The 283,817-nt window shown below is 45.3% G+C and overlaps 3 protein-coding genes across 10 annotated transcripts; 1 reads left to right on the forward strand and 2 right to left on the reverse strand.

Annotated features, from left to right (window-relative positions):
- Positions 1-10,410: 10,410 nt before the first annotated feature.
- On the reverse strand, positions 10,411-165,317 carry NFATC3 (nuclear factor of activated T cells 3). Of its 7 annotated transcripts, none has more exons than XM_044269856.1 (11): positions 165,087-165,317; positions 125,479-125,526; positions 117,931-119,038; positions 117,234-117,396; positions 102,890-103,089; positions 100,263-100,435; positions 95,118-95,258; positions 78,479-78,537; positions 77,427-77,553; positions 60,355-61,380; positions 10,411-13,789 (listed from the first exon to the last, which is right to left on the reverse strand). In XM_044269856.1, the coding sequence occupies exons 2-11, from the start codon at positions 125,483-125,485 to the stop codon at positions 13,704-13,706; spliced, it is 3,090 nt and encodes a 1,029-aa protein (XP_044125791.1). In that variant the 5' UTR covers positions 125,486-125,526; positions 165,087-165,317; the 3' UTR covers positions 10,411-13,703. The 7 variants fall into 7 exon arrangements, with proteins under 7 accessions (XP_044125791.1, XP_044125795.1, XP_044125793.1 ...); XM_044269860.1 differs by having other exon boundaries at positions 125,475-125,526; XM_044269858.1 differs by lacking the exon at positions 165,087-165,317 and adding an exon at positions 164,879-164,933.
- A 35,462-nt stretch (positions 165,318-200,779) lies between these two features.
- On the reverse strand, positions 200,780-261,345 carry DUS2 (dihydrouridine synthase 2). Of its 2 annotated transcripts, XM_044270236.1 has the most exons (17): positions 261,209-261,345; positions 255,016-255,137; positions 252,015-252,060; positions 249,800-249,891; positions 248,631-248,674; positions 235,534-235,594; positions 232,827-232,874; positions 231,508-231,573; positions 229,403-229,473; positions 227,844-227,930; positions 224,740-224,908; positions 223,568-223,689; positions 216,151-216,300; positions 211,842-211,929; positions 205,392-205,465; positions 204,919-205,076; positions 200,780-204,056 (listed from the first exon to the last, which is right to left on the reverse strand). In XM_044270236.1, the coding sequence occupies exons 2-17, from the start codon at positions 255,124-255,126 to the stop codon at positions 204,037-204,039; spliced, it is 1,407 nt and encodes a 468-aa protein (XP_044126171.1). In that variant the 5' UTR covers positions 255,127-255,137; positions 261,209-261,345; the 3' UTR covers positions 200,780-204,036. The 2 variants fall into 2 exon arrangements, with proteins under 2 accessions (XP_044126171.1, XP_044126170.1); XM_044270235.1 differs by lacking the exon at positions 200,780-204,056 and having other exon boundaries at positions 204,763-205,076.
- Positions 261,333-263,153, forward strand: DDX28 (DEAD-box helicase 28). Its single transcript, XM_044270234.1, has one exon. It carries the CDS (start codon positions 261,443-261,445, stop codon positions 263,018-263,020), a length of 1,578 nt encoding a protein of 525 aa, XP_044126169.1. The 5' UTR covers positions 261,333-261,442; the 3' UTR covers positions 263,021-263,153.
- Positions 263,154-283,817: the final 20,664 nt, after the last annotated feature.

Here is a 283,817-nt window from a genome sequence, read left to right on the forward strand (position 1 = left end):
AGATCCCCCCTCTAGGGAACGTGTCTGGAGGCTGAACGAGACTCTCCTCGCTGATGCCAATCATAAAGCCAAAATCGCAATAGCCATCTCTGAGTACTTTACAACTAATACTGTGGGACCATCAGCTCCTTCCCCATCCATTGTTTGGGAGGCGCATAAGGCCAAAATCAGGGGTGATCTGATATCTCTGGGAGCATTCACCAAAAAACAGCGCACTTTAGCGTTGTCTAATCTACTTGATCGCATCTCAAAGCTAGAGCTCTCCCATAAAAGAAGTCAGGCCCAAGCCGTCCTAAATGAACTTTCAGAAGCCCGCTCAAACCTAAAGAATCTATTAAACTTAACTTCTGCCAAGCTCCTCATGCGCTCCAAATTCCGAGCTTATGCGCACGGTAATAAGGGGAACAGATTAATGACAGCTCTAGCTAAAAAGCAACTAGACACCTCTCGTATATCCTCCATTAAAACCTCAGACGGTAAACAGCTTAAAGCCACGCCAGAGATAGCCAAAGCGTTCTGTGACTTCTATGCCAAGCTTTATAACCTCCCTTCCCCTAACCAGACGTCGGCTGCTGAAATTAAGGCAGCGACGGATAAATTCCTTGAGTCATTGCTACTTCCAGTTTTGCCCAGTGACAAAGCGTCAACTCTGACAGCCCCAATAACGGATACCGAACTACGTGCAGTTCTTGCATCGATCCCCTCGGGCAAAAGTCCAGGCCCTGATGGCTATTCCATTGTCTATTACAAGACATTTATAGATATTTTAGCACCGCACTTTAGAGACCTGTGTAACCACCTCTTGACCGGGGGAACCCTCCCTCCTCAGGCGCTAGAAGCACACATCACCATAATACCAAAACCAAACAAAGACCCCACGTCATGTGGAAACTACAGACCAATCTCCCTCCTGAACACAGACATCAAATGGTGGGCGAAGATACTACCGACCCGACTCCAATCGGTCCTTCAAGACATCATTAATAGGGAACAAGTAGGGTTTGTCCACGGTAGACAGGGTAACGAGAACACCAAGCGCTTGCTGCATCTGATTGACTGGGCCAGATCAAAGCATTGCCCTTTAGCACTTTTAAGTACTGATGCAGAGAAGGCCTTTGACAGGGTAAGCTGGCAATTCATGTCCGCCGCCATGTCAAGGTTTGGCTTCTCCCCCCAGTTAATCAGTGCAGTATTGACTCTCTATTCGGCCCCCTCGGCCAGGGTCCGGGTCAATGGCTCTCTTCCCCCCCCCCCCCCTTCTCCATCGCCAACGGAACCAGACAAGGGTGCCCCCTGTCTCCGGTGCTATTTATAATTGTAATGGAGACTCTATTATGCAAGATTCGTCAAAATCCTGAGATTTCTGGACTCAACGTGAATAAACACACCCATGTCGCAGCGGCCTTTGCGGACGATTTGCTTGTTCTAACATCCAATCCCACAACTTCCTTCCCAGAACTAGTGAGAATTTTTGAAGAATTTGTTTTTTTGTCCAATTTCAAGATAAATTACAGTAAATCACAAGCGCTTAACATAACGTGCCCCCGAAATATGGTCCTAGAACTCCAACGCACCATCCCATTCACATGGGCCCCGCACTCCATACAGTATCTAGGCGTTCATATCTCGGCCAATCCAAATGATCTATTCAGCTTAAACTACGCCCCGCTCCTGAAAGACATACGTCAGCACCTACAGACAGTGAAGCTCCCATTTGTCTCATGGATGGGCAGAAAAAACTACTTAAAGGCCTACATTGTCCCCAAATTCATTTATCTCATACAAACACTACCTATCTGGCTGCCAAATTCCTACTTCAATGAGATCTAAAGAATCTTCTCCTCCTTTATTTGGAAGAGTAAAAAAGCTAGAGTAGCCTACTCGACCCTAACAAGGGAAAGGAGGTTTGGGGGGTTTGGACTGCCAGATATTCGCCTTTATTACAAGGCAAACCAAGTGATTAGGGGTTTGGACATACTAGCTGGGGAGCCGGCGTCAATGTGCGCCCATCTGGAAGCCGCCACCTTTACTTACAGAGGAAAACTCGCCTTATGGGGGGTTCGCCCCTGCCTACATAATTCCACAAATGTATCGTATACAGACGTGGACAAAATTGTTGGTACCCTTTGGTCAATGAAAGAAAAAGTCACAATGGTCACAGAAATAACTTTAATCTGACAAAAGTAATAATAAATTAAAATTCTATAAATGTTAACCAATGAAAGTCAGACATTGTTTTTCAACCATGCTTCAACAGAATTATGTAAAAAAATAAACTCATGAAACAGGCATGGACAAAAATGATGGTACCCCTAGAAAACACAGAACATAATGTGACCAAAGGGACATGTTAATTCAAGGTGTGTCCACTAATTAGCATCACAGGTGTCTACAACCTTGTAATCAGCCATTGGGCCTATATATATGGCTCCAGGTAATCACTGTGTTGTTTGGTGATATGGTGTGTACCACACTCGACATGGACCAGAGGAAGCAAAGGAAAGAGCTGTCTCAAGAGATCAGAAAGAAAATTATAGACAAGCATGTTAAAGGTAAAGGCTATAAGACCATCTCCAAGCAACTAGATGTTCCTGTGAGTACAGTTGCACATATTATTCATAAGTTTAAGATCCATGGGACTGTAGCCAACCTCCCTGGACGTGGCCGCAGGAGGAAAATTGATGACAAATCTAAGAGACGGATAATCCGAATGGTAACAAAAGAGCCTAGAAAGACTTCTAAAGAGATTCAAGGTGAACTTCATGCTCAAGGAACATCAGTGTCAGATCGCACCATCCGTCGTTGTTTGAGCCAAAGTGGACTACATGGGAGACGACCAAGGAGGACACCATTGTTGAAAACGAATCATAAAAAAGCAAGACTGGAATATGCCAAACTACATGTTGACAAGCCACAAAGCTTCTGGGAGAATGTCCTGTGGACAGATGAGACAAAAATCGAAGTTTTTGCCAAGGCACATCAGCTGTATGTTCACAGACGAAAAAATGAAGCATATCAAGAAAAGAACACTGTCCCTACTGTGAAACATGGAGGAGGCTCTGTTATGTTCTGGGGCTGCTTTGCTGCGTCTGGCACAGGGTGTCTTGAATCTGTGCAGGGTACAATGAAATCTCAAGACTATCAAGGAATTCTAGAGAGAAATGTACTAGCCAGTGTCAGAAAGCTTGGTCTCAGTCGCAGGTCATGGGTCTTGCAACAGGACAATGACCCAAAACACACCGCTAAAAACACCCAAGAATGGCTAAGAGGAAAAAATTGGACTATTCTAAAGTGGCCTTCTATGAGCCCTGACCTCAATCCTATTGAGCATCTTTGGAAGGAGCTGAAACATGCAGTCTGGAAAAGGCACCCTTCAAACCGGACACAACTGGAGCAGTTTGCTCATGAGGAGTGGGCCAAAATACCTGCTGAGAGGTGCAGATGTCTCATTGACAGTTACAGGAAGCGTTTGATTGCAGTGATTGCCTCAAAAGGTTGCGCAACAAAATATTAAGTTAGGGGTACCATCATTTTTGTCCATGCCTGTTTCATGAGTTTATTTTTTTACATAATTCTGTTGAAGCATGGTTGAAAAACAATGTCTGACTTTCATTGGTTAACATTTATAGAATTTTAATTTATTATTACTTTTGTCAGATTAAAGTTATTTCTGTGACCATTGTGACTTTTTCTTTCATTGACCAAAGGGTACCAACAATTTTGTCCACGTCTGTATGTGGAAAGCGGTACTAGCGGAATGGTCTAAGCTGTTCACGGCCAAAGAGCTGAGATTTCCGTACACTCGTCTCCCTCTATCTTTATTGCAAGCTCACATCCACAGAGACATACTTGATGCTTCAGGCATCTGGTCACTTCTCCATAACCACCCACTTGATAGTATTAGAAACCAAAACGGGGAGCTCGATTGGTCGTCCATACTTAATGCACCTCTAGTGAATAAAGTGTCTTTCCTGCAGATACTGGGCTTCCGTAAGGACATTAAGAAACTCGAGATGCCCCCCCCCCCCCCATAATACTCCACCAACTTGGCTTGAAGAACATGTGGGGATACCCTTCCCTGCTTCAAAAGCTTTATCTAAAATGTACAAGCTCCTTCTCTCAGCCGCCTCGCCAACCATGTCGCATCTCGCTGCATGGGAAATGGAGCTTTCAACAAAATTTTCGGCTCCTGAAAAAGCAGCCATTTTAACTAACTCACATGGCTTCTCACGCTGTGTAATAGTGCAAGAAAACTCCTTCAAACTCACGACCAGATGGTATAAAACACCGGTATTTCTTCACAAATTAAACCCTTCCATACCTGATGTGTGTTGGAGGTGCGGCACTGAACCGGGATCACTGTCCCACATTTGGTGGAGCTGTCATAACATACGCCCCTTCTGGCTCCAAGTTGAAAATACTATTAACCAGGTATGCTCTCCACAACATCCATTGATATTGGATCCTAAATTAGTACTACTCTGGTGCCCAAATCAAACCTTTACCCCGTCAAAATCTAATTTACCCACAATGCTACTCACGGCGGCGAGACTACTTGTTCCGCTCAAATGGAAATCAGATAGACCCCCGTCACAAGTGGAATGGCTGGATAAGGTGGACCAGGTATACCGCCTAGAAGAGTTAGCGGCCTGGGAAATGGGAAACCGCCAAAAATTCCTAAAGGTCTGGCAACCCTGGAAGCTTTTTCGTGGCTTTGCTTGATCATCTGAGCTTTCCAACTCTTTCACAGCGACCCCCCCCCCCCCCCCCCTTCCCCCCTTGCATGTGCCCTATATGTTAGTCTACATGTTGTCTGCTGTCTGCCCTTATCTACATGTCATTGTGATTCCTAGGATCACCTTTTTGGCCATATCAGAAGCCTGTCAAATGTTTGGTTCCTAACATCCTTTTTGTCACATGATTTTATATAAGTCTTTATTTCACACAAATGTTGATATTCATGTGCTTACTGTTTAATGTGATTATCCAAATATTACCTGTACATGTGATGAAGCAATTTGTTTCTTCTTGTACTATTTTGCTGATGTTTAATAAAAAGAAAATTGACAAAGACCAAGCACCTAGCCATGCAGTCTGCCTTTACAAATATTTGTGAAAGAATACGTTCTAAAGAGCTCAGTGTATTCCAGCATGGTCCTGTAATGGGATGTCCACATTGCAAGAAGTCAGTTCATGAAATTCTTACTTTCTCTATATTCCACAATCAACTGTGAGTTGTAATATTGCAGAGTAAAAGCATTTAAGAAAGAAAAAGTGGCGGACCACAGGGTCACTGCATGCTAAGGCCACTAGACTGTGGAGCAGTGGAAATGTATTACGCAAAGTGATGAATCACCGATCTGTATCTGATAGTCTGCAGGAGAATATTACCTGTCCTACTGCATTGTGCCAACTGTAAAGCCCTTTATTTCCAGTGACGGGAAATGTTAATTCTTCAGCATACCACATTTTAGACAATTCTATGCTTCCAGCGCTTTTCTCTATTCAAGCATGACTGTGCCCCAGTTTACAAAGCAAGGTCCATAAAGGCATGTGCTTGATGTGAAAGAACTTCACTGGTCCACACAGAGCCCTGACATAAACCCCATCCAAGGCCCTTTCGTCCAACATCAATGTTTGACCTGATAAATGCTTTTCTGGATGACTGGGCAAAAAATCCCAAAGACACCCTTCAAAATCTTGTACAAAGCATTTCCAGAAGAGTGGAAGCCGTTTAAAGGGAACCTGTCACCGGGATCTTGTGTATAGAGCTGAGGACATGGGCTGCTAGAAGGCCACTAGCACATCTGCAATACCCAGTCCCCATAGCGCTGTGTGCTTTTATTATGTAAAAAAAAAAAAAAATTTGATACATATGCAAATTAACCTGAGATGAGTCCTGTCCCTGACTCCTCTCACGTACAGGACTCATCTCGGGTTAATTTGCATATGTATGTATCAAATCGGGGTTTTTACACAATAAAAGCACACAGAGCTATGGGGACTGGGTATTGCGGATGTGCTAGCGGCCATCTAGCAACCCATGTCCTCAGCTCTATACACAAAATCCCGGTGACAGGTTCCCTTTAAGGCTACATTCACACTAGCGTTATTACTGGATCCGGCACGGTTCAGCAAAAACACTTCCGTTACTGATAATACAACCTTCTGCATCTGTTAACAGATCCGTCATGAACTCCATTGAAAGTCAATGGATGGATCAGTTTTCTATTGTGTCAGAGAAAACGGATCCGTCCTCATTGACTTGCATTGGAGGTGCGCATCCCAGGACGGAAAGCAAACTACGAGATGGGAATGCAACTAAACGGAACACATTTTGGAGCACTCCCTTCTCTTCAGTTACGTTTTGTCCCCATTGATCATGAATAGGAACAAAACTGAATGTGTTTTTTTTTTTTTCCCGGTATTTTTCCCGGTATTTTTCCCGGTATTGAGCCCCTATGACGGAACCCAATACCGGAAAAGTAAAACACTAGTGTGAAAATAGCCTAAGGCTACTTTCACATTAACGTTTTTTGTGGATCCATTATGGATCTGCAAAAATGCTTCCGTTACAATAATCCAACCGTGTGCATCAGTCATGACAATGAATGGGGACAAAACTGAAGCGTTTTCTTCCGCTATTGAGATCCTATGACTGATCTCAATAGCGGGAATTGAAAACGCTAATATGAAAGTAGCCCAAGTCTACTTTCACACTGGCGTTCAGGCTTTCCGTTTGCGAGATCCGTTCAGGGCTCTCACAAGCGGTCCAAAACGGATCAGTTTGCATTCTAATGCATTCTGAATGGAAAAGGATCCGCTCAGAATGCAACAGTTTAAGTCTCCATTCCGCTTTGGAGACTGACACCAAAACACTTCTTGCAGCGTTTTGGTGTCCGTCTAACGAAACTGAGCCAAACGTATCTGTTCTGACACACAATGTAAGTCAATGGGGACGGATCCGTTTTCTATGACACAATCTGGCACAATAGAAAAACGGATCCGTCCTCCATTGACTTTTCAGTGGTGTTCAAGAAGGATCCTTCTTGGCTATGTTAAAGATAACACAAACGGATCCGTTCTGAACGGATGCAGACGGTTGTATTATCTGAACGGATCCATCCATGACTGATCTGCACAAAATGAGTGTGTGAAATTAGCCTAAACTACAAAGGGAGGCCAATACTTTTTTCTATATAGTGTTTTAATACATTTAAAAATAATTTCTTTGAATTGTCATGTTCTGACACCCAGAACTTTTTAATATTTGTCTTTTTTGTGGTTCGAGCTGTCATTTTCATAGCTACAATTATGGGGTATGTATGACTTTTTGATTACTTCATTACATTTTTTGGGGGAGGTGACAAGACCATAAGATGGCAGTATAACTTTTTTTTTTTACAATATTTAAATAGTTTTTACTTACATTTTCTGATTCAGCAATACAAATGATGTATTTTTTTAATGTTTGGAAAACCTTTACTTTTTTAACTTTATTTTTAGTGCCAAATAATTAGATCACATACTAAAAGTTTACTATTGCACTCTGTGGTAAAATCACTATGTTCCTAGTGAATGGGAGCCTAGCTGTAGTATGCTGGTGGTAGAATGTACACAGAGAATGGAGCCTTCTGGCCACTGTAGAACATTTTTGAAAGAGCTGATTGGCTCAGGTGTGAGACCCTATCCAATCGGATATTGATGACCTATCCAGATTACAGGTCATCAATATCTAAAGTCCCTTTACATGGAACGATATACAAGTAGGTTGTCAGGAAGGTAGTTTTCTGTCCCGACAACCGGTGCCTACCCTACCCTACATTGGTGCCTGGAAGAAGACCAGGGAGTGGTCATTGCAGGAAGAGCGTGCAGTCGGGAGCAGGAGAGGCACTTTTCTTTTTTTCCTGTCTGATGGAGGTTGGGGGTCTGATCTGGGGTTTGAAGTAGCTTAGGGGGGGGGGGGGGAATCTGATATGAGGTCTGGGGAGGAATATGAGCCTGTTGTCCTGGTACCGAACCAGAGTTTGGGAAATAGTATTTTACGGTACAAATTAATTTACGAAGTCTCGCGAGACTTCGTCTCATCAGAGCCAATACATTTTAATACTGTACGGAGCTCCTGCTCTGTACAGTACTAGACCTAAGTTTTATGCGAATCTCCGAAGTCGATTCGCTCATCCCTACTTGCAATATTACCATATGGATGATGCCTACAATTAAAGGGGTTGTCTGCTTATCCTATATTGATGACCTAACCTCAGGATGGAGGGTTGACTGCCAGTATCCCCGCTGATCAGCTGTATGAAGAGAACGCAGTAACAGTGATCATTTTTCGAAATATATTTAATTAACTAATTCCCACCCCTTAGAAGAAAATAAACATATATTTACCTGACTGTTGCGGCCACCGCTCTTCTCAGGAATCGCGGTGGCCGCTCTTGCACAGACTACTTCTTCTCATTACCCGGCCGGCCGGCCGCGCGCAGTCCTGAAAGCGCATGGCGAGGCCGCACATGCGATATGGTGATTTCTTCCTGGCCAGCATAGTATGCTTGCCAGGAAGAAGTCACCAGGGCGCACGCGCGGCCTCGGCGTGCGCGTCCAGTGCGCGGCCTGGCCGGGAGAAGACCTCAATCAAGATGGAGCCCGCCCCCTGCCGAAACCAGGAAGTGGACAGCGCGCTGGGAGCAGGTATGAAATAAAGGGGTATTCTCAACACACTAAGTGGATCGGAGGGCTGTCCCATTGAAGTGAATGAGAAGTAGGAGCTGTCATTACACTATTTGCCGCTGTGATGTTGAAGGCGAGCAGGTAAACAGTGATGAGAACACAGCGCTGGTATGAGCGCTGCGTTCTCTTCATACAGCTGATCGTGGGCGGTGCCAGCAGTTGGGCACCTGCCGATTTGATATTGATGACCTATCCTGAGGATAGGTCATCAATATCCGATAAGTGGACAACCCCTTTAAGCCACAGATCTTTATTTTGAAATCCATGTTAATCTTCCCGAATACTTATTTACAACCATTACCAATGCAGTGTGTTTCTGCAGATTCTGCCACTCTCAGCTCTGACTGTACGGTGTCAGACATACTCTAGCTTATAAGGGTTCTCTTAAAACGGATATGTCATTTGACTATGCAGCAGATTCCTTGCAGCTTTGGATGCATGTGACCCTATGCTAAATTAAGTTTAAAATATTGAAAAATAAAGTCTTAAAAGGTCTTCTAAACTTTTAAAGTGTACTTAACCTTTCAAAACTCTGTGTGTATGTGAGGGATAACACTTCTGGTCACTATCACTTCATGCTGAACATCTAGTTTGCAGAGATGGTGGATAGAGACTAGCTGCTATCTAATGCACACAGAAAGTAGAGGAGAAGCTGCTTTATAAGCTTGTCTTAGGCTGCTTTCACACTAGCGTTTTTTGCGGATCCGTCATGGCTCTGCAAAAACGCTTCCATTACAATAATACAACCGTATGCATCCGGTTGTATTAGATATTATGTCTTCTATAGCCATGATGGATCCGTCTTGACCACCACTGAAAGTCAATGGGGGACGGTTCCGTTTTATATTGTGCCAGAGAAAACAGATCCGTGCCTATTGACTTGCATTGTGTGCCAGGACAGATCGTTTGGCTCTGCTTCGTCAGGCAAGCAGTGTTTTGGTGTCCGCCTCCAGAGAGGAATGGTGACTGAACGGAGGCAAACTGATGCATTCTGAGTGGATCCTTTTCAATTCAGAATATATTAGAGCAAAACCGATCCGTTTTGGACCTCTTGTAGGAGCCCTGAACAGATCTCACAAACTGAAAGCCAGTGTGAAAGTAGCCTCTCTCAGAAGTATTCCCCAGGACATCACAGAGGGGTACTGACCTGCATGGTTCTGAATTTAACACGTGCTGAGATATAAATCTCCAATGTAGCTGTGCAGTCTCTTTACTATCTCTCTTTTTGAGTTCTGTCCTTGTCTCACACTCACTGCTGCTGCTCATCTCGCCTTGCCGCCCCCCCCCCCCCCCCCGATTTTTCCAAGTGAAAAGCAATTAGCAAGGAAGGGAAGCGATAAACAGCTGGTAACATAAGAACTACACATTTCTCACTGATAAAACATATTACAAAGTTTCTTGTGGTCGCTTGTACTACTGATGTATGTAAAGTTCTGTGAAAGTACATTGCATTGTATTTTGTAGCGTTTTAAACAGCAGTTCCAAGCCATCTTCCATATAACACCACATCAGGACAGCACCTTGCGTTACGTTTTAGACAAGTTGTTCATAATTGCGCTCGATCTCGATTGTGCAGAGTTTGTGAAAACCAAGCAATGTGGAAAAAAGACTAAATAAAATACAAATAAAATGTAAATGTGAACTGAACTCTGTTTTCTATGTTGACTTGCAATGGAGTTTTTGTTTAATTGCTTTTATTTGGATAATTTTACTTTGGTTCAAAATATTCACATTGTTACAGTATTAAAATGTGTAGCTCAATAAGTTTTTCTTGCCTCATAATTAGAAAACGCAGCAATTTAAACACACATACATTTACTACAATTTTCAAATTGTAAGAAAATACATTGTATTTGTTTTACTCAGCCATACCCCGTGTTTAATGTGCTCTCTACACATAACATTTACATGGACCAATTTTATTTATCCTGCTAGAGATTTCCTAAAGTAAGAACATTTTAAATTATTAAATACAAACAAACTGAGGGCAACCCTTGTTATACCAAATTCTTTAAGGGGCTATATTTAAAAAAAACAAAATGTTTGCACATAAGAAAACATCTACAAACAACGCAAGTTTAAAGGAGCAGACATGTTCCTAGTCCCTGGTACAAAACAGGACTGATTACCATAGGATTTGCAAACAATTGAAACTTGCATACAGAAATGAATATTCCTTTGCTGATGCTCAAGATGAAACAAAGGTCTACCTGATTTGCCAAGCTTCTAATCCTGAGAGACCACACACACTCACTATTAAAAAAAAAAAAAGCTCCTCCCCTCAAAGTCAGTTGCATACAAGTCCTAAATGCCCCAGTTTTTCAGAAAGGAACACATTTAAGAGAGTTAACATATTGAGGAGACGAGAAGTTCTTCCCCCACCGATTTTGACAGTAAACACACTAAAAGCAAGCTAGAAGACTGCTAAAAAAAGTGACGGAAACTCTTTATATCCTGCAAAATTAAACTGCCCTCACTCCAACAATCTCCGGTCTGGGTTTGCAGTGACGCGGAGCACCATATATTATAAATTAATCTGAACTCCTGTTGTACTACTAGGCCATCCCTGGTACATATATCAACAATTTATTAAGCTGGGCTACAAGGAGGTCTGTTTAGTATATGTGTGCACTGGTGTTAAAGTCCCTGCATCTCAGGTTGGGCAACCACCTCGTGACTAGCATCGGAAGTACCCTTAATTTACGGCAGTTTGTTTTGAAGGCACAGCGCTTTACACACAATATGGCCAATTACACAAGAAAAGATTGATAGCTGCAAACAAAATATAAATACAACAGTAAAAACTCATCAAACTCTTCGCTACCCATAAAGGGAACCTGCCAGGAGATTTGTGCTGTCTGCTCCACAGGCAGCACGAAATACCAACAGGCTCTCTAGTTACCAACAGCTAAAAACAAGTTTAAAAAAAGGCCAAGAATAGGAGAAATTTCAATCTTGGGGAGCTGCCCCCTTGACAGGTCCCTCCCTATACACATTTCTAACAAGGGAGCCTGTCGGTATTTCATGTGATTCCCATGACTAGTGATCTATAATTTAAAATTGTAAATAGCCGCCCTAGCAATTAACAGCTAGTTTCTGTTCATTTTCTAGAATATATAAAAAATAAATCGACAGCTAGAATGGCTCTGATTCTAGGCTTTTGTGCAGCTCTACAGGAATTCAGTAAATAGCTGTTCCATGCTATAGTTCAAATACCAATGTAAAATTTGTCACATTTTTACAGTCATCAATGCCAACTAAGCATTGAGCCGGGCCCTACATCAGCGTGTTCCCCTCTCCTTTCTCTCGCAGTGGTGATTCAGATAATATAATCCAATTGTGGGACCTAATGACAAGCACCTGGATACTATATCCATCAACACAAAATGTCAAGGTAAATAAAAACATGAATTTTCAAACATTTTCACATTCTGCAAATCCCAACTTCTACAGAAGCAGCACAAAAGTGGAACTTCCTCTGAACAGTTGAATAGCTTTTACAAATTTGTTCTCATGTGTGACGATGGAATGAAATCCTTTTACATGTATTTATATTTTATATTTGCAGCTTTTCATATTCAAATGTCAACATCACTATATTTTGCATAGAAATGAATGCCGTAGTTTACACTGACAATGTTAGAAAAGGATGTTCCCCTCCTTGTATACAAGACATAAAAGTCAAACTCTAGATGGGTTTAGAGTTCAGTCTTTTCCCCCTAGTGGCAACCTTTGCCCTGCAGAAAGGTTTGCGTTCTGTGCGCACACAGAAAAAAAAAAAAAAAAACACATGAAAAAATAAATAAATAAAAAATCAGCGTGAACTCGAGGCATTCATTTATATATTAATGCAATGACAGTGACAATTTAAAGACTATGGACACCTGTGACATAAAAAAAAATACTTACGGTATGTAGTATGTTACCTTGAGTAAAAATAAAAAAAAAAAAAAAAAAAATGCACTAAGTTTCAGGCTTCAAGCTTCATTCCTTGATCTGTTTTCATCCTCCCCGATGTTTGCAGCCTGCTCCTAGTTGAAAACTTTTCTCATTCGGATGTTTTCCTTCCAGTAATACATGCTGGATCTGTGTGTCCAGGATGCTAACGGTCTTCACTAGCTCTCATGTATTAGCATAGTTTAATACCTTTATGCATTTCTTACTTCTACAGGGATCTCTTCCCCTTGTGCTCTTAAGACACTGTGGCTGGGTGTGTGATCTCCCTCCCGCTGTAGTTTCTAGTGGCTGCTCAGATTTCTCTCTACTATTGAACATAGCCTATGTGATCCACTGTCCACTTCCTCAAAAACTGACTTGTGTGTGCTTTTATTCCTACCTACAGCCTGTGGGCTGTTCTACTCGAAAACATGGCTGCTCCTGCCCCGGTGATCTGCTGTGTATAACATTCTCCCCCTCCCTGCTGCTATTTCTAACATTGAAAGAAGGGAGGGGATCACAAAGAGCCCAAAAAAAAAAAAAAAAAAAAAAGGAGCCACTGTGCTCTGTCAAATTCAAAAAGGTGGCCAGCTGGGTGAAGGAGATGCAAAAACTCCACTGCGGCCAAATGGCAGGACATTTTTTAAGAAGACTACTTACAAATTTGCTTACTTTTGTATTTAAAAAAGCAAAGAAAGAAAAAAAAGTGCAAGGTGTCCATAGCCTTTAAACAAACTTTCAGTCTTAACCATTCACAATCCTTGATAGGGATGCAAATGTCACATTCCTAACAGCTGAGAAAAAAAACTTCAACGCAGCTTAAAATTCTTTAAGAAATTTAACAGCAACTGTGAAATACTTGCAAGCAGCTACTTGTGTCCATGATTTACATTATGGAGAATTTTCAAGAGTAAAAAGCCTCCAGAAGGAGACGTAAAGGCAACAAAGCTGGAAGCACAGAAATTCAGAGACATGTTAGGGTGAGATAGGGACAACCATAGACTTTTTCATTGTAGCTGTGTCATTCTTTATGATCAGGTATCTGACTCCAGAGGCTTATGGCATTCTCTTTGTATCCTAGCGGCTCCATGAGACATGTCACGTCCTATGATCTCATTAACTGTAATAAAAAATAAAATAAAGATGTACAATTAGCATTTATAGTATAAATTCCATCTCAAGTAAAAATCCTTTAATCCAGTAACAGGAGTTGGTTGGTGCCGATTTAGTGAATGGCCATGAAAAAGAAACTCTCAAATGTACTTTTACAGGTGGAAAAATTGTAGGAATTTTTTATTTATTTTTTTGCTTTTAATTATAGCAACTTCCTAACTGATCATCTCACCTCAGTCTTTTTTCAGGTCTTGTGAAATTCCACACTGGATAACAAGTGTGTGCTGCAAAAAAAGACTGCTGACCTGTATCCTAGAATATGGAATGGCGGATTAAAGGACTTTCACAGTACAATAAAAACTCCCTATAAACATCCAGTAATTAACAGGAAACCAAGTACAGTATATACAGTGAGACTAATTTAGCACTGGAAAAGGGAGGGAGACTCTGGGCGCTGTACTGGTATCCTGTAAAATGGGATTTACTGGTAAAACTATTCAAAATATACAATTAAAATAGTGATTAGTTTCAGCAGTGTAACTCTGTACTATTTTTATTGTATAGTTTGAATGCTTTTTACCAGTGCAGCACCCACAGTCTCCTGCTTTTTTATACTTACCTCTTCTGCAGTAACTAGCTCGCCACTGCTTCCTGATGGCATAATGATCCCAACAAGTGCTCTATACTGGAAGGCCATTACTCACATTTTTATGTTTACAGGCAACCTAATTCTGAAAAGCTATATGGCTGTTCTAACCAAAAAGCCGCTGACATAAAATAATTGTAAACAATTTTATAATTTATGAATGTATATTTAATGAAAATATTTAACTCTTGAGGACCTAACCAAATTTAGCCTTAAGCACCAGAATTGTGTTTTTTTTTTTGTGTCTCCCATTACAGAAGTTTCATACTATCGTTTTTTGCTGCTCAGATCCACCACTCACAGTCTGGATTATGCTTCGGGGACACAAGACTATTTCAAGAGAAGGGAGGCAGGGGGGCATGAAGACATCACTGTAACTGACGAGTAGACAAGATTCCTGTCACACAGCCTTCCGAGTTTAACCAACCTCCTTAGCGGATTTTACCAATATCGCTCAGCTTGGCTTCAGAATACTTGGCCACTGATGACAAGGCGAATGTCCAAATCAACATACAGCCTAATACCCTGACACTGCTCAAACTCAACTAATTCTAAATCCACCAGCCTCAAACATCTGGCCATTTATTTGAAAGTTACATATGACTCTCCAGTCTTATCTTATATATTAGGCAACCCCTCATTGATAAAAAATCTCCTCTTTAAATGCAATGGACTCCTAAAACAATAATGGTACAGATTACTAATTCTGTAGATGGTGTAAGCTTGGGCTAGTTTAACACTAGTGTTCAGGAGATCCGGTAGGCTGTTCCGGCATGCATTGACAGAAGCTACATGAATGTGGACTATTGTGCGGACTGGCAGCGATCTGGCTGTAACCTGCAAAATACCAGTGCGTGCAGGATAGGTCATCAATATCAGAACGGCGGTCCGAGCAGCTGTTTGAAGAGGAGGCGGCGTTCCAAGCAAGCACTACTTCCTCTTCATTACACCACACGTATACCATTACAAGTACTCGCTCCATTCAGTTCCAAGACGACGGGCAGTGTAATGAAGAAGAAGTGGAGCTCGCATAAAACAGCTGATCGGTGGGGGTACCAGGTGTTGGACTCCTGCTGATCTGAGATTGATGACCTATCCTGACGATACATCATCAATATATATGGCCTGCACAACCCCTTTAACCCAATTGAGATGGTTGAGGAGGAGTAGGAAAAGCAGCACATACGTGCCCAGCCCCTTTGGGAACTCTTTCCAGACTACTCAAAAAACATTCCAGGGACTACTTTGAAGAATCTAAAATAATAAAAACATTCTGTTTTTTGTTTACTGCTTAATTCCATATATGTTCCTTCATTGTTTTCATATAATTTTTTACTACACTGGTGCTGGATGTATTTTTATTTTTTTAAACTATATACACTTGGTACTTCACTCAGGGGTAACTGCATACAATCTATCCTGGGACATTAAGTGGGTCCTGGAGGAACTAAAGGAAAGAAAGGCTGTTTAAAGAGAACCTATCCCTACAAGTTGTAACGCAATCCGCAGGCAGCAGGTTAAAGCAGGAGGAGCTGAGCAGATTAAAAGATTTTTTATTTTTTTTGTGGGAAAAGATCCAGTTAAACTTGTAGTTTATTCATTTAAATCTCTGCTCTTTCTGACTTCATTTGTACACGAGGGCGTCTTATCAGTGAAGGAGCGCTATCTCTGTATAAATGGGAATGTTATCAATTACTGTTAATACAGTCCAATCAGATATCATCAGTGATCAATAGCATTCCCTGAGTAAATTGTATATTAGACTGCCAGATTTTCTGGCAGATCACTAGTGAGCGTTAGCGATCATCTTGCAGTTTTATACTGCCTCCAAATGCACAATGAGATCGGGCAATTGTGACTGTTAAGCATGCTTAACAATCACAATGGTGCCGGTGGCAGATCGTGCTGTGTAATAGCAATCCGATGCTGGCACATCGCTGCCCTGCATAGGGACGAGCGATGGCACAGCGATCACTCCTCCCCATGCCACGGAGGACATTGCTGCATGTAATAGCAGCAGTGTCCTCTGCTAGCTATATGATGATTGCAGGGAGGGAATACCGACAGATACCCCGATGCCGCAGACTACTATCTTTAGTGCATACACATAGATAGCTGCCAGTCACTGATAACACCTCCCCCATGTACAACTGAATTCAGAAAAAGCTGAGATGTAAATGAATAAATTACATGTTTTACTGATTCTTAGAGCTGTAGTTCCAATGAAGCCCTGCAGGTGGCAGGGCTCCATAAGAACATAGCAAATCTGTAATGAATTGCTTTAGCAATTCAAAGTATTTTAGAAGCAATCCAATGATTGCTTTTTATAGTCATCTAAAAAGCAAAAAAGTTACAAAATATAAAAAAAATATGAAAACTCTAATCACCCCTTTTCCTCATAATAAAAAAACAAAAACAAACAAACATCCCCCAACATGTCCCTAACTGCATGAACTATTAAAATAAAATATTTATCCCCTATTTACGCCATAACGGAGAACAAAAATCTAAATGGCTGATTTGCCATTTTTTCATCACTTCATCAAGCCCAAAAAATTAAATATAAAAGTGATCAAAAAAGGGGTCAGAATATGGGAAAAACAACAACATTTTTTAAAGTTTTTTCCCACAATATTAAAAAAAAAAAAAAATAAGATACTGTATTTTTCGCTTTATAACAAGCTTTTATTTTCCTCGTCTGAACCCTGGGGTGATTCTTATCAACAGGTGCGTCTTGTAAGGCAAAAAATTCAGACGTCCGTAGTTCAGGGTCTGCATCCGTTCTGGAATTTTGCAGGACAGGTGCGGGCCCATTCATTCCAACGGGGCCACAAAAGATGCGGAGAGCACACAGTGTGCTGTCGCATCTGCAGTTTTGTTCCGTGGCCTCGCAAAAAAGATAGAAATGCCTATTCTTGTCCGAGATTGCAGGCAATAATAGGACATGCTCTATCACAGGGCTGGCGATGTGCGGTCCACAAGATGCGGAACGCACATGGCCAGGAACCGCAATTTTCTATCTGCAAAACACTTGTGGACGTTTGAATGGACCCTTATCGTACTGACCAGGAGAATGAAAGCAACAGGTTAGGCTACTTTTATACCTGCGCTAGCAGGGTCCAGCAGGCTGTTCTGGCAGGGGAACAGCCTGCTGAATCTGTACTAACTCTAGCTCATGTGAGCCGCAAGAAGTCCGCTCCGGCAAACATGCCGAGAGGCGACCGGACAAAAACTGTAGCCTGCTGGACCCTGCTAGCCCAAGTGTGAACGTAGTCTTTGTTTAACTGCACAGGGAATGTAGTACAAAAACCATAAAACCGTGGCATAATTGCAGTTTTTTTTCCCCAATTCTATTCCACTCTATTGTATGCCACTAGAAAGTACAACTTCTCCCACAAAAAATAAGCCCTCATACGGTTATGTGAACGGCAAAATTTAAAAGTTATGTATCTGGGGAAGCAGAGAGTAAAAAACAGAATAGCCTCCAGGGCTGAAAAGGTTAAAGGGGTTTTCCTGTTACACACAAAAAAAAAAAAAAAAAATACCAGCATTCAACCGTACTGCATTATATAAATCAAATCATGAAGTTCTGAGTGCTTTTTGACTCCTCCAGCACAATTGCAATCTGTGACCTGCAACCTGTGTTTACATCTGGACACGAGGAATATCTGTAGCATCAGGTCTCTGCCTCTCCTTCCTCACCCAGCCAGAACATCACAGATGCAAGCAAGGCTGGCTGCCTCACTCATGTATTCACTTCTGTGAAGTGAATACTAATGTAGGCGTGTTGGATATGGGTTGGGGGAGGGACACTCTTCCAGCACATAGACGTCTACCTAAGGAAACTAGTTAACAGGGCTTCATCGGTATTTGAACCCCAGTCCTTCTGTATGACCGGCAAAAGATTTACCATTACACTACAGACTGAATTTGTTGTGCTTAAAGGGGTTCTCTGGGAATGATATAAAATGGCCACCTGTAACCTGTCCTAGCACTTGAGGAGGGCTCGTTACCACCACTTGCAGAGCTCCCTATGGGGGCGAGGCCTCACTACACTGCTATAGAACAATAATGTGATCCTGCCTATGATGCACCATCGTGGTTGAACAGCCTGACCGGAAAACTTACCAATATGTACAGGCACACCTCAATTAATTACAATATCATTGAAAAGTTAATTTGAGTAATTCAAAAAGTGAAACTCATACATTCTATAGATTCATTACATACACAGTGATCTCTCTCAAGCGTTTATATTTCTCTTAATGTTAATGATTATGGCTTAGAGCTAATGAAAACCCAAAAGTCAGTATCTCATGAAATTAGATAAGACCAATTAAAAAATTATTTTTAATTCAGAAATGTTGGCCTACTGAAAAGTCTGTACAGTATATGCGGTCAGTCCTTGGTCGGGGCTCCTTTTTCATGAATTACTGCATCAATGTGGCGTGGAAGCGATCAGCCTGTGGCACTGCTGAGGTGTCATGGAAGCCCAGGTTTCTTTGATAACAGCCTCCAGTTCGTCTACATTGTTGGGTCTGGTGTCTCGCATCTTCCTCTTGACGATATCCCATAGATTCCTGGGTTTAGGTCAGGTGAGTTTGCTGGCTAATCAAGCACAGTGATACTGTGGTTATTAAACCAGGTATTGGTAATTTTGGCAGTGTGGGCAGATGCCAAGTCCTGCTGGAAAATGAAATCAGCTTCTCCATAAAGCTTGTCAGCATAGGGAAGCATGAAGGGCTCTAAAGTTTACTGGTAGATGGCTGCGCTGACTTTGGATTTGATATAACACAGTGGACCAACACCAGCAGATGACATGGCTCCTCAAACCATTACTGACTGTGAAAACTTCACATTGGACCTCAAGCAACTTGGATTGTGTGTGTCTCCATTCTTTCTCCAAACTCTGGGAACATGATGTCCAAATGAAATGCAAAATTTACTATTATCTGGAAACCGGTGCCGAGTCCTCCAGAGAGAAAGCGTGAGAGATGCACATTTTGTAGCCGTTTTCTGTTGTGGCACCTCCTTGCAGCAACTCAAAATGTCCTTATAGGGTATTTTAAAATGAATTTTCAAATATTGGACAGCCCATTTAACTCAGAAAATTGTTATTTCTAAAGAAATCTACCATATCTGTACTTTACACTGGGGTTCTACCATGATGTCACTGTGCTTGATTGGCCAGCAAACTCTCCTGACAAACCCCACAGAGAAGGAATCTATGGAGTATTGTCAAGAGAAAGAGGAGACACACCAGACCCAATGATACAGACGAGATGAAGTCCGCTATCAAAGTAAACTGGGCTTCCATAACACCTCAGCAGAGACACAGGCTGATCGCCTCCATGCCACGCCACATTGATGGAGTAATTCATGCAAAAGGCCAAGTATTGAGTGCATATACAGTGGGATGCGAAAGTTTGGGCACCCTTGTTAATCGTCATGATTTTCCTGTATAAATCGTTGGTTGTTACGATAAAAAATGTCAGTAAAAAATATCATATAGGAGACACACACAGTGATATTTGAGAAGTGAAATTAAGTTTATTGGATTTACAGAAAGTGTGCTATAATTGTTTAAACAAAATTAGAATACCGGAATGCCAGATCCGTCGTTCCGGCATGCGCAGATCGGTAAAAATGTGAAAAAATGTACAAGACGGATCCGTCGGTCCGTATGACAAGCGGAGAGACGGATCCGTCCTTGCAATGCATTTGTGAGACGGATCCGCATCCGGATCTGTCTCACAAATGCTTTCAGTCAGCGGCGGATCCGGCGGCCAGTTCCGACGACGGAACTGCCCGCCGGATCACACTGCCGCAAGTGTGAAAGTAGCCTAAGCGGTGTATAGTGTCGGTGACGCCGAGTCCGGTTATGTGATTTTTATCTTCATACTCACCTGCATTCTGACACTGTGCTCCAATAAACAAGCATTACAATGCAGAGAGGATTCCTGAGCTCTCACACATTATGGAGAGAACTCAATGCATTAACCCCTTAAGGACCAGGCTCATTTTCACCTTAAGGACCAGGCCATTTTTTGCAAATCTGACCAGTGTCACTTTATGTGGTGATAACTTTAAAACGCTTTGACTTATCCAGGCCATTCTGAGATTGTTTTCTCTACACATATTGTACTTCATGACACTGGTAAAATGGGAGTAAAAAAAATGTCATTTTTATTTATAAAAAAAATACCAAATTTACCAAATATTTGGAAAAATTAGCAAATTTCCAAGTTTCAATTTCTCTACTTCTATAATACATAGTAATACCTACAAAAAAAAATTATTACTTTATATTCCCCATATGTCTACTTAATGTTTGGATCATTTTGGGAATGACATTTTTTGGGGACGTTACAAGGCTTAGAAGTTTGGAAGAAAATTTCGAGATTTTTCAGAAATAGTCAAAAACCCACTTTTCAAAAGGACCAGTTCAGGTCTGAAGTCACTTTGTGAGGCTTACATAATAGAAACCACCCAAAAATGACCCCATTATAGAAATTACACCCCTCAAGGTATTCAAAACTGATTTTACAAACGTTGTTAACTCTTTAGGTGTTCCACAAGAGTTAAATGCAAATGGAGAGAAAATTTCAGAATTTAGATTTTTTGGCAAATTTTCCATTTTAATCAATTTTTTCCAGTAACAAGCCATGGGTTAACAGCCAAACAAAACTCAATATTTATGGCCCTGATTCTGTAGTTTACAGAAACACCCCATATGTGGTCGTAAACTGTTGTACGGGCACACAGCAGGGCGCAGAAGGAAAGGAAAGCCATTTGGTTTTTGGAAGGCAGATTTTGCTGGATTGGTTTTTAGACACCATGTCCCATTTGAAGCCCCCTGATGCACCCCTACAGTATAAACTCCAAAAAAGTGACCCCACTTTGGAAACTACGGGATAAGGTGGCAGTTTTGTTGGTACTATTTTAGGGTACATATGATTTTTGGTTGCTCTATATTAGCCTTTTTGTGAGGCAAAGTAAAAAAAAAAATAGAAATTCTGAAATGTCATCTCCATTTGCCATTAACTCTTGTGGAACACTTACAGACGTGGACAAAATTGTTGGTACCCTTTGGTCAATGAAAGAAAAAGTCACAATGGTCACAGAAATAACTTTAATCTGACAAAAGTAATAATAAATTAAAATTCTATAAATGTTAACCAATGAAAGTCAGACATTGTTTTTCAACCATGCTTCAACAGAATTATGTAAAAAAATAAACTCATGAAACAGGCATGGACAAAAATGATGGTACCCCTAACTTAATATTTTGTTGCGCAACCTTTTGAGGCAATCACTGCAATCAAACGCTTCCTGTAACTGTCAATGAGACATCTGCACCTCTCAGCAGGTATTTTGGCCCACTCCTCATGAGCAAACTGCTCCAGTTGTGTCCGGTTTGAAGGGTGCCTTTTCCAGACTGCATGTTTCAGCTCCTTCCAAAGATGCTCAATAGGATTGAGGTCAGGGCTCATAGAAGGCCACTTTAGAATAGTCCAATTTTTTCCTCTTAGCCATTCTTGGGTGTTTTTAGCGGTGTGTTTTGGGTCATTGTCCTGTTGCAAGACCCATGACCTGCGACTGAGACCAAGCTTTCTGACACTGGCTAGTACATTTCTCTCTAGAATTCCTTGATAGTCTTGAGATTTCATTGTACCCTGCACAGATTCAAGACACCCTGTGCCAGACGCAGCAAAGCAGCCCCAGAACATAACAGAGCCTCCTCCATGTTTCACAGTAGGGACAGTGTTCTTTTCTTGATATGCTTCATTTTTTCGTCTGTGAACATACAGCTGATGTGCCTTGGCAAAAACTTCGATTTTTGTCTCATCTGTCCACAGGACATTCTCCCAGAAGCTTTGTGGCTTGTCAACATGTAGTTTGGCATATTCCAGTCTTGCTTTTTTATGATTCGTTTTCAACAATGGTGTCCTCCTTGGTCGTCTCCCATGTAGTCCACTTTGGCTCAAACAACGACGGATGGTGCGATCTGACACTGATGTTCCTTGAGCATGAAGTTCACCTTGAATCTCTTTAGAAGTCTTTCTAGGCTCTTTTGTTACCATTCGGATTATCCGTCTCTTAGATTTGTCATCAATTTTCCTCCTGCGGCCACGTCCAGGGAGGTTGGCTACAGTCCCATGGATCTTAAACTGATGAATAATATGTGCAACTGTACTCACAGGAACATCTAGTTGCTTGGAGATGGTCTTATAGCCTTTACCTTTAACATGCTTGTCTATAATTTTCTTTCTGATCTCTTGAGACAGCTCTTTCCTTTGCTTCCTCTGGTCCATGTCGAGTGTGGTACACACCATATCACCAAACAACACAGTGATTACCTGGAGCCATATATATAGGCCCAATGGCTGATTACAAGGTTGTAGACACCTGTGATGCTAATTAGTGGACACACCTTGAATTAACATGTCCCTTTGGTCACATTATGTTCTGTGTTTTCTAGGGGTACCATCATTTTTGTCCATGCCTGTTTCATGAGTTTATTTTTTTACATAATTCTGTTGAAGCATGGTTGAAAAACAATGTCTGACTTTCATTGGTTAACATTTATAGAATTTTAATTTATTATTACTTTTGTCAGATTAAAGTTATTTCTGTGACCATTGTGACTTTTTCTTTCATTGACCAAAGGGTACCAACAATTTTGTCCACGTCTGTATGCCTCATTCACACGTCAGTGTTTGGTCAGTGATTTCCTTCAGTGATTTTGAGCCAAAACCAGGTGCATCTCTAAACACAGAACAGGAGCAGATCTTTCCCTTATACCTTATGTCTGTGGAGGCTCCAATCCTGGTTTTGGCTCACAATCACTGATGGAAATCACTGACCAAAAACACTGACGTGTGAATGAGGCTTTAGGCCCCTTGCAGACGAGCATGTCCGGATGTGTCCCGATGCATTGCGGCAAACCCGCGCGAGTAGGTAAGCAATTACAGTCAGTTTTGACTGCGATTGCGTTCTGATGTTCAGTTTTTATTGCGCGGGTGCAATGTGTTTTGCACACGCGTGATAAAAAACTGACTGTGGTACCCAGACCCGAACTTTTTCACAGAAGTTCAGGTTTGGGTTAGTTGTAGTGTAGATTGTATTATTTCTCCTTATAACATGGTTATAAGGGAAAATAATAGCATTCTAAATACAGAATGCATAGTACAATAGGGCTGGAGGGGTAAAAAAATAAATATAATAACTCACCTTAATCCACTTGTTCGCGCAGCCGGCATCTCTTCTGTCTTCTTTTGTGAGGAATAGGACCTTTGATGACGTCACTACGCTCATTACATGGTCTGTCACATGATCCATCACTATGGATCCGCACTTGCAATTTCTATGGGGCCTGCATTACGTGAAAAACGCACAAAGAGGAGCATGCTGCGATTTTCACGCAACGCATAAGTGATGCGTGAAAATCACCGCTCATGTGCACAGCCCCATAGAAATGAATGGGTCCGGATTCAGTGTGGGTGCAATGCGTTCACCTCACGAATTGCACCAGCGCGGAAATCTCGCCCGTGTGAAAGGGGCCTTAAAGGGTTAACAAAGTTAGTAAAATTAGTTTTGAATACCTTGAGGGGTGTAGTTTCTTAAATGGGGTAACTTTTTGGAGTTTCTACTCTACAGGGAGTGCAGAATTATTAGGCAAGTTGTATTTTTGAGGATTAATTTTATTATTGAACAACCACCATGTTCCCAATGAACCCAAAAAACTCATTAATATCAAAGCTGAATATTTTTGGAAGTAGTTTTTAGTTTTAGCTATTTTAGGGGGATATCTGTGTGTGCAGGTGACTATTACTGTGCATAATTATTAGGCAACTTAACAAAAAACAAATATATACCCATTTCAATTATTTATTTTTACCAGTGAAACCAATATAACATCTCAACATTCACAAATATACATTTCTGACATTCAAAAACAAAACAAAAACAAATCAGTGACCAATATAGCCACCTTTCTTTGCAAGGACACTCAAAAGCCTGCCATCCATGGATTCTGTCAGTGTTTTGATCTGTTCACCATCAATATTGCGTGCAGCAGCGCCAGCAACCACAGGCCCCCAGACACTGTTCAGAGAGGTGTACTGTTTTCCCTCCTTGTAAATCTCACATTTGATGATGGACCACAGGTTCTCAATGGGGTTCAGATCAGGTGAACAAGGAGGCCATGTCATTAGTTTTTCTTCTTTTATACCCTTTCTTGCCAGCCACGCTGTGGAGTACATGCGTGTGATGGAGCATTGTCCTGCATGAAAAAGGAGATTTTTGTGAAACTCACCTGTAAAATCTTTTTCTCGTCTTTTCCATTGGGGGACACAGACCATGGGTATAGCTTAGAGGTATTAGTAGGAGGGACACTATGCAAATGAAAGAGCTCCTCCTCCTCGGGCTATACCCCCAGACTCCACCAGGAGGAACTCAGGCGTTGCACAAGCAGTAGGAGAAGGAGCAAGAAAAAATCATGGAAACCATCGGACCAAGCCATAAGGTCCAACCAGAAACAGAAAAACTGAACTAAAGACCCCTCCTGCAACAGGAATAATGGGTGGGAGCTGTGTCCCCCAATGGAAAAGACGAGAAAAAGATTTTACAGGTGAGTTTCACAAAAATCTCCTTTTCTCTTGCTTTTTTCCATTGGGGGACACAGACCATGGGACGTCCAAAAGCAGTCCATGGGGTGGGAAAAAATATCAGCACCGCCAGGAGGAACGCCCCAACGGTCAAACAGGAACCACAGCCTGCAAAACCCTGCGGCCAAAGCCGCATCAGCCAAAGCCAGTGAATGCAACTGACAAAAATTTGCAAAGGTATGCAAGGACGACCAGGTGGCCGCCGTACACAGCTGAGACGCAGAGGCACGACTGCGTCTTGCCCAGGAAGCCCCCTCCGCCCCAATGGAGTGAGCGGCAATTCTAGCCGGGGGAACTCCACCACAAGCGTGACAAGCCGCGGAAAAAGCCAAGCAGATCCAGAGCGCCAAGAACGGCGGACGGAAGCAGTAGCCGCGAGACACACCTTCAGGACCCGTACAACATCCAGGGAATGCAGAGTGCGTTCCTTGGGGTTAGCCGGAGAAGGACAAAAGGAAGGCAGGACAAGATCCTCATCAAGGCGGAAGGGAGAGACCACCCTGGGCAAAAAGAAGGGGACTGGACGGAGCACAACTTAATCCTGGAGGAAAACCATTAAGGCTCCTGACAGGAAAGAGCGGCCAGCTTCGACACCAGTCTGACCTAAAAGCTCGTGATGGGACGTGAACTCTCAGCCACTGCATAATAGCCCAGAACTTTAATCACTACGCTATGTAGCTGTATCAGAAGCTATGGTCACAAGGAAGTCCAGATGAGAACAGTCAGAGAGACCCTCCTCAAAGGCTCGAAGGGAGCCGACTGCAGAGCGCGCAGAACCAAATTGAGATCCCAAGGAGACAAAGGGGGAACATACGGGGAACCGAATGCGCCACCCCCGAAGAAAGGTCACCACCGGACCCTTAAGAGCAAGGGACCTCTGACGGCCCGCGCCGAAACCTGACCTTACAGGGAACTAAGCGACAGTCCCTGCACAAGCCCAGACTGAAGAAAAGACAGTACCATCAAGATGGAAAACCGAAGGGGAGGGAACCCCGAACCCTCAAAAAAGGATAGGAAGGCCATCCAGGTACGATAGTAAATCCGGGAGGAAGAAGACTTCCCCGGACTGATCATGGTCCTAACCACTGAATCCGAGAACCCCATCTTTATCAGGATGGCGGTTTCAACAGTCACGCCGGTAAACGAAGAGACCGCAAATTCCGGTGGAAGAACGGGCCCTGAGACAGTAAGTCCTGTCCGTCGGGAAGAGGCCATGGGGCGTCCGCCAGCAACCGAGCCACGTCCGAAAAACCACGCGCGGCGAGGCCACTCTGGGGTGATGAGAACGGTCGGAGTCCCTTCCGCCTCGAACTGGCGAAGACCCTTTGCCAGGAGAGGAAAACAGAGGAGGCTGAAGTCCTGCCACGGAGACACCTGCGCATCCATCCGTACGCCTCCGGACCTCGGGCGCGAGCCAGGACCACTGGGATCTTGTTGTTGAACCCGGACGCCATTAAGTCCACATCCGGACGGTCCCATCTGTGGCAGATTTCTTCGAACCCTTCTGGATGCAGAGACCACTCGCTTGGATCCACCGTGTTGTGGCTTAGAAAGTCCGCTGTCCAGTTGTCCATTCCTGGAATGCAAACTGCTGACAACACCGGAACGTGAGTCTCCGCCCACGTCAGAATTCACTTCACCTCCTGCATCACCATCCGGCTGCGGGTCCCGTCCTGATGGTCGATATAGGCCACGGCCGCGGCATTGCCCGTTTGAACCCGCACTGGGAGGCCCGCAAGGAGAGAGGTCCAATAGGAGAGAGAGAGCGGAAAAAATCGCCCTCAATTCCAGAAAGTTGATTGGAAGGAGAGACTCTGCCGCCGGCCAAATTCCTTGAACCGTGCGAGACTGGAAAACGCCCCCCCAACCCAGGATGCTGGCATCGGTGGCGGCGATCGCCCAGGAGAATGCGAGACGCTGTCCGTGGTCTGCGGTAGAGAGGGGGGCCTCTATCCGGATATCGTCCCGACAGGGCAGCAAAGGAATGCCCCTGGTACGAAGAAGCGCCATGAGCGGTCCAGGACCGTGGCAAGGACCCGCGGGGTGGTCGCCAACCCGAAGGAAGGGCGACAAACTGACAGTGTCGACCCATAATGGCGAAGCGCAGGAATCGATGGTGGGATTCCGCAATCGGGACATGTGATAGGCCTAGGAGCAGCAGGGCGGGCTGACTGGGCCCTCTAGTGCCGGGAAGGCTGGTGCAAAGGAAGGCCTCTTTGCGGGCGACCTGAGACCCCCGGCGGAGGAAGCAGGCGACGGCCTACCAGATGAGAAACGGCAAAAGGCATGCAGAGACGAACTCGTCCAGCTGATCCCCACAAGGCCTGGAAACCCCAAAGGGGAGATTAGCAAGGGAACGCTTGGTGGAGGCGTCAGCGTCCCACACCTTCAATCAGATCTCTTCGCGCTGAGTGACAGAGATGGCCAACCTGCGGGCAAAGAGGGAAACAATGTCCCTAGAAGCTTCGCAAAGAATGTTAGAAGCCTGAGACATCTGGAGAACCAACTCCAGTGTGTTAGTAGCCGCATCTCGTACCGCCAGTTCCTGGTGGTGGTGTTGTAACCACACCGAGAGAGCACTGGCTACCCCTGCTGAGTGAAAGGTAGGTCACAGGGACGCGCTGCCAGCGAAAAAAGGACCTGGAAGAGAGTCTATGCGTCTGTCTACAGCATCCTGGAAAGAGGAACTGACTAAGACAGGAAGGGCCACATAATTGGCTAATCCGGCCACCGGAGGATCCACCTTAGGGGGAGGAGACACCTCTCCTCGCCGTCAGCAGGGAAAGGAAAGTATATTCATGCGCTGGGTGGTCGAGAACCTTATTAAGACCACCCCAGGCCCTGGACATGACCGCGGAAAAATCCCTCATGGACCGGGAACATGGTAGTCTCCGACTGCCTGGACGGAAAAAGGGGGAACTCCTGACCAGTGGAAGGAGGAGAATCCCCTTGGAGAATAAAGGTGTCTCGGACAGTCACCACTAAGTCAGCCACCCTGGTGGAGAGCTTAGGCGAGGGGTCCCGCTCCATGACCTAATCAGAGCCGGAAATTCTCCTTCAGACTTGCGCTCCCTAAGGGAGGGGAGAGTCGCCCGAACGCGCCTCTAGACGAGGGGGGGGGGGGGGGGGGGGGAGAGCCAGAGCCATCCGAGGAGGGATGCTGCTGCTCACGCTCCCTGTTAGTATTCGGGCGTCTTCTGTGGAAAAACACTTAGAGAGGTGGTTGGCGTCACAGGATTTGAAAATGCCCTATAGTCCAAAAAGGACGTGGCTCGTCCGAGCCGGATAATTCTCCTTCGGAGTACTCTCCCTAGGGAGGGGGAAGAGCAGTCCGCAAGCGCCACCGGCGAGGTGAGGGGGGTGGAGAGACAGAGACATCCGAGGTGGGATGCTGCCGCTCACGCTGCCTCTTCGTAGTCAGTCACCCACTGTGGGGACCACTGAGAGAGATGGAGTCGTTAGCGCCACAGGATTAAAGGACATGGTTGCCTTGGTGACTAAGACCAATTTAGCGGCCGCGCTGGACATGGCAGATGCCCAAGCGGGGACCGCAGGCCCCCAGGGACGTGGAGGAGGGGTGGAGGAGGGGGGTAAGGCAGGGATGCAGGTAATACTTATCTGCTCCTGCAGAACTTCTCCCTCGACTCCAGGACCAGCAGGGATGCACCTCTTCAGGCGTCTGACTCCTTGTCCAGGAGTGCAGTGTTCTGGTGGAGGGTGGCAGCAGGAGACCCAGTAGCTGGTGGGATACCGGAGCTGCAGGTCGAGCCCGGATCCACTTGTCTTCTTTGGGGGGCAATGGAGGCAGCCAGGCAGCGTCCAAGGACGGCAGCGGGCATTCCACGGGGGACCAGGAAGGCGCCATGCCGACCTGTGTCCCCATCTAGAATAATATAAACAATTTTTGAAGGCTGAAAGGGGCTTTGAACTCAGAAAGCCTGGACATGGGGCAACAGCAGCAGTACCACTGAGCTACCAGCTTGCCTGGCACAAAACGGAGTAGAGTGATGAGGAGCTGCACGGCCATGAGCAAACAGAGTCTCCGGTGTAAGGAGAGTCAGAGCGGCATGCCGAGGCTCCGCCTCCCCTAACGCGTCATTATGGCGTGAAAAAAGCGCGCGAAAATAAGCGCGCGCACGAAAAATAAGCGCGCGCGCGAGAAAATTTGCGCGAGCGCGAAAATTTGCGCGAGCGCGAAAATATGCGCGAGCGCGAAAATATGCGCGAAAATAAGCGCACCACGTGGAGGAGCGGCCTGCCGGCGGGCGCTGAGGGAGCGCAGCAGCCAAGGCCCGACGAGAGAAGCGCTGAAGCCCACAGTTTAAGGGGAAGAGATGCCAGTACTCCAGTGCCAAAATGAAGAAAGTGCCCCATCAGGATCCTTCTTCAAGCTCACCCAGGCAGCCACAGACAAATAGACACAGAGGGAGGGGGAGGGATTGTGCAACACTTATCTGCTCAGCATGCTCCCTCGATGTCCAGACCAGCAGGGATGCGCCTCTTCAGACTTCTGACTCCAATCCAGGAGAACAGTGCTCTGGAGGAGGGTAGGCAGCAGGCGTCCCAGCAGCTGGTGGGATGCCGGAGCTAACAGGTCGAGCCCGGATCCACTTATCTTCTTGGGGGGAAATGGAGGCAGCCAGGCAACGTCCCAAAGACGGCGGCGGGCACTCCACGGGGGACCAGGAAGGCGCCATGCCGACCTGTGTCCCCATCTAGAATAAAAATAACAAAAAGGAGTAGAATCAGAGAGTGTCAACCTCCTTCACCAGACACTAAGCAAAGACTGAGTTCCTCCTGGTGGAGTCTGGGGGTATAGCCCGAGGAGGAGGAGCTCTTTCATTTGCATAGTGTCCCTCCTACTAATACCTCTAAGCTATACCCATGGTCTGTGTCCCCCAATGGAAAAAAGCACGAGAAATCATGTTTTTCTTGAAGGATGCAGACTTCTTCCTGTACCACTGCTTGAAAAAGGTGTCTTCCAGAAACTGGCAGTAGGACTGGGAGTTGAGCTTGACTCCATCCTCAACCCGAAAAGGCCCCACAAGCTCATCTTTGATGATACCAGCCCAAACCAGTACTCCACCTCCACCTTGCTGGCGTCTGAGTCGGACTGGAGCTCTCTGCCCTTTACCAATCCAGCCACGGGCCCATCCATCTGGCCCATCAAGACTCACTCTCATTTCATCAGTCCATAAAACCTTAGAAAAATCAGTCTTGAGATATTTCTTGGCCCAGTCTTGACGTTTCAGTTTGTGTGTCTTGTTCAGTGGTGGTCGTTTTTCAGACTTTCTTACCTTGGCCATGTCTCTGAGTATTGCACACCTTGTGCTTTTGGGCACTCCAGTGATGTTGCAGCTCTGAAATATGGCCAAACTGGTGGCAAGTGGCATCTTGGCAGCTGCACGCTTGACTTTTCTCAGTTCATGGGCAGTTATTTTGCGCCTTGGTTTTTCCACACGCTTCTTGCGACCCTGTTGACTATTTTGAATGAAAAGCTTGATTGTTCGATGATCACGCTTCAGAAGCTTTGCAATTTTAAGAGTGCTGCATCCCTCTGCAAGATATCTCACTATTTTTGACTTTTCTGAGCCTGTCAAGTCCTTCTTTTGACCCATTTTGCCAAAGGAAAGGAAGTTGCCTAATAATTATGCACACCTGATATAGGGTGTTGATGTCATTAGACCACACCCCTTCTCATTACAGAGATGCACATCACCTAATATGCTTAATTGGTAGTAGGCTTTCGAGCCTATACAGCTTGGAGTAAGACAACATGCATAAAGAGGATGATGTGGTCAAAATACTCATTTGCCTAATAATTCTGCACTCCCTGTAGAGGTGCATCAGGGGGTCTTCAAATGGGACATTGTGTCAAAAAACCAGTCCAGGAAAAACTGCCTTTCAAAAACCATATGGCATTCCTTTCCTTCTGCGCCCTGCCGTGTGCCAGTACAGCGGTTTACAACCACATATGGGGCATTTCTGTAAACTACAGAATCAGGGCAATAAATATTGAGTTTTGTTTGGCTGTTAACCCTTGCTTTGTTACGGGAATTTTTTTTATAAAAATGGAAAATTTGCCCAAAAAAAATGCTGTTTTGGCACAGTTTTTATTTTTTATTACTTAATTTAGGTTTTACACAATATCATTTAAAAAAAAATAAAAATAAAAAAATCATGTTTTAGTGTCTCCATAGTCTGAGAGCCATATATTTTTTTTTGGGGCGATTGTCTTATGTAGGGTATCATTTTTTACGGGACAAGGTGACGGTTAAATTGGCACCATTGTGGGGGGCATACGTCTTTTTAATCGCTTGGTGTTGCACTTTTAGTGACGTAAGGAGACAACACACATTTTTATTTATTTTTTAACAGTTTTTATTTTATTTTTTTGACAGTGTTCACCTGAGGGGTTATGTCATATGATATTTTTATAGAGCCGGTCGTTACGGACGTGGCGATATCTAATATGTATACTTTTTTTTTGTCTTGTTTTACACAATATTATTTTTGAAACAAAAATTAAATAAAATAAAATCATGGTTTAGTGTCTCCATAGTCTGAGAGTCATAGTTTTTTCAGTTTTTGGGCGATTGTCTTAGGTAGGGTATCATTTTTGTGGGATGAGAGGACTGTTAGATTGGTACTATTTTGGGGGGTCATACGACTTTTTGATCGCTTGCTATTATACTTTTTGTGATTTAAGGTGACACTGTTTTTTAATTTTTTTTTACGGTGTTCATCTCATGGTTTAGGTCATGTGGTATTTTTATAGAGCAGGTTCTTACGGACCCAGCGATACCTAATGTCTATTTTTTTATGTTTAACATAAAAAAGCATGAGTTTTTTTTTTGGGGGGGGGGGGGGAGCATTGTCTCATGTAGGGACTCAGGATAAGGTGATAGTTTGATTGGTACTATTTTGGCCTACATACGACTTTTTTGATCACTTTTATTACCTTTTTTTGGAAAGTAAGGTGGGCATAATTTCTATTTCATCTTAGTTTTTTTTTTTTTTTTTTTATGGCGTTCACCGTGCGGGGAAAGTTACATGACCGTTTTATAGATCAAGTCGTTATGGACGCGGTGATATCAAACATGTGTAGGGAATATTTTTTAAATTGTGATAAGTGTTTTTTTTTTATTTTTACTTTTTTTGGACCCAGACCCACTTGGTTCTTGAAGATCCAGTGGGTTTGATGTCTGTATAATACAGTACAGTACTCTATATAGTGTACTGTATTTTCACTTTACACTTAGTCTGATCAGCACAATGGACAGCCGGAAGCCTGTGAAGGAATCCGGTTGCCATGGTAACCATCAATCGCTGCCACAACAGAGCACCGGCTGATGGGGAGGGAATCTGTGATCCAGTTAAGAATCAGGGGCTGAAAAGGCACAGCAGCCCGCAATGGGAGAGGGAGGGAGCTCCCTCCCTGTTAACCTCTTCCATACAGCGGTCCCTACGGACCACGGCATGGAAGGGGTTAAACGACTGACATCTGTGTGATGATGTCAGCCGTTTCAAGCATAGTGTCAGCAATCGCCTCCCCCAGCACCGCCCGAACCCCTTCCCCCAGCCCACCACCACATCAAAAAGAGAGGGGGGGAAGGGTTTAAACACACACACACACACAAAAAAAGTTGAAGTTTCGATCAGACGCCCCCAGGGTGCCTGCTAATTGATTTCAGCAGGCACCCAGTTCTGATCACTGCCCACCGCGCGGCGGTGATTGGAACTACACAGGGTGTACAGGTATGCCCTGTGTCCTTAAGTACCAGGACATCAGGGCGTATCTGTATGCCCTGTGTCCTTAAGAGGTTAAAAGGGTCGTCTGCTGTTTACTATTGATGACCTATCCTCAGGAGAGGTCATCCATATCAGATTGGTGGGGGTCCGACTCCCGTCACCCCCGCTGATCAGCTGTTTGAAGAGAAAGCAGCCCTTGTACGAACAATGTTTCTGCTCCGTTTACCTGCTCACTGCAGCGTTTGCAGTGGCGTCCTGATTCACTTCTTTGGGACGGTTCCTTCCATTCACTTGAACAGACAAAGAATTCCCATAGAAGTGAATGGGGCGTCATACTTGTAATTACACTGCCCACCACTGTAATTACTGTGGCTAGCAGGTAAACCGAGCAGGGAGGCAGAGCTTGTAGGAGCATTGCTTTCTCTTCAAACTGTTGATCGGCGAGGGTGTCGGGAGTTGGACCCCAGCAGATATGATATTGATGACCTATCCTACAGCTATCAATAGAAAAAGTGGAAAACCCCTTTAACTGCTGGTTTGTGGGAACATTGTCGGAATACAAGTGAGTATGAAGATTAACATTACATGACCAGGCTCAGCATCACTTACACTATACACTGCTTACTCTAGTTTAGAAGGGTGTTTCGGAGAGGACAGATTCCCTTTAAAGGGAACCTGTCATCACCTTTATGCTGTCCATACTAATGGCAGAATAAAGTAGAAACAGGTGAGTTGATTTCAGCCGTCTCATTTATAAGTAAAAAGTAAGTGGTTGCCGAGAACCAACATCACAGACTGGGCCTGGAAGAGAGTCCCGGCCTCCTGAGAAGAGTCCTGGTTATTCATGAATTCCTGCTCTCCCGCCCACCTGCTGATGACTGACCGGCTTCTACCTAGTTTTCTCCCTTTCTCTCTAGGAGAGAACTGCCAATCATCAGCAGATGGGCCGGAGAGCAGGAGATTAAGAATAACCAGGACTCTTCTCAGGTAGATTTGACTCTTTTCAAAGCCTGGGCTGCAATGATTATGATGCAGGTTCTCAGCAACCACTTACTTTTAGCTCCTGAGTGACACCCCGCTGACATCAGCATAACTGTCACTAATTTATGCTGCCATCAGTGAGGTCAACATAACGTTGATGACAGTTTCCCTTTAAGCCATATATTTATATTTTGCCTGATGGTGCAATACTACTGGGCTTAAAAGAAGCCGTTGTGGATGGGAAGGTATAACAGAGTTGTATAGTTTGGAGTCCAAAATAAATGTAAAGAACGCTTAATTTTGAATTTGTCAGTCACCGCGGATACTGCTGCAACACAGAGGGTTTTCTTATTAAATATGCCATTTCCAAAAATTTATTCGAAAATTATTAACATCATTCTGATATTTAATGGAACCCTGTTGATATTAATAAATCAATAGATACAGAACTAATAAAAAAAGTTATTCTCTCAAAAGTCACACAGTTTAACCAGTTCAAAACCGAGCCATTTACTCCCTGCATTTCCCTTTTTTTTTTGTACAAGAGTCTTTGAAGGCAATAAGCCCCCCATCCACTCATGTAAATAATTTTCTACCCCATCATAAAAAACATTTTTGCTATGATGCTTTAGCTCTCCAAGCCTCCCATTTACCTTTATTATCTTTGAGATGCTTCTACATCTTGACTGGAGTCTATATGTGGTCAATTTCAGTTATCAGTACATGAAAGACTCACTGGTGTCACAGCAGACAATGCATATCAGGGCAAAAACCAAGCCATCAGAAGCAAAGAACTGCCTGTAGAGCTCAGAGACAGGATTGTGTGAGGGCACAGATCTGGGGAAGGGTACAAGTTTTTTTCTACTCAACTGAAAGTTCCCAAGTGGCCTCCATAATTCTTAAATGGAAGCAGTTTGGAACAAACAGCACTCTTCCTAGAGTTGGCCGCCCCACCAAAATAAATATTTGGGGATAAGGGCCAGAAAGAAGCCTCCCCTCAGTAAGAAACATACGAAAGCCCACCTGGAGTTTACAATGAACACCATAAGAACTCTCGGACAGTGATAAACAAGATTCTCTCGTCTGATGAAACCAAGACAAACTTTTTGTCCCCAATTCTAAGCGTCATGTGTGGAGAAACCAGGCACTGCTCATCACTTGCCCAATACAATCCCTACAGTAAAGCATGGTGGTGGCAGCATTATGCTGTGGGGGTGTTTTTCAGTGGCTGGGACAGAGAACATGGCCAGGGTTGAGGGAACGCTAAATGGAGCAAAGTACACAGATATTCTTAATGAAAACCTGGTCCAGAGTGCTGTGGACCTTAGAGTGTGCCGAAGGTTACCTTCCAACAAGGCAGTGACCTCAAGCACACAGCCAAGAAAACACAGGAGTGACAACTCTGTGAATGTCCTTGAGTGGCCCAGCCAGAACATTTATCGAACATATCTGGATAGATCTGAAAATGTCTGTCCACCCAGGGCTCCAGATGGCGACCATTATGCGACTTAGACTTTACAAATGGCGACAAGACTTTTTAGTCTTGTCACCATTTGCGACTATACCCGCCGCTGCAGCTCTGCCGTTGAATACAGCGGCGGGCAACAGGAGCTGATAGTTCTCTGCCCCACCGCCGATGTTCTTCTCAGCAGCGCAGTGGCGGAGTCTCCCTCCCCCATGTGCTGCTGCCACCGCCTCCGCCAATAAGAAGAGAGACAGGAGGAGGAGGGGAGGGGCTGTGGCCACTTCGCCACCAATGAAGACAACTGACCTGTTAATACAAATACAGGAGGCAGGTGCCGGAATCAAATAGCCGGCACCCGACCTCTGACAGGGAGCTGCGATCAGCGGCAGTTGAGTTAACCCTTCAGGTGTGGTACCTGAGGGGTTAACTGCCGCTGATCACAGCTCCCTGTCAGAGGTCGGGTGCCGACTATTTGATTCCGGCACCCGCCTCCTGTATTTGTATTAACAGGTCCGCAGTGCGCCCCCCCCCCCCCCAGTATAAGAAACGTTGGTGGCACAGTGCGCCCCCCCCCAGTATAAGAAACGTTGGTGGCACAGTGCGCCCCCCCAAGTATAAGAAACGTTGGTGGCACAGTGCGCCCCCCCCAGTATAAGAAACGTTGGTGGCACAGTGGGAAGTGCTAATGAGGGTTAAAAAAATAAAAATAAAATTAACTCACCTCCTCCAATTGATCGCGTAGCTGCCGGTCTCCTGTTCTTTCTTCAGGACCTGTGGTGACGTCACTGAGCTCATCACATGGACCATTACCATAGTGATGGATCATGTGATGAGCACAGTGATGTCACCACAGGTCCTTTGACAGGTCCTGAAGAAAGAACAGGAGACGATCAATTGGAGGAGGTGAGTTAATATATATATATATATATATATATATATATATATATATATATATTTTTTTTTTAACCCTCGTTGGCACTGCCCACTGCGCCACCAATATTTATTATATTGAGGGGGGGGGGGCACACTGCACCACCAATGTTTATTATACTGGGGTGTTGGGGGGGGCGCACTGTGCCACCAATGTTTATTATACTGGGGTGTTGGGGGGGGGGGGGCGCACTGCGCCACCAATGTTTATTATATTGGGTATATTGTGTATATAATGTTTATTATATTGACCTTCTACTATTATATTGACCTTCTACTATGCATTCTGTATTAAAGAATGCTATTATTTTCTTCTTTATTTTCTATATTGACCTTCTACTATTATATTGACCTTCTACTATGTATTCTGTATTAAAGAATGCTATTATTTTCTATTATATGCTATATGTTAATGCTATTATAACCATGTTATAAAAGGAAAATAGTACAGTGAATAGACTTTCATCCTAGCAACCATGCGTGAAAATAGCACCGCATCCACACTTGCTTGCCGATGCTTGCGATTTTCACGCAGCCCCATTAACGTCTATGGGGCCTGCGTTGCGTGAAAAAACGCACAACATACAGCATGCTGCGATTTTCACGTAACGCACAAGTGATGCGTGAAAATCACCGCTCATGTGCACAGCCCCATAGAAGTGAATGGGTCCGGATTTAGTGCGGGCGCATTCCGGTATTTTGAATGCCGGATCTGGCACTAATACATTCCTATGGGGAAAAATGCCGGATCCGGCATTCAGGCAAATCTTCTGGTTTTTTTTCGCCGGAGATAAAACTGTAGCATGCTCCGGTTTTATCTTTTGCCTGATCAGTCAAAATGACTGAACTGAAGACATCCTGATGTATCCTGAACGGATTGCTCTCCATTCAGAATGCATGGGGATATGCCTGATCAGTTCTTTTCTGGTATAGAGCCCCTAGGATGGAACTCTATGCCGGAAAATAAAAAAAGCTAGTGTGAAAGTAAGGGCTCTTTCACACTTGCGTTGTCCGGATCCGTCGTGTACTCCATATGCCGGAATTACAAGCCGGATCTGGAAAAACGCAAGTGAACTGAAAGCATTTGAAGACGGATCCGTTCAGTGTTACTATGGCAGCCAGGACGCTATTAAAGTCCTGGTTGCCATAGTAGTAGTGGGGAGCGGGGGAGCAGTATACTTACCGTCCGTGCGGCTCCCGGGGCGCTCCAGAATGACGTCAGAGCGCCCCATGCGCATGGATGACGTCATCCATGCGCGTGGGGCGCCCTGACGTCACTCTGAAGCGCCCCGGGAGCCGCACAGACGGTAAGTATACTGCTCCCCTGCTCCCCACTACACTTTACCATGGCAAACAGGACTTTAGCGTCCTGGCAGCCATGGTAACCATTCAGAAAAAGCTAAACGTCTGATCCGGCAATGCGCCGAAACAACGTTTAGCTTAAGGCCGGATCCGAAATGAGTGCCTTTCAATGGGCATTAATTCCGGATCCGGCCTTGCAGCAAGTGTTAAGGATTTTTGGCTGGAGCAAAGAGCGCAGCATGCTGCAGTATTTTCTCCGGCCAAAAAACGTTCCGGTCCTGAACTGAAGACATCCTGATGCATCATGAACGGATTTCTCTCCATTCAGAATGCATTGGGATAATCCTGATCAGGATTTTTCCGGCATAGAGCCCCGACGACGGAACTATATGCCGGAAAAGAACAACGCAAGTGTGAAAGAGCCCTAAGTTGAGAACAGACAGAAGAAAATATTTAAGGATAGACTACACGTACCACAGTTAGTTTTAGAAAAAAGTAGAATTTAAACGTGCTTACTAAAAACAATACCTTTATTATTCAAACGGGTAATGGAGCAAAAACAGTTTGCTCAGGTGATGTCCTAAGTATGGTAGATATACTCAACAAGAACGCCTATTATAGATAGGATAAATTCTTAAATGGGGTCAATAGAGTGCCGACTAGGAAAGATGGGGGTAATGGGTAAATAGGTGGGAAAGAATTTTTCCCTAGATGATCCTCAAGATCTAGAGTCCTGTGCACAGGGATGTCCACTGATGGTGGAGACACCCTATTTATAGACCTGGATTGGAAATAAATAAATCCAGGGGGGAAAAAAAAACAACAACAAAAAAAAACAACAACACACATATAGATGAAAAATATGCTATATGCATCTGAAACGCGTTGGGGTTGTTATTTTGTTTATACATATTTTTCATCTATATGTGTGTGTGTTTTTTTTTTCCCCCTGGATTTATTTATTTCCAATCCAGGTCTATGAGTAGGGCTTTATTAGGGCAATAGAGAGACTTGGGTACGGGGGCAGGGTGTCTCCACCATCAGGGGACATCCCTGTGCACAGGACTCTAGAGCTTGAGGATCATCTAGGGAAAGATTCTTTCCCATCCATTTACCCATTACCCCCATCTTTCCTAGTCAGCACTCTATTGACCCCATTTAAGAATTTATCCTATCTATAATAGGCGTTCTTGTTCAGTATATCTACCATACTTAGGACATCACCTGAGCAAACTGTTTTTGCTCCATTACCCGTTTGAATAATAAAGGTATCATTTTTAGTAAGCACGATTAAATACTTTTTTCTAAAACTAGTGTGAAAGTACCCTAAAATATTAAATTTAAATCCCCCCCAATTCTACATATAAAATATATTAATAATAAACATTAAATAGCGCTGTCCAAACTATTAAATTATTAAAAAATATCTCCTATGCGGTGAGCATTTGCCATTTTTTAGTCACCTTGTCACCCCAAAAATAGGATAGGACTGTTCTATTATGGGCCGAACGTTTCATAAAATGCGAAATGCACGCAGCTTTTTTTGGTGCTGAAAGCAAAATCTAAATTTTGGTATCAAAACAACCCTACACCGATCTGGTTTTGATTTGGAGACAAAAAATTTGATTTGGCGGCTAAAAATTTCAGTTCAGGAGCCAATGGCTACTGGGTATTTTTTTTAGTCTGGCGCACTGTATGACCTATGTATTATACTGCCCTGTATATGAAGGATGTATGTAAGGAGACTATGATCTATGTATTATACTGCCCTGTATATGGAGGATGTAAGGAGACTATGACCTATGTATTATACTGCCCTGTATATGGAGGATGTATGCAAGGAGACTAACCTATGTATTATACTGCCCTGTATATGGAGGATGTATGTAAGGTGACTATGACCTATGGAATATACTGCCCTGTATATGGAATCCATACACGGGGCAGTATAAAACATAGGTCATCGTTGTGTCCCAAATCGCTGTGCAGCCATTTTATGTTTGTGGGCTGGTGAAGTTTGTGTGCCAGCCCTGCTTTTAAGTCCCAGTCCGGCCCATGTTAATGGTTGAGTTGTTTTTTCTAAATGAAAAACCTCAGTATTCCGGTTAAATTGTCGTGTTGGCACTTTGCAATAAATAAGTGGGTTTTGGGTTTCAGTTTGGGCAATCGGTCTCTAAAAGGTTCACCATCACTGTGCTAGCGGAAAGGTTTGTACACAGAGAAGAGGATTCTTTACGGTAAGAGCAGTGAGACTATGGAACTCTCTGCCTGAGGAGGTGGTGATGGTGAGTACAATAAAAGAGTTCAAGAGGGGCCTGGATGTATTTCTGGAGTGTAATAATATTACAGGCTATAGCTACTAGAGAGGGGTCGTTGATCCAGGGAGTTGCCTGATTGGAGTCGGGAAGGCATTTTTTTATTCCCCTAAAGTGGGGAAAATTGGCTTCTACCTCATGTTTTTTTTTTGCGTTCCTCTGGATCAACTTACAGGATAACAGCATGAACTGGATGGACAGAGGTCTTTTTTCAGCCTCAACCATTATGTGACTCTGTTATTATTATGTATGGGGGTAATACTGATCTCCTATAGTGGTTTGTTTAGTACCAGTACGGTGGCAATATTCAGTCACTATTTAGCTGTATTACTAGTAGGCATGGTGTGGCATTACATGGATTGGGGGCCACTCAGGTGACAGATGCTGAACCCCTAGCTATGCCCTTCAGTCAGGCCACTGATTATGACACACTCAGACTCTGTGGCCCATGACTTTACAAATAGTGTTTCTATGGAAACAAGAAGCGTTTTCGTGCCAGGATTCTAATAATGACATCACAAAAAGTGCCTCAGCATGACAGCGGCCATCTTGAATGTAATGGGCTACACTTTAGGAACATACTGTTAAGGGAAATATATTACTGTATTAACGGAGGAGGATTTTTTGGTACACACAGATTTTATGCAAAAATGTGTGACTAAATAATACACTTTTGAAAATTGGTAACTCGCCCCTTCAGGCTCTAGCTCTACCCATAGAAAATAAGGGCTGATTAGAATTTGTGAAAATTGATAAGTAAGAGAATTAAAACACAATTTTTTTTTCTTTCAAAAAAGAACTGTTTATTATGAAACATTTTGGGTTTTCAGTGCATTTTTTGCAGCTTTGGATCTTTAAGGAGGCAGTGGCTCCATCTTCAGGATTGGCTGGATTCAGGTCGGCTAACTTGTAGAGAGGAGGTCAGTGGTCGCACTTCTGGCAGAATTTCAGGGGCGGTTCCTCATGTTGTTTTGTAGTCGGATCCTAGAAGAGCAAATATCCACATAAGAAAAACTGTTTACAAATACACAAGGAGAAGACGGAGGGAAGCGGACAAACTTACCGAACCTGGTGGTGCATCGCTCATCTTCAAGGGAATTTCAGAGGGTTTGGATGGTAAAAACCATCCATATAGATGGTAAATGGGCCCCAAGGGATAGATGGTAAATGGGCCCAAAGCCGCAGATAGTAAATGGGCCCAGGCGGCAGATGGTAAATGGCCCCAAGCCGCAGATGGTAAATGGCCCCAGGCGGCAGATGGTATTTGGCTGAGAGGCAGATGTTATTAAAGGGGCCGAGGGGCAGATGGTAATGGCCCCAGGCAGCAGATGGTATTTGGCTGAGGGGCAGATGTTATTAAAGGGGCCTAGCGGCAGATCTTATAGCCGGCGGCAGATTATGCATGATGGCCGCTTTCTCTTCCGGGGGATTAAGGCCCTGATGGTGGTGGTGGCCCCCTGAAGGTCTTTCATCTCTATATCGTCGGGATATTGGCGAGGGCCAACATCCATCTTCTCATCCTCGTGGACAGACTTCATGTCTTCATCATCAGGATACTGCCGTGGGCCGATATCCATGCTCTCTACTGCATTCACCACAGGTACAGTCAACCTCCTCCTTTTCCTTGACTTCCCCATGGTGACAGCCAGCTAGAGAAACTGACACTGATGTCAGGGCGCGACCCTGATTTATGGGATTAGACCACACCCCCTGATTGTTATGTCATGATTCCCATTTATGACATCACAAGTGAAAGGGTCACGGCATAGCAAGGGGGGCAGACAAGCATGACGGTGGCATTCTAATGATGACATCACAAGAAGTGCCTTAGCATGATAGCGGCCATTTTGAACGTAATGGGCTCACACTTGGCCCCTAGGAGTGTTCTAGGGACAATTTTTGTAACATCACATACATGTTCTTGTAGTGATAAATTGCATTTCAGATTATGGAAGCGATACCTTGTGTATGAGATGATGGGAGTGATACCTTGTGTATGAGATTATTGGAGTGCCTGCAGATATTTATCTATAATGTAACATTTTTGCAATAAAACAACATTTTAAAGATATTTCTGATACTTTACACTGGATTGTTGTATAAAACACAGAACTATACATGAGGGGCAGTGTAATATACAGGACTATACAGGGGGTGCAGTGTAATATACAGTACTATACAGGGGGTGCAGTAATATACAGTACTATACAGGGGGTGCAGTGTAATATACAGGACTATACATGATGTGCAGTATAATATACAGCACTATACATGGGGTGCAGTGTAATATAAAGGACTAAACAGGGGGTGCAGTGTAATATAAAGGACTATACAGGGGGTGCAGTGTAATATAAAGGACTATACAGGGGGTGCAGTGTAATATACAGGACTATACAGGGGGTGCAGTGTAATATACAGGACTATACAGGGGGTGCAGTATAATATACAGGACTATACATGAGGGGCAGTATAATATACAGGACTATACATGATGTGCAGTATAATATACAGCACTATACATGGGGTGCAGTGTAATATAAAGGACTATACAGGGGGTGCAGTGTAATATAAAGGACTATACAGGGGGTGCAGTGTAATATAAAGGACTATACAGGGGGTGCAGTGTAATATACAGGACTATACAGGGGGTGCAGTGTAATATACAGGACTATACAGGGGGTGCAGTGTAATATAGAGGACTATACAGGGGGTGCAGTGTAATATACAGTACTATACAGGGGGTGCAGTAATATACAGTACTATACAGGGGGTGCAGTGTAATATACAGGACTATACATGATGTGCAGTATAATATACAGCACTATACATGGGGTGCAGTGTAATATAAAGGACTAAACAGGGGGTGCAGTGTAATATAAAGGACTATACAGGGGGTGCAGTGTAATATAAAGGACTATACAGGGGGTGCAGTGTAATATACAGGACTATACAGGGGGTGCAGTGTAATATACAGGACTATACAGGGGGTGCAGTATAATATACAGGACTATACATGAGGGGCAGTATAATATACAGGACTATACATGATGTGCAGTATAATATACAGCACTATACATGGGGTGCAGTGTAATATAAAGGACTATACAGGGGGTGCAGTGTAATATAAAGGACTATACAGGGGGTGCAGTGTAATATAAAGGACTATACAGGGGGTGCAGTGTAATATACAGGACTATACAGGGGGTGCAGTGTAATATACAGGACTATACAGGGGGTGCAGTGTAATATAGAGGACTATACAGGGGGTGCAGTGTAATATACAGGACTATACATGAGGGGCAGTATAATATACAGGACTATACATGGGGTGCAGTGTAATATACAGGACTTTACAGGGCTCCAGATGGCGACCAAAATGGTTGCCAATGCGACTTAGAATTTAACACGCACGGTGCCACCGATGTTTATTATATTGGGGTGTTGGGGCGGCGCACTGCGCCACCAATGTTTATTATATTGGGGTGTTGGGGCGGCGCACTGCGCCACCAATGTTTATTATATTGGGGGGGCGCACTGCGCCACCAATGTTTATTATATTGGGGTGTTGGGGCGGCGCACTGCGCCACCAATGTTTATTATATTGAGGGGGGGCACACTGTGCCACCAATGTTTATTATACTGAGGTGTTGGGGGGGGGGGGGCGCACTGCGCCACCAATGTTTATTATACTGGGGTGTATATAAATGTTTATTATATTGACCTTCTACTATGCATTCTGTATTAAAGAATGCTATTATTTTCCCTTATAACCATGTTATAAGGGAAAATAATACAGTGAATAGACTCATCCTAGCAACCATGCGTGAAAATCGCACCGCATCCGCACTTGCTTGCGGATGCTTGTGATTTTCACGCAGCCCCATTAACTTCTATTGGGCCTGCGTTGCGTGAAAAAACGCACAACATAGAGCATGCTGCGATTTTCATGTAACGCACAAGTGATGCGTGAAAATCACCGCTCATGTGCACAGCCCCATAGAAGTGAATGGGTCCGGATTTAGTGCGGGTGCATTCCGGTATTTTGAATGCCGGATCTGGCACTAATACATTCCTATGGGGAAAAATGGCATTCAGGCAAATCTTCAGTTTTTTTTCGCTGGAGATAAAACTGTAGCATGCTCAAAATGACTGAACTGAAGACATCCTGATGTATCCTGAACGGATTACTCTCCATTCAGAATGCATGGGGATATGCCTGATCAGTTCTTTTCTGGTATAGAGCCCCTAGGACGGAACTCAGCGCCGGAAAAAACAAAAGCTAGTGTGAAAGTACCCTAAAATATTAAGTTTAAATCCCCCCCTTTCCCAATTTTACATATAAAATATATAAACAATAAATAAACATTAAATAGCATTGTCCAAACTATTAAAAAATATCTCCTATGCGGTGAGCATTTGCCATTTTTTAGTCACCTTGTCACCCCAAAAATAGGATAGGACTGTTCTATTATGGGCCAAACGTTTCATAAAATGCAAAATGCACGCAGCTTTTTTTGGTGTTGAAAGCAAATCAAAATTTTGGTATCAAAACAACCCTACGCTGATCTGATCAGCGTAGCGTTGTCACAATACCAAAATTTTGATTCGGTTTCGATTTGGCGACTAAAAATTTCAGTTCAGGAGCCAATGGCTACTAGGTATTTTTTTTTAGTCTGGAGCACTGCCACCGATGGTCCCCATCCAACCAGACAGAGCTTGAGAGAATCTTCAGAGAAGAATGGCATTCACCAAATCCAGGTGTGCAAACCTTGTGGCATCACACCCAAGAAGACTGGAGGCTGTAATCGCTGCCAAAGGGGTGTCAACTAAGTCTTGAGTAAAAGTTCTCAATACTTATGTTAATGCAAGATTTTTCTTTTCCAATAAATTAGCAAAGATTTTGAACAATCTGTTTTCACTTTGCCATTATGGGATACGGAGTGCAGAATGATGAAGGAAAACGCTAAAAAAAATTTTTTACCACAAGGCTGCAACATAACAAAACATTAAAAAAGTGAAGGGGTCTGAAGACTTTCTGAATGCTTTTCCATAACGGTGCAGTGTTGTTGGACCCCCGCTGGTCTGATACTGATGACCCATCCTGACGACAGGTCATCAATATATATATATATATATATGGCCTGCACAACCCCTTTAAGCACACACTGCACAGACTGTCTGGAAGCAGGTAAGCAGAATTACAAATATTTTACAAATCATTATACTCATTTTCTTGAAATTGATAAATATTTTTTTTTTGTTTCTCACACACAGTGGGGCCAAATATAGACTGCTCCTCAAAGCACGTGCCATATAATGGAATAAACATATTTAGCGCACAGAGTGCTAATGAGAGCGGTTCAGCTTTCAGTCTTAAGCCTACATTGCTAAATATAACTAGCATTAGTACAAGCAAGTACAGCTGTTCTCCTCTACACTGCCATATCAAAAAGGTCAAATACAACACACAAATCAATTCCTCTAAGTATCATTTCTATCAGGAGGACTTCAAATTGTGCCCGAGCGTAACATAAGTGCATGTTACACTTCAAAAATCTATTAGAAGACTTAAAAATATGTAGTGTTCACTCCATGTACATATCACTGATCTCAACATTATTAAATTGAAAATCAGTGGCATATCCTCATCAGTCAGATTCCCGCCGATCAGCTGTACGGAGAGGCTGCGGCGTGTTTAGGCCTCTTCCTACTCGATATGACGTCATGTTCATCGGTCACATGGCCTAGGTGCAGCTCAGCCCCATTCAAGTGAATGGGGCTGAGCTGCAATACCATGCACAGCCACTATACAAAGTATGGCGCTATGCTTGGCGCCTCGCTCTGCGAGGCGGTCGATGAGCTCAGCAGCTTCCTCAAACAGCTGATCGGTGGGAGTCGAGTCGCCGCCTATCTCATACCGACTACCTGTCCTGAGGATAAGTCATTGATATTTAAATCCCTGAGAACCCCTTTAACCTGTTCACGACCGCCGTACGCAGGATTGCGTCTTCTCGGCGGTCGTGCTCTTCTGGGTGGACGCGCCGATGCGTCCTCTCGCGAGACGCAAGATTTCCGGGGAAGCCGGCCCGCGCATGCGCATCGCGGGCCGGCAAAATTCAAAGAACAAGTTCGGCATCAACCTGCCAGCCACGATCATTGGCTGGCAGGTTGATTTTCAAAAAAACGAATCAGCAGCCAGATAACCCATCATATTAGTAAATATGATGTGGTTATATGGCTGCTGTGCTCCTCTGCTCCTTCTTTTGGTCGGTTGGTTCCAGCAGAGGAGCACACATCACTGTGAGTACCCACCAACACAACACTTAGCCCCCAGATCACCTCCCAGCACCCAATTAACCCTTTGATCACCCCTTCTTGCCCCTGTCAATCACTAGTGAAAAGGAAAAAAGTGATCAGTGTAAACTGTCACTTTTTTTTTTTCCCACTGGTATTGACCGTTAGGTTTTAGGTATAGTTTAGGCCCCTTGGTTAGGTAGTTTAGCGATCAGTTAGCGCCCAGCCCACCGCACCGCAGTCCGTTATTCGCTGATTAGCGTATCGCTAATCAGCATTTGTACTTTTATAGTATCTGAAAGTGATTAAAACTGATCACGGTCAGATCTATAATTGTATTAGTGTCACTTTAGTTCGCCCTCCACCCAAAACGCAGTGTTTGCCCGATCAGGCGTGATCGGTCGCCCACACGTGCGTTCGCCCACGCCCGCCCCACCGCAGTGACAAAAAAATTTATTTTTTTTTGATCACTGCACATTCACTTTACACGCACTTCGGCGATAAAAAAAAAAATCCGTTTTGATATTTTTTATCAACCGCAGCGGCCTCCGGTACTTCACTAGCCTCCCCTTTGTAAGACAGGCTTGCTTTTTTTTCTTGGGTAGTCTCAGGGAATACCCCTAAATTTAGTTGCCCAAATGTCTAACAGGGGGTATTCTTCTGAAGAGGCCTACAGGCTTCTGACCCAGTCGGATGAGGAATGGGAACCCTCATCTGACGAATCTAGCGGGTCAGAATACGAACCTGTAGAAAGCAGTGGCTCTCTGACCCAAAGTTCGGACGAGGAGGCTGAGGTCCCTGATAGCACCAGGCGTACCTGGCCCCGTGTCGCTAGACCGCAGGTTGCGCAGGATCCGCTTCAAGAGCAGCAGAGTGGGGCTGGTGCTGTCGGATTACGTGGTGAGGCATACACCAGCAGCGCAGCCCTCCCTGGACCTAGTACCAGCACTGCCGTACAACCTGGTGAAGTGGCGAGCACCAGAAGGGCAGTTGAAGCTGGTACGGTGGCACGAGCAGTAGTGACCCTGTCGCAGCCACCGCAAACATGTGCCCGTAGAGCCCCTAAAATCCCCGAGGTGCTGGCAAACAGAGAGGTTTGTTCTATAAAAGGTAAAAAAAAAAAAAACACCAGTAAGCAAAAAGGTTAATGTTTAGTTCAAAAAGTTAAAGTTTATGTATTCTGTTCCAAAGTTAATAAAATTATTGCGTTGTGGCCTGTTTTTTTTTTTTTTTTTTTTTTTTTTTTACCTTCCAGGTGGACCAACCGATCGACTAGCTGCAGCACTGATGTGCATTCTGACAGAAGCATTGCGCTGCTGTCAGATTACACGCAAGTCGGTGTATGCGGCGCTGCAAGACGAGATTTCTCCTCTGCAGTAACAGATACGTTTGCCGATGCATACGAGCTGAGGAGGAGGCGGCGTTCCTATGCTTTGGCAAACACTTTGTATATTAAAAAAAAATCCCGGCAATGATTTATTCATCCACATCGATTGATGTGAATGGAGAAATCTGGTTTGCCAGGGCATACGAGCTAAGTGGGTATGGATGTAGGGCGGAGCTCCTATGTCCTGGCAGACGCCTTTCCCCTCCTTTTTTTTTTTTGGCAGAGATTTTTTTCATCCACATTGATCGATGCGAATGAAGAAATCTGTGCCGTTCATTTTTTTCTTTCAGCCCAGAGGCTGAACGGAAAAAAAAAAATCTCATTACCTGTATGCTCAATATAAGGAGAATAGCAAAAACTCCTAATGCTGGCCATACATGTAATGATTGCGGAGACCCTCAAATGCCAGGGCAGTACAAACACCCCACAACTGACCCCATTTTGGAAAGAAGACACCCCAAGGTATTCGCTGAGGGGCATATTGAGTCCATGAAAGATTTAAATTTTTGTCCTAAGTTAGCAGAAAGTGAGACTGTGAGAAAAAAAAAAAAAAAAAAATCAATTTCCGCTAACTTATGCCAAAAAAATACATTTCTATGAACTTGCCAGGCCCCTCATTGAATACCTTGGGGTGTCTTCTTTCCAAAGTGGGGTCACGTGTGGGGTATTTATACTGCCCTGGCTTTTTAGGGGCCCTAAAGCGTGAGAAGAAGTCTGGGATCCAAATGTCTAAAAATGCCCTCCTAAAAGGAATTTGGGCACTTTTGCAGCCTAGATGCGCAAAAGTGTGACACATGTGGTATCGCCGTACTCAGGAGAAGCTGGGGAATGTGTTTTGGGGTGTCATTTTACATATACCCATGCTGGGTGAGATAAAGATCTTGGTCAAATGCCAACTTTGTATAAAAAAAAAATGGGAAAAGTTGTCTTTTGCCAAGATATTTCTCTCACCCAGCATGGTTATATGTAAAATGACACCCCAAAACACATTCCCCAACTTCTCCTGAGTACGGCAATACCAGATGTGTGACACTTTTTTGCAGCCTAGGTGGGCAAAGGGACCCACATTCCAAAGTGCACCTTTCGGATTTCACCGATCATTTTTTACAGATTTTGATTGCAAAGTACTTCTCACACATTTGGGCCCCCAAATTGCCAGGGCAGTATAACTACGCCACAAGTGACCCCATTTTGGAAAGAAGACACCCCAAGGTATTCCATGAGGGGCATGGCGAGTTCCTAGAATTTTTAATTTTTTGTCACAAGTTAGTGGAATATGAGACTTTGTAAGGAAAAATAAATAAAAATTAAAAATCATCATTTTCCGCTAACTTGCGACAAAAAATAAAAAGTTCTATGAACTTACTATGCCCATCAGCGAATACCTTAGGGTGTCTACTTTCCGAAATGGGGTCATTTGTGGGGTTTTTCTACTGTTTGGGCATTGTAGAACCTCAGGAATCATGACAGGTGTTCAGAAAGTCAGAGCTGCTTCAAAAAGCGGAAATTCACATTTTTGTACCATAGTGTGTAAACGCTATAACTTTTACCCAAACCATTTTTTTTTTTGCCCAAACATTTTTTTTTTTTTATCAAAGACATGTAGAACAATAAATTTGGCGAAAAATGTATATATGGATGTCGTTTTTTTTGCAAAATTTTACAGCTGAAAATGAAAAATGTCATTTTTTTGCAAAAAAATCGTTACATTTTGATTAATAACAAAAAAAGTAAAAATATCAGCAGCAATAAAATACCACCAAATGAAAGCTCTATTAGTGAGAAGAAAAGGAGGTAAAATTAATTTGGGTGGTAAGTTGCATGACCGAGCGATAAACGGTGAAAGGAGTGTAGTGCCGAAGTGTAAAAAGTGCTCTGGTCATGAAGGGGGTTTCAGCTAGCGGGGCTGAAGTGGTTAATGTCTGCCACATACTGTACATTTCTCAAAGTTCCTTAACAACATTGGTCGGGAAGCAGATCTGACCGGTCCTTGATGCTCACACTCAGAAGTAACCTTTTTCCATATTCTTTGCATTTTACCATACTGGTTAGAAGTATACTATATTATAGGCAATAAATATCAAAATGTGATGGCTCTGAAACCCCCTAGGTGAAATATCTGGGGGTATATAGGACAGTAAACAGGACCTGTGCCCACTCCTGACATGTCTACTTTAGTAACTACTTGCATTCTACATATAACAATAATTCTGGAGCATCTATTCTTATGACTATTTTGGGCCATTCCTCCATTATTCCTTCTAGAAGTTTACAAATAAATTGCCAGTAGTCTACGGTAAAGGTACTGCTGGGTGTTACCAGTAGCGAGTGCGTCTGACTCTGTCCAATCAGTGCTGCTGGTATCAGATTGTGTAGGGACACACCCCAACTGGTAACACCCATCTGTATCTTTACTGCAAACTGCTGGCAATTCATTCATAAGTTCTACAGGGTAGGCCATTTATATGGATACACCTTAATAAAATGGGAATGGTTGGCGATATTAACTTCTTGTTTGTGGCACATTAGTCTATGTGAGGGGGAAAACTTTTCAAGATGGGTGGTGACCATGGCGGCCATTTTGAAGTCAGCCATTTTGAATCCATCTTTTGTTTTTTCAATAGGAAGATTGTCATGTGACACACCAAACTTATTGGGAATTTCACAAGAAAAACAATGGTGTACTTGGTTTTAATGTAACTTTATTCTATCATGAGTTATTTACAAGTTTCTGACCACTTATAAAATGTGTTCAATGTGCTGCCCATTGTGTTGGATTGTCAATGCAACCCTCTTCTCCCACTCTTCACACACTGATCGCAACACCGCAGGAGAAATGCTAGCACAGGCTTCCAGTATCCGTAGTTTCAGGTGCTGCACATCTCGTATCTTCACAGCATAGACTATTGCCTTCAGATGACCCCAAAGATAAAAGTCTAAGGGGGTCAGATCGGGAGACCTTGGGGGCCATTCAACTGGCCCACGACGACCAATCCACTTTCCAGGAAACAGTTTCAGACAATCCAACACAATGGGCAGCACATTGAACACATTTTGAAACGTCTTTGGCGCTCCAGCTCTGTGACGTCAGCCAGCAAGGAGGAGATTCGGAGGACGCGGGGCGGTGCTGGGCTCCTTTCCGCTTGACTCATCTCCGGATACAGGACTCATATCAGGTAATTTGCATATCAATCAAAACGTTTTTTTAACACAATAAAAGCGCAGAGAGCTATGGGACCTGGGTACTGCAGATGTGCTAGTGGCCATCTAGCAGCCCATGTCCCCAGCTCTATGCGCAAAATCCCGGTGACAGGTTTCCTTTAAGGACCAGTTCAGGTCTGAAGTCACTTTGTGGGGCCTACATAGTGGATACCCCCATAAATGACCCCATTTTAGAAACTACACCCCTCAAGTTACTCAAAACTGATTTTACAAACTTTGTTAACCCATTAGGCTACTTTCACACTTGCGGCAGGACGGATCCGGCAGGCTGGTCTCCCTGTCGGATCAGTCCTTCCGCTGTTTTGCCGGACCGCCGCTCCGTCTCCATTGACTATAATGGGGACGGGGGCTGAGCTCCGACGCAGCACAGCGAAAGCCGCCGGACTAAAAAGTCGGACATGCAGGACTTTTTAGTCCTGTGGCTTTCGCTATGCACCGCCGTGCTGCGCCGGAGCTCAGCCCCTGTCCCCATTATAGTCAAATGGGGAAATAGAAGACGTCATCGGCGCAGGCGCACTGAGGGAGTGCTGAGGAGACGAGCCTCCTCATCTCAGAGCGCCTGCGCCGAATCCACAGAGGCGCGCGATTTTTGAAATGCCGACAGGGCTGGCCGGAGGAGGAGATCCCGGCTGGCCCTGTCAATCAACACGACGAGAGGGCGGATTTCTGCAGCAGCTAGCAGCAAGTAGCCGCCCTACTTGCTGTTAGAGACCGAATTTACATATGATAAAACTTCGTTTTTTGAAGAAACTGCTGGATCAAAGTAAGTGACACAATTATATTGTGATATATCGCAATATAACTAATTTCACCAGCCCAAAAAAAAAAAAAACACTTTAGTGGGGTGACAGAAGCCCTTTAACAACAGCAGTAGCACAGAGCAGACACAGCAGGCTGCGCAGCACTGAGCCGGAGATTCTTTAGAGCGGCAAGCGTTTAGGAGGCATAGCATGAGGGGCACCGCCGGCCGGCCGGCCGCCCGAACGTATATAACCAACCATATTTTCTGCCGATATGTACCAATATCGGCCGAAATGGATTAGGCCCATTTTCGGCCGCCGGAATTTCGGTGCACACCTAGTTAACAGTCAAACAAAACTCAATATTTATTACCCTGATTCCGCGGTTTACAGAGACACCCCACATGTGGTCGTAAACTGCTGGATTGGTCTTAACGCCATATGTTTTTTATTTTTCTGCCGATAGTCTTGTGCAGGGGCTAGTTTTTTGCAGAAAGTGTTGGTTTATATTGGCACCATTTTTGGGTAGATAGGATTTTTTGATCATTCATTATTATACTTTATGGGGCAAGGGCACCCAAAAATTGTCTGTTTTGGAACAGTTTTCATTTATTTGTACAGCGTTCATCTGAGGAGTTAGGTCATGTGATAGTTTTATAGAGCAGATTGTTACGGACGTGGCAATACCCAATATGTATACTTTTTCTTATTTATTTAGGTTTTACACAATAATAGCATTTCTGAAACCCAAAAAATTATGTTTTAGTGTCTCCATAGTCCGAGAGCCATAGCTTTTTTATTTTTTGGGCGATTGCCTTAAATAGGGTATAATTTTTTGCAGGATGAGGTGACTGATTAGTACTATTTTGAGGGGTCATAAGCCTTTTTGATCGATTGCTAGCTTTTTTGGCACTTTTTTTATGGTGTTTATCGAACGGGGTCTATCATGTGATATATTTATAGAGACAGTCGTTACGGACGCGGTGACACCTAATGTGTATTTTATTTTGTAATTTTTTTTGTAGGAAAAGGCAATTTCTTTTTTTTATTTACATTTTTTGCAAAGCGTCCGATTGCCATGGCAACCATCGAGTGCTGCCATCGCAGCGCGGCAGCCCCGATGGTTGAGAGAGGGAGCTCCCTCCCTCTATTAACCCCATGGATGCCGCAACCGCGGCATCTTTGGGGTTACAGCAGAGTGTCAGCATATCACACACAGCAGGGGGACCGAGGGTAGCGCTGGAAAAGGGGGGGGGGGGGGGGGGGGCGGTACGGCCGCCAATATTGAGGGAGGCTGGGGCAGGAAGAATGCATGGGGCGGACCGCATCAGGGCAGGAGGCAGGACATGAGCTGCAGGCGGACACAAGGGGGGCTTGGAGGGGCACAGAGACACTACCTGATTTCAGGTTCTGATCTGCAGAGCATTTTTTCACTGCTGCGATCCGATTGGTTAGTCTGAGCAGACTAACCAATCTGATCGATTGCCGGCCAGGGGCCACTCTGATTGGTCCCTTGCCGGCGTTACTGCACTGTATGCTGTCCGTGACAGCAGCAGTGCAGGGGCAGAAGCTTTAATCCAAGCGCTTTGCAGCGCTTGGATTAAAGTTCTGGTTTGACGTTTATAGACGCGATAGCTGCATGGGGCATGGGCAAATATCACATATATAAACGTATTGCAGTCGTGAAGGGGTTAAGAACTGTCATAGGGACTCAATACAGGAAAAAAATGCTTTAGTTTGTCCCCATTCATTGTCAATGGGGACAACACGTAACTAAACAGAACAGAGTGATCCAAAATTCATTCCGTTCCGTTCTCATACCGGAGAGCAAACCACAACATGCTGCAGTTTGCTTTCTGTCCTGGGATGCGGAGCAGAATGGATACGTCATGACCCACTATACAAGTCAATGGGGACGGATCTGTTTTCGCTGACAATAGAAAACTGATCCCTGTTGACTTTCAAAGGAGTTCATTACAGACGGTTGTATTATCAGTAACGGAAGCGTTTTTGCTGAACCCTGCCGGATCCAGTAAAACGCTAGTGTGAAAGAACCCTTAGGCCCCTTTCACACGGGCGTTGCGGGAAAATGTGCGGGTGCGTTGCGGGAACAGGATCGATGTTCTGTAGATTGTAAGGGAAAATAGCAGCATTCGTAATACAGAATGCATAGTAAAATTGCGCTGGAAGGGTTAAAAAAATATATTAAAAAAAATTAGCTCACCTTAGTCCACTTGATCGCGAAGCCCGGCATCTCCTTGTGTCTCCTTTGTTGAATAGGACCTGGGGTGAGCATTAAATACATGAACAGGACCTGTGATGACGTCACTCCGGTCATCACATGATCCATCACATGATCTTTTACCATGGTGATGGATCATGTGATGACTGACGTCACCAAAGGTCCTTGTTACTGCACAAAGCTCAGATGAACACAGAAGGAGATGCCAGGCTACGCGAGCAAGTGGATTAAGGGGAGTTAATTTTTTATTTAGTTTTTAACCCTTCCAGCGCAATTTTACTATGCATTCTGTATTCAGAATGCTATTATTTCCCCTTATAACCATAAAATAATAATGATCAGGTCTCCATCCCAATCGTCTCCTAGCAACCGTGCGTGAAAATCGCACCGCATCCGCACTTGCTTGCGGATGCTTGCGATTTTCACGCAACCCCATTCACTTTTATGGGGCCTGCGTTGCGTGGATTATCGCACCGCAACGCACAAAGAGGAGCATGCTGCGATTTTCACGCAACGCATAAGTGATGCATGAAAATCACCGCTCATGTGAACAGCCCCATAGAAATGAATGGGTCGGTATTCAGTGCGGGTGCAATGCGTTCAACTCACGCATCGCCCGTGTGAAAGGGGCCTTAGTGTCCAAAGGAGAGTAGAAATACTATAGTTAAATAATTTTCCTAGCCCACCAGGTATGTCGAAGTTAATCACTTTGGTTAAATAAACTATGGTATACTATACATTAATAATACAACATTTAAATGGAATGGGACATCAAAATCACTTTTTAAATAATTTTTTATATTAGGAAAATGTGTCCCAAAATATTTTTTTCTGCCAGTTAACCCATTCAGTACTGAGCCACTTTTCAGGTCTGCCTCTGTGCATGGAACATCACTTTGATGGCTGTGCTGGTTGGAGTGACAAGCCCCGCCCCGCCCCCTGCACTGGCCGATCTGCTGACCTCGCCCCCTGCATGACCCGATCCGCTGGCTGAGCTGTCTGCCCTGTGTCTCCTCCCACTCTGGATTCTTCAGCGCAGTTTAACCCCGTCTACCATCAGCAGCACAGACTCAGGGCTGGAGGCTCTGTCTTAGGTACTGAGCAGATGCATGCTTTCCTCTTCTCCAGGCAGTGAAATGATACTGTAAATGCTCCCTCCTCAACCCACACAGAGCCTTCAAAGGCTGGAGGAGTCCTCTCCTCTGTACTCTTCTGCTGGCTGTGAAGAAGTGTCTGCAGAGCACTGCACAATAGCAGGTGGCGGGGGGGGGGGGGGAATCCTGTGTGTATCAGTAATGTTATTGAACTGTACTGCTGGGACTTGTAGTCCCACACATACAACAAAGTATTCCAGCAGTCAGACTGCAGGCAGGGCCACACTTTTATTCACTATCTTTTCAGAGCAGGGGGAGGGGAAAGGCAGTCTGTTCACACCCAGAAATATTCATGAGTTAAACCTCTGAGATTGTTGTTACACGCCCCCACAGCTCTGCAACTGCATGTCAACAAAGGGGCCAGAACAGAACTAGTGAAATGAGGAAATATAAAAAATAAATTTGCCTAAAACTTGCTTACCTTATGTATATATTGTTGACCATCATATTATTATTATTTTTTTTTTTTATAGAACTCTGACAACTCCTTTAGGAAAATTGCTTTATGGCAGTCCCATGGACCATAGAGAATGCTCAGGGGAAGACCTCACTGATTTCTATCGGAGCGTTTTCTAGGAATGCTCTGTGCCCTGTGCAGGGGTCATTGTACAGGGAAAGAAGAGATAAGATATGACAACCACCTGTGAACGGTGGATCTTGTCTTATCTATACACAGAGGTAATATCTCCTTATTACAGGCTGGATAAGAATGACAAATAAGAAGGTAACTGCAGTAAAGTGATCTGTACAGACCAAGAAGGGGCGCCTATTAGGCTTAGTGGCCAATGGGAAATCTGTAGGATTTCATGGCTTTTGTTTAAATATATAGTGACACAGAGCATTAAAACTAACCACCCAAAATTCTTTAAAAATACGTTAAACATAAAAACATGATTTAAACAATAAATGTAAAAACACAAAATGCAATCGCACACTGCAACCAGCACTCTGCCTTGCCTTTATGCTGGATGTTGAATAAGGCATTGGTGTACATTTTGGCCAAAGCGTAATAAGCCACTCACCGCGTCAAGGTTGCCTTCATGAGTGGTCCCTAACACTAGTTCCTACCTTTTATGGGCCATGACAGCCACATAAAGTCCAGGGAGCGCGGGTACAGCATGCATGCCAAGCACACTCTGCTTTTAACCCCGTCCGGTGCCATTACAGCTTTCATCGGATCCAGGGATGCAAGTACTCACATGCATGCTGAGCTAGGGTTGGGCGATATACCGGTATCACGATATACCGCGGTATTAAAAAAACGGCGATATGGCGATATCGCCGTTTCCTAAATACCGCGGTATTTTCTGACATCATCAAAGCGGTCAGACCTCTTCTAAACGTGCGTCCGCCCGCCCCTGCACCTTGCATAGCGCTGGGTAATTACTTCCTCTCGCTCCTGGCCTGCCTCCTTCTTGCTCCGCCTCCCTTAGTCAAGTCTCCACCCACCATCTGACGTCGTCATCCACCAGTGCCGGCTCTGTGTGTGGCGAACTGGCGATCCCCTGTGTGAGTACTGGTGTCTCTGGAGAGACTTTTTCTGCGGCTGTCTCACTAGTGTGTGCTCTGTCTGATGACGAAATTATAAACCTACTACTTCCTGCAGCGGCCGCCCTGACTCTCCCTCCTCCTCGCTCCCATAAGACCTTATTATAACGCCTCCTTGTGGCCCCCCATACAGTGTAACGCCTCCTTGTGGCCCCCCATACAGTGTAACGCCTCCTTGTGGCCCCCCATACAGTGTAACGCCTCCTTGTGGCCCCCCATACAGTGTAACGCCTCCTTGTGGCCCCCCATACAGTGTAACGCCTCCTTGTGGCCCCCCATACAGTGTAACGCCTCCTTGTGGCCCCCCATACAGTGTAACGCCTCCTTGTGGCCCCCCATACAGTGTAACGCCTCCTTGTGGCCCCCCATACAGTGTAACGACATCTCCCTGTGGCTGCCCCCATACAGTGTAACGACATCTCCCTGTGGCTGCCCCCATACAGTGTAACGACGTCTCCCTGTGGCTGCCCCCATACAGTGTAACAACGTCTCCCTGTGGCTGCCCCCATACAGTGTAACGTCTCCCTGTGGCTGCCCCCATACAGTGTAACGTCTCCCTGTGGCTGCCCCCATACAGTATAACGTCTCCCTGTGGCTGCCCCATACAGTGTAACGTCTCCCTGTGGCTGCCCCCATACAGTGTAACGTCTCCCTGTGGCTGCCCCCATACAGTGTAACGTCTCCCTGTGGCTGCCCCCATACAGTGTAACGTCTCCTTGTGGCTGCCCCCATACAGTGTAACGTCTCCTTGTGGCTGCCCCATACAGTATAACGTCTCCTTGTGGCTGCCCCCATACAGTGTAACGTCTCCTTGTGGCTGCCCCCATACAGTGTAACGTCTCCTTGTGGCTGCCCCCATACAGTGTAACGTCTCCTTGTGGCTGCCCCCATACAGTGTAACGTCTCCTTGTGGCTGCCCCCATACAGTGTAACGTCTCCTTGTGGCTGCCCCCATACAGTGTAACGTCTCCCTGTGGCTGTCCCCATACAGTATAACGCCTTGTGTTTTTTTTTCTTTTAAATGGGCATTTATCGCGATATATATCGTTATCGCGATAACTTTTTTAATATCGTTATCGTCTGAATATTTTTGATATCGTCCAACCCTATGCTGAGCCCACTTTATACTTCTCCTGGAACCTAATGGTTACTAGTAGGTGCTGTATAAGCAGACTCAGTTTTATACTGACTTTAAAACCAGCCTCCAGGGGGTAGATTAACTGGACAGGTGTGCTTGACTGCTTGGAGATCGCCACGCCTCCAATACGTACTACAAAGAGAAAAATATGGAAAATTTCAGCCCGCACAACCCCTAGCAGGTGCAGATTGCTATGGCGAAATAAAGATATAAATGTAAAAACACAAAATGCAATCGCACACTGCAACCAGCACTCTGCCTTGCCTTTATGCTGGATGTTGAATAAGGCATTGGTGTACATTTTGGCCAAAGCGTAATAAGCCACTCACCGCGTCAAGGTTGCCTTCATGAGTGGTCCCTAACACTAGTTCCTACCTTTTATGGGCCATGACAGCCACATAAAGTCCAGGGAGCGCGGGTACAGGCTGTGGCTGTCATGGCCCATAAAAGGTAGGAACTAGTGTTAGGGACCACTCATGAAGGCAACCTTGACGCGGAGAGTGGCTTATTACGCTTTGGCCAAAATGTACACCAATGCCTTATTCAACATCCAGCATAAAGGCAAGGCAGAGTGCTGGTTGCAGTGTGCGATTGCATTTTGTGTTTTTACATTTATATCTTTATTTCGCCATAGCAATCTGCACCTGCTAGGGGTTGTGCGGGCTGAAATTTTCCATATTTTTCTCTTTGTAGTACGTATTGGAGGCGTGGCGATCTCCAAGCAGTCAAGCACACCTGTCCAGTTAATCTACCCCCTGGAGGCTGGTTTTAAAGTCAGTATAAAACTGAGTCTGCTTATACAGCACCTACCAGTAACCATTAGGTTCCAGGAGAAGTATAAAGTGGGCTCAGCATGCATGTGAGTACTTGCATCCCTGGATCCGATGAAAGCTGTAATGGCACCGGACGGGGTTAAAAGCAGAGTGTGCTTGGCATGCATGCTGTACCCGCGCTCCCTGGACTTTATGTGGCTGTCATGGCCCATAAAAGGTAGGAACTAGTGTTAGGGACCACTCATGAAGGCAACCTTGACGCGGTGAGTGGCTTATTACGCTTTGGCCAAAATGTACACCAATGCCTTATTCAACATCCAGCATAAAGGCAAGGCAGAGTGCTGGTTGCAGTGTGCGATTGCATTTTGTGTTTTTACATTTATATCTTTATTTCGCCATAGCAATCTGCACCTGCTAGGGGTTGTGCGGGCTGAAATTTTCCATGATTTAAACAATGTCGCTTTCTGATGACACATATCCTTTAAAGGGTCACTGAGATTTCAGAAAACTTTTGATATGTCATAGGGACATACTGTATCAAAAGTTTTGATGGGAAGGGGTCTAGGGGGGACAAGCACTTAGGAGGCAGAAGTGATATGGGCACATAGACTTTTTATTGAGTCTCATTTCCTTTCCTGCTGCAAGGAGTGAGGGCTTCTCTGTCCTAGTTATCGCTGGTGAGGTCAGCACTTAGACACCCCCCCCCCCCCCCCCATTGACATATCAAATGTGTTCTGAAAACTCAGTGACCTTTAATACATATTTCATAGAATTTTTGATGACTTCATTTTCGATGTCACGGTCTATATTAACCCATTAAAGAGCAGGCTAATTTTCTTTGTTTTTCTCCCCCGCCTTCCAAGACCTGTAACTATCGTTTTCTATTCACAGTCTTATGAGGGCTTATTGTTTGTGGGACAACCTGTATTTTTCAAACGCATCATTTAATTCACTTTATACTGTACTGAAAGATGAGAAAAACATTTTCGTCAGGTGAAATAAATGGATTCATTATGCGCTAAAAATGCCATACGTAGCTTATTTTGTGGGTCAGTATGATCACAGCGATACCAAATTTATATAGTTTTAATTTTGTTTTCCTACTTAATAAAAACCTTTGGAAAAAATTTTTTTTTCTTTGCATCACCATATTATGACAGCAATAACATTTTCATCTACAGAGCTGTGTGAAGACTTGCTTTTTGAGAGATGAGCTGTCATTTGTATTGGTATAACTTTGGGGTACATAGGATTGGCAAGGAGACCAAAAATGTCAAATTGAGCTTCTTTTTTTCCCCATTATGGAATTCACCATGCAGGAAAAACATTTTTCATATGTTATTAGGTTGGACATTTTTGGAAGGTTGTTTTTTTTCCTATATTTTTAAATGCAATATTAGGATGATTTAAAATGTTTTTTTACTTTTTTCTCACTGTAGTTTTAAATCCCCTTAGGACACTTCTTCTGATCGCTTGTCCTACAGATTGCAATAGAATACTATTGCAGTCCATAGGATTTTTACAAGTGACATATCTTTTATTGTGTGGACTCTAAGTACAAGAACATTAAATGTTTTCGGCCAAACGGGCCTTCACCAGAATTCTGGTGTGCCACACTAACTGGGAAATAAGGAAGTGGGTGTCTTGAGGGGCAGGCAGAAGCCCCAAATGTAATGGTGGTAGTGGGGCAGCAGCGCCAAGCCGACTTGGGTAATAGCCCATAAGGTATGGTGCTGGCAGCAAAACGGACATAGCCGTATGAATGCATCCTTAAAGAAAGAATTTGTCACATCAGAAATAGTAACCACTGTTAAGATTGTGGCGTATACTGCACACATTTTTGTTATTTAAAAAAAAAAAAATTTTTTTTGAAAAATTCAAATCCATCCCCGTACACTGAATTACATATTAATGACTTCAATAAGTTCTCAACATGCATGGAATGGGCCCGGTAAAAGACAACAGAAAAATGTTCTCGATAGAAATATATTGAAATTACTCAGCCTTTCTTACCATCATCCAAAGTGATGTCCTGCAAGCCAATTGACTGGAAGTTCAGATCACCGTCCTCAGGCTCAGGTTTAACAGACAGAGAAGTGCCATCATGGTGAAATGGTGAGGAGTCCTGAATTGCATGGTGCCCAAGAGTGACAGTGTGGGGAAGGCTACCCAGTCCAGGGCTGTGGGTTTGAGAAGGCAGTTGTCCAGAATGAACCAGAGGGGTGGGAGATGGTGATGAAGCCTTTACACTTGATGTTGGTGATTCGTATGGGATAGGCTGCATTTGAGGAGAAGATGGACTAGACAGTGGTGATTGTGTTAATGAATTTGTATTAGAATTGGTAAAGGAAGAGGTAGGGCCTGGTTTTGTCAGGTGGTAGGAAGCAGATGAAAGCTGAAGTGGTAGATGCCCAATCGACGGACTCGTTGAAGGTGATGGAATGGTACTTTGACCAGTGTTTGGACAAGAGTAGCCAATCTGCTGGAGATGTGATGATTGCACTGCATGGGCCAATGGATCAAGGATGGCAGGAGATGAGGTGGAAGGACTTAATCTTGATGTATGGTACTGCATCATTGCCAAGGACTGATGACCATGGTTGACCAAGTGAGAAATACCTGCTTCTTGAAATGACAGTGCATCATACCCCTGAGCAGGGACTGAATTCAACGGAAGACTGGACTGTCCATTGTAAATTACATTAGACTGCATAGATGAATAGGAAGACCTGGTGGTTGAAGCTGATACATGATACGACTGTTGTAATGCTGGAGGGAGGCATTCTGCTCTCCCATTCAAGTTCCTACCTTGTGTAAGGCGGGGAACTCCATGATTCACCAGGGATGGGTATGTAGGTTGAGCCGGGCATCCTAGACTTCGATCCAAAGCGGACATAAGATTATCATGGTTAGGTCTCTGATCGGCAGAAGACCTATCAGAGTGCAAGGATTGTTGATTAGAAACACTTGATACATGGGGCAGGGATACAGATGTTGATGGCAGATCCTCCTCTTCGGCATGTTCTCTTTTTAGTACAACTGTTGAAAGATAATAAATATTTCAGCAAATATATGGTCTTTAATCCCTTTCCATTGAAGCCAATTTTTCGTTTTCTTTTTTTTTACTCCCCATCTTCAAAAAGTCATAACTTTTTTTTACTTTTTCGTTCATACAGCCATGTAAGCACTGTTTTTTTTTAAGAATAAGTTGTATTTTCTAATAGCACCATTTACTATTTCATAAGATGTATTGGAAACCAGGAGAACATTATTCATGGGGTTAAATTGGGGGGGGGGGGGGGGGGACACACACAATAGAGCCATTATTTTAGGCCAGTTTCACACTGGCGCTAGGCAACAGCCTGACTGATATCTTTGCATTCTGGCACTGCCAGAAGCTTAAAAAGTCTTCGTTTGGCCCCATTAACCATAATGGGGATCGGCAGAGATCTGGCCGCAACCCGGTAAATGGCATGACAAGAATCGGCTGAACGAGAATTCCCTGCCGGATTTCTAGCACTAGTGTTAAACTAGCCTAAGGATTTATTTATTTTCTGCATTTACTGTGTAGTAAAAATGACATTAGACCTTTATTCAGCGGATCAGTAGGATTACAGTGATGCCAAATTTATATAATCTTTTAATACTTAAAACGTAGCCTTGCGCATGCCCAGGCTCTAGTGTGCCAGTGCCTGAGCTTTTGAAAAGTACCAGACAGCGGAGTGGAACAGTGCGCATGCGTCAGCATTGCAGGGACACAGCATATGCGCAAGACTACATTCAAGAGTCCAGTAGTGAAGGATTGGAAATCCCATCAGTCAAATGCTGTTCCACGCCGCTGTGAGGTAGTTTTCAAAAGATCAATGCTCAGGGACTCTCAGACAAGACCCTGCGCATGAGAAAGACTATGTTCAAGCGCCTGACAGTGAAGAAAGTGAACATCCTATCAAACGCTAAGGGGTGGGAAAGGTGGCAGGGCTCCCTAGACTTCAGGCGAGAAAGCCGCTGCCCCCTTGACTACAAGACTATCGTTAAAAAAAAACTTTTATTCAACCGGCCCGCTATATTAAGACTTTTGGCGCATTGTACAGAAAAGACACAGACAACTTTATAATCATGCTACAGGCTGCAATAAGGTACTGCTGGCGGTTTAATATGCATTTTCTAGGTGACAGGTTTCTATTAAGGACCCAACTCCTGCTGTAAATGTACAGCAGATATTTAAAAAAAAAAAAAGGGGGTTAATATAGGCAAAAAAGAGTTTCTACAGATGAGGGAGGACATAATGTTAATGCAAACTTGTGCAAAAGAAAGCTGGAGCAGTTCCTTACAGCAACCTATTATTTGCGTTAGGACACAGGTATGGGTACTGTAAAGGCTCAGGCACAGTCTCCATAAACGTGGCATAGGAGGGAACATGCCACAGCTTTTTCTGGGGTAAAAAATAAAAAATAAAATGGACAATTTTTTATTTTTTTTTAGAAAGGTACAGTAGAGGCTCTATGGAGGCTACATTATGGCTTTGTACAAAATATAGGTGGACGCATGAAGCCTAACCCTAACAAAGTGCCTGTAGCTGAATCTGAGATGACCAATAAATTTTTATTCTCTGGAAGTACATAAAGATGGTGAAAATCATAAGAAAGTGATATAGAGCAAACTTTCTAATTTAGATAATGTATTTTTATAATGTATGCCAAATGTATGTATGTCCTGTATGGTGCCCTCCATTCTCACCATATCAGATATTACCGCCACTACAAAGAATTCTTTTTTTTCTTTGGCAAGAGTTTCCAGATTCACTTTATCAAAATGATTGGGATTTATCGTTCACATGCCTAAAGATTGTATTCTTGACTCTTGAAGTCACCATGACTGATGTTACTGCCACCACTCGCAACCATTTAAACAAGTTTAATAGTAATAGTTATTTGAACCCAAGAGAGGATGTTCACCCCTGAGGGCCTCTTGGGTAGCCCCCTCCAGCGTGGCTGGACCTGCAGAATTATATTTGCCTGTTCCCAGCTCCTGGGTTCCGGTTCCTCCGCTCCCCCCCCCCCCCCCAGGGCTGGTGCAGCTCTTGGTTCTCCACATGTCAACATCTGGTTTGATGTGGGTCATTGACTGCTGCAGCAGTGACAAGTCTTCCATGCGTCATGTTGCTGGGTCACGGGATGCAAGGGACACGTCACCGCTGCAGCCACATGACCTGCGTCAAACCAGATGTTGACGCGGAGAAACCTGTTAGCTGCAGTGGCCCGGAGGGAACGTAGGACCTGGTACCCAGTGGCAGGGATCAGGAAAGTATAATTCCCTCAGCAGGTCTGGGGGGTCTGCCAGCGAGGTCCCCAAGGGGTAAATAACCCCTGTAAGAGTTGAAGTACACACATTGTAGAACTCAGATATTCGGGAGGTAAGGAGTAATTGTACATCTACACAGGACTATATTAGACAAGCAAATATCATCAAAGGAGGATTAACACACAAGGGCTAAATTGGTAAAATCCGATTATCCGGGACATAGATACTGATGGCCTCTCCATCAGATAGGTGAACTAGATCACATCTCTGTTTAATGTAGACACGGAAAGTTTGACAAAAATACTTGTGAACAAGTTTCCTCATGACAGTCAGGAAATAGCTGACAAGATAAAGATCAGGCCGGCTTTATGATGAGTCAGTCAACTGGATGAATATTCACAGACTGATGCTTTGTGTTCTCTGCACACGCAGGAGAGCAGTTGTCTTTTTTGATGCTTCAAGGGCCTTTGACCGTTTTGAGTGAGGGCATGTTCACACGACGAATTTTAAAAACTGTTTCCAATATTTACATCTTCCCATTCATTTCAATGGGAGAATAGGCTACTTTCACACTGGTGTTTTGGCTTTCCGTTTGTGAGATCCGTTCAGGGCTCTCACAAGCGGTCCAAAACGGATCAGTTTGGCCCTAATGCATTCTGAATGGAAAAGGATCCGCTCAGAATGCATCAGTTTGCCTCCGTTCCGTCTCCAAACTGAGCCAAAACGGATCCATCCTGGCACACAATGTAAGTCAATGGGGTCGGATCTGTTTTCTATGACAATAGAAAACTGATACGTCCTCCATTGACTTTCAATGGCGTTCAAGACGGATCCGTCTTGGCTATGTTAAAGATAATACAAACGGATCCGTTCTGAACAGATGCAGACGGTATATTATTCGACGGTTCCGCACCAAACGAGAGTGTGAAATAAATGGGAGGCTTTTTAGACGTGTTTGTTTGGCACGGAACATGCGCAAAAAACAGTTGTGCGAACGTGCAGTTCTAAACTTGAATGTGATATCACGTCCGCATCATATCACGTCGCAAAAGCCACCAGAAAAGTTAATCAAAAGTTTGCCATTATTTACTTAAAGGGGTTGTCCAACCACAAAAGAGGCCACCGTGTGGTTCAGAGCAATCCAGCACCTATGGGTGTGAGTTTTGGGGCAACCAATAGCAGGCCACAATGGGAATGAGCCTCTCTAGTGTCACTTGCAATGCTAGGGAGGCTAGTTCCCATCGAGGAGGGGAAGGGGAGGGCCAATAGCAGGCCTCGATGGGAATGAGCACCCCTAGCATCACAGGTGACACTAGAGAGGCTCATTCTTATTGTGGCCTGCTATTGGCTGCTCCCCTCTGTTGCTGGATGTTTTGATCTGCGCGACGGGGAGAAGTAGCGGTGCCCTTGCGGGCATCTGTGTGAGGAGCCCGGATAACCCCTTTAACTCATCAAGTATCAAGATGAGGATTGCTACATCTGTAAGACCCTTAAGCGAAAATAGTTGTGAACAGAGAAATAATATTAGCTGTAGTGATTTGGGAAGGTCAGGTTTTAGACATAGAAAATTTAAAGAAATAATGATGCTCTATGCCGACCACACATATATGGTACTCACATTGGGTGATATACAGAACTCAAGAGACAGGGTACTCAATAGAATTAAATGTAATCTCTAGCTACAAAGGTGCAACGATCAAAGACGAACTGAACATTTTGTGTTTAGCTGGCTAATGACTGGAGGGGTTATCCTTCTGTCTCTGAATAAAATAAAATATTTAGGGGTTTCGATTTCTAGGGACCAAGGCACACATTCAATTAAATGCAATTCTTTTAATGGATAATTCGAGACTAAGGGCTGTTTCACACGAGTGAGTCCATTGCGAGAATCACTCTCTGTGTGTGAGCATGATCCATGATCATTCTTGACTTGTAGGAGCACATGGCATTATCATGATTTATAATGCTGTGTGTCTCTGCTTGACCTTACTTCTACAGAATTATACTGACAGCTTTATGTCACTATGATTCTGTAGAGGTAAGGTCAAGCAGAGACACACAGCATTATAAATCATGATAATGCCATGCAGTCCTACAAATCCAGAATGGAGGATCATGCTCACACACGGAGCACGATTCTCGCAATGGACTCACTCGTGTGAAAAAGCCCAAAGGCTAGTGCTACACAGCCATCTTGGGCACGACCAGGAATTGCAGTGTAGCAGGGCATCCATTGAAATGAATAGGGGTGGGAGCGCAACTTGCATGTTTGCCTTGACCCCAGAATTGAAAATAATCCTGCAGGGTTCTGCCACCCCATTAATTTCTGTTGATGCCCTGCTACACTGCCATTCTTGGTTGTGCCCAAGATCACTGAGTAGCCCTAGCCATAAGGTAAAGAAATAGAAGAAACTCTCTCTCTCTCTTATCTTATTGGGTAGAGCAGCTTTAATAAAATCAGTTCTCCATCCCCTAGTGCTATATATTCCTTCTAATGGTCCTGTTTGGATAGGGACAAGTAAAACAGTACTTTAGAGTGATTGAATCCATATTTCAGGAATTTTGGGGGAAAGGAATATCTCCTAGAATGGAAGGAGATACGGTATGTATTAAAAAAAAAGAAAAGAAAAAAAAGACATGCATCGCCTCATGTGCGGTATCACCTGGATAAAAAAACAATATATGCGCTTACCAGACGCCGTTTTTGAGTAGTCAGCTATGAAGACCTTGCTGGTCTCTAACCCTTGCCAGCGGAGGGAGATGCTGTGCTGCGGTCCCGGTTCCTTCCTGGCTCAGATGCACAAGTATCAAATGTTTTGTAGAAATCCAAAGAAAAATTGATGGAACCAATTTCCTAGGCGCTGCCAGCAATATTGATGAATAAGCAGTAGTTGTAATGGATTCTTCTTTATTAATAAAATAATGGGTCAACGTGTTTCAAGGGCGGAGCGCCCCCTTCATCAGGACAGTGATAAAAAGGACACACACATTCAGAGATTTAAAAGCACTTTTGGCGCGCAGGCCAGAGGAGAGGGGAACAGTCAGGGGCATGTTTCTGCATAGTTACATATGTTAATATAGTAAACACAATTCTTTTAGGTCAGTGGATCTTTGTATACAACAAGCATATTTCATTAGTTTTTATTTATATTTTTTGGTTTACAGCTCAGCGGTATGCGCACATGATAAATGTCTAGCGCAATCTCATGCCTCACTCATTCTGCAGGAGGCATTGCGATCTATTGTGTGTAAGAGTTCTATACTAATTGCTGGATTTATATGATTGTATTTAGTGTTTGCCCCTAAAGGTTACTATGTTGAATAGAGCCGTATACAAAGAATCAAACTAAATGGCTGTTCTTTTTAAACAACGGCAGCGCTAGGTTTTCTTCCCCCGCGAGGACAAACGGCTCTCTGCTGGAGCCGGAACCTGGCATCTTAACTCCGTGTGGAGAGAAGGCTCTATGTGGAGAAAGTGGGGTAAGTTGTCCCTTACAGTGTGTATGTTCGGCGTACTCATCAGGACCGAACCACAGAGGAAGTGTGTAGTATACTAATGTAGTGATACTGGCAGCTGGGTAAAGCGGACATACTGTACATATAGATGTGGCTGCCGGAGCAGGTGAACTTAGGCATCAGATATACGGCTATTGTGGCCCTATGTTCTTTAGTGTATAGGTAATAGGCAACATAAACTGAATGAATGCGGATGTGGCCTACAATACGTTAGACTGACTACACAAGAATTACATTGTCGCGTGAATCAGCATAAATACAATATCCAGAAACAATATTGAAAAAACAGTTTATCTAGACATTGTGCTTTCACACCAGATAAAGCAAATCATTAGCTGAAAATCACCCAATGGATTTCATACCATAAAACTTTTCATAGTTTTGAAAATCTACAAAAAAGAAGTCTATTGGATTTTCCAACTGGATACCCTTAGTCCACATAGATTCAATGAAATCAGCAAAACTATTCTATAACTCAACCTGCAACAAATAAAAAATAAATAAATAAAATATGAGCGAGCTGCAACCTATAATAAATAGATGGGGGTTGGGATTAAAATCCCCAGTAGATCTACGGAACTTCATTTATCAGGGCTCCAGACTAGCTTGATAAAGCGGTTGAAACGTTTCAGAGGGGTCAATAAAGGGTCCACTGTTTTTCACTTTATCTATTGGAGTGCTGCCTCATTCTTTTGGAGATATATACAGGGCTCCAGATTATGGTCGCAAATGCGACCTAGAATTGCTAAATGGCGACAAGACTTTGTAGTCTTGTCGTCATTTGCACCTAGACCCGCCGCTGCTCTGCCCCTTTCATAAACTGACATGGCACGCGCTGCTCTCAGCAACTCAGGGGAGAAGGAGGCAACCCCCCCCCCACTTGTACTGTTGCTGCCACCAATGGGCTAATAGCAGGGAGGAGGAGGGGACGGGCTGTGACCACTGCGCCACCAATGGATATTGTTTATGCTTAATACAAACGCAGGCTGCGCTGGCCACTGCGCCACCAATGAATATAGTGACTTATGGGTGAATAAACACATCCTTTTTTATCGCAATCTTGGAGTGCTGCTCTACTTTTCAGTTATATATACTGTATATTTAAAAAAATGAGACAAAAGCTAAATCATTTCAGAACTTTTTCCACCTTTTAATGTGACCTATAAACTGTGCCACTCAATTGAAAAACAAACTGAAATCTTTTAGGTGAAGAGATAATAAAAAAAAAAAAAAAAAAAAATAATAATATTATAATAATAATAATAATAATAATAATAATAATAATAATATTAAAGGGTTTCTACCACTTCGGTGTCACATATTTAGCTGTCAGACACTAGCGATCCGCTAGTGTCTGCTCTGCCCAACCATCCTAATATAATTGCTTTTGGGGCAGCCGTTTTGATAAAAAAAGAACTTTTATTAATATGCTAATGAGCCTCTAGGTGCTATGGGGGCGTCATTAGCACCTAGAGCCTCCGTCTACCTTCAGAAACTGCCGCCGCCGAGCGCGTCCCTCCAGCCCGCCCATCTCCTCCTGAATGCGATCCTCCTTGTGAGCGTATGTATTCTGCGCATGCGCAGTGAATGTCTGACCGCTTCCTTGCTCAGACATCTCCACTGCGCCTGCGCGATGACGCCATAGTGCTCCGAGGAACAGGCGCAGTGGAGATGTCTGACAGGCGCTCACAAGGAGGATCACATTCAGGAGGAGATGGGCGGGCTGGAGGGACGCGCTGGGCGGCGGCAGTTTCTGAAGGTAGACGGAGCCTCTAGGTGCTAATGACGCCCCCATAGCACCTAGAGGCTCATTAGCATATTAATAAAAGTTCTTTTTTTATCAAAAAGGCTGCCCCAAAAGCAATTATATTAGGATGGTTGGGCAGAGCAGACACTAGCGGATCGCTAGTGTCTGACAGCTAAATATGTGACACCGAAGTGGTATGCAACCACATTATTAAAGGGTTTCTAAGTGTGCACACCCTATAACTGGGGATGTAGCCGTGTTCAGAATTAAGCAATAACATTCACAATCCTGTTAAATAGGAGTCAGCATACACCGGCCATCATTTAAAGTGCCTCTGATTAACCCCAAATAAAGTTCAGCTGCTCTTGTTGGTCTTTCCTGAAATTTTCTTAGTCTCATCCCACAGCAGAAGCCATGGTCCACAGAGAGCTTCCAAAGCATCAGAGGGATCTCATTGTTCAAAGGTATCAGTCAGGAGAAGGGTACAAAAGAATTTCCAAGGCATTAGATATACCATGGAGCACAGTGAAGGCAGTCATCATCAAGTGGAGAAAATATGGCACAACAGTGACATTACCAAGGACTGGACGTCCCTCCTAAATTGATGAAAAGACGAGAAGAAAACTGGTCTGGGAGGCGACCAAGAGGCCTACAGCAATATTAAAGAAGCTGCAGGAATATCTGGCAAGTACTGGTTGTGTGGTACATGTGACAACAATCTCCCGTATTCTTCATATGTCTGGGCTATGGGGTAGAGTGGCAAGACGAAAGCCTTTTCTTAACAAGAAAAACATCCAAGCCAGGCTACATTTTGCAAAAAACACATCTGAAGTCTCCCAAAAGCATGTGGGAAAAGGTGATATGGTCTGATGAAACCAAGGTTGAACTTTTTGGCCATAATTCCAAAAAGATATGTTTGGCGCAAAAAACAACACTGCACATCTCCAAAAGAACACCATCCCCACAGTGAAGCATGGTGGTGGCAGCATCATGCCAAGGGGCTGTTTTTCTTCAGCTGGAACTGGGGCCTTAGTTAAGCTCGAGGGAATTATGAACAGTTCCAAATACCAATCAATATTGGCACAAAACCTTCAGGCTTCTGCTAGAAAGCGGAACACAAAGAGAAACTTCATCTTTCAGCATGGCAACGACCCAAAGCATACATCCAAATCAACAAAGGAATGGCTTCACCAGAAGAAGATTAAAGTTTTGGAATGGCCCAGCCAGAGCCCAGACCTGAATCTGATTGAAAATCTGTGGGGTGATCTGAAGAGGGCTGTGCACAGGAGATGCCCTCGCAATCTGACAGATTTGGAGTGTTTTCGCAAAGAAGAGTGGGCAAATCTTGCAAAGTCAAAATGTGCCATGCTGATAGACGCCTACCTCAAAAGGTGCTTCAACAAAGTATTAGTTTAAGGGTTTGCACACTTATGCAAACATATTATTTAATTTTTATATTTTTTCTTCCCTCTACCTAAAAGATTTCAGTTTGGTTTACAATTTATAGGTCACATTAATTATATATATGTGTTTCAGCATGATTTGACCAAATATAAAACAGTGATTTACGGTATATAAAATTATTTTATAATCAAAAAGTATAAAAATATCATGATTCAATATCGTGTACTTTGCAAATATATATTGTACATATCATGTGTCCCAAATGCATTAGAATCCATAATAATCTCAAAGATAATGAATATAATAAAGTGCACATGTGCTGATTGTGAACATAAATAAAGATTAAAATTGAAGACAAACACGCACCATGATTCCGACCATGTGTAGGTTAAACAGGCGTCCCATGATGCATAATGCGCCAGTGTACATCAAACCAGCGTGAGAACTCTGTCATTCACGCGCATGCGCACTGCGATAGAGGCCTGGTTCCTACCCATGCATGAGATGGAGAGCAGGGTACAACCAATCTAATGCACATGACCAAGCGGACCGAAATGTGTTTTAACCATAACCATGACGATCGAGTATCCAGCCTCTTTCTCAGTGCGCATGCGCGTGAATGACAGTTCTCGTGCTGATTTGATGTACACTAGGGCAGGCGCATTATGCATCATGGGACGCCTGTTTAACCTACACATGGTCGGGATCATGGTGCGTGTTTGTCTTCAATTTTTATCTTTATGTTCACAATCAGCACAGGTGCACTTTATTATATTAATTATCTTTGATGAGATTATTATGGATTCTAATGAATTTGGGACACATGATATGTACCGTATATATTTGCAAGGTACACTATTGAATCATGATATTTTTATATGAAATTATTTTATAATCAAAATCACTGTTCATATTTAGTCAAATCATGTTTATTCACAAATTGAAAACCATTATGTAAATCTTAAAGCACAGCCCTACTTATATGTGTGTTTAGAGCACTGTGTTCACTGCTTGACAAAGGCTCCATTGAGAGAGCTGAAAGGTGGCATTGGGTGTAATAAAGATCCACTTTGTTTCACTGGAGGCCGGAGTGCTGCCTTGTCATCTTCTACATTAATGATTGTTTTTTCATCCAAAACCTTCCAAGGACTCGTACCTGGCATCTGAAAAGGAGTGCTAATAGGTGTCTCGTGTATTGCTCATGATATTTTGTGTGTGTATATAGCCATCTCATAGCTTTCCATTATTTATTATTATTTATGCAGCCTATTACCTATACACTAAAGAACATAGGGCCACAATAGCCATATATCTGATACCCAAGTTCACCTCCTCCAGCAGCCACATCTATATGTACAGTATGTCTGCTTTACCTAGCTGCGGGTATCACTATATTAGTATACTACATTCTTCCTCTGTGGTTCGGTCCCTATGAGTACACCGAACATACACACTGTAAGGCCTCATGTACACGGCCGTTCCGTGCATTGGGGACCACAATTAGCGCTCCCCAATGCACGGGCAACGTCCGTGTGGTGGCCGGGAAGGATCGAGACCCATTCAACTTGAATGGGTCCGTGATCTGTCCACCGCAAAATAGAACATGTTCTGTTTTTTTGTTGCAGTGTGGAGGCACGGAGAGAAACCCCACGGAAGCACTCCGTAGTGCTTCCGTGCCTCTGCTCTGCATCACAGCCCCGGATTGCGGACCCATTCAAGTGATTGCGGGCTGCAATAGGGCCTCGGCCATGTGCATGAGGCCTAAGGGACACCTTACCCCACTTTCTCCACATAGAGCCTTCTCTCCACATGGAGTTAAAGAGGACCTTTCACCGATTATGACACTGAACTAAGAACACAGACATGGAGAGCGGCACCCAGGGATCTCACTGCACTTACCATTATCCCTGGGCGCCGCTTCGTTCTCCCGCTATGCCCTCCGGTATCTGCGGTCACTAAGTTATAGTAGGCAGAGATTTCAGTCACTAAGTCATGGTAGGCGGAGTCTGCCCTTGTTCTGCTCTAGCGCTGGCCAATCGCAGCGCAGAGCTCACAGCCTGGGAGGTTATTTTCTCCCAGGCTGTGAGCTCTGCGCTGCGATTGGCCAGCGCTAGAGCAGAACAAGGGCAGACTCCGCCTACTATAACTTAGTGGCCGGAGATACCGGAGGGCATAGCGGGAGAACGGAGCGGCGCCCAGGGATAATAGTAAGTGCAGTGAGATCCCCGGGCGCTGCTCTCCATGTCTGTATACTTAGTTCACAGTGTAATAATCGGTGAAAGATCCTCTTTAAGATGCCAGGTTCCAGCTCCAGCAGAGAGCCGCTTGTCCTCGCGGGGGAAGAAAACCTAGCGCTGCCGTTAATGAAAAAAACTGCCATTTAGTTTGATTCTTTGTATACGGCTCTATTTAACATAGTAACCTTTAGGGGCAAACACTAAATACAATCATATAAATCCAGCAATTAGTATAGAACTCTTACACACAATAGATCGCAATGCCTCCTGCAGAATGAGTGAGGCATGAGATTGCGCTAGACATTTATCATGTGCGCATACCGCTGAGCTGTAAACCAAAAAATATAAATAAAAACTAATGAAATATGCTTGTTGTATACAAAGATCCACTGACATAAAAGAATTGTGTTTACTATATTAACATATGTAACTATGCAGAAACATGCCCCTGACTGTTCCCCTCTCCTCTGGCCGTCGCGCCAAAAGTGCTTTTAAATCTCTGAATGTGTATGTCCTTTTTATCACTGTCCTGATGAAGGGGGCGCTCTTGAAACGCGTTGACCAATTATTTTATTAATAAAGAAGAATCCATTACAACTACTGCTTATTCATCAATATTGCTGGCAGCGCCTAGGAAATTGGTTCCAATAAATTTTTCTTTGGATGGAGAATGGAAGGAGATGCTATCCTGGATACATAAGTTTATTTTTTAGCCTTGCAATTTAAATGATTTCAAGGATGGCTGAAGGAATCTCCCCAGTTAATTTATGAGGCTATAGGGGTCATAAATCTACTGGGAGTCTTGGAGGGGAAAGTTTCCCTATTAGTGGCTCCTTGATGAGTAGGATCTGGCATTAAGTTCAAACATTTTTTGGAGATTAATGACATAACTCTGGTTCTATGAATGCAGAGGTGTCCTTAGCTTATAATGTAAGCTCCTCGGGGATAGAAAACATGCTGTGTATGAATAACAATGACCTTTTCCAACTCCAGATCCCTGTAAAGTGCTCAGGAGGAGGCTAGCATGAAGCAGGGGAGGAATGCATGACTGCGGCTCCACACGTCATTTGCTTGTAGTCTGTACGCATGGTGCAGCAGCCATCTCAACCAAATGCCTACAGATCTGTATGACATAACTAGGGAGTGTTAGTGTGGACAGACCCTGAACTCACGGGACCCCTTCAATCTACTCACTGGAGAAGGAGGACATGTAAGGAAGGAGGTTTAGTGCATGTGTAGTAGGGGGAGTCAGGACAGCAGTCGAATGAAAGCCAATGAAGGTATATGGGCACCTCTGGAAGACAACACGGTATCCACCAGTGACAATAGGTGAAGGCTACAGCTCACCTCCTCCCTGAACAATGACCTTTTTCTATGGTCGATGCAGCTGCTGTAAAGCAAATCTCTAAAATGCCGTTAAGAAGGATGTGACAATGTTCCTAATATGTGTGTTTCAGTAAATCACTGTATTCTGCTTTAAACATTTCTGAAGTATCTATTTGTCAGCATTTGCTAACTCTGTATTGCGTTTTTTTCCCCTCTGTAATTCCCCCTAGAAGTTTATGTATAAATCGACAACTTGTTACCAATAGGTGTGTGTCCCTACTAGAGATGAGCAAATTGCTTCGTACATCAAATAAACTTCTTCAGCTGTGAGGGGCGGGAGCATGCCCTTGCCACTTGAAAGGACCGGACATCTCGCCGGCCGTGACAATCTTGTGCTTGCGCTGCTGCTCCAAATAGCGGCATAGAAGCCCTGCTTTAGATACTGGAGCAGGGACTGTTTATGCACGGCTACCTGGAAGTGTAGTGTAGTGGCGCATGCACAGTATCGGCAGCAGAGCCTTTGAGATTGTGCTATTACTCGGAACAGTGGCACAGGTGCAAGATATTAAGGGTTGGACAAGTGGCGGAGGGGGGGTATATTTTCCAGCAGGGATAGCCCCTCGCAGCTGAGGAACTTCATCTGTCGGACACACACTGCCACTTTCTGATCGGGGCTAACGCCGTCACATTGTGCATGGACTCACTCCTCTGACGAGTGGACTGGTAAAAGTCTAGTTGTCAATTTATCCATAAACATAATAAAAAAAGAGGCTTCATAGTTGTTATTTTATAGGGAAAACAAGTATTTACTAAAAATAGACATTTCAGGAAGAAGACAAATCCCCCTTTAACAGACCAGAGCAGCAGTTCAGGAAAGAAAGCTGTCACCATAATCATGCACATAAAGGGAGAATACAATATCTACTGAAAAGCTAATAAAAAACATTGTTAAAAAATCTGGGTCATACATTCCCTTTAAGAAGAGCCTGTCATCATCTTTAGGGTGCATTTGGGGGTCGGCAAAAAATAAATAAAAATAATAATAATAATAATATGAACGTCCGTGTTGTATCCGTTTTTTTGAGGCCCCATTGTAACTTCCTATTCTTGTCCACAAAAACAGACATCTTGTCTGCGGGGCGCGGAATGGACATACGGATGCGGACAGCACACGGTGTGCATTTTTTGTGGGCCCATTGAAATGAACGGTTCCGCATCCAATCCACAAAAAATGCAGGTCGGATGGAGCAAAATTACGGTCGTGTGAACAGGGCCTTATGCGCCCTCACTGCACCATAAAGTAGTAAAAGACATGCTGATTTCATCCATCTGCCACTTGTGTCCTAATCAGGGCTGTGGAGTCAGAGGCAATTTTGGGTACCTGGAGTCAGAGTCGGCAAAAAATGAACCGACTCCTACTAGATTTAAATTGGAATAAAAAATAAAAAAAAAAGCAAGTTTGTCCCAATTCACAAAAATTTATAATTAATTACCGTATTTTTCGCCTTATAAGACGCACCTGCCCATAAGACAAACCTAGGTTTTTGAGGAGGAAAATAAGAAAAAAATATTTTGAACCAAAAGGTGTGCTTTTGGTGGATGGCACTGTTATGGGGGCATCTGTGGGTGGCACTGTTATGGGGGGGGATCATTGTGGGGGCATCTGAGGATGACATATATATATAGTATCTTATCTTATGTGTCATCCACGGATCCCCCCCCCCATAACAGTGTCCCTGTGTAGCGAATGGGGGCCGGCATCTGTTTCTGTAATGGCAGCGGGGCCCGATGCCTGATTCATTCATTAAGTGGGCGGAGCAGGCGCGTGACGCAGTGAGCTATGCTACGAGCGCCCACCCGGCCTCCTGACTGCCAAGAAGATAGTAGTAAGTAGTACAGCGCTAGATTTAAGATGATTGGAATACTTTAACAATACCCACAAGTTGGATATGATTACCGTATACTACTGTGAGCGGGGTCCGATGTAGTAGAATACGGTGACTGCACCGGGCCCCGCTGCCATTACAGAAATAGATGCCGGCCCCCGGCCCTTTCACCGGACGGTCGCAGCATTCGCCCCCATAAGACGCACTGCTATTTTCCCCACACTTTTGCGAAAAATACGGTACTTCTCTACTGTAAGAATAAAGGCCAATGCATGCAGTGCATCACGTTACCGCAAAACGAACACGTTAAGTGACCATGAAGAAGCGTTTTTCACGGACCGCAATGTTCCGTTTTTGAGTTCCGTTGTGTTTCCGTATGCCATGTACAGTATACAGTAATTACATAGAAAAATATGGCTGGGCATAACATTTTCAATAGATGGTTCAAAAAAAACGGAACGGATACGGAAGACATACGGATGCATTTCCGTATGTGTTCCGTTTTTTTTTTGCAGACCCATTGACTTGAATAGAGCCACGGAACTTGATTTGCGGCCAAATATAGGACATGTTCTATCTTTCAACGGAACGGAAAAACGGAAATACAGAAACGGAATGCATACGGAGTACATTCAGTTTTTTTTGCGGAACCATTGAAATGAATGGTTCCGTATACGGAACACAAAAAAACGGCCCGTACACTCGCAAAAAAAACAAAAAAACATTTGTGTGAACTAGGCCTTAAGGAGCGGCAATACCTATACTTTCCATTGTGTTGTGTTCCGCTGTTACAAGAAACGCAACGCCCATGGTTAACCTAGCCTCTCGCTGATAACTGATTAAGTAAATATGTTTTTTGCAGGACTAGAGACACTTGTATAAGTGAGGGAATGGATAGTCAATAGTTCAAGACTGAAGCTGTAAACCATTTGAAAAACTGCTGTCATTCAGCTAAGGCTATAAAAACGTGTAAACTCAGATTGTTAGCTTAAACTTTAAACAGGACTATGAGATTCTACTAGGGAAATCATGTTTTACAATAAATGCCCCTTCCCCTGCCCCTTCCTGGATCCCCCCACTGCCCTATCTTCAGCAGAAGATCAGCACACAAAGGAGAAGGCAGCAGTTTCCTAGTAGTTCTGTGGTAATGACATGTATGTTGCTTTTCTTTCCTTCAAGGAATGTATAAAATACATTTGCATATTAAAAACTGAGTCGTCGGAGTCTGACCATTTATCTACCGACTCCACAGCCCTGGTCCTAATAGCAGGTGGATGCAGAGAATTTACTGTATTATCCAAGCAACATGTTCTGGAGAAGAATCAAGCTTTGCCCATGAATAAAAAAAGTGTGCTATAAAACAGGAAAAAAAAAATACACAAAGTTTATGCAAAAAAGGGTCTAAAGCAAAAAATCATATTTCCGGCGCAAGGGGGCCTGATAATTTTTTCCCTTGCATCTACATTCCAGGACTTTATGCAGAACAGCAAAAAACGGAAGTAAAAGCTTCCAAAAAGTTTTGCACAAATAAGTAAGAATTTGAACTACAAAATGAAACTTTCTGATTAAACTGGTCAGCGGTGATTTCTTACTCCTCTTTGGCTACTGTATTAAAATCTATAAGATAGAGAAATAAAACCAGGAAAAATGACGGCTCTGTAAACTGACCTGGTGTATAGGTAAAACGCTGGGACTGGCTACGTTTTCTTTTCCCGTTGCATAGATAAAACTGCACTTGAACTCCTGACACAATTGACTTGTTGTGGTAAGGAGGGATTTCAACGACGACTTCATTCTGAAAGGAAGCAATTACTCTTTTCAGTGCATCTCCACATCCTTCCATGAATCAATACAATAAAATAAAGGAAGAACCTTCAGAAAGAATCTTTTGCTTAAAGGCTATGGACACTTTCGGGCATTTTTTTTTTTAGGATTGCATTTTACTAATTTTGAGCTTTAAATCATTTTTTTCACTTTTATAAAAGATTTTCAGCAGTTTTGTGATACAGGTGGTTAAAAATCAGTCTATTTGCAGACTGTTCTTCAGGTGATGGCTGGGCCTCATCCCTGATCTTCTGACCTCGTAAAACACTGGCTTAAAGGGGTTATCCAGGAAATGATAATAATGACCTATCCTCAGGATAGCTTATCATTATCACATAGGCGGGATCCAGTTCCCTGCGCCCCGTTGATCAGCTGTTCCTGGGAGCTTACGCACTTACCGGAGCTCTGGTGAGTGCAGCGGGCTCTCAGCAGCTCACCAAGCCGTACATAGTATAGCGGCTGTGCTTGGTATTGCAGCTCAGCCCCATTCACTTCTATAGGGCTGAGCTACAACTAGGCCATGTGACCGATGTACGGTGACGTCAAATGGCCAAATGAGGAATAAGGCCGTGGCACTCCCAGAGCTCCCGGCCTCTCCTGATCCGATATTGAGGATAGGTCATTAATATTATTTCCAGGATAACACCTTTTAAATGAGTGTTTATGAGGTCAGGAGATCAGAGATAAGGCTTCACATGAGGGGTCGGCTGACGGAAGTCAGGAGACGCAGTCTGCAAATAGCCTGATTTTTAACCGCATGCATCACAAAAATAATTGGTCTAAAATTTGTAAAATGCAATCATAAACAATTGCCCCAAAAGGGGTCTATAGCCTTTAAAGCAAATCTAATACGCTAGATTAATTTTAAAAAAAAACAACAAAAAAAAAAACCTTACCATAACTTGTCTCTTTTCAGCTACAATTTTTGCTTCGGCTTCCCACTGCGGCCGACCATCTAAACAAAAACAAAAAAACCTGAGCATTAAAGTGGTTGTCTGGATTTGGGACATTTTTAAATGCACTTTATTTGGGTTTTGGTATAACATAGAAATCCATAGTAACATCACGTCATAAAATATAACAGCATCTGAAATATGTCATTCATCATCCAGAGGCCAGAAACACAAAACACAAGGATATCCCAATACTCCTGTCATGATGTTGAAGGGCCTTGCAATATCCTTAGGCCTTGTGCCATCCGTGTTGGGTCCGTGATTTTCACAGACCCATAGACTTCTACAGGCATGCTTGGTCCGCATCTCGGATCAAAGTAGTGCACGGCTTAGATTTTTTTACTGACCCACAGTCAGTAAAAAAAATACTGAAATGTGAACAGACATATTTAAAACCAACGGGTACGTTTGCCATCCGTGGAAAATGGGAGAGTGTGGACGAGGCCTTAAGTAAAGCCGATATAACGCTCCTAAACCTTCTCAGTGTAATCTAGGGTTGAGCGATATACCGGTGTCCACGGTATACAGAAACTGCGATATCACAGTTTCCTAATAACAGCTTTGTTTAACGTCATAGGAGCGGTCGCATGTGTGCCAACTGCTCCTAAAATGTCCACATCCTAGCACCTGCTTACATGTCAGTTCCCGCAGCGGCCGCATTCTCCTAGTTCTGAGACCTCCAGGTGCAGGTTGGCCATGTACAGTGAGGAACAGAAGTATTTGAACACCCTTCGATTTTGCAAGTTCTCCTACTTAGAAATCATGGAGGGGTCTGAAATTCTCCTTGTAGGTGCATTCCCACTCAGACCGAATACAATTTTTTTCAAAAAAATTCAGGAAATCACATTGTATGATTTTTAAAGAATTTATTTGTCTTGCACTGCTGAACATAAAGTATTTTAACACCTGAGAAAATCAGTGTTAATATTTGGTACAGAAGCCTTTGTTGGCAATTACAGAGGTCAAACGTTTCCTGTAGTTCTTGACCAGGTTTGCCCACGATGCAGCAGGGATTTTGGCCCACTGCTCCACACATATCTTCTCTAGATCTGTCAGGTTTCGGGGCTGTCGCTGAGCAACACAGAGTTTCAGCTCCCTCCAAAGATGTTCTATTGGATTTAGGTCTGGAGACTGGCTAGGCCACTCCAGAACCTTGATATGCTTCTTATGGGGCCACTCCTTGGTTATCCTGGCTGTGTGCTTCGGGTCGTTGTCATGTTGGAAGAGCCAGCCACCACCCATCTTCAATGCTCTAACTCAGCGAAGGAGGTGGTTTCTCAAAATCTCACAATAAATGGCCCCATTCATCTTCTCCTTAATACAGTGCAGTTGTCCTGTCCCCTTTGCAGAAAAGCACCCCCAAAGCATGATGCTACCACCCCCATGCTTCACAGTAGGGATGGTGTTCTTGGGATGCAACTCATCCTTCTTTTCCTCAAAACACGACGAGTGAAGTTTAGACCAAAAAGTTGTACTTTGGTCTCATCTGACCACATGACTTTCTCCCATGCCTCCTCTGGATCATCCAGATAATCATTGGAAAACTTCAAACGGGCCTGGACATGTGATGACTTAAGCAGGGGAATCTTCCGTGCAATGCATGATTTGAAACCATGACGGTGTAGTGTTCTACTGACAGTGACCTTTGAAACTGTGGTCCCAGCTCTCTTCAGGTCATTGACCAGCTCCTCATTTGTAGTTCTGGGCTGATTCCTCACCTTTCTTATCATCAGTGATACCCCACGAGGTGAGATCTTGCATGGAGTCCCAGGGAGACTGACAGTTGTCTTTAGCCTCTTCCATTTTCTAACAATTGCTCTAACAGTTGATCTATTTTCACCAAGCTGCTTGGCAATTGCCCCGTAGCCCTCCACAATTTTGTCTCTGGTGTCTTGCCCATGGTAGTAGTTGGCGTTTGACTGACTGTGGGGTGGACTGGTGTCTTTAAAGAGCTCAGGCAGGTGCTACCAAGTTAGATTAATGAATGGAGTAGAGGTGGATTTTTTAAAAGGCACAGAAACAGGTCTTTTGAGAGCCAGAATTCTTGCCGTTTCTCAGGTGTTTAAATACTTATGTTCAGCAGTGCAAGACAAAAAATAAAAAATAATTATTCATAAAATGTGATTTCCAGATTTTTTATTCCATCTCTGAGTGGGAATGCACATACAATGACCCCTCCATGATTTCTAAGTGGGAAAACATGCAAAATCGCAGGGTGTGCAAAAACTTTTGTTCCTCACTGTATAGGGAGGTCATGGTGGGTTGGCAGTGCTCATGGTCTATTTCCTGTTGCGTATAACGGTGTCGGATAACGGCTGGTGCAGGCAGCTCCTCTGGGCATGGGCTCTGTGCCATCACTGGCATCTCCCTCCTGCATTACTACTAGTGCGCGGAGGGCTGCTTTACAAAAAAGTTGCATGTTAATGTAGGTTCCACCACCCGCTGACACATTTCTAACAAACTGCCCAGCAAGTCACTTTGGTTTTATGTGAGGTGAGGTCTGTTATTTTTTCCCCTTTTTTTAGAGAGCATTTTTCACATAAAGCCCATCGACAACTATTGGTCATATTCTGCAAAGCAGCCTCAGCGCAAGCATAACAGTGGCAGCCTGGGTGCCCCCAAAATAGTGTATATCAAATTACAAGCATGACAGCATGCAGTATAACGTCACCTTGGCCCCGGCCGCCCCATACAGTATAACGTCTCCTTGTGGCCCCATACAGTATAACGTCTCCTTGTGGCCCCATACAGTATAACATCTCCTTGTGGCCCCATACAGTATAACATCTCCTTGTGGCCCCATACAGTATAACATCTCCTTGTGGCCCCATACAGTATAACATCTCCTTGTGGCCCCATACAGTATAACATCTCCTTGTGGCCCCAAGTGGGTTTTTTCTTCTAAATGGGCATTTATCGCGATATATAGAGTTATTGCGATAAATTTCTTATTATCGTTATCGTGGGAATATTTTTGATATCGCCCAACCCTAGGTATTCAAACTGAGACTTTAGACCCGAGTGTCCCAGGTACGTTCCCCAATGTCCTTTCCACCCATCCCCTACTAACCGCCAACTGTCCAAGGGTCTCTTTTCAGTTCTGTCGCATACCACTGTGTAAACTGAAGCAAACCCATTCTTTGAGACATTTTTAACTCATACTTGCATGCTCCCTGCTGCTAGATTCCAGCTTCCTTCGGTGCTCTTCTGGTCACCATCCTGTGAAACTTCTGGAAGCCTAGAGAGTCACATGTGACTGGCCTCAGCGGTGACATGTCTACAAGCAGCCCTTCAGTGCTGCGTCAGTTGCTGCTGTAGGACACATCACCACTGAGTCCAATCATTGGCTGCAAAGGCGCACACGACCCCAGCCATCCAGAAGTTTACAGGATAGGGACTGGAGGCGTGTGGAAGGAAGCCAGAACGGAGTGGTGGGGAGCAGGAGTGTATGATTTTTTTTCTCAACAGGTATAACTCGCTACTGCCCACAGCTAAAAATGTCCCGCAGCTGGACAACCCCTTTAAGCAGCATCTGTAGTTGAACCCAGTGAATTTGCTCACTTTTGTCTGATACTTTTAAAAAGAAAGTTGAAAACCCACGATCCATATTGTCTCTGCTGCTATGAACTGTGCAGGGCTAATAGCTCATTTTCTCTGCTGCAGTCTATACTTTTCCATTTCATCAAGAATAAATGCTCATTATTATTTCATAAGACGTGTGTGAGAACTAGGCCCATCAACAAATGATACAACTATATAAGTCCATTAGGCAACACTGAACTGTCACATTCAAGACGTTTTCAGGAATATCCTAAATGTGATTACATTATACTCCAAATGCTTTCTTGTCAACCATTTCTAAATGCCCGGAGTGAAAGAAGGAATTGAACACTGCTTCAGTTATTGTCTAGCTCTTGTATATGTAACAGGCTGTGGGTGTGGACCAACCGTGCCAACTAACTGGTTTGATTATGGGCTAGTCCTAAGGGTGTTGCCCTGGTGGTCCCCTGGTATTCACCCTAAAACCCCTATACAGGGATGTGGCCTTCGTTGCAGAGAACCAACCAGGCCGCTAACTCCTGGAATAGTCCCAGTGTAGATGGCAGCTAACCAATTGGGTCAGAGACACCGCTGCAAAGTACCAAATGAGCAGGCAATTCTTGTAGTCAGGAAACAGGCCGAGAGCAGGGCAGGCAGAGTTCATGCATATCGGTAAAACATGTCTAAGGCCAGGACAGACAGAGATTATGCATATCCATGAAATAAGTCCGAGGTCAGGGCAGGCAGCAGAGAATCAGAGTTGTTAAACAGGTAGATTTCATACGGACAGACAGAATATGTACACCTTCAGTGGGCCTAGCAACCACTAGATAACCTAATGTGCAGGCACATTAGATAGGAGGCCTGTTCAGCACCTTAGCAGCCAGAGAGCAACAGATACTCTAGCAGTACCACAGAGTCGTTCACCGAGCACTAGCCCCAATACACACAGAGCGACGCCCTCCCAGGATAGCGGCAGACACGGGACGCCAGAGTTGCATAATAATACATATCTTCAGTCTAAACATTCATATCAATGAAAGGACCAAAATTAAATTATACAGATTGGAAATCGCCTTTGTGATAGAAGTGTCTGCAGAATAATAGCACATTTTCATACATACACTCAGTCATAGTAGGGCCTCTCCCTTCTGTCACGGCAGGCCTGCCTTCTACTAGTAATCACGGCTGATGCATCTTTCACAGATGGCAGTCACAACTGGAGTCAACCTAGTCCTCCATGCCTCCCCTCCACCAGTGTACTCTACACCCACATGCCCTCACTCTTCAATGTTAGATTTATTCTCTGAAGTCTCCTCAAACACAATATTTGTGCTTATTTTTCTTTTTGTTCAGGCGCTCAAGACTATTGTGAGATACAATCCGTAAAGCAGTAATCCTAAAGTGCAGCACATTCGCCATTAGCGAGTAGGACCTGAGGACTAATCAATACTCGGCTCGTCTATCTATAAGTCAAGACTTCTCACGTCTATTTTCTTTGACTTATTTCACTAGTCTACCAAATCCCCAAAATTCTGCATTGACACCTGTGCATGGCCCCCTCTGTAGTGTCAATGGAGTCTGCTTATAGGACATGAGGTAATACTGCCACAAAAAGGATTCCATCCAAAAAAGGAGGCAATAATTGCATGGGTTAACTGGCTTTCTATAAAAAGTGTGTGTGTATATATATATATATATATATATATATATATATATATATATATATATACATACATATACATATACATATATATAGGAACGTGATGGCGGCACTGGAAGACAAATACTAGCGGGTGCTAAGTCTAGGGATATAGCTGCTTACCCCATGAGGATAAAGACTAAAATCGGACAGCACTCCAGGTAAAAAAGCAAATGGCGTTTATTCACCAATGTGAAAGAGCCTTTCTCAAGCAATGAACACAGTGCATCATGGGGTATATATAGTCCAACCCCTAGTACATCACAATAAATATCAATCAACATATTATGCAAAACTAAAGTGCAAACAGTGCATAAACAATTCATAAATACATACAAGATGTGCACAGCTCATGTGCAGTCAACCCACAAACATTAGATCCTGTGTATAGTAAGAGGCATACATAATATACCATAAAGTGCAAATGACAAACAACAAATACATGTGTGCATCATCAATGTGGGAGGAGAGATGTAATGCTGTAATACAAAGAGGGAGTGGAGACATACCCCACACGATCCCCTGTGTCGCACACGCCAGTAGCCGCCGAATCCAGCGTTCGGATGTGTGCACTGCGCAGGCTCCAAGTTGCGTCAAAGGCCCACGGCATGACGTCACCACGTGCCGTTACGGGAGCATGCGCACCAATGCTTGCCCACTCTAGCGGAAATTTTTTAATAGGTAAAAGCCTCCTGATAGTGTGTGCGCATGTCCATGTAAAGGATAGACAGGGCAGCGCATCGCAGAGAAGATTCTGCGTCCTGTGGCATGTATATACTGGAGACAAGGGGGAGGCTGCATCTCGTTAGAGGCACAGACCCTCAACCCATATGGGCATAACGTGATGGTGATCGCAACGGGACTCACCACGGCCACCTACACCAAGCCCACCAAATCTCTCCAATAACCACCCCTAATAGAAGACACACAAAAGTCAGACAGAGGCAGATATACAAAACAAATGCATATTTTGGCACAACTTTGGGAATAGCAGAAGTACTATCAATAATGTATATTATACAAAAGGCATGTGGACACAGTGTTCATGAACAGGGTACGTCCCACTTCTCAATTTCTCAGCATCCGGGATGTCTAAGTGAGATCCCGGAATTTAGATCTCCTCCAATATTCCCGTATTGTAGATCTAGAAACTTACGTGATCAACTAGTAAAAGCAGATATTTGTCCTAAGTCTAGACTGACACAAATTTCATTGACCACACATGGCAAGGGACGTTTTCCCTGCCTGAGTTGCGTCAATTGCAAATTTATAGGTAAAGATAGAGCATTTGTCCATCCTGTAACAGGAGTCTCTTATCCGATTCGTTTGCATCTCACATGTAACTCTAATTTTGTTAATTACGTCTTGGCCTGCCCATGCAGATTGTTATATGTGGGGGAAACGTCTACGGATCTGAAGACACGGTTAAACAACCACAGATACACGATACGTAAAAAAAAAAAAAAAAAAAAAAAAAAAAAAAAAAAAAAAACAGGACCTTCCAGTCCCTAAACATTTCACGGATTGTAAACATTCAGAGATGCTGGGCCATTGATCATGTCTCCATGCCTAGACGTGGGGGCAATAGAGTATTGATGTTAAAAAAGGAGTTATTTTGGATATATACTCTGAATTGTTTGAAACCAAATGGGCTCAATATGGATTATAATCCGGGGGTGTATTCTTTGACAAGTGGTTTGCCCTATAATGTGCGTGTGATATACGGTTTACCCTTGGGTGTATATAGTGTATTATGAACACAAATAAGCCATTTTATTGTTCTTACTCTTTTTTCTTTATACTTTCACAGATGGGATGGATGCTGAGAAATGAGAAGTGGGACGTACCCTGTTCATGAACACTGTGTCCACATGCCTTTGTATAATATACATTATTGATAGTACTTCTGCTATTCCCAAAGTTGTGCCAAAATATGCATTTGTTTTGTAGATCGGCCTCTGACTTTTGTGTGTCTTCTATTAGGGGTGGTTATTGGAGAGATTTGGTGGGCCTGGAGTAGGTGGCCGTGGCGAGTCCCGTCGCGATCACCATCACATTATGCCCATATGGGTTGAGGGTCTGTGCCTCTAACGAGATGCAGCCTCCCCCTTGTCTCCAGTATACTCATGCCACAGGACGCGGAATATTCTCTGCGATGCGCTGCCCTGTCTATCATTTACATGGACATGCGCACACACTATCAGGAGGCTTTTACCTATTAAAAAATTTCCGCTAGAGTGGCCAAGCATTGGTGCGCATGCTCCCGTAAGGGCACGTGGTGACGTCATGCCGTGGGCCTTTGATGCAACTTGGCGCCTGTGCAGTGCCCACATCCAAACGCCGGATTTGGCGGCTACTGGCGTGTGCGACACAGGGGATCATGTGGGGAATGTCACCACTCCCTCTTTGTATTACAGCATTACATCTCTCCTCCCACATTGATAATGATGCACACATGTATTTGTTGATTGTCATTTGCACTTTATGGTATATTATGTATGCCTCTTACTATACACAGGATCTAATGTTTATGTGGGTTGACCGCACATGAGCTGTGCACATCTTGTATGTATTTATGAATTGTTTATGCACTGTTTGCATGCTATTCCATCCGGTTTGCGTTTAGTTGGACCATCATTTATTTTTCAACAGGACAATGACCCCAAACACACCTCCAGGCTGTGAAAGGGCTATTTGACCATGAAGGAGAGTGATGGGGTGCTGCGCCAGATAACCTGGCCTCCACAGTGACCGGACCTGAACCCAATCGAGATGGTTTGGGGCGAGCTGGACCGCAGAGTGAAGGCAAAATGGCCAACAAGTGCTAAGCATCTCTGGGAACTCCTTCAAGACTGTTGGAAGACCATTTCAGGTGACTACCTCTTGAAGCTCATCAAGAGAATGCCAAGAGTGTGCAAAGCAGTAATCAAAGCAAAAGCTGGCTACTTTGAAGAACCTAGAATATAAAATTTTCAGTTGGTTCACACTCTTTTTTTATGTATATAATTCCACATGTGTTAATTCATAGTTTTGATGCCTTCAGTGTGAATCTACAATTTTCATAGACATGAAAATAAAGAAAACTCTTTGAATGAGAAGGTGTGTCCAAACTTTTGGTCTTTACTGTATAGACGGGTTATCCAATCCTATAAAAAAGTGTCCCTCCATATGCCGGGCCCCTCACATTAAATATACTTACCCCGCTTCCTTCGCCGCTCCTGGTCCACGCACTGCTGCAGCTTCTCCCTGTGCGCAGATGAAAACATCCGGTGGGGGGAGCAGCCAATGGCAGACGGGGACGAGCCTCCCTAGCGTAACCCGCGACGCTAGGGAGGCTTATCCCCGCCTGCCATTGGCTGCTCCCCCCGACACCAGATGTTTTCATCTACGCACGGGAAGAAGCAGCAGAGGCAGTTCAGGGACCAGGAGTGGCGCAGGGAGCTGGGAGCCAAGTAAGTACGGTATATTCATAGAGAAGGGCCCAGCATATGGGGGGACATTTTATAGGATTAGATAACCCGTTTAATCAATCATCTGGTGAATGATGTGTTGGCAGGCACGGCCGTACACATTTTAGTCCATACTCGCCATTACAGTCTAACTGGCCATACATGTTCAATGAATCAGGAAGATCTTTCTGGGAACATTCTTTCAAAGAAAGATCTTTTATGCGACTATTGAATGAAAATATTAAACCCCGGACGACTTCTTTTCTGATCATAATCACTCAGTCTGTCATCAGTCGACGAATGATTGTTTTGGTAGAAACTGTCCATTTTGATCAACTTCAGACCAGAGTGTAAGGCTACCTCTATGCCGTAAAAAAAAGGGGGTCAGTCAGCATATCCCAATGTGCAGGTGCACACCGCCATAGCTAGAAACACACAGGAAAAAAAAAAAAAAAAAAAAAACAATGCAGCAGCACTCTGCAAACACAAATAAAGTACAAAAATGCCATAGTTCTAGAAAACATTCTGTTGCTAATGCTACACTTATTTTGCAAATTTGAGATTCTTGGCAAATACATTTTGTACAATTTACAGAAAGCTTGCATAGTAAAATATCAATTTTCGCAGATGACACTAAACGGTGTAAAGTAATTAACACTGAAGAGGACACTATACAGCTACAGAGGGATCTGGATAGATTGGAGGCTTGGGCAGATAAGGTTTAACACTGACAAATGTAAAGTTATGCACATGGGAAGGAATAATGCAAGTCACCCGTACATACTAAATGGTAAAACACCCGGTAACACTGACATGGAAAAGGACCTAGGAATTTTTGTGAACAGCAAACTAAGCTGTAGAAACCAGTGTCAGACAGCTGCTGCCAAGGCCAATAAGATAATGGGTTGCATCAAAAGAGTCATAGATGCCCATGATGAGAACATAGTCCTACCACTTTACAAATCACTAGTCAGATCACACATGGAGTACTGTGTACAGTTCTGGGCTCCTGTGAACAAGGCAGATATAGCAGAGCTGGAGAGGGTCCAGAGGAGGGCAACTAAAGTAATAACTGGAATGGGGCAACTACAGTACCCTGAAAGATTATCAAAATTAGGGTTATTCACTTTACAAAAAAAGACGACTGAGGGGAGATCGAATTACTATGTATAAATATATCAGGGGTCAGTACAGAGATCTCTCCCATCATCTATTTATCCCCAGGACTGTGACGAGGGGACATCCTCGGCGTCTGGAGGAAAGAAGGTTTGTACACAAACATAGAAGAGGATTCTTTACGGTAAGAGCAGTGAGACTATGGAACTCTCTGCCTGAGGAGGTGGTGATGGTGAGTACAATAAAGGAATTCAAGAGGGGCCTGGATGTATTTCTGGAGTGTAATAATATTACAGGCTATAGCTACTAGAGAGGGGTCGTTGATCCAGGGAGTTATTCCGATTGCCTGATTGGAGTCAGGAAGGAATTTTTTATTCCCCTAAAGTGAGGAAAATTGGCTTCTACCCCACATTTTTATTTTTATTTTTTTTGCCTTCCTCTGGATCAACTTGCAGGATAACAGGCCCAACTGGATAGACAAATGTCTTTTTTCGGCCTTACGTACTATGTTACAATTGGGCCCATCTGCCACACGTCAAGGTGATCTCTAAGACGGGAACCTAACACTAAATCCTACCTGTTATGTGCCATCATAAAATTCAGGGAGTGCAGATTCCACATGCATGCTGGGTCCACTCTGGTTTTTACCATTTTTGGTGCTATAACGGCCTCCATTAAATCCAGGTACCAACATGCATGCTGAGCCCACTCTATACTTCTCCTGGTGCCAAATGGCTTCTAATAAATACAATGAAAGCAGGCTACAGATTTAGGCTACATGCACATGACCGTATGTGTTTTGCGGTCCGCAAAAAAAAAGAAAAAAGAAAAATAACGGATTATATCCGTATGCCATCAGTTTTTTTATTTTTTTTTTGCGGATCCATTGTAACAATGCCTAAAACAGACAAGAATAGGACATGTTCTATTTTTTTTGCGGGGCTACGGAACGGACATACTGATGCGGACAGCACACGGTGTGAATAGGTCCGCATCCTACCCGCAAAAAAAAAAAAAAAAAAACGAACGGACACAGAAACAAACAACATTCGTGTGCATGTAGCCTTATACTTCCTCTAATTAAAATCAGCAGACAGGCTGGTCAGGGGCGCAAGACCAACTGGAGTCAGGCGCACCTCCAGCTCAGTACAACTGCAAAAAAGGGGGTTTAATGGAGGCTGTTATAGCACCAAAAATGATACAAAGCATAGTGGACCCGGCGTGCATGTGGAACCTGCACTCCCCGAATTTTATGGTGGCCATTATGGCACATAACAGGTAGCATTTAGTGTTATGTTCCCTTCTTCTAGAGATCGCCTTGACGTTTGGCAGACTGGCCAAAATAATTTTGTACAAAATGTATTTGCCAAGAATCTCAAATTTGCAAAATAAGCGTAGTATTAGCACCAGAATGTTTTCTATAACTATGGCATTATTGTACTTTATTTGTGTTTACAGAGTGCTGCTGCATTGTCTTTTTTCTGTATACCTCTATGCTGTGAAAAATGATCATTCATGTTGGACAACCCCTTTAATTGAAAAAAGTGGTGTCACATGGGCAAAGAGGCATAGAAGCAAAGAAAATGCAAGGAAGTGATGAAAACCAGTAGAGAAAGGAAGTTCACGAGTTATTTATTTAAGGGCTCATTCACACGGCCGTTGTTCGGCCGTTCCGTGCATTGGGGGAGGGACGCAATTTGCATAGCCACAATCCGTGTGGCTGCCGCGACGGATCCAGACCCATTCAACTTGAATGGGTCCATGATCTGTCCACACAGCTAAAAAGTAGTGCATGCACAATTTTTTTTGCGGTGCAGAGGCACGGACAGAAACTGACTTTCTGGATTGCGGATCCATTCAAGTGGTTGCAGACCAATTCAAGTGACGCTGTTTGCAGGCCACAATATGGGAAGGCCGAACGGCGGCTGTGTGAATGAGCTCTAAGACTCCCCCCTTACCCGCAACTTCTACTTAACATTCTGAAGTCTGTATTAGGCCTCATGCGCATTATTTTTCCTCCACGTGCTATCTGCATTTTCTGCGGATAACCCATTGACTCGTTCATTTCTATGAGGCCATGGACACATCTGTATTTTTTGGCAGATCCATGTGGCCATTCGGCAAATTATAGAACATGTCCTATTCTTGTCTGAGAATAGTCACTTCTATTGCTGGAAGAGGAAAAAAAATGCGGAGTGCACACAAAAGCTATCCCTATAATACAGATCTGTGGATTACAGACACTTTAGTTTTTTTTTGGAGGGGGGCTCACGTTTACTAATCTCAGTGTACATAGATTTTGACCTAAAACTGGTACAATTTGCTGCATCTAGGGTTAGAGAAAGTTCCTGTGCATTGTTAGAAAAAGGGGTGTGACACAATGGAAAGGGGCGTGGACTAAGATGCAATGTTACCTGCCAAATTTGCATCACAATTCTCTGGGCAGACCTGAGGGCCCATGGCAGGCTCCTGGCTGCCTTTTGAACCCATGGCACCCCACAATCGCCCCCCTCTGTCAGACTCCTTAGAAGGACTGTTGGAAGTATATGGAGAATGGCACTGGCATAGCTCCTGTGCCCGCGCAGACCACTGGGTGTCCTATTATGTACTACTGTGGTTAGAAAGCCACAATTACACAACGTAATAGTAAGAACATACGCAGGACGCCGTTAAATAATTGGCAGCACTGTTTTCCTGCAGTCTTGGGTTTGAATCTGACAAAAGGGCAACATCTGCATGTAGATTGTATGTTTTACACGTGTTTGTGTGGGTTTCCTCTGGTCATTCGATTCCTACCGCACTCCAGAAAACAAACTGCTATTAGCTGGCTTGCTATGAGGACTGGTCCTAGTGTAAGAGTGTCCGAGATGGAGAACGTAGGATGTGGGGACAGGGACTGAATGGGAACGCTCTCTGTACGGCATTGTAGAATACGCTGGCACGATGTGATCAACAGGAAATCAAGCCACGTGTCTGCAGGATGCAAAAAACAGAACCCAGCCATTTACAGGTGAAACTCGAAAAAATTTGAATAATTGTCCAAAGTTCATTTATTTCAGTAATGCAACTTAAAAGGTGAAACTAACACATGAGACTCATTACATGCAAAGCGAGATATTTCAAGCCTTTGTGATAATTTGGGTGGTTACGGCTTACAGCTTATGAAACCCCAAAGTCACAATTTTGAGGTACCCTTTGCTCAGGGGGTATGGATTATTAGCAGACTAGAGTGTGACACATTGAGCCTAGAATATTGAACCTTTTCACAAAATTCTAATTTTAAGTTGCATTAATGCAACTCCTTTTAAGGCTACTTTCACACTTGCGTTCGGAGCGGATCCGTCTGGTATTTGTACAGACTGATCCACTCCTATAATGCAAATGATGGTATCCGTTCAGACGGAATAGTTTGCATTATATTTCACTTAAAAAGTCTAAGTACAATTTGTATTCACACGGATCCGTCCAGATTTTACATTGAAAGTCAATGGGGGGCGGATCCGTTTGAAAAATGCACCATATTGTGTCACCTTCGAACGGATCCGCCCCCATTGACTTCCATTGTAACTCTGGACGGATCCGTTTGCCTCCGCATGGCCAGGCGGACACCCGAACGCTGCAAGACGGTGCCAGACTGATGCATTCTGAGCGGATCCGCATCCACTCAGAATGCATTAGGGCTGGACGGAACCGTTCGGGGCTGCTTGTGAGAGCCTTCAAACGGAACTCACAAGCGGAGCCCCGAATGCTAGTGTGTAAGTAGCCTTAGTTGCATTACTGAATAAATAAACTTTTGCACAATATTCTAATTTTTCGTGTTTCACCTGTATATCCCACCATCAGTTGTCTCCGAGGGTATTACGTTACATTTGTGACTACTCTCTTGATAGATCCCAAACATGTCCTCTATAAGGGTGCATTGTTTGGACAGCTGCTGACACTGCTCACAGCGTAAGTAAATATTAATGCCGCCCTCTAACATAATCAAGCCATCAATTATTTACTGTAATTACAGCAGACATAATACATTAGAAATATTCACATAGAATGGGAGATTTTGTATAAATATTTAATCTTCTATTTTATATTTCTTCATATTTCCTTTGTTAGGCAGAGCGCTCAGCTTTACTACCATTAGCACACCAAAGCAATACAGATACAATACAGATGACAAAAACACACCAAAAAAATAAAAAATAAATCTTCAGATTATAATTAATCTAAATTATTCAAATTAGGATTTTACTTATGGATGAACTGGGGAAACATGAAAATGAAAGAGTACCAACCTATTTATAAAAAAAAAAAAAAAAAAAAAAAAAAGAAGAAGGTGTCTACTAGATGTAGATCTGGTCGTTACCTGTGTTTTTTATTGTAAGGGATACAGACTGCATTATTCCATACATTTCATACATTATTCTCGTTTTAGCTGTGGGTGACATATGCCAATTAGTGGCATTCGTTACACATACGAGGGGTGTTCAATATGTTTTCTACCTAAATATGAAAAACAACATTTTCTGGGAAAATTGAACTTACTACTTTTCTCTTTGATTGCCTTCATTGTTGAAGAGTAGGGGTCTCCAGTAATCGTCTTCTGTGGCATTAATTTTAGTAATGAAACACCTTCTGTATCCACCCAAAAATGTTGCCATGATCTTTCCAGCTGACTGCTGCACACAAAATTTATTTGGAGTTGGTGACCCCTTGTGCTTCCATAACATGGACTCTTGTTTGGCCTCAGGATCATGGTGGTGGACCCACGTTTCAAAACCCGTAATAACTCGAGAACCGAAGTCTCCTGGATTTTGTCTAAGCATGTCTAAATTGCTTTTTTTGCCGTTTTTTTGCTTAGGGCCCCACCGGAAAAACGGATCTTTGACATCAAGACATCATGAATGATACTGGAAACTGTGCCAACTGAAATGCCTAATTAATGAGCTATAACGTTGACCCAATGATCTTGCAAAATCATGGCCTCCACATTTCCTCTGATGCTTCAACAGGTCGCCCAGCCATCTTCAATTGATTCTCTTCCCCATTTAGGCTACTTTCACATCTGCGTTTTTGCTGTCCGGTTTTGAGATCTGGCATGGGATCTTAAAACTACAGCAAATCGCTTCCGTCATAATAATACAACTGGCTGCATCCGTTCAGAACAGATCCGGTTGCATTATATTGAAAATTAAGAAACTGTGTCCAGTTTTTGGTGCTGGATCGGGCTTCTTCAGTTTCCCATTCCGCACACAAAAACGCTGCTTGCAGCGGTTTCGTGTCCGGCATGGGAACTCAACAAACCGGAACAGAATGCATTCTGGTGCCCTCCATTCTGGTTTGTTCAGTTCTGTCCCCATTGACAATGAATAGGAACAAAAATGAAGCGATGTGTTGCGGTTCGGAGAGCCTGTGCCAGACCTCAAAACCAGACAGCACAATGCAGATGTAAAAGTAGCCTTAAACTACTTGGCCCAAAACTTTACTTGGTAGTAGGAAGGAGCATCATCACCATATACAGCAATCATCCTTTCATGGATTTCTTTAGGGTTATTTTTTTCCATTACGAAGCTCAAAATCCCTCACTCCTTTGTAAGGACCCACACCTTACGGCACTGTGTCATCCCGTCACTTCCAGTGCTTCCATGAGACTGAACTTCTACGGTGTATGCTGAATGTCCAGACATGTCTCAACCTGCACAGACAAGCTCAGCTCTCCAACACTGACAGAACATGCTGGGGTAGATAACTTATTTAACACCCCTAGTACAAGTCTGAGGAAATGCTCCCCCAAAAAAAAAAGGATTTAGCTCATCAGAATCTGATTGTGGGGGGTACAATGCCCAGGGCCCCAACCGATCAGCTATCTGAGAAGGCACCAATGCTCATGTTAGTGGCGTGGCCTTCCTGCAGCTTTCCCTAGGCCATGTGACATCATACTCACCAGTCACGTGGCTCAGGCCTGTGATGGCTGCACGCCAGCTGTGGTAAAACTACAACTCCCAAGATGCACACTTGCTTGGCTGTTCTCAGAACTCCATAGAAATGAATGGAGCATGCTGGGAGTCCTAGTTTCACCACAGCTGGAGTGCTGGACGTTAGCCATCACTGGCCTAGGCAGAGATCAGCTCCCCTGAAGTGAATTGGGTTGAGCTAGGATACCAAGCACAGCCACAGCCAATGAACGGCACTCTGCTTGGTGAGCAGAAAGAAGGCCATGGCGCTACTGTGAGCGCCGGTGCCTTCTCAAACAGCGGATTGTTGGGAGTCCCGGGTGTTGAACCCCCACCAATCAGATAATGATGAATTATCTAGAGGATAGGTTAAAAAAAAAAAAAAAAAAAAACTCAGAAAACCCCTTTAAGCAGGAACCGCAGACTGCATTGCAAACAGCAAAAAAGTAGTTGTTCTATTTTTTGCACACTTGCACAGGGGCTCCCACCTCTGCACGTCTGAAAAATAAAGCAGAAGGATGTACGAGACAAAAAAAAAAAAAAAAAAAAAAAAAAAAAGGTTAAGCTGCAAAATGCAGCTCATGGACAAGACTGGGGCCTGTTCAGGACAAAAAGAAGACCATTTCTCCCAATGTGTCAATGGAGTTCAAATCAGGACTTTGACCATTTCAAGACCAAAAGAGGTTTCCTGGGATTAAAGAGGAGACACACACACACACACACACACACAAATAGTTTAAAATGCTTTTCAATTATGAAGAAAAATGACATGCTTGGTTACGAGACCTACAAACCTTTCAAGGCTTTAGAACATGAAAGAATCCTACCTTGTCCCTTCTCCACGAAAATGACTTTGGACTCAGGCGCGATATTGGAACCTATGATAATCATCTCCATCCCACCGTTAACTGAGCAACTATTTAGATTATATTTGTCCACCTGTGGTAATTCCTGGGCAGATCGCTGGGCTTTTATTAGGAAAAGGAAAAAAAAAGCCAATTACTTACGGTAAATAAAAATCAAAAACACGTTGCCATTAAAACATAAAAACTACACAAATGCTACACACGTTCACTGGACACGTTCTCCACTATATTTTCAACTCAAAGTCACAGAAAGAAATTGTAATTTAGCATTTCAGTACAGGCATTCCCCTCCCCTATTAATGGCCATGTGCCTCTGACGAACTTAATTGAGAGGGAACGTGTCAGAAGAAAAAATATTAAATACCTTTATATTATAACCTAAAAAGAAAAAAAAAATTACACTTTTGTTTTTCCATAAGAACTCTTACAAGATATCCATGTCTCTAGCTACATTTTTTAAATGCATATAATCCTGGCACCACTTACGGGAAAGTGGGAAAAAAAATTCCAATTGGGGTGGAATTATAAAAAAAAAAAAAAAAAAAAAAAAAACACAACACACGCACAATTTATCCAGAGTTGTTTTTTTTTTACACCATTTCCTATGCAGTAAAAGTGAACTGTTCCTTTTATTCCCCTGGTCATCGCAATTACAACAATAACCCACATGTATATTTTTTTCTTGCGTTTTAAATTTTAAGTCTGGGGTGTGATTAAGTTTTATTCACTTTTTATAAAAAAAATTGTGGGAGGTGAAGTGTCCCAAAATGTTGAATTAGCCATTTTGACTTTTTTTTTCCCGTTTTGCTTTTTGACGTATGGGATAAATATTTGTATATTTTCATGGTACAGGCGTTTTCACATACCCATGTGTTAATTTTTAAAATTATTTATGCATTATTATTTTGGGGGAAGTCTGAAAAGGTGATTAGATACGCTCTTTTACTTGGTAAATTCTTGGAGGGGTTTCCGCTCTCAAGAATGAAGAAATGGGAGGCAGACTTGGGTGATATGTCTAAGGATGAGTGGGAAAATATACTGGAAGGTGTCCCCAGGGTGTCCTTGAGTGAACAGGGTAAATTGTCCCAATTATTTATCATACATAGAGTATACAAAACACCGGTATTCCTGAAAAAAGTGGGAGTGAGACCTGATGACAGATGTCCGAAATGTATGGAAGATGGTGCGGATTTGCTGCATATGTTGTGGTCTTGTCCGGTAATTGGGAATTATTGGGATGCTGTAAGGAATATGATTAATAGTAAAATGACGTTGGAAATTCAAAACGACCCTAAGGTGTGTGTATTGGGTTATGTGTCTGAGATTGGAGGGAATGAATCTGTCAAGGTAGCTGTGGGAAGGTTGCTGTATGTGGCCAGGAAGCTGTTGGCTCTGAGATGGATCCAGGGAAGTCCGCCTACATTGGAGGAATTTGAGAGGAAGGTGCATGATATGTTGATATTAGAGAAAGGGGTGTTTGTGAAAAGAGGGTGTCCTCAAAAGTTTGACAAATTGTGGAGTGATTGGTTATCTCATACCCATGTGGTTATATCGGCTCAGATAGATTCAAGACTAGTTCACGGGGGGGGGGGGGGGGGGTGTTGGGATGGGGGAGGTGATGGGAGGGGCTTTGGGAGGGTCTAGGCATTTATAATTCCTGGTGTCTATTGTTTTTCATTTGAGTACGAAGTACATGCAGATACTTGATTTGTAAGTGTGTTGGTGCTGTCATGATACCGATGTACGCTGATTCCATAATGTGGATAAAGTAAGAAAAGACATTGTATTGATTTGTAAACTTCTGTCTTTAATGGTTTAATAAAAACGATTTGATTTTAAAAAAAAAAGAAAAGGTGATTAGAATTTTTGTATTTTTTTTAAGATAAAAATAAATAAATCTTTTACACTTTTTAGGCTACTTTCACACTTGCGTTCAGAGCGGATCCGTCTGGTATCCGCTCCTATAATGCAGACGATGGGATCAGTTCAGAACAGATCCGACTGCATAATATTACAGAAAAAATTCTATGTGTGAAAGTTAGTCAAATGGATCTGTCCAGACTTTACATTGAAAGTCAATGGGGGACGGATCCGTTTGAAATAGCACCATATTGTGTCAACTTCAAACTGATCCGTCCCCATTGACTTACATTGTAAGTCTGGACGGATCCGTTTGGCTCCGCACGGCCAGGCGGACACCAAAACGCTGCAAGCAGCGTTCGGGTGTCCGCCTGCTAAGCGGAGCGGAGGACAAACCGTGCCAGACTGAGGCATTCTGAGCAGATCCGCATCCACTCAGAATGCATTGGGGCTGTACGGATCCGTTCGGGGCCGCTTGTGAGAGCCTTCAAACGGAACTCACAAGCGGAGCCCCGAACGCAAGTGTGAAAGACGCCTTAGTAGTTCCCCTAGGAAACTATAACAAGCAATCATTAGATTGCTTCTCTAATAGACTTGAATACATTGCATAGCATTGGAGTCTATTAGAATTACACTGAGTTCCTATGGAGCCCTGCCACAGGCATGCTCTCCATAGTAACTAGTGTGCAGCTGCCCCGTTCCACTCCTGAGGACAGGGGCTGCAGCACATCCTGTTCTCCTGATCCCCACCGGTCGAGCCGAAGCACGGCCGGGAGCGTGTGCTCCCAGACTTTAGGGTCCCAGATGCTGTAGTCACATTTGAACACGGCATCTGATGTGATCAATGTTTTCATCAATCGCATACAATAGTCCAGGCAGCTATGAACGAGCGGGCACCATTTTTAAATGTCTGACCTCTGACCTAAATTTACGATGGGCGGTTGGGAAGAGGATAGAGGGCATCCGTCAGCAGATTTGTACCTATGACACTGGCTGACCTGTTTCATGTGCGCTTGACAGCTGAAGACATCTGTGTTGGTCTCATGTTCATATGTGCCCGCATTGCTGAGAAAAATATGTTTTTATATATGCAAATGAGCCTCTAGAGGCTCATTTGCATATATTAAAATGCAATTTTTCTCAGCAATGCGGGCACATATGAACATGGGACAAACACAGATGCCCTTTAAGACTTCCTGTCTTTTGAGAGCAGCTACACATAGGCAATGGACAGGAGGGGACCCCAATGACTTCTCGCCAAAAATTCTAGGGGAAAAAAAGTTTAACAAAAAATAGGATTTAAACAATAGGTCTTTTTTTTTTTTTTATGTATGGCACACTCCCTTATAAAATATCTTATTTTACTGTAACATAAAATACTATACATTTTGGAGCTTTTAGGTATATGTTAGAGTAGAGAAGCAAGTCTAAATTCCAGCCCAGGAGCCCCAGCTGGTCATGATTTAAAAGTTTCCATAAAGTGTATCTCTACTATACCCCTAAATGACCAAGTAATTTTCAATTTTGTGTTTGTTTTTTCTCTCTCCACCTTCCCAGAGTCATAACTTTTTTATTTTTCCGTTCACATAGACATATGAGGGAGTCTTTGCGGGATAAGTTGTTCTCTCTCATGGCACCATTTAATATTGCATATTATAGTAGGAAGATGGAAAAAATTACCAAATTGGGTGAAATTGTGAAAACTGAAAAACACAAACACAATTCTGCCACAGTTTTATGGGTTTCATTTTGATGGCGTTCCCTATGTGGTAAAACTAACCAGTTGCCATTTTCCAGGTCAGTGCGATTACAACGATTTTTATTAATATAATTTTGGAGTGTGTATGATTTTTTGGTTATTTTTCATTCAATTTCGTTTGGGAGGTGAAGCAAAGGAAAAAAAAACGGCAAATGGGTCTTTTTTTCTCGTTACGGTGTTCACCTTATGGGATAAATACAGTTGTATGTTACTAGTTTGGGAATTTTAAGACACAGCGATGCCTATGATCTTTATTTTATTTTCAATATGAGGAAAGGGGTAGATGTGAAAAAAAAAATAAAAAAAAAAAATATATATATATATATATATATATATATATATATATATATATATATATATACACACACACACATACACATGATTATATATATATATATATATATATATATATATATATATATATATATATACACACACACACACATTTATTTTTTTATTACACACACTTGAACATGCAACCGTCTGATTGCTTCTCCCATAGACTGCAATGAATTACTATTGCAGCCTACGGGAGTTTCATTGTGTTCCTATTGAGCACTGCTGTGGCAGTGCAAAGAAGGAAGTTAAAGAGCCTGGAAAGAAAGTAAAAAAAACACGCAGTGACTTCTGTACTCCGCAGCAGAAACCACCACAGTTGATTACTTTGAATGCTGCTGACCTGCTTGCAGATTATCTCCACGGAATGAAGCTAAACTGAGAGCAGAAATTCACTGCAACTTCAAGCAGCATTCGTCAGGACACTGCACCAAGAAATTACGTGTCCCTTCCTGGTGTGGTCACAGCGCTGCCGCCAATTGAAAACAATAAGAGGCAGACAAGAGTCTGCACCAAAATCTGACGGTATAAACCGCTGTGTGAGCGTCCCCTAAGGGTCGCAAGCATTAAGATATCATACATCAATGTGCAGTGACTGAGAAGAACCTATCTCAGCAGCAGGAGGTACTGGATGACCGTGGCGATATTACATCAGTGACTGCCTCAGGGTGTGCAGAATATGGTACTCTATAGCCGATTAAGGCCTCACGCACACGGCCTTTGACGTTTTTGCCATCTGAAAATTGCGGGTTCGCAAAACACAGATACCGGCCATGTGCGTTCCGCATTTTTCGGAGCAGTACGTTCCGCCCTCTGTTAGAACTGTCTACTCTTGTAGGACAAAACTGAGAAGATTAGGATTTCTATGCCCCTTTCATATAGAACATATACACATATATGTGGTATATAGCAGAATTAATATCTGACACAGATGTTCTCACCCTGTGAAATCCTCAAAACAGGCTTTATTTAACCTTGATAACCAGACACTGGGATAAGCATCCTGACCAGTAGTGAGGCCCAGGCATCGGCACATTCTGCCCCCAATATGAGCAGTCTTGCACAATACGCTGCTTCATATTATGGAACATTAAAGCGAGAAAAAAAAAAACATGAATTTGCTGTGTTGGTTGGACATGTATAATACTTACAACATTCAATGGGTATGGAAGCAGTTTGTATAGAGAGAACTTTTCCATTTGCCTGGGGTATGTGCACTCTGAACACCAGGCGCACCCGGGTATTCTTCCTGCCAATGTCCGTCTCTCCTTTACGCAATTCAATATCAGAATTCCGCAGCTTTAAAATCCCAGCACAGTCAATGCTGTAAAACATTTATAATCAGACAGGCTATCAGAAGAGACAAGACACCATTCAGACGAGGCCTGTCCTACAAAAACACACCTTCAGCCAAGCGAATAACATACTGCACAGCGCTGGTACACACACACACCGGTGACAAACCCAACACCAAATCTAATCAAGTTGCCACTTTGCTCATTTATGCCTCATGGCATCTGGAAAGCCATTTTATTTCTGATGTTGCTGTTGGGGGGGTTGTTTTTCTGTGCATCTGAGATGTATATGCTTTAAAAGGTGTTATCCCATAAATAATGTAAAAAATGAAAATCAGATCTCCTCCTTCATTGCTCTGCTAGATTTATATCAAGCTGACAGCTCAGGGGGGCGTGCCCACGCTCTCCCCATCACAGCTCAGGGGGGGCGTGCCCACGCTCTCCCCATCACAGCTCAGGGGGGGCGTGCCCACGCTCTCCCCATCACAGCTCAGGGGGGCTGTGCCCACGCTCTCCCCATCACAGCTCAGGGGGGGCGTGCCCACGCTCTCCCCATCACAGCTCAGGGGGGGCGTGCCCACGCTCTCCCCATCACAGCTCAGGGGGGCGTGCCCACACTCTCCCCATCACAGCTCAGGGGGCAGTTGAAGGATGAAAGTGAGCATGTGCGGCCTTCTCAGTGAGCAGGTCAAAGAAATAGGAAGAAGGAAAAAAAAAAAAAAAAAAAAAAAAAAAAAAAAAAACACAGGTGGCACTATACAGATACATTTTATTGAATACCTAAGTGGATATACAACATTTTTATTACATGCAACTACAGAAGAAGAATTCAGATCCAGGAACTAGTTTGAAAACCCCTTTAATTTTCTAGCATTTAAATTGAAAGGGGCTGTACCACAAAAATAATTACATTTTTCAAACTAGCATCTGGATCTAAAGGCGGGGCAGGGGGGGGGCGGGGGGGAGGAAACACCTGCTGTTAGTTCTTTTTCATATTTTTCTGTTCACCTCACTGAGGTGGTCGCACATGCTCAGTTCTAACCGCCAACTGATGTATCTACTGTTGTTAGAAGCTGTGCCAGTTACAGGGAGAGAGCGGCAGTAGAAAGGACATGCCTCCTGAGCTGCCAGCCTGAAAAGAATCTAGCAGGGCAATTTGAGCAATGACTGTGGAGATCTCTGGATCCATGTGAGGTACAGGGCTGGTTCTAGCTTTGTTAGAGATTGTCATGTTCTATATGATGTCTTTCATTTTCATTTTTTATATTAGTCATGGGATAACGCCTTTAAAAGAGGTTTGCCACCATCTATTACTAACTGCACATGTAATAGGCATTATTAAACCACTGGTGCTGTTGTCCGATGGTTTAAAGGGGTTGTTCATCTGCTGCTGGGTTCTGGCTCTTTGGATACCCTGCCTGGCTCTAATCTCCATGTGTCAACACCCTGTTTGACGTGGATCATGTGGCCAGTCACTGGCTGCAGCGGACACGAGACCTGCGTCAAACAGGACCTTGACGACTGGAGACCGAAGCCAGGCAGCCAGGGAAGTGAAGGAGCAGGAATCTAGTGGTGAGGAGCAAATAAGTATGCTTCCTTATGCAGGTCTGGCTATGTGGTGGGGGTCTGGTAGAAAGGCCCAAAGAAAATGAACAACCCCTCTGGTAAGCCTAATTTAAAGTTTACCTGCAGTTCTGCACACCTGCTTCCTAGCAATGCGCTCAGAAAATGGCCACTGATGTAGAGTCCAGTCCATCAGGGGTCTCCATTGACTTACACTGGGGACAAACTTCACCTGTCCATCCCCAGAGTAAGGGAATGGAGGCTGGAGGGTGGCAGACCTGCAAATAAAAATAAATTAAGCATATTAAACCATCGTACATTGGCGCTGATGGCTCAGTAATGCCTACTACTACTAGCTACAGGCATGTGATACGCCCAGCACATGTGCAGCTAGTGATAGATAGTGGTCAAACCCCTTGCTCGGGTTCTATCCTCAGGACAGGCCATCAATATCAGGCACCCCATCGATCGGCTGTTCTCAGCAGGCACTTATATTGGAAATCACACAGGGGGCGTAGCTGGAAGCAGAACTCTCCGTCCGCTGTGTAGTGGTCGTGCTCGGGTCCCGCGGCTCCACTCCACGTGAAGTGGCAGGAAATTAATTGTCTGTCACTAATAAAAGTCATAGTGCTATCGTGGTGCCTGCATCAAAAAATGAGGTTAGCCAGGTAATTATAGACCTGAAAGCCTAACATCTAGCAATGCAAGAAGAGCGCTAATATAAAAAGGACACCTGCAGGCACGCAGCGTTTGCCCACTTTAGTGACTGCACATACACTGCCTACAATGGGCAAGCACACGTTCAGTGCTCCCAGTCTGCTGGAAGCGACATTCAGTCTACCACTATTTACATGTAATTGATAACAGAAAGGTGTACAATTCATTCCAACATACTATACATAATAGATCACCGTACACACCTGGCACACATATTGTTTTCTGGTAAGAGCGGGATTTCCAGAACTTTCGTGCTTGCTAGGATAATCTCTTGGCTTGCAGTACCTACGGTTTTCCCAGTTATTCTGTGCACCTGGTAAAACGCGTGAGGCCTCAAGTAACGGTCGTCTGCTGTTCCAATAAACATCTGCAGGTTAACAGGCTTCTCCGTATAACCTACCAGCTGGAAGACAAGACAGAAATCAGCATTTACCGCCGAGAATCCTTTCCTGCAGTTACAGTCGTAAGAAAACATAAAACGCAAAAGGAATTGCCTGGATTTCTGCACTGTGGTCACAATTATACAGTCTAGCTCAGGCATGCTCAACCTGCGGCCCTCCAGCTGTTGCAAACTACAGCAGGGCATTGTGGGAGTTGTAGTTTTATAACAGCTGGAGGGCCGCAGGTTGAGCATGCCTAATCTAGCTAAACTGATAACACACAAGCAGTTGTACTATTCTCCTCTATTATTGACCACATTGAGTAAAGCAGAAAAAGTAAGTGAACCCTTGAATTTTGTAACTTGTAGATCTCCCTTTAGTAGCAATCACCTCCAACAACATTTACAGTAGCTGCAAATAACATTTGAACAATGTTGAGGAGAAGTTTTGGACAATTCCTCCCTGGCGGAGTCCCGGTTTCCAAGCATCAATATTTCTGGGAAGCCTTGGGGGGCACAGCCCTCTTCAGGTGATAACATATCCATAGGGTTAAAGGGACTACCTGAATAGTACTGCTGCAGGTGACTGATCACTAATATAAATGTGTACACTCGCCCCCGCTGGTATACGGAGGGACTGCTGAGCTCATGCATTGTGTGCGCATGGCGCAAGAGAACTCCCAACGTATTCCAACGCTGATTCAGCTGGGAAACAGACGAGTATGCCCATGTACGTTAATGACCGGCAGCAGTACTATTCAGGTACCAGTTGGGGGGGGGGGGTGACAGATTCCATTTAAGTTCAGGACTTTGACTTGGCCATTCAAAACACAATGAAGGTAACTTACCATTCCCTCCCCACGCCAATTTATTTATTTATTTTTTATGCTAGAAAAACACACACAAACCTTCAGTTTGCGACTTTTAATACTCGAAAAAACTTAAAGCATGTGTCTCGTCATAAATTAGGCACATCCTCCGGAAGCAGGGGATATCACAGACTGGTGTAAAACTCTGGTCTAGATCCATTGATGTCAATGGTAGCATTTGGTCCGCATCACAGACCAAAGTAGTGCATGCTCCCCTGATTGGAAAACCACTACTGTGTGAACAGGCATATTAAGAGTCATGGAGTACATGACAATTTCTTTCTAGTCCTATATTACTCGTCTTAGTGATGGAGCATCCGGCAAGTGCTTTCAAGAATAAGTGCTCATCCACACGACCGATGCCATAATAGGACATGTTCTAGATTTTTTTGCAGAAGCCACGGAACGGACATATGGATGTGGACAGCACATCTTTTGAGGGCCCATTGAAGTGAATGGGTCCACATATGAGCCCAGATAATGAGGTGAAGGTTAACATATAAGGTCTTTCTCGTCCTTCATAAGGTGTCCTACAAAATATTGACACACTATTACTGATGCACCGTCAAACCCCCCCACCAAATGACAACATTTATAACATGACAGGCCAAGATACACACAAACCTAGGCCATGGATGGCCAACCTGCGGCTCTCCAGCTGTTGCAAAACTACAACTCCCAGCATGCCTACAGCAGGGCATGGTGGGAGTTGTAGTTTAACAGCTGGAGAGCCGCAGGTTGGCCATCCATGACCAAGGCCAATGATGTCGAACCTTTTAGAGGCCGAGTGCCCAAACTGCAACCCAAAACCCACTTATTTATTGTAAAGTGCCAACACGGCAATTTACCCTGAATACTATTGTTTAATATAGTATATATTCCATGTACTTTATCATTTAGCTATAATAGCTCCCTACATTCAGTGCGCTGCCTGTGCTGTTAATAGTGCGCCTTGCGCTGATGAATGGCAGGAAAAGTCTAAGGCATATTGGTACACCATAGACTTTTTTCACAGTGCGGGTGCCCACAGAGAGGGCTCTGAGTGCCGCCTCTGACCTAGGCAGTACACTGTCTCTGGGTATTCTTAAGGCCTCATGCACACGACACGTGTGCCGGCCGTGCCTGTGCATGTCTGCCGTCTGTGGACCCATTCACTTGAATAGGGTCCGCGATCCGCACCACAAATAAGTAGTGCATGGACTACATGAGGTGAATGTTTGCGGGGCACAATGCGGGCACAGACGTGCTACGGTCTTGTGCACGTGTCATATCCTTAAGATTTTTGTGGAATGGCCATGTGAACATACGGAAATGGAATGCACGCAGAGTAAATTCAGTTTTTTTGTGCGGACCCTCTGAAGTGAATGGATTGGAATATGGGCCGCAAAAAAAAAAATACATTTCTGTGCGTGAGTCTTAAGCTTTATGTTACAGTGAAAAAAAAGGTATGCAGGACGGATATGCTGGTACACGCTGGTACAGCTTATCCACGTCCCCACCTATTCCTCGGTTGAACTTGATGGACTTAGGTCTTACTATATAACTATGGGGTGAGGGGCTATGGATATACTGAGAGAGGAACATGAAACAAAATGTTAACAGACCCTGAGAAAGCAGGAGAGCCTGTGAGTGATATATACCGTACTCACTGCCCAACAGCTGCAAAGGGTAGTGCAGCCAGAAATGAAACCCTTCCCCCAAAGAAATGGAGAAAGACAGAAATAGTGCTGCAGCGAGACACTGTGCAGAGCGCTGCAGCGACTATAGAGGATCATACATGAGCTCCACATCACAGGCCGAGGACGGAAGGAACGCAAATAGAGAAAGGTGGGGACCTCTATTACGGAGAAGGGGGTGGTGGAACGTAGCACAGACTGGAAGAATACCCACACACACACACACACACAGAGGACAGGTGCCATTGTCACGACAGAATCAATGTCACTCGCATCACCTGTAGAGGCGTGAAATACAGAAGGCAGCAAGTGACAAGTCAGCTCTTGAAAGCAGAAAAAATGAATAAGGCTACTTTCACACTAGCATTTTTACTGGATCCGGCAGGGCTCAGCAAAAACGCTTCCGTTACCGATAATACAACCGTCTGCATCCGCTATGAACGGATCCGGTTGTATTATCTGTAACATACCCAAGACAGATCCATCATGAACTCCATTGAAAGTCAAAAGAGGACGGATCAGTTTTCTATTCGCATCCCAGGACGGAAAGCAAACCACAGCATGCTGCTGTTTGCTCTACGGAATGAGAACGGAAAGGAACGCATTTTGGAGCACTCCGTTCTGCTCAGTTACATTTTGTCTCTATTGACAATGAATGGGGACAAAACTGAAGCGTTTATTTCTGGTACTGAGACCCTACGATGGATCTCAATACCGGAAAATAGAAACACTAGTGTGAAAATGGCCTTCGTGTAAGGATCCGGACAACTGACAAGCAGCAAACTGTGACGGCCAGGCGACTGGATGAGAGAATCGGCAGAACAGCATGCCTTCTGAGAATGGTCATGGTACGCAGTAGGTAATACCTACCAAGAGTGGTCCAAGGGAGGACAACTGGTGATCTGGGGACAGGTTCATGGGCACCAAAGGCTAATGGGTGCTATGGGGTCCAATCCCACAGAAGATACTGCAGCTACACAGTGCAAGTCACTGCTGGTCAGAACACACGGGGAAGGGGAGGTCGGGGGGGGAAAAACATTTATTTGCACCGATTTTAAGGCATCAAAAAGTAAAAAAAAAAAATTTTACTCCTCTCATCGCTTTTCAAAAGTGGTAAGGAAAGGTGGGCAAGGTCTGGCTGATTTATTAGAATTTATTAGAAATTAGGAGGAAAATTGGTGTAAACAATAGCTCATAACAGGCACAGATTTCAACCCAGGATTCTGCCCATCTTACTCCAAAGTAGATCAGTGTAAGAGTGGCGGCTGAAGCGTCCGTTTTAATGCATCTCCCTCACAGGGCATCACAAAATCACTGACAACGCAATGCTAAGATGATGGGAAACCCTTTCTACCCCTGATAACGGGGACCCTGTGCTGGAACCCACCCCCAATATCTGCCTTCTACATCCTAGAGCAGTGATGGCTAACCTCCGGCACTCCAGCTGTGGTGAAACTACGAACACCCAAGATATACACTTGCTTGGCTGTTCTCAGAACTCCACAGAAATGAATGGAGCATGCTGGGAGTTGTAGTTTCACCACAGCTGGAGTGCTGGAGGTTAGCCATCACTGCCCTATAGCGTCCCGATGCATTTCCCCCATCATGTTCATCAGGGGACAAAAATGCACAGTAGGGTACAATGTACAAAATATCAAAAATTAAGGAAAAAATAAAATAAGATAAGATAGAACCAATAAGGTTGCCAATTCAATATGGCCCCTAATCCAGTTCGAATTATACAATACATAGGACGCACATTTCATATCCATCCCATCTCAAGCCCTGCGAGATACAGCTTTATAATGCACAAGAGCTAATGAGAACCGCCCATCACCATATATAAAGTAAGCCAGATACAAATAAATAGATCTAGATATAATTAAGGTCCAAAATAGGACCACTCACTTTTCTGGGCAGTGGAGGGGCACAGCAGCTAAAAAGGTCTACTGGCAGCAGCCATACGTTTTTATACTGTTACGGCTCATTCAGACAAACATATGGCGGACTGCAAACAGGGTCCACGATCCGCAAAAGAGGTCGGAGGCACGGATTTTACTGTGCGGAGGCATAGATTGGAAGCCCATGGAAACGAAAGCCGTATTTTGCGGACTGCAGAACCATTCATGTCAATGGGTTCGCAACGCAGCACGGAGTTTACACAGCCGATTCCCGTGTATTGCAAACTGCTATTTGCGGAGGTCATACGGTCGTCTAAATGAGCTGTAATAGTGAAGAGAAATATAGCAAGGCTTCGTTCACATCACCGCTCAGCGTTTCCGTTTTGAAGTGGAGATAAAATTCCTGCGCGCACAACTTTTGTCTCCGCTCCAAAATCATCTTCTGAACGGAAACATAATGGACCCCATTATAGTCTATGGGGTCCGTAGGCTCCGTTTGGCTCAGTTATGTGCCGAATCCGTCCTTTCCGTTTTCCAGCTCCTAAATGGAGAAGGAGAACGGAAAGGCTGAACGCTGATGTAAACGAAGCATTAGAAAAGACACGTCAGCCAGTTATAACTTGTATTCTGCTCACTAACTATGGCTACATACAGATGCCTTACACCAGGGGCGCACAACCATTTCTGGTCCAAGGGCCACATTTTCATATTGAAGCACTATCAAGGGCCACATTTTCATATTGAAGCACTATCAAGGGCCACATTTAAAAAAAAAAAAAAAAAAAAAAGGCATTACCACCCTAGCAGGACTGAGAAAGTAGCTCGCATAGATGGCCACCCCTGAAGGCTACATAGCACTTTCTGCACGCCACCCTCCTGATATATGGGGTGCTCATTCCTGTTGCTGATCTGTGTGCCACTCCTCTGAGATGGATCCTACGGTACATGTCTGCATTTCTGTGTCCATGGGATTGGGGGCTACATGACCAGCCGCAAGTGGTCCCGGGGCTGCAGGTTGGGCACCCATGCCTTATACCATCCAAAGCTGCAGGTCTACGAATGGCAACTGCAATTCTGAAAGAAAACTCAACATATTCAAAGTTCATAGAGGAAAAAAAAAAAAAAAAAAAGAGGATGAAGAGCTGAGATGTTCACACGGCGGGCGCACTGTCAGCAGACTGTGCACACAGGGAACGCTGCCAGCTCTCGCTTCTGTTTCCCTGCTGTTTCCATAGCAAAGGCCAATGCCTGCGTAAGCTAACCAAAGCTGAGCGACCAGAAAGGAAGCAGTGAAGGTCACAATGGGATAAGCTCTGTGTTTGCAAGGTAGCACCAAGACAAACGGATGAGGCCATCTCAATTTGCTTTATTCAGCCTATGTGAAGCAATGACATTTTTTCACAATGGGGACAAGATGAAATCCCTTCAAGGCCAAGATCGGGCATCTGACGACTTGTTAGAATGCATTTAACTAGATGTAACGAAGGGCGAGAACGTACAGGATCACTATACGAACTCACGCGTACCACAAGGCGAAGCAGACGCAACACTTTTTGGAATTAAAGGGGTATTCCGGTTACATTGTTATCCCCCTATCCACAGGAGAGGGGGATAACTAATATATTGGTCAGGGTCCAGACTATGAGAACGGGGCCCAGTACCCCCTGCAGCCCTCCTGAAATGGAGCGGCCGGTCAGGCATGCGTGTGACCGGTTCATTCATTTCCAGAGATAGCCGAGTACAGCGCTCACCTATCTCCGAAACTACCATGAAAATGAATGGAGCGGCCAGTCAGGCATGCGGGCGACGGGTTCATTCATTTCCAGAGATAGCCGAGTACAACGCTCACCTATCTCCGGAACTACCATGAAAATGAATGGAGCGGCCACAGGGAGTACAGCACCCCCATTTTTGTGAATTTCTTCCTATATATTGGCCATACCTTGTGAATCCACTTCTGGATTTAGATTTTAAAAAAAAAACCTGCATAAAAATCTGTGGAGCTTCTACAATAAAAAAGTAATGAAAAGCTGGTTCTGCAGAACACTGAACGCTGCTCATCGATGGCTAAGGCACTATTTTAGTGGCTGCTATAAGTGGCCCTAAACAATAGCCAGCATTATATGGAGTCAGCAAGGTGACAAAAAAGGGGCAAACACTGCTAACAGCTTGGGGAAATGTATTCAAAAGGTTAATGAACTGAAAAAAGCCTATACATTAGCTTAAAAAGGACACTTCCACACTTTCTTTTTAGATTTTAAAAACTAATATGTCACTATTATAGTTAATTAAAAACTACATGCGGTATTTCTTTTACAGTCACTCCATACAAACTACTTATTATACTTGAATTTCTTCCCCGTCTGCACAGTAGAGAAGGGATCACTGAACACTCAGTCAGACCATCAGCCAGACCAGGGAGGAGTTAGAGGTGGTGACAATCAGAGCACCACACCTTCACTACTTAGGGTCCATTCACACATCCGTAAGTGTTTTGCGGATGCGCAAAACACGGACACCGGCAATGTGCATTCCGCAATTTGTGGAGCGCACATCGCCAGCACTATAATAAAAAAAATGCCTAATCTTGTCTTGACATTTTTTTGTGGAAACGGAAGCACGGATGGGGAAGTGCGGATCCGCAAATGCGGACAGCACATTCCAGCCCCATTGAAAATGAATGGGTCTGCACCCGTTCCGCAAAATTGCGGTATGGATGCGGACCCATTTTGCGGACATGTGAATGGACACTTATCCTGGCCAAATATTATTTATATATTATATTAAAAAAAGGAAAAAACTGTGCAAGTTTCACACTGGCCACTAACCTATAATATGTCAAGATTTTCTGTACTTTGACAGCAGCCACATGACTGCAGGGGGCCTCAATGACTTCTATGGGAGAATTTTCATATCACCTATTGTGGATGGGGGATCTTGTGTTATCTGTCATTGTAATTCCACATGTGAAAATTGAATAAACACATATCTTAGGCTGGTTTAACACCTGAGAACAGCCTGCTGGAATTCTCAGGATCCAGCACTGCCAGATAAATATGGAATGCCCGCTGGCCCCAATTGAAGGGGTTCTCCAGGCTTTAATATTAATAATCAACAATATAAGATCGGCAGGGGTCCCACACTCGGCACCTTCCTGTTCGCTGCTGCCATGTCTATGGTGAGCAAGAAGAGAAAAGGCACACGTGCTCCTTCCCTTCATACGGCTGCCAGGTGTCGGTCCCCCACCGATCTGATATTAATTACCTATCCTGAGGATACGGTATAAATATTAAAAGCCCGGAGAACCCCTTAAAAGGCCGCATTACAGCAGACAAAAAACAAAACAAAAAAAAAACGGCTGGACACAAACTGCTGCACCCTGCGGTTTGTGTCCGGCCAATTCCAGGCATTATCTGGCAGAACAGCCTGCCGGAATTCAGATCGCAGGTGTGAAGCTAGCCTTGCCAAACTGCTGTGAAAAATAAGTGCATTTATCTGGCCCCCTAATAGAACAGTTCTATCCTTGTCCATAATGCGGACAATAATAAGGACATGTTCCACTTTTTTGCAGAACGGTCATACGGAGACAGAATGCACACACAGGTTTTTTTGTGGGCCCATTGAAATGAATGGTTCTGCCCCCCCCCCAAAAAAAAATAAATAAATAAATAAATAAATAAATAAATAAATAGAACGGACACGGAAAGAAAATACGTTTGTGTGCATGAACCGGTTCCCGGGCAGGTTTAAGTAGAACCCACTCTACTGCAACAATGTCTTCTCCTGGAAGTCACATGGTACGAGGAGACTAGGTTGTACAGGAGAGATCAGGTTTTATTTTATATTTTGAGTTGTTGGTTTGCTGTGGGTCCACGGGTAATCCACCCCAAAATCTGCATTAAATTCCGATGCACAGAATCCGCAGCAGTTTTGTCAGGTATGGCCACACTACTGACATGTTGTGGAGTTAAACATCCCCATAGCCGGTCATTTTCTGCACATAAAATATACGCCGACTCGTCTTTCACGCTGTCAGTATTTGCTCAGTATTTTTGCATTAGTATTTGTAAGCCAAGACCAGGAGTGGATCCAAAACACAGAAGGGAACAATTCTATTATACCTTATCTCTGTAGGTTCCACTCCGGGTTTTGGCTTTCAAATACGGATGCAAAATACTGACCGTGTGAAACAGGCCAGAGTATGAATGGGAGATTCACAAACATTCACTCTGCTGGTACAATAAAAACTTGCGCAGATTTTCAATCTGCAAATACACACAGAAAAACCGCAGCAATTTCCGTTACGTGTAAACAAGTCCATACAGTTATGGCAAAGTAAATTGGGATTTTTACAAATTTCATCTACACCCTGTGGAAAAATGTGTGGTAAAATTGACATGGTATCAGCATTATCCAATACATTCCAGAACTGTAAGGGTTACATAGCATCATAAATCAATATAATGCTATGCGACCTCGGGCAGTGCTGGGAGGTCAGGACGGGTGTTGCTCTGCGAGTCCGTAGCGCGACGCTCGTCTGAAAGGGCCTTAGAGCAGGTTTCAATAAAGTTAATTTGGAAGTTTAGGAACATTTAAACATTAGACACTGTATACACCGTGGGCTCAGTAGTTGCTCAGATTATACGAACAGTATTGGTTGGTGCACATGTATTTGTTACAGGGATTATCCCATGACCAATGTAAAAAATAAAAATCAGATATCATATGGTACATGACAATCTCTAACAAAGCTAGAACCAGCCCTGCACCTCACATGGATCTAGAGATCTCCACATTCATTTCACTGCTAGATTTATATCAAACTGTCAGCTCAAGGGGCGTGTCTTTTCTGCTGCAGCTAAGGGGGGGCGTGCCCATGCTCCCCCTGTCGCAGCTAAGGGGGGGCGTGCCCATGCTCCCCCTGTCGCAGCTAAGGGGGGGCGTGCCCATGCTCCCCCTGTCGCAGCTAAGGGGGGGCGTGCCCATGCTCCCCCTGTCGCAGCTAAGGGGGGGCGTGCCCATGCTCCCCCTGTCGCAGCTAAGGGGGGGCGTGCCCATGCTCCCCCTGTCGCAGCTAAGGGGGGGCGTGCCCATGCTCCCCCTGTCGCAGCTAAGGGGGGGCGTGCCCATGCTCCCCCTGTCGCAGCTAAGGGGGGGCGTGCCCATGCTCCCCCTGTCGCAGCTAAGGGGGGGCGTGCCCATGCTCCCCCTGTCGCAGCTAAGGGGGGGCGTGCCCATGCTCCCCCTGTCGCAGCTAAGGGGGGGCGTGCCCATGCTCCCCCTGTCGCAGCTAAGGGGGGGCGTGCCCATGCTCCCCCTGTCGCAGCTAAGGGGGGGCGTGCCCATGCTCCCCCTGTCGCAGCTAAGGGGGGGCGTGCCCATGCTCCCCCTGTCGCAGCTAAGGGGGGGCGTGCCCATGCTCCCCCTGTCGCAGCTAAGGGGGGGCGTGCCCATGCTCCCCCTGTCGCAGCTAAGGGGGGGCGTGCCCATGCTCCCCCTGTCGCAGCTAAGGGGGGGCGTGCCCATGCTCCCCCTGTCACAGCTAAGGGGGGGCGTGCCCATGCTCCCCCTGTCACAGCTAAGGGGGGGCGTGCCCATGCTCCCCCTGTCACAGCTAAGGGGGGGCGTGCCCATGCTCCCCCTGTCCCAGCTAAGGGGGGGCGTGCCCATGCTCCCCCTGTCACAGCTAAGGGGGGGCGTGCCCATGCTCCCCCTGTCACAGCTAAGGGGGGGCGTGCCCATGCTCTCCCTGTCACAGCTAAGGGGGGCGTGCCCATGCTCTCCCTGTCACAGCTAAGGGTGGCGTGCTCATGCTCTCCCTGTCACAGCTAAGGGGGCGTGCCCATGCTCTTCCTTTCACAGCTAAGGGGGCGTGCCCATGCTCTCCCTGTCAGGGATGAAACTGAGCATGTGCGGCCCTCTCAGTGAGCAGGTCAAAGAAATAAGAAGAAAAAAAACAGAGCAGGTGGAGCTATACTGAAATTTTATTAAATAACTCAGTGGCTATGCAAATTTTTTAATTACATGTACAAAAGTATTCAGATCTATGTGCTGACTTGAAAACTGCAGAATATATTTATGGAACAACCCCTTAACATTAAGCTCTGTACACATCTGCATCATGGTGACCATTTATAGCCGACGTCACAGCATTCAATAGCCCCCTTTGACGTACAGTGGGGTCCATCAGACGCCATCACAGAATTCAGTGTTTGTATAGACTGCTACTTTGGAAGTTCAATTCATCTTCTGATTCTTTGTAACAGTTTATTGAGAGGTGACTTAGGCTAGGTCTACATGACGACAATAAGTCGCGCGACAGATAGGGCACAACTACACTGCAACATTTGTAGCGCAACATTTTGTTGCACCAATGTCGCGCTACAATTTTTATAATGGCAGTCTATGGTGTCGCACTGCTACATGCAACATGCTACAACGCAACAGTCGCAGAAAAATCCATCTCGAATGGATTTTCTGCAACTGTTGCATCGCAGTCGCAGCATGTTGCAGTGCGACACCATAGACTGCCATTATAAAAATTGTCGCGCGACATTAGTGCGACAAATGTCGTAGTGTAGACCTAGCCTAAGGCTACTTTCACACCATCATGTAAATACAACCATCTGCATCTATTATGGACAGATCTGGTTGTATTAGGTCTAAAATGGCCATGACAGATCAGTCACTAAAACCATTGTAAGTCAATGGGGGATGGACCAGTTTACTTTTGTATCCGAGAAAACGCATCCGGCACCATTGAATTACATTGTGTGTCATGACGGATCAGTCTTGCTCCGCATCCCATTTAAGACAGAAAAACGCTGTTAGCAGGGATTGTGTGTCCGCCATGGGAACGCAGCCAAACGGAACGGAATGCATTCTGCTGCTCTCCATTTCATTCAGTTTTGCCCTCATTGACAATGAATAGGGGACAAAACTGAAGTGTTTTCCTCCACTATTGAGATCCTATGACGGATATAAATAGCGGAAAGGGAAAGCGCAGGTGTGAAAGTAGCCCTAGTAACTCGCCTGTATATACTTACAGTAATTGGGAACTGATATCTTATTTAGGGTACAGTCACACAAATGGCAAAATGGCCATGTGACAGTTTTCAGATTCATTGCAGTCTATGAGGCTACAGAGCGTCAGGTCCCACCACCTCCAAGTGTGCACCAAGTGCTTCCATGTGCATGCCTGTGGTGAAGGTAGTATATATTTTTATTTTACTTTGCAAAAGGGCCATGAAAAACTGTTTTACCCGTTTCTAAAAGCTGTTTTGTCGTGTGAATGTACCCTAAATAGGTATCGCCACATACAGACCAAATGATCTCGCTCAAGGCCACAACCACAACTCTGGGATCAGCATTGACATACTGACCTGGTGATTTCAATAATAGTAGTTGTCCACCTCACTGTCATAATGGCCAAATGAGCCAAAAACAGGGAGAACCATTGCCTTCTCAACTACTCTATGCCACTACAGGCAGCAACTGAAGTTCAGTCATCATTCAATCCTGCAGGAGATGCTGCCCAGAGGCAGAAGACGGGGAGAGGAGCGGGACTGCAGCGCTCAGCACTGACAGTAAGTATAAGGTAACATAGCACAGAAGGCTGTAACCCTGCTCCTCTCCCGGTCCTTTTAAGCGCCACCAGTTCCAATAATTTTGCTCATCCCTGCGCTGAAGTTTCTTTCACATTTACAGGGTAACCCAGACACAGGAACTGTAAAGGTGAAACTCTAAAAATGTGAATATCGTGCAAAAGTCCATTTATTTTAGTAATGCAAATTAAAAGGAATTGCATTAATGCAGCTTAAAAGGGATTCTGTCACCTCTTTTTACCCTATAGTGATGTGGACATGCACGACTAGATCGCCGCTAGCCTGTCTGCAATATACCTGTCCCATAAAGCTGTGTCCTTTTATTGTGTTTAAAAAATGATTTTGTAGATATGTAAATGAGCCTGGTAAGGAGCCCAAGGGGCTGTACTAATCTTCTTGGAGCCCAGCCATGGCCCCCTGTGAAGGAGCCCAGCACCGCCTGCTCCACATCTCCTCCTTGCTCAAAGTTAGATTGCCGTAATCTCGCGATGCACGAGCTCACGCATGCGCAGTGCCGGTATAGTGTTCCTTCCCTGTGCTGGCATCAGCCTCGGAGAAGGAACTGCGCAGGAGCGAGATTACAGCGATCTAACTGTAAGCAAGGAGGAGATTCGGAGGACGCAGGCGGTGCTGGGCTCCTTCACAGGGGGCATGGCTAGGCTCCAGAACGGTTAGTACAGCGCCTTCTTGGGCTCCTTACCAGGCTCATTTACATATCTATCAAATCTTTTTTTAAACACAATAAAAGGACACAGCGCTATGGGACAGGTATATTGCGGACATGCTAGCGGCAATCTAGCCGTGCATGTCCGCAGCTCTATAAGCTAAAACGAGGTGACAGAATCCCTTTAAAATTAGAATTTTGTGAAAAGGTTCAATATTCTAGGCTCAAAGTGTCACACTCTAGTCAGCTAATTAATCCATACCCCCTGAGCAAAGGGGACCTCAAAATTGATACTTTGGGGTTTCATAAGCTGTAAGCCAGAATCATCCAAGTAACAGCAAATAAAGGCTTGAAATATCTCGCGTTGCATGCAATGAGTCTCATGTGTTAGTTTCACCTTTTAAGTTGCATTACTGAAATAAGTAAACTTTGCACAATATTCAAATTTTTCAAGTTTCACCTGTATGTGTGAATACCAACATCTGCAATATCTGTCCTGGACTTTTTTATCCCCAGTACTAAATCAGAGTTCTGTCCGAGTGAAGACAGCAGTGAATGTTCTGCAATATCCCAGCGGGTGAGCTGAAGTACCCACTCCCTGTCTAGGCACCCAGAACATTTCCTCTGTAGTGAGAATGTGCACGACAAGGAACATCTCTGGACTGGTAGCTGGGTGCAACCAGCTTAGGAAAAGCACAAGCGAGAGAGCCATGTACAGAGCTGCCGGCAGTTAGTCACATAAGCAGGAACGCAGCAGCGGTAGGCCCAATTGCTTTTTTTCACTGTGGAATTTTGGCACAGACGCCCATGCTGAAATTCCGTCATTGGCCGCGTCATTTCTGCCTCCTATTCTTTTCAATGAAAGAAAGTGGGACAGTGGTTTAAAGCCACAACTGTCCCAAGAAGGGATGGGATCTTCAGTGCCTGCTCCCACTGAAAAGTTTGGAGGGCAGAATCAACACGGCCGCTGGAGGAATTTCGGCGCAGGTGTTCTGCGGGAAGCCCATAATTCTGCGGGAAGAAAACGCAATAAGACACAAATAGTAAGGAAGGGACTGGGATAGTGATAAGAGGTAGGTTGAAAGCCATAGTCGTCTTCGGCGCTCAGCAGGATGCTGACAATGGACTCCCCTTAGCCACACTCAGAGCATTGATTTACACCCGGTTTTCTAGTAATAAGAGTCACATTTCCCTAATAAAGTATGTTACAAAATGTTTAATATCACTGTCCATACACTATATTAAAAAAAATTAATTGAAACAGCGACATTAGTTCTAGATTCATCAGATGTTTCTGTGGTAGGAATGAGTTGGAAAGAAATCGACAGGATTTGTTACAAGAACCTGCAGGTTATTAACAACTCAGCATAGTCATTAACAGTCGCTCCATTTTTAGTGTGCAAGTCTATGCATTTTTTTAAGGTTCTTTTGGCATTTTTAAAATGTTGTTGTACCTTCACAACGGGATGACCACCAGTAGAAGCTTTCACAGCTCCACGACTACCTTCGGTTTCATAGTGTGCTCGATGATGGGTCTTTGGCTGTACTTCCACCTTCAGTTCACACTGCCCATAATGGCTGGGTAAGGGCCAGTCTAATGGGGGCAGAGATGAAGTCCTGCGGAAGAGAGTGGTTTCCTAGTAAAGCCATCTGTTCACAAATGAAAAAAGCATCTACGCCATATATTATGTGTACAGCTCAAGAGAAGTTCTAACGCGTCAAAGTCGGAAAGGAGAAAAAGAAATAGAACACCAAGGAGAATTTTTAAAGGGTACTGAAAAGTATACAATACTATTCACAGCCCAAAATGGTACATGTAAAATGATACCTTCTTCAGAACAAAAGTCAGGGAAGAAGAAAGAAAAAAAAAAAGAAAAAACTTGCATTTCTTTCTAGAGTATTGCGAATTAAAAAAATAATCCACCATAGTTTTTTCCCCATTCTATCCAAAATAAAATGTAATCAGCAATTCATATATAATCCAAAATAAAAACAGCACACACACCATGAAAAATAAAAAAGTTATAGCTCTTGAAATATGAAGAAATAAAACATTTTCCCATGAAATGGGCTTTTTAAAAGGGAAACGGTAATAAAAACGTATACATAGGTAAAGTCAGTGTACATACAGCAATATCCATTTGTACTTACCGAAATATAGGAGTGTGTCCAGACTTTGGTTTATTCCATGTAAAATGTGAAGGAACAGACAAAAACTGATCATTAGACGAGTCCTTCTTGAGCAGATGGGGAGAACCTGCATTATCCTCTGTAGGCGTCTCACGGGTTGGTGATAAATTACCTTGATCCTCAGCACAAACATCAACGTTTCCTAGCAATGTGGCACTTTGGTCTTCAGAGGTTTTTCTCGTTTTTAAGGGTACAGCAGTCTCCTGGAAGCACTGGGATGGAGAAGCACTAGGAGCAGAATATGACAAACCAATCCAGGTATCCTCTGTGACACTTCTCCTGGGTGAATGACTGGGAGATGGTGTAGGGGAGTGATGAGGGGAAGCAGGGCTTTGATAGCAGATATCTGCACTGGAGTGTCGTCTCTTGCCACAAGGAGAGGTAGGCCTGGATGAAGGCCTAGACGTGGGTCGTGGGCTTAGCCAATTCTCATCAGTAATGCTAGTTCTGGGAGAGTGGCATGGGGACTGTCTGGGAGACAGAGATGCACCATAGCCCAACTGCCATGTTTCATCCCCTGGAAACCCTCTGGGAGAACAGCTAGGTGATGCTAATGGAGAACCCAAAGTGAATCGTGCCGCAGCCTCATTGAGCTCTGAATCCACATCATCATAGATGTGTGAAATAGATTCACAAGATGAAGCATCTGAGAACCAGCTCCTGGAGGAAATGCTGCTACCAGGGCTTGGACTTAATGATGGCTCCCTATAAGACGGCTCAAGATGGAGGTAGAGGTGGTCACGGGATGGTCTTTCATTGTATTCACTTTCTGAGCAATTGTTGTGGAGTTCCTCTGCAGTTTCAGCGTCTTGCTGGCAGTTAGGAGATATTGATGTAATCTGAATGCTGGGACATTCAAATGGCTTTGGACCTCCAGTCTGACTGTACTTAAAATTCTGCATTTCATTGGTGCCATAAGGTTTATAACCTTGGAAGCAGGAAGAAGGAGAGCGCGTGGAGCAGTGATGTTGAGGTCCATGCTGAGAGATGGAAATAGGCTGGTTCACTGCTGATAAAGGCTGGTCTACATTGAAGATAAAAAATGATGCACTGTCATCAGACTGAAGATCTGAAATAAAAGGAAAGAGTATATTTTATCACCATATTCACTTAAATATCCAAAACTGGATTTAGGAGAGAAGCATATCAGGACAAGCAGAAGGCACCATAAATAACCATGCAAACAGATCATACATAAAATGGACCAGACTAAGGGCAGCCACGAGCATCGGATAAGCATCAGCCAAAACCAGTGCAATCACTGCATCGTTACTATGACCCACCGTGGTTTCTGCGCTAGCTGAGGAATAGCATCAATTTGCTGATAAAATGCATACGATTTTAGCCGTGCATTTCTTGGCCACACAGAAAAAAACATGGTGTAACAGACAGCGACAAGCAATCGATATGGGCAGCTCTGACGGGGGATTCCATTTTATAACATATTCATAAAATAGAGAAACATGCAATTTAGGCCAATACAAGGATTTAAAATACTTCCCACGTGCATTCTATTACACCAGTACAGCAGATGGTTGGGTATGTATTAGGTCAATACACAGGACACATCCACGTGCCAACGAAACAGGAGCGATTCCCGAATACTGAAACTAAAAGGCCAATACAGACCACTGACTTCCGACTGTATATGTGTATAACGTATGCAAACTGAAGGCCGACATCTGTGGGAAACTTGCTCTGCTGTGTAGGGTTTATTTAGTTGGTTTCATGTGCGGTCACTGAAAAGTTGTTTTTCCAGTCAATATAACTTCAGTTCAGCTCAAGACAGAGACCGATCATCGATTTACAATTTTAAAGTGTAACCAAACTTAAACTTTATTTAAACCTAAAAATTCCATTTTTGGAATAGGCTTTAATTTTTTTTCTACTTTTCTTAGCAAAACAGAAGCCTGAATTTCAGCTCTTTAGATTCCTTACTCCTGTACTCTGCTGTGTATACAAGTATGGATTCACTGAGGTCGCACTGAGCGTTGTACAGGCAGGATCTCCAAAGCTCATGGCTGACCTAGATGGCAGAGCGGGCACAGGCAGAGGAACCATGTGCCATGGAGAATCTGCCCTGCTAATAGCCCGTACCGATGTGCTATGCAGGCTATTACCTGGACTAAAAGGTCTATGGCTTCATCTACATAACAATCGTTCTCCAGACGGTTGTCCAATCAACGTCTATCTAATATGTAAAACCTTTAGGCCTGGTTCCCACTTGAGCGCATTTGATAAGTGCGTTTTTGGGGGGTATTACAGCGTTTTTGGAAATGGGAAACGCGCGTTCTTGCGATTGACCACAGAGGCGTCCAATGAAAAACAGAGGTGTTTATGTACAGAACGCGCGACAATACTCCCCAAAGAAGCTCCTGTACTTCTTGGGGCGTAGGGAGTTTTACAGCGCGTTCGTACACGCTGTAAAACACGCAGGTGTGAACCAGGCCTTAGAACTGCTGCTATGAGAGGGCTCAGACAGATATTTAACCTTTGCACACCTCAACAGTGTCCTGAATAAACAACTCGGCATGTCACGTACGTCACTAAAACGTGGCGGTAACTACGTCACCTCTAAACCCAGAGAGAAGACGTCATCGGCGCAGGCGCACTGAGGAAGTGCTGAGGAAGCGAGCGTCCTTCTCTCAGAGCACCTGCGCCGAATGAGGTGCAGGCGGGGGATTTGAATTGCAGACAGGGCCAGTCGGAGGAGGAGAGCGCTCCCTGGCCCTGTCAATCAGCAGGAGGATGCGGCGGCTACCAGCAAGTAACCGCCCTACTTGCTGGTAGAGAGGTAATTTACATATTATAATTGTGCCGTTTTTAAAGAAACTAGCCAACAGAAAAGGGTAAGAGCCCTATATATTGAAAAATCGCAGTATAAGGATTTTAATTACCCTAAAAAAAATAAAAATATGACTTTTGGGGGGGGGGGGGGGGGGGGTCACAGAAGCCCTTTAACTCTGCATTGTAAAAGGGTGGAATGCCTAATGAATATCCGTACGCAGACGTCCTGGTGCACAGAATTCATTGTGGATATTTCATTTTTGGATCTATATTTGTATTTAAAAAGTCCTGACACAAGAGGCGAACATATCCATAGGTCCCCATAAAACCATCGTATGCAAAAGATATCCTTTTTGTAACATAAGGAATAGAATAGTCAACGATCATATACAATACAATGGTCTCCCATAAAGAACCTATACCCATGTTATAGGAGTCAATGGGCGACGTACATACATCGGAGCAAAGTTTGAGAAATGTTGCAAAATTTGTGTAACTAGTAACTTGGTTACTACAAATCCTCCACCATAGTAACACAGTAGTTGCTCATTCAACCTAACGGAAAAAATAACAATCGCACAGTTAACCACCTGCGCACTGGATGGACTCCATCTTGCAACTTTCGAAAATAATTTACTCGTTTCAAGGTTTTAGTTTTAAGGTCCAGAAAGAGTGGTTTTTTTAGTTTTTTTTTAAATCAAGAAAAGATTTTGTAATGCCCTTTCCCTCTGTCACAGTCTGACACCAGTGATATTAGCACACATCGTATACTCCTTGGCTATACATACCTCACTGGCCCAAAGAATAAAAGTAACACGCTTTTTATGCTGCACGGTGAACGTTGTATACTTAAAGTGCAAAAAACATATCCATAAATTACACATAAATGGAAAGTTGCGATTCCATATACGGTGAAATGCTGGGCATTGCGTGATCTCTCCAAGGTGGGATGTCAAATATAAAAGAACCCTTTTGATTAAAATAATGTTCTTAGCGAGACTCCTGATAGTACGGGCTTGGTTCTCGCGAAATGCTCCAAGTATGAATACATGGCTAAATCTTGTTAACATGATTCAGGCTACTTTCACACTGGCGTTTTGGTTTCTGTTTGTGAGATCCGTTCAGGGCTCTCACAAGCGGTCCAAAATGGATCCGTTTTGCCCTAATGCATTCTGAGCGGATCCTTTTCCATTCAGAATGCATCAGTTTGCCTCCGATCAGTCACCATCCCGCTTTGGAGGCTGCCTGCAGCGTTTTGGTGTTCGTCTGAAGAAACTGAGCCAAACTGATCCATTCTGATACACAATGTAAGTCAATGGGGACGGATCTGTTTTCTACGACACAATCTGGCACCACAGAAAACTGATCTGTCCTCCATTGGACTTTCAACGGTGTTCAAGACGAATCCGCCTTGGCTATGTTAAAGATAATACAAACGGATTGTGAACATGAGTGTGAAAGTAGCCTTAAGCCCCATTTACACTTCCGCAATTGGAACGGAATTGCGGACCCATTCATTTCTATGGGGCCGCACAATGTGCTGCCCAGCCACAGAATTGCTGACCCTCACTTCCGGGTCCGCAATTACGTTTCCAAAAAAAAATAGAACATGTCCCATTCTTGTCCGCAATTAGTGCCAGCGATGTGCGGTCCTCAAAATGCAGAACGCACATTGCCGGTGTCCTTGTTTTGCGGATCCACGGATCCACAAAACAAGCTGCGGACGTGTGAATGGAGCCTAAGAGATAGGTAAATATCTTACATAAGCAAAGAAATACTGAGGCTAAATGGACTAGAATCTGGGGAGAATTAAAGTTTTTGTGTTTTCCTGCCTGTAATGTAATTGCTTGAATTTTCCCCAAAAAATGTATAATAAAAAAAATAAATGGACCAATTCAAGTCAACGGGTCTGCACAAAAAAAAAAAAAAAAAAAAGCGACGGCCCATTAAAAGCATTAATATTTTGCAGTTTCGCAAAAGGTATACGGTCGTGTGCGCAGCCTAGTATCTGTTTGAGAACATAGCAAGCGCTGCTCTCAACGCGCGCCATGTTCCCTCAGCAGCACCGCTGCCACCAATGGACTGATAGCAGGGAGGAGGGGAGGGACTGTGGCCACTGCGCAACTAATGGATATAATTAACACATTAATTTAAGTGTAGGCAGCGTGTGCCGGCAGCAGTATCACATACCCTGCACCCGCCCTCTGATATGCCGGTATGTGCCGTACCTGAGGGGTTAATTGCCGGGGATCATAGTGCCATGTCAGAGGGCGGGTGCTGGGTATGCGATACTGCTGCCGGCACCCGCTGCCTACACTCAAATTAATGTGTTAATTATAGTCATTGGATGCTCAGTGCACCCCCCCCCCCTCCATTGTTACAATCATTGGTGGCAGTGGCCACCACAGGATCCCCTCCTTGGTGGTGCAGTGGTAGCTTCTGATCGGAGCCCCAGCAGTGTAATCGCGGGGCTCCGATTGGCTAATAGATCTCTATTAGGGTGAAGAGGACAAGGGATAAAAAGATATAGAGGAAGCAGATTGTGAGGGGGGGATGCACAGAGAGCGGTCTGTGTAGAAGGGAGGGGATGCACAGACACAGAGAGCGGTCTGTGTAGAAGGGAGGGGATGCACAGAGAGCGGTCTGTGTAGAAGGGAGGGGATGCACAGAGAGCGGTCTGTGTAGAAGGGAGGGGATGCACAGAGAGCGGTCTGTGTAGAAGGGAGGGGATGCACAGAGAGCGGTCTGTGTAGAAGGGAGGGGATGCACAGAGAGCGGTCTGTGTAGAAGGGAGGGATGCACAGAGAGCGGTCTGTGTAGAAGGGAGGGATGCACAGAGAGCGGTCTGTGTAGAAGGGAGGGATGCACAGAGAGCGGTCTGTGTAGAAGGGAGGGATGCACAGAGAGCGGTCTGTGTAGAAGGGAGGGATGCACAGAGAGCGGTCTGTGTAGAAGGGAGGGATGCACAGAGAGCGGTCTGTGTAGAAGGGAGGGATGCACAGAGAGCGGTCTGTGTAGAAGGGAGGGATGCACAGAGAGCGGTCTGTGTAGAAGGGAGGGATGCACAGAGAGCGGTCTGTGTAGAAGGGAGGGATGCACAGAGAGCGGTCTGTGTAGAAGGGAGGGATGCACAGAGAGCGGTCTGTGTAGAAGGGAGGGATGCACAGAGAGCGGTCTGTGTAGAAGGGAGGGATGCACAGAGAGCGGTCTGTGTAGAAGGGAGGGATGCACAGAGAGCGGTCTGTGTAGAAGGGAGGGATGCACAGAGAGCGGTCTGTGTAGAAGGGAGGGATGCACAGAGAGTTGTCTGTGTAGAAGGGAGGGATGCACAGAGAGTTGGCTGTGTAGAAGGGAGGGATGCACAGAGAGTTGGCTGTGTAGAGGGAGGGGATGCACAGAGAGCGGTCTGTGTAGAGGGAGGGGATGCACAGAGAGCGGTTTGTGTAGAGGGAGGGGATGCACAGAGAGTTGGCTGTGTAGAGGGGGGGATGCACAGAGAGTTGGCTGTGTAGAGGGGGGGATGCACAGAGAGTTGGCTGTGTAGAGGGGGGGATGCACAGAGAGTTGGCTGTGTAGAGGGGGGGGGGGGGGCGATGTATGGAGAGCGCTGATGCCTGCTGATGTGGTCACTGGTTGCAGTGGCGCTTCTCAAGTGATTTGCCTTTTAAGGAGTGCAGTGGGGATAGTTTATTTTAACCCATTCTGTGTCACATATAGAAGAACATCGGTTTGAAACCCCCTTAAAAAAAAAAAAAAAAACTCCTTAAAGGGTTTGTATACACTAATTTCTGATACTGGCAGGACCTTAATTGGTGATCATACTTCCCTGATCCCCAGTGCTGGGTCCCGACTTTTCTCCCCAGCCTCCGTTGCTTGTCTTGAGTCCCTTCATGAAAACATCCTGTTTGACGCTGTTACAGCCAATAACTGATCACTGCTTCCTTTACGTTATGTTAAATGGATCATATGATGCACAGGGAAGCAGATCACCACTGTTGCCAGTAATTGGCTGCAGCGGCATCAAGATTAAAGTTTTCATGGAGAAGCCCAAGGCAAGCAGCGGAGGCCTGGAAGCGAATGAGCCAAGGCCCAGCACCTAGGGATCAAGGAAGGCCGGTAAGCAATTTGAATCTGGCTAGTCTGAGGTCATAGAACTGAGTGCACAACCCCTCAAGAGCATCAAGATTGATGGGGTTAGAAGAACGAATAAAAAGGAGAGACAAACGGGCAACTACACAAGGTAAGTTTTTTTTTTTTTTTTTTATTATACCATAATTACATGCATTTTAAAATTTGGCGACTACATTTTTCAGGTTAGGAGCCAATGGCTGCTTGATATATTTTTTAGTCTGGGGCCCTGATACACACATATAAAGACCCCAAAAAGTGAACAATCCTGCCCCAAGAATACCATAAAAATCGATAATCACAGCACTGTGATGAAGAAGGTTTGGAGAATAAATAAAGCATAAAATAACAAATTGTGATTAGAACATTCACACGTGTACAGCTAGCCAGTGCTCACAAAGATGCTGCGATAGACACAAGACACCTTTTTCACTAAGCAATAGCACAAGTCTATAAAAATACAATTAACACAACATCCTTCATGCAACTTTGCATTGGTTATTTGAAGCAGATATTGCATGCAAATTCCAATTTGGCAACATACATACAACCCGGGCAGACCCCCAACACGTAAAATAAGTAATTCATACCTACCACACATGCCTAGGTCTACACAGACATGTCTTCATAAATTCGTCAAAACTGCAGGAATGCAAAATAGATTTTTTTTTTTTTAAATGAGTCATAGAACCCAAAGCAACCGCAGAACCAAATCAAACGGATCCTAGAATGCCCTCAACACTGCAAACACCACCCAGTACTTTATACTAAAAGGGGTATCCAGAGCCAAGTAGTACTATGCAATGAACAGAGTTTCAATTGATTATTGCAATATATAGTATATGAAAGAAGTATCCGATAGATCAATCTTGACATAAACACAGTTTTACACAATAACTTTTTTTCTTCACGCTGTGGAGGTCACTGTTATGGGGGTGGGGCCCCGTGGAGGTCACTGTTATGGGGGTGGGGCCCCGTGGAGGTCACTGTTATGGGGGTGGGGCCCCGTGGAGGTCACTGTTATGGGGGTGGGGCCCCGTGGAGGTCACTGTTATGGGGGTGGGGCCCCGTGGAGGTCACTGTTATGGGGGTGGGGCCCCGTGGAGGTCACTGTTATGGGGAAAAAACTCTGGATATCTTAACCACACACACATTACATGACGTAGATGAAATATACATGTGCAATGCCGGGTCATTCTGCTATACATTATATTCTGCTCCCTTGTAGTGCCCCCTGCTGTTTCACCTGTGGAGGAAACTGTGGTCCCCCTTTTCACCTCCACCGTGGATGTGGTCAGAACTGACCTCCCCCTGAAACATGCGCAGAAAAGGTAGATTCAGGCGTTTGCATATGCACCAGGGAGGAATAGTTCTGGCCATGTCCACAACGAAAGTGACATCTTGACCATAAGGGTCCATTCACACGTGCGCAATTTCGTTCCGCATTTTGCTGCCCGGATCCGGAATTGCTGATCCGCACTTCCGGGTCTGCAATTCCATTCCCGCAAAACACACACGGACGTGTGAATGGAAACTAACCCCGGCCAGAAACCGGGTGAAGTATCTGACGGCAGCAGAAGCTGGATTTTCAGAAGGGTAGCGTTATGCGATTGGGTTCCCGGAAGGCCAATCCAAGAAGCTTTGGAAGTGTAAGCATATCCTACAGGAGTCAAATGTGTAATTAAAATGGGTTTTCAGGACCTGCTGGGTCCCCAAAAACCCTTCAAATGGACACTTCCATCAAACTATTTTCTCACATATTAACAGCCTATATGTAAATATTGTATTAAATATATTTTTTTTATTTTACAAAAAGCAGGTGGATGATTTTCTAGATGTAATTTTTTGAAGTCACTACATGTCTCCTACTTCCTGTCTTGGCTCTTTAACTTCCTCTTTGTTTGGACTATTATCACAGCAGATAGCATCACTTGACATTATCACTCCGACCAGAGAGGGAAAGGCGATGAGGGACTCAATTAGAACATTACACTGGTAAGAGCAGTGCTCTTCTGTGGGCATCTTTATCTAGGCCTAAAGAGAACAATAGAGCTGTCATATGGTATCCTAATCCTACTAATCTAATATTTTAACAACAGATAACATCTTTCCCTCGCAACAGCAGTAAACTAAATAATAGATCACTTAGGCTACTTTCACACTAGCGCCTTGGCTTTCAGTTTGTGCGATCCGTTCAGGGCTTTCACAAGAGGTTCAAAACGGACCAGTTTTGCCGTAATGCATTCTGAATGGAAAAGGATCCGCTCAGAATGCATCAGTTTGCCTCTGTTCCATCTCCATTCCGCTTTGGTGTCCGTCTGATGAAACTGATCCGTTTTTTATGACACAATCTGGCACGACAGAAAACAGATCCGTCCCCCATTGACTTTCAATGGTGTTCAAGACGGATTGGCCAAGTTACAGATAATACAAACGGATCCGTTCTGAATGGATGCAGACGGTTATATTACCTGAACGGATCCGTCCATGACAACGCGAGTGTGAAAGTAGCCTTATCCGTTTAAGAGTTGTATCTCTGTGCTGACTGCTACAGAAAAAAATATTTTGAATTTCATTTTTAATAGTATAGTATTGCCGATATGAAGAAGAAAAACTGCCCAAAAAAAAAAAAAAAAAAAAAAAAGTATATGCAGCTTTTGTCTGGCTGAATTCTGACATATAGGTCTTAAAGGGACACTGACAGGCCCAATTAGCATATTTAGGTATATATACGTCAGTACAGGTCTTATAAAGTCTATTCAAATCATCAAAGTATCCCCCCTGTCCACCTTATAAATACCGAAATATAAAGTTATATAACCTGCTTGTCCGGTCACCAATCTGCCCAAGGGGCGGTGTTTCATCACAAAATGCGCCCAGCCAGCCGCTCCCAACTGCCGTTCTGAAGCCCCGCCCAGCTCATCAATATTCACTTCGCTGGGCGGCGGCTACAACTCTCCGGACTCAAGTGCTGCAGCCTCTGCTTTATGCGCATGCGCCAGGCACTTGAGTCGGGAGAATTGTAGCCGCCGCCCAGCGAATTGATGGGCGGCACCTGAATATCGCTTCCGGAAGCTAGGATCACATGGGGCGCCCTACCTCGTGAGATTTCCCTACCATCAGACTTCCTGTCGCATTAGCGATGACGTCGGGCGGCGTGCCTTACGTTTCACCATCTGCGCATGCCCAAAAGGACACGCTACTGAAAATCTCACGGCTGAATTGAGCAGCACAGCGGGAACCTGCGCATGCGTCGGGGAGCCGAGGTAGGGAAAAATCACGGGTCAGTGCGCAAGCGCGGTTAACTTATTAAAATCCACACGATATACGCGCCTGCGCAATGTGGTGGTAGGGAAAAATTACATCCCAGTGCGCAAGCGCCGAGGGTAAGTATGACTATCCATGCCAAAAGCACTTTTAACCCTTTGCAGGAGCTATTCTCATATTGGTTCTTGATTGATTGTCCTCATATATAGGTTCTATTATATAGGGGGGCTGTCTGCACAGTATATTTGGGGGTCTGTCTGCACAGTATATTTGGGGGTCTGCCTGCACAGTCCGGCCCGCGTCCACTTCCTGTAGGTGGAACGCAGGCGTGGAGCGCACAGGCTTACGGTCCGCCTATTCCTTGCTACTGCCCATGCGCCTGACTCGGCAGTGGAACGCATCGACAGAATATGCGTTTCACACAGTTCTTCTCCGCTGTACATGGTAAATGCATATAGCGGAGGGTCTGAAACTGTACCAGCGCTGGGATCCTAAAAATGAGTACTCCCTCCCTGTGGTCATGAGGGATTGACAAACATAAGGGACAGGGAATCACTCTATTTACATTTCCATAGCTTTCCATAGCTGGGCGACGGCTACAACTCTCCGGACTTAAGTGCTGCAGCCTCTGCTGTCGGGAGAGTTGTAGCTGCCGCCCAGCGAAGTGAATATTGATGAGCTGGGCGGGGCTTCAGAACGGCAGTTGGGAGCGGCTGGCTGGGGGCATTTTGTGATGAAACGCCGCCCCTTGGGCAGATTGGTGACCGGACAAGCAGGTTATATAACTTTATATTTCGGTATTTATAAGGTGGACAGGGGGGATACTTAGATCATTTTAATAGACTTTATAAGACCTGTACTGACGTATATATACCTAAATATGCTAATTGGGCCTGTCAGTGTCCCTTTAAAGTGGCCAGATCTCTGCCGATCCCCATTATAGGCATTTTCTCGGCTATGCTAGATTCAGAGAACTACGGCAACCTGTTCTCTGCTGGAACAGCCTGCCGGGTGTCTCTAAAGCTGGTGTGAAACTAGCAAAAATTAGACAATAGAAAATAAGAAAAGCTATTTCACAATCTGGCCTACAAATGATCAAGTCTCCCAAATGTAGTTATAGTGTATATGCCTACAGATGCAAATCTGATGTAGGAAAAAATATCAACCGAGGCATCTGTGTTTCTCAGAGGAAGAGGGCTCTGTCACCAAACTGCCCCGTAATTAAAAAAATATATAAAAATAAAATAAAAATAGATAGATATCTAGCTATATCAGCACTCAAAGATAATAAAATATCAAAAAATGTATTCACCCATGTGGAACAAAATAGCAGCAGCGGCGTTTCGGCTCTTTAGATGAGACGAAACGTCGCTGCTGCCATTTACATTTTTTGATATTTTATTATCTTGGAGTGCTGTCCATTATTATATATATATATATATATATATATATATATATATATATATATATATATAAAATCCAGAAAAAGGACGGCACTCCGGTCTAGAATAAGTGAATTAGTCTTTAATCAACCTTGCGGTACAACGTTTCGGCTCCAATACTGAGCCTTTCTCAAGCACCTGCTTGAGAAAGGCTCAGTATTGGAGCCGAAACGTTGTACCGCAAGGTTGATTAAAGACTAATTCACTTATTCTAGACCGGAGTGCCGTCCTTTTTCTGGATTCATTGATTGGGGTAAGAGGTAGATTCCCCTGGAACGTGCACCCATTTTTTTCCATCTTTGCAGTCAGTGCCGCCATTTTTCATTACATATATATACCATACTAATACGGTGTTGGACCCCCCTTTTGCCTTCAGAACTGCTCAGGTAGCCCGTGGCATTTAAACGATGGCCAATTGGCACTAAGGGGCCTAAAGTGTGCCCAGAAAACATCCCCCACACCATTACACTACCGCCACCAGCCTGCACAGTGGTAACAAGGCATGATGGATACATGTTCTCCTTCTGTTTACGCCAAATTCGGACTCTACCATTTGAATGTCTCAACAGAAATTGAGACTCATCAGACCAGGCAACATTTTTCCAGTCTTCAACAGCCCAATTTTGGTGAGCTCGTGCAAATTGTAGCCTCTTTTTCCTATTTGTAGTGGAGATGAGTGGTACCCGGTGGGGTCTTCTGCTGTTGTAGCCCACCTTTCTTTCCCATTCTGACATTCAGTTTGGAGTTCAGGAGATTGTCTTGACCAGGACCACAACCCTACATGCATTGAAGCAACTGCCCCAGGACATAGCACCCATCCAGTTTTCATATTCTATTTTTCGGTGCTGCCAATTTTTTCCTTTTTCTATATATTTATTTTAAAGTTTCAGCCTGCTCTCCAGCTGTTGTGAAATTAAAACTTCAGGCATGGCAGACCAGTCCCACAGCTTTCATGTCAAGCAGGCACTTGATGTCTCCCAACAGCTGGAGAGTCACAGGTTGCAGGGCGCTGGTGTAAATATAAGGCGCACCCATTGCTATTTTTTGCATCCACGCTGGCACACACTTTGGGCTTGTTGACAATGCTTCATACTAAAATAAGAGTGTGACATCTATAAATCACTAGAGAAACGTCTAGCAGGAATAACAGAGGACTGGCACAATATAGCGTTATAAGAAAAGATGTACCAGAATGATAACTGGGAATGCAAGTAGTGGTTACAGCAGGCAATTCAGGAGAGGTGGAAGGTCCTCTTTAAAGGGGGTGTCCAGTCCTTTTATATTGACGGCCTGTCCTCAGGAAAGGCCACCAGTGTTTGATTGTCAGGGGTCCGATGCCTCACATGTCCACCAGTTGTTCAGGAATAGCATTGGCATTACACAGCATGTGGACGTAGCTTGTAACCTCAGCGCTGCTCCCACTGACGTGAAAGGAGACAGAGTTGTAGTAACCAGCTCTGTCCACTACACAGTAGACAGAGTTGTGGTAGTTCCGTCATCATGATCGGCGGGGGTGGGGGGTGGGATGGTCTATCAATGCAAAAGGAGAAGACAACCTAGAATTAAGTTAACATGTACTTTTTTCTATTCCCCTCCCCAACAAAAATAACAAAAGATTATGAATAAATGATGTGTCCAAAAATAGCGCCATTCAAAAACATAACTTGACAAAAAAAAATTATGTTCTGTCCAAACGTTAGGGGTCTTGGAAGTATAGAAATCCTTGGTCATCAATATCAGATCGTTGGGGGTCCGACACCCAGCACCCCGCCGATCAGCTGTGTGAAGGGAAGGCATGCAAAGGCACGTCTCTCTTCCCGCTTGCCAGAGACAGGAGACAACACACACGTACGCCTTCTCTTTATTACAGCTGATGGTGGGGTGCCGGGTTTTGGAACCCAAACGATCTGATATTGATGACCTATTCTGAGGATAAGTCATTAATATTAAAAGCCCTGAGAACCCCTTTAAGTAACAAACATGCCTGCTCATTGAGGGGTTTTCCTATCAGTCTAACGCCGTCGATCAACGATCGGTCTCGCCGATCAGCCGTTTGATGAGCGCAGTGCTGTGTTCTCTTCACTGGTTACCTGCTCAGCCGTCCTATTCACTTCAATGGACGGAGTGTAACTACAATTGCTCTGTACTATTCAAGTGAATGGGACGGAGGAGCTGGCACGTCGTCTCCCACACACTGCACACATATAGAAGAGGAGATATTGCCCTTATCCACCTCAGAAGCAGCAGCATGGAAGACACTACACAAACAATTTACCTGTGAACTCAGCACTGGGGTGAGAGAAACTTACTAAAGCTTTCTGAAGTCTCCCTATATGTACGTGCCTCTGTCTCCCTCCAGCAGCTCACTTCTCCCCACCCCCCTCCATAGACTTCTATGGGAAGCATGTAACCTGACCTCTTAGTTAGCTCATAATCTCACCTCTCAAGACAGATTTTTAGATGTGAATTGTGGGTGAATGATCAGTTCTAGAGGGGTAGAGCAAAAGTGGTGGTGAATGGAAAGAGGCATTTTTCTCTAATAAGATATATCACAAAACGTCTTACATTTGCTTTAACTATTTGAATTGTGCAAACTGTGTACAAATACAATAATGAGATAGGGAAAGGGGACAAAGTGTATACATAACTACCTTCACCTTAACAAATCAAAACTGCTCAGTTAACTGATAATGTGTACAAAGGTTAATAAGCAACAGCTCAATAAAATTAATCCAATAAAACACGTCGCTACACAATATGTCAACAAGGCAGTTTTTACTCTAACTAAAATGATAATATAAACTCTGAAAGTTATAATAGTGTAGATATGGCATACCAGTTAGCGTATGTTCCGACGTATTCCAGTGGCAGATGCGTGGTGACCGCCTCCCAACTACGCCAAGAAAAGACATGACCTTTCTGAGTACAGTGACCGGATGGTCACCGCTAGAAGCCATGTCGCATGTCTGTTCGCGGTTTAGGTCCACTTGGCTTAAAGTGGCTGTCCACCGAGGACACTAACTTAAAACGGACACTTCGGAATAAGGGTATTTTCTAAAACTGAATATTCATAGAAAGGGGCGCCCCCCCCCCCCCCCCCCTTCGGCAGTCCCATTGAAAATTAAATACTAAATATTGCCCTTCTGTAGCAGCCAACAGAAATGAGAAGACCTCCGACATAGACAGGTAATGCACTGTCACTTTACTGCTGCTGAGAGGGGAAGAGGTTATCTGAAAAGTAATCCTCATTATAATAGAAGGTGTAAAATTTGAATAATATGACAGCTCTATTGTTCTCTTGAAAGGCCTACCTAAAGATGCCCACAGAAATGCACTGCATTGGCTAAGTGTAACGTGTGAGGCTCCGACAGAAAAAGTCCAAACAAAAAGGAAGTTAAAGAGCCAGGATCGGAAGTAGAATACATAGTGTGACTTCAAAAAATTGTATCCAGAAAACCATAAACCCTTGATATTAATGGCCTATCGTTAGGATAGGTCAATATCTGGCCGATGGGGTCTGACTCCTGGCACCCCCGCTGCCCCTTCAAACAGCTGATCAGCAGGGGTGCCAAGAGTCGGACCTCCACCGATCAGCTCTTGATGACCTATCCTGAAGATAGATCATCAATATATGAATCCTGGAAATGTCCTTTAAATTACATTGGGGACTGACCAGCAGCATAGATTACACTATACTGCGGGCTGCCTGTAACATTTACAGGAAACGATGGGGGAAGATTTATCAAAACCGGCACTTTCCGACTGACCCACAGAAGAACAAGTGAATTCTCTGGTGGGCCCCTGAGCAAGGTGGGCACCTAGTCCCCCATCCCCTGCACAAGTGGCATGGTAGATTGAATCCCCTGCATACCGATCTTAACCAGTTTATGTTTATGTGTGTATAATATATATATATATATATATATATATATATATATATATATATATAAAAATGCAGAAGGTTATTTAACAAACTACCCAGTTAATTAGTATAAATGCATCAAGGGGGCCAAGGTGACTCGGCTAGCCAGTACTCGCTGCAAGGACCCCAGGGGTCGAGTCGAGGGGGAACGGCGTTCCTACACTTTTTTCATGGCAGGAACGCCGTTCCCTTTCATCAGTGTGCGGCGGCAGGGCAGGCACTGAGATGAGCGCTTCCTTCCATTGTGGAAGCGCTCATCTCCATGGTGATCTGTTTCTGTTTTGGGGGCACTATCTGGTAGAAGTATTTCCAGGGGGACTGTTTCTGTAGTATAGTATTGGGGTGGCAGGAAAGGGTGTTCAGAAGATGTGAAGATGATGGAAATGTGGGAAACTAATGTCTGTTTGTCAATCTCTGCAGAGACGGGAGATGGCTGAAGAATCATCATGGCGGTCTGGTCTGAATGGAGAAGATGAGGAAAGAGAACGTCTACAACAAAGGTGACATCACTGGATGCAAGAGGTATGGGGCGCTATGTAGGAAAGGAGATGCTCCGGCTCCTTCCCCTGCCATTTGCAGAAGGAGGATTCAGAGCTGGGTGAGGACGGCCAAGGGGGGCAGCAGGCCACGGGCGGGTGGCAGATGGTTAATTTTGCAGTTGTTTGTGTAAACTGGCACTTTACAATAAATGTTGCACTGAATTTTCAGCGAAATATATATATTCTTTTTTGGGGGGGGGGGGGGGGGGGGTTGCAGTGGATCTTGGGTGAGTTCCCACACTTTTTTTCCCAGGACTTGACCCCTGAAGGACCCCCATAATCCATCATCTTTAGGGTCTTGCTGCTGCCTGCCGCTGGGTGCCCAGACAGTATCTGCAAGTAGCTGTACACAGGGCTACCAGAATGAATTTTACTGGTGGGCCCCAGGCACCCCAGTCCAAGATAGTTTGCGACTATTTTAGTCACCTGATTACGGAGTGTGATGACAAGGAATTTAAAACTTATAAAAGTAAAGCTACTCAGATAAGAGAAAACCCTTATTCTGAGGGGCATAAGGCGGGCGCATACTGGATTCTGTAATACAGCTACAAGCCCTGGCCCGACCGCGGGTCTAATGACCCAGACAAGCAGCATCACATGAATTAGACCTGGAGTTGGGCCAGGCCATCAAACCTGTGACTAGGCCGTAATACGAACCAAAAATGCAGCCCCCAGCATGAGGCGACAGGCAGATAGTTCAATGGGTGCCAGACACCTGTCCGACATCATTTGGAGGCGCCCCGCAGCCCAGTAAGAGGGTTATAATAAGTGCCTAAGAAGAGGTTCTGAGCACCTCTTCTAAAGTATTTATTTCAACTCCGGAGAGGACAGCACCACCTGCCCAAAGTGGATTTATAGCATACACATGGGTCGCCTGTAGAGGTGTTATTGCGCCTCGTCTTTAACCCTCTCTCTGCCATGGGTTTCTGGACATCTTACACTTCTGACAAATACAAATAAAGCCCGAATTATGAGAGCTAGCCAGGTACTGGGACTGGCGAGGAACCCGCAGGGTATTCAGGTTATTTTACTTCAAGCTGAGCCTTTTGGGCTTCAAATTCAAGGGTCTGCAAACCCCCTTTAAGCTGTCAAGCTGTCCATACACTTTAATACATATGTCTGTTTGGCCGACAGTTATTCCTCCCAACCTTTACCCCATAAAAAAACACACACACACACACACACACACACACACACACAGCTTCTGAATGTGGAGAGGGTGGTCATCACATGTCCGACACCTCTGGCAGTACGTTATCTCTGCCGAGAGCATGTTGAAACCCAACAGGCAGATCAATCATTGCCTGACCTCTGCCATCCGAGGAAAGTCAGCACACCCCATACACATGACGTGGCTGAACAGTAAACTTTTGTCGGCAATCTAATGTGTATGGCCATCTTCAGGCGCCACAAATGGTAGAGGCTATACAGAAAGAGTTGCCTAGATTTTCATAACATACTGCTGCAGTATTTTCCTGGCAAAATGTCAGTATTCATGTCTGAGACCCCCAACAGACCCCATTATAGTGAATAGATCTGTCGGGCGATGGTAGTATCCAGCACAGAGGTCGCACTGCATTTTTTCTGGAAGAGTAAAAATACTCTTTATACAATTTAAGAAGTATTTTTAGCCAAGAAATAGCCAGAAATTCGCTGCAAGTCATATATATAATAAACGAGCACATGGAGGAAGTGGCCCACAGCCCAAGACCGCATACCCCGCCAGGCGCCACCCGGTGAGAATCTCGCGCCGCTGTAGGACTCTTCCTCCTCACTTAAGAGCAGTGTGCCGACTGGTCCGGCTGCCCTCGCCGTTCACAGCGCTCACTCTGCTGAAGAAAGGCAGGGAAAAGTCTAAGGCGTATTGCTACACTTAGACTTTTTTAAGGAGTAAAATCAACTGAACACGCGTCTATGACGCTTGTACAGGCGTTATTGTGACCTCTGATCCAGCATATGTGAATCCGGCAATTCTGGCATTTCTGTTTCTATGCAGGAACATAATACCAGAATTTAAAAAGCTGATTGGAACCCATCACCAGTACTACGCTGCCCTTACTGATCAACGACACACTCGCTGATTGCAGCGGTGTGTCACTTCTGAGCTGGCAATGAGCACATTTATAGTACCGACACGCCGTACCCCGCACCGCAGAGATACAGGAGTCCGATGAAGACCACAGTCCTCGCCTGCGGACTATGAGTGATAGTTTTCATACCTATGCACAGCAGGAAAGAAACCTATCATAGTCTGAAGGCGGGGAGGGTGTGGGCAGTGAGCTTTATCGGACTCCTCTACCTCTGCGCTGCAGGGATTTGGCACGTCAGTACCATTTAAGGACTGCCAGTTCAGAAGTGACAGACCGCTCAAATCAGTGAGTGTGTCACTTCTCAGTGGGGGCCGCATAGTACAGGTGACAGGCTCCCTTTAAGCAGAAAAGAAAACCACCATTCGTGTATGGGTGGCCACTTCTCAGAAGTAGAGCTGCTGCCAGATAAAAGAATGCTAGATTTGATAATGACATAGGACAGGTTCCCATATAGTCTTCTTGCCTGTGTCAAACAAGATGGAGAGGCTGCGGTTTGCAGAAGAAGCAGGAAGCACAAGAGTGCATAGGTTGGCCTGGGCCAGATGATTTGTACATGGATTAGTCTGCGTTCACATGGCCGTGTGAAGTCTGTGAAATGTGGTCCATGTGGCGGCCATATTTCCCAGACCGAACGTGGCTTATGTGTGCTGCACTCACTGCATCACAGTGCTCTATAAGACCTCATATACACGACAGTATTTTTTCACGGTCCGCAAAACGGGGTTCGGTTGTTCCGTGATCCGTGTCCGTTTTTTCTTCAGTGCGTCTTCCTTGATTTTTGGAGGATCACCAGACATAAAGGAAAGTAAAAAAAAAAGTCATTTTGGTGTCCGCATGGCCGTGCGGAGCCAAACGGATCTGTCCTGACTTACAATGCAAGTCAATGGGGACGGACCCGTTTGACTTGACACAATATGGTGCAATTGCAAACGGATCCGTCCCCCATTGACTTTCAATGTAAAGTCAGGAGTCCCTGTCTGAGTTTTCTCCAAGCCGATGGTATATTTTTAATTAAAAGCGTCCCCATCAGCATGGGAACGCCTCTATGTTAGAATATACCATCGGATTTGAGTTACATCGTGAAAACTCAGAACCGACAGTATATTCTAACACAGAGGCATTCCCATAGTGATGGGGACGCTTCAAGTTAGAATATACTAAGAACTGTGTACATGACTGCCCCCTGCTGCCTGGCAGCACCCGATCTCTTACTGGGGGCTGTAATCCGCACAATTAACCCCTCAGGTGCCACACCTGAGGGGTTAATTGTGCGTATCATAGCCCCCTGTAAGAGATCAGGTGCTGCCCTCCCCAGTTTTAAATTCATTGACGGCCAGTGCGGCCTCGCCTCCCCTCCCTCCCCTGTAGTAAATTCATTGGTGGCCAGTGCGGCCCCCCCCCCCTAATTAAAATCACCCCCCCCATCATTAGTGGCAGCGGAGAGTTCTGATCGGAGTCCCAGTTTAAATCGCTGGGGCTCCGATGGGTTACCATGGCAGCCAGGACGCTACTGCAGTCCTGGCTGCCATGGTTACTTAGCAATTTTTAGAAGCATTGCTTATAGCACAGACCTGTCACTTACCAGTAGGAGGAGCGACCAGCCGGCCGGCCACAAACAGCGCAGGTAAGTATAATGCTTCTAAAATTGCTAAGTAACTATGGCAGCCAGGACTGCAGTAGTGTCCTGGTTGTCATGGTAACCGATCGAAGCCCCAGTGATTAAACTGGGACTCCGATCGGAACTCTCCGCTGCCAGCTGCCACCAATGATGGGGGGGGGGGGGGGGCACCAATGAATTTAATACAGGGGAGGGAGGGAGGGGTGGCCGCATTGGCCACCAATGAATTTAATACAGGGGAGGGAGGGAGAGGGGGGCCACACTGGCCACCAATGAATTTAATACTGGGGAGGGATGGGGGTCTGCCCCCTGCTGCCTGGCAGTACCCGATCTCTTACAGGGGGCTATGATACGCACAATTAACCCCTCAGGTGCGGCACCTGAGGGGTTGATTGTGCGGATCACAGCCCCCTGTAAGAGATCGGGTACTGCCAGGCAGCAGGGGGCAGTTATCCACAGTTCTTAGTATATTCTAACTTGAAGCGTCCCCATCACCATGGGAACGCCTCTGTGTTAGAATATACTGTCTGATCTGAGTTTTCACGATGTGAAAACTCAGATCTGAAAAGCTGTTATGCAGACGGATCTGCGGATCCGTCTGTGCGAAAGTAGGCTACGGACACTGATGAGAATCTTGTGTGCCTCAGTGTTTTTTCATGGACCCATTGACTTAAATGGGTCTGCGAACCGTTGTGCGTCACAAAAATAGGACAGGTCTTATTTTTTTGACGGACAGGAAACACGGATCATGGACGCAGTTGACAAACGGTGCATTTTCCGAGTTTTCAACGGACCCATTGAAAGTCAATGGGTCCGCAGAAAATCACGGAAAACGGAACAACGGACACTGATGCACACAACTAGGGATCGACCGATTATCGGTTTTACCGATATTATCGGCCGATATTGAGGATTTTAACTTATCAGTATCAGCATTATTTTGCCGATATTCCGATAGTTTATAGGGAACACAGATCGCGCTGCTGACAGCGCTCTCCGTGTTCCCTCTGCAGCACAGGGGAGAAGGAAGCAGTGTCTCCTCCCGCTGTGCTGCTGCCGCCGCTGCCACCAATGGGATGACAAGGAACAAGAGGAGGGGAGGAGCTATGGCCACTGCGCCACCAATGAAAATAAATCTCATTCATTCATATACAGGTGGCGGGAGCTGGCTGCAGAATCACATAGCCGGCTCCCGACCTCTATGAGCAATAGCTGCGATCTACGGTAGTTAACCCCTTAGGTGCCGCGGATCGCAGCTACCGTTCATGGAGGTCGGGAGCCGGCTATGTGATTCTGCAGCCAGCTCCCGCCTCCTGTATATGCATGAATGAGATTTATTTTCATTGGTGGCGCAGTGCGCCCGCGGCCCCCCACCCCAGTATTAACAACATTGGTGGCGCAGTGCGCCCGCGGCCCCCCCACCCCAGTATTAACAACATTGGTGGCGCAGTGCGCCCGCGGCCCCCCCACCCCAGTATTAACAACATTGGTGGCGCAGTGCTCCCCCCCCCTCCCCCCAGTATTAACTAACAACATTGGCGCAGTGCGCCCGCAGTCCCCCACCCCAGTATTAACTAACAACATTGGTGGCACAGTGCTCCCCCCTCTCCCCCCAGGATTAATCCCCTCTCCCCTTCTCCTCCGATCGGAGTCCCAGCAGTGTAAGCCTGGGGCTCCGATCGGTTACCATGGCAGCCAGGACGCTACTGAAGCCCTGGCTGCCAAAGTAAGCTCTATGCTGCTGTGTGCACAAAGCACAGAGCAGCAGGGACAGTGTGAAGTCCTATTAACCCTGATAGAGCTCTATCAGGGCGAATAGGACAAGGGTTCTAGTCCCTAAGGGGGCTAAAAGTTAGTAAAAAAAAAATTATATATATATATATATATATATATATATATATATATATATATATATATATATAATTTTAATGTGTGTATATATGAAAAAGATTTACAAAAAAAATTCACATTAACAATAAACATTCATTTTCAGCAGGAATTTTTTTTTCTTTTCAAAAATGAAAATTCACATAATAATCGGTATAAATTATCGGCTATCGGCCTAAAAGTTCACAAATTATCGGTATCTGTATCGGACCGAAAAAAATCAATATCGGTCGATCCCTACACACAACGGTCGTGTGCATGAGGCCTAATGCTGTGGGTTCCAGCCCAGCCGAGTGTCTATAGTCCGCCACTGAAATGATTCTGTGAGTACAGGACAGTAGACCTTTTTAGGCTAGAACCCACAGCATCACAGATCATAATTAACCCCTTAAGGACACATGACGTATCGGTACGGCATGTTTCCCGAGTCCTTAAGGACACATGACGTACCGGTACGTCATGTGTTGTTCCGATCACTGCCGTGCGGCCGGCTGTGATCGGAACAAGGTGCCTGCTCAAATCATTGAGCAGGCACCTCGGCTAAATGCGCGGGGGGGTCCCGTGACCCCCCCATGTCCGCGATCGCAACAAACCGCAGGTCAATTCAGACCTGCGGTTTGTTGCGCTTTCTGCAGTTTCTGATCGCTGCGGTCCCTGACCGCGGCGATCAGAAACTTTAGTGTGGCGAAAATATATATTTATCACCCCCCCCTGCACCTCTGAATGATTTTAGCCCGGTGGGAGGTGCAGGGGGGGTGTTGCGGGCGGTGGGGGCGGTGCGGGAGGCGGGCGGTGCGGCAGGCGGGATCGCGATCCCCCGCCCGCCTCCTATTGTGTAATCGTTGGTGTACAGTGGGTATACCAGGGTGCCAGCACATTGCTGGCACCCTGGTATAAACGGCTGACATCGGTGATGCGATGTCAGCCGTTTAACCCTTTCCATACAGCGGTCCGTACGGACCGCTGTATGGAAAAAGTTAACAGTAAGAGGGAGCTCCCTCCCTCTCCGATCGGGGGGCTGCAGTGCATTTGCAGCCCCCCGATGGAGAGGGAGAGAGCCCCCAGACAGCCCCCCAGAGCCCCGTCCTTACCCTTCCCCGTCTGCGCAGTTCTGACCATAACTGAGCAGACGGGGAAGGTTCCCATGGCAACAGGACGCCTGCTCAGGCGTCCTGCTGTCCATGGTGCTGAACAGATCTGTGCTGAAAGCATAGATCTGTTCAGTGTAAGTAAAATACAGTACAGAGCCCTATATAGAGTACAGTACTGTATTATACAGACATCAGACCCACGGGATCTTCAAGAACCAAGTGGGTCTGGGTCAAAAAAAAAGTGAAAAAAAGGTAAAAATCAAAAAACACATTTATCACTGATTAAAAATTAAAAAAATAAAATTCCCTACACATGTTTGGTATCGCCGCGTCCGTAACGACCTGATCTATAAAACGGTCATGTTACTTTACCCGAACGGTGAACGCCATAAAAATAAAAAATAAAAAACTATGATGAAATTGAAATTTTGTCCACCTTACTTCCCAAAAAAAGGTAATAAAAGTGATCAAAAAAGTCGCATGTACGCCAAAATTGTAACAATCAAACCGTCATCTCATCCCGAAAAAAATGAGACCCTACTTAAGATAATCGCCCAAAAACTGAAAAAACTATGGCTCTTAGACTATGGAAACACTAAAACATCATTTTTTTTGTTTCAAAAATGAAATCATTGTGTAAAACTTACATAAATAAATAAAAAGTATACATATTAGGTATCGCCGCGTCCGTATCGACCGGCTCTATAAAAATATCACATGACCTAACCCCTCAGGTGACCACCGTAAAAAAATAAAAATAAAAACGGTGTAAAAAATGCCATTTTTTGTCATCTTACGTCACAAAAAGTGTAATAGCAAGCGATCAAAAAGTCATATGCACCCCAAAATAGTGCCAATCAAACCGTCATCTCATCCCGCAAAAAATGAGACCCTACTTAAGATAATCACCCAAAAACTGAAAAAACAATGGCTCTTAGACTATGGAGACACTAAAACATTTTTTTTGTTTTAAAAATGAAATCATTGTGTAAAACGTACATAAATAAAAAAAATTGTATACATATTAGGTATCGCCGCGTCCGTGACAACCTGCTCTATAAAATTACCACATGATCTAACCTGTCAGATGAATGTTGTAAATAAAAAAAATAAAAAACGCTGCCAAAAAAGCTATTTCTTGTTACCTTGCCGCACAAAAAGTGTAATATAGAGCAACCAAAAATCATATGTACCCTAAACTAGTACCAACAAAACTGCCACCCTATCCCGTAGTTTCTAAAATGGGGTCACTTTTTTGGAGTTTCTACTCTAGGGGTGCATCAGGGGGGCTTCAAATGGGACATGGTGTAAAAAAAAACAGTCCAGCAAAACCTGCCTTCCAAAAACCGTATGGCATTCCTTTCCTTCTGCGCCCTGCCGTGTGCCCGTACAGCGGTTTACGACCACATATGGGGTGTTTCTGTAAACTACAGAATCAGGGCCATAAATAATGAGTTTTGTTTGGCTGTTAACCCTTGCTTTGTAACTGGAAAAAAAAAATTAAAATGGAAAATCTGCCAAAAAAGTGAAATTTTTAAATTGTATCTCTATTTTCCATTAAATCTTGTGCAACACCTAAAGGGTTAACAAAGTTTGTAAAATCCGTTTTGAATACCTTGAGGGGTGTAGTTTCTTAGATGGGGTCACTTTTATGGAGTTTATAATCTGGGGGTGCATCAGGGGGCTTCAAATGGGACTTGGTGTCAAAAAACCGGTCCATAAAAATCAGCCTTCCAAAAAACAAACGGCGCACCTTTCCCTCTACGCCCCGCTGTGTGGCCGTACAGTAGTTTACGGCCACATATGGGGTGTTTCTGTAAACAGCAGAGTCAGGGCAATAAAGATACAGTCTTGTTTGGCTGTTAACCCTTGCTTTGTTAGTGGAAAAAATGGGTTAAAATGGAAAATTAGGCAAAAAAATGAAATTCTCAAATTTCATCGCCATTTGCCAATAACTCTTGTGCAACACCTAAAGGGTTAACGACGTATGTAAAATCAGTTTTGAATACCTTGAGGGGTGTAGTTTCTTAGATGGGGTCACTTTTAGGGAGTTTCTCCTCTAGGGGTGCATCAGGGGGCTTCAAATGGGACATGGTGTAAATAAACCAGTCCATAAAAATCAGCCTTCCAAAAACCAAACGGCGCTCCTTTCACTCTACACCCCGCTGTGTGGCCGTACAGTAGTTTACGGCCACATATTGGGTGTTTCTGTAAACGGCAGAGTCAGGGCAATAAAGATACCGTCTTGTTTGGCTGTTAACCCTTGCTTTGTTAGTGGAAAAAATGGGTTAAAATGAAAAATTAGACAAAAAAATAAAATTCTCAAATTTCCTCCCCATTTGCCAATAACTCTTGTGCAACACCTAAAGGGTTAACAACGTATTCAAAATCAGTTTTGAATACCTTGAGGGGTGTAGTTTCTTAGATGGGGTCATTTTTGGGTGGTTTCTATTATGTAAGCCTCGCAAAGTGACTTGAGACCTGAACTGGTCCCTAAAAATTGAGTTTTTGTAAATTTCTGAAAAATTTCAAGATTTGCTTCTAAACTTCTAAGCCTTATAACATCCCCAAAAAATAAAATATCATTCCCAAAATAATTCAAACATGAAGTAGACATATGGGGAATGTAAAGTCATCCACATTTTTGGGGGTATTACTATGTATTACAGAAGTAGAGAAACTGGAACTTTGAAATTTGCAAATTTTTCCAAATTTTTGTTAAATTTGATATTTTTTGGTGCAAAAAATATAATTTTTTTGACTTCATTTTACCAGTGTCATGAAGTACAATATGTGACGAAAAAACAATCTCAGAATGGCCTGGATAAGTCAAAGCGTTTTAAAGTTATCAGCACTTAAAGTGACTCTGGTCAGATTTGCAAAAAATGGCCTGGTCCTTAAGGTGAAATAGGGCTGTGTCCTTAAGGGGTTAAGCAGCGAGTTTGGTTCACATGAGATGTGGTCGGTCTGGGGAATATGGCCGCCACACAGAACGCATTTCACAGATCGAACATGGCCATGTGAATGCAGAGTGAAGCAATGGATCACCAAGTGAAAGGGCCAGTAAAAAAGAAGCAACATAATCCTACCAAGGTGCCAAACGTGCATTTTTTGAAGGCGGGTCCGCGTAAAAACTAACTGAATTACAGGATCGCGATAGACGGGATTGCGCTGCTACTGAGGCCGACGGCGCATGCGCCGCCTGTACAAGCGCGGTCCCGGCGACTGACCCGGGTGTCAATTAGACTGCATAGAGGCGGGGTTAGAGCAGGGGAGTTACAGCCTGGAATGAGGGAAGGGCTACCCCCTCGACTTCTATTGTGACTTGTGGAGCTGGAGAAGAGTACTTTATAAGCAATTTTTTCATGCATATACATGGCAGAAAAGCGGGACAAGACTGTATGATAACACAATGAGGATGATCTATAAAAGGTACTTTTGATAGTTTATTAAGTGAAATGCAGGTGAAAGGTTCGCTTTAAGGAATTGGCCATTTTTTGCAAATCTGACCAGTGTCACTTTTTTATTTATTTTTTTATTTTTTAATAGTTCTTTATTACAATCTTTCAATTCATACAAAATTTGCATAAGACATCTTGTTAATACATAGTTACACAAGCTAATTGCATATAAATATTTCCCCGTCTCCCCACCCATAAAAAAAAAAGGGAAGGTTAAAAATAACATCCTCCCTCCATTGCCCCTCCCCCCAGCTCGCCTCAGTTTTTTTATTTAGCCATCTCTGGCACAGCCTGGCAAATCTATGTTTTTTCTTCAAACCGGTCAAACAAAACTCCTCACTGGCTAACAACAATCTCGTGCAGTTCTCCCATTCTTTAACTGTTGGGGCCTCACGCCCCCCCCCAGTGCCCAACTATACATTTCCTGGCTTGGAACAGTAACTTGGTTGCAATTTCCTTATGTTGAAACCCTTCCACACCATCCAGCACGCCTAAAATGCATTCCTCGAAATGTCTAGGCACTGTTAGGGTACACTTTCACACTTGCGTTTTTCTTTTCCGGCATAGAGTTCCGTCACAGGGGCTCTATACCGGAAAATAACTGATCAGTTTTATCCCCATGAATTCTGAATGGAGAGTAATCCGTTAAGTTTGCATCAGGATGTCTTAAGTTCAGTTGTTTTGACTGATCAGGCAAAAGAGAAAACCGCAGCATGCTACAGTTTTCTCTCCGGCGAAAAAAACTGAAGACTTGCCTGAACGCCGGATCCGGCATTTTTTCCCATAGGAATGTATTAGCGCCGGATCCGTCTCACAAATGCTTTCAGTCAGCGGCAGATCGGCGGATCCGGCGGGCAGTTCCGACGACGGAACTCCCCGCCGGAGCATACTGCCGCAAGTGTGAAAGTAGCCTAAGCTGATAGAATTCATCTATTTTTTCAATTATCTTTGCCCAGTAGTTTTGGATTTCTGTACATGTCCATAATATATGTATATCGTCCGCCCCTATCTCTCCGCACTTCTGGCAAGCAAAGACTTTAGTACTGTAAAACTTCATTAACTTTTTCGTATAGTAGAGACTATATAATAATCCAATTTAATATATCGTATCTGAGAAGTTCCTTGAAACCCTAGTCTTTGCCTGTATAGCAGAGTTCCAAAATTCTTCCCGCACGGTTCCCAGATCCCATACCTGTCCCAGTTTGTATATTCCGTGTTTCCACCAGATCTTCTGCTGAATTGACTAATTCTGTGAGGCCAATATTGTCCCATAATGTGGTGTCTACATATAGCCCTGTTTGGGACCATAGGTCTTTTACCATCTTCCAGCTCTTGGCCATCAACCGAATCAAAGGTCTAGATTTACCTCCCTGTTGGGCCAGAATGCCCGTTTCTATTACTTGAAAGATGTTACATTTCTCCAGTCTTTTATTTATCCCTGCCATTACATTTTTATAGTTTTGCGTATTACTCCATGTTATCATATTTTTTATAATCCCTTCCCTAAAGAAGAGTTCTAAATCTGGTACGGACAGTCAGCCCTCCCTCTCCTAGATACTCAGTATCTGTGCCTTTATCCTCGTTTTTTTTCCTCGCCATATTAAACCAGTCAATAAACTAGCTATTATTTTAAAGTATCTTTTGGGGATTATCACTGGTGTATTCCACAGGACATAGTTCAAGGTGGATAGTACGCACATCTTAACTAGTGAAATACGTCCTGCCATCGAGATATACAGTCTTTTCCATACCTCTATTTTCTTAATTTCCTGAATTTTCGGGATCACGTTTAATCTAACAGTCATTGGGGTCCGGAGTAATCAGAATTCCCAAATATTTAACGGGTTCATTCATCATCTTAATTTCCAACTGTCCCGGTCTAAACTCGTTCAGAGGATCAATCGGAATACATGCCAATTTTGACCAGTTTATACTAAGTCCTGCGTGTTTGCCAAATTGCTCAAATACCTGAAATATCCTATTTAGTGATCCATGTGAGCCCACAAATAGCATGATATCGTCCGCATATAAGGCAATTTTTTCCTCATGGGTACGGTATCTGAACCCCTCAATTCCCGGATCCTGTCTGATCATGTCTGCAAGCGGTTCAATAGCTATAGCAAAAAGCAGAGGGGAGAGGGGACATCCCTGTCTAACCCCCTCTGCCAATTGGTATGCTACCTGAATGTTCTCTATTTACTATCACCCTTGCAGAGATTTTCGTATACAATAGTTTTACCCATGTGACAAAGCGATCCCCCAAATCCCATTTTCTTCATTGTGTTAATCAGGAAGGTCCATTCTATCGTGTCAAAAGCCTTTGAGGCGTCTATAGTTACAATCAACCGTTCTCCGCAATTCGTAGGTTCAAACTGAGTGTTCACAAAATATCTCATGATATTCTCTGCAGTAGTTTTGCCCAACATGAATCCCGACTGATCCTCACGAACAAGCACGGAGATCACACTCCTAAGTCTATTTGCCAAAATCTTAGCTAATATTTTATTGTCTGTAGTAATCAGTGAAATAGGACGATACGAGTCCATCAGGGCCGGGTCTTTGCCTGGCTTTAGGATATTTTTTGGAGTAACTATCTTGGCTGTTTGCGCAGTATTTTTGTGTCCCATTTCGTCCATTATACAATGGATATACTTATTCTTTTTTGTTTGGGTCGCTACCAAGGTCGCACCCAAATTTTTTTCCAGGGATATGTGCATGGATATAATTATCCATTACATGGTTTTCTTTGTTGTTCTGCCAATAAGAGCAGTTCGTCCTTTAATTCCGAGGCCTTTTCTATCCAGAAAGTATAATTTTGATCTGTAGGATTTGCAATATAATTGTTTTCATTTTTTTCCGCCTCGCCTTCTAACTGTTATTTTCTCCCTTATTCCTTTCTTATAGAGCCCTGTATACTTTGTGATAATCCCTCTAATAAAGGCCTTGGCAGCCTCCCATATTATACTAACTGTCGTTGATCCATCGTTTATCTCGAAAAACTCCCTTATCTCTCGCAAAATCTTATCGTGTGTATCCATCCTATACTTATGTTCATCCCTCTTTTTTTTTATTTTTTTGTGTTTTAATATTTATATATCGATTGGATTATGATCCGAAACGCCCCGTTGCCCATATTTCACCCCTATAATTTCCAGTGAACCTTTCTCATTTGTGAAAGCTAAATCTATCAGTGATAGACTCTTGTGAGTCTTTGAGAAACCCGAGAATTTACGTGAATTAGGGTGCATAATCCTCCAAATGTCAATCCAACTCAACTCTTTAGTGATATTTCTTTATTTGGATCCCATACAGGGACCCTGATTATTCCCCAGTTTACATCCATCACGTTATTAAAATCCCCAACCACCACCAGTGATTTATCCCCTGCCTTAAAGGGGTTATCCCACTTAGCGTTTTTATACTTACCTGCTGCCACCGCGCGTTCACTTCCTGGATTCTGGCTGGGGGCGGGCTTCATCTTGATTGAAGTCTTCTCCCGGCCGTGCCGCGCACTGGACTGAATGCGCACGCCGCCGCGCATGCGCAATGGTGACTTATTCCTACAGAGCCTGCGTGCGCGTTCGCAGCTCTGTACTATTCTGGCCGGGAAGAAGTCACCGTCGCGCATGCGCGGCAGCGTGCGCGTTCAGAACAGCGAGCGGACCGGCCGGGAGAAAAGGAGTCGTCTTCTGGGCAAGCGCGACCTTCCGGCTTTTGGAGAAGAGCAGTGGTCGTAACCAGGGGAGACCGAGTCACAACAATCAGGTAAGTGGGGATGAATTTTATCCTAATCGGTGGGGATTTGTTAATAAAGTATATTTACAAAAATGATCACTGTCAAATCATTAACAGATTTAACAGTGATCATTAGGATGGGATAACCCCTTTAAGTGCGATATCGTAAATTTAGATTTTAAAGGGTGGCAGTATATACACACTTGCTAATAACCACGCTCTACCTTCCAGTATGCAGTCCAGCAGGACATAACAGCCCTCCCTATTTTTATGTCTATGTCCCGATGTATTAATATGCTTACTCCTCTCACGTATGCCGAATACACTGAGTGAAAAGCATATTGCATCCATGGTCTACTTATCCCGTCCCTAGTCTCCTGCGTCAGGTGTGTTTCCTGCAGGCAAACTATTGCGGGAAGAGATCTCTGTATTGCATCAAAGACCGCAACTCTCTTGGAACCCCAGTGTCACTTTAAGTGCTGATAACTTTAAAACGCTTTTACTTATCCAGGCCGTTCTGAGATTGTTTTTTCGTCACATATTGTACTTCATGACACTGGTAAAATGAAGTTAAAAAAAATGCATCATTATTTATAAAAAAAAAATACCAAATTTACCCAAAAATTTGTAAAAATTTTTTTTGCAAATTTCCAAGTTTCAATTTCTCTACTTCTATAATACATAGTAATACCTCCAAAAATAGTTATTACTTTACATTCCCCGTATGTCTACTTCATGTTTGGATCATTTTGGGAATTATATTTTATTTTTTGGGGATGTTACAAAGCTTAGAAGCAAATCTTAAAATTTTTCAGAAATTTTCAAAAACCCAATTTTTAGGGACCAGTTCAGGTTCTGAAGTCACTTTGCGAGGCTTACATAATAAAAACCACCCAAAAATTACCCCATTCTATAAACTACACCCCTCAAGGTATTCAAAACTGATTTGTTAACCCTTTAGGTGTTCCACAAGAATTAATGGAAAATAGAGATACAATTTCAAAATTTTACTTTTTTGGCAGATTTTCCATTTTAATATTTTTTTTTCCAGTTACAAAGCAAGGGTTAACAACCAAACCAAACTCAATATTTATGGCCCTGATTCTGTAGTTTACAGAAACACCCCATATGTGGTCGTTTACCGCTGTACGGGCACACGGCAGGGGGCAGAAGGAAAGGAATGCCATACGGTTTTTGGAAGGCAGATTTTGCTGGACGTTTTTATTTTTTTGACACCATGTCCCATTTGAAGCCCCCTGATGCAGCCCTAGAGTAGAAACTCCCAAAAAGTGGTCCCATTTTAGAAACTACGGGATAGGGTGGCAGTATTGTTGGTACTAGTTTAGGGTACATAAGATTTTTGGTTGCTTTATATTACACTTTTTGTGAGGCAAGATAACAAAAAATAGCTGTTTTGGCACAGTTTTTATTTTTTGTTATTTACAACATTCATCTGACAGGTTAGATCATGTGATATTTTTATAGACCAGGTTGTCACGGATGCGGCGATACCCAAAATGTATACTTGTTTTTATATATGTAAGTTTTAGACAAGGATTTACTTTTTGAAGCAAAAATAAATAAATCATGTTTTAGGCTACTTTCACACTTGCGTTCAGAGCGGATCCGTCTGGTGTCTGCACAGACTGATCCGCTCCTATAAATGCAGACGATGGGATCTGTTCAGAACGGATCCGTCTGCATTATAGTTTAGAAAAAACTCTAAGTCTGAAAGTTGCTCAGACGGATCCGTCCAGACTTTACATTGAAAGTCAATGGGGGACGGATCCGTTTGCCTCCGTTCGGGTGCCGCCTGCTGAGCGGAGGACAAACGGTGCCAGACTGATTCATTCTGAGCGGATCCGAATCCACTCAGAATGCATTAGAGCAGTACGGATGCGTTCGGGGCCGCTTGCGATAGCCTTCAAACGGAACTCACAAGCGGAGCCCCGAACGCTAGTGTGAAAGTAGCCTTAGTGTTTCCATAGTCTGAGAGCCAAAATTTTTTACGTTTTTGGGCGATTACCTTGGGTAGGGTATGATTTTTGCAGGATGAGATGACGGTCTTATTGGCATTATTTTGGGGTGCGTGTGACTTTTTGATCGCTTGCTATTACACTTACACTTTTTGTGATGTAAGGTGACAAAAAATGTTTTTTTTAGCACAGTTTTTATTTTCAATTTTTTACGGTGTTCATCCAAGGGGTTAGGTCATGTGATATTTTTATAGAGCCGGTCGATACGGACGCGGCGATACCTAATGAGTACACTAGCAGTGAGCATGCTGATGTCACCGGAACTAATGGGCGGTCTTTAGCGCTGTCCTTCCCTGTAAAACATCCTAGGGCAGAGCTAAAGCCCGCCAATCAGAGCCGGTAACATCACAGGAATCCCACGCGATACAGCGAAGGGCAAGGGGGAGCAACGAGGCATGAAATGCTCGGATGCTCCATTCATAGGGGCTGAATGGGTGAAGAAGTGGTGGTTATGTCCAGGTTCAGCTTTGAACCCGGACAACCCTTTTAAAGGGAGTCTTTCACGCAGATTCACCCTATTAACCTAATAACAGTGTTCTGTCCACGGCATCCCCCCTATTAAAAACGGTGCTTACCATTTGTTCCTTGCTAGCATCATTGTGGAGAAAAACTTTTAATCAGCATTAAAATGAGTCTGTGAAGGTGCCCAGGGACAGCGTTACAACGGCCGGTGCCCAGGCCTCTGGGTCATTTTCATACTCCCCCCTCCTCCGTGTCTGCCCGCCCTTAGTCTCTGTTCTAACCTCCCTCCTCCCGTCCGTAATCCCGTGCATGCGCCGATGAACGCGATATCTGCACGTGGGATTACGGACGGGAGGAGGGAGGTTAGAACAGAGACTAAGGGCGGGCAGATGCGGCGGAGGGGGAGTGCCTTCGTATGAAAATGACCCAGGGGCCTGGGCACCGGCCGTTGTAACGCCGCCCCTGGGCACCTTCACAGACTCATTTGCATGCGGATTAAAAAAGTGTTTTTCTCCACAACGATGCTAGCAAGGAACAAATGGCAAGCACCGTTTTAATAGGGGGGATGCCGTGGACATAACACTGTTATTAGGTTAATAAAGTGAATCTGCGTGAAAGACTCCTTTTAAAGGGAGTAACTAATAAAACTAAAGCAATATTAAAATTACTGACCAGACTCCGAATGATAAGCATGGACTTTAGACAATATGTACTGCACATTTTTCCCCACAGACAAGCAGGGCAAAACCAAATCTGCCCTGGCATCTTAGTCTGTCCACCGTACCTGTGCCAAGGGGAAATGCGGTCATAAGAAGAGGACTCTCTTACCAACTTCCATTCCTGCCGGCAGAAACTGACACAGCGCAGGCAGACATCACAGACTTCCTGACCACAGAGCGCACACGGCAAAGACAGACTGAGCGCTCCTGAGCTTCATACATACTTTATACTTCTGCCTGGCGGCAATGATGTCTCAGGCCCCATGTGTAATAACCGCTCCTGTAAACTACACAGGACGTAGAAACATAGCCAGGAGCATTTCTGTTCCTGACCGTGCAAAACTTTTGGGTAAATCTCTCCCATTCAACACTGCAGATCTGTCACGGCAAATCCACGGCATTTCACTAATGGGTGGAAATACTCCTATATTAAAAATAAAAAATCCAAACCATTCGAAATTGCTGCAAAAAAAAAAAAAATAATAAAAAAAGCCCAAATACTGTAAATTTAAAATAAAATGCATAAGCAATTCTAATGCAATAATGAAAACACAAAGAAGTAACATATGGTAGAAAAATTGTGCAGAAGCAGAAGACTAGGTATACGTGATAAAACATGAAGCTCAAATTCTTATCTTCTGCCTGTAATAACAGGTTTATGGAATCCTCACATACCAGCAGGTTTGACTCACTGAACATCAATCCTGCTTCTAAGGCAAGAACAAAAGAGACGCTCTACCACCTTACCATGTTCCCCCTTTGACAGTTACTTACTTGCCTTAAGATACAAAAAACTTTAGGAAATGTTTCTTCACAAGATCTTCCTTTAATCCTTTGCTGCCAGAGGGATCTGCTATTTTTACGCTCCTACATTTTTAGTAGTCATTATTTGGTTCACGATAATTTTTATTGCGAAATTTAAAACTGCAGGGTTTCCTTAATAGATGCGTCACGTGAAGATATAAAAGACCGTCGAACATAAAGTCACCGTATAAAATGGAATAAAAGAAGCGGCAGAATTGGCTCTCATTTATCATATAAAAAAAAAAAAAAAATTGTTATTAATACATCGGAAACTGCAGAAATATTAAAATTGTTATGCTACTTATCACGTGCATTCAACGCAGTCCCTCGATCCACAAAAACAAAAAAACGTGTACAGAAAAATTTTAAAGAAAAAAAAAAAAAAAAACACACACCAAAAGCTATATAAATTTGGTTTCGACACAATCCTACTGACCCGCTGCATAAAGGTAACGTAAGTTTTATTGCGAAGTGAACAAAATAAAAATGACATCCAAAAAACAATGGCAGTCCAAGAAAGCCTCAAAGGATTTCTCTCTCTTCAGTAAATAGCATTTATCATGTAGAGAAAGATAATACAAGACACTTACTAATGTATTGTTATTATCCATATTCCTTCCTTTGCTGGCTGGATTCATTTTTTCTATCACATTATACACTGCTCGTTTCCATGGTTACGTCCACCCTGCAATCCATTAGCAGTGGCCGTCAGGATGGATTTGATTTAAATCGCTAGTCAGTAAGGCCCGATTGAAATCATAGTTTTCTACATAAAGACTAATTCTTGCTGGTATAACTTATAATATGCAAGTAGTTGAAGATTTTTAGAATAACAACTTTTCATATTAGTTTGATTAGGTCGATTCTGTATTCATAGGTTTGTAGAAGTTAGGATTAAGGTCTTTTTCTCAACTCTGTTCATGTTATAACATTTCTGCTGTGAAGAAGAGGCATGTGATCTCTGCTGAGTCAAATTCAGTTTTGAGAACTGCAAAAGTAAACCAAGCATCTGTGATAATATCTTGTAGGCAGAGAACCGGCCCAATAATCTTACAAAAACCTCTGGAAGAGCATGACATTGTGAATGGATTAATGGAATTTATTTGCCCAAAAAATTCAACATATACAGCCTTATTCTACATAATTAAAAAACTAATCTTTATTTCATGATGGAATAACCTTTGGATGGTAATATATTTTCCTCTTAAAGCATTTTATATAGATAAAAATAAAAATCTCATGTAAATAAAATAAATCATATTTTTTTTTTTTTTTTTTTAAATCATTGATTTTTATCCACCCTGGTGGCCGTGCTTGCAAACTATAGGAAAACGCGCCAGCCTACACACACTCCCATGGGCCCGGCCACTAGTGAAGACGGCGGCTTTTCCTCTAGTGTGCAAGCAAGACCACCGCTGCTGGATTGAAGGGTGGTCGTAACCCCTGGAAACGAGCAGTGCATAATGCAATTAAAAATGAATTAAGCCAGCAAAGGAGGCAATATGGACAATCACAATACAGCGCCGCAGCCTTTCTAGTTCAGTGACATTACTGTACATTGGTCACATGGCCTAAGTGCAGCTCAGCCCGATTCAAGTCAATTGAGCTGCAATACCAAGCACTGCCACTATACGATCTACGGCGCTGTCCTTGGAAAGCTGTGAGCACAGCGGCTCCCTGAAACAGCGGATTAGCGGTGATGCCGGGACTTGGACCTCTACTGATGTGGTAATGATGACCTATCCAGAGGATAAGTCATCATTATCTTTTCCAGGATAACCTTTAACTTTGTCTACATTATAAATGCCATTTGCTGAAATAAGAGATCCCCTTTAATTTAACTGGATCAATATTACCAGCCGCAATAACACATGTAGGGGGAATTTATCACTTGATTTGTTCCTTTGCTTGCTGCTGCAAAAAAAATGTTTTTGATGCACGCCATTTTTGAATATTTTTTTTTTTTTACTTTTCATGATTTTACACAGCTCTCGCCACTATTGAAAGTAGTTGGGTTTTCTAGTGATGATAGATAATCAGTTCTCTGCTGTCTATACTATAAGCAGGGTGTTTTAGTGATGATAATCAGTTCTCACCTCTCCTCTCCCTTATACTAGGTATCTTCGGACTGCTCCAAGGCGCTGTACTAAGGTAATGCAGGCTGGCGGCACTATATGGCATACAGAGATGCCACCAGCCTGCAGACAGTTACGGTACCGGTCCGGGCACTCTAGGACCAGCTCACATGGAGGAGATCGGGCGCAGCACTTGGTCATCAGTGAAACCGTCAGCCTGCTGCTTAGTGCCGCAATGTATGCACAGGCTGGCGGCTTCACTGAAGGGTACCGCGAGTGCTGCCTGCCCGCCCGTCCTTCCATTGTTTTATGGCAGCTCAGGAGCAGTTAGTGAAAGCTCCTGAGCTGCATTAAGTTACACATTTGGGCCACATTAGTTTTATAAGACGCACTAACTTTTCCCCTCCACTTTGGAGGGGGAAAAAGTGCGTCTTATAAAGCGTAAAATACGGTAAATCCCTTTTCACAGGAGCCTACCTCTGCTATGGGAAGATTCATACTTCCCTGCTTCCCTCTGCTCTGGTCATGCCCTGGCTCCCGTGTATCTATCTTATGGTCCACAGCTTGTTTCCTTCCTCCCTGGCATAATCATCTGCTCTGCTCCACAAGAGAAAAATCATTGCTGAAGCCAGTCATTGGCTGCAGAGAAGTAGATGAACGTGCCTGTGCCGGGGACTAAATAAAACAATCCTCAGACCTAAAGATGGACACAGAGGAGCCGGCATGTAAGACCAGCGCCGCAGAGAGTAGACAAGTATGATTCTATCCATAGCAGAGGCAGGCTGCAGGATCCTGTGAAAAGGTACTTATTGCTGCACAACCCTTTCATGGCAGCACTGAATATCGCAGCTACTTCTTACAGGCTTCTTTTATTCCCATTTAGACTTGCGCATTGTTCTCTGCATCTCCAGGACACACATATAGAGCTTCATTAACTTTTTCTGCAGACAAATTCATACATTTCTTACAATTATTAAGCGTATAAATGTTTTCCAGTTATCAAGAGTACAATGCAAAGTATATTTACTTACAGGCATTTGGAAAATGTCAGGAATTTCAGAAATTGTATATATTTGTAGATAAATAAAAATCTTCTAAGGGCACTTTCACACTTGCGCCGTTAGATTCCGGCAGGCAGTTCCGTCGCCAGAACTGCCTGCCAAATCCGGAAATCAGTGTGCAAACAGATAGCATTTGTTTCCGGATCTGGATGCGGATGACAAATGCATTGAAACACTGGATCCGTATCTCCGGTGTCATCCAGAAAAACGAAACCGGTGTTTATTTTTTCACATTTTTAAAAAGGTCCGGTTTTCTGAAACACTTGGTACCAGATCCGGCATTAATACATTTCAATGGAAATTATTGCCGAATCCGGCAAGTGCTCCGGAGTTTTGGCCGGAGAAAATACCACAGCTTGCGGTGAAAGTACCCTCAGAATCCTGATTACTAACAGTGATAGTAAGAAAGAGTAAGGCGTCAGTTTTATTTTGCCCGGATAAGAGCCGGGTGCGTTGCGGGAAAATGCGCAATTTTCCCGCGCGAGTGCAAAACATTGTCATGCGTTGCACTCGCGTGAAAAAAATTGCGCATGTTTGGTACCCAAACTTCTTCATAGAAGTTCGGGCTTGGGATTGATGTTCTGAAGATTGTATTATTTTCCCTTATAACATGGTTATAAGGGAAAATAATAGCATTCGGAATACAGAATGCATAGTATACCAGCGCTAGAGGGGTTAAAAAAAAAATTAAAAATAATTAAACTCACCTTAATCCACTTGATCGCGAAGCTGGCATCTCCTTGTGTCTCCTCTGCGCTGAGCGGCTGAACAGGACCTGGGGTGAGCTGCTCCATTAAATACAGGTTAAGGACCTTCGATGACGTCACTCCGGTCATCACATGGTACGTCACATGATCTTTTACCATGGTGATTCACCATGGTAAAAGACCATGTGATGACCGGAGTGACGTCATCGAAGGTCCTTAACCGATATTTAATGGAGCAGCTCACCCCAGGTCCTGTTCATCAGCAGAGGAGACAAAGGAGATGCCGGGCTTCGCGATCAAGTGGACTAAGGTGAGTTAAAAATTTTATTATTTTTTTTTAACCCCACTAGCGCTGGTTTACTATGCATTCTGTATTCAGAATGCTATTATTTTCCCTTATAACAGAAAATAATAATGATCGGGTCTCCATCCCGATCGTCTCCTAGCAACAGTGCGTGCAAATCGCACGGCATCCGTACTTGCTTGCGGATGCCATCCGATTTTCACACACCCCATTCATTTCTATGGGGCCTGCGTCACGTCGAAATCGGACAATATAGAGCATGCTGCGATTTCAACTGAACGCACAAGTGATGCGTTAAAAACAACGCTCATGTGCACAGCCCCATAGAAATGAATGGGTCAGGATTTAGTGCGGGTGCCATACGTTCGCCGCACAGATCGCACCCGCACGGAAAACTCGCCCGTGTGAAAGGGGCCAAAGAGTTTCTGTTGGATAACAACCCCATTGAAGTCAATGGGGAAACAGTCTACAGAAGGTGTGGAATCATACTAACAATTGACATACTGCAGATTTCTAAATCCGCTCGGTAGGTCAAAAGAACGGAAGAAAAAAAAAAAAAAAAGCAAAGTGTATAAGAGATTTGTCAAATCTCATTCACTTTGCTGGTACAGTATTACGCTAGTATTTTTTTTCAAGCGTAGTCCGCAGCGTGTGCAGTTGCCCAAAGGTTGCGGATCACATTTGGTTTTTCAACGCAGATTTTCGTGCAGAAAAAGCTCAGCATAATACAGTACCAGCAAAGTTTATAAGAATAGACAAACCTCATGCACACTTACCATATTTTTCGCCCTATAAGTTGCACCGTTTGCAAATATAAACAAGTGCTTCTATTATGGAAGCGCTCATTAGTACAGGAGGACCGGGAAGTGGTGAATGCAGTGCTTCCCGGGCTCCGTACTCGCCGTTTCCTGATCTTCCTCAGACGCTCGCTGTGCTGCGAATGCGCACAGCACAAGGACGTTGGCGCTCTGTGACCTCACGCTGTGCACTTTGAGTCTAGCAGAGCGCGTGGCAGAAAGAACAGGAAGAGCTCTGGATGCGAGGAGCGGCATGTGGAGCAGGAGTGGTACATCTTTTTTTTTTGTCTGCACTGCTGTCTGATTAATACGGGTGTCTGATCTGAGGTCTGAATAGGAGTCCTATGCATACTGGGGCTCTCATCTGAGGTCTGATTGGGGGGTCTTATTTACATCAGGGGTCCGAGCTAAGGTCCGAATGTGGTCTTATCTGAGGTCTGATACACATTGGGGGTTGATTGGGGCTCTGAGTTGAGGTCTGATGAAAAATATTTTTTTTCTTATTTTCCTCCTCTAAAGCCTTAGGCCCCTTTCACACGGGCGAGTTTTCCATGCGGGTGCGATGCGTGCGGTGAACGTATTGCACCCGCACTGAATCCTGACCCATTCATTTCTATGGGGCTGTGCACATGAGCAGCGATTTTCACGCATCACTTGTGCGCTGAGTGAAAATCGCAGCATGCTCTATATTGTGCGATTTTCACACGACGCAGGCCCCATAGAAGTGAATGGGGTGTGTTAAAATCGCATAGTATCCGCAAGCAAGTGCGGATGCGGTGCGATTTTCACGCACAGTTGCAAGGAAACGATCGGGACGGAGACCCGATCATTCTTATTTTCCCTTATAACATTGTTATAAGGGAAAATAGCATTCTGAATACAGAATGCATAGTAAAACAGCGCTGGAGGGGTTAAAAAAAATAAAAAATAATTTAACTCACCTTAATCCACTTGATCGCGAAGCTCGGCATCTCCTTCTGCATCCTTTGTTGAGCAGGACCTGTGGTGAGCATTAAATACAGGTAAAGGACCTTTGATGACGTCAGATCACATGCTCCATCACCACGGTGATGGACCATGTGATTGGAGCATGTGATCTGACGTCACCACAGGTCATTTAGCCCACAGCTAGTAAAGAAGAGACCGGGAACTATGCGATCAAGAGGATAAGGTGAGTTAACTTTTTTATTTTTTTAACCCCTCCAGCACTATTATACTATGCATTCTGTATTCAGAATGCTATTATTTTCCCTTATAACCATGTTATAAAGGAAAATAATACAATCTTCAGAACATCAATCCCAAGCCCAAACTTCTGTGAAGAAGTTCGGGTTTGGGTACCAAACATGCGCGATTTTTCTCACGCGAGTGCAAAACACATTACAATGTTTTGCACTCACACGGAAAAATCGCGCATTTTCCCGCAACGCACCCGCCTCTTATCCGGGCAAAAAAACTGACGCCCGTGTGAAAGAGGCCTTATAGGGCTCCTTTTTTTTTTTTTATCCTGGACAGAACCTGACCTACTATAAGGATACAAAAATCTGCAACATGTCAACTGTTTGTGTTAATTTTTTGGTGCAGATTTGCAATCTAAGGCTACTTTCACACTTGCGCTTGATCGGATCCGTTCTGAACGGATCCGATCATATTAATGCAGACGGAGGCTCCGTTCAGTACGGATCCGTCTGCATTAATAACTTTAAAAAAATTCGCAAGTGCGCAAGTAGCCTGCGCGGATCCGTTCAGACTTTCAATGTAAAGTCAATGGGGGACGGATCCGCTTGAAGATTGAGCCATATGGTGACATCTTCAAGCGGATCCGTTCCCATTGACTTACATTGTAAGTCTGAACGGATCCGCACGCCTCCGCACGGCCAGGCGGACACCCGAACGCTGCAAGCAGCGTTCAGCTGTCCGCCTGTCCGTGCGGAGGCGAGCGGAGCGGAGGCTGAACGCCGCCAGACTGATGCAGTCTGAGCGGATCCGCATCCATTCAGACTGCATCAGGGCTGGACGGAGGCGTTCGGGTCCGCTCGTGAGCCCCTTCAAACGGAGCTCACGAGCGGACCAACGAACGCTAGTGTGAAAGTAGCCTAAGTTAAAGGGGTTCTGTAGTTTTTTTTAAACTGATGATCTATCCTCTGGATAGATCATCAGCATCTGATCGGCGATGGTCTGACACCCGGGACCCTTTAAGGTATATGCATAAATTTTTTTTTATAGGCACAGAAATCCATGCAGAGATCTGTGCGGATTTCCAGGTCGTAAAACCTGTGTGAAGGTAGCCTATGAGCCCATATTGCAGACTTGTGTGCAAAGCTAGCAATAGTAAGAAGCCACTGCAAGTCTAAGGCTATTTTCACACTGGCATTTTGGTTTTCCGTTTGGGAGACCCATTTTGGACCGCTTGTGAGAGCCCTGAACATTTTAGTTTGCATTCCGAATGGAAAAGGATCCGCTTAGAATGCATCAGTTTGCCTCCGTTCCGTCTCCATTCCACTTTGGTGGCTATTTGCAGCGCTTTGGTGTCCGTCTGACGAAACTGAGCCAAACGGATCCGTCCTGGCACACAATGTAAGTCACTGGAGATGGATCCATTTTCACTGACAATCTGGCACAATAGAAAACGAATCCGTCCCCCATTGACTTTCAATAGTGTTCAAGAAGGATCCGTCTTGGCTATGTTAAAGATAATACAAACGGATCCGTTCTGAACGGATCAGTCTGTGCAGATCCATGATGGATCCGCACCAAACGCAAGTGTGAAAGTAGCCTTAAAAAAATTGTTACGTAATCCTACAAGCTCCTGTGTTTAGCCAATGTCTCAAGTGTAATAACTCACTGGTAGGATGCCTTTTGGCAGACTTTACCCTGTGCAAGGGTCAGACTTTCCATACAATTTGAAAGTCACCAATTCGATTAGGGTATTTTTACATCCGACAGGTTCACTGTGAATGTACCGTTGAGTGTTCGTGTAAGGCCTCATGCACACGACAGCCGTTTTTCTCGGCCTCCTTTCCTTTTTTTTTTTTTTTTTGTGGATAGGATGGGGACCCATTCATTTCAATCGGTCAGCAAAAAAATGTTGATAGTTCATCCGTTTGTGTTCTGTGTCCGTTGTCTGCGTTTCTCTTCAGCAAAAAAAATAGTGCATGTCCTATTTTTTTCAGATTTGCGGACAAGAATAGGCATTTATTACAAGGGATCTGTGGAAAAAAACTGATCCTCCCCCAAAAAAAAAAAAAAACGGATGGCGCATGTTTTTTTGGGCGGACACACTGTTTGCGGACACAAAAAACAACTGTCGTGTGCATGAGGCCTAAGGAAAATCTGCAGCGTTTTATCGCACAAGCAAAGTGGATCAGATGTCAGTTTCTCATCTCAGCATACACTCTCCTGGAGTCCGGATTTTCAGCCGTCAAATTACGGCCCGGATATCCACTGCGGATTTCAGCCCTTGTAGAGCACAGAGTAGTAAAATCTGCAACAAATCTACAGTACATAACCTGACGGTAAACTAGATTGAAGGGGTATGCTGGAGTGATAATTCTAAATAAAACTGGGGTAGAATAGTGCAAAAATAATACTTGCCAATTCCCCGCAGCTGCTGTTCAGTCACTGCTTAGGTCCCGACTGTCCACTCAATGACTGGCAACAGTGGCGACCCGCCTCGGCCAGTGATTGGTGGAGTGGGGTGAAAAGCCTGAGAAGAGGAAGTGGAGAGGGACGCGGACCAGAACAGCAGCGGGAGAGCAGTAAGGCGAGTACTAAAAGTTGGTTATTATTGCCTTCTACAAACTGATTTTTATTTAGAATTATTGCACTTTTAGAAATCCCCAAGTCCCAACATTTGTTTGGGCCGGCAACAAAAACGTCATATTGTGCACATAAATCACATTCTTCTGTATCTCAAAATTGAGCTGATCCAACATGGGAACGGTCTAGAAAGAGGATAAAAGTTTACTGCTTTTTCATAAATAAATAAAAAAAACTGCAATAAAGATGTTACTACAAAGTGTTCCTATACTTTACAATAACTTTTGATAGGTCGTAGTGACAAAAAGGTTTTGCTTTCTAGGGATCGAAGTGCTGATCGCTAGAAGGAAGAGAGAGAGGTGCTCACAAAGTGCACACCCTCCGTGCTGTAGGAGACTATGAGCATGTCTCCAGTCCGTCTCCTGCAGTGAGGAAAGAGCGCCATCAGTGGGGGTCTCAGCATTCGGACCCCCACCTATCAAAACCTTTGATGTGTAGTTATGATGAGAGGTCGCACTCCATTTTTTCTGGAAGAGTAAAAATACTCCTCTTACCATTTTTGAGGAGTATTTTTAGCCGAGGAGGAGGACGAAAATTGCACTTCTATATAATACGTAGGTCTACATAATATTAAGATGTTGCCATTTCTGCAGGGAAACCATTACCAGTCTCCTCTATAATGTCTTCCATGCAGAAATAGCAAATTTTGACCATTTTAAATTTCTCTCTCAGAAGACTGAATCCCTACCTTTCAGGAAGCACCAAATCTGTCACATAGGGATCGGAGCGGTAGACTGTGCAAAACCCAATGCAATAAGAATTGAACAGGGACGTCTGGTGGTTGTGGCAGGGAGCAGTGGGGTCTGGGATGAATGCACAGGAGGCAGTTATAGGACAGTCTTAGGCCTCATGCGCGTGACCGCAGTGTGTTTTGCGTAACGCAAACTGCGGATGCGCAAAACACGGATGGCTTCCGTGTGCGTTGCGCAATTTGCGGAACGGCGAGGACAGCCTTTAATATAACTGCCTATTCTTGTCTGCAAAGCGCGGACAAGAATGGGACATGTTATTTTTATTAATTTTTTGTGGACCACGAAACGGAGCAACGGATGCGGGCAGCAAACGGAGTGCTATCTGCATCTTTTGCGGCCTCATTGAAGTGAATGGGTCCGCACCAGAGCCGACAAAACTGCGGCTTGGATACGAACCAGAACAACGGTCGTGTGCATGAGGCCTTATACACAATATATCAGACTGTTGCACAGTATAGTGCACCCTATAGTCCTCTCTGATCTCTGGGCAGGAACCATACAGGAAAATAGACCTCAACAGTCGAGGGTACATACATAGAAAAACTAATAGCCAAGGGGCTAAACAAAACAAAAGAGAGAAAACCGCGCTGTTCAGAGTAGGTATAAATTCACATTAGGATTTTTTTTTTCAGTTTTTGTTTATTTAGTTAGGATTGGGTGTATTTGTTTACTTGCCACTGTATTTTATCTGTAAGAGGTTTAGGGTACTTTCACACTAGCAGCAGGACGGATCCGACAGGCTGTTAACCCTGTCGGATCCGTCCTGCCGCCTGTCCGTCCCCATTGACTATAAAGGGGACCGGGGGCGGAGCTCGGGAACAGCGCACGGCGAGAGGCCGCCGGACTAATAGTACTGCACGTCCGACTTTTTAGTCCGGCGGCCTCTCGCCGCGCCGGAGCTCCGCTCCAATTATAGTCAATGGGGATGGAGCGGCAGTCCGGCGGCACGGCAAAGTAGCGGCAGGACGAACAGGGTGAACAGCCTGAACAGCCTGTCAGATCCGTCCTGCCGCTAGTGTGAAAGTACCATTAGCCTCCTACAGATAAAATACAGTGGCAACTAAACAAATACACCCAATCCTAACTAAATAAACAAAAACTGAAAAAAAAAAAAAAAAATCCCAATGTGAATTTATACCTACTCCGAGCAGTCGGTTTTCTCTATTTGTTTTCTTTAGCCTCTAGTTTTTCCATTCATAAACCTCCACATTGAGCTCCCAGCAGCAGATAGAAGCCTGCAGGGCACGCTGGGACTTCTGGTGTCACATCACCTGTGCACACGGTCTTTGCTCAGCAGAGGCTCCGTTCCCGCCATACTGTCCCTGGCACATGGTGCGGTAGCCTACCGATACTGGCAGATCAGCAGCCTCCTCCATAATAACAAAGCTCTGTTATTGCTGCGCTGCCTGTGCCGTTCACAGCGCTCATGAATGGCAGTGAAATTATCCTGCGTATTCATACGCATTAGACATTTTTTAGGGCGTAAAACTGCCTGTACAGACGTCTATGACACTTGTGCAGGAGTTATTGCGACCTCTGGCTATGACCTATGAAACTATTTTTCAAAGTACAGGGACACTTGAAGATATATAGCAGAAGACAGATCTATAGACACAGGTGAGGTGGGCCTCTCCTGGTCATCACTGTAGGGTAAGGCCAAACGTAGGAGAAGACCACCTGCAGAGGAATTTCCACTGTGGATTAGTTGCCTGTTTCAACCTCGGCAAAGCAAAGGGTGAAATTTGTGCGACACCCCGTGGATTTAGAATCGGCACCGCAGATCAATTTACACAAAGTTTTTAAATAGAAGACTACACACTAATATCCAGACACGGACAGCGGCTAGACGGGCTGGGACTGACTCAGAAATAAGGAGGCCAGGGTAGTACTTGGAAGCCATGGTCATGCTCTTCCAACCAACATCAGACATTTCTAGTCGTGTGACATGTCGCATTGTCTTATTGGAAGATCCCATCCGCCCCAGGGAAGACAATCAGCATGTATGGGTGTCTGATCTGCAAGGATGGATTCATACCCAGATCGGCTGACAGCGCCTTCCACATGGATGAGTGGCCCAGAGAATGCCACTAACATTCCCCAGACCATAACGCAGCCGCCACCAGCTTGTGTTCTTCCAGCAGTGGTTGCAGAGTGTTTGTTTTCTGATGTTTCTCGTCTGACACCACAACGTCCATCCATTCAATAAAACAGAAAACGTGACTCATAGAAGAAGACAACCCTCTGCCAAACAGCAGAGGTCCAATTCCGATACTGCCGTGAAAATTGAAGCCTTTTCTGCTGATGCAGGGACCCTCCATCTGCTTCAGAGCCCCATCAGTGGCACGTGGTGCTCTGCAGTTTCCACGTCACTTATTCCCAATGGTGACGTCTGCCACTCACCATACACTTTCACCACAGCAACTTGAGACCAGTTCACACTCTGAAGCCAATAATTATCCCTTTTTGCAATTTTGATAAAATCACCCCTCTTAGTGCCAGAGGATGCGCTTACTTTCTGACGAGGCCAAATGAAGCTCATCCTCCAGCAGTCCAGAAAAACCTGACATACAGACGCCGGACTCGATAAATGACCCCCAGAGCGTCTCACCACATTTTTCTCCAATAGAGAAAGCGATGTGAAACTCCTGGAAAAAAAAATAAAACCCCAGAGCTCCAGCACTATGAGATTTTGAAAATCCAGAAAGAAAACAAATGTCTCCTAACAATTCCCATGGCCCTTCAGCTAACATCTGGAGCAGTCGTTATTACAGCAAAAAAAAATAAAAAAATCTGCAAAAAAAAAAACACCAGTAAAGTGCAGAAAAATTCCACAAAAAATAAATTATTATTATTAATAATAGAAAGAATCATAACAACATTAAAAATTAAAAGAAATAAAAACAGAACAGAATGAAGTGAGTTGTGGAGGCTGAACACAGAGGAAGCTAGCATCCATCTAGTAACAGAAGCCTATGTGGATGGGGCGGTATATATATATCTCACATACACGACGGGGCGGTATATATCTATCTATATCTCACATACACAGTGTAAAGTACTTGCTCACACCACAACACAGCCCTGGGGGTGATGCCTCCATCAGACGTGCAGGGCTTGGAGACCTGTTCACACACATGTGGAATAACGCACACGATTCTCCCTACCCGCAGTCATCACCTTGCATCCAAGCCCAGGCCATGGATAACGCGTGCGGTCACACAGGGGTCTCCCATGACAAGCCGCTGTCACTGGAGGAGCAGCCTGAGGCGACATGTCACATATGTCACACACACACACACCCCCTCCCCTCCCCACACTGGGTGATGACCCCGCCGGTGCCCGCGCTTCCTGCCCAGTCGGCAAACTCTAGCAGCTCATGACGCCAGCCCGTGCCCAGCCCACCGACCTACAGCAAGTGCCCCCGTGCCACCGCTACCAGCAGAGCGCCGCGCTCAGCAGCGCCCCCTGCCGGGCAGTCAGCGGCCGCCGCACAGGTTACTATTTACGGTTATACCACAACACCTGCCCCGGCCCCCGCCACACGTGCATGACGTCGTCACCCACCGCGGTTCCACACTCCACAACCACCTGACGAGACGCTCGGAGTCACTTACCTGCCGGTCCTAAGGGCTGTGTCGCCTCCTCCCCGAATATGAGCCTGAAGTCCAACTCGTCAGAACCACAATGTGTGGCACTCATCGGTGCCGGCGGCCCGCGCGCAGCTTTTCCGTTCTCTCCGCGCCGGTTTCTCGCCCAGTCCCCGGTTTCGCGCGCTCCGTTCTGACCTCACACCAACTTTCTCTGTGTCGAGCGTTCGGGGCCTCAGTAACGTTTAGTTCCCCTTCTCGATAAGGACCCTGTGACGTCGGAGCGTCACGTGACACGCGGAGTCACGTGGGGCAGGACTCCGCTCTCGCCGCTGGTTGGGGTTGTGGTGCTGTGAGGAGAAACAGAGAGGGCTAAGGACCGGGCCGTCAGGCGACACGGACGGTGTATGGAGGACAGTGTAGTGGTGCTGTGAGGAGAGAGAGGGCTGAGGACCAGACCGGGCAGGCGACACGGACGGTGTATGGTGGCTGATGTGCTACACTGGACGGTGTAGTGGAGGCTGATGTGCTACACTGGACGGTGTAGTGGAGGCTGATGTGCTACACTGGACGGTGTAGTGGGGGCTGATGTGCTACACTGGACGGTGTAGTGGAGGCTGATGTGCTACAGTGGACGGTGTAGTGGAGGCTGATGTGCTACACTGGACGGTGTAGTGGAGGCTGATGTGCTACACTGGACGGTGTAGTGGGGGCTGATGTGCTACACTGGACGGTGTAGTGGAGGCTGATGTGCTACACTGGACGGTGTAGTGGAGGCTGATGTGCTACACTGGACGGTGTAGTGGTGGCTGACGTGCTTCACTGGACGGTGTAGTGGTGGCTGATGTGCTACACTGGACGGTGTAGCGGTGGCTGATGTGCTACACTGGACGGTGTAGCGGTGGCTGATGTGCTACACTGGACGGTGTAGTGGTGGCTGATGTGATGTACGGAGGACGGTGTAGTGGTGGCTGATGTGATGTACGGAGGACGGTGTAGCGGTGACTGATGTGCTGTTTGAAGGGCGGTGTAGTTATGGCTGATGTGCTACACTGGATGGTGTAGCGGTGGCTGATGTGCTACACTGGACGGGGTAGCGGTGGCTGATGTGCTACACTGGACGGTGTAGCGGTGGCTGATGTGCTACACTGGACGGTGTAGCGGTGGCTGATGTGCTACACTGGACGGTGTAGCGGTGGCTGATGTGCTACACTGGACGGTGTAGCGGTGGTTGATGTGATGTACGGAGGACGGTGTAGTGGTGGCTGATGTGCTACACTGGACGGTGTAGTGGTGGCTGATGTGATGTACGGAGGACGGTGTAGTGGTGGCTGATGTGATGTACGGAGGACGGTGTAGTGGTGACTGATGTGCTGTTTGAAGGGCGGTGTAGTGGTGGCTGATGTGCTACACTGGACGGTGTAGTGGTGGCTGATGTGCTACACTGGACGGTGTAGTGGTGGCTGATGTGCTACACTGGACGGTGTAGTGGTGGCTGATGTGCTACACTGGACGGTGTAGTGGTGGCTGATGTGCTACACTGGACGGTGTAGTGGTGGCTGATGTGCTACACTGGACGGTGTAGCGGTGGCTGATGTGCTACACTGGACGGTGTAGCGGTGGCTGATGTGCTACACTGGACGGTGTAGTGGTGGCTGATGTGATGTACGGAGGACGGTGTAGTGGTGGCTGATGTGATGTACGGAGGACGGTGTAGCGGTGACTGATGTGCTGTTTGAAGGGCGGTGTAGTTATGGCTGATGTGCTACACTGGATGGTGTAGCGGTGGCTGATGTGCTACACTGGACGGTGTAGCGGTGGCTGATGTGCTACACTGGACAGTGTAGTGGTGGCTGATGTGCTACACTGGACGGTGTAGTGGTGGCTGATGTGCTACACTGGACGGTGTAGTGGTGGCTGATGTGATGTACGGAGGACGGTGTAGTGGTGGCTGATGTGATGTACGGAGGACGGTGTAGTGGTGGCTGATGTGCTGTTTGATGGGCGGTGTAGTGGTGGCTGATGTGCTACACTGGACGGTGTATCGGTGGCTGATGTGCTACACTGGGCGGTGTAGCGGTGGCTGATGTGCTACACTGGGCGGTGTAGCGGTGGCTGATGTGCTACACTGGACGGTGTAGCGGTGGCTGATGTGCTACACTGGACGGTGTAGCGGTGGCTGATGTGCTACACTGGACGGTGTAGCGGTGGCTGATGTGCTAAACTGGACGGTGTAGCAGTGGCTGATGTGCTACACTGGACGGTGTAGCGGTGGCTGATGTGCTACACTGGACGGTGTAGCGGTGGTTGATGTGATGTACGGAGGACGGTGTAGTGGTGGCTGATGTGCTACACTGGACGGTGTAGTGGTGGCTGATGTGATGTACGGAGGACGGTGTAGTGGTGGCTGATGTGATGTACGGAGGACGGTGTAGTGGTGACTGATGTGCTGTTTGATGGGCGGTGTAGTGGTGGCTGATGTGCTACACTGGACGGTGTATCGGTGGCTGATGTGCTACACTGGGCGGTGTAGCGGTGGCTGATGTGCTACACTGGGCGGTGTAGCGGTGGCTGATGTGCTACACTGGACGGTGTAGCGGTGGCTGATGTGCTACACTGGACGGTGTAGCGGTGGCTGATGTGCTACACTGGACGGTGTAGCGGTGGCTGATGTGCTACACTGGACGGTGTAGCGGTGGCTGATGTGCTGTTTGAAGGGCGGTGTAGTTATGGCTGATGTGCTACACTGGATGGTGTAGCGGTGGCTGATGTGCTACACTGGACGGTGTAGCGGTGGCTGATGTGCTACACTGGACGGTGTAGCGGTGGCTGATGTGCTGTTTGAAGGGCGGTGTAGTTATGGCTGATGTGCTACACTGGATGGTGTAGCGGTGGCTGATGTGCTACACTGGACGGTGTAGCGGTGGCTGATGTGCTACACTGGACGGTGTAGCGGTGGCTGATGTGCTACACTGGACGGTGTAGCGGTGGTTGATGTGATGTACGGAGGACGGTGTAGTGGTGGCTGATGTGCTACACTGGACGGTGTAGTGGTGGCTGATGTGATGTACGGAGGACGGTGTAGTGGTGGCTGATGTGATGTACGGAGGACGGTGTAGTGGTGACTGATGTGCTGTTTGAAGGGCGGTGTAGTGGTGGCTGATGTGCTACACTGGACGGTGTAGTGGTGGCTGATGTGCTACACTGGACGGTGTAGTGGTGGCTGATGTGCTACACTGGACGGTGTAGTGGTGGCTGATGTGCTACACTGGACGGTGTAGTGGTGGCTGATGTGCTACACTGGACGGTGTAGCGGTGGCTGATGTGCTACACTGGACGGTGTAGCGGTGGCTGATGTGCTACACTGGACGGTGTAGCGGTGGCTGATGTGCTACACTGGACGGTGTAGTGGTGGCTGATGTGATGTACGGAGGACGGTGTAGTGGTGGCTGATGTGATGTACGGAGGACGGTGTAGCGGTGACTGATGTGCTGTTTGAAGGGCGGTGTAGTTATGGCTGATGTGCTACACTGGATGGTGTAGCGGTGGCTGATGTGCTACACTGGACGGTGTAGCGGTGGCTGATGTGCTACACTGGACAGTGTAGTGGTGGCTGATGTGCTACACTGGACGGTGTAGTGGTGGCTGATGTGCTACACTGGACGGTGTAGTGGTGGCTGATGTGATGTACGGAGGACGGTGTAGTGGTGGCTGATGTGATGTACGGAGGACGGTGTAGTGGTGACTGATGTGCTGTTTGATGGGCGGTGTAGTGGTGGCTGATGTGCTACACTGGACGGTGTATCGGTGGCTGATGTGCTACACTGGGCGGTGTAGCGGTGGCTGATGTGCTACACTGGGCGGTGTAGCGGTGGCTGATGTGCTACACTGGACGGTGTAGCGGTGGCTGATGTGCTACACTGGACGGTGTAGCGGTGGCTGATGTGCTACACTGGACGGTGTAGCGGTGGCTGATGTGCTACACTGGACGGTGTAGCAGTGGCTGATGTGCTACACTGGACGGTGTAGCGGTGGCTGATGTGCTACACTGGACGGTGTAGCGGTGGTTGATGTGATGTACGGAGGACGGTGTAGTGGTGGCTGATGTGCTACACTGGACGGTGTAGTGGTGGCTGATGTGATGTACGGAGGACGGTGTAGTGGTGGCTGATGTGATGTACGGAGGACGGTGTAGTGGTGACTGATGTGCTGTTTGATGGGCGGTGTAGTGGTGGCTGATGTGCTACACTGGACGGTGTATCGGTGGCTGATGTGCTACACTGGGCGGTGTAGCGGTGGCTGATGTGCTACACTGGGCGGTGTAGCGGTGGCTGATGTGCTACACTGGACGGTGTAGCGGTGGCTGATGTGCTACACTGGACGGTGTAGCGGTGGCTGATGTGCTACACTGGACGGTGTAGCGGTGGCTGATGTGCTACACTGGACGGTGTAGCGGTGGCTGATGTGCTACACTGGACGGTGTAGCGGTGGCTGATGTGCTACACTGGACGGTGTAGCGGTGGCTGATGTGCTACACTGGACGGTGTAGCGGTGGCTGATGTGCTACACTGGACGGTGTAGCGGTGGCTGATGTGCTACACTGGACGGTGTAGCGGTGGCTGATGTGCTACACTGGACGGTGTAGCGGTGGCTGATGTGCTACACTGGACGGTGTAGCGGTGGCTGATGTGCTACACTGGACGGTGTAGCGGTGGCTGATGTGCTACACTGGACGGTGTATCGGTGGCTGATGTGCTACACTGGGCGGTGTACCGGTGGCTGATGTGCTACACTGGACGGTGTAGCGGTGGCTGATGTGCTACACTGGACGGTGTAGCGGTGGTTGATGTGATGTACGGAGGACGGTGTAGTGGTGGCTGATGTGCTACACTGGACGGTGTAGTGGTGGCTGATGTGATGTACGGAGGACGGTGTAGTGGTGGCTGATGTGATGTACGGAGGACGGTGTAGTGGTGACTGATGTGCTGTTTGATGGGCGGTGTAGTGGTGGCTGATGTGCTACACTGGATGGTGTAGCGGTGGCTGATGTGCTACACTGGACGGTGTAGCGGTGGATGATGTGCTACACTGGACGGTGTAGCGGTGGTTGATGTGATGTACGGAGGACGGTGTAGTGGTGACTGATGTGCTGTTTGAAGGGCGGTGTAGTGGTGGCTGATGTGCTACACTGGACGGTGTAGTGGTGGCTGATGTGCTACACTGGACGGTGTAGTGGTGGCTGATGTGCTACACTGGACAGTGTAGTGGTGGCTGATGTGCTACACTGGACGGTGTAGTGGTGGCTGATGTGATGTACGGAGGACGGTGTAGTGGTGGCTGATGTGCTACACTGGACGGTGTAGTGGTGGTTGATGTGATGTACGGAGGACGGTGTAGTGGTGGCTGATGTGCTACACTGGACGGTGTAGTGGTGGCTGATGTGCTGTATGGAGGACGGTGTAGTGGTGGCTGATGTGATGTACGGAGGACGGTGTAGTGGTGACTGATGTGCTGTTTGAAGGGCGGTGTAGTTATGGCTGATGTGCTTCATGGAGGGGGGTAAAAAGTGAATTCCCATAGCCTTCCCACCCTACAGCCTGGCACACACAGCTGATCTGCTCACATGGTGTGATCTCCTGTGGCATAGGCCCTGCAGTAGAGACTTCATTGACCAAGGCTGATCTGAGTCCTGTAAGGGGTTGTCCCGGATAAGAAAAACATGGCGGCTGCTTCTACATACAACACCCCTGTTTGTGTTTGGTATTCAAGTTAATGGTGCTGAGCTACAGTACCACATACAGCATATGAATAGGTGTGGTACTGTTTTTGAAAGAAAGCAATGGTACATCTGCAAAAGCAATATCCTGTGGAGCAGATTGATGCCCGTATAGGTGTTTTGGAACAGCAGACTGATGTCAATTAGAGTCCATATTGAGGCAAAGCGGGTGTCACCATAGGTAGGGAACAGTGCACCCACACCACTATCTACTTGGACAATCTGCCCTAAACAGCGGCCCCCAACTGGGCAATGGTCCCTGACCTGACAAATTGCACAGGGTCTACATAGGGGAGACCAAAGGGGAAGTGGGATAAAGCCAGAGAATAATGTCAGAACCACGGAAGAAACAAATGCAGAGTAATATACCAAGCAGGGTCAGAACCAGTAGTCAGAGGTCACTAACGGGCAGGAACACAAACTCAGTGAGGCCAATCACTGGCAGTTGTGGCCAGCAGATGTCTGTTTAAATACCCTTCCGATAAGCACATGGCACTGAGTCTGATTGGCCTGGCACCACATTAGTGAGGCCGGACTCAGCAGAGAGGGTGTCACGGTCCCTCCTGTGACAGAGGTGAGAAGATCGGATAGACTTGCTGCACGTGAGGCTATCTGACAGGTCTCTCTGTTTTCCTCTATGTATGTTGTTGTTTGGCAGGTCTCGCCTCTCCTCGGGTCCCGCTCTTTATCAGTTATGAGGCTCTATTTAGATCCGCCTCACACTGCTGACCATGTGGTTGATAGTTTCTGTTAGGCGTTGCTAGTGCTGGATCCCCTGCTTCTCTATACATCTCTAAGCTAAGTACTTGTTGCAATGGGTAGGGAGAAGAGGAAGAAGTAGTGGTTACTTTATTCAAGCTTCCTTAGAAGACGATACATGAAGGATCCAGGGGCGGACACACTGTTGCAAGCGGCGATGGCCGTTTCGCGCGTGGGATCACGCTTCCTCGGGCCGCTGTCTTTTTTTTTTGTCTCATGCATGGATACCGGAGGGGGTAAAGACACAGCAATGCAGATGCAAATCTGATTAAGTACATTATAATTCATACATTGATAACATTCGAGATACTGCAGAGCGCGAGTACAAGGAAATCGCATTGCTAGAAGATCGCATTGTAGAGAAATCGCATTGGCAAAAAAATCGCATTGCAAGAAATCGCATTGAAAAAAATCGCCCCTCTATATCGAACGCATCTGATTTACAGGAACACTGAGGTGACGCTCAGTCTTGGGCTTTCTCTTTGCCGACTGGTTCACAATCCCTCCGGTCGGTAGATGACTTAGCTAGGAGCTCTAGGACTTCTCTACGATGACCCAGATCGGGTTTCCCTGGCCGAATCTAAGTTGCGTTGCTTGTGGCAGGGAGAACGTTCAGCCTATTGTCCTGAATTTAGGAGGTGGGCAATTGATACGGAGTGAAATGACCCAGCTCTCCGTAGTCAATTTTACCAAGGACTGTTTGAGAACCTGAAGGACACCTTGCCATTTCACGCAAATCCAAAGTCATTGGAGGCGGCCATGTCTCTGGCGGAGCGTATTGATAGACTCCTGAGGGAGAGATCTAAAGTTCCTCTCGCCCGGGACGTATTATCATACAGAGAAGTGGTCTTTTCTGACACTCTGGGTAAAGAGACCCTTGAGCTCGTGTTTGGTGATGAGCCAATGCAATTGGGTCAGGTTACACCTGGACCAGGTGATAAAAACGTTAGGGTTAAGAAAATACAGTTTTTTCTGTGGTCAAGGAGGACATTTTGTTAACGTATGTCCTTATGTTAAACATCAAGGTGAAAAGGGAAAAAAGTCCTAATGTGTCTAGTCCTCTTCTCTTGGTAGTGTGGATGGGGAAGTTGAGAATGTACTTTTGTCTTTTACCGGTAGTACCCGATTTCTCCTGCCTGCCAAGGTGGCGCTAGATTCCAAAACTGTGGAAATGGAAGTATTTTTTTGACAGTGGGGCAGGTGTTAACTTAGTGGATGGCCAGATTGTCCGTATGCATGGTTTGACAACAAGCGCATTAGACAAAAATATTTCTGTGTTTGAGATTGATTTCGCCCCTCTCTCTCAAAAGTATCTGTCTCAAATGGTGCAGGACATTCGGCTAAAGGTGGGAGATTCTCATATTGAATCCATTTCATGTTTTGTGCTGGACGGTTTACCTGCTCCTCTGGTGTTAGGTTTACCATGGTTAACCAAATATAATCCTACTATTGATTGGCAAGCGAGACAGATTCTCGTTTGGAGGGATTTCTGCCTTGACAACTGTCTTAGCACGTCGCTTTCTGTTGTAACTACTAAAATGTTACCTCCTTTCCTCTTGGATTTTTCTGATGTATTCTCTAAGAGTGGAGACCAGGAGTTGCCTCCTCTTCAGGAGTATGATTGCCCCGTCAACCTTATTCCCGGAGCTAGATTGCCAAAGTCTCGGTTGTATAATCTTTCTGAACCCGAAAGAGTAGCCATGTGAGAGTATATCACCGAGAGTTTGGCTAAAGGTCATTTTTAGACCATCCAAATCACCAATGGTGGCGGGGTTCTTCTTTGTTAAAAAAAAAAGGATGGAACTCTTAGGCCATGTTTGGACTTCTGTGAGCTTAATCGCATCACTATCCGTGATCCCTATGCCCTTCCTTTGACCTCAGATTTATTCAATCAAATTGTCGGTGCCAAGGTGTTCTCAAAGTTAGATTTGAGGGGGGCATATAATCTGATAAGAGTCAAGGAAGGGGACGAATGGAAAACTGCCTTTATACCTAATTTTGAGAATCTGGTCATGCCTTTTGATTTGTCCAGTGCTCCTGCAGTTTTTCAACACTTCATCAATGACATCTTTCATCATCTGGTGAGCTGGTTTGTGGTGATTTATCTGGATGATATTTAAAATTATTCCCCTGATATGAAGACGCATGAGGATCATGCGAGACAGGTCTTACAGATCCTAAGAGAGAATAAATTGTATGCTAAGATGGAGAAGTGTGTATTTGTGGTCCCTGAAGTGCAATTCCTGGGTTACCTACTCTAATCTTCTTCTCTGAAAGCACTCGTGCGATTTTTGGGGTTAACCAACTACTGCCGTAAATTTATCTTGAATTACTCAACTGTTGTTAAACCATTAACTGATATGACTAAGAAAGGTGTGGATTTTTCAGTCTGGTCTGAAGAACCATTGCATACTTTTTCAGCAATAAAGGAATGTTTTGCTTCTGCTCCTATTCTGGTGCAACCGGATGTGTCACAACCATATATTGTGGAAGTAGACACATCAGAGGTAGGGGTTGGAGCAGTCTTGTCGCAGGGTTCTTCTCCTAGCAAATTGCGCTCTTGTGCTTTTTTCTCTAAAAAAACTCTCTTCTAACTAAATACATTATGATGTAGGTCAGGGATGCTCAACCTGCGGCCCTCCATCTGTTGTAAAACAACAACTCCCACTATGCCCTGCTGTAGGCTGATATCTGAAGGCTGTTCCGGCATGCTGGGAGTTGTAGTTTTGCAACAGCTGGAGGGCCGCAGGTTGAGCATGCCTGATGTAGGTAATAGAGAGTTGTTGGCCAATAAATTGGCTTTTGAAGAGTGGCGTCATTGGAAGGAGCGATTCATTCTGTTACGGTAATTACTGATCACAAATATCTGGCCTACCTGCAGTTGGCTAAACGTCTGAACCAAAGGCAGGCCAGATGGTTGTAGTTTTTGACTAGATTTAATTTCATTGTCCTGGGATTAAAAACGTCAAGGTGGATGCCTTGTGTAGTTTTCCTGGGGGGGGGGGGGGGTTGATTCGGATGATCCTGCTCCGATGTTGGCTGATGGGGTGGTTGTATCCGCCCTTTATCCAGAACTTGAGGCAGAGGTGTTGGAGGCCCAGGGAGAGACACCCGATTCCTGTCCTCCGGGGAAGTTGTTTGTCCCTTCGGAACTAACTACGACACAAGGTGTTTAAGGAACATCACGATACTGTTCTTGCAGGACCCCCTGGGATCTCATTTCTCGAAGATTCTGGTGGACAGGGTTATGTAAATGTGTTGAGTGCTATGTGGCAGCTTGTGAGACTGCGCGTGCTAAGGTGGCTCATACTCGGCAAAAAGTAAAACGTATGGCTGACAAGAGACGTGTGAGTGGTCCGGACCTGAGAGTGGGTGATTCTGTGTGGCTGTCCACAAGAAACATTAAGTTGAAGGTACCTTTTGGAAGTTGGGGCCAAGGTTTATTGGGCCATACAAGATCTCTGCCATTATTAATCCGGTTGCTTTTCATCTTGAGCTTCCGCAGGCTTTGAAGATTCATAATGTGTTTCACAAGTCATTGCTGAAAAGATATGTTGAACCTGCTAAACCGTCCTCCCTGCCACCTCCTCCTGTCATGGTGGATGGTAATCTTGAGTTTCAGATTGCCAGGATAGTGAACTCGCGTATTCTTCGTGGATCTCTTTAGTACCCCGTTCACTGGAAGGGTTAAGGTCCAGAGGAAAGAATGTGGGTTCCTGCGACCGACGTGAATTCCTGTCGCCTTGTTAGGGCCTTTCACACGGCGCATCCTGATAAGGTCGATCCTGGGTGTCCGGAGGTTACCCATAGAAGGGGGGGGGGGGTACTGTCACGGTTCCTCCTGTGAGAGAGGTGAGAAGATTGGATAGACTTGCTGCACGTGAGGCTATCTGACAGGTCTCTCTGTTTTCCTCTATGTATGTTGTTTGGCAGGATCTCACCTCTCCTCAGGTGCTGCTCGTTATCAGTGATGAGGCTCTATTTCAATCCGCATCACACTGCTGACCATACGGTTGAAAGTTTTCGTTTGGAGTTGCTAGTGCTGGTTTGTCTTGGATCTCCTGCTTCTCCATACATCTCTAAGCTAAGTACTTGTTGCCTTCACTGTTTCTTATTATCTGGTGTGTATTGTTTGTAGGCCTCAGGGAGACGCAGGTTCCTTCATTCTGGAAGGTACCAGCTGTCTCATCCCCTGCTACCTATCCTAGGGCTAGTCAGTTGTATGAGTATTTCCACCATCAGGATCTGCTCATACTGGCAGGAGTTAGGGAAAAGCCTAAGGATTACTAGGAGGTCACCATCCCTCTTCCTTAGCTTTTGAGGCCTAGATAGTTGTCTTTTCGTTGTGTTGTGTATTTGGTGTTTTCCCTTAACCTGTGACAGAAGGGCAGACTGGTGTGTACATGACTACTGGACTCGTCAAGTGAGTCATTGGTGCGGAGCATAAGGAATTACAAAACAATCAACCTGGGGATTAGGGCCCTGCACGAGAATCTGCTCTCCACAGTGCTGGTCATACTGAGCACATTGCTGGTTGACCCTTTGACGCCTCTACTGATTTTCAATGGCTGCATCGAACTGTAGAACCCAGATAACAAAACTGTTCTCCTTTGCAAGATGTTGGGAGTCACTTACTAACATTTTTATGCTAGTACCTTTCAGGGTGCAAATTGAGCATTAATCACACCCCAGCACAGTCCACACAACCCAGCAGTCAAGACGGCAAGACACACTTTACAAGGCTATGAATGCATAGAGCATACAGGGACTAACATAACGCAAACACTTTGATAGCAAAAGGGTTCAGTGCAAAAAAAAAAAGTATGAAAAGAGATTTTTTTTTAAAATTGCCTAAAAGAAGCATCAGTCTTGTCCTAATGCATTCTGAATGAAAAGCTTTCTAGATCTACCTGCATACACCCTGCACATAAGATGAACCCTACAGCTCCTGTTGGACAAAATCTGAGAAGTCTAAGTCACATAGACCTGTGGTTACTCCTTCCATGTGCATACATAAGGTCCTCACATACATTTTGCATTCAAGAAGATCTTTCTTGTCCCTTTCTCTACCTAGATTCAAGCATCCCTAACACAGTGCCACGTGAACTGTGCAGATATCATTCTGATCCTCTGTCTCCTCCTCACAACGGACCAAGGGGACCAGTACCTACAGCATGGTTGGTCTGTACATGGAGTGCCCCTGTAGTGTCCCACTAGGTAGGAGTGGGCACTACACAAGGGTCAATTGGGTAGCATGTACTTCTACTCACAAGGGACAGTGCTATTGTATTGATCTATGCATTTAATGTAATTTACTGTGTGTTTTTACATGCAATGTTTCTCCTGTCATATGTTTTGCAGGCCTAGTGGGTGTAATTTAGCCTCCCAGACACTAGAGGGAGATAGGGAACCCCTAGTATAAATGTCCAGGCCCAGACAGGGAGTAGGTAGGTCATAGTCAGGAGTCTGTGGAGACAGAAGTGAGAAGGCACCAGCTCGAGTTATGCTGAGGGCCTCCTCCTGACATGCAGCTGGACAGTCCTGGTTCCTAGCTGTACCAAGAGGCTAGAAGGATTACAGCCTGCTTGGAGACCGAGTGTGTTCCAGGGGACTAGAGGAGTTACCTCGTCAGCTTGAAGCTCCTGAGGCTAAGGATAGCTCAGTTGAGATACCCCAGTAGTAGGACAGCACCTCCTGGGAGAAAACCTGCAGTTACCCTCAAGTCAAGCAGAGACAGTGTCATCAGCACAGATAAGTAATCTAATGGGCAGAGGAACTATAAAGTAGTAAAGCAAGAATCCGTACGAGAGGAAGATATATTTACCAAGGATTTAAGCCAGCATTCAGGCATCCGGGCCTTGGGGTAGAAACCAGACAGGAGTTCTAAAAGAACAGTGTACACTATTTCTGAGGAAAGGTACAACCTGAGTCTGAGTGTATTGTGGATTTACCCTCTGTGTATCTTGCACCGAATTATACCTGCCAGTATTTGTATTGAGGCCTGCTTGTAAAGTACTTGATATAAGGAACTGCATTACCATCTTGATGTATAAAGTTGGACTGTTGTCACCAAGTAAAGCAACGTTTGGTTCACCATACCATCTGTGTACCTCACTTCTTGCTACTAAAAACCAGTGTGCCACCGTTACAGGCACTGGCGTCACGAACCATAAAGGGACACTCTAAACACCAGCAACAACCAGGGCACCTCACCCAACATCAGGCCAGGTCTCTACACCCAGAGTGTGCCCCAGAGGAATTAGTGTCTGCCTCTCATTCACTGCTACATGCCTGCCCAGGGTCCTCCAAAAAGTGAGTAACCCTCGATTGCCCATACCGTGACCTCACTGTCGCTATACCCTGCAGGTCTGGCGTGTTGCACCCCCACCCCCCAACATTGTGGCGGCGCACTTTCTCCATACCTTGATGATCCCCATTGGGATTTTACTACCCCCAATGTTCTTCAGATGGGAATGCGCTGTCACTACTTCTTTGTCTGACCATTGCCACAAGCTCTTCTTTCCTGTGGTATACTAACAGCCCTAATACCCCAGGGTGTGTGCCATCTCAGAGAGTGGTGGGACTTGCTCTTATCTACAGAAGGGGGAGGTGTCCAAAAGTGAAGGGGAGCAACCATCATGCACAGAGTGCTCTCCATCCATCATCTCTTCTCCTTTTATTTTATGTCAGTCTAGAATTGTCACATCTGACATGCTCGTCCTCCTGAAGCCTTCACACTTCTCTGCCATTCATTTGATAATCCTGATTTTGGACCAGTGTTAGGGCAGCCCACATTTTGGGCTGGTAGGTTTTCGAGTAGGAAGAGAAACCCTGTCTGACTCCTCACTTTCCACAGGCCACACATCTACAAACCAGACAAGGTTCTCATTTCCTGTTTTTGGTTTTTGCCTGGTTCACACAGTTTGTCGTTCACCCGGTCGCCTTTTTTGGCTACAGTAACTCATCAATGCTGTGAGCTCTCCATGTCTATTAAAGGGTTTATCCAGTGATTAATGTAAAAAATGAAAATCAGACATCATATAGTACATGACAATCTCTTTCTAACAAAGCTAGAATCAGCCCTGCACCTCACATGGATCCAGAGATCTCCTCATTCATTGCTACAGTTGTTCTGCTACATTTATTTCAAGCTGGCAGCTCAGGGGGTGTCCTCTTTCTGCTGCAGCAGGTGGCAGTTGAAGGATAGAACTGAGCATGTGCTTCCCTCTCAGTGAGCGGTGGCGCTATACAGATAGATTTTACTGAATAACTCATAAGCCATAATACATTTTAAGGGTCTATTCACACATCCGTAGTGTATTGCGGATCCGCAATACACCCGGCCGGCACCCCCCATAGAACTGGCTATTGCGGGCAAGAATAGGACGTTCTATTTTTTTGTAGAGCCGCATCCCAGAAGTTCGGGCCCACGGCACGGAAATGCGGATGCGGCAGAACACTGTGTATCGTCCACATCTTTTCTGTCCCCATAGAGAATGGGTCCGCACCCGTTCCACAAAATTGCAGACTCCTTTGCGGACGTGTGAATGGAGCCTTAATGACATGCTATTGCAAAAGTATTCAGATCCAGGTGCTGGTCTGAAAACTCTAGACTTATTCTTGGGATAACCCCTTTTAACTTCTCAGTTCCCCGCCATTGGTTTATAATCCTCCTTATCCCTTGAAGTGGGAAGGGAAAGTACATGTTGGCTCAGTGGTTAGCAGCGTTGTCCTACAGCACTGGGGTCTAATGCAACTGAGCGGAATATCTACAAGGTGTTTGAGTGGGTTTCCTCCAGCATTCCAAAAACATACTGGTAGTCCCCAATGGGGACTGGGACACAGGCACCAGAGAATATATGGGAACTATACAGGTCATTTATCAAACTGGTGTAAAGTAGAACTGGCTTAGTTGCCCATAGCAACCAATCAGATTCTGTCTTTCATTTTCCAAAGGAGCTGTCTAAAATGAAAGGAGGAATCTGATTGGTTGCTATGGGAAACTAAGCCAGTTCTACTTTACACCAGTTTGATAAATTACCCCATATATATCTAAATCACAATATTCTGGAGCTTCTCTGAGCATTTTTGCTTTTCCACAGGACAGGATTTTGGTATTTACAGGAATTCAACTGTTTGTCTACCTACCAGGGGAGGAATTTATAGAGACCTGTGTTTCACAAACGACCTGTCCCCTCTCCTGACATGTCTGTTTTAGCAAATACTTGCATTCCCCCATGTAACAACAATTCTGGAGCATCTGTTCTTATGGCTCTATTATGTGCCCTTCATTTATTATTCCTGCTAGAAGTTATGAATTACTAGCAGTACTGGGACCCGGCCACGGACAGTGCTTCTTCCTCAGGCTCTATTAGGAAGAATTTATACACCACTCTTCAGCTAGCAGATGCCTTCTTATTGTGTCTGTGTCTAATTGTTGAGTCTATAGCCATATGTATTATGTTTATATTTTTTGTGTCTATAGCTATATTTATTGTCCTTGTAAAGGCTTGATAAAGACAGCAACAAGCTGTTAAAATGTCGCTGTTGACTCTGGGTTAATAAACCACACGCTTTCTTTGATATTTTGGAGTGCTGCTGGCCGTCTTTTTCCTTTTTTATATTTATTGTCTATATACCTATATTTATTGTAACTATATCTCATTGTGTCTATAGTTATATTGATTGTGTCTGTCTGCAGCTGCATTTGTTGTGTCTATAGCTGTATTTATTGTCTATAGCTGTATTTATTTATTGTGTCTGCAGCTGCATTTGTTGTGTCTATAGCTGTATTTATTGTCTATAGCTGTATTTATTTATTGTGTCTGCAGCTGCATTTGTTGTGTCTATAGCTGTATTTATTGTCTATAGCTGTATTTAATGTGTCTGCAGCTGCATTTGTTGTGTCTATAGCTGTATTTATTGTGTCTATAGCTGTATTTATTGTGTCTATAGCTGTATTTATTGTGTCTATAGCTGTATTTATTGTGATTTATTTTTTTTCATATATAGATAATGATATGGAAAATTAGAAATAACTGCCAAAAATTCTTAAAATAATATAGGTCATTTTCTGATAACACATTAATTTTAAGAACGCAGACAGACATATCTGTTTTAATTTACTTTTTCTTCAGACAATAATTTGGAAAGAGCAGAATAAACTATTCTGAGAACTAAACAGTCTGGAAGAAATATAAGATATTGATGTCTCAAACAGGGTGCTTACCACATGTGACTTCAAAAAGAATGAACATCATTAAAGACAAAAATGTGTGATCTACATGATCTAGAGCAGGCATCCTCAAACTGCGGCCCTCCAGCTGTTGTAGAACTACAACTCCCACAATGCCCTGCTGTAGGCTGATACCTGAAGGCTGTTGGGGCATGCTAGGAGTTGTAGTTTTGCAACAGCTGGAGGGCCGCAGTTTGAGGATGCCTGATCTAGAGGTTCATACAAAAGGGCCACAATTTGCTTAGCATCAAGGATACCAGTAGGAGAGAGGAAAATCTGCCATAAAAGACAGTCGTATTCACTAAGCATGCACTATGGTTGAAAGACTAGATGGAAAAATATTCTTTCAGGCAGGGCTGCTTTAACCACTTCCCGACCAGCCATTGACTACACCACTGCGGGTGGTCATCACATATCTCTGCAAGGACGTCATCCTATTACAGGATAAACAAAATAAAATCTAATCTTAAATGTCTCCAAAGGTCTTTTCAGAAGGCATAAAATAAAGAGAAAATAATACAAACGCCACAACACTCTGCAGCACGGCTTCTAGTCCCACCACCAATAATCATAACCTATAGATCTTATATATTAAAATGAACCGGGACATAGTAATAAATACACAGTCGAGTCACATTATTCTGACCACTTCCTGCTTTCGATGTTGGCAGCGTGTAGCTCATGAAGGAAGTCCTATGTGGTCAGATGCCTTTGAGGCAGGCGTGTAAGTACCATACTGGCAGACAATGCGACTGCTTATGGGGTCCAGGGCAAGAGGGGACCCAGTTGGGATTATCTCCTCTTCTACTGGGGGTCCGTACTCTACCCTCTAAAGCAAGCATGCTCAACCTGTGTCATCCAGCTGTTGTAAAACTACAAGTCCCACAATGCCCTGCTGTAGGCTGATAGCTGTAGGCTGTTCGGGCATGCTGGAAGTTGTAGTTTTGCAACAGCTAGAGGGCCGCAGGTTGAGCATGCCTGCTCTAAAGGAACAACCTTTAGCAAATGGCAGCAGTGAAAAAATGGCCCATGGGTCATTGAAAGGGGTTTAGGCGGAAACCCTTCTGTCCTCTGTGTGGGCCTGGTTTGATCCTTGCTCTCGATGTATGCCACTGCTTGGAGGGTATATAAGGAGTTTGATAGGCTGTCTGCACACAGGGATGATTATTGGCTTTCGGGCCAAGGGTGACAGTATTTCTGGAACTGCGCAGTGTAAACTGTTTGTGAGGAATATGGATTAATATTTACTGTCAGCCATGTCCTCACACCCCCCATTTGCTGACAGGATTTCCCTGCTTCAAAGCCCCCAGCCCTGATTGTAATTTTATGCACCTCTTGGCATGACTCAGTTGGCCAGGAAGACACCCCTCAGGGGGTCCAAGCTTCAAGGAGAAGTTCACACCTCTGTGCAGCAGTTGGGAGCCACCTGAATCTGCAGGAAAACCCCCCAGCAGGGGGTATCTGCTTTGGCCTGGATCAATGAGATTTCCTAGACATATTGGCACCTACCTCTCATAAGGAATTATGAATCACCTGGCCACCGCAGACGCAAACCGGATACATATTTGTGTCCCGGTGGCCACGAGGTACGGTCCCATGGTCTTTGTTTACTCGTACCCAGTCGGGGTAGGGAGATACCCATATCTCCCCATAGAAGCCACCTACCGGTACCAGGTTTGGGCTCTAATTGTAGCCGGAACCCAGGCAGGTCCATTAGTCCCAGAACCATCTCCCTGTGACCCTCTGGTCTGGAGCTATGACCCCTAAAGGGTTTTGTGGGTCATTCACCGTCAGCCCAGAAGAGGGGGAGTTGACCCCTCCCTGAGGCAGGGAGGGGGTGGGCCAGCTCCAGGTTAAAAGCCTGGTGCCAGCAAGTAGGGGGCGTCTTTTCTCTGAAGAGGGGTCACATGCTACACATGTGTTTAGAGGGACCCAGGAAATAGCAGGAGAAGCACAGCCCCTCGGGTGGCCTCCTGCTTCAGGACATCGCCAAGGAACTCTCATCATACTTGGTAACTTACTTTCACACTGCTTAATCCTATTGTAACCATATACCCTGTAATCTGTAACCTCAGACCACTGTATATATATTGTCTGTGTATAGTGTGTTATATCTAGTGTGCTCTTATAGCGATTAAATCTATAATTTAATCTTGTGCTATCTTGTATCTCGATCACGAATCCCCACGTCCGTGTTTTGGCCTAGTTATAAGCTACCGCGGGTTGGTTTCTGACCCTATATAATCCCGTTAGCGGACCGGGCTTATATCAAACGAGAAACTGGTGGCAGTTACCCGGGCTGAGTGTGGGCTGTTTTCACTGCGGCAGTGAAAAGGCCCTTCCAGCTTGTTGCCTCTCTGTGCCCGCGTGGACAGGAGGTGTGTGTGTAAACTATACCAGCCTGACCTTACGTGCTCCTCTGGAGGGCGTAACTTCACGTTTTTGGTAAACCCCGTGATCATACCAGGTCTCGTGAGCTCGACGTGGTTGACGTCAGCGGACACGAGGGGTGGTATTCATCACATATTGGTGGCAGCAAAGTGGGATCGAGATACTAGTGTGTGTGAGTGTGAGACCCATACTCCCAGACACTAAAGACGACCAGCAGTAGCTCTTGCTGCTGGAGTCTTAAGATCAGTTCGACACTAGACTGTCTGAGGGCAGATACAATAAGGTGTGTGTGCATCAGGTTGCAGTGGTGTCAGTGACCACCCGTTGCAATGACGGCCAGTATCACAAGGAGCAAATCGAAGGAGATGGCCGATGCTTTAAATGGGGGCGGAGAGGAGGTGGAAGGCGAGGGGGAGCACAACCAAAGCTCCCCAAGGAGCCAGTCGCCAGAGGTGAGGTCCGCGGCGGGCCTCGCTCCACCTGCCCCTCCCCCCAGCCAAGCTGGCTCAGCTGCTCTCCTACAAGCTGCCATGGACCGTCTCCAGGCTGGAGACCAGGCAGCCTCTGAGCTCCTACTGGCGGCTGCAGAGCGTCGCGAGCAAGCAGAGGCTGCAGAGCGTCGCGAGCGAGCAGAGGCTGCAGAGCGTCGCGAGCGGGCCGAGCGTGAGCACCAGCTACAGATGCTCCAGCTAAAGCTCCAATTCCAGCAGCCATCCCCAGCCCAATGTGAGTCTCCAGAGGTCCGGATTCCCAAACTGCGGGCGGAGGACTTTCCCCTACTGGACAAAGATGGGGACCTGGACACCTTTTTGTTGGCATTTGAGACAGCCTGCCATCAATACCAGCTGCCAGAGGACCAGTGGGTCAGATTCCTCACGCCACGGCTCAGGGGAAAAGCCCTTGAAATCTTCGGGTACCTGCCCAGCGAGACCATCCTGAGCTATGAGGACATCAAACAGGCTCTGGTCAGGCAGTATAACTTAACCCCTGAGTCGTACCGGAAAAGGCTCAGGAATTTGCACCGGGGTTCTACCCAGAGCTGGGCCGATCACATGCGGGCCTTGCTGAGAGCGGTCGACCAATGGACCACAGGATTGGAGCTCTCCACCGTCCAGCAGCTGAAGGAGCTCATCGCCACAGAACAGTTCTTGTGGAACTGCCCAGAGGATCTCCAGCAGTACCTCCGTGACCGGAAGCCAAAGGGGGCCTCCGCAACCGCAGCCCTGGCCGATGAATACACCAACAACAGGACTTCAGAGGCCCGGAAACCTGTCGGCTGGAGAGGGGGTAAGACGCACGCTGCACCTGCTACCCCTGCCCCTAGGCCCAAGTGGGCACCGGCCCCTGCTGCACTTTCCACGTCGGTGGGGGAACCCCGACTTTGTCACCTGTGTAAGCAGCCAGGACACTTCAAAGCCATGTGTCCCCAGCGCCCGAGGGATCCGTCCCAGTCATCAACCCGGAAACCGTCCACGGTGTTGTGTGTGGGTGGGGGTGGTGGGAGGTCCCTTGACAATGTTCAACCGGTCACCGTGGGCCAGGCCGTGGCCATGGGACTTAGAGACACCGGCGCTGAAATGACACTGGTACGGCCTGAACTGGTGACACCCTATGATTTACTGCCCGGGAGATCCCTCACTGTCTCCGGGATTGGAGGAGTGGAACCGGCGCTGCCCGTCGCCAAGGTCTATCTGGACTGGGGCGCCGGTCGAGGGGTACGGGAGGTGGGGGTATCCGCAAATATCCCCGCCAGTGTTTTGCTGGGGACGGACCTGGGGCGGCTTGTGTCTAAGTACGTGGCCGCTGACACCCCAAGGTCCGATTCCCCAGAATGTGAGGTGATGTCCCCCCCTGATAATACTGTGAATGTACCCATTATGCATGTTGATGGGGATGTGGGGGATGTAATGTGTGCCTCTCCCCTCAGTGGGGAGGGGGTCATTCCTGTCAGCTGGGCTGAAGCCCCAGGATGTAGCCAGCAAGCATGCTGGGACCTGTTGTCCTCCAGTGTGGTGACTGGGGGGACAAGCAGGGGGCAGACAGCTGCAGGGGGGGAGGATGCAAAGGAGGTCAGGGCTGTCCCAGGAGAAGTGGGACTGCCAGGTGAAGCCTCAGTGCAGTGTTCCTCCACCACTGGGATGTCAGAGGGCCAGGTTAGTCCGCCTGGACTGGCGACTTGGTCGGGAGTTGAGGGGAAGCAGGCACTACCAGCGGTGGCAGCGGCTGTCACGCGCAGTGGGAGTGCTGGGGCCCTAGGGGCCCCTCAGGGGTCTGATGGCTTTCCCCCTTCCGACCAAGTGTCTGCCAAGTCAGATGGAGGCCCAGAGACAGGTCCCAGGGACCTGACAGAGGACGTGGCAGTCTCATCTATTCTGACCACGTCCAGTCAGGGGTTTCAGGTGGCGTTAGTGGCTGACGCCAGCCTGAACGCTCTCAGGGAGCAAGCGGCGCTGCCTCCCTCGGACTCAGACCTCAAGCAGGTGGTCTGGGACCAAGGAAGGCTGTGCCGGGTCACGGTCCAGCAGGGCTCACCGGAGGAGTGGCCTAGGGACCAGCAGTTAGTAGAACTGACAGGGGACGTGGCAGTCTCATCCATTCTGACCACGTCCCACCAGGGGTTTCAGGGGGCGTTAGGGGCTAGCGCCAGCTTGAAAGCTCTCACAGAGCATATGGCACGGCCTCCCTTGGATTCAGACCTCCAGAGGGCGGTCTGGGACCAAGGTCGGTTGTGCCAGGAAACGGTCCCACAGGGCTCACCAGGGGCGTGGCCTAGGGACCGACCATTTGTGGTATCCTATCCGTACAGGGCAGAATTTCTGTGGACTGTGCATGAGACTCCGGTAACCAGATACCCAGGGGCCGCTAAGGCAGAGGCTTGGAGTGGAGACCTAGCCACCCCTGGGGCGTCGGTCATCGAGTGTGTCATGCGCTTCCAGGAAAAAGCGCCGGCCTTGTCGCGGTTGGTGCACGACAGTATGGGGCAGGCCCAGACCGTCCAGAAGCAGGGGTACGACCAGTTAGCTTGTGAGAGGACCCATCACGTGGGTCCGCAAGCATGGATACTGGTTTCGGTACCTCAGACTAAGCTTCAGGCGGCCTGGGAGGGACCGTACCTCGCACACCAGCAGCTCAATGCCAGGATGCACCTGGTCACCCTGGACCACGCCCGGGGAAGGCAGAAGGCACGGGAGGCAGGTGCCCTCCCAGAAGGCCACCCCTTCCGGGAAATGTTAGCAAACAAGCATGGAAGGACTGCGTCCACCAAGATGCCCTTGGACATGGAGTATGCCCCTGCCACTTCTCAGCGGATGGTCAAGCTGCTTAAGGGACTTGAAGGGTACGCGGCTGCGTACCTGGAGGTCATTGCCGTCTTCGGTCCTACATGGGAGGATCCCCGAGAGCATCTGGCGCAGATGCTCGGGCAGATCGGCCAGGCAGGCTTGACCCTTACGCCAGGAAAGTGCCAGCTGGGCATAAGTGAGGGGCCCCGGGTAGGCAGGGAAGCCTCGGAACCGGAACCTGGGAGAAGGGATGCCAGCTCATCCTGGATCACCCTCCGGGACAAGCACCAGGCGATATCCTTCCTGGGCTCCGCCGGGTACTATAGGGAGTTCGCACCCCACTATAGTAGCCTGGCGAGGCCCCTGACGGACCGCACCAGGAAGAAGCTGCCCTCCGCAGTCGATTTGACCAACGAATGCGAGACGGCCTTCCAGGCGCTGGAGCATGCCCTTTCCAGCTTCCCGGTACTACAGGCAGCCGACTGCGTGCGGCCGTTTATGGTACCGTCTGAGGCCAGCCATTGTGGCCTCAGGGTCAGGCTCAATCCAGGTGACCACCTGGGTCAGGAACGAATGGGAGGTTGGTACGCAGGAGCCTGGCTCTCCGGCCGTACCACTTTGCCATTAACCACCAGGGAGGGCGCGGATGGGCGCACGGGGGAGCACAGGAATGTGCTGCCCCCTGGCGCCCTCTAAAAGGGGGAGGTGTGAGGAATATGGATTAATATTTACTGTCAGCCATGTCCTCACACCCCCCATTTGCTGACAGGATTTCCCTGCTTCAAAGCCCCCAGCCCTGATTGTAATTTTATGCACCTCTTGGCATGACTCAGTTGGCCAGGAAGACACCCCTCAGGGGGTCCAAGCTTCAAGGAGAAGTTCACACCTCTGTGCAGCAGTTGGGAGCCACCTGAATCTGCAGGAAAACCCCCCAGCAGGGGGTATCTGCTTTGGCCTGGATCAATGAGATTTCCTAGACATATTGGCACCTACCTCTCATAAGGAATTATGAATCACCTGGCCACCGCAGACGCAAACCGGATACATATTTGTGTCCCGGTGGCCACGAGGTACGGTCCCATGGTCTTTGTTTACTCGTACCCAGTCGGGGTAGGGAGATACCCATATCTCCCCATAGAAGCCACCTACCGGTACCAGGTTTGGGCTCTAATTGTAGCCGGAACCCAGGCAGGTCCATTAGTCCCAGAACCATCTCCCTGTGACCCTCTGGTCTGGAGCTATGACCCCTAAAGGGTTTTGTGGGTCATTCACCGTCAGCCCAGAAGAGGGGGAGTTGACCCCTCCCTGAGGCAGGGAGGGGGTGGGCCAGCTCCAGGTTAAAAGCCTGGTGCCAGCAAGTAGGGGGCGTCTTTTCTCTGAAGAGGGGTCACATGCTACACATGTGTTTAGAGGGACCCAGGAAATAGCAGGAGAGCACAGCCCCTCGTGTGGCCTCCGATTCAGGACATCGCCAAGGAACTTTCATCATACTTGGTAACTTACTTTCACCCTGCTTAATCCTATTGTAACCATATACCCTGTAATCTGTAACCTCAGACCACTGTATATATATTGTCTGTGTATAGTGTGTTATATCTAGTGTGCTCTTATAGCGATTAAATCTATAATTTAATCTTGTGCTATCTTGTATCTCGATCACGAATCCCCACGTCCGTGTTTTGGCCTAGTTATAAGCTACCGCGGGTTGGTTTCTGACCCTATATAATCCCGTTAGCGGACCGGGCTTATATCAAACGAGAAACTGGTGGCAGTTACCCGGGCTGAGTGTGGGCTGTTTTCACTGCGTAAGTGAAAAGGCCCTTCCAGCTTGTTGCCTCTCTGTGCCCGCGTGGACAGGAGGTGTATGTGTAAACTATACCAGCCTGACCTTACGTGCTCCTCTGGAGGGCGTAACTTCACGTTTTTGGTAAACCCCGTGATCATACCAGGTCTCGTGAGCTCGACGTGGTTGACGTCAGCGGACACGAGGGGTGGTATTCATCACACTGTTCACCTGCTGCTGTGGTGAAAGTGCATGGAGAGTGGACAAATTGCGCCATTGTGAATAAGTGACGTGGAAACGGCAGAGCAGCACGTGTCATTCATCTGAGAGGCGAACGTCGGCCACAAACGTGCACAAGGGTGGTCGGACACACTACAGTGGAGCAAAATGTACCCGGTGGCTACCAGATGGGCGTCAAAAACAGTCCAGCAAACTCTACTGGATATGGGGCTGGGAAGCAGACAGAGGATCACTGCACCTCTGTTAACAAAGTACTGTAGCATCTGCGGAAAAGGCTAATATTTTCATGGCTATATCGGAATTGGACCTGCTCTGATTGGCAAAGGGTTGTCTTCTCCGATGAGTCACGTCTTCTTTTTGGAACAGATGGACGTTGGCATGTCGTCCTTGCAGAGATATGTGACGACCACCCGGAATTGTGTAGTCAATGGCTGGTCGGCAAGTGGTTAAAGCAGCCCTGCCTGAAAGAATATTTTTCCATCTAATCTTTCAACCATAGTGCATGTTTAGTGAATACAACTGTCTTTTATGGCAGATTTTCTGTCTCCTACTGGTATGGTTGAAGATTCTGGGACCTTCAGTTGGACTCTGGATGTATCCTTGATGCTAAGCAAATTGTGGCCCTTCTGTATGAACCTCTAGATCAGGGATGTCAAACTCGTGGCCCTCCAGCTGTTGCAAAACTACAACTCCCATCATGCCCGAGCATACTACAGCTATCATGGAATGATGGGAGTTGTAGTTTTGCAACATCTGGAGGGCCATGAGTTTGACATCCATGCTCTAGATCATGCAGATCACACATTGTTGTCTTTAATGATGTTCATTCTTTTTGAAGTCACATGTGGTAAGCACGTGGAAAACTTTACACCCTGTTTAACACATCAATATCTTATATTTCTTCCAGACTGTTTAGTTCTCAGAATAGGTTCATCTGCTCTTTCCAAATTATTGTCTGAAGAAAAAGTAAATTAAAACAGAGATGTCTGTCTGCGTTCTTAAAATGAATGTGTCATCAGAAAATGACCTATATTTTTTTTAAAAGAATATTTGGCAGTTACCGGTATTTCTAATTTTCCATATCATTACATATATTTTTTTTTAATCCAAAAATCCTGCACTAGCAACTAAGCCTAATAATAACAGCCACTTCTTGGTCAGTAGAGATCACTTTTCAGCAGTCATTTCATTATCATCGTAGGCAGGATTAAAATGACAGAGAACAAACACTCTGCAACCATTGCTGGAAGAACAAAAGCTGTTGTTGTAAGTGTTATGGTCTGGGGAATGTTCCTGGCATTCTCTGGGCACACTCATCTCTGGGCAATTCATTTTTGCAGATCATGTACACCCATACATGCCGACTTTCTAGCCAAGTGTCATGGCTAGAAATGTCTGACATTGGTTGGAAGAGCATGACCAAGACTTCCAAGTAGGACCCTGGCCCCCTTATTCCCCAGACTTGAACCCAATTGAGAACCTGTGGAACCACCCTGATCAGAGTTTGCTCTATGGATCCTTCGCCACGCACCCTCCAGCAGCTGTGGGATGCACTGCAGACATTATGGCTTCAGATACCTGTGATAACCTACCCGGACCATATTGAGTCACTCCCAGCCTGTATAGCTGCTGTCCGTACTGCACACTACAGTTACTCTGGATAGTAGCTGCATGTTGTGCTATTAACAAAAGGCTGAACATTGTGTTAACAAAAAAACCTACAATTTTCTCCTTTTTTCCATTTTTATAGAAATAAAATAAAGCCCCGTGTAACATCAAAAAAGGTACAAAAATCATTTGCATAACCAAATAGGAAAAAAGTTATGGCTTTCAAAAATTTAAAATGTGCCTGGTAAGGAGGGGGGGGGGGGGGTGAATGGCCTGGTCTTGAACTGATTGAAGCAAATGTCTAAATTACAAAAACATGGCTGCTTTCAGTCGACAATAAATAGGTATTTTTATGCTCTCTATATGCTCCTGCAGAAGATACTTAGTTATCATTCTTTGTTCATGTTCCTTCATGAACAAAGATCAATCAGAGGTCTCCTCTTATGCACCGACTTATTGGATACCTACTGTACCTTCCAACTGGTGGCACAGCTATCTTTTCTTTTTGGAAAACAAGCTGATTTGCATGCCTTTTTCCCAGAGGTGCATAAGACTCCTTACGCCTACTAGGTCCTCTCCACCTGGAGAAATGGTATCCTCTAGGTAACCACCACTGAGAGATGCACTTTTATTTGGCTAATTTTGATGCATTCCCCTTACTGAAGCTTACCTTGTCTTGGTGCACACTGTAAACATCCATTGATCATCGTGCAGCAAGACTTCCTTTGAGAGGAGCTAATAAGTGACTTGAGGAGCAGCCCTGCACCCTTGGGAGGGTGCACAAAGTCAGACACATGGGGCTCTATAGTCTCAGATGCTGGCTTGTCTGAGGGAGAGACTGAAGCAGAGGAGGAAAGATGTCACCTCACAGGTAGTCATCTGCGAGGAAGGCTGAGTGTTGTGCTTTTCATTTCTAACCTGTTTCTTCCTGAGATGTGCAGAACCTGGGGGCCGCCCAGACCCTTCATTGACTTCACAGCAGTCTGAAGGAGCAGTGACCCCAGACCCAGAGGGGAAGGCAAGCCCACTCATAAATTACAAACTTTTAACTGAGAGGATCTCTGGTCGATCCCAGGGTATCAACCAAGGTTTACAGCTCACAAGATAATAATTATATCACCGCCAGACTTGCACCAACCTGTATTATTAGCCTGACACGGGATGCATTGTGTTGTTGGCCCCAAAGGCGAACACTTGAGAATACTCCATGGAGGAGCTAAAATATTGCATTGGTGACATAAGCAAGAGACATAATTTATCGGAGTGCTGCCTTTACTTGCATGCTTGTCTGTGCCACGATAGTTTAGAAAGTCACAGCTGTGAAAATATAGCTGATGCAGGGAAAGGAATGCTGCCAACAATGGCAACTTGTTCTCTCTTTCCTGCAATCATCATCGATATCTGTGCACGTCTTAAAAGATATATTTCAGTACATATGGAGCCTATTTTCCATGCCTTACAGAAGAGGAGCACCGTGCAGAACAGGAGCAAGGGATTGTAGGTGATAATGGTGCATAGTAATGTAGAGCACTGTATGGATGGCTGGAATAATGAATACTGTGCAGATGCCCTGCGAAGCTGGGGGAACCGTTACGAGACATGCATTATTATATATATTATTATATAACATACATTACAGGAGGCACTGTGTGACTGGCACAGGGAGGAGAGGACTGTCTGGTGGTGCATAGCTAGTGGACCTGCAACGGGTGCCTCCCACTAGGGCCCTCTATATCACAACCCAGGTGTAGGAATGCCAAGTGGTATAGTGAGGCCTAAAATGTCTCTTCATGTGTGTCACGGTGCTCATACCTGGATACGGCTGGACCCCAGACTTTGGCTCCGAAGCAATAAATAGGGGAAATAATTAAGGGATAAAAGAATAACTTGAGTCCAGATCTTGAGATGAAGTTCAATGGCAGCTTTACTTTGCATAAACGTTCTCCAAAACGGTTTACAGGCTTTGTCTTGGTTCCAGCAGGCTTTAGCATGAAACTGGCAGGAAAACTCAACTCTGCTATATGTTTCTTTCTGACTGCTGTACTGACAGGCTGGCTGTATAACTCAGCTCCTTCTGTATGCTACCCTTCACTTTGTAGTCTGACTCTAGGTTATGCCAGGGAACTTTCCTTCTGGCTCCTGAGGCTTCAAGCTTTGGCCAGCAGAGCTTAGAGTGCTCTGGCTGGTGTGGGCTCTTCCAGCAGAGACGTGCCCCTGCACGCCCTTCCCCTAGCAGGGGGTAAGCTAGACTAACTTCTAACTGGTCCCCACCCTTCCTGCAGGAAGTAGGTCTAGCCCACTTCTCTCCAGAGGGGGGTTAGAATGGAATAGAGTTCCATTCTACCTAAGTACAGTTCTGCCGTGTTTCCTGCCACCTGCAGGTGAACCAGGCGCATTAAATTAACAGTTACATAACATTAGAAATGCACAGTGTGGAGGACCTGGAATAAAATGCACAAGATGACATGAGGTTAGACCAATAAAGACAGTAGCAGGGTGCAGGAGTGGTAACACCACTCTGGGGTGTTACAGACTCTTTTTGGTAATCTTTGAAATCTCTCATGCGCCACCCTGCCTTAAAGATGTCTCACCTCACACATTGGTGGTATATCGCTAGGATATGAACAGGAGTGCACCGCTCATGCACGCATGACCTTTATTAATTTCTATGGGAGTGCTGAAGAGCTAAATGGAGCGGTGGCCATGCTTGACCAGTGCGCACTCTATTCATTTCTATGTAGCTTCAAAAAATAGCTAAGCACGTTGGTGCACCAAAAAAATGTAAGAAATGTTTTTAGACTTGAAGGTGCTAGAAAGATGGAATAAGAAAGGACAAGCGTTCATCGGGTTATCATGGACATCGGAAAATAATCGCTATCGAGCGTTCCCAGTAGCGGCCTCTTTACATATAATGTCCCTCAGTAGTGCCCTCTTTACATCAAAGTGGCCTCTTTTAAATATCGTGCCCTCTCCCCCAGTAGTGACCCCTTTAAACATAGTGCCCCCCAAAGTAGTGGGCTCTTTTAAAAATAGTGCCCCCATCCAATCAGTAGTCTCCTTAAATATAGCTCCCTCTTCCAGTAGTACCTCTTTACATATAGTGCACCCTCCCCCCATAGTGCTCACGAAAAAACAGATATATTACTACCATCCAGCTGTCTGCTATGCAGGCCTCTTCCAGCCTACTGCTCTGGCTTCATGTGGTTACGGTACAATCCAGGCATCCTCAAACTGCGGCCCTCCAGCTGTTGTAAAACTACAACTCCCACAATGCCCTGCTGTAGGCTGATACCTGTAGGCTGTTCAGGCATGCTGGGAGTTGTAGTTTTGCAACAGCTGGAGGGCCGCAGTTTGAGGATGCCTGGTACAGGCGGTCACGAATTTCATTGCAACCTCTCTGGTGACATCGTTATTCTGCCTGTGACCCAGCCCAGGAGGTCGTGATGAGGTAATTGCGACGATCCTGCACCTTAGTACTGCCTGATAGCATCCTGAGACCATTTATGTATGGGGTTGCTTCTCATTCAAGGGAGTGGGCTTCAGCCATGAATAAAACACAGCCATGAATAAAGAATGGTACCAAAACACCCTCCAACAGCAACTTCTTCCAACAACAGTTTGGTGAAGAACAATGCATTTTGCAGCACAATGGAGCACCGTGCCATAAGGCAAAAGTGATAACTAAGTGGCTCGGGGACCAAAACGTTGACATTTTGGGTCCATGGCCTGGAAACTCCCCAGATCTTAATCCCATTGAGAACTTGTGGTCAATCCTCAAGAGGCGGGTGGACAAACAAAAACCCACTAATTCTGACAAACTCCAAGAAGTGATTATGAAAGAATGGGTTGCTATCAGTCAGGAATTGGCCCAGAAGTTGATTGAGAGCATGCCCAGTCGGATTGCAGAGGTCCTGAAAAAGAAGGGCCAACACTGCAAATACTGACTCTTTGCATAAATGTCATGTAATTGTCGATAAAAGCCTTTGAAACGTATGAAGTGCGTGTAATTATATTTCACTACATCACAGAAACAACTGAAACAAAGATCTAAAAGCAGTTTAGCAGCAAACTTTGTAAAAACTAATATTTGTGTCGTTCCATAAAATGTGGAATGCACGCTGCTTTTTTGGCGTTTTAATTTTTTTCACGTGGTATTGAGTATCGCAATACTTTTTTATGGTATCGAAATCGAGTCAAAATGATGGTATCGTGACAACCCTAGGTAAGACGTGTTTTATTTTTTTATTTTTTTTAATTATACCGTAATTATATGTATTTTAAATTTGGCGACTAAAAATTTAAATTTGGCTCCTACATTTTTAAGGTTAGGAGTAGTGTTGAGCGAACTTGTGTTTTAAGTTCGGTGTCTAAAGTTCGGGTTATCGAAGAATCGCGTTATGGATTCCGCTACCACGGACCACGTGAAAAAATAAGACACCAAAAAAGCCACGTGCATTCCACATTTTATGGAACGTCTGGACCATAATAGAACAGTCCTAACCTAATTTTTGTTGGGACAAGATGACTAAAAAATTGCAAATTGTGCGTTTTTTTCTGTTACGGCGTTTTTTTCTGTTACTTTCTCGGGCGTGGCGATATGTCATTTTTTTTATTGTTTATATATTTTATATGTAAAATTGGGCAAGGGGTGATTTATACTTAATATTTTTTTTTACTTTTTATTTAATAACTATTTTCCCCCTTAGGGGCTAGAACCTGGGATCTTTCATCCCTTGTCCTATTCACCCCGATAGAGCTCTATCAGAGTGAATAGGATCTCACACTCTCCCTGCTGCCCTTTGCTTTGTGCACACAGCAGCAGGGACCCGACTAAGCCAGCCAGGGCTTCAGTAGCGTCCTGGCTGCCATGGTAACCAATCAGAGAGCCAGGCTTACACTGCTAGGGCGCCAATCGGAACTGCCACCAATGATTATAATACTTGGGGGCGAACCATTGATTCTACTTTATAATACTGGGGTTGGGGGGTGCGGTGGACTGTGCCACCAATTAATATAGTTTATGCTTAATACAAACGCAGGCTGCGCACTGCGATCCGCTGCTATTAACCCCTCAGGTGCGGCACCTGACGGGTTAATAGCGGCGGATAGCAGCGTGCAGAGGCTGGGTGCCGGGTATGGGATATGGCCGGCACCCACAGCGCTGCCTCAGTTTATTTTAAGCATAAACGATATTCATTGGTGGCGCAGTGGCCACAGCACCTCCTCCTCCTCCCTGCTACCAGCCCAGTGGTGGCAGCAGCAGTACAGGGGGGAGGGTCTGCCTCCTTCTCCCCTGTGCTGTTGAGAAGAACATGGCGCGCTGACAGCAGCGCGTGCCATGTCAGTTTGTGAAAGCAGCGGCGGGTCTAGGCGCAAATGGTGACAAGACTGCAAAGTCTTGTCGCCATTTAGCAAGTCTAAGTCGCATTCGCGACCATTTTGGTCGCTATCTGGAGCCCTGTTAGGTATTGGGGTTGTAGTTTGCAGTACTAGGTGAGATAGGAGGTAGTCAGTTATAATGTATAATGTGTCACTTTTGAGATATGAGATTTAATGGGTTATGAGGTACTACTTCTGAGTAAAAAAAAAAGAGGGAATGGGGAGGCAAAAAGAAAAAAGGGAAAGACCTTCTTTTACCACTCCATTTTAGTCTCAATGGAGAGCTTCACTTGCAGTTCTTCTCCATGCAATTGTGGGTTAAAGGACTTGTGATGACATCATCAGAAGTCCTGGCAGATACACCTTTTTAGCCTGGAAACTACACTATTCTCTGTGCAGTTCCTATACTAGAAGGTGCAAGACCTGTGCTGATGAGGATGGTGTCATCAGAGGTCCTGGCAGATGCACCTTTCTAACCTGGGAACTACACGTTTCTTTGTGCAGTTCCTTTACTAGATGTTACAGGACCTGTGATGACCTCATTATAGGTCCTTTAGCTTTCTTCACGGATAACAGGAAGTCTGAATGGGAGCTGGTTTTTAAATTAATTAGAGGGCGGGGCCTTTGGTCCACTGCAGGCCCCCTTCCGCAGACCCTATAGCAGCTGCCTGGTCTGCTTCGATTGGAGATACGCCACTGACCATGGGAGTAGTAGGGTTGCCAACTTCATCATTTTTTTTCTGTATATCTGAACAAAAAATGGATGGCCCAATATTAAAGTCATCCAGCAGCTAAAAAAAGGATTTAGTATCAGTATGTGAAAAAAAGCACAATTCAACAGTTTCATCCCCCATTCATATTGGCATCATCGCTGCTGCTATCTAAACAAAGCGTCGCATTGTGCCTGCAGGGCTGAATAGAAGAGGGAATGGGCTGAGGATCATCGCCGACTCCTACCCTCTCTCAGCCCAGCAGGCATGATGACGTCAATGCATCACTCCTGCTGGGGAGAGTGGGAGGTGTCCATTCCCCGGAGGAACGGGCTAGGTGAGTTTTTTTATTTTATTAACACTACAGGAGATTCACAAATGTAAGGATGGGCACTAACAGGGCATGCTACTGTGAAGGGAGTACTGTAGAGACATAACTACTGTGAAAGTAGCACTAAGGGGGTATAACTGCTGTGAAAGGGGGACAAAGGGGGCATGACTACTGTAAAGGGGCACTAAGGGGGCGTAACTACTGTGAAATGAACATAAAGGGAACATAACTACTGTTTGGGAGCACTATGGGACATAACGAGTGTTAAGAGGGCAATGTCACGACGGACGTGCACTCAGACTCAGAAAAACCAACAACCAGGTTCTAGGCGAGAAGCAGGGGAAGGGTCACCTCCTAGCTAATCCCTGACCTCTCTCCCTGCACTGCTCAGCCCACATTCAGACCTTGGTGGTAGGAATGATGTGTACCCGTGCCTGGGCTGAAACACCCTAGATTCCCTGAGATGGTGAAGAGGGGAAATAGGAGCAGCCTGCTCGCACAGAACCTGGATGGGAAAGATGACACAAAAACAACCAAGACAGCAAACAACAAAACTTGAAACCACACTTATCTTTTCTGAGCTGGAACTGACAACCAACCTTCCTTGCTTCCAAGACCAAAGTGATGTCTATAACAAGCTCAGAGCACTGGGGTGGAGTGCTATTTAAACTAATGACCCCACCCAGTGCACCTGATGGGAGGCGGATCCAGCACGGCTCCAAAACAAAATACTAAACACGTGCTGCTATTCTGGCCGACCTCCGCACAGTCAGAGCAGGACATGACAGGCTCTAAGGGGGCATAATTCTTGTGGGGGGACAACTACTGTGTTGGGGCACTAAAGAGGCGTATGCGGTCTTAACTAGCTGCGGGAGTCCCGTTAGAAAAATTAGCTATGGCGCCTATCTTTTTCAATTAATGCCCTTTCGCGGAGGATGTAAGTAAGTGAGTGAATTATGAGTACAGCTCTGGAGTATAATACAGAATGTAATCATAACTGTCATTTTGTTGCTAGCTTCCACATAGCTTGTAAAATGATTCAATATACGTAACTTTCCCTCTAAAAACATGCTTGGCTTGACTGCTTATTGGACTGTGTCTCATACAAATCTCACCTGCTTATATACAACCATGATTAGTACAACCATTATTTGTGCAAGTGGCATTAAAATAGTCACAACCATGAGGTTAGTGACTTTTTACACCAAAAAAAAAAGGTGCAGGGAGATAAACCTCTTCCACAGTTTCAATGTTTGCCCAGTGTTTGTAGCCTCAGAGGAAATTTTAGTGATGAAAAACATACGTAATTCAAAATAATTTCATTCATTAACCCCTAGAGGACCCACGCCGTACATATACGGAGCTGGTAGACGTGACTTAAGGGCCAGCACAGTACATCTACGGCGGGCTGATCAGGCAAGTGCAGGAGCTGCGCCCGCCCAATCAGCCGGGCCTCTGGTGAAAACACAGATGCCGGTGTATTCACCCTTTGTATACCGCGGTCTGCAGAGGGTTTGCAGAGGGTACGGGTGCTCCCCGCATCTCCATCCGGTCCCCGGGCTGCAGTGACGGAGACACGATTGCAGCCAGATGCCTTCCATAGGCATCGGGGCTTGCCTTCTACGGAAGCCTCTCAGAACCAGCCCTTAAGGCTTGGGTCTCACAGGCAGGCTTGTCAGCATAAAAGCTGACAGCCAATGCATTACAATACAGGTTGTATTGTAATGCATTGCAGAGGGGATCAGACCCCAGAAGTTAACCGCCTCCGGACCGCCTAACGCAGGATTGCGTCCTGGCGGCGGTCGATCTGTTCCTCCTTGACACGCCGGCGCGTCATCTCGCGAGGCGCGAAATTTCCTTAAACGAGTGGATCTACAGCCTGCCAGCGGCGATCAAAGCGATTTTTTAACCCCAAAAAGGTGTATTAGACGCTGTACCTGCTACCTGCTCCTCTGGTGGTCCCTTTTGCTTGGATCGACCACCAGAGGACACAGGCAGCTCTGTAAGTAGCACCAACCACCACTACACTACACCCCCCAGTCACTTATTAACCCCTGATCACCCCATATAGACTCCCTGATCACACCCCTGTCATTCATCGCCCCCCTGTAAGGCTCCATTCAGACGTCCGTATGTGGTTTTTTAGATCCGTGACAGGGGTGTGATCAGGGAGTCTATAATAGGGTGATCAGGCGTTAATAAGGGGTAAATAAGTGACAGGGGGGACGGGGGTGTAAAATAAAATAAAAAAAATCATCATTTTCCGCTAACTTGTGACAAAAAATAAAAACTTCTATGAACTCACTATGCCCATCAGCGAATACCTTAGGGTGTCTACTTTCCGAAATGGGGTCATTTGTGGTGTGTTTCTACTGTCTGGGCATTGTAGAACCTCAGGAAACATGACAGGTGCTCAGAAAGTCAGAGCTGCTTCAAAATGCGGAAATTCACATTTTTGTACCATAGTTTGTAAACGCTATAACTTTTGCACAAACCAATAAATATACACTTATTGCATTTTTTATTATCAAAGACATGGATAACAATAAATTTAGAGAAAAATTTTACAACTAAAAAGTGAAAAATATATCATTTTTTTGCAAAAATTTCAGAAAATTTTTATTAATAACAAAAAAAGTAAAAATGTCAGCAGCAATGAAATACCACCAAATGAAAGCTCTATTAGTGAGAAGAAAAGGAGGTAAAATTCCTTTGGGTGGAAAGTTGTATGACCGAGCAATAAACCGCGAAAGTAGTGTAGTGCAGAAATGTAAAAAGTGGCCTGGTCATTAAGGGGGTTTAAGCTAGGGGGTCTGAAGTGGTTAAAGTCCCATAGTGGGCCAAAAAAAAAATAAAGTAAAAAAAAAATAAAAAAAAAAAACACTTTCCCAAAGTAAAACACATAAAATTGTAAAAAAAAGAAAAACAGACATATTGGGTATTGCGACATCCATAATGACCAACAATATAAAAATATCACATGATCCACCCCTCACCTAAATGCAGTAGAAAAAATAAAAAAAAACAACAATTTTTTTTGTCACTTTACATCACAAAAAGCGCAACACCAAATGATCAAAAAGGCGTATGGCCGCTAAAATAGTACCAGTCACCTCAGCCTGCAAAAAATGAACCCCTACGTAAGACAATCACCCAAATTTTTTTATAAAAAACGTAGGGTTTCAGAATATGAAGGCACTAAAACATGATTTTTTTTTTCAAAAATGCTTTTATTGTGTAAAACTTAAATAATTTTTTAAAAATACATATTAGATATTGCCACGTCCGTAACAACCTGCTGTATAAAAATATCACATGACCTAACCCCTCAGGTGAAAACCGTAAACAAAATAAAAACGATGAAAAAAAAAGCCTTTGTCACCTCACATCACAAAAAGTGTAATACCAAGTGATCAAAAAGCCATACGCACCCCAAAATAGTAACAATCAAACCGTCATCTAAGACCCTTGCCCAAAAAATAAAAAAACTATGGCTCTCAGAAGACACAAAAAAATAAATCATTTTTTTCAAAAATGCTTTATTATGTGAAACTGAAACAAACTAGTTATATTTGGTATTGTCGCATCCATAACTACCTGCTCTATAAAAGTAGCACATAATCTAACCAGATGAACATTGTAGATAACAAAAAATAAAAACGGTGCCAAAACAGCTATTTTTTGTTACCTTGCCTCACAAAAAGTGAAATATAGAGCAACCAAAAATCATATGTATCCTAAACTAGTACCAACAAAACTGCCACCTTATCCTGTAGTTTCCAAAATAGGGTAAATTTTTGGGAGTTTCTACTCTATGGGTGCATCAGGGGGTCTTCAATTGCGACATGGCAACTTAAAATTATCCCAGTGAAATCTGCCTTTCAAAAACCATATGGCGCTCCTTTCCTTTTGTGCCCTGCCGTGTACCCGTACAGCAGTAAACAATCACAAATGGGGTGTTTCTGTAAACTACAGAATCAAGGTAATAAATAATGAGTTTTGTTTTGCTGTTAACCCTTGCTTTGTTACAGGGGGGAAAAAAAAAAATTGCATTACAATGGAAAATCTGCCAAAAAGTGAAATTCAGAAATTTTGGGATTTAAAAATATATATTTTTTAAAGAATTTACTACTATCATGAAGTACAATGTGTCACCAGAAAACAATCTCAGAATGGCTTTGATAAGAAAAAGTGGTCCAAAGTTATTACCACCTAAAGTGACATTTCAAATTTCCAAAAAACAGCCTGGTCCTTAAGGTGAGATATGGCAGGGTCCTGAAAGGGTTCTCCTGAAAATGAAATAATAATAATAATGTGTTATTCTCTTGATCGGTACAATTACAGCTATAACTAATAGGTGCCTTATTTTACTACTTTTGTACAATAATAGCACATTTTAAAAGAACTGGAGGGACAGCAAAATGTAAGCTTTACTGATACACTGTATGTGTGAGTGTAATGCAGGCATTTGATGTGACCTATAGGCTATAATCTGGCCGCTGGTAATCGTCTGGGTCATTGTGTCCATAAGCGGCCTAATGAGGCATAGAAGTGGTGATAAGGTGACTAAGCGCTAATTTTTTCACTCATTTTGTGAGCAAATATGCTCTGAGATTGACGAGAGGAGGGGGGATAACATGCACAGAAGTCACGTTACCACTCCCCCTAGGGCCATGTTCAGTAGTTACACAGGGAAAGGAGGATCTAGATCTCTCTTCTCTTCCTGCGGCTGTTAGCAGGTTCTGCTTTGGCCCTCCCCTTTCCTCTACCACGCTGGCTGAGACCAGAGGTGGCTGATGTGGTAGGGCAGCTTTAACCTGCTATAAGTCAGGTTGTATAGTAGCTAAAGATATGACAATCTAAGCCTTAAAACAAGACTAGATGGTGCTAGGAGATCTCACACTTGACCCAGTTTCTGAATGCTCTCTCTCTTGTTGTACGGTGGCTTGCACCACAATATTGTTATATATAATATACATCAGCTTTAACCAACCCCATCTCTAGCTACTATACAACCGGAGATAGAGCACATTAAAGCAGACTCCCTTCAGCTGGCTTAGTGAAGCTTCTGAAGGGAAATCATTACTGTCCCATTGATATTGAGGGACCCTCAGCAGCTGCTATGACTGTTACAATGATAGTTATAACCCTGGAAGCACCATTGGGATGTGACGACCAGTGACGAACCAGCTTATTTGGAATATAGAAGGAGAGGTAGTCTTCATCCTAGTTAGAGTTCCAGGTGTGGAAGAAAGTGGCTAGTAAGAGCAGGGTTAGTGCTGCCAGGCCTAAGAGAAGCAATTGCCTGTACCAGTGGCCCCAATTATAGCGGACAGCCCCAGTCACACAGAGAATGTGACGAGAGGGAGTCTCTCCCATCATATAAGATGAGCACGGTATATGTAGGAGGAGATGACCTGCAGATGAGACAGCTTCAAAAGTGCCAATTTTGATGATAAAATGCCGTATAGAAAGGAGAATACTAGTGAGAAACGCAACTTCTAGACAGAGTATCACAGTGTACACACACTTTGCAAATGGCAATGCACTCTCCTATAGGCATTGTGCAGGAGACATATCTATTTGGGCATATATATTATATCCTTGGGTCTGCAGCCAAAGGTCTTTCCTGGTCCTTATAGTGGACTCCAGTAATCAGTAGAACGGCTGGGGGAATAACAGTCAATCTGTTGTAGACACCGTCAGCTAGGACTGGGACGTAGTGGTTCTTGATTAAGGATTTTATTTACTTGATGTTTAAAAGCAGAACAACTTATTTTAAAGCAGTACTGGTTTCTTCCTAGGGTTCTTTTGCAATTTGAAGAAACATTGGCAGTATGATCCTTATCAGCCAAAGTCACACAAGTAGTTGACTCATGTATGTATGTATTGTATTGTGACTCAATGTATATAAACTTATTTAATTTAATACATACAAGTTTCATGAAAAAAATAATAATAATACACTCACGTGTTTTGTTAAATAAGTTATACAAAAAATATAGAATTAAAAATAGTTACCGTAATTGGTACATTACCTTTGTTACTAGGGGAGGTGCCGTGTTTAAATGCTAAAATTAATCGGCTTGGTGGGAGATAAGGATTGACAGCAGAGGGAGATAAGTTGAAGATAGTCAATACTCAGATTCCCAATCAAAGAATATCAGTATATTAATTAACCAAGAAGCAAAAATAACGATTGTGTAGGTAAATGCTGGCAATTATCTGGTTAATCCCTGCAGGCATGGGGATCTTATTTGGAGATCTCCCAACACAAAGCACACAATTAAAAACACACACAAACACACACACACACACACATATTGTACTAATTAATAAATATATATATATACACACACACACACACACACACGTCTAACAGAGGAATAAAAGAGATATGAAAAAGTTAAAATAGATAGAAGTCCATTGAACTCTGTCTGGAAGACTAGTAAAATTCAATTATTTGAATTGTCAAAAAGGTTGGTAGTGTCCCAGGACAGCCACTAGATGTCATAATGGTAAAAGAAATGCACTAACAGAAAAGGGAAAAAAAAGAACACCTGGAAAACTTAATATGATTGAGCTAAGGTTGACAAAATACAAACTGCTAGTGGTACCTGGTCAGTGATCATACAACCAAGTTGGTGCCCCCTTTTTTTTTGGGTTCTGCAGAAGGTTATGTTGAGGCAGGGTCAGATTAATACTAGGTAGCATTTGTTGCGAAACACACTGCCCCTCTGGCATGGTATTGGTCATACAGATGCTGATATCCCACTGTGGTATGTCATTCCAAGCTCTTTCAACTTGGAGCCGTAAGTCAGCCATAAGGTGGTTGTTGGCTGCTGACCATAGGACATCCGTTGCCCCATCCAGTCCCAGACATTCTTCATCAGGTAGAGATCTTGTGATCAAGCTGGCCAGGGATGCTACTGGAAAAGTATCCAAAAGCATGGAGAAGATTTTGTTTAGTGGGTGGGAAAGTTTCATCCTAGTGTTGGTTTTGTGCGTCTTTGCACTATGCATGCAGCCATCATTAGTACCAAGGCAGAACCTACTTTCATCGCAGAACACTACTGTTTGCCATTCATGCCTCCAGTGCAGGTGTTCTTGGTGTTCATAAGAGGTCAATAGCAAACAAGTTACTGGCGTGTGTGAATGCAGTCCTGTTTCTTATGTTCTGCAAGGCCTCCTGCAGAACCAATTTGTGATTGCATGGCTGTCCTTTGAGATACAGCAGCTCTTCTTATACAGCGATGTTGGCATGCCTTTGTCTGTCTTGACCTTCCGAAGCCCTCTCTACGTGTGACTGCCCTCCTCTGACCACTGTCGACACCACCAATTCGCTACAGAAACTTCTCGTCCAATTTTTTCTGAGATTTGACGGAAGGACCATCTAGCATCTCAAAGTCCCACCATTCAGTCATTTTCAAAGTCTGCTAATTGCCCAAATGGTGGTCGCCTTCATCTAGCAGGCAAAGTGAACACTAACACCCATTCAACAGTGCTAGAAGAGAGAAGACGAAAAACAGTGCTGTTAGGCTAGTTTCACACTAGCGGCAAGGAACTCTGGCAGGCTGTTCCGGCGGATGAACAGCCTGTCAGATCCGTGCTGCCGCTAGTGCACACGTGCCCCCGGACTACCGGTCCGGCCCCACCGAGTATAATGGGGGCAGGCCGGAGTTCTGGCGGAAGCACGGCAAACATGCAGAGAGGCGGCCGGAATAAAACTATATGTAGTATTGTTATAATACAGTGTCACGTATCAGTGCTGCTATGGACAATTATACATTAAAGGGGTATTCCAGTACTGTATAGAGAATAACTGCTGAGACCACGGTGGGTGCCAAGTCCCCCATTTTAATATAGCATAGGTCGAGTATGTGTACCACTGTTCCAGTCACTGTCTATGGGACTGACGGACAGAGCCAAGCGATGTACTCTTCTATCTCCATTGGTCCAGTAGCCAGTAAATGGAGTGGTAATATGCATGCTCAACAACCACTCCATTCAAACTGGTGACCAGATGTCCCTGTTCTTGTAAACTGTGAGAGTTCCAGTGACCATACCGCCACCAATCTAGCGGTTGTCCCCCGTGTGAATAATACCCCTTTAATGTTCACGGAATTATATTACTGCACTGAGATAAGGGAAAGGCGAGGGCACCATATATTCTACATAACATGCAAGTTAACCATGTCCCACTCACTGTACAGGTTTGAGTGGTTTAGATAATTTATTTGATAAAATATTTGCAAAACCAGTAAAAATAAAATGTGCGATACTGCGATCACAACTGAGGTAAGGCTAATCTTTTGAGTCATCAAAGTTCTCATTGCTTTGGAGTCTTTTCTTAATCTGTTCTTCACCTTGTGAGTTCGTCACGTCTACGCTTTCATCCTGGACTGCTCTTTTTCTCTTCCGAACAAGGTTACTTTCTTCCTCCCCAAGCTTTCCTTCTGGAAGCCCTAATGTTCGGAGACACACAATGGCTGCAGATTGTTCTGCTAACTTCTTTGACTTGTCCCTGAGAGAAGGAAGAAAAAGGAAATGTTTAGATGATCACTGGTTACTTAAAGGGGTTGTCCAAGTTATATTTATTGATGACCCAGCCTCAGGATAGGTCATCAATATCAGATCGTAGAAAAGCTGATGTCTCCTCCTCCCTGTACCAATGCTATTAATTAGCATATCGGGGGGCATAGCAGCGCATCTGAGAATTGGATCATGAAATAAAATAACGAGATGGCTTCTCCTGAACCACAGTATGAGGTATTGCTTTTATAAAGAAAAAACTGGTGCAAAGTCCTCTTTAATAATGAAACACCTAATCCAAACTCACCAGAGTGTGGAACAATATTTCTTTTCATTCACACTGACCACAGAGCGGAAAAATTTATCAAGTGATCGCTGAACCTAGAGAGAGAATATATCATTTACTAAATATTTTACATAAATAATACAGGAATAAACGTAAAAAAGCGTCAAAGACCTGCAAGGAAAGAGGGGTTATTTTCCATAGAAAATAAAGCAAATTAAAGTGGTTGTGCCACAAAACATTTCTACCTTATTCAAACCAGCACTTGAATCTGAATACTTTTGTAACTGTATGTAAGCAAAAATTTTGTATAGCCCTCGAGATATTCAATAAAATGTATCTGTATAGCGCCACCTGCTGTCTGTTCTTGTCCTTATTTCTTGCCCACATGCTCAGTTTAAATGTTTAGCTGTCACCAGCTGTATCTTCTGTTAGAAGCTAGGATATGCCCCCATTGTCTGATAGGTGTGGGTCCCACCTCTGGGATCCGCATCTACAATGAGAACAGAGCGTGGAGAGCTGTTGCTGGAGGACCCCTGATTTCCCCTGCTCCAATTCATTTCTATGGGGCAGACGGAAATAGCAGAGCCAGCGCTCGGCTATTTTCAGCGGCCCCATAGAAATGAAAGGAGAGCGGCTGCGCATGTCCTCCATTCATTTCCCCGCTCTGTTCTCATTGTAGGTGCGGGTCCCAGAGGTGGGACCCACACCTATCAGACAATGGGGGCATATCCTAGCGATATGCCCCCATTGTCTGAGATGGCAAAACCCCTTTAAGGACCAGGACATTTTTTGCAAATCTGACATTTGTCACTTTATGTGGTGATAACTTTAAAATGCTTTTACTTATCCAGGCCATTCTGAGATAGTTTTCTCGTCACATATTGTACTTCATGACAGTTGTAAATTTGAATAAAAATATCTTGTTTTTTTATTTATAAAAAGATACTAAATTTACCCAAAATTTGCAACTTTCCAAATTACTATTTCTCTACTTTTAAAATAGATAGTAATACCTCCTAAAATAGTTATTACTTTACATTTCCCATATGTCTACTTCATGTTTGGATCATTTTGTAAATTAAATTTTCTTTTTTTTGGGATGTTAGAAGGCTTAGAAGTTTAAAAGCAAATCTTAAATTGTTTTTAAATAATTTACAAAACCCAATTTTTTAAAGACCAGTTCAGTTATGAAGTCACTTTGTGGGGTTTACATATTAGAAACCACCCATAAATCATAATATATTTTAGAAACTACACCCCTCAAGCTATTCAATAGTGATTTTACAAAATTAGTGGACCCTTTAGGTGTCCCACAAGAATTATAAGGAAAATGGGGATGATATTTCACTTTGTTTTAGCAGATTTTCCACTTTAATCCATTTTTCCTGCAATACATCAAGGGTTAACAGCCAAACAAAACGTAATGTTTATTACCCAGATTCTGTAGTTTACATAAACACTCCATTTGTGCTCAAAAACGGATGTATGGGCGCACAGCAGGGTTCAGAATGGAAGGAGCACCATATGGCTTTTGGAGAGCGGATTTAGCTGCAATGGTACTTGGGAGATACAGTGGAAACCCCCAAAAAGTGACCTAATTTTGGAAACTACACCCCTCAAGGAATCTTTCAAGGTGTGTGGTGAGCACTTTGACCTGAAAGGTGTTTCCTAGAATTAGGAAACACTTGGCAGTGAAAATGAAAAATTGCAATTTTTTTAAGAAAAAGTTGCTTTACACCCACATTTTTCGCTTTTCCAAAGGGTAACAGGACAAAATGCACCCCACATTTTGTTCCCCATTTCCCCCCCAAATACGGCAACACCCAATATGTGCTCAAAAAATGATGTATGGGCGCACAGCAGGCAAACTGCAGAATATGGATTTTGCTGGCCTGAATTGGTAGACATGAATTTTAAGTGTCATGTATTTAAAAAATTGAGAACCGAGATCCCCAGAAATTAAAAACACGAAGAAGTGACCCCATTTTGGAAAGTGCACCCCCGTACGAACAGTGGATCTGTAAGCTATTCGGACTAAAACAGAGATATAAGGTGGCAAAACTACAAGGTACATCACGGAATTAAATTAATACTCCATGGATGAGTGGTAGATTCTGAAGCAGTCCTGCATGCACAGGTCAGGTTTCGCAGTGGTAAATGGTGTCTTTCCTTATCCTCCTTTTGGAACATACCCTGCATCTTTTTTGGGTCCTTCCCTTCCTTGCTGTCTGGGGGACTTGACCTGGAAAATGTTGTCCTGGTACAACACGGGCACCATGACTTACTGAAGTACTAGGACCCTCCTCGGCCTGGCTTTGAAAAATTAGGGCCTTGATAACCACCTCTTGGAACTGAAGGAAAGTTTGTGTGGCCTGCAGATTAAAATAGCACGTACACATTGTACACTGCCATCTGTACAAGGTGCACGGCCAGGTTTTTGGAACACACTTTCATTTTCCGTGTGGCACTGTAGGGCTTCAGAACTTGATCTGAAAGATCCACCCGTCCCATGTGCCTGTTGTAATCAAGGATGCAAACTGGTTTGGGGGTAGTGTTTGTGGTCTCATACAGGGGCAGGGGAGCTGGTGTTAGTGTGAATGGTGGTCAGTAAAAGGACGTCCCTCTTGTCCTTGTACTTAACCACCAGCATGTTCTCATCGTAAATGTAGAACATGTGGGTGTACCCGGAGCTACTATCACAGAGTTTGTAAATCTTAATGCCATACCTTGCCCGTCTGCTAGACAGGTACTGGAGGAATCTAATATCAAGGGGAGAAAAACAGAACTGGATCGCACATCCACAATGCTATGCTTAGATCTAATTGAACTCGCTTCTTAGCGCGATATTAAAGTGTACAGCCCCCCATACTACATGCTGTACAAGAGGCATTAGTGTACATTTTGATCAAAAGGCATAAGCCCACTCACCGCGCCAAGGTCACCTCTTTGAGTGGGAACTACTCTGACAAAAAGGCGCAGCACAATGCGGTGACAAAGCAGCACTGCCCTGGTAGGCAGCAGGACCCAGGAGTCAAACAGCAACCCTGCTGTCTGACACTGCCACCCATGGCCCTGGATACAGAGGTAAATAGATAAAATATCCCAGGGCGCAATAATCCAGTCCAGATAGTGATAGTAAATAGAAACTTATTTATTGCAGAAGTACAACGCATTTCGGGGAGTAGTTCCCCTTCATCAGGTACATAATACTGCATATGAAATTACACAAACCTACAGCATTTAAATACACACAAAATAACCGCCAAAATGAAAAGTAGGCGGGGCTAAGAAAAGGGGGAGTGGTTGGTGGGGATGAGTCCCCAGCAGATGTGCATAGGTTTGGTGTTCAATATATAATGATAAAGTAACAATGCAGAGGTACCATTATTGGTGATGTGGTGAAGCTAGAGACGTAGGAATGTTTGTGCTCCAATCAGTTTATATGCCTCTGATCAAGGAGCGCTTGCACTGAAGGGGGAGTTCATGTGATCGGAACCCGGTGATGTGATCGCGGCTTGCCGGCAGTAGATAGTAACCTGGTTGCTGGGTAAAAAAATAAAAAAAAATCTCCTGTGTCATAAAGAACACAAATCCTACTATAAATTTGATCGGATGGTCACTACACGAGTGATCACACATGAGAAGGAAATCCTTAACAAAAAAGCAGGCAAATTAAATAGGGATAGGCGCTACTTCACCACAAACAATGTCAAATTCTGGCTCAATGACCCCACCTCCACCAAACCGCACTCCTCATCCGTTCCGCCCACCAACACAACCCCAGTGGAGCCACATGTACCCACCCGGCATACAACTAAATCCTTCACCCGCAGATCCGGTACCATTATACCACGCCCCTCCCAATCCAAATTTCATAGACGCAATACCACCAGACACCACGCAACACCCCATACCCACGATACACTTCCCCTACCGTCAGCCCCTGAGATGGCATTTCCCAAAAGATTACAGTCCAACCCAACCCACCACCGATCTGCCATTGGGGCCACCACCCCCAACCCCTCCTTGTCACCTGACATAGCCTTCTACACACCGTTGGCCAATACCTCCAACTCCAGACCCACCCCATCCATCATCCCAGATCCTAAGCCCGGCCCTTACTCCCCCCCACCATGCTCTCCCCTGGGCCACACCTCCCAGCTCCACCTCAGAGATCTTCGATCCAGATGTCTTGTCCAACTGTGCCCCTCTCAATTTTCCACCCACCTCCTTTCCCTCCCTCCCCAACCCTTCTCTCTCTCCCCCCACCTTCGCTACAGTCCACTCCTTCCTCCCCGCCTACCCCTGTTGATTTTGAACTTGATTCATTGATCACTTTACATACCACATCCCCCCCCCCCCCCCCCCAAACACCATCAACACATCAGTTCAGACTCACCCCCCACACCCAATACCACTTGCCTTTCCAATCCAGGCCCGGTCTCTTTTTTTATCCCTTCCCCCCACCAACTTATACCCCATACTAAAGAGTCCTAGCACAGTCGCAATCACAAATTATTTTCATCCGCTGGGAAAAAGAACAGCCAAAAGAAAAAATACCGAAGTATTTAAATGCTGTGTGTTTGTGTAATTTCATATGCAGTGTTATGTACCTGATGAAGGGGAACTACTCCCCGAAACGCGTTGTACTTCTGTAATAAATACGTTTCTATTTACTATCACTATCTGGACTGGATTCTTGCGCCCTGGGATATTTTATCTATTTACCTCTGTATCCTACCACTTCTTGGAGACTTCAGGGATCTCCGACAAGAAGTCATCCCTCCGCGGCTGCAGATCCACCAGCGAATCGTGACTCCATCACATGTATTGACAAGCTTTTACTAGAGTTGTGCCTACAGATAGCACAACCACAAAAGGTGAGCCCTGTACTGGAGCCATTTATTTTATCTGTCTACCAACGGTATTACCCTATGGTGCGCCCTGCTTTGTTTTTAACAGCATAAAGTAATTCCTGTGGATCCATACCCATGGCCCTAGGTCCTACCAACCCACCAGCACAGCGCCACAAAAACAAAAGCCACACGCAGTACTGCACTATGTGAACAGGTGTCTAACACAACATGTCCATTGCTATCAGGAGCTACAGGTCAGTGACCACTTATATGCAGACTTCTGTGATTAAAACCACCTGTACCAAATGGGAGGAGTGCTGATACCAGTAATAAAGAAGAAAGATAAAACATGCTTATATATCACTTCAATATCGCACTGAAGCGAGTTCAATTCGATCTAAGCATAGCATTGTGGATGTGCGATCTAGTTCTGTTTTTCTCCCCTTGATATATGCATGTTTAATCCTTCTTATTTATTAGGCCCCTTTCACACGGGTGAGTTGAACGCATTGCACCCGCACTGAATCAGGACCCCATTCATTTCTATGTTCACATGAGCGGTGATTTTCACGCATCACTTGTGCGTTGCGTAAAAATTGCAGCAAGCTCTATTTTGTGCGTTTTTCACACAACGCAGGCCCCATAGAAATGAATGGGGCTGCATGAAAATCGCCAGCATCCGCAAGCAAGTGCGGATGCGGTGGCGGTTTTCACGCACAGTTGCTAGGAGACGATCGGGATGGAGACCCGATCATTATTATTTTCCCTTATAACATGGTTATAAGGGAAAGTAATAGCGTTTAGCACCGGTCACCTCCACATGACCCCTCCCCCCCTGCAGCTCCATACTGCTTCTGGGGCTGCAATATGCCGGTCTTCATTGACCGGCCAACTGCAGGGGGACAGGAATACCTCATGCTGCCCCTAGCCGGCATGGATGCCTGCCGGTAAGAGCAGCCATAGTGCCCCGGTTCCCCTGCGATCCTCTCCCAGAAAACGGCGGACCTTGCGCCATACATGTACGGCGCTGGTCCTTAAGTCACGTCCATGTGCACCGTACACTTACGGCGCGGGTCCTTTACGAGTTAAAAGACTTTAGACAAATGGCTGGTTGAATTAAAGGAGTTGTCTCACTTCAGCAAGTGGCATTTATCGTGTAGAGAAAGTTAATACAAGGCACTTACTAATGTACTGGGATTGTCCATATTGCCGCCTTTGCTGGCTTCATTCATTTTTCCATCACATTATACACTGCTGGTTTCCAGGGGTAACTGCCACCATTGTATCGCAGATACGAGGTGGCCGGGACAAGAGCTGCTGCGTTTGTGTGTCCACGTGCACTCACAGTCCAGGCCACCAGAGAGGCCGGCACTTTTTCCTATAGTGTGCAAGCACGACCACCACCGATGGATTGCAGCGGTGGTCGTAACCCCTGAAAACAAGCAGTGTATAATGTAATGGAAAAATGAATCCAGCCAGCAAAGGAGACAATATGGACAATCACAATACATTAGGAAGTGCCTTGTATTAACTTTATCTACATGATGAATGCCACTTACTGAAGTGAGACAACCCCTTTATTTTCTCTCTGCAATAAGAAGTTTGATAAACTTACTGTACAGTAAACTGGTTGAGGCAACTTTTCTTTCCTGCACCACTCCAAGAGAAACATCTTAGGCGTAACCTGAGGAAGGTAGTCTTTTCTACAAGGTGGAGAAAAGAAGCCAACATCAGACACAGAAGGCATCGATACTGCAGGGGTTGGCCCCTTTCTGATGATCGTTCTAAACGAGCAAAGAAAACGCTAATAACACCTCATTCCTCAGTGTCTCCCAAGGTAAAGCCCCACTGCTGCCCATGTGTAGGTGGTGGGGTTCACATGATTTAGCCGGCAGGATCTACTGTATCTGTGCATGCGCTAAATGCTTGGAGCAGCTTGGCAGAAGAGGATACGGCTGGGGAAGGGATCAATTGGGTAAATTACGTGGCCTCCGTGTCCTGTGTTTCCAATGAGGCTTCATCTTGGGAGCTGCCGTAAGGATTGAGGCGCTTTAGCGTTTTCTGTGCGACTACACATCAGCATATGGCACTTCAGAAATTTCCTCAGAAAGTGACCAAAGAAGTTTAAAGGGGGTTTTCAGGATTTTCATATTGATGGCCTGTCCTGAGATCAGCGAGTACAGCTAATTGGTGGGGGTGCGGGATGTCTGACCCCTGCAGATCTGATCCTGGGGATAGGCCATCAATAGAAAATCTTTAAGACACGTTATGGTGAATACACACAGACAATGCCTAAGCTGTGTTCTACATCTGAGAACTACATTCAGCATATGTGCTGGCACGGTTCCCAGTGTCTAGGCCAGATGTGCCTTATGTACCATGCAAACACAGATGAATACACCCTTAAAGGGTTTCTCTCACTGCAGCAAATGGCATTCATCATGCAGAGAAAGTTAATACAAGGCACTTACTAATGTATTGTGATTGTCCATATTGCTTCTTTCTCTGGCTGGATTCATTTTTGCCATCACATTATACACTGCTTGTTTCCATGGTTACGATCACCCTGCAAGCCATCAGTGGAGGTAGTGCTTGCACATTATAGCATATAAAAAATAAATAAATGGTGGCCTATATGAGCTCCCATGGTCCTGGCCACCAAATTGGCCAGTGCTTTTTCCTATAGTGTACAAGCACGACCACTGCTGCTGGAGTGCAGGGTAGTCTGTAACCATGGAAACGAGCAGTGTATAATGGAAAATGAATCCAGCCAGGAAAGGAGACAATATGGACAATCACAATTTTTAAGTGCCTTACATTATTAGGGTTATCCAAAATCTATAATCTTTCCATATTTATGGTTGCATGTACTAGGAAGAAAAAAAACATTTTTTTACACTCTACACTATGCAGTAAAATTGACCTGTTATTTTCATTCTCCAGGTCGGTATGGTTACAATACCACACTTGTATAATTTTTCTTGCGTTTTAATACTGAAAAAAATAAAAATAAATGTATAACTATATTCTGACCCCTATAACTTTTTTGTAGTTATGTGTACGTGGCTCTGTGAGGGCTCATTTTTTGTGGGACGATCTGTTCTTTTCAGTTATACCAATTTGAAGTGTGTGCGACTTTTTGATCACTTTTATAAAAAAAAATATTGGGAAGTTGAAGTGACAAAAAAAAAAGGCAAATTAGCAGTTTTTATTTTTTTCCAGTAACGCCATTTCCCGTTTGCCCTTAATATTGTTATATTTTAATTGTATGGGCATTTTTGCATGCGTCGATGCCCATGATGTTTATTGTTTTTAATTTTAAGGAAAGGGGGGTGATTTGAACTTGACATTTTTTTTCCACTTTTTTTATTGGGTGACAATAACTGGCAATCATATATAGCCATCATTGAACACTTTATTTGGAATATAACAATACAATACTGCCACATAGTGGCCTGTATTGGTATATTCCTGAAAGCCTGAGGCTTCAGTCTATTTTAGTGAAGTTACCGGAGCGGAAGCACGTGACTTCCACTTCTGGACTGATCAGATACCGTGGTCACATTTGGACATAGCATCTGAAGGGTAAAATGTATGCGATCAGAATTATGGGTCTTTGCTATTTGAGATAGCAGAAACTCGGGGGCTATGGCACCCGCTGCACGTGTGAACGGGCGCCATGTTTAGGGATCGAACTTCCACCGTACATATACGGCGGAGGTCCTTAAGGGGTTAAGGACCAGGCCATTTTTTGCAAATCTGACATGTGTCACTTTATGGAAGTGATGATAACTTTAAAAAGCTTTTACTTATCAAAGCCCATTCTGAGATTGTTTTCTGGTCACATATTGTACTTCATGACAGTGGTAAATTTGAGTCAAAATATGTCATTTTTATTTATAAAATAAAAAATACCAAAGAGTTTGGGTGCGGGCAGTTACTTATGCTGGAAGAGGCGTGCTTGGGCTCTAAAGGAAGGCGGGCTGGGCACTGTACGGGGAGTTACTGGGTGCCAGAGAAGGGTAATAACGCCCCTCTTGGACACTCATTTGCATAACAGAAAAAGTGGATTTTATCGCTAATTAAACCATGAAACAAAAAATGAAGACTACAGCAAGAAATAAGGTATTTTATTGTACATGGCAGTAGTAACACTTTAATATGCTCAAACCAGGTGACAGATTCCCTTCAAGTTGCCATGTCACATTTGAAGACCCCCTGATGCACCCCTAGAGTAGAAACTCCCAAAAAATTACCCCATTTTGGAAATTACGGGATAAGGCTACTTTCACACTAGCGTTCGGGGCTCCGCTTGCGAGTTCCGTTTTAAGGCTCTCACAAGCGGCCCCGAACGCATCCGTACTGCCCCAATGCATTCTGAGTGGATGCGGATCCGCTCAGAATGCATCAGTCTGGCACCGTTGGTCCTCCGCTCCGCTCAGCAGGCGGACACCCAAACGCAGCTTGCAGCATTCGGGTGTCCGCCTGGCCGTGCAGAACGCAGCTTGCAGCATTCGGGTGTCCGCCTGGCCGTGCAGAGCCAAGCGGATCCGTCCAGACTTACAATGCAAGTCAATGGGGACGGATCTGTTTGAAGTTGACACAATATGGCTCAATTTCAAACGGATCCGTCCCCCATTGACTTTCAATGTAAAGTCTGGACGGATCCGTCTGATTAACTTTCCCACTTAGAATTTTTTCTGAAATATAATGCAGACGGATCCGTTCTGAACAGATCCCATAGTCTGCATTATAGGAGCGGATCCGTCTGTGCAGACACCAGATGGATCCGCTCCGAACGAAAGTGTGAAAGTAGCCTAAGGTGGCAGTTTTGTTGGTACTATTTTAGGGTACATATGATTTTTGGTTGCTCTAAATTACACTTTTTGTGAGGCAAGGTAACAAAAATAGCTGTTTTTGCACCGTTTTTATTGTTTGTTATTTACAAGGTTCATCTGACAAGTTAGATCATGTGATCGTGTTTTAGTGTCTCCATATTCTGAGCCATAGTTTTTTTTTTTGGGTGATTGTCTTAGGTAGGGGCTCATTATTTGCGGGATGAGGCGACGATTAGATTGGTACTACTTTGGGGGCATACGCCTTTTTGATCACTTGGTGTTGCACTTTTACACTTTTAGTGATGTAAGGTGACCCAAAAAGTTTTTTAGCTCAGTTTTTTATTAAAACTTTTACAGTCTTCACCTGAGGGGTTAGGTCATATGATATTTTTATAGAGCCGGTCGATATGGACGTGGCAAAACCTAATCTGTCCCTATTTTTTACAATTTCTTTTAAACTTTATTTTGGGATTTTTTTTATTTTTTACTTGAAACAAGTTTTTTGTAAAACTTTATTTTTTTCACTTTATTTTTTGTCCCATTCTGGGACTTCAACTTTTGAGGGTCTGATCCCCTTTACAATGCATTTACAATACTTCTGTATTGTAATGCATTGGCTGTAAGTGTATTACACACTGTAATACACTTACAGCTTCCTGCCTGTGAGATGCAGGGGACTGGATCTCACAGGCTGTCATGGAAGGCAGCCACAATTCCTAAGGAAGGCATCGGGCTGCCTTCCCAGCCATCGGGTCCCCGTCACAGCAGCCACCGTGGACCCGGCAGGATTCCGCACGTGCTGCGGTCAGCGCTGGCAGCGGTAGTGTAAGGGTTAATGCGCCGGCGCAGGTCTTTAAGGGGTTAAAACACTAGCAGAAACTTGACTGAAAATTTGCTCAATACGTCTGAATGGGGTGAACGTTACAATTCTTCAAACCTTACTAAATCTGGTTGAACAAACTGCTGCATTTATGGAGGACACCTTTAGGAAAGCTACTTGTAATGTCCTCAGTACAGGCCATTTTTAATGCTTTTGTATTATATTACCTAATCCATGTTATCCAGACCTCCTCAAGGGTTTCTTACCTTTCAAACCTGACAGCCATTTGTATTACGTTGTGATTTTCCTCATTATCCGTCTCTACAGTCTCTTGACCATTGATATTTAGGGATACTTTCATGGCTTCTTGAGACAACTGACAACTCTCGTAAAGCGAAGTCATTTCAAATACTTCACTAAGCAAGAAGAACAAGCAGACATTTAAAATTTCTTTAGTAGCAAACACACAACCAGGTGATGCAACGTAAGGAAATGTATAACAGCAGGCTGGGGTTGCCAGGCTTAAAAAAGTCCAAAAAGCTCCGGCCATATTAATTCTACTACCATAGTTATTGGACTGTAAGATGCAGCTGACTATAGAATGCAAGTTTTAGAAACAAATAACTGAAAAACACAACTTTATACTGGTTCACCATAAATAACAAGTTACTTTTCTATTGGTTAGTATGAGTATGGTAATGCTAAATATTTATAGGTGTTTATGTGCTACAACTTTTTCACAATAAACACTTAATAAAAATAAAAAAAACTGGGAGTCTATCATTTTTTTGTGGACAAATACCATTTTGGGGTATATTTGACGTTTTAATCTTTTAAAAAAAAAAAGGAGATTTTTGTATAACTTACCAGTTAAATCTCTTTCTCGCTCTTCCTTGGGGGACACAGACCTTGGGTATAGCTCAGCTCCCTAGGAGGCGTGACACTAAGTAAAACTGTTAAGCCCCTCCTCCATCAGCTATACCCTCAGCCTGGAGATAGAGGCTACCAGTTGCGTGTCCAAGTAGTGAAAGGATAACAACCAATAACGGAAACAACCAGCCAGCAACCCAACGGGGCGCCAGACCATAACCCTGTAACCAAACACAGAAGGGTGGGTGCTGTGTCCCCCAAGGAAGAGCGAGAAAGAGATTTAACTGGTAAGTTATACAAAAATCTCCTTTTCTCGCCCATTTTCCTTGGGGGACACAGACCTTGGGACGTTCAAGAGCAGTCCAAGAAGGGAGGGACCACAAACCCAAGGCGGAACACCACCAGAGCATCAGGAAACCGCTGCCTGCAAAACCAGGCGGCCCAAAGCAGCATCCGCTGATGCATGCGTATGCACCCTATAGAACTTTGTGAAAGTGTGCAGAGAGGACCAAGTGGCTGCTTTGCACAACTGTTCAGCCGAGGCCCGATGCCTCTGCGCCCAGGAAGCTCCGACTGCTCTGGTGGAATGAGCAGTGACGCCGAAAGGCGGAGGTCTGCCCTTGGCTCGATAAGCCTCAGACACCGCCAGTTTAATGAAACGGGCAATAGCCACCTTGGAGACCGCCAACCCTTTGCGCGAACCCTCCGGAACCACAAACAGGGAGTCCGTGCGCCGAAAGGACCCGGTGACCTCCAAGTAAATCCTCAACGCCCTGACCACATCCAGACGGTGCAGTTCCCGTTCTCTGGGGTGGGAAGGAGAGGGACAGAGCGACGGAAGGACGATGTCCTCATTGATGTGAAAGGCGGAGACCACCTTTGGCAGGAAAGTCGGGACAGGCCGAAGCACAACCTTATCCTGGTGGAAGATCAGGAAAGGTTCGGAGCAAGAAAGAGCCGCTAACTCCGACACCCGTCGGAGAGACGTGACGGCCACAAGAAAGATGACCTTGCAGGACAGAAGGCGAAGGGAGACCTCCCGTAAAGGCTCGAAGGGGGCTGATTGGAGCGCCGAGAGCACCACATTCAGGTCCCAGGAAGGAACTGGAGGGCGGTACGGCGGAACAGAGTGAGCCACCCCTTGTAAAAAGGTCTTAATTGGCCCTAGAGGGGCCAGGGGACGCTGGAGAAGAATAGACAGCGCCGAAATCTGACCCTTCAGAGAACTGAGGCACAGCCCCAGGTCCAGACCCGACTGGAGGAAGGACAGGATTGTGGGAAGAGAAAACCGGAGAGGTGGGATGCTCCGGGACTCACAGAACCCCAGATAGGACCTCCAAACCCGATAGTAGATCCTAGAGGATACGGGCTTACGAGCCCGGATCATGGTGCGGACTACGTCCGCGGAGAAACCCCGTCGCGTTAAGACGGCGGTCTCAATAGCCACGCCGTCAAACGTAGCGAGCCTAAATGCTCGTGGAAGATCGGTCCCTGAGAGAGAAGGTCTTCCCTGGAGGGCAGTGGCCACGGTGCGTCTGCCAACAGCAACATTAGGTCGGCGTACCAAGACCGGCGGGGCCAATCCGGGGCGATTAGAATCGCGGGGACGCCCTCTGCCGCGATCCTCCGAAGAACCCGTGGCAGGAGGGGAAAAGGAGGAAAGACGTACAGAAGGGAGAATTCGCGCCACGGAAGGACGAGCGCGTCGGCGCCGTATGCCTTCGGGTCCCGTGCCCTGGCCAGGTATAGGGGGACCTTGTGGTTGAATTTGGAGGCCATGAGGTCCACGTCGGGGCGACCCCAGCGAAGACAAAGGGCTTCGAACACCTCTGGGTGCAGGGACCATTCTCCCGGGTCGATGGTGGACCGGCTGAGGAAATCCGCCGCCCAGTTGTCCACCCCCGGGATGTAAATCGCAGATAAGGCCGGCACGTGCGTCTCCGCCCAGAGGAGAATGAGGGTCACCTCTTGCATCGCTGCGAGTGCCTCCCTGATGGTTTATGTATGCCACAGCCGTGGCATTGTCCGATTGGATCCGAACAGGGTGGCCCCTCAGCAGATGGGTCCAGTGTCTGAGGGACAGAAGAATCGCCCTCAGTTCCAGAATATTGATTGGAAGTCTGGACTCCGATAGAGACCAAACGCCCTGGACGGACCGGGGAGGGAAAACCCCCCCCCCACCCCCGTAAGCTGGCATCTGTGGTAATCACCAGCCAGTTCAGTGGAAGGAAGGACTTCCCCCTTAGAGGGATATGCAACCACCAGCCGAGGGAAGCCCGAGCCAGGGGAGGCAGAAGAAAGGTCCTGTCCAGACTCCTCGGTGATTTGTCCCAGGCCGACAGAATTGCCCTCTGAAAGGTGCGGGATCGGAATTGTGCGAACGGCACCGCTTCGAAACAGGCAACCATCTTTCCCAACAACCGCATGCTGGATCTGAGGGAAGGGCGGTGATGACGGAGGAGACTGCGAACCGACCCGCGAAGGGCCAGACGCTTGTCCGACGGAAGGCGGACCTCCGCCAACTCTGTATCCAGGAGCATCCCCAGGAAGATCAGCCGTCTGGAGGGGGTAAGGGAAGATTTGGGGTGGTTGATAATCCAACCGAACCGCGTCAGGGTCTCCAGAGTGAGTTCCACACTGCGGGATGTCTGAGAGAAGGAGGGTGCCTTGACCAGGATGTCGTCCAAGTATGGGAGAAGAAAAACACTTCTTGAACGTAGAAGGGCCAAGACAGGGGCCAGGACCTTGGTGAACACTCGAGGAGCCGTCGCCAGACCAAAGGGAAGGGCGACGAATTGGAAGTGATCGTCCCCCACCGCGAAGCGCAGGAAGCGGTGATGACATGGAGCAACCGGAACGTGGAGGTATGCATCCTGAATGTCGATTGAGGCCATGAAATCCCCTCTTTCCAGGGAGGCCACTGCGGACCTGAGAGACTCCATCCGGAATCTCTGCAGTCGGAGAAAACGGTTCAGGCGTTTTAGGTCCAAGATCGGACGCACTGAGCCTTCCTTCTTGGGAACCACAAAGAGGTTCGAGTAGAACCCCCTGAACCTTTCCGTCGGAGGCACGGGGGCGACGACACCCTTGTCCATTAGAGAGTGAATGGCCGCGAAGAAGGCGGCCACTCGTACGGGATCTCGCGGAGGACGGGATCGGAAGAAACGGTCTGGCGGAATGGACGCAAATTCGATTTTGTATCCGCAAGATACAATCTCGAGCGCCCATGCGTCTGAGATGTGGGCCCGCCATACGTTCCTGAATAGGAGAAGGCGGCCCCCCACCCGGGTGGGTGGGGGCGCACCTTCAGGCAGAGGGCTGCTGGCCTGTGGGAGCCCGTGCAGGCTGGGACTTGCGCCAGGTAGGTTGCGTCCGAAAAAACGGCTTCTTGCGTCTATCCTGGGCTGGGCCAGAGGAAGAAGAACTGGCCGCGGGTCTAGACCCGGTGGGCTTGCGAAAGGACCGAAAACGGGACGAACCAGCGCGACCACGGGGGGCGCCCATTGGCCTGGACTGGGGGAGGTGAGTACTCTTCCCACCCGTGGCCTCTGATATAAGTTCGTCCAGACGGGTTCCGAACAGGCGGGAACCCGTGAATGGTAGGCCGGCCAAAGAGCGTTTGGAAGCGGCGTCCGCCGCCCAAACCTTCAGCCAGAGTTCCCTCCTGACAGAAACTGCCAGGGCAGAGGAACGGGCAATGAGGGCACCCGCATCAAGGGAGGCCTCACAGACGAATTTTCCGGCCTGAACAATTAGTTGGGCTAAGGAACGGAGGTCCTGAACAGGGACGTCCGACCCTAACTCCCGTTCCAGTTGCAAACCCCATTCAGAGACCGCTTTGCCAACCCAGGCGGAGGCAAAGACCGGTCTAAGGGCCGAACCAGAGGCAGTAAATATGGCCTTGGAGAGGGATTCCGTACGACGGTCCTCAACAGACTGGAGGGAAGATCCGTCCTGTACAGGAATAGTAGTGCTTTTGGACAGGCGAGCCACGGGAGGATCAACCTTAGGCGGGGATGTCCACGTGGTCACAGAATCCGCTGGAAAGGGATAACAAATGTCCAGCTTTTTGGGTGTAATAAAGCGGACGTTAGGCCGAGTCCAAGCCTTGGATACCACAGAAGAAAAATCAGCGTGTATGGGAAAAACCTTGGAGGCCTGTTTGGGGCGGAGAAAGGACACGCCGGCCTGTTCAGAGCTGGGGGGGTCATCGTGTAGCTGAAAGGTATCACGGATGCTAGTGACAAGATGCCCCACCGCGGACGCCAATTTGGACGGAAGCTCTGAGTCCATGTCCACGTCCGAATCCGCCAGTTCTCCCTCAGAAAGCGTATCCCTTTGAGAGGATAGACTTGACTGAGCTCGCACGCATGGCGGAGAGAGCGAAGCATCTGGAGAAGATGTGCGCTCAACCCTTGAACGTTTCTGAGTATGCCGGGCCCTGGAAGATTCGCTGGGAGGCAGGGAACCAGTGGGGGCGGCAGAAACGGTAGTCCCAGCGGGTGCGACAGGGATTGTGGCAGCCTGCGGGAGAGGCGGTCTATCCACGAGACGGCCCACTACGTGTGTAAGGCTTTCCACCGCCTGAGACAGAGACCTAGCCCAGTCAGGGGGTTCAGAGGCACCGGGGGGCGCAGCGGGAAGCGGGCCCTGCACCGGGGCCTGACATGCAAGGCAATGCGGCTCAGATTGCCCACGCGGAAAAAGTTCCTTACAGGCGGTACAGGCATGGTACCAGGGTTTGGGGGCACCTGTGGGATCTGACATGCTGAAGTGTGGTTGTACTCTAATATAGAGACCACAAAGGGTTATAGCAGCTATGACCAGGAGGGTTAGGAGAGGGTTAACTGTCCTACCAGTGCCTCAGAAGAACGTCAGGAGATGGCCCAGATCAGCAGCAGCAGAGAAGCAGTGAACAGCAGTGAGCAGCAGAGAGCAGCAGAGAGCGCCCACAGAAGCCGAGCGATGTACACAGGAGGTTAGAGTCCCCCACCGTGTCCCAGCTTCCTGTCAGGAGTGAGGAAGCGCGGGAAACCTCAGCAGAAAGCACGGGGAACAAGCTCCGCCCCCTCCAGCGCTTGAAATGTCTCCTGTGAAGGAGAACGTAGCTCCGCCCCCAAAATGACGCGCGCGTAAGCCCCGCCCCCTGCCGGGACCGCTAAGCCCCGCCCCCCGTTCTCGGCGGGAAGGGGGAGAGAGAGAAGAGAAAAATGGAGTCAGCCCCGAATGAGGGGGAGGGGGGGGAGAAAGATAGCAGCGTGGGGGGGAACGGCGTGGGGGTGCTGAGGATGCTGCTGTGCTGCATTGTCCTGCAGATGAGCGCTCAGAATGAGCGACCACGGGTGCCCCCCTTACCCAGAGGGGTAGATGCTGCAGATAGGGACGGGGTATGGGCTGGAATAGCCATCTCACCGTCCGACGTCTTCACCCTCAGTCCTTTCCAGCAGGGTCGCCCCTTCAGCCACTGGCACCGCAGTGGCAGGAAGCTGGAAGAGGGGCTTGGCGTGCGGGCGACCCCCTAGCTGGCGGGATGTAGGGGAGCCATTGCTGCCCAGATCCTCCTATTGCTTCTGTGGGGGAGGCAGCAGTGCAGATAAGTTGGCACTGGCGCAGCTCAACCCCGGGAGAGCAGAGAGGTCTAATGCGTCTCTGGTATCCCTAGGAAAAAATAAAATAACAAAATTAGAAGAAAAAGTAAAAATAACAAGGAGAAAACAGCCCTGCAGTAGCAGGGAGTGTCTTGCCTCCTTGGACACTAAGCTAAAACTGGTAGCCTCTATCTCCAGGCTGAGGGTATAGCTGATGGAGGAGGGGCTTAACAGTTTTACTTAGTGTCACGCCTCCTAGGGAGCTGAGCTATACCCAAGGTCTGTGTCCCCCAAGGAAAATGGGCGAGAAAAACTAATTTTAAAAAAGTGTAGCTGCTATATATTATTTTTTTCTTCTAATGTGTAAAGACCGTGATAGGGAACATTTTTCTAATATACTTTATTTACGGAACTTGTACATTTATATGAGAAAACTTGTCTCTTAGCAGAGCTGTTTATTATACTGGGGGGGGGGGGCCGCACTCAATGTATATTATACTGGGGGGGGGGGGGGTGGCCGCACTCAATGTATATTATACTGGGGGGGGGGGGGCCTCACTCAATGTTTATTATACTGGGGGGGGGGGGGACACTCAATGTTTATTATACTGGGGGGGGGGTCGCACTGCGCCACCAATGTTAATACAAATGCAGGAGGTGGGTGCCAGAGTGAAATAGCCGGCACCCGACCTCTATGATAGGGGGCTGCGATCAGCGGCAGTTAACCCCTAAGGTGCCGTTCCCTGTCATAAAGGTCGGGTGCCGGCTATTTGATTCCGGCACCCGCCTCCTGTATTTGCGCATGCGCGGACGTGCGCGTACTCATAGGAATGGAGAGGCGGCCCGATAATTTGTAGAGCTGTTGTGCGCAGGCGCGGCACAGCGATGCGGCCGGACGAAAGAGGCCGTATCCATGGGATACAGAAATCAACAAAGGCATCGCATAACATGATTTTCTGAAAGAAAGGTAGCTTTTGGATAATGACATGGATAGGAAGATATGTTCTGTGGGGGTAAATAAATTAGATAAAACCTATTTAATGAAGTGGGACAACCCCTTTAAGACAGAATGTTAGTTAAGGGAGGAAGGAGGGGGGGGCAAGCATAATTGGAGAAGAATGAGTTAATTTTCTCTGATAAGGTATATTACAAAGTTTCTCATACTTACATATACTAATGATTTATGCAAAGTTGTGTGAAACGTTAATAACCATTTAAAACTTACCAAATATCCAGCGTTGATTGTGTTGCATGAAGTTTTCTGCCCAGAGGAGATTCAAGTTGGTCTCGCATCATTTGGCACAGGCAATACTTTGTATTGGTGTGATGATTGTTATACCTAACCGCCTGTTTAAGGAACAGAAATATGATTTATAGCATAAAATACTACAATAATCGTTAAAAGAAAAAAAAAATTTTTTTTTATATATATATATATATATATATATATATATATATATATATAAAAAATAAAATAAAAAGTATCTCTAGTGTAGTTGGAAAAAACACCACCAATCGATAGAGTGATGACAAGGAAACGCTCACATACAGAGTTTTCTCTCCATGCAGCAGGTGACGGCTCAATAGAATATCTACGAGTCTGTCATTTCAGTGAGAGAGAGCGCTACGCATGCGGGGGATTTGGAGCTCTGTATCAGGGCAGAATGTTAAACCTATTGAAAATTAGGAATAATAATTATACCAATTCTTTAGCAACCAAAAATACATTTATATAAATTGGAATTTTGTAATTAGCAAACATATTTTACTATTTTCTCTAATTCATCCATGTGAGGGTACGACCACACAGTGCGGTCGTGACGTGGTCAGGGTGCAGTTAACAACCGCTGCATCTCTTTTCCCAATAGAAGTCAATGCGGATATAGGTTTCTAAGACAGACCAGGCACTTTCCAAGTTGCGGCACTTTCCACCTGTTGTACGTGCGTTCGCTTGCATGTAAAACATTCTCAAGCGATTCAGGCTGCTGACCCCATTGGCTATGCAGTTAATCAACCGCTTGCAGTATATATTTAATATATTTTAGCACATGTATCACTTTTTGAAGTTAATCAGAATCTAATAGAACCATGAAAATTCACAAAAGTTCAAACAATGTTCCATAAACGATTGCAGGCAAACCCCCCCCCCCCCCCCCCCCCATGCAGTAACCACAGCATGACTACGACACGACTCCGCTGTGTGGTTGTACCCCAAGAGTTACTGTGTTGCCTCTAGCTTTGATTTTCCAGAGCAGGTTTAAAAATTAAAGGGGTGCCCTGGTATTTTTTATGTATTAGGCTCATAGTATAACAAAAATATATCAAGTAGAGAAAAATTGTTCTCACCATCTAAAACAGTAGGCTTTACACAATAATCAAAAGAAGGCAAAAACTCACATGTGTAATGTAATCACGCATGACATCTTCTAGAGGTAGCAAGCCCTCTCTTCTGAAAATGGAGGGATTCCACATGGCTGCTCGTGCCACCATAACAGATGACGCGCCTGTGACAGATCGAAATGCTTCCATGTCTTGGAATTCTCGTACAAGTTCCTGTGATCCTCCACTTGAAAGGAAATAGATGATACATCTGAATGCAATTATCAAACAAAGCATAACAACACCTACAAAACCTAAGCTAGACATAACCAGTGGTGTAGCGATAAAGGTCCCAGCAGTTGCACTTGCCATGTGGCCTTTAAAAGGACATCTGTCAGCAGATCTGACCCTATGACACTGGCTGACCTGTTACATGTGCACTGGGCAGCTGAGGGCATCTTTGTTGGTCCCATGTTAATGTGTGCCCGCATTGCTGAGAAAAATTATGTTTTATTATATGCAAATGAGCCTCTAGGAGCAACAGGGGCGTTGCCATTACACCTAGAGGATCAGCTCTCTCTGTAACTGACATACCCCCTGCACCTCGATTGACAGGACAATCAAATGAAAAAGGTCATCACACTTGGTCCCGTCAATGAAAGTAGAGAGACCGCTGCAGAGAAAGGAGCGCCGCTAGGTACTAAAACATTAAACAAAGCTCACATTTTGGAAAAACAAAATCCAAGCCAAAAAGCCGACAAGGTCTTTTTTCTTACAAAGTCCTTTATAATAATTGCAAAAAACAAACAAAAAAACTAAACAAAAACACATAACTCACATAAGGGCAGATTTACTCTTCAAAATGTGCTTGAATTCTGCCTCAACTGTGCGTCACATGTATTGTTTTTCAGCCTCACTAGACAATTAAGTGCCTGGAAAAGGAGGCACGAGTCTGACTAGCTGGACTAATAAAATACACTAGATTTATTAATGGGGTGCACCAGTATTTCTGGCACAAAATGCTGCTGAAAAGTCAGCCAAACTGGAGATGGTGTAAAGTAGAGAAAGGTTTAGAACTTCAAGCAAAGATGTGCCAAATCTGTCACACAGCACATGCCAGGATGATGGACCTGCCTCATCTTTTGACTGCCTGCTTTACATTTATGCTGACTAATATTAGACAGCTTTAGTTAAGTGTGCCACATTATCTACCCCACGCAGTAAAAAACAAAACACAATCAAGACAAAAAGAGAATAAGTGGGGCGCTCATAGAAAAAAAAAATATATCCCAACGGTAATAGAAGGCCAGATTTGGAAAGGCTCACTTCAGAGGGTTGTGCCTAAACTGCACCATAACGTTAAAGTGACTGACACAACACCGTGAACACCATAAAAAGAATCAAACAGATTATATGTGCCATTAAAATACACGTGTCCTGCAAAAAAAATAAAAATAAGCAAGCCCTTGCATAGCCATGTTGAAGATCAGAAATAAGAAAAAGAAAAAAATTCACGTTTTAAAAATGTGTCAAAAATAGTTAAAAAACAAAACAAAAAACACAGCAACACTCACCTCTACCGATCCCCCACTACTGCCATGTCAATGCTGCTCTGGTCCCCGCTCAACCAATTACAGGCAGCGGGGGACAGAACACCATTGGAATGGCAGGGACGTGGATCGGGGCAGTTGAGTAAGGCACCTTGTAGATGAGCGTTTGTCACGCTGCAATTCCGCAGCCAAGCTCCCGGCCTGACCGCCCAGCACTGAAAGGGGTCACATAGCATTATATTGATTTAGGATGCTATGTAACCAGTGTTCTCCAATATATTCCAGAACTGTAAGGGTTACATAGCATCATAAATCAATATAATGATATGTAACCCAGTCAGTGCTGGGAGCTGCGCTGCGGACGCGCAGCGTGACAAATGCTCGTCTGCAAGGGGCCTAAAGCTTTATCCATACATTTTGATCATGTGATCTCCAGCCTGACCTCGGCTTCCTCTGTAACGAGAAGATGTCTCCTCCTTGTATGGCTGACTTGCTGTGAACTGCAGGTATGTATATGTATACCAGTCTCATCACCTATGATATCTTTCTCAGACATCTGCTCTCCCATCTCCACCCTTCATTTTTCTGTGCATGTCCCTGTATGGCATAAAGTGCTGCTGAAGAATTTCTGCCTATTGTTTCACTGCTCTCTGACCAGGAGAGCCGTGAAACAATAGATGGTTCAAATAATGATTAGCAGAAGAGTTGAAAAAAACTAACTCATACTGTCTATAATATCTTTGTGCAGAACCTCCGGTGTATTCCTATGAAATGTAGCTTCACAATGAAACCTATCACAAGCAGTAGGGGTGAAACTGACGCTGTGCCACCTAGGATACACTGAGACTGCAATGTGAGTTATGGGACAGAAGCTCTATGTTACTGATTTACCACTACTAACCCCCTTTTAAAACTCTCTAACCTCTTTGTCTCTGCAAAGCCAGAGGGAGGCATTAGAGGAAGCATATATGAGGTTAAGGCTAGTTTCAAACTAGCGCTAAACTATTCAGGTAGGCTCTTTCGGTAGAGGAACAGCCTGCTGGAGTTCATCGCATCCCGCACAGACAGAAACTGCCGAAGCACTGCCAGACACCTCCCCCCCCCCCCCCCCCCCCCCCCACTGACTGTTTCCGACATTAGCGCACAGATTCGGTCGGACAAATTCTGCTCCGGTGGGGAAAGGCAGTATCCGGCTGTGCTGGATACAATTAACTCTGGCAGGCTGTTCCTCTATCGCAACAGTTTAGGGATAGTGTGAAAAATGCTTAAAAATATTTTTGCCTATATAGATCATCTTGGTAGCAGGGAAACCGAAAGTATATGCACTGGGCATGTGCAGAATCTCCAGTGCATGCGCAGGCAAGACCACAATGAAGATGCCTGGCCCTGTCCATCAATAGAGGGGCATGTACAAGATGGGGCTAGGACCTGCCTCTTGACCTACTGAAGGCCTAGTTAGCATATTAATTAGAACCAAGATAACTGGAGAATGGCACAATAGATTTGGGCAATAAAGGTACTGTTTAATTCAGCAGGATTAACCAAATCGGAAAGTTTGCCAGATTTAATAAGGTTGATCCTCCCAACTGTTAATTCCTGCATACAGTGACATAACAAGATTTTCTTACTTACTTGGCAATAACAGGAACTGATACAGCCTCAGATATTGCCTTGATGAAATCACAGTGGACGGGGTGCTGAGGTCTTTCCTCTTTCTTCCTTTAAGAAAAGCGAAAAGAAAAACACACCCCATTATGAATCACAGGAAGTCTGTTACCTTGTGTTGTTAAACATACCGCTGTTAGGCCTCTTTCATATGGGTCTCTCAGGGTCTGTTCAGAAAAACTGATGGTTTTGCACGCAAGTTCAGTTAGTTTTATCCACGATTGCGTTCAGGGTTTCAGTTTTTTCTGTGTGGGTGCAAACAGTTTTTGATGCGTTTTTCACAAGTGAAAAAATAAATAAAAGGAGAACAATCTACGTCTCCTAGTAATCATCAGTGAAAAGCGCATTGCATCTGGTTGCTATCCGTTTTTCACCTCTATGCAACCAGAGCTGTGTGAAAAGCGCAGAATATAGAACATGCTGCTATTTTTCCTGAACGCAGAAATGATGCGTGAAAAACAATGCTCATGTGCACAGACCCATTGAAATGAACGAGTCAAGATTCAGTCCGGATGCTATGCGTTTGCTTAAAAAAATAAAAAGCAGAGGAGGTCTGCCTCCTACAGACACTAAGCTAGAACTGATTTATCTTGGTCCCTGTAGGAAGGTTATAGCTGAAGGGGAGGAGCTCACACTTTTTGTGCTTAGTGTCCGCCTCCTAGCGGCAACAGCTATACCCATGGTCAATGCCTGTGCTCCCTAATGATACGATCAATCTTTATTCCATATGCAAATGAGGCCCCAAGTGCCCAGGGGGCGTTATCCATTGCTGCAAGTGCTCAAGCCTTCCTATCCAAACCATTCATAGTTCCCGCACTCTCCTCTCTATCACCCTGCCCCCTCTCCCTGTAAAGCCTCTGTAAAATCTTGAGATTTCTGTCCCAAGCACTACAAAATATCATCAATTTTTAGGTCTTTTTTTTTATGATAAAATTACACTGACACAACACTGCATGAAGGTGCCAGTGCTGAGCGGCATTCTGACAATATGCTAGGCGTCTACTTTCAGGAAATATAATTTCGGTTTTCTCTGTACATGTCAAATGTACAAAAATTGTCCTGGCTACCAGAGGTGCAAAATGTCCAAAAACCTCAGACAGAAAAAGGGTTAATCTCTAATTATACAAGATGCCTTTACAGAAAAGGGCTCTATGCGATGTGCTTCTCCAAGAAGAGGTGTAGGTAAAACGGTAGATCCGAGGCTAGGTTCACATCTGCGCTACAATATTCCGGTCGTCTGTTCCAGCAGCGGAGCAGAGTACTGGAATTACAGTATCCGGCATAGCTGGACACCATTGGGGCTCGCCTGATGCCCATTTACTATAATGGGATCCGCTGGGTTTCCAGCATGAATGGCAGCTTTCTGCTGTAAAAATACCGCTGCATGTGGCAGATTTTTTTTCCCCAGCAGAAATCCGGATGCCATTGTAGTGAAAAGGGATCCGGCCGGCCGTGGAGGTTCACATCTATAGATACGGCACTATCAATAGTCTCCTCCCCTGCTGAAAAAATTTAATTAAGTTTACCTTCCATGAACTGCAATAGCTGCAACACCAGTTCTCTCAATTAGCTTCACCAGATTGACAGTGGCTTCAAGCTGTAAAAAAAAAAGGAAAAACGCAAAATCACAAAGGGAACGCTAAAATATTCTAAATAACGTGGCCTGAGCTTAATGATGGACATTATAGCATTCAATCATTTCCACTTGGGCACACATTTCCATGCACTCTATAGCGCGCAGGAAGCTCCCAAGAACTAATAGCGTTGTTTTTGGTTAAAAGGCAGCGAGTAAGGCTACTTTCACACTAGCGTTCGATCGGATCCGTTCTGAACGGATCCACTCATATTAATGCAGACGGTGGCTCCGTTCAGAACGGACCCGTCTGCATTATAACTTAGAAACATTTTCTAAGTGTGAAAGTAGCCTGAGCGGATCCGTTCAGACTTTACATTGAAAGTCAATGGGGGACGGATCCGCTTGAAGATTGAGCCATATGGTGTCATCTTCAAGCGGATCCGTCCCCATTGACTTACATTGTAAGTCGGAACGGATCCGCTCGCCTCCGCACGGCCAGGCGGACACCCGAACGCTGCTTGCAGCGTTCAGGTGTCCGCTCACTGAGCGGAGCGGAGGCTGAGCGCTGGCAGGCGGATGCATTCTCAGTGGATCCGCCTCCACTGAGAATGCATTAGGGCCAGACGGCTGCGTTCAGGGCCGCTCGTGAGCCCCTTCAAACGGAGCTCACGAGCGGACACCTGAACGCAGGTGTGAAAGGAGCCTAAGAAGACATCAAAATACTAGAATTAAAAGTTTAACCCAATGTGACGTATAGCTCTGTCTATAGGTGGATAATCACAAACAGAATAAACAAACTGCCAGATGAACCATTATTGGGCTTAAAATACCCAAATCTCATCACCGTTCACTACTCTACCCATCAGGCTTGGTTTAATTTTAAGCCCCCCCCCCCCCCCCCCATTACACCTAGAGGCTCTGCTCTGTCTGCAACTGCTGCGTCCTCTGCACTTTAATTGGGGGGCAGGTGTGATGAGGTTTTCAATGTCTGGCCCTGTCAATCAAAGTGGAAAGGGCACAGCAGTTGCAGAGAGAGCAGAGCCTCTAGGTGTAATGGCTACGCCCCTGTTGCTCCTAGAGGCTCATTTGTATATATTAAAGCTTTTTTCTCAGTAATGCGGGCACATATGAACATGGGACCAACACAGATGTCTTCAGCTGCCAAGCGCACATGTAACAGGTCAGCCAGTGTCATAAGTATAAATCTGCTGACAGATGCCACATATTTTTTAGATAGGCCTAGGAGGACGGTCCCACTGAATGTTGAAGATTTGTTTTGTGTACATGGTTCACATGGGCGATGATCTAGACCAGGGCTGGCCAACTTGCGGCTCTCCAGCTGTTGCAAAACTACAACTCCCAGAATGCCTAGACTGCTTACAGCTATCAGCCTACACCAGGGCATGGTGGGAAATGTAGTTTTACAACAGCTGGAGAGCCGCAGGTTGGCCAGCCCTGATCTAGACAAATATTGGGAATCCGCATTCCTGGGAGCGCTCGTTCCAGATAACTGTCTTGCGTAAATGCGCCAACAACACAATGAACTAGCAAATTCTCGTTCATCAGGTGATTACATCTCTAGTTTAACTGTCCCTTCAAGAACATTTTTATGTGTAGAGATTGCGCTTGGGAGTATTTTTGCAATACTCTTTATCAGATAATTTTGTTCCATTTTATTTAAAGTAACAAAGTGCTACACAAATGTATGTGCACCCCAAGGCAAAAAAACATTCAGGAACTTTAAGGTTACGTTTTAGTGTAGTAGAAAGGATACCAGTTTTCTGTCTGGAATTGCAGGTGGAAAATCCATAGCGTGTTACAGCAGCCACAATGCACAGGAAAGCTGCAGCAAATCTGGGACAAAATCCGCATGTAAAACATACAGATTTTCTGGAGAAATTCATACAGATTTTTTTTCTGGCCCGTGGGGACGAACCCTTGCACTACAGAAGGGAAATTTAGACATGTCTGCTGCACATTTCTACTGAAATACTGATGAAGAAAATTGAGAATGCTCAGAACACCGAAGCGGCTAGAATATAACAAAGCTCTTACTGTCGGAAGGATGCGTATTTTACACGTCACTGGCTTGGAAATTCCATTCACTAACGTTTTCAGTATCTGTGGAAAAATAAAGAACTTGATCTAAATATATTACAGTCATGGCACAAAAAAAAAGGAGCGGCGCTGGGTCATAATATCGAGATTTTTCTATACTAAAAACATCCAAACAGCAATATTGATAAGCACACAGGGAGCACTCTGCTCATGGGGTCTATATAACTTAAAGGGGTTATCCAACCCCTATAATCAACCCCCCCCCCCCATGCCTGGGCACCTCATATTGATTATACTTACCCAGCTCCCTGCACCCGCACTGCTCCTGATCCCCGCCGCTGCATCGCAGGTGGCGCTAGAGAGGCTCGTCCCCATCACGGCCTGCTATTGGTTGCTTCCCCTCTTCGCCGGATGTTTTAATCCGCTTGGGAGGAGGATGCAGGGATCAGGAGCAATGCGGATGTCGGGGAGTGGGATAAGTGTCCAGGCATTAGGGGGTTCATTATAGGGGTTGGATAACCCCTTTAAAGGGGTTGTCCAGGATTTTGATGCTGATGGCCTATCCTCAGAAAAGGCCGTCGAAATCTGACCAGCGGGGGTCTGCCTCCCTGCACCCCCTCTGATCAGCTGTTCTTCAGTAAGCTCGGGCACTAGAACTACACCGCTCTGTCCAATGTGTAGTAGACAGGGCTGATGATTGCAGTGCTGCTCCCGCTGAAGAAAATGTTCCCAGCTACATCCACTGCACAATGGACAGAGCTGTGTAGCTCCAGCTGATCCCTGGGGGACGTGGGGAGTCAGACCCCAACCAATCTGATATTTTGATGCCTATCCTGACCCTATACCATCAATAACAAAATCCTGGAAACCCCTTTAATGATGAACTTTTATTAACTTTTTTTCTGGGGTGAAACAAAAACACCAGTTCAGCCATGTTTTTGCATTGTAATTTTGCGCCATTCACTGTGCGGCATAAATAACACGATGACCCCATTATTCTATGGATCAGTATAACTACGTCTACTGCAACACATTTTTTTTTTTAAGAGAACCATTTTGGGTACGCGCAACTCATCGGTTAACTTTGTTTTTGGGTGGATTTCAAATTATTATTTTTTGTTCTTTTATAGCAATCACCGTGCAATATAAAGAACGTCTTAACCTTATTCTACAGGTCTTTTGCTGGAGCCATCCAGTGATGTAACTGTATGCCCCTTAGGGAAGCTACTGGTGAAAATGGTGTATAGTCACATCTGAATGCTGGATGGGATTGAATCATTTCAAGTGTGACTGAGATTACTTGAAACATCACTTACTTTCTCAATTTTTTCTGGATTTGATAGAAGGGCTGCTCCCATGCCACCCTAAGGAATAAACAAGTCCGTAGAAAAACAAGTTTAATGACCAGATTTCTCTGTGTACATACATTGCGCCAGTAAGTGCCCATTTACATGGGTACTGATCACAAAACCCTTGTATGTCAGGTAAATAATAATATATGCGGCACATAAAATCATTTGTCGGTAGGACACTGCATAAACAGGGACGTGCTGCTGACAAACAATCTGTATGAGGATGAACAACCGTAGTAGTGATCATTCATCCCCATGCAGAGCGAATTGTATGCACAAAAATGAGCCAGCAAGCTCTGGAGTAGGGCTGTCCCCACAGGCGAAGAAATACCCACCTGCTGCTTGATTGACAGAGCCTGAAATCTATCCCCCGTATAGGAAGATCTCGCGCCTGTGCCGCAAGTGCAGATGTTCTTCTTGTGCTACTGGAGCAGCAACTGCACATGTGCCACTACGCTTCTGGACAGCCGGACATAAACAGTCACTGCTCCAGCCGCAGAGCCTCTGAGCAAGATTGACATGGCCGGACATCTTGCCTGGCCCCGACAATCAAGCGGCAGGTGACCGCTTCTTCACCTCCCAGGTAAAGAACTCTAGCGGATGAGACCAATCATTGGCTAAAATCCATTCGCTCGTCTCTAATTGGGAACAAAGGCGGAAATCCACCCCCTCATACAAAGTTATATAGGAAAATATCACAGGAAGACATAGCTCATAGTCAGTGGAAAAACATATATTTACAATACATACAATATATTTGCTTTTTGGTTTTGTGGTAGACGAGAGGATGTCGGCAAATAATGTCACAAAGAGGAAAGTCAATATAAAACTTGTCCTAAGGCAACATGATGTAAAGTGTACAGGCCACAAGCAGAAGGCAAGCAGGTCACGGCGGGAAGGCATTTTTGAGGGCAAATACAAAATAAGACGCTGGGGGGATTTTTTTTTCTGGCCATAACTTTATTTTTCTGTCAATATAGCCATGGGTAGTGGTATTTGGCAATTTGGGGTACATAGGATTTATCCATTAACTTTTATTGGAGGGTGGTATTAGGGAAAAAGCAGTTCTGCCATTGTTTTGTTTTTTTGCACTTTAAATTTATGACATTCACCATGCGGCACAAGGACGTTACTTTTATTCTATGGGCCAGCGTGATTACTGCGATACTAAACATATACAGCGTTATTTGGAAATGTATCAGCACCACACCATTGCATTTGTGGGGGAATCAATGGTGACAGTCGGAGCACCTCTTCCTGTATCTGCCTTGATTCCATGGTGACCACAGTATCTAGGGGGTTAAGTGTTCAGGATGGGAGTTATCTCCAATCCCAGTCATTATAGCAGAAACCTGGCTTCAGTCATTATGGGTTCCCGTGGTGATACGGAGCACTGTATCTGCGCAGCTTGCATGGGGTCTCTTCAGTCCCTGCTGCCCACGCGCAAAGTGATTCTGGCACAGGCGGCAGAGACTAGGGATGTGCGAACTTGTGTTTTCAAGTTTGGTGTACAAGGTTCGGGTTATCTAAGAAGACCATAAGTTGTGGTCTGTGCTAGCGGAATCCATAACGGAATTCTTAGATAACCCGAACCTTAGACGACAAACTTGAAACACAAGTTTGCTCATCCCTAGCAGGGACTGAAAATCCTTCAATGTCGTCTACCATAAAAATTTTATACATCCCATGACCAATTTTGGGTAATTGGGTCTTGGCTAGCGGTACGACAACAATTATCGTGGGAAACAGTTTTCTGGGGTGGGTTATTATTTTGTTTTTAACTTTTTTATTTTTAAGGCCTGTTCTGACATTTGGCTTCCCAAAAACATGCTACGACTAAGGCTACTTTCACAAGCGGCCCCGAACGCATCCGTACGGCCCCAATGCATTCTGAGTGGATGCGGATCCGCTCTGAGTGCCTGAGTCTGGCACCGTTTGTCCTCCGCTCAGCAGGCGGACACCCAAACGCTGCTTGCGGCATTCGGGTGTCCGCCTGGCCGTGCGGAGCCAAACAGATCCCTCCAGACTTACAATGTAAGTCAATGGGGACGGATCCGTTTAAAGTTGACAAAATATGGTGCAATTTCAAACGGATCCGTCCCCCATTGACTTTCAATGTAAAGTCTGGACGGATCCGTCTGAGCAACTTTCAGACTTTTTTCTGAAATATAATGCAGACGGATCCGCTCCGAACGCAAGTGTGAAAGTAGCCTAAGACATATAAAACATATGATCACAGAAACTAATCTAAACACACAAATCTTCAATAAAGCTTTCCGTATAGTGCAACACTTACTATGTTTTCTGGATGTAATATTTTAGACGTGAAAAATAAGGTTCTGTTCACATCTGTATAGATTTCATTCCTAACAGAAGCAAAACACTACAATGACGGATCCACACCGCGCCCCCGGGACCCCAGTGATTGGGAATGGTCAGTTGGTATCAAGACCTCTGTCCTGTCACAGATGTGGACAGAGAGAAGCCGCTCCTCATGGAGCGCATTTCCATTTTAATACAATCGACGTTGGCGCTCCTGTGACCTGTCTTTTTGCCTTTAAAACTGATGACACAGATGTGAACAGAGCTTAAAAAAGAAAGCACCTGTATAATACAAGTCAAAAAGATGAAAAAAAAATATATATGAAAAGAAATGGAAAAAAGAGAATACCTTGGTGGAATATTCCTTGGGACAGCCCATGTTAATATCAATAGCAGCAACATCATTTTCTCTAAACAGAAAAAAATATATGGCACATTAGTAACAATGATACTTATTAATAATGGTCTGTAAGGGTAGGTTCTCATGGAGGTTTTTCGAGATGGTTTTGAGGCAAGTTTTTCACCTATGTGGATCCAGCAGGAAGGAGAAGCCGAAGTTCTTTTATATTTCTGATTCCTTTTAAATCCACTTTTGGCTTTGGCTGAAAAACCTGCAGGAAAATCTGCCTTTAAAGAGACCCTGTCACCTCTCCTAACATGTCTGTTTTAATAGCTTCATGCATTCCCCATGTAATAACAATTCTGGAGCATCTGTTCTTATGGCTCCATGTTGTGCCATTCCTGTATTATTTCTACTAGAAGTTTTGAATGAATTGCTATTAGCCTTCAGTAAGGGTACAGAGGGGGGTAACCAGTTGGGGGGGGGGGGGGGGGTCTACCTGCACAGTCTGAAAATGGCAGAACTGATTGCATAGTCAGACTGTGCAGGGACACCCCCCCAACTGGTTACCACCCTCTGTACCCTTACTGAAGGCTAATAGCAATTCATTCATTCATAACTTCTAGTAGAAATAATAAAGGAACGCCGGACTTCCGGTTCCGGCGCTGGGATGCAGGACGCGGAGTGAGTGAGCTCCGGCACCTGCCCCTGTAAATCCTCCTGCGCTCCGACATAGCGGACGAAAAGGGACCCCGAAAGTCACCTGGGGGATCCCGCTGAGCGCCGGCCGACGGTCCATGGACCGATACTTACTGAGGAGCGGCAGACGACAAGAGGTGAGCGGGACGAAAATGACCGCAAGTGCAGCGCAGGGCAAGATGGCGGATTCCCCCCCTCACTCCCCCGATTGCGATCCAGGAGGCCGCAGAGGTGGTGGAAAGCGGAGGCAAGCCTGCAGGGGATCTGAGTACCATCGATTACAAGACGCTGGCTATCGAAGTGGCCCGCTACCTGGCCCCAGATATAAAAGAGACTCTGGCCAAGACCCTCACACAGTCTTTGCATGAACTGCACTCCACGGTAGCAAGGCATAGAGGAGTTGGAGCAAAGGGTCTCTGCGATGGAGGATGATGTGACCAGATGTACTCATGAAGCCCAAGATCTTTATAAGCAGAACATCGTGCTGAAAGACCGCCTGGAGGACCTGGAAAATAGGTCCAGGCGGAATAATTTAAGAATAGTGGGCCTGCCAGAAAGTGTGAAGCAGCCTGCTTTGAAAGAGATCTGCGAGATAGAAATACCTCAAGCGCTGAACCTGGCCGGGAGACGTATTGTGGAGCGGGTCCACAGAGTAGGACCTGCGGTGGACTTTCAGTCGCAAGACCGTAATGTTTCGCAGAACCTCCAGTCTAGGCCGCGGCAAGTTATTATGCGGTTCCTAGACTATAACGACAAGGAAGCAATCCTGAGAGCTTTTCGGGCTCGCAAAGGGCCATTGAAGGTCAGAGGACATACCTTGCTAATGTTCGCTGACTACTCTGCCATGGTGGCAAAAAGGAGGCGTGACTTCAGCGCGGTTTGCTCGGAATTGTATAGGCGACAAATACGGTTCCAGTTATTGTATCCGGCGATTTTGAAGATCTCAACGGTGGATGGCGAGGTCAAAACCTATCAAGATCCTGTGGCAGCGGAGGAGTTCCTGCGGGCTGACAGCACGGAGGGTGAGCCACGGCGCAGAGGACGGTCGCCGGGACAGCAACAGCGGAGGAGAGAGAGGACAAGAAGCCCGGAGTGGCGACGCTCGCCTCTCACAGACAGACGGGGACGTGACTGGGAGATGGTTCCAGTGGATAAGAGAGGGTCTCGTCCCTCCAGAAGAAGGGACTCTTGGTCAAGATGAAGTGGACATTGTTGGTAGCTATGTTTAGTTTTGTTCTGCCAGCACTGAAAAATGGACACGGTTTAAAATATGCAGCGGGAGTGTGATTGCGCATGGCAGTATTGTATAAGATTTAGCCTGTGGGATTACATGGTTATGTGTTTTGCAGACAAGAGCACTGCGGTTAGAATAGTGTAAAGTATGGGGGACGGGTGGTTGAGTGCTGCAGCCTAGAAAAAAGGGAAGTCGATAATAAGGAAGGAGGTTGTTCGTTGGGTAGTATGTGTCACAGGGACGATCTGGTTCTAGGGGTTTTGACTAACAGGGGGGGGGGGGGGAGGGAGGGGGGTAGTTTGCATAATTGTATGTGAAAATGTTCATGTTTATTTCTGTGCATCAGCTGGCGCTTGTCCTGGGAGCATCTGGGTAATGAGATATGTTTCTTCAGTCATCATTCTAATCATTATCCTAGAATATGAAGATAGTTAGTTGGAATGTTAAGGGCCTCCGCTCTCCGCAGAAGAGATGGATGATTCTCCGCCATCTTAAAAAATTAAAACCTGATATAGCATTACTTCAGGAAACTCATCTACCAGCAGGGGATTTTGACAGGATGAAAAAGTTATGGGTGGGTCAGGTGATAGGGTCCTCCTCCTCGGAGCGGAAAGCGGGGGTCCTGATCTTGTTCAACAAAGCTTTCAACTTCACTTTGCTGGGTTCAGAAGCGGATGACTGCGGGAGGTGGGTAAAGGTGTCGATACGGGTCCAAAATATGGAATACACTGTTTTCAATGTATACGGTCCAAATGCCAATAACTCACAATTTTTCAGGGCGCTGGAAAGTAGGTTATTGTTGGATAAGACCTCAAACCTGATTGTAGGGGGTGACTTCAACTCAGTGATGATGGGGCAGGAGGACAGAAAGACTGAGGCGAAAGGGGGTAGAACTACGGTGGCCCATGACGTAGTCTTGGGGCAGCTGACAGAGTCAGTGGGTCTGATAGATCCCTGGAGGCAGCTACATCCTGATGACAGGGAGTATTCTTTTTACTCCCACGCTCAGGATTCTTGGTCACGCATTGATTACATCTTTGTCCGGGGCTCACTAGCGGGGTTGGTAGAACAGGCTGCGGTGGGGGATATTATGGTGTCAGATCATGCTCCGGTGTCCCTGATCTTGAGAGACACTTTTCCAAAGGGATCAGATTACCTGTGGAGGTTCCCCTCGGGGCTAGTGGGAAATGAGGACTTTCAGAATAAGTTAATTGGCTGGTGGGAAGAATATAGGGAGGATAATCAGGTCCACATGGACAACCCGGAACTTTTTTGGCAAACATCAAAAGGTAGTTTTGAGGGGGCGTATTATGAGTTACATTTTTGGTAGGAAGAAAGCTTGTCAGCAGTCATTGGAAAGAGCCAGTAATAGAGTCCGGCAAATGTACAGGCAGTTCACAGAAATGCCCACAGCGGATAATAAAGTGAAATGGGTTGAAGCGCGTCAGGCTTTCGAAGCTAGTGAAAAGCATAAAGAATCTCTCAGACAAACCCAGTTTGAAGCTAAATTATATCGTTTTGGTAATAAAGCGGGTCGTTTGCTGGCCAACCTAGCGAAAGGTCGGAGAGAGCCCCAATATATACTTAGTTTGAAAGATGGTGACGGGAAGATAGTCATTGACCCGGCGGGTATTAGCAGAATAGTTGGTCAATATTATGAGGCTTTGTATAAGGATCACTCTTCAGCGTCGTTAGTTGATACTCTCTTAGATAAGGTGGAGTTGCCCACGGTGACATCTGAACAGCTTACGAAATTAAATGCGGAGGTGACTATGGAGGAACTCCAGCGGGTCATTAAAGGGCTGAAGAACGCAAAAGCTCCAGGGCCTGATGGCTTCACGGGAGAATATTATAAAGTGCTAATCTCGCAGGTTTCCCCAATAATGTTACAGCTTTATAATGACGTACTGAAGGGCAAGGCCCGTCCGGATAAGGATAACGTATCTTATATTAAACTCCTACCTAAACCAGGGAAGGACCCACTTATGCCTAGTTCATATAGGCCTATATCCCTAATAAACGTAGACACAAAGATCTTATCTAAGATTATTGCCGACAGGTTAGCCTCTTTTTTACCATCTTTAATAGGTGCTGAACAGGTGGGATTTGTCCAGGGCCGCTCAGCGGTTAAGAATATTCGGACGGTTTTAGCAGTGCTGGATAGAGTTAGACAGGACCCTCGTCCAGGGGAACGTCCAGCCATGCTCACCTTGGACGCAGAAAAAGCTTTTGATAATGTTCGGTGGGCGTGGCTGGAGGCGGTACTGGACAGATTGGGATTCAAGGGGGCTTTTAGGACGTTTATTGCAAATTTGTATAGTAACCCAAGGGCGCGGGTATATACCCAGGGCTACCTCTCCAAACCTTTTGAACTGGAAAAGGGTACAAGGCAGGGATGCCCGCTTTCACCCCTGCTCTTCAACTTAGCACTTGAGCCATTATCACGGCTTCTTTGCACTTCGGACCTGTATATAGGGATTGAGGTGGGAACTAAACAAGTGAAGGCGGCGCTCTTTGCCGATGATGTAGTATTATTTCTGGCTAGACCGGGAGTGCATATCCCAGTTATTTTCGAGGCTCTGGAGGCCTTTGGAAGTTTTTCTGGGTACAAGGTGAATATTTCAAAATGTGAACTCTTGCCTTTGGTGCCAATGAATGACATCGTACAAAAAGTAAAAAGGGATCAAGGAATTAGCATAGCCAAATCCAGCATAACATACCTGGGGGTGAAGATAGGGAGGGACCCGCACTCTTTATATCAATTAAATTTTCCACCATTACTGTCCCGTATAGGGGCCGACCTGGATAGATGGCAAGGCCTACCTCTTTCCCTGATGGGGAGGTGCTGCCTGGTGAAGATGATGGGAGTCGCAAGGTTGTTATATCCAATGCAGACTATTCCATTACTGCTGAGACATGCTGATGTCAAGCTCTTGGAAAGCAGATTTGTGCGGTTCATATGGCAAGGCAAAAAGCCGAGAGTGGCTCTGGACAAATTGAAACTGAGAAGGGAGGTGGGGGGGATTAACTTCCCGGACGTCAGGGGTTATAATATAGCATGTAACAGCAGGTACATATTGGATTGGGCAAATCAGACCTCTTATTATACAAATCTCAGTCTGGAGAAACAGTTAGCAAAACCTTGGGACCTGATGGCATTACTGCACACTAGTCTGCCTAACTTGCCGAGATCAATTAAAATGTCCTTGCTGTTAAGGGATACTATTGTAGTGTGGAAAATACTGAGGAAGATGTATGATTTGCCCTATCAAATATCTAAGCATCTCCCAATAGCAGCCAACCCTAGTTTTGAGCCAGGAAGGAGTAGCAAAGGTATAGCAATGTGGTTAAGCAAAGGGATAAGAACGATGGGTGACGTATTTCATGAGACAGAACCTCGGTGGAGGACGCAGGAGGAGTTGAGGGAGAGGTGGGGATTGCAGGGTCTGACATTCTTGCCGTACATGCAACTTATGTCATATGGCAAAAGATTATGCAGGGATCTAACAAGAGAATGGAGGACGAATGATTTTGACAGTCTTTTGCGGCAAAAGGTTAGACCGACAATCTCACTTCTTTATCAATCCCTGAGAAATAGATGGGAAAGGGTGGAGGCCAAGAATATGTTTCGGAAGTGGGGAACATTATTGGAGGTTGAGGATGTGCACCAGTTGGTTTGGAAGGGCATAGGGACGCTGCATCAGGCTGTTCCGGATGAAAACTGGCGCGAGACTCACTTCAAAATTCTGCATCGCGCAACCTATGGTTTTGATGTACCAAGGGCAGGTTCAAAACTAGACAGAATAGTGGCATGTCCAAAGTGTGATGCCCCTGGAACAGATTTATACCATGGGCTATGGAGCTGTCCGAGATTGAGATCATATTGGGATGAAGTCTCTGATTTACTGAAAAAGTGTGGTAGGAGTGAGACGGAGATTACTCCTGTAGTTGTGATCCTGCATGTCCAATACCACAAAGACGACCGGTCCAATAGCTACACAACGTCGTCTCTATTACCAATGGAGCATAAAATTGTGCTAGGGGCAAAAAAATGCTTGTTAAACTTGTGGCTTCAATCTCAGACTCCCTCAATATCCATGGTCATCACGTATCTCAGACGCATATTCCATCTGGAGTGGTTGGAAGCGACGCAACAAAAAGAGGTTAGAGGGAAAAAATTGTATCTAACATGGCGCAAATTTATTCTGGGTCATATTAATCACGGTGAATACAACCGGATTATGTCCCCCTTCAAGTTGACGGAGTGGTATTTGTTGGAGGATCTCAAGGATAGACTGGGAATGTTAAAAGTGACATAGGTGTTACCAGATGTGTATGTACTTATGTGTAGCCAGGTATGGTGTTCCAGCTGATGCAGGGAAGGGGGGGGGGGGGGGGGGGGGGAATTGGGTTTTATATTGGGGGGTTTTGTTTTAACTTTCCAAATGATGTAACGTGCCGAGCATGCTTTTTCTATGTCAAAGTCATCTTCATGTACAATGTGATATGATGTCAATTTGTTACTTTTGGATTGTGGGAGAAAAATAAAAAAATTATATTTCAAAAATAAAGGAACGCCACAATATACAGACATAAGAACAGATGCTCCAGAATGGTTATTACATGGGGAACGCATGGAGCTATTAAAACAGACATGTCAGGAACTGTGAAAAGTCCTCTTTAAAACCTCCTCCAAAAAGCTCAGTGTGAACCTACCCCAAACGTCTACACTTCACAAGGTTATTTTATAGCACAAGACAATACGATAGTTACAGGTCCTACTTTATAAGACCCTCTTTTATGCCTCTAGCCTGTGATCAGGCCGAGAGGCACCTTATTAGCAGAAGGTAGCACTTTAAATCAGTACAGTTCAGGTGACTTTCAGCGGGTGCAATTCTGACGATTACGTTTTAAAAAGATACCATTTCTAAAAAGGTGACAGATTTCCTTTTGAGGGGTTGTTCCTCACCTGAGAGTTTTTCAGCTGACCCCGCACTCTTTGCCAAACCCGAGGATCAAAGCACGCTTGGATTCCCCCACTATCAACATCCAGTTTGATTTTGCAACAACTGGCTGCAGCAGTGACACCCCCTCCCCCCCCCCCCCCCCCAGCATCATGTGACCAACTGAGGTGCCACAAGAGGGGCAGGTCACTGCAGAGGCCAGTCATTGGCTGCAAAGGCATCAAGACGGATGTTGACGACGGGGGACCTGAGGGCTGCAGGGGATAGCGAAGAAGCTGGGACCCAGTGTCAAGTAGCAGGCAAGTATGCTCCCTCCACTGAAGGTCCAGCTACAAGGGGGGAAAACCCTCAGAAGATGAACAAACCCTTTAAGCAAGTAGTATAGTGGAGGCACAGATGACACTTTGGTGGGAAAAATCACAATATTTTAATCTCAAATTTTAGCTTCTTTCTATAAATATAAAATTTAAGTCTCAGATTCTTGTAATTAGCAGAAGTCCTAATTTTGCAAAAATTTGCTAGTAGTTACTTAAAGGGAACCTGTCACGGGGATTTTGTGTATTGAGCTGAGGACATGGGTTGCTAGATGGCCGCTAGTACATCTGCAATACCCAGTCCCCATAGCTCTGTGTGCTTTTATTGTGTCAAAAAAACAATTTGATACATATGCAAATTAACCTGAGATGAGTCCTGTCCCTGACTCATCTCACATACAGGACTCATTTCAGGTTAATTTGCATATGTATCAAATCGGTTTTTTAACACAATAAAAGCACACAGAGCTTTGGGGACTGGGTATTGCGGATGTGCTAGCGACCATCTAACAACCCATGTCCTCAGCTCTATACCCCAAATTCTGGTGACAGGTTCCCTTTAAGGCAAGCTAATACATCAGAAAAGGCAGCTGGGAGTTACAACAGAAAAAGGGAGGGCAGCAGACGGCATGACACAGACTTTTCTGGGGAAAGCAAGAAATATTTGGGCAAATGCCACAAATTCAAAGAAATGTCTCCGCGAGGCTCTGATCCGATGCCATAAAAACCGCACTATTTGTTACTCGGCCAAGAAACTATGTTCGCACTCCATCTTATGTAACTACTCAAAGAACACCCTAAAAATAGTCATTTCAGTATTTGACGTAGGAGGACAGGGCATAGCCATCTAGAAGGATCCAAGCTACCCTCGACATTTCATACAGGACGTCTTGTGAACTTTTACCTACTGAGCAGTCATGGTGACGACTGGGATGAACATAAAAAAATCCATTGGTTTCTGCTCACTGCTCCAGTATTAGAGAAATGGTTGTATGGGTCTGTAAACCAGGAGAAAACAGCACTGGGTCTGAATAGAAAAATGACTGGACCAACAATCTTAGGAAATATATTATTATTATTAATCTGTTTTTATGTTTGTATGTTTTGGGGTAGTAATAAGCCTCCTCCTAGCTTACCCATGGACAGCCCTGTATATCACCGGATCTGCAGAAAAAGCCCTTGCCTTGCGCGATACAGCGCAGTGCAAGGAAGAGCATCTGAGCATGAAATGCTCCGATGCTCATGTCAAAGGGGCTGAATACGGGAGAAGAAGCGGACATGTCTGGGTTCAGCTCTGAACCTGGACAACCCCTTTAACTGTTCTGCCAGAGCTGGCAGGGGGGCTGCTTTAGCTGCTGATATCTCCTGATTGGTAGCAGCTAGAAGCATGGGCCTGGTCTTGTTTGGCAGCTGGCATTCTAGGCTTTTATACAAGACCCAAATGACAGCATAGTCAAGGACAGCTTAGCCCAAGATAAGCAGGAGATATTACTGTTAGAAATAGAGTCGGAAATAATGGAGGGTAAATCTTTTATTTTCACTTTCAGCTGCATTCACTGCATCCAGATTTCTACGGCCGAATGCATTCAGTTTCTGTATTTCCGTTCCGTTGAAAGATAGAACATGTCCTATTATTGCCCGCAAATAACATTCTGTGGCTTGATTCAAGTCAATGGGTTCGCAAAAAAAAGGAACACATACGGAAATGCATCCGTATGTCTTCTGTATCTGTTCCGTTTTTGCGGAACCATCTATTGAAAATGTAATGCCCAGCCCAATTTTTTTCTATGTAATTACTGTATATGCCATATGGAAAAATCGGAACAGAAACACAATGGAAACAACAAAAAAAACTGAACAACGGATCCGTGAAAAGCGGACCGCAAAACACTGAAAAAAAGCCATACGGTCGTGTGAAAGAGGCCTAACAGTGATATCTTCCCAAGTACTGAAGATAATCCTGTCTTCTACCAAACCAGAGATATAAGCCGCTAAAGCAGCAGTCCTTCAGTCTGGAGGAGGAGCAGCTGAAGATCTGACAGCTGCAGGAGGAAAGGAAGAATAAAAATAAATATATAGAAATGTGGCATTATCATCACTGTAGTGACCCACATAATAAAATTATGTTATTTTACCACACAGTGAGCGCCGTAAATAAATTCTACCAAGTAATGTTAAAATTGCCGTCCCCCCCTAAAAATAAAATAATAAAAGTTATTGACTACACTATATATACCCCAAATGGTTCCTAAAAAAACTACAACTGATCCCACAAAATAAAAAAAATTTAGGACAAAAAATTTAAAGTTATGCCTACTAGAACACAAAGGGGGAAAATATTATTGGTTAAAAATACAATAGTGTCCCCTGAGTTGTGCGCCAACAAGATTTACTGCAGACATATTAAAAAGTTACAATTAAAATAGTGTTTGTTGGGAGGGTTTTTCCACATTTAATGTGACTGTGAGGAGGTTAAAGGGAGTATGTCACCAGAGAACTCAAGGTTAACCAGGCACAATGGGGGAGATTTATCCGCCAGTCCTGGTATCCTCTGCACTGCCATAAGAATATGCCTAATTTATGATGAGGCGCATCATCTGGCAGTCCGTGCCCCTAAACAAAAATCTACTGAGCTGCTGTAAATTTCTGGCTCCATTTGCGCCAGAAAACTGGCATAATTGAAGATAAATGTGTCTCAGCTGTTGGCTACGCCTTTTCCCACCCTTGTCATGCGCTGCCTTTTGGAAAAGTGGCGAGGCGGACGTAAAAAGAGGCACTTTTTTTTTTTTCCTTTTAAAAAGTCACATTTAAAAATGCACGAACACAAAGCTTGCAACTGATGATAAATCGCCCCCAATGTCTTGTAGGGCTAGCTCAGATGAACAGGAGGAGCAAGGGTGCACAAAGTTACCTGGGCCCAGCCTCGGTGCACTAAACAGCTAATGGATCGCCAAGTTAAAAATATCATTACATTCAGCTGAGCTAGCCCTACAAGACATTGTACTTGCTCTATCATATAATTCCCTGGGGTAGACCTCAATTAAGAAGTGGGAAAATGTGATTGGTAATACATTTTTGGCTTTGCAGACTAATAGGGGGTCATTTATTGAGAACAGCGTTTTAGATGCCGGTCCTAATAAGCCTTGCGCTGGTGGTGGATCCGCTTAAGTTATGTAGAGCCGCAGGCCTCTATATAACTTCAGCGCATTCCCTGCAGGTCTAAATGTAAGACAGCTTCCTTGCTGGCTTAAATCTAAACCATTTCCTACGCCTAAAACAGGCCTAGAAAGTGATAAATGAGATGGGCCCATCAGCCCATCCCCTTCCCCACCCTCACCACACACCCTTTTTAGACCTGGTGTGAAAAGTTACAGATCGTAGCGCAAATAACCTTTGCGCCGCAATCTGCAACTGATGTGTGCCAGAAAAACGGCATATGTCATTAAGTAAATGACCCCCATAGAGTTTCAGTCTGGGGTACACAGCCACTATTTTGTCACTTAATAATTCTGTCATCCATCTTGTTTGCTTCAGGGTAGTGCCACAGAAAACACAGCTAAACAGGCAGGGAAGACTACAAGTCCCAGCTTCCTGGACTGCTGTCCTGTAAACTCATGAGGAAAATAAAAACTGTCACATCAGACAAACTAAAACAGTAGATTAAACCATGTAAGACGCTCATTAAAGGAATTGTCTCATCTAAGACAATGGGGGCATAACGATAGGTGCGGGCCCCAAAGTGGTGGCTGGAGGACTCTGGTCCGGCCACCACCAAGGGCTCTCCCCATAGAAGTGAATGAGAGTGAACCGCACATGACCGACCACCGCTCCCATTCACTTCTATATGCCCAACAGAAATAGCCGAGCAATCTGTTTAGGAGCTAGGTGCGGATCCCAGCAGTGGGACCTTCACCTATCAGACAATGGGGGCATATCCTAGTGATAAGCCCCCATTGTCTAAGATGAGACAACCCCTTTAAGGCCGACTACCAACTAGCAATGGATTTATTTCATACAATGATAAATGACCAATGCAAACCGGAGTCCAGGCTGTTACCCATGCAGAGGATCGCTGGAACTGGATGATAATGTCCAGTATAATAGCAAACTCTCAGCTGCGAGAAGTATATAAGAAAGTGGCACGTTTTACGAATTGACATAAACCTTTAAATGTGCAAACATTTATAATAAATAGGTAAATATCATCAAAAACGTAAAATATCAAATGCTGCAACTTTTTAACTTTCAACACTAGCCTGCTGTACCTAAAAAAAACAATACTTGCCTGCTTCCCGCTGCTCTGTTCTGGCTCCCATCCTGTAAACTTCCAGATGGACAGGGTCACATGCTGCCAATGTCCTCGGCGGTGATGTGTCCCCAAGCAGCAGGTCACTGCTGGGTCACAAGCCACTTGGGGGGACACATCACCGCCGAGGCCACTCATTGGCGGCAATGGCACAGGTGACCCTGTCCATCCAGAAGTTTACAGGACAGGGACCAGAAGAGAGCTGAAGGGAGCCAGTTATCTGGAACGGGGCAGCGGGGAGCAGGTGAGTACTACAACAGGTACAACAGGCTGGTATTGAAATGCAAAGAAAAGTCAGAAAGCTGGACAACCCCTTTAATTTAAAGTGTAACTATAGTCTCAGGGTCTTTTTAATATAGTGTAAGGACAGAGATGTTAAACATTTTCGTAATATACTTTTTTAGGGAAAAATACTTCTTTGTGTTAAAAAAAACCCAAAAAGGTATAAAGATTCTTCTTAGCAAAGCTCTCACTGTGTTGCCAAGCAGAGTCCATCTTCAGCATTTCACTGAGCACTGAAGACGCGTGTGGGTAACATACAGAAGCTTCCAGCTTGTCCCTTCTAACTACGCCAGTCCCTGACTGTGTATATGGGTCCTAGCTATCACTACCTATCACCCTGCCTATATGACTTGTTACACACAGGCGTCTTCAGCGCTCAGTGGCAATGATGACTGATGACAAAGAAGACTCTTTAAGCTTCATGCACACGGACGTTGTTTGTTTCCGTGTCCGTTACGTTTTTTTTTTGCGGATAGGATGCGGACCCATTAATTTCAATGGGTCCGCAAAAAATGCGGACAGCACACTGTGTGCTGTCCACATCAGTATGTCCGTTCCGTAGCCCTGCAAAAAAATATAAAATAGAACATGTCCTATTCTTGTCCGTTTTAGGCATTGTTACAATGGATCCGCAAAAAAATATAAAATAAATAAAAATAAAAAATGCGGTTGTCATCCGTTTTTTATTATTACAGATCCGCAAATTGCGGACTGCAAAATGCATACGGTCGTGTGCATGTAGCCTTAAGGGTACTTTCACACTAGCGTTTTTCTTTTCCGGCATAGAGTTCCGTCACAGGGGCTCTATACCGGAAAAGAACTGATCAGTTTTATCCCCATGCATTCTGAATGGAGAGCAATCTGTTCAGGATGCATCAGGATGTCTTCAGTTCAGTCTTTTTGACTGATCAGGCAAAAGACAAAACCTTATCTCCGGCCAAAAAAAACTGAACACTTGCCTGAATGCCGGAGCAGGCATTTTTTTCCATTGGAATGTATTAGTGCCGGATTCGGCATTCAAAATACCGGAATGCCGGATCCGTCCTTCCGGTCTGCGCAACACATTTAAAATGTGAAAATAAATTGAAATGGATCAAACGGACAGGCGGATCCGTTCTTGCAATGCATTTTTAAGACTGATCAGGATCCTGATCCGTCTGACAAATGACATCAGTTTGCATACGGATTCCTCTGCCGCAAATGTAAAAATAGCCTAAACCGAAACGACAGTAACACTTGAACTAATTTCTCTTTACTGTTCTCAAAATTAAACACACACAAAAATAAATAAAAAGACAATAACTTACATAAGTTTGGCAACTGCCAGTGCTCTTTCTGGATCAGAAGTCCCCTAGAGGAAAACATAGACATATAGAAACATAAATCACAAGTAAAGCCCAAATACAGGATTCAAGGCTTTTATCCATCCTCTATACATACAGCTAATTCAATTAGGGACACAAATAAAATGTACCTACACTTTCAGGTGACTTTTCAGACAGGCTGCCATATGTACATACATGATTTTGATGTGAAAAGCCAAAGATGTCTGGGCAGAAAACCCTGCAGTTAGGTGGAGGCTAGGCGAGTCAGGTCTACATGACCATCTGGCTGTGACGGAGCAGAACTGTATTTGCTTAGGCTACTTTCACACTAGCGTTTTTCTTTTCCGGCGCCGAGTTCCGTCCTAGGGGCTCAAATACGGAAAAGAACTGATTTGTTTTATCCTAATGCATTCTGAATGGAGAGTAATCCGCTCAGGATGCATCAGGATGTCTTCAGTTCAGTCTTTTTGACTGATCAGGCTTTTCAGAAAACCGTAGCATGTTGTATTTTTACCTCCGGCCAAAAATCCTGAACACTTTGACTGAACGCCGGATCAGGCCTTTTTCCCATTGACTTGCATTAACGCCGGATCCGGCGCTGTGTGTTCAGTCAAACCGGATCCGGCTTTTGCATGTTAAACCCGAAAAATGTGAAAAAAAAAGTTAAAGTCCATAAATGGCAGATCCGTTTTTTCCAATGCATTTTTTCATTGTGATCAAAATCCTGCTAGCTGCTAGTGCTTACTACAGGAGCGTGACGTGTACCAGTAAGTACGGTACACATGGGGAGCGCAGTTTAGATATGATGATTAACACTACGTATACAGTACATACTGAGCGGCGGGGCCAGAGTACAGTGCCTGCACGGCCCCACGTTTTTCCGGATCCGGCGGGCAGTTCCGGTGTCGGAATTGAACGCCGGATTTAAACAATGCTAGTGTGAAAGTAGCCTTACACAGTCCGCCTCCATTTGCAATGTGTTTTTTAACTTGTGGTAGGAAATCCCAGAAAGCAGCAAAGAAAACGGTGTATAATGTATGCTATGTATAATATATAGCATCATATATTGATGCTATAATAATTCATATGTACACAATCTGGAGAGCGATCTGCCGCTGTCTTCTCTGAACATCCTACATGAACGCTCATACCATCTGAAACACAAGACGATCTTTCTCTCTTTCACAAGTCTGAAAAATGACTCTCTCTGTGGGAGCAACGTAGTCCACTGTCTGGAGGACTTCTGCAGGAAAAATAAAAAGTACAAACAGTAGATATATATCGGAAATAGCTGAAAAATGACAACCCTACATAGTGTTTTGTCAGAGTCTTTCTAATCTTAGATTGTGTTTACACATTGCGATTGTATCACAGATGTCGCCGCAATTTTATCAAACTCGTGACAAACACGTAGCAGGAACATCAGCGGTGGATTGCTAATTAGCAGTGAGATCGGTACTGTTATATCGGCAGCTTGTGCCCATCGCTGCCTCACTCTGTATATTAGGATCATTATTCAACTGCTACTCTCATTGTTGCCTTTACTACCACTCCCCTCCTCTCCCTGCCCATGTGGGCAGCTGCATGGCTGCTTCAGATTGCTAATCAGCTTCTGCTATAGGGGTCTGACAACACTGGTTGTGCAATATCTGCCATGGCCAGGATAGCAGAGAAGCGGTGATCCCATAGGAATGCGTGAGTCACAAAAAAAATCTGTGCCTTGTTACTGTGGACAGGAGATACCGTATTTTTCGCCCAATAAGATGCACTTTTTCCCCCCAAAAGTGGGGGGAAAGTGCCCCTGCGTCTTATGGGGCGAATACTGGCAATTTACATCGCAGTCTACAATGTATTAGTGAGGAGGGTTTGTAGTAGGCGGGGAGAGCGGCGGGGCCGTGCAGGCACTGTACTCTGGCCCCGCCGCTCAGTATGTACTGTATACGTAGTGTTAATCATCACATCTAAACTGCGCACCCCCTGCTCCCCATGTGTACCGTACTTACTGGTACACGTCACGCTCCTGTGGTAAGCACTAGCAGCTAGCAGGCAGGCCGGGCTGCAGGGGGCCGTAACGCACTGAGGTCACGTGCCTGCTCCGCCTACTTCATTCATAAAGTAGGCGGAGCAGGCACGTGTCTGTGGATGGGATAATGATGGGGGGGGGGCGGGATTTGTGGATGGAACTGTTATGGGGGGGGGGGGGGGGGGGGGGGGGGGGATCTGTGGATGACACATATAGCAGTGTCATCCACAGATCCACTACCCCATAACAGTGCCATCCACAGACCCCCCCCACCATCATAATGCCATCCACAGATCCCCCCCACCATCATAATGCCATCCACAGATCCCCCCCACCATCATAATGCCATCCACAGATCCCGCCCACCATCATAATGCCATCCACAGATCCCCCCCCCCATCATAATGCCATCCACAGATCCCCCCCCCCCCCACCATCATAATGCCATCCACAGATCCCCCCCCACCATCATAATGCCATCCACAGATTCCCCCCCCCCACCATCATAATGCCATCCACAGATCCCCCCCACCACCATCATAATGCCATCCACAGATCCCCCCCCACCACCATCATAATGCCATCCACAGATCCCCCCCACCATCATAATGCCATCCACAGATCCCCCCCACCATCATAATGCCATCCACAGATCCCCCCCACCATCATAATACCATCCACAGATCCCCCCCACCATCATAATGCCATCCACAGATCCCCCCCACCATCATAATGCCATCCACAGATCCCCCCCACCATCATAATGCCATCCACAGATCCCCCCCACCATCATAATGCCATCCACAGATCCCCCCCACCATCATAATGCCATCCACAGATCCCCCCCACCATCATAATGCCATCCACAGCTCCCCCCCATAACAGTGCCATCCACAGATCCCCGACCCCATAACAGTGCATCATCCACAGATCCCCCATAATAGTGTCATGCACAGACCGCCATTAGTTCAAACCCACCAAAAGCACTCCTTTTGGTCAAAAATATATTTTTTCTTATTTTCCTCCTCAAAAACTTGCGTCTTATGGGGTGAAAAATACGGTAAGTTGTTTGGGCACTCTGTCTCTAAAAGGTTTGCCATCACTGGCCTAGGAGCAGCTCAGTCCCATTGAAATGAATGGGGCTGAGCTGCGATACCAAGCACAGCCGCTATACAATGTAGCACGCTGCGCTTGGTGAGCTGTGAGAAAGCAGCTGCACTCACTGGAGCATCATAGTCTCCTCAAAACAGCTGATCTGGGCAGCCCCCCACCGATCAGATACTAATCACCTATCCTCAGTATAACAAAGTCAGAAAGCCCCATTAAATTTAAAGTCACCTTACCATTAACAACTCGCTTACACTGCAACATCTTTATATCCACCAGTTCCTAAAAGAAACCAGATTAAAGTCCATTACACAGGGATATGCGCACACATCATGAACAGTAACTTATGAAGTCGTTTCAAGACAAATACTTTAGAGTAGATGACAATGTTCACTTAAATTTACCAAAGTGTGAAGTTCCATGTCCTTTCTGTAATTCCATAATGGAAGTAAAAACAAGATAAAGGTGATGTCACTGAACAAAAAACACCTAACAGTCTGAATTAGGGATTGACCGATTATCGGAAGTACCGATATTAATGATTTTGCACATTATCGGTATCGGCATCCAACCTTGTTGATAATGCGTATAAAGCGAATACTAGTGAGCGGTTATGGAAGCGCTTACTAGTATGCATCGGGTGCCAGGAGCAAGGAAGAAGCGCAGCAAGCACTTTCGATACTCACCCGCCCTGGTCTTCTTTGATGGGGCCCGCGCTGCACTGTCCTGACCCCGTACAGTGGGTGCCACGAACATTGTGGCATGCACTCGGACCGCATCCATTTTTTGCAGACTGTAGACCGGATACGGTCGTGCACATGAGACTTTAGGGTAGGTTCACACTTGGACCCTCAACAATGAAATCCTTTGCTACGTCACTACAGCATATTGAAAGGTTTTTTTTATTGTACAGGTATACACATTAGGTTGAGAGCACACAGTGCAGCTAGCAGCATGGGGAAAAACCCATGCCCACCTGTGGAAGCCAGGGTTAAATTCGGAGGTAAAATTGTGTATCCATTGGTCAAAATAGCACCAGTGAAAAATACAGCTACAACTCCCTCAAACAGCATCAACAACAGAAAAAAAAAGGGGTCTGATCCGAGGACCCGATATGGGGGTCTGATCCGAGGACCCGATATGGGGGTCTGAGCCGAGGACCCGATATGGGGGTCTGAGCCGAGGACCCGATATGGGGGTCTGATCCGAGGACCCGATATGGGGGTCTGATCAAAAATATAATTTTTTTCTTATTTTCCTGGGGTGCATCTAATAAAGTGAAAAATACAGTATTTCTTAAGTGCATTTTTTGTGTAAAAGTAGTAAAATAAAATAAAAACTATAGAAATTTGTTACTGCTGTAGTCTTATGGACCCACTGAATAAAGGCACCATGATGTTCATTCTGCACAAAATGTAAAATCTAATTTAAAAAATGGCGGTTTCTATTCTCCCCACAAAAGGTCAATAAGTTCAAAGTACCCCAAAATGAAGCCACTGAAAAATACCACTCTTCCTGTGAAAACAAACTTCCATACAGCTCCGCTGACAGAAAAATAATAGAAGTTCTGAATTTTGGAATGTGGAAATAGGCCGCAAATGGTGACTGTCTGTACACAATGTGCCGAGTTGATGACAACCATGCAGCTAAAAATGCAGATTGCCGCGACTTGCTGCATTCTGCATCACCTGTACTTGCTGAACAACCGCAGCAATTCGCTATAAACTGAGTGTATTTTCTGCCACAGCAGCAATTACCGCGACTCAGCTGTATCTTATACGGGCACCCTTAGGCTCCTTTCACACCTGCGTTCAGGTGTCCGCTCGTGAGCTCCGTTTGAAGGGGCTCACAAGCGGCCCTGAACGCAGCCGTCTGGCCCTAATGCATTCTCAGTGGAGGCGGATCCACTGAGAATGCATCCGCCTGCCAGCGCTCAGCCTCCGCTCCGCTCAGTGAGCGGACACCTGAACGCTGCAAGCAGCGTTCGGGTGTCCGCCTGGCCGTGCGGAGGCGAGCGGATCCGTTCCGACTTACAATGTAAGTCAATGGGGACGGATCCGCTTGAAGATGACACCATATGGCTCAATCTTCAAGCGGATCCGTCCCCCATTGACTTTCAATGTAAAGTCTGAACGGATCCGCTCAGGCTACTTTCACACTTAGAAAATTTTTCTAAGTTCTAATGCAGACGGATCCGTTCTGAACGGAGCCATCGTCTGCATTAATATGAGCGGATCCGTTCAGAACGGATCCGATCGAACGCAGGTGTGAAAGTAGCCTTAGATCTCAGACATTTTCTTTGGTTTGTTCTCTGTCACTAACATGTGTGGTATTCACCCAAGATCCAATAAGCTTTCTGAGTTCTTCCTAAAAAAGTTAGAGATGCCTATGAAATTGCTCAGCAAACAATTAGACACTCATATTCTAATTCTACTTTCCAGAAGATCATCTACAAGTGGAACTTTCCTAGCGAGCTGATGGCCTGATGTGGGCAGGTTGCCTAAAAGCAGAACATGAGATCACAGACCTATAAGCTTTTGCTACTAGAAAGTGACTGCCAAAATTAAATTTAGCGTGTCTGCACACAGTCCATATTATATGCCGATTTTTGTGCATGAAATCTGGAGCATAATACAGTACCAGCAAAGTGTTTCCTGCCCCGCTAACTAGTTTTCCAAAAAGTGGGCTGCATGAAGTTTTGATGAAGAATGAAGGTCTGATGCGGAATGGGGGTCTGATCTGAGGTCTGATGAGGATTTAGGGTCCGATATGGGAATCTGATCTGAGGAAAAAAATGTTTTCTTATTTTTCTCCTCTAAACCCTAGGTGCATCTTATGGTACAAAAAAAAAAATGGGGTAATTTACATAAATTCAATGCAAATAGTCCATCTTCCATATTTCTTCACAAATATGAAAGAAGAGATGACATATGGAGGGCAAAATATGAACCCATGGGGAAAAAAATGGACGTGGCATGAAGATGGTCATGGGTGATGGGTCACAGATGCAAACAGACCTAGACATGTGAATAAGGCCTGGACTTTCTTATCTTGTCCAGCTATCTCCCACTCAGTCTTCCTGCTGAAGGCGTACAATAACCACACGTACATAGTATATAAGAACATACATATATACGGTATATATAAATATGTTTTCACATGTATATTAGATATACACACGTATATACTTCTTAAATAGCTAACATGATGGAATAGTTAAAAAAGACTCATGCTTACCTCGCAGTATACTATGTCCGCACCATAATCTAAAGCAAGAAGTCGCATAGGCAAAGTTCCCACACGAACCATCGGAGCCAGGATGAGCTTATCACAGAACGACAGCACCATTATGGCAGTTCCTAAACAAAACAGAAAATGAAATGATCACAGGCGCCTTGACTGATTAGTCTTCAAGTGAATGGGACAAAGCTGCAAATCCCAGCACTGTCACTCAGTGGCGTACATAGAGAAGTAAGGGCCCCATAGCAAGGATCAAACCAGGCCCTCCACACAGAAGGGTTTCCACCTAAACCCTTTTCAATGATCCTTGAGACATTTTTTTCACTGATTTGCTAAAAGATGTTCCTTTAGAGGGCAGAGTCCTGACCAGTAGAAGAGGCGATAATCCCAACTAAGGCTACTTTCACACTTGCGCTAGGTGTGGATCCGTCTGGTATCTGCACAGACAGAGCAGCAAGGGCCAGACCCCCCCCTCCCTCCCCAGTGTCAAAAGCATTGGTGGCCAGTGCGCCCCCCCCCCTCCCTCCCCAGGATGCGCCGCACAGACCTGTCACTTACCAGTAGGAGGAGCGCCGGCCGGCCACAGACAGCCCAGGTAAGTATAAGCTAAGTAACCATGGCAGCCAGGACTGCAGTAACGTCCTGGCTGCCATGGTAACCGATCTGAGCCCCAGCGATTAAACTGGGACTCCAATCGGAAATGCCGCTCCGCTGCCACCAATGATGGGGGGGGGGGGGGGGAGGCCGCACTGGCCACCAATGCTTTTAATACTGGGGAGGGAGGGGGGGGGTCTGGCCCTTGCTACCTGGCACCTGAGGGGTTAATTGTGCGGATCACAGCCCCCTGTAAGAGATCGGGTGGTGCCAGGCAGCAGGGGGCAGTTATGTACACAGTTCTTAGTCTATTCTAACTTGAAGCGTCCCCATCACTATGGGACCGCCTCTGTGTTAGAACATACTGTTGGATCTGAGATTTCACGATCTTACTCAAATCCGATGGTATATTCTAACATAGAGGCGTTCCCATGGTGATGGGGACACTTCAAGTTAAAATATACCATCGGATTGGAGAAAACTCTGATCCGATGGTATATTAATAGGGACTCCTGACTTTACATTGAAAGTCAATGGGGGACGGATCCGTTTGCAATTGCATCATATTGTGTCAACGTCAAACGGATCCGTCCCCATTGACTTACATTGTCGTGCCCGAATTGTGATGGTTATTTGACTGGGTCAGGCCATCTTCAAAACGGGGTGTCTTGTGGGGTGTCTACAGTGTTAGTACTTACAAGTGGTCAAAAGAAGGACAAATGGTGAACCAGTGTATGAGGCACGCAAAACCCAATGATGAGCATGGGGAGCCAAGGCTAACTGGTTTAGTTTAATCCCATAGAAGAGTTAAAGGGGTTGTCCACTTTTTTATACTGATTACCTATCCTCAGGATAGGTCATCAATATCAGACCGGCGCAGGGTCTGATTGCCGGCACCCCCACCCTTAAGCAGTTTGAAGAGAACGCAGCGCTGTGTTCTCTTCACTGCTTGCCATCTACATTGCAGCGGCAAGCAGTGTGATTACAACTCCGCCGTCCTCAGGAGTCCTTCTCCTGTTTCTGACAGCTCTCTCTGCGCTCCCCCTCCCTTCTCTCACTGATAGGGTATGTTCCCATGGGGCAGATACACTGCAGATAATCCACAATGTTTGACGTAGCAGCCAAGTGAATAACATTTTCAGAATTCTCATCCCCAGGCCCCAATACAAGTGAAAGGAGTTTCCATAGGTCTGACCACCTCCGTCCAGGTTGGAGAGGTTCCACAGATGACCTGTGCTAGAGACGGGTGGTATCTCAGACATTCATACCTGCCAACTTTCCAGAAACATCCAGGAGACCTCCTGGAGGAGCTGGCACTTCTCGGCAATGCAGCCCTCCATGCTGGCACTTCTCCCAGAATGCAGCCCTCCATGCCCTCTAAGTATAGGTGGCGCTGGGATGGGACGTCATTATATACAGCCCCGGCCCCCATAAGTTCTCTGAATCACAAAAATAGGTGGGGCTTTGAAATGCCCTAAATACATCTGGCAGCGCACTTCACTCGACTCCCGCTTGTATGCAGACACAAATGCTATGTTCTACAGATATGACGTAAAAGTTTGAATCGGGAATAGCGATGAGCCAATAGATTTGTACCAATCAAACTCGTTAAAAAATCTGCCTCCCAAGGGCGGGTTCGCATCTAAGTTCCTAATTCCATTATAGCGCTCCGTTAGAGTAATAACGGAATATAACAGAACCCTTTAAGAGCTACCGTGTTTCCCCGATAATTAGCCCTAGCGCTATTTTGCAGGGTTTTTTAAAATATAAGCCCTACTCTAAAAATAAGCCCTAGATACAGCCGTATTTTATTTTATATAAAGGGAAGGTGGGGGGAATGTGCGGCTGCAGCAGCTGAGGAGCGCTCACTAATGGCTCCTGAGCTGCCATGAAACTGTGGGCGGGCAGCGCAGGCTTCAGTGAATGGCCTTAAGCGTATACATTGCGGCACTAAGCGTCACCTGAAGGGCGGGCTGGCGGCTTCACTAAATGCTAAATTATGCCAGTAGCCCGCGCTTCCCTTCACTTTCACGTTGGGCAGGCTGGCGGCTTCTCTGTATGCCCTGTACTGCCGCCAGCCCGCACGTTCTTACTTACATGAAGGAGGATCTCCTTCTCCTCTCTGCTCCCTACATCTCTCCTGTGCCGTCTCTGCTCTCCCTGGTACTGTAGATTGCTGCCTAGGTCCCTTGGTTAAGGACAGCTTAGGGGCTATATATGGTACCAGAATAAAAAAAAATGTGTGGCAAATATGACTATAACCCCCCTCATCCATCGGAATGCACCTATGTACTGCAGTATTTGGGTGCATTCATATGGATGAGGGGGGTTATAGTGTTTATATTAAATATGACTGTCCAGGCCAGGGAATGCTCTGTAATTGGCATGTGTCTATATAAATATGTTCATGGAGCCAAAATAAGCCCTACCCCAATAATAAGCCCTAACCCTTTTTTCGGAGAAAAAAAATAATATAAGACCCAATCTTATTTTCTGTTAAACATTCTAATACATTTCTATGGGCACAAATAACAGTTCAGTTTTTAAGTAATGTCGACAGGATGAAACATAACGGAAAAAAACTGAACTGTTATTTGTGCCACTAGAAATGTATTAGGGCAGAGCAAAATGTGGGAAACCCACACCGAATGTAGGAAGGAAAGGGGTGAGGAAACTAGGGAAAGGAGCAGGTCACCGCCTAGAGAAACCCTAATCAAAGTCCTGACTGACTCCAGAGGTAGGTGAGTTCATACACAGGAACCTAAAGTCCTAACTCACCCTGTAGGACCATGGTACTAATGTCAGAACAAGAGACAACCTGTTCCTCCAGACGGTAGGACGAACAGGAGTCTTCCTCAGGCCTAAACACAAATGGCAGGAAAAAGCAAAACAAGAAAACGCCAACAATAAACAACAGGGGAAGGAGAAACTTAACTTCAAATAATAAATACAGTCCGTAATTCGATGGAATGTGCAGCGAGTCTCCAAAATGACGTGGGTTCAATTCACACAGAGCATTTGTAGGTAAGTGAGACCGCGCGTGTTTCAATGTTCCCGAATACAGGTATAACCACTCTCACTATGCCAAAGAGAAGCCAGGTCCCACAGGCGTCCTTTGCTTTAAAACATCCTATGGAACATCAAAATGCGCTAATGGTGAAGCACAGCTATTTTGATCTTAGTTTAAATTACGCTGTTATACTCACAAGCGCATGCAGGTTATAGGCACATCAAGTGAATTCAAGTCTCCTTTAATCTTCTATATCAGCTCATACGGTATTATAATCCTAGGAAAAAAAGTTCCTTCCAATCACTGTATATAAAAGGGATTCATTGTACTCACAAGCGTCTTTAAAAACAAGCGTTTTGAGGACGCGGGACTGTTGTTGAAAACGCTAGTTTTTAAAGACACTTGCGAGTACAATAAATCCCTTTTATATATACAGTGATTGGAAGGAACTTTTTTCCTAGGATTATAATACCATATGAGCTGATATAGAAGATTAAGGCCTCATGCACACGACCGTTCCGTTTTTTGCGGATCCGCGGTTTGTGGACCGCAAAAAACGGAAGCCGCCCATGTGCTCATTGACTATTTACAGCAGGCCCAGTGACGTCACGACTAGTATCACTGGCCTGGGCGCGGCTAAGCTCCATTCAAGTGAACAGAGCTTAGCCCCGCCCAGGCTAGTTGATACTAGTCGTGACGTCACTGGGCCTGCTGTAAAAAGTGAGAAGGCCGCGACGCTGCTGGAGCGCAGCTGCCTTCTCAAACAGCTCATCGTGGGGGTCCCGGGTGTCGGACCCCCGCCGGTCAGATGCTGATGATCTATCCAGAGGATAGAACATCAGTTTAAACAAAGTGCAGAACCCCTTTAAACTAAGATCAAAATAGCTGTGCTTCACCATTAGCGCACTTTGATGTTCCATAGGATCTTTAAAAGCAAAGGACGACTGTGGGACCTGGCTTCTCTTAGGCATAGTGAGAGTGGTTATACCTGTATTCTGGAGGATTGAAACACACGCGGTCTCACTTACCTATAAACTTAACTTCAAATGGCTATGGACGCACAGGACCTCCGCCGAGATCCAAACACCAGCAATCCACAACAAGACTGAAGCTATAAACCGCCCAGCATGGTGGGAGAAGCCACAATAAATAGGGAAGGTGAAATGACCACATAAGCAACCAGTGATGTTCAGTTCGCAGTGTTCGCCAGCGATCACATGCGGGCTGCCATCTTTAGTAAGGTTAGACTCACCCGTCCGGCGATGCACAGGTAAGTCCTTACCTGTGCCTGTTCCTGGAGCCGGTCTGAAATCAAATGCGGTCACCGGGAGCAGGCAGTTCCGAGAACAGCCGCTGGGGGCCTTCATCGGGCTGTTCTCGGAACTGCCTGCTCCCGGTGACTGCATCTGATTTCAGACCGGCTCCCGACACAGGTAAGCATCGCCGGACGGGTGAGTCTACCTTACTAAAGATGGCAGCCCGCATTTGATCGCTGGCGAACACTGCGAACTGACCATCACCTGAGGTAAGGGGTGAGGTCATTACCAGAAACAACACAGACACGAAATGATCCACAAGGATCCTGTCAGATCAAACCACGTGTTGCCAGTCTCTCTGATCTCCTGGCACGGGAACGTCAATGACACTTAGGCCTCTTGCACACGGGCGTGTGCGCCCCATTGCCGTATTGCGGGCCGCATTTGCGGATCCACAATACACGGGTACAGTTCCGTGGGCATTCCACATCACGGATGCGGACCCATTCACTTCAATGGGTCCGCAAATCCAGAGATGCGGAACGGAACCCTACGGAAGCACTACAGAGTGCTTCCGTGGGGTTTCGTCCCGTACTTCCGTTCCGCAAAAAGATAGAACATGTCCTAACTTTTTGCGGAACGGCCGGATGGCGGACCCATTCAAGTAAATGGGTCCGCGATCCGCTGTGGCTGCCCCACGGAGTGTGTTCGTGCATTGCGGCCCGCAGCACGACCACGGGGCGCACACGCCCATGTGAAAGAGGCCTTAATGGGTTGCGTTTTGCATTCCGTCCTTAAATTCCGTTATAATGGAATGGGACAATATAACTGAATTACTAACGCTGATGTGAAACCACCCTTATACAGCGAGGGGCTCAGGAGACTCCCTCCTCCTCGACCAACAGGGCCAGACATCTCGCCTGGATTGATCAATCTCGCGTCTGCGCCATTGCTCTAAGTAGAGGTCTGCTGCTACTACCTAACCCGTGCAGATCCTGACTGTGCATGCGCTGTTACACTTCCAGGTTCACACAGGCGTCAGCGGTGCATACACAGTTGGCGTCTGCGCTTGCGCTGCTAGGTGCGATATTGACAGCGCCAGGCGAGATGTCTGGCCCAGTCAATAAAAGGGGAGGGGGGGAGACGCTTGAGCAGCAGGACCAGACCCTCACCCTCCCTGCTCAAGCAGGCTGATATATGAATAAAGTCTATTCGCTCACCACTAACCTAGAATCCCCCTTTAAGGGGTTACCCTTATGACAGCACACATTCTGACAATGACACAGAAGGGAGTCACTACAGCACTGCTTATCGCTGACGCTTCACCTACCGCCGGGTCACCTCTAGTGCTGCCTCTTTCTTCGGGAAGAGGTTCTTCAGCAGCTGCAGTGACGTGCTCTCCTCACGTCACTCCGCGGCTCCGGAACAGCACGTGCGCCGGTCAGACTCAGCGGCGTTCTGTTTACGCTAGGGCATGACGTCACGTCCTGTGCGCCCGGCACGTCATCACTAGGGGACGCCTGTTTCCTGACACGTCCATGTGCAGCACAGACCTCTGTGCGTTATGCATCCGTTTTGTGTCAGTTATTTACGGGCGTGGAGCCCGAAGCTGGTGCGTTTTCTCCGCTATTCTACCCCCAGCGATCTCCCGGTGATTCGCCTCCCGCGTCGGACCCTGCAGTTCCTGGAGAGCAGGGAGAAGCAGCAGACCGGAGCGGTACCGGTTCCCCGGGCCGGCAAACTGCTGATTAGCTCCCGTAGGCGAGAGCTGAACCAGTTCTCCCGTGAGACGTGCGGCCTCTGGGAGCTGCCGCCTCTGGTGAGCCGCGGCTGGAAGCACAGGCAGTCCCGTGGAGACCACTTCACCATTAACAGGCAGCGGGAACAGCGCCCCTGGCCGGAGACAGAGGGAACCTTTCACTCTCTTCCTCTGGATCCCAGACTGGTGTCGGCTCTGGACTCTCAGGGCATCACGACCCCCACCTGGATCCAGAACCAGACCATCCCTCCTCTGCTACATGGCAAGAACGTGCTGTGCGCCTCCGAGACCGGCAGTGGTAAAACCCTGGCCTATATAGCCCCTATAATACACAGACTCCTGTGCCAGGACGACATCACCTCCCCGGACCCTCGGAGCCTGGTCCTGGTTCCCTCCAGAGAACTCGGAGGCCAGGTGGCCTCTGTGGCTAAAAGACTTTGCGCCCAGTTGGGTTTATCCGTAAGGTTTGTGGGCGGAGGTCATGGGCGCAGAGCTGTGGAGAGGCAGCTCGGTGGCGGTCCATTGGACATATTGGTGGCTACGCCCGGTGCCCTCTTGAAGGCCTTGAAGTGGGGCAAGCTCGGCCTGTCCGATCTTCATTACTTTGTTCTGGACGAGGCTGACACGCTGTTCGACGAGACCTTCTGTGAACTGGTTGAGGCGATTCTCATGCACGCCCAAATCGCCTCTCGGGCTAGTGATCTGCAGGGGCCCGATAGGAAAGCCCAGCTGGCAGTGATTGGAGCCACCTTCCCCCGAGGTGTTGCCAAGGTCCTGAGTAAGGTGACGGATCTTGGCAGCATTGACACCATCAAAAGCAAGAGACTGCATTTCCTAATGCCCCATGTTCAGCAGGTGTTCAAAAAATTGAAGGGACTGGAAAAAACCACCGAACTTCTGGAGCTGCTGAAGATACAGGTTGCGGAGAAACCGGGCAAAGGAGTTCTGGTCTTTTGTAACAGCTCGGGCACAGTGAACTGGCTTGGTTATATACTGGATGACCATGGCATCAAGCACGCCAGGCTTCATGGCCAGATGCCAGCAGACATGCGTTCCGGTATCTTTGAGAGCTTTCAGAAGGGCGAGTGGGACGTGTTGGTCTGCACTGACATCGCCTCACGAGGGCTGGACAGTCTCAGGGTGGACACCGTAGTCAATTATGATTTTCCTCCCGCTTTGGAGGACTACTTACACAGGGCAGGAAGGGTGGGTCGCGTCGGCAGCGAGAGTAGCGGTATGGTAGTGAGTTTTGTCACGCACGCCTGGGATGTTGAACTGGTGCAAAAGATTGAAACCGCCGCTCGAAAGCGAAGCAGTCTCCCAGGGTTAGAGTCCAGCTTAAAGGCGCCCGTGGACTCCAGTGACCTTATTAAAGAGCAATAGAAGGTGAAGCAACAATGTGTGTAGATTCCTTCTGCAAATCATGGTCCTGGTCCAGGCCTGTCGGGTTTCTACAGCTGGATATTTGGTGGCTCTTCTTCTTCGAAGATAATATTTGTTGAATAAAAGTTTATTTAATTAACATATATTCTATATATATATATATATATATATATAAAGGGTGTGTGTGTGTGTGTGTATATATGTATGTATATGTGTGTGTGTGTGTGTGTTCTGTGATAACTCAAAAACGCAACCATCAATTTAAACTAAACTTGGTATACACATCCCTTGCTACCTGGAAAGAAATGGTGTGGGGGTCATACGCCCCCCACAGCAGCTGCATGGAGTTTGTATGCGCCAACTGTTTTTGCTACACACTGCTCTGTAACTCAAAAACTCATCGATCAATTTCTTCTAAACTTGGTGCACATATCACTTACTATCTGGGAAAGAATACTGTGGAGGTAACATGCCGGTACACAATGAGTTTCTGTCTGTCCCAACGTCTCTTCTTTATGCACGACCAAACAACTGTACTGATCACCAAATTTGACACACAGGTACAATCAGGTGTCCGGCAAGGTTTGAGACCGGGTCTCGGCTCTCTGGGACGTACCGTTCCTGAGATATTCCCAAAAAATGACCTGCATCAGCCAATACAAGCCTGCAAGTCTTTCTCTTCATATCAAACTGCCATACACACGATCACATGTCCCTTATCAGCCACATACACACAGTTTTACTCCAGGTTTCCATAACAACCCAGCCATTTTTCTTCACCGCTATAGGTCAGCTTTAGGCAATAAGTCGCACGACACGTGTCATGCGACATTGATGTCGCACAACAATTTTTATAATGATAGGCTATGGAGTCGCACTGCAACATGTGACATACTGAGACGCGACAGTCGCAGAAAAATCCATCTTGGATGGATTTTTGGTGACTGTCATGCCGCATATGTCACATGTCGCAGTGCGACTCCATAGCCTATCATAAAAATTGAGACAAAATGTCTCGCGACACATGTCGTCGTGTAGTCCTAACATTAAAGGGGCAGGGCGCTGTGGAGGTCACTGTTAAGGGGGCAGGGTACTGTGGAGGTCAATGTTAAGGCAGCAGGATACTGTGGAGGTCACTGTTAAGGGGGCAGGGTACTGTGGAGGTCAATGTTAAGGCAGCAGGATACTGTGGAGGTCAATGTTAAGGCAGCAGGATACTGTGGAGGTCACTGTTAAGGCAGCAGGATACTGTGGAGGTCACTGTTAAGGCGGCAGGATACTGTGGAGGTCACTGTTAAGGCAGCAGGATACTGTGGAGGTCACTGTTAAGGCGGCAGGATACTGTGGAGGTCACTGTTAAGGCGGCAGGATACTGTGGAGGTCACTGTTAAGGCAGCAGGATACTGTGGAGGTCACTGTTAAGGCAGCAGGATACTGTGGAGGTCACTGTTAAGGCAGCAGGATACTGTGGAGGTCACTGTTAAGGCAGCAGGATACTGTGAAGGTCACTGTTAAGGCAGCAGGGTACTGTGGAGGTCACTGTTAAGGCAGCAGGATACTGTGGAGGTCACTGTTAAGGCAGCAGGGTACTGTGGAGGTCACTGTTAAGGCAGTAGGGTACTGTGGAGGTCACTGTTAAGGCAGCAGGGTACTGTGGAGGTCACTGTTAAGGCAGCAGGGTACTGTGGAGGTCACTGTTAAGGCAGCAGGGTACTGTGGAGGTCACTGTTAAGGCAGCAGGATACTGTGGAGGTCACTGTTAAGGGGGCGGGCCCCTGAGCAGGTGACGGTCAAGGGAGTGGGGTGCTGTGGAACTGACTGTTAAAGGGGCGGGCTGCTGTGAAGGTCAAAGTTAAGGGGATAGGCTGTTGTGGAGGTCCCATTTTAAAGTGGCGGGTCAGTTAAGGGGTGGGGGACTGTGGAGTTCACTGTTATGGGGGATATTGTCGATATCTTTTAACGACACACACAAACATTAAATGAAATATACCCGTGCAAAGATGGGTCCTTCGGCTAGTTATTATTAATTAGAGAATCCATTATTTCAAGACATGTAAAGATCCTTATGTAGAATGTATGTGAGAAGATGGGTTAAAGGGGTTTTCCAGGGGAGGGAAACTAAAAAAAAAACAGTAAGAGTTAACAAAAAAATAGAATCCCTGATCCCCCCACTGCTGCCATTCTGATGGTGGTCCAGTCCCCACTGCGCTCCTTTTTTGGTACCTGATCGACACCCCAGAAAGGCCTGCTGAGCCAGTCCCCGGTCGTAGAGGTCACCCATCTCAGCCAGTGATGGACAGAGCCGGCCTTTTCTGGAGGTTCCACTACAGGCACCCCTTTAAGCATGAGGATTTCTACCAGAGCATTTCTGTATTTGTGAACTGCCACATGGTAACAGCGCCCCTTGCCTTGCTGTGGTAGTCTTCAAGCACTCTAGTGTGCTACAATCTGTGAAGAATTAATAGTGGTTAGAGTTTAGAGAAAAGAAGCCTAGATTGTTAAATGACACAGCGTGGCAGTAACCAGTGCTGTTCCAGCATCTATCAGCCTCTACAAACCACGGATGAGCAGGGGTGCAGTCAGTCGGATCTGCCCTAAGAAAGGAAAACCCTTCAGGGCTCCAGATGGCGACCAAAATGGTCGCCAATGGGACTTAGAATTGCTAAATGGCGACAAGACTTTGTAGTCTTGTCGCCATGTGTGCCTAGAAGACCCTCCGCTGCTCTGCCTCTCACACACGAGGAACTGACATGGGACGCACTTCTGTCAGCGCGCCATGTTCTTCTCAACAGCACAGGGGAGAAGGAGGCAGCCGCACCTGAGGGGTTATAAGCAGCAGCGCGCAGTCATAGAGGCAGCGCAGCCTGCGTTTTGATTAAGCATAAACTATATTCATTGGTGGCACAGTGCACCGACCCCCCCCACAACCCCAGTTTTATAAAGTAGAATCATTGGTGGTGCAGTGCGCCCCCCCAAGTATTATAATCATTGGTGGCAGTGGCAGTTCTGATCGGAGCCCCAGCAGTGTAATCCTGGGGCTCCGATCGGCTACTGAAGCCCTGGCTGCCATAGTCAACTCCCTGCTGCTGTGTGTACTATCCACAGGGCAGCAGGGACAGTGTGAGGTCCTATTCACCCTAATAGAGCTCTATCATGGTGAATAGGACAAGGGATGAAAGATCCCAGGTTCTAGCCCCTAAGGGGGGAAATTACATATCACCACGCCCGAAAAAGTGTGAACTATTAAAATATTTTAAAATATCCTATGCGGTGAACACCGTAGCAGAAAATAAAAACCGTGCAATTTGCCATTTTTTAGTCCCTTTGTCCCGACAAAAATTAGGATCGGACTGTTCTATTATGGTCCAGACGTTCCATAAAATGTGGAATGCACACACCTTTTTTGGTGTTTTATTTTTTTCGCGTGGTATCAAGTATTGCAATACTTTTTTATGGTATCGAAATCGAGTAACAATTTTGGTATCGTGACAACCCTAGGTAAGACGTGTTTTTTTTTTTTTTTTTTTTTTTTTTTAAGTATACCGGAATGATATGTATTTTAAATTTGGCACTAAAAATTAAAATTTGGCTCCTACATTTTTCAGGTTAGGAGCCAATGGCTCCTTGATATTTTTTTAAGTCTGGAGCCCTGCCCTTTAAAAAGAACACTTTCATCACAAAGGGCCTTTTTTAAACTCAATATTTATAGCAAACAACTGAATAATTTCAGCTGTACAGGGAAGGGTTTACCTGCGAAGTAATCAATATGATAGATGGAGGATTGGAATTACGGATCTATTGCTCTTTTCATAGGCCCAGATCAGGATGGCCAACCTGCAGCTCTCCCGCTGTTGTAAAACTACAATTCCCACCATGCCCTGCTGTAGGCTGATAGCTGTAGGCAGTCTGGGCATACTGGGAGTTGTAGTTTTGCAACAGCTGAAAAGTCGCAGGTTGGCCAGCCCTGGCCTAGATAAACGTGCCAGCGGAGGATCTGTGCATTAGCTAGTATAATGTGAGAAGCCCTGACCAGCCTAATTGACTCACCACCCTTTAACTGCAACACTACACATGTTGTATATTTGGCTACTTGTCTTATCTGCAATCTACAATATATAGAACAAACATTGGGTCCTTTAAAAGTGCAGGAAGGAATATGGACAATCACAATACATTAGTAAGAGCCTTGTATTAACTTCCCCTTTGAGAGATGTCCATATGGGAGATTTTACTAGTCTCTTTCCAGGGAATAGAGAGAGCATTCAGACCTTTATTGAGGGGGTGATTATATTAGGAAATTATTAAATCGAGAAACCTATTATATTTTCCTATTACAGACTAGATACCCGGTAAGATGTGTATTTTTATTAAAATAAATAAAATAAGAATCTGTATATATTAGTGCATATTCATGTATCTGAATATCCAACAGTGTTTAATTTATTCTATGCTGAATGGGTTAATTCCTGTTTCCTATTGGTGAACCTTCTTTTCCTGGTGATTAGACCACATGAGGTTACCACCTGAGGTGTGTCGCCTCTTTAAACAGGGAAGAGGTTTCATTTTATTTGAAGTCAGGAATAAACGTGTTGACCGATTGTACGGGGGAATGTCCTACTGTGTGCAACTTGAACTGTTTTAATGGATGAAAATAAAGAAATATATTTTTTATTGCGAACCTTCAGGGCTGGAATAATTTTTTTTTTCCTTTTATTCTATGTGTGGTCTGACTTGTATAGAGGCTTCAATGTCATGAGCATCTGTGCCTCTTGGTGCGTCTCCAGAATTCGGGTCCTCTTGTTCTCAGCTTGCGTCTGCTGTGAATTATGTGAGCTGCAAGAGGGGAGTCGAGGATTCCTGTTCTTGAGCCATTTATGTCATATCCTGTGTATAATTCCATAAATGTCAAGATGGGAACATGTCCCCAGGACTTTTACTGATTTCCTTTGATTAATGAAGTTGTTGTTGGAGGAGGAGAAGGGTATCTTACCTAAAAACACGAACTTCAGGAGTGTATAGACACCGTTAAGAAATTCTCCTCCTCACCTGACTTTGTATAAAAGGAAGCCATATTCACAGGGTATCTCAAAGAAAGAAAGCACCATCAGTTTGTTAGAGATACCAAGGACTTCCAGGACGGCAAGGTCTTTGACTATATCAAACCAAAGTCAAAGAATCAAGATAGTGAACCTGACCAGTCTTCAACAGAGTCTGACAGCGCCAGAGTCCACCACGGACACTGGATCCTGCATGAAAAGAGGTGTAGGTAGAGGCAGAAGTAGATGATCAAACAGGAGCAGAGGACGTGGCAGAAGTGACAGAGGACAAAGAAGTAGGGGGGGGGGGGGGTTTAGGACCAGTGTTGCCAACAATAGACTATCAGCTCAGGAACAGAAAGGACCCTTAGTATACAATAATTATACCGATCCACTTCAGATTATTAATATTTAGAAACGTCTGTTAACAATATCTGAGATGGAAGTACTCCGCAGGGGTTTATCTTTTATTCCTGACTGTAAATTCAACCCATTTAATTGGGTGAAAGATATTCATCTGTTTATTAGAAAACTCAAAAGGAGGGAATTTTTTCCTCACGCACGATAAAGAAGAGTGCGCACAATTGGGCATTGAAGAAGATGAATTAGAGGATGTGAAGCTACACGCTGACCTCTTTGATGAGGGTCATAGAGACGCAGGCACTGGTCCTTTCACTGAACTTAGGCCCAAGTACAAAAATAATCCACCTCCCTCAGGTTATTCTGCCCTAGATGCCTTCCTCAAGGCCACAACAGATAGGCTCAAGTCACTAAGATTGCATAACCAACCCTACTGTACATCTAACCTCTCTCCTGGGGAATAGACTGCTCTAGAGACACTACAGAATGACACAAGCATTATAATTAAACCCTCCGATAAAGGGGGTAATGTAGTAGTGTTGGACAGTGAGATATAAGGAAATGTGTATGCGTATCCTAAGTGACACCGCATGTTATGGGACACTTGAGTCCAACCCCAATGTGAACTGACTGGTCTCCTCAATTTGGCTATGAGACAACGGCTGATCAGCAAAGCCGATTTTGCATTTTTGTTACCTGAGCATTCCATCTTGCCAACCTTCTACAGTTTGCCCAAGATACACAGGTTGGTAGGCTTACAGAGAACATCAGTGTATATGTGGACAAAATACTGTGTAACTTTGTGGTCAGGTTACCATTCTTTGTAAGAGATACAATGAATATGCTTAGACGTCTGAATGACGTATACTGTGAGGAAGGCACACTTTTGGCGAGTCTGGATGTGGAAGCTCTGTACAGCTCAATCCCACATGATATGGAATGTGAGGCAGTCAGGGCTTTCCTCAAGGAAAGAGGCTTGCATCCCACGCAATACAATGAATTTGTGGTACAACTGTTGCAATTCATTCTGGATCTTTCTGTTTGACCGGCGGATCTACCACCAGCTCAGGGGAGTGGCAATGGGGAGCCCTTGTGCCTCAACTTTCGCCAATTTCTACCTGGGTTGGTGGGAACGAGAAGTGGTCTTCAGTGAAGCCATGGAACGATTGACCTCATCCATTTTATTATGGATGAGGTACATCGATGATGTGTTTATCCTCTGGAAGGGGACACAGACTATGTTCAGCGAGTTTGTCTCAGCACTGAACATCAATGGTCTAGGTCTATTTTTCGCTAGCGAGATCAGTGACACCTGTTTGATTTTTCTAGATATTTCTGTGAGTATTGATTCATCACACAAATTGGTAACCAATATGTACAGAAAACCCATGGCTACCAATACGCTACTCGCTTAGGTACCTAAAGGTACTTTTAAATGTGATGGTTGCGTGGCTTGCCCTGCGTTCAGAAGAGGCGATGCTGTGACGTGTTCTGTTACTGGACGCAGTTACAGCATCCGCTCGTTCATTAATTGTAAAACAATGGGAGTTGTCTACGTTGCCACTTGTGTTTGTAAAAAAAAAAATACGTGGGCAAAACGAAGCGTGAATTCAGGAGGCGGATTGGGGAACACCTCCGGGACAACGTTAAATCATCTGACCCTCCCATTGCACTACACGTACACCAACAGCATCCAGGCACTGTAAACTGTGTCACCTTTCAAGGCATTGAACATGTGAGACTGTCCCCCAGAGGAGTGGATATTGATAATGTATTACTTCGTAAGGAAACCCAATGGATTTTCATGCTGCGGACTATAAAACCGCAGGGACTGAATGATTATATCTCCTATATTTGTTTCCTTTAAAACAGCCCCTCCAATATTTTTAGAAAGTATTATAGTAAATTGCCAACATTCTACACTATATTTTTAGTCCATTGCAAATAGATCCATGTAACTAGTGTCCTTCACGTGCACTGCCCTTGCGGACACAGGTACAGTAAGCGCTTATCCACTGCGCTACTGCGGCCATACGGGTCTCTTTTTAATACATTTTATTAGCCTAATAGCGAGCATAGCTTGACCTCCGGACACCTATATCTAGGGCTAGGCTTGTCAAAAGAATATTAGGCCCTGATCCCGAAGGGTCTGGGTCCAGGGTCGAGGACTATAGGCAGCGGCTGATCGTTCATGTTGTAGCCACTGATATTAGTCCTCAATTGTATGCTAGTAGTACCTTGCCATTTGGTCTGCAATTGCATACCCTGGCAACTTTGTTTATCCCTCCAGCATTCGTATTAGCCTACACCTGAGCATTTTAGGCAAAGGTCAATTAGGCATTGGTGTTTGGACTAGTATTGCGGAGAGCAGGATTTTAATATATAACCGTTCAGCCATATAGCCCACAGTACACTAATTGCATACTATCCTCAGGTCTTTGCAATAGTTTGTGTAATTAGGAAAAAGGTCGGCTCACCCCTGGTACTAGCTGGCAAGGTGCTCCAACCCGATGCCGTACCCTAATCACCAGAAATGAAGTATATATGAAAATGCAAATAAAGGGGATGGGCACTCTTATATCTGGACCACAGAGTAAGCAAGATGACAGAGATTTCTTTAGCAGAGATTTAATTATGACAATATAGGGGTTACCATACAAGGAATAGTATTATCCCAAACACATTAATATCTTATTAAAATATCATTCATAAAATATTCATAAAATATTAAAATAACTGTAAATGAATCCACTGATATATAGGAATAAGAATTAAATGATCATACATATAATATATAATGATTCAGATCGTATATAGACTGCAATATTCAATATATTTGATTGATTGGAGCAGTGGCAATGACTAATCAGAAATTCCAAAGGATCAAATATAATGTGAATATAAAAATTGTGACTAGTGTATCAAATGAATAAAACTAAATTTCTATAATAAAACATAGTGCCATCTAAATAATGTGAATAAGTGCAATAAATATATATAACTTATATATAATAAAATAAAACTCAATAGTGTTTAAATAATTGCAATAATATGCAATAGTGCAGGATGCCTTTGGAATTTGTTCTTAGAGCTCAATCCAAAAGTTCCAATACTTGATCCGGAAGGTAGATGTAATTATACAATGTAATAGTCCCGGAAGGTAAGTACGTTTGTGCAATGTAACAAAGAGCAATATGTTTATACAAAGTAACAGTTCCACAGTCCCGCAACTCTCTGATTACAGCCGCCTTAGAGCTCAGTAACAGTGTATCATTGCTTGTACAATAACGCCTTTATGTGATAATGTATACACTTGTCCCAAGTTATTTGGTTACTCACATACAGGTTTTCCTGTTGTCCTCACCGTGGCGTCCCACGTGGTGGAGGTTAGATGGAACTTATCCCTGGACACAGATGTAGGAAGCAGCCTGCTTATTTGAATAAAGGCTGTATAGTGTGTTACCGTGCTCTTTAAAATCCGGCTGTGAGTAGCGGTGATGCGCACTCTGACTCACTGCAGGTTCAAGTCCGTCTTGTGTGATAATACCAGCTCTGACTTGCTGCAGGTTTACCTTATCTTTCCTTGATTGGAATACGTGCGCCACCTCTCTTTGCTGCGATCACGTCCATAGATGTCTGTTATACGGCCATAAGATTTTTATCCTAGAAAGCGCTTTCTAATGTCCAACAAAAGTATATCTAACTTTTGCGGTATCCAGTCAGATCCAATATGTCCACGCCAGACGCGTTTCGAAGGGTATCCACCTTCTTCCTCAGTGGCTCTATCTTTTTGTCTTTGCAATAGTTTGCACATTAATTATCAGCTAAGTCCTTATCCATTATCAGGACTCAGCTTTATAAGATTGTGCTGTTTGGGGTGGCAACCAATAGGTATCTAGGTCATGTAAAGGGTTGCTTTCTCAAGCAGGGTGGCGGTGACAGATTTGTTTGCAGACAACAGGATTAAAGTCCAAATTGATGCTTTATTTTATGACACTCTGGCAGTTTACAGGCAAACCCAGTTATAATTCACTAAGTACGATGAAGTTCCAGCACCACAAAACAAAAGGCAAACAAAATAAACTCCTGCCCGTCTGGGCTCTAACTATTACAGGTTAGTTTCTAGCTCACCTATTGAGCGCAGGTCACACACAGAGAATCCGGCGTCTCTAGCCAGCAAGGCAGGCAGCTTCCTAGACTTCTGCCAGGCATAACTCTCCCAGACTGACAGCCTGGGATGTGCTTTTATTTCCCCCTAATGATCCCATCAGGCTAGGGGAAATCCTGCCCTGGAATGGGGGTGGACTGGGGAGGTCCCACTACCAAACCTACCTTCCCAGTCCAAATAAAATCCAGCCCTTGAACTTTAAAAAAAAAACTGTCTCAGCAAGCTACACTTTAGCTTTTCTGGATTTTACTTCCCTCACCCAGCTGAGGAACCTGGGTGAAATATACACAGCTTCCAAGACTTTTCCATACACTTTACCACAGTCATTATACTTTACCCTGACCAGATCCTGGTTGACCCAACTCCTTGCCTGAATGGTCATTTAATTTATTTTTTATAATTAATAATAAAGGGATTTTAAGTGATTTTCTCTCAGGAAGTTAAGTCTTATATTACAAATCGCAATATTTAGTATTGATTCTTTAGTAAACCTCTTTTCCTGTGGCTGTCTTAGGCCTCATGCAACATCCGTGCGGCGGCCGGGACGTATCAAGACCCTTTCAACTTGAATGGGTCCATGATCCGTCCACACCGTAAAAAAAATGGAACATGTTCGCATGTTCCATGATGCGGGGAGCACACGGCCGGTGCCCGCATATTGTGGACCTGCTGTTTGTGGGCTGCAATACGGCCTGTGTGCATGAGGCCTTAGGCTGAGTTCACATAATGTTTTTACCCTCTGTTTAATGTATACAAAAAACATATGCGTTAAATGGATGCCTCTGACGGATGCCATACAGTGGAGTCTGTCACCATAGAGTTTCATTGTAAAAAAAAAAAGTATACGTTAACATACACGTATTTTTACCGAACTCTGCAGGATGGAAAAGCGTAGTGTGCTATACTTTTGTATTCCTTTTTCCCCCCCAATGTATACGGATGGAAAAAACGTGATGTGAACCCGGCCTTACACAGTGTTTTAGTGTTTAAATGACATCTGTCAGCAGATTTGTACCTATGACACTGGCTGACCTGTTACATGTGGACTTGGCAGCTGAAGACATCTGTGTTGGTTCCATGGTCATATGTGCCCGCATTGCTGAGAAAAATTGTTTTAATATATGCAAATGAGGCTCTACGAGCAACGGGGGCGTTGCCATTACACCTAGAGGCTCTGCTGTCTCTGCAACTGCTGCATCCTCTGCATTTTGATTCACAGTACCAGGCATGATGACATTTTCACAGTCTGGCCCGGGGGGGGGTTAAAATGTTTGCAAGACACTGTAGATCCCTATGATGTTATTAGTGTTGGTCTTTAGATCCACCCCCTTCACACATGTTGGGAGTGTACGGGTGCATCTCAATTAATTAGAATATCATGGAAAAGTTAATTTATTTCAGTAATTCAATTCAAAAAGTGAAAAAGTATGTTTATTTGTTTTAATCTTGATAATTATGGCTTACGGCTAATGAAAACCCAAGAGTCAGTATCCAAAAAAATTAGAATATTACATAAAATCAATTAAAAATTATTTTTAACACTGAAAAGTCTGTACAGTATATGCAGTCAATACTTGGTCGGGGCTCCTTTTGCATGAATTACTCCATTAATGTGGCTGTGGCACTGCTGAGGTGTTATTGAAGCCCAGGTTGCTTTGATAACAGCCTTCAGTTCCTCTGCGTTGTTGGGTCTGGTGTCTCGCATCTTCCTCTTGACAGTATCTCATAGACTCTCTATGGGGTTTAGGCCAAGCAAGTTTGCTTGCCAATCAAGCACAGTGATACCGTATTGGTACTTTTGGCAGTGTGGGCAGATGCAAAGTCCTGCTGGAAAATGAAATCGGCATCTCCATAAAGCTTGTCAGCAGAGGGAAGCATGAAGTGCTCTAAAGTTTACTGGTAGATGGCTGCGCTGACTTTCGACTTGATATAACACAGTGGACCAACACCAGCAGATGACATGGCTCCCAACCTCTCACTGGCTGTGGAAACTTCACTCTGGACCTCAATCAGCTTGGATTGTGTGCCTCTCCACTCTTTCTCCAGACTCTGGGACCTTATTTCCAAATGAAATGCAAACTTTACTATTATCTGAAAATAAGACTTTGGACCACTGAGCAACAGCCCAGTCCTTTTTCTCCTTATCCCAGGTAAGACACTTCTAACATTGTCTCTAGATCATGAGTGGCTTGACACAAGGAATGTGACAGTTGTAGCCCATGTCCTGGATATGTCTGTGTTTGTTGGCTCTTGAAACACTGACTCCAGCCACAGTCCACTCCTTGTGAATGTCCCCCAAATTCTTGAATGGCATTTTCTGGGCAATCCTTTCAAGGCTGTGGTTATCTCTGTTGCTTGTGCAACTTTTTCTACCACACTTTTTCCTTCCACTCAACTTTCTATTAATATGCTTGGATACAGCACTCTGTGAACAGCCAGCTTCTTTAGGCTTCTTTAGCAATGACCTTTTGTGGCTTACCTTCCTTGTAGAGGGTGTCAGTGACTGTCTTCTGGACAACTGTCAAGTCAGCAGTCTTCCCCATGATTGTGTAGCCTAATAAACCAGACCAAAGGACAGTTTAAAGGCTTAGGAAACCTTTGCAGGTGTTTTGAATGATGACTTTTTCACGATATGCTAATTTTCTGAGATACTGACTTTTGGATTTTCATTAGCTGTAAGCCATAATCACCTACCTTAAAAGAAATAGACACTTGAAATAGTGTGTAATGGATATTACATATATTTGAGTTTCACTTTTTGAATTGAATTATTGAAGTAAATTCACCTTTTGATGATATTCTAATTTATTGAGATGCAACTGTATGTCCCGAGAAGGCTCTCGGTGAGTACAGAGATGGAGTAGACTGTGTGATATCATGTCACAAAAGCTATTGAAAAAGGTTTATTGCCATTGTTTACTTAAAGGGGTTATCTGGGAATATAATATTGATGGACTAACCTCAGGATAGGTTATCAATATCAGATCCAGGCCAGTGATGTCATCGGTCACGTGGCCTAGGCTCATCTCATATTTATTCAAGTAAATGGTGCTGAGTTGCAATACCAAGCACAGCCGCTGTACAATGGACATAGCTGGGTTTGATAAGCTGTGAAAAGACTGCAGCGTTCACGAGAGCTCAAGTGACCTCAGTGGCCTCAGCTGATCGGCTGGGATGCCGGGAGTTGTACCCCACCTACCTGATATTGGTGACCTTTCCTGAGGATAGGCCATTAATATCAAATTCCTGGATAACCCCTTTAACTTATTAAGAATCAAGATGAGGATTTCTACATCCATATGTCCTGGATTTCAACTGCAATCCCCATTTTCCCCAGCTAGCAGTATTCTGGCCTATCTCACTGATCTTAAAAAAAAAGTTTTTTAACCGCCTCCGGACCGCCTAACGCAGGATCGCGGTCCGGAGGCGGCAGCTCTGCGCACAGTCACGCATATACGCGTCATCTGGCGAGACAGATGACGCGCTTAGCCGGCCCGCGCATGCGCATCGCGGGCCGGCAGAAGTTAGAGGGGGGTCACGTCACCAGCCTGCCAGCCAATGATCGTTGCTGGCAGGCTGGCGATTTTTAAAATCTCCATACAGAAGCCAGTTAACACATCATATTTGTAAATATGATGTGTTAAATGGCTTCCCTGCTCCTCTGCTGGTCCTTTTGGTCGGTTGGTTCCAGCAGAGGAGCAGGCTACACAGTGAGTACACCAAACACTACACTTAGCCCCAGATCACCCCCCTGCACCCCAATTAACCCCTTGATCACCCCTTCTTGCCCCTGTCAATCACTAGTGAAAGTGAAAAAAGTGATCAGTGTAAACTGTCACTTTTTTTTTTCACTGGTATTGACTGTTAGGTTTTAGGGATAGTTTAGGCCCCTTGGTTAGGTAGTTTAGCGATCGGTTAGCGCCCAGCCCACCGCACCGCAGTCACTTATTCGCTGATTAGCGTATCGCTAATCAGCATTTGTACTTTTATAGTATCTGTAAGTGATCAAAACTGATCACAGTCAGATCTATAATAGTATTAGTGTCACCTTAGTTCGCCCTCCACCCAAAACGCAGTGTTTGCCCGATCAGGCCTGATCGGTCGCCCACACGTGTGTTCGCCCACGCCCGCCCCGCCGCAGTGACAAAATTATATATATTTTTTTATCACTGCACATTCACTTTACAAGCGCTGCGGCGATAAAAAAAATCTGTTTTGATATTTTTTATCAACCGCAGCGGCCTCCGGTACTTCGCTAGCCTCCCATTTGTAAGACAGGCTTGCTTTTCTTGGGTAGTCTCAGGGAATACCCCTAAATTTAGTAGCCCAAATGTCAAACAGGGGGTATTCTTCTGAAGAGGCCTACAGGCTTCTGACCCAGTCGGATGAGGAATGGGAACCCTCATCTGACAAATCTAGCGGGTCAGAATATGAACCTGTAGAAAGCAGTGGCTCTCTGACCCAAAGTTCAGACGAGGAGGTTGAGGTCCCTGATACCACCAGGCGTACCCGGCCCCGTGTTGCTAGACCACAGGTTGCGCAGGATCCGCTTCAAGGGCAGCAGAGTGGGGCTGGCGCTGTCGGATTACGTGGTGAGGCATACACCAGCAGCGCAGCCCTCCCTGGACCTAGTACCAGCACTGCCGTACAACATGGTGAAGTGGCGAGCACTAGAAGGGCAGTTGAAGCTGGTACCGTGGCACGTGCAGTAGTTACCCCGTCGCAGCCACCGCACAGACAGGCCTGTAGACCCCCTAGAATCCCTGAGGTGCTGGCAAATCCTGATTGGCAGTCCCCAACTTCAGCCGCACCATTAGTTCCCCCTTTCACCGCCCAGTCTGAAGTTCGGGTTGAGACAGCTCAGATCGGTTCGGCCCTGGGATTTTTTGAGCTGTTCTTGACTGCGTAGCTCTTTGACTTAGTTGTGGCAGAAACAAACCGGTATGCCACTCAATTTATATCCGCCAACCCAGGAAGCTTTTATGCCCAGCCTTTCCGGTGGAAACCAGTCCAAGTTTCCGAATTAAAAAAATTTCTGGGCCTTCTCCTAAACATGGGTCTAACCAAAAAGCATGAATTGCGGTCATATTGGTCCACGAACCCAATTCATCACATGCCCATGTTCTCTGCTGCCATGTCCAGGGCACGATTTGAGGCCATCCTGCGTTTCCTGCACTTTAGTGATAACACCACCTCCCGTCCCAGAGGCCACCCAGCTTTTGACCGGCTCCACAAAATTCGGCCCCTCATAGACCACTTCAACCAGAAATTTGCAGATTTGTATACCCCAGAGCAAAACATCTGCGTAGACGAGTCCCTAATACATTTTACCGGGCGCCTTGGCTTCAAACAATATCCCAAGCAAGCGCGCCCGGTATGGGGTCAAATTGTATAAGCTCTGTGAAAGGGCCACAGGCTATACCCACAAATTTCGGATCTATGAGGGAAAAGATCAGACCCTGGAGCCGGTCGGTTGCCCTGACTACCTGGGGAGCAGTGGGAAGACAGTCTGGGACTTGGTGTCACCCTTATTTGGCAAGGGGTACCATCTTTATGTGGACAATTTCTACACAAGTGTGGCCCTCTTCAGGCATTTGTTTCTAGAACAGATTGGCTGCTGAGGCACCACGCGAACTAGTCGCGCGGGCTTCCCCCAACGGCTCGTTACCACCCGTCTTGCAAGGGGGGAGAGGGCTGCCTTGTGTAACGAAGAATTGCTCGCGGTGAAATGGAGAGACAAGCGTGACGTTTACATGCTCTCCTCCATTCACTCAGACACTACAATCCAAATTGAGCGAGCAACCAGAGTAATTGAAAAGCCCCTCTCGGTCCACGACTATAATTTGCTCATGGGAGGGGTGGACTTCAATGACCAGATGTTGTCTCCGTATTTAGTTTCCCGACGCACCAGACGCTGGTATAAGAAGGTGTCTGTATATTTAATTCAATTGGCTCTGTATAATAGTTTTGTTCTCTACAGTAAGGCTGGGAGAACACGATCCTTCCTCAAATTTCAGGAAGAGATCATCGAGAACCTGGTTCCGTGGCCCCATACACGAGTGTAGTTAGCAGTCTACACGAGCGACATTTCCCCAGTGTCGTTCCTGGTACCTCAACCCAACCGTCACCCCGAAAAAGATGTTGTGTCTGTAGCAGGAGTGGAATAAGGCGTGACACCCGCTATTTCTGTCCTGACTGCCCTGACCACCCTGCCCTATGCTTTGGAGAGTGTTTCCGGAAGTACCACACACAGGTACACTTAGCATAGGAATTGCATCTCAGAGGACAGGCACACAGGACTATTAGGGGCCATTCACACAGAGCTGCTGCAAACCTCTCCTTTCACCTGGGACAAAGTGCATAACGCACTTCGCCACATCTTTGGGCGATTTGCGCTTTGCACATTGTCCCATGGGGAAGGAGAGGTTTGTCCTATAAAGGTAAAAAAAACAAAAAAAACACCAGTAAGCAAAAAAGTTAACGTTCAGTTGCAAAAGTTAAATAAAGTTTATATGTTCTGTTTAAAATTTATTGCGTTGCGGCCTGGTTTTTTCTTTTTTCTTTTGTTTTTTTTACCTTCCAGGTGGACCAACCGATCGACCAGCTGCAGCACTGATGTGCATTCTGACAGAAACATTGCGCTGCTGTCAGATTACACACAAGTCGGTGTATGCGGCACTGCAAGACGAGATTTCTCCTCTGCAGTAAAAGATACGTTTGCCGAGGCATATGAGCTGAGGAGGTGGCGGTGTTCATATGCTTTGGCAAACACTTTGTATATAAAAAAAAAAATCCCGGCAATGATTTATTCATCCACATCGATTGATGTGAATGGAGAAATAGGGTTTACCAGGGCTTACGAGCTAAGTGGGTATGGATGTTTGGCGGAGCTCCTATGTCCTGGCAGACGCCCTTTGGAATGTGGGCCCATTTGCCCACCTAGGCTGCAAAAAAGTGTCACACATGTGATATCACCGTACTCAGGAGAAGTTGGGGAATGTGTTTTGGGGTGTCATTTTACATATACCCATGCTGGGTGAGAGAAATATCTTGGCAAAAGACAACTTTTACCATTTTTTTTTATACAAAGTTGGCATTTGACCAAGATATTTCTCTCACCCAGCATAGGTATATGTAAAAATACACCCCAAAACACATTCCCCAACTTCTCCTGAGTACGGCGATACCACATGTGTGACAATTTTTTGCAGCCTAGGTGGGCAAAGGGGCCCACATTCCAAAGAGCACCTTTCTGATTTCACAGGCCATTTTTTTACAGATTTTGATTTCAAACTACTTCTCACGCATTTGGGCCCCTAAAATGCCAGGGCAGTATAACTACCCTACAAGTTACCCCATTTTGGAAAGAAGACACCCCAAGGTATTTCATGATGGGCATAGTGAGTTAATGGAAGTTTTTATTTTTTGTCACAAGTTAGTGGAATATGAGAGTTTGTAAGAAAAAAAAATTAAAATCATCATTTTCCACTAACTTGTGACAAAAAATAAAAAGTTCTATGAACTCACTATGCCCATCAGCGAATACCTTAGGGTGTCTACTTTCCGAAATGGGGTCATTTGTGGGGTTTTTCTACTGTCTGGGCATTGTAGAACCTCAGGAAACGGTGCTCAGAAAGTCAGAACTGCTTCAAAAAGTGGAAATTCACATTTTTGTACCAAACCAGCTATAACTTTTACCCAAACCATCTTTTTTTACCCAAACATTTTTTTTTTATCAAAGACACGTAGAACAATAAATTTAGCAAAAAATGTATATATGGATGTCGTTTTTTTTTGCAGAATTTTACAACTGAAAGTGAAAAATGTCATTTCTTTGCAAAAAAATCGGTACATTTAGATTAATAACAAAAAAAGTAAAAATGTCAGCAGCAATGAAATACCACCAAATGAAAGCTCTATTAGTGAGAAGAAAAGGAGGTAAAATTTATTTGGGTGGTAAGTTGTATGACCGAGCAATAAACGGTGAAAGTAGTGTAGTGCAGAAGTGTAAAAAGTGGCCTGGTCATTAAGGGTGTTTCAGCTAGGGGGGCTGAGGTGGTTAAATAATAAAAAAAAAAAAGTTAAACTTAAGTATAATTGGTATCCCTGTGGCTGAAAATGTCCAAACGATTAAAGTATAAAAATTATTATTCTGCGTTGGTAACACGTAATGAAAAAAATGCCAGATTTGCATATTTTTTTTTTGTAATCTTGTCCCCCCCTTGAATAACAAGTGACCAAAAGGTAGTATGTACCCTAAAATGGTGCTAATAAAAACTACAGTTTGCCAAGCAGTACAAACAAACCCTCACACAGCACTGTATATGAAAATATTAAAAAGATTGGTGTTGTAACGGGGCGCCGAAGGCGCACTCGGTCTCCCATCAGCCACAGACCTGCTGCTTAGCTTCTGGAGCGAGGATCTGTGTTTGGCCTCGTTCCCAGGGCGGCTTTGCTAGCTGGGAGGCTCCCTGCTCCTAGGTCTGCCTTGAGCGTCAAGCTGATCACTCGGTGCTCGACTTGTCTGTCTGTCGGTCAATTGACTCTGGCCACGTCACATGACCCTCACTCCCCACTATAAATACAGGCAGCCTGCTGGCCACAGGTTGCCTGTGATTTTGGTCCCTTAGGCTGTGTATTATTATTGTTATTAAGCTTACCTTTGGATTTGACCCTTGATCTGCTTCCTGACACCTCTTCTGCCTGTTCCCTGAACCTTGACGCTACCTCTCGGATTTTGACCTTGGCTTGCTTTTGGATTTTGTCTTTGCCTCTTCTCTTGTACTGACGTGACCTCCCGGATTTTGACCTCAGCCCGCTCTCAGATCTGTCTCTGTCTCCTCCCTCGTACTGACGTGACCTCCTGGATTGACCCCGGCTAGTTGACCCGCCTCGCCCTTCCGTTTTTGCTGGTACCTTGCTTGTTCCACCTCTCTGTCCGATCGAGTGCTACCTCTCATTGGCTGTCCGCTTCCCTGCTGTCTCTTTCTCTCTGCTTGCACTTACTCAGGTCAGGGACTGTCGCCCAGTTGCGCCCCGTCACCTAGGGCGGGTGGTGCAAGTAGGCAGGGACAGGGGACCGGGTGGCAGCTCAGGGGGTGCACCTCCGCTCTATCTTTATACCTGTGACGCTACCCCGTGACAGGTGTGATATGATATGTGATGTGTTAAAGGGTAGGATATGTTATGTGTGATAATGGGTGGGATATGACAATGCAAAGAAAAATTACCCCTTAATTCCACATTTTTGTTCCCTGTACTGCCTACTTTTACCTCTGCTTAAAATCAGGTTGCTATACAGGGTCCGTCTATGTGTTGAAGGACGGAGGACGCAGAAGCAGGCAGCCTGCAGGGTCAGATTACAGACAGCCAGGGACTGTAGGTAAATGATTAGAGCCAGGTCCTCCCCAGCAGCTGATAACAGTGCCTGGGCTGTGTGCACTTCTCCCTGTCCCTGCACTTGGCAGACGCTCCCTCACTCAGCAGACTGGGACAATGCAGAGTTGAAGCAGTGCAGACCAGGGAAGGGAGATCTGCCGTCTTCTCAGTGTATAAATGAAAGCAACATGTGGTAAGAGGACCCCTTTGTGCTGCAGGAGATTAACCCTTTAGGGGAGGGCTGTGGTTACTGACACTTTGGGAGGGCTATTGTTACTGTCTAGTGAGGGCAGGCGGGATTAGCCTCATGGTGAGGGCAATGGCGGCCATCTTAACTGAATAGTGAAATTGCAGTTTTATGCAGACTGGTTGTTAAGGGCTGAATCTTATTAAATATGGAGTAAGTCAGTCTAAAAGTAACTGATTCTGGAATATCATGTTATTAGTAACTACATATATGAAAATTAAAATTAGGGTCGAAGTGTGACAGTTATCCTTTAAGACTCTTAAAAAATGGCAGAGAGAAAAATTCTAAATGGAAGAAAATTAGAACTGGCCTAATCCTCAAAGGAGTTGTCCAGCCGTTAATATTGATGACCTATAGACAGGATAATTAATATCTGATTGGCAGGGGTTCTACACCCAGGACCCCCGGCGATCAGCTGTGAGACAAGGAGGTGGTGCTCCATATGAGTGCCACTTTCTGTTCATTACACTGCACTTTGTCTTGGAAGTGCAGTATAATGCAAGTACTCTCTCCTTTCAAGTGAATGGAGCGAGTACTTTGAATTACATGACCCCATCGATTCACTGGAGACAGGACGTAGCGTAATGATGACAATACGTCGTCAATAATAACGGCTGGCCAATGTTAGCCCAGCGGTCCGTGCCGGCGCTGCTGCCCACCGCGAGCAGGGACGCCAGGCTTTCTTTTTCCCTTCTGCGCGCTGTGCTGACAAACGCGGGCTAGCTTAACTATGCTATCTGTGTTCCATGCCAGAGTTTCTTTCCTGCTGGAGACTTGCACTGGTGTTTGAGCTTGCGTGGGTGTGTGTCTCTTCACCTATGAGGCAACACATACATGTCCTCTGTCTCACCAGCCTATGGCTGGATTGCAGCAGGTATTTAAAGGCGCTTCCTACTACAGGAAGATTCCTGAGCAACCTCATGGTTTTAGCTTGTCTATCTCCAAGTGCTAAGGTGTCTTTCTCTTGTCTGCTTCTCTGTGTACCGGACCTTGCTTGTTGAACTCCTGGACTTTGCCTGTTTGCCGCCTGCTTCTGACCTCTGATCTCGTTTATGGACTTTATTTGTTTACCGCCTGGCTCTGACCTCAGACTTTGCTTGATTTCCGCCTTTCCAGACCTGGAACCTCCTGGCCAGGTAAGTCCCCTCGGTGCTTGCACAGAGTACTCTGACCCCCTGGTCAGCTGCCACTGACACAGGGACTGCTCTGGAGTAGCCCCTGGCAACTACCCTAACGGACCAAGCCGGTCCTTACCATCAGAGGCTCTAGTAAAAACCAGGTAGTGTCTTAGTTATGCCCCTCCAGAGTATACCCAGTCAGTGGCGAAGTTAGTTCACACCCGCTTTAATAACAGTTTGCTCAGGGCATGGGCCCCGCTGATCCGAACCCTCCCAGTACCACCAAGTTTCACCAGGAGTTGGCCCAGCAGCGTGAGCGTCAGGATCAAATATTGTCCTAAATATGCAATGTGAATATGCGTCTAAATTACCTCACATCTGCTAACCCAGCGTCATCAAGCTTCTCAGCCCAGGTTAATTCGGCTCCTGCTCCATCCTCTTCCTATGTACCTGGATCTGTACCTTGTCTCTAAGCTCCTCCACGTTTCAA

This window comes from Bufo gargarizans, chromosome 10 (assembly GCF_014858855.1).
Source record: "Bufo gargarizans isolate SCDJY-AF-19 chromosome 10, ASM1485885v1, whole genome shotgun sequence".
Taxonomy (NCBI): Eukaryota; Metazoa; Chordata; class Amphibia; order Anura; family Bufonidae; genus Bufo; species Bufo gargarizans.

What these genes read in the sequence shown, in the direction of transcription:
- NFATC3 (XM_044269853.1), bottom strand. Translation starts at nt 165,171, where the DNA reads ATGAGTGCCACACATTGTGGTTCTGACGAGTTGGACTTCAGGCTCATA. An exon ending in ACAGCCCTTAGGACCGGCAG is followed by an intron (nt 119,039 to 165,086) that starts GTAAGTGACTCC and finishes CTTTTATTTCAG; the next exon opens with ATCTTCAGTCTGATGACAGT. An exon ending in GTGGTCATCCCGTTGTGAAG is followed by an intron (nt 103,090 to 117,233) that starts GTACAACAACAT and finishes CTTGTCTTCCAG; the next exon opens with CTGGTAGGTTATACGGAGAA.
- DUS2 (XM_044270235.1), bottom strand. Translation starts at nt 255,126, where the DNA reads ATGGTGCTGTCGTTCTGTGATAAGCTCATCCTGGCTCCGATGGTTCGT. An exon ending in CTCAACCAGTTTACTGTACA is followed by an intron (nt 205,466 to 211,841) that starts GTAAGTTTATCA and finishes TTCTCTCTCTAG; the next exon opens with GTTCAGCGATCACTTGATAA. An exon ending in AAATATTGTTCCACACTCTG is followed by an intron (nt 205,077 to 205,391) that starts GTGAGTTTGGAT and finishes TCCTTCTCTCAG; the next exon opens with GGACAAGTCAAAGAAGTTAG.
- DDX28 (XM_044270234.1), top strand. Translation starts at nt 261,443, where the DNA reads ATGCATCCGTTTTGTGTCAGTTATTTACGGGCGTGGAGCCCGAAGCTG.